General features: G+C 44.5%; 5 protein-coding genes across 10 annotated transcripts; 3 read left to right on the top strand and 2 right to left on the bottom strand.

The window, feature by feature from the left end:
- Nucleotides 1-2,767: 2,767 nt before the first annotated feature.
- Nucleotides 2,768-27,907, top strand: SLC15A5 (solute carrier family 15 member 5). Its single transcript, XM_061564690.1, has 9 exons — nt 2,768-3,467; nt 6,275-6,494; nt 13,680-13,849; nt 14,565-14,788; nt 16,843-17,020; nt 17,352-17,540; nt 21,808-21,939; nt 22,127-22,235; nt 27,398-27,907. Exons 1-9 carry the CDS (start codon nt 3,098-3,100, stop codon nt 27,567-27,569), a joined length of 1,764 nt encoding a protein of 587 aa, XP_061420674.1. The 5' UTR covers nt 2,768-3,097; the 3' UTR covers nt 27,570-27,907.
- Nucleotides 27,908-37,978: 10,071 nt separating this feature from the next.
- LOC133350372 (epidermal growth factor receptor kinase substrate 8-like) lies at nt 37,979-76,835 on the top strand. Of its 5 annotated transcripts, none has more exons than XM_061564684.1 (16): nt 37,979-38,111; nt 39,613-39,774; nt 44,084-44,148; nt 46,570-46,731; nt 50,153-50,302; nt 52,486-52,568; nt 52,816-53,012; nt 56,299-56,378; nt 56,596-56,659; nt 57,827-57,915; nt 60,656-60,730; nt 62,081-62,229; nt 63,808-63,985; nt 65,253-65,290; nt 68,964-69,060; nt 70,790-76,835. In XM_061564684.1, the coding sequence occupies exons 2-16, from the start codon at nt 39,732-39,734 to the stop codon at nt 70,913-70,915; spliced, it is 1,596 nt and encodes a 531-aa protein (XP_061420668.1). In that variant the 5' UTR covers nt 37,979-38,111; nt 39,613-39,731; the 3' UTR covers nt 70,916-76,835. The 5 variants fall into 5 exon arrangements, with proteins under 5 accessions (XP_061420668.1, XP_061420670.1, XP_061420669.1 ...); XM_061564686.1 differs by having other exon boundaries at nt 46,545-46,731; XM_061564685.1 differs by lacking the exon at nt 37,979-38,111 and adding an exon at nt 38,245-38,278.
- Nucleotides 76,836-78,459: 1,624 nt separating this feature from the next.
- On the bottom strand, nt 78,460-152,385 carry LOC133350371 (receptor-type tyrosine-protein phosphatase O-like). The gene is given in 29 exon segments (XM_061564683.1): nt 78,460-84,881; nt 87,728-87,863; nt 88,261-88,424; nt 94,449-94,571; nt 95,209-95,343; nt 98,437-98,513; nt 98,958-99,048; nt 100,760-100,841; nt 104,274-104,309; nt 105,701-105,784; nt 105,936-106,004; nt 107,890-108,004; nt 109,482-109,614; nt 117,792-117,925; nt 119,199-119,319; nt 121,934-122,085; nt 123,457-123,571; nt 124,827-125,020; nt 130,312-130,432; nt 131,143-131,363; nt 133,098-133,250; nt 133,707-133,836; nt 133,838-133,921; nt 133,923-134,107; nt 134,826-134,835; nt 134,837-134,967; nt 136,688-136,852; nt 138,188-138,467; nt 151,888-152,385. Coding segments are annotated over 29 exon segments (3,654 nt in total). The 5' UTR covers nt 151,945-152,385; the 3' UTR covers nt 78,460-84,725.
- A 3,784-nt stretch (nt 152,386-156,169) lies between these two features.
- RERG (RAS like estrogen regulated growth inhibitor) lies at nt 156,170-186,908 on the top strand. 2 transcript variants are annotated; one of them, XM_061564681.1, is made up of 5 exons: nt 156,170-157,008; nt 159,901-159,957; nt 167,162-167,235; nt 179,122-179,310; nt 185,881-186,908. In XM_061564681.1, exons 1-5 carry the CDS (start codon nt 156,948-156,950, stop codon nt 186,097-186,099), a joined length of 600 nt encoding a protein of 199 aa, XP_061420665.1. In that variant the 5' UTR covers nt 156,170-156,947; the 3' UTR covers nt 186,100-186,908. The 2 variants fall into 2 exon arrangements, with proteins under 2 accessions (XP_061420665.1, XP_061420664.1); XM_061564680.1 differs by having other exon boundaries at nt 156,224-157,008; nt 179,116-179,310.
- A 1,494-nt stretch (nt 186,909-188,402) lies between these two features.
- LOC133350369 (troponin T, fast skeletal muscle isoforms-like) lies at nt 188,403-221,624 on the bottom strand. Its single transcript, XM_061564682.1, has 11 exons — nt 221,433-221,624; nt 209,008-209,176; nt 206,350-206,360; nt 200,955-201,025; nt 198,428-198,544; nt 197,426-197,503; nt 196,953-197,066; nt 193,544-193,656; nt 192,428-192,518; nt 191,300-191,331; nt 188,403-188,846 (listed from the first exon to the last, which is right to left on the bottom strand). Exons 2-11 carry the CDS (start codon nt 209,154-209,156, stop codon nt 188,789-188,791), a joined length of 834 nt encoding a protein of 277 aa, XP_061420666.1. The 5' UTR covers nt 209,157-209,176; nt 221,433-221,624; the 3' UTR covers nt 188,403-188,788.
- Nucleotides 221,625-235,817: the final 14,193 nt, after the last annotated feature.

Here is a 235,817-nt window from a genome sequence, read left to right as displayed (position 1 = left end):
TTAACTTCAAATTTAGCAATCTTTGGAAGAACGTAATCAACCAGGCAAAGCGGTAACTGTTGTGTTAACCGACTCTCTGTGTTGCATTGCATTACATTTCCAAATTTGACTAAGTTTGTTTTCTCAAACTTCCTATTTCTCTCTCTAAATTTGACCAGGTTTGTCAAGTTCCAATTTTCTTTGTCTACAGGTCCATTTTCTCTCATCGGGCCGCTCTCACTGACATGGTAATTTCTCTGCCCCCCCTCTCTCTCTGCCCCCCTCTCTGTCTCTCTTCATAAGGCCGCGACACAGAGTCGTTGTTTCTCTGTGTCCCTCTCTCTCTGCTTGTGTGTCTCTCTATGTGCCTCCATGTCTGTCTTTTGTCCCTCTCTCAAATTTAGCAATCTTTGGAAGAACGTAATCAACCAGATAGGGTGATAGACTCTCTGTGATGTATTGCATTATATTTATAAGATTACTAGGTTTTATTTTCGCATTCATTCGTACCTGATGACGGTTGCTTGTGTTGCAATCGAAATGTCGTATTCTATTGTTTAATTTATTTTCTTTCTACGTGATTTTACCGAAAGACCCAAAGAGTAATTCCTGCAGTCACGACAGCTTAAAATCAAGAATGAGTATTATAATTGTATTTATCCAGGAAGTCAAAGGACTCTTTTTGCAGGAGGGTCCAGCATTGGGTTTTTATTTTAAGATGTTTTTTTCCGGCAATGAGCGACGGGTCGTGTTTATACGCGTGGGAGGAAACCGGAGCGCCCGGAGAAAACCCACGGACGCACGAGGCGGCAACGCTCTATCCCCGTGCAGATGGAAACAGATGGCGTATTAGTCCCCTCCCTGTTCTGCCTTCTCCTGGCGAGCCAGAGTATGGCACCTTCTCGACGCTCATGGGAAGGATGTTTGACAACATGTGTGTGTGTGCGTCTGATCCACCAACCCTCGCCTCCATGGTGTTGCCAAGTGGGGATCATGTGATGTGGTTTTCAACACTTTTTACACCGTTTTCCAATTGTATCACTTGATTAGTGCTACGGGTAGAAGAAGCGCCAAGCAGAAAACAGTTATTGTCGGACCAACGCCTGGGGAAAGATAGTGAGAGCGCTGCCCTTTTGCGAGGCAAACCGTTTATAGGTAAGATGAAATGTGGAACACTGTTATCCAATTTTAACTGTCATGTCGTTCAGTGCAACACCATTGCAGCAGTTTTTGCATCGGCCAAATACATCGACTTCACGCACGCCGGTGTGCTCACACCCAGTCGGAAGGCACGGCTCTCATCATATCTTGCAAGCATGTCATGTGACCACAACATTCGCATGTGCAATGCTCTCAGCCTTGCCTAAACCACCAGCTCGAAGAACTAACTGTGGTCGCATTCTTAACTTCCTCTTGTATGCGTATAGGCGTTATTGTTTTTCATTATTATTATTAAACGCTTTTATTTAACTCACTCTGTCTGTTGTTGTCGTTGTTGTATTCTCAAATCTTGTAACTCAATTTTAACCCACTTCCCAATGTGGTATCGACTGCAAACTTGGTATACCTACACTGTATGTCACACTGATGACAATACTATATTATATCATAAACAATATACACGCCCCACGCTCTTATTTTTAGTCAGTTACAACAACAGTATATTAAACATATATAATGCAAAGTACTTGAACATATTTTTTTTTACTTTTTAGTACATTTCATAAAAGCGTGTTTATGTATTTATTTTAAAATATATTATTATTCACTGTATAACAGCAGTTACAGTTATTCCGGCCTTTCTTAAGTATGCGAAACCTTTCATGTTCGTAAATTAAAATCTCTCATTCACAGTAGCATATCCAGGTTCCGTTGCTAATACTCCTGTACATTTTAACAATAATGCCAGAACTATCCAAGTTTTTTGCTTAGATCACGTAAATATAAATGCGTCGTTAAACCCGCCACCACCCGACAGCAAATTAGTAAGGTTTGTCACGTAAACAAAACATGCCAATTCGTTACTAGTACAGCACACAGGTATGTTGGAGAGTAAACTCACAACATTTAACATTGGAGTACGAGGTTTCGCCAGTAATTATTCTGAAATTATAACCAGCCTCATCAGGCGACAACCAACTCTGCTTGACAGCCAACGCAGGCTAATCGCCTGATGATGCGAGTTGTAAAACGTCGTACTCGAATGGTAAATGTTGTGGGTTTACTCTCCAACACACCGGTGTGTTGTACTGGTAATGAATTGGCACGTTTTGTTTACGCGACAAACCTTACTAATTGGCTGTGTCGGGTGGTGGCGGGTTTAACAACACGTTTATATTTAGGCGATCTAACCCAAAAACCTGTATTATGGGTACTTATATTCTCCACAAAGACGCTCATGATTATACTTTGTGCAATGTATTTGCATAGATCAGTGTCAAACTAGAATCCATTTCATGGGTGCAGGCGCAGACAAAAATGTGACCTGTTTGTCACTAAACCACATTCTTTGATGACTTGCGTTTGGAGTTGTTTTCCACCAGCACCAGGGTTTGTCGTGTTCAAAAGCATACTCTGTAAAAATAGAAAATACTATTTGGATGCCAAACAATGAGTCACAGGGCGTCGATCGTTGTGCCGAGATTTACTTAAAATATTCCGAAATAGCAGCCAACAGGTTTATCCAAGGTATCAAGAATGGTTTGAACTGTAACTATAAACTACTGGAATGCTGTAATCCATGAGTGGGCTGGTTACTGATTCGAGATAAGCTCAGCCCACAACCGGTCAGTGCTCTGCGATACGGATAGTGCAATCACCACTACCATTAATACTTTCTTTTATAATGGATTTCGTTTTAATTGTAGGAGACAGTGGCCATACCAATCCAGAGTGTTTACTTGTTATTTATAAGAGCAGGGTGCCTGAAATGTCATGTGTTTGTTAAACTCGCGGCGGAGGACTTATCTAAGCGAGCGACACAAGAGTGAGAGATTCCATGCCTCGACAAAATCCAACAGTAGTGGTCTCTCAAGGCACATCAACACATTGAAAAACAACCACACGCATAGCGTGAGGAGTTCTCCAACAACATTTGGTTTTTGGAAAGGATTAAACCATGAAAATCACAAAATCCTTGTGGATGACTTTTCATAAGCCACCAATTGTGGACATGGACTCGAGCCGACGACCTCTCTTGGGGGACAAGAGGGCAAAGGCAGACAATGGTTTGTCGCAGGCCTGCAGTTTCCACTTGTTGGGCTGCCTCCTTCTTGTAGAGCTCTTCGAGAGGGTGACCTTCTACGGGATAGTTTGCAACATGATACTCTTCTGCACGGTAAAGCTGGGCTATCCAAACCACGCCGCCGCCACCATCAACCTGTGCTTCGTCGGCCTCAGTGTCACTGCCGCCACCGTGGGGAGCATGGCAAAGAACGTGATCAGCCGGAACCGTATCATTTACATCAGTGCTGTGCTGCATCTTGGAGGTAAACATCACGCTTCGCACCACCTCTTTGCACGGTTGGCTACGTACAGCGCGAAATAAGTTCAACATACATACGTACAATACTTGCTTCAGCGATAACATTTTAATTGATGTGTTTACTTATTGTGTTACTGTCCCCTTCCAATGCTGTTCATAACAAACAAAAAAGTTGCAGCCAAATGCGAACATTTGTTTAATTCGTGCATCTGCCAATAATGTATACCGGAGATACTCGAGAAAGTGATTTTACAATAAAAAAGGAGGAACGTTATTGGAACGCTCACTCATTAGTCCCCATAGTGGTATCCCCATTTAACAATGCGCAGAAAACATACCGTGCTCATATGCAGCATGTAGAGGACCCTGCCACGGTGCAGTGGTCAGCACACCGGACTTGCAATCCAGACGTGGCCAATGCGGTTCGATCTCCCGGCAGTTGAAACAACGGTGCAAGCTTCTTCAATCCTCACCGCCTCTCCTCGCCGCCTCGGTGCCCACAGCAGTATCGGGCGCACGGTCAATCAGTCAGTCGGCGAGTCGCGTGTTATGGCGTAAAGCGTGGATACTCTCACGTCTTCCAAGATGTCTTGCCAGTGTGGAGGAGTAGGCTAAACAAACCCTCTAGAAGGGCCTTCTAGAGCTCCCCCTATAAAGGAGGCCTTCTATAAAGGGATTCCTTTATAAGGAGGAGGCCCTTCTGCCTGCAAGCAGCGTGAGCAAAGTTATAGCAGGGGTGGACCTTCTATACAGTCGAATGGTTCTTGCACAATGGCTTTTTATCCGCAATGCCTCGTGATTCAGAGTTGAATCACGCATTAAAAGCCACCTTGACTGTGGTATTGCGGTTGTGGTGGTGAGCGGCGACTCAAGTTCGGTTTCCGCTCACGGCCACCAACACCAGTAACGATTATCTGAACAGGTCCTTGCCCTCCCCTAGGTCGACTCAGCCGCACATGAGTACTTGATGTGGCGTGTAAACATCGCCACTGGGAAGACAAAGGCGGTTGGGCGTGGTTCTGGTCACCCACCCCTTCGTGTGCCGTGGCGGCTTTCATAGGTGCTCGCTAACAGCACTTGCCCCAACAGTCTATTGAGGCTTTCCGTTGGATCTTTGTCACTGTGGTGTGAAGTTTATTTGATGCTGCGTGTTGCCTCCCACTTTAAATGCAACATCTCTGTGTTAAAATCAAGTAATACTATAGGTGACAATTACAGTTGTGATGGCAGAACCGATCAACAGACAACTCACCAATATATCACATTTTACGTAATCTTTTGGTTGTGAATGCTTACATTTTAAGCGTTCGAAGAGTACATCAATAAAGATTACGGGGTAAAATTTGTACATGAATATAAATGTTTAAATTAACAGTGGTGAGAAATGTACATTTAAAACAAAAAATATGTCTGGCGCAGAATTGACTTTTAAATATATTTTTATTGAAGCATTTTAAATATAAGCGACTAAACAAACACCCGATAATTGGTTCTTTACCCTTCTATCTGGCAACAAAACTGACACCTTTTTGCAAGGAGTCATGTTTGCATAGACCACAATACCTGCAGTCATAAATACAAACAAAAGACATAACTCTGATAATGTGCACTGTCCTTGAAGTTGATTGGTCCACACCCGAGACAGCTTTCCTTCGAGCCTAGTCTCATATGGGTTGGACCAGATGACGCCAAAAGGCGCACAACTCAAGGACAATGCACCATCAGAGTATGAGAGCTCGGGGCAAGCATAGTGTAGATGCTTGCCCCGAGCTCTCATACTCTGATGGTGCATTGTCCTTGAGTTGTGCGCCTTTTGGCGTCATCTGGTCCAACCCATATGAGACTAGGCTCGAAGGAAAGCTGTCTCGGGTGTGGACCAATCAACTTCAAGGACAGTGCACATTATCAGAGTTATGTCTTTTGTTTGTATTTATGACTGCAGGTATTGCGGTCTATCCAAACATGACTCCTTGCAAAAAGGTGTCAGTTTTGTTGCCAGATAGAAGGGTAAAGAACCAATTATCATATTTTTACTGGCAAATGAGGTCCCCATAGTAGTAAACAAACACCCGTTCACAAATGTATTTATTTCACAAACGATGATGAAGCCAATAGTGTATCTCAAAAGGGACCTCAGTGAGACTTTGCCAACCTGCCCAAAACCGTTTAACACGTGAATATGGAGTGTGCTAGTTACACCCAGATATTCACAAATGGCGCTATGTGTTTTGACCACAGCATGATACTGTATTTACATTTTACGTAAAATGTAATGCATTGATAGCCAGTTACCGAGGACGTGTGTACCTGGAGGGCCCATCTTCCGTGGGCCCTCCAGGGTCAATAAAGTAAAGTGATCAAGTGGCTGTTTTTTTTTAAAGACTGGACCTGCCATGGGAATGTAGATTTTCTATCACGAGCTCAGGGTCAATTAAGAACCAGTTTGTGTGAGGTCAGACCAATGGGGAAATTGTCCTCTGGCCTTGGATGTGAATTTCACCAAATCTCTGAGCATTGCTCAATGCCCATCTAAGCATACGAGATGCTTTGACATTGACGTTGTAGAAAGATACATTCGCTCTTGTGACCATAACTTTTGTGCAATCCCTGCCTGGTCCTTTTTTTTTTATAAACTTGGGTTGTTACTTTTGTCACAGGCACGACTCAAGATACGGTACCACCGGGTAATACTGGACAGCAATTTAACGTCGTAGAAATCGATTGTATTGCATCTCTGTATATACAGAATTAGGATCAAATGAGGGAAATACCTACAAATCTCGTACGTTATATGTGTTTGTGTCCGTTTAGGTACAACGCTTCTGCCAGTGATGGCGTTTCCCTTCGATGATTTCTTCATGGGCCATGACCACGTGATCCACAAGCTTTGCCGCTGGCAGCAGGAGCTGCTCCTCTTCGTTGCCCTGCTGCTCATCGGCCTGGCAGTCGGGGGATTCAAGGCCACCATGGGCCCCATGGTGGCTTCTCAACTCGGCCAGTGCCCAGGAATAAAGCTCTTCTCCATTGAATGGTTTGCAGCGCTATCGTCACCCTAGGTGCAGTCGACAGTAAAGATCAGATATGCCTCAGCCTATTAGGAGTCGTTTGAAAAAAACAACTATCACTCAGCGAAATAATAGAAATGAGACTCGGCAGTAGGCAAAGTTAAGAGAATGCAAAAAAGCTGGTTTGAAAATGAATAACAATTTTCTTGTCGCAAAGAGGAATCCAATGAATTTAAACCGTCTAAGGCAGCAGGAAGGTGTAGTATTACTACCCCTCTATATAAGGAACGAAACAGTAAGACTTATCCACAAATCTGGCTGTCGCCTGATGAAGCTAGTTGTAATTACTGGCGAAACGTCGTATTCAGTTTGTAAATGCTGTGGCTTGGCTCTCCAACACACTGGTGTGCTGTACTAGTGACGAATTGGCACGTTCTGTTTATGTGACAGCCCTGACTAGTTGGCTGTGTCGGGTGGTGGCGGGTTTTAGCGACACATTTATATATTTATGCAATCTAACCCAAAAACCTCTTTAATATACTGCTAAGGATATTTTAAAAAATGTAGCCAATAGACGCAGAATGAACCGGTAAATTGAAGCTGTATGGAGTAGGGAATGGCTGCCACAGGAATGGATAAAGGTAACATTGCATCTCTTATGAAAGCTCGGCGTTCCATTTGTCCAACAACCAAATAATCAGAGCCTTTCAGAAGGCCTGAATCAAAAAGTTATCGAAAGTGGACTCCACCCCAACCCCAGATGTGGGGGTTAAAAGTTTAACCAACAGGGTCACGACAATTGTCACCCCCCCCCCCCCCCTCAAAAAAAAAGAATCACTTCCCCTCCTCGATAATTTTTTTTTATGTGTTTTGTAGGCAAATATACCTACACACTTTACATACCATAGAGTCAGTAGTATCTACTGACTCTATATATACCTACACATACCTACACACTCTACATATATATGTCTACAATTATTTTTATCTACTGACTCTACAGTAGTATCTACTGACTCTATAGTAGTATCTATTGACTCTACAGTAGTATCTACTGACTCTACAGTAGTATCTATTGACTCTACAGTAGTATCTACTGACACTACAGTAGTATCTACTGGCTCTACAGTAGTATCTACTGGCTCTACAGTAGTATCTAGTGACTCTATAGTAGTATCTACTGACTCTACAGTAGTATCTGCTGACTCTATAGTAGTATTTACTGACTCTACAGTAGTATCTACTGACTTTATAGTAGTATCTACTGACTCTATAGTAGTATCTACTGACTCTATAGTAGTATCTACTGACTCTATAGTAGTGTAGGACTCGTACTGACGCGACAACTTCTTTGTCTTTCTCGGTTCTTTATTAACACGTATAGTTCACATCTCCTCCATCAGCATCACACCATGTCCCTCCATTCTCTCTAACGCACAACTCCCCATCCACACCACTCAATGTCCCTCCGTTCGCTCGCTCCGCTGGCTTCGCTCGCTCCCCCTCTGCTTCTCTCTTCCAGCAACCTCCCTCTCTGCTCTCTCTCTCTCCAGCTCGGTCGCTCTTTGTTCTCCCCGCCGTCTCACTCCGTCGTAGCTTCTCCTCCAAGGTCCGTTACTCCGCTGCTATTCTATACTGTATTATCTTTATGCGTTGCTACCATACACTATCTCCCTCTGTCCACTGCTACCTTATACTATACTCTCTTGTCTACTGCTACCGTATACTATACTTTCTTGTCTACTGCTACCGTATGCTATACTTTCTTGTCTGCTGCTCTGTCTCTTCCTCTATCTGTCTCTTGTCCCAGGCACCAACCAACTCCCGTTTCTCCCCACGCTCTTTGCCTTTATCCCCGAACCAATTTGCCCCAATCAATTAGATCATCCCCCGCTTCGATATTCGCCCCCGGCCCCCAGCCTCACGTGATGTTGTTGTTGTAGACACCGTGGCGCCAATCTCAGACACTCACACCTCTCGACCAATCACCGGCCTGCGTCCTCGATTACCCCGAACACCTGCAGGCCTCCCTTAATTACCTTACCACCTTAATTGGCACAATAACAACAGTATGGCGCCCCGCTCCCTGTGTCCCCATTTGCCCTCACTGTCCCCCCGTGTCCATATCACAACCCAACGCGTGACGTGTGTCCTACAGTAGTATCTACAGACTCTACAGTAGTATCTACTGACTCTATAATCGTATCTACTGACTCTTGTGTCTGACCAGCTAGTTGTGCCTCAGGCTTGTTCCATCTGGGCCAGCCCTCTAGCTGCTACCGTAGGTGCACACCAGGCTCAACATCCCTGGTGAGTCGGTACAGTCAGCAGCTGACAACACACCAGGCTCAACATCCCTGGTGAGTCGGTGCAGTCAGCAGCTGACAACACACCAGGCTCAACATCCCTGGTGAGTCGGTACAGTCAGCAGCTGCCAACGCCGAACCCCGGGCGGCGGTTATCTAACCCGGAAAACTCAGCTTGTCTGAGCCTGGGCATGTGGAACCCCTGGTGGAAGAAATTCCACCAAAGGGTCTTTGGACCTTCCACTGCAACCAGGAGCATCTCCAGTCGTCTTGACTATGTTTTACCACTGGGTACAGATGGGGCTGGTCGAGAGAGTGAGGTTGACGCTGCGCAAATCACCCTCACTTAAATCCAAGTTCTCTGCGCAAGTCATGGCACTGTTTTACCATCGTCATTATCCAAGTCCTGTGATGATGGGTGAGCGACGAAGCAGCAGGCACGGATATGCTGGAAGCTGTAGCCGCAAACCTGCATGGACCGAAGCAGCAGTGAAGTCCAGCAGCACCCTGAGTGACTGAGCAGCCCTATTCAGGATCACACTGCTCACCTCCATAGTGAGGAAAGGGTTAGAAAAGGTACCCTAAACATTTCCTGCTTCAAAACATCCTGGCCAGCCTACCGCAGCTGGCGGGATCCCATACTTGCGGTCAAAAAACAAATAAAATAAAAAAGACCAAAGTGATACCACTCACTGTTGGCGCCTGGAATGTGCGCACTTTGATGGACACATCTGGATCAAAAATACCTGAGAGACGCACCGCCCTCGTGTGCAGAGAGCTAGCCAGGTATAATGTGGATGTTGCTGCCCTTAGTGAGACTCGACTGGCCAATACTGGACAAGTGACTCAAGTGGGTGTAGGTTACACATTCTTCTGGAGCGGACGAGACCAGGAGGAGATACGCGATGCTGGTGTTGGTTTTGCAGTAAAAAACCACCTGGTCAACCAACTGGCAAGCCAACCCAAGGGTATAAACGACCGTTTAATGACCTTAAAGCTCCACCTATTGGGTAAAAAGGAGGCCACCATCATCAGTGCCTATGCCCCTACCATGACCGGCTCTGACGAGATCAAAACCAAGTTTTATAATGACCTGGAAGTCATTATTGCTGCCACAGCCAGCTCTGACAAACTCTTGATACTTGGTGACTTCAATGCCAGAGTTCGAAGTGACCATCAATCATGGAATGGAGTCATAGGTGCACATGGCATTGAAAAATATAACAGCAACGACCTTCTTCTGCTGAAAACATGCTCTGAATTTGACCTGCTCATCATCAACACGATATTCCAACTACCAAAGCGCAAGAAAACGTCATGGATGCATCCTCGTTCACACCACTGGCACTTGATTGACTACGTCATCATGAGGAGGAGCGACCGGCATGATGTCAGGGTGACCAAGGCAATGTGTAGTGCTGAATTTTGGACTGACCATAGTCTCATCATCTCCAAACTTAACATCCAGATTAAGCCTCCCAGACGCCCACAAGGAAAAAGACGTGTCAAGAATCTTAACATCACTCGCCTACAACAGGAACACACCAGACTGACCTTTGTTGAGGCTCTAGACCATCACCTGGAGTCTCTAAGCTTCGAGCATACAGACGCTGAAGCAGACTGGACTGCTCTCAAGACTGTGTTGCATTCTACAGCTCTTCAATCACTTGGTGTTCTCATATGTACACATCAAGATTGGTTTGATGAGAACGATGCAGACATCCAAGCACTCCTTGACGAAAAACATCGCCTGCATGAAGCATATCTGAATGACAGCAGCTCAAGCTTAAAGAAAACTGCCTTCCTCAACATTCGCAGGGTTGTCCAGCGGAGACTCAGAGTCATGCAAGACACCTGGCTGTGCGCAAAAGCTGAGGAGATTCAGTCCTACGCTGACAGTAACAACACCCAGTGCCTCTATGATGCACTCAAGCAGGTCTATGGTCCCCAACACTCAGGAACTTCACCTCTCCTGAATGCAGATGGAACAATAACTCCTCACAGAGAAGGACAAAATACTTGCAAGGTGGGCTGAACAGTTCAGCGCAGTCCTCAACCAGCCATCATGCATAAATGAGGAGGAAATTGCGAGACTGCCTCAAGTTGAAATAAACCAGTCCCTTGCTGTTCTACCATCCATTGAGGAAACCAGCAGAGCCATGAGCCTCCTCTCATCAGGCAAAGGTCCAGGGTCCGATGCCATTCCAGCGGAAATCTACAAGGCTGGAGGGCCTCACTTAGACGAGAAACTGACCGAACTCTTCCAGTCTCTGTGTAAATTAGAAGCCGTTCCCCAGGAGTTCAAGGATGCTTCTATAATCCATCTCTATAAGAGGAAAGGCAATCGGTAGGCCTGCGACAACCATAGAGGCATCTCCATACTATAAATTTGCTGGCAAAATCTTGGAAATAATCCTTCTGAACCACCTAATTGTCCACCTAGACCAGGGTCTGCTACCTGAGAGTCAGTGTGGTTTCAGAAAAGACCGCGGAACCACTGACATGGTATTTACTGCCTGGCAGTTACAGGAGAAATGCCAGGAACAAAATGTTGATCTCTATATGGCTTTCGTTGATCTAACAAAAGCATTCGACACAGTCAGCCGGGAGGGCCTATGGAAAATCATGGCCAAGTATGGGTGTCCAGACAAGTTCATTGGCATTGTGCGCAAACTCCATGGTGGCATGATGGCCAGCGTCAGAGACCAGCAAGAACTCTCTGATCCGTTCCCAATCACAAACGGGGTGAAGCAAGGCTGCGTTTTAGCGCCATCGCTCTTCAGCATGGTGTTTTCTGCCATGCTGCAAGACTCATTCCAGAACCACAACACTGGTATTAGCTTCATCTACCGTTTTGACGGTGGGTTATTCAATCTGCAGAGGATGCAAGCCAAATCTAAAGTGGAGGAAGTCACTGTTCGAGAACTGTTGTTTGCTGATGACTGTGTTCTGGCTGCTGGCTCAAATAATGATCTACAGGACAGTATGGACCACTTCTCCTCAGCTTGTAACAAATTCGGCCTAACAATCAGCACAAAGAAGACTGAAGTCCTATACCAACCTGCTCCTGGGAAACCCTACACTGAGCCCACCATCTTTGTGAATGGGCAAAAGTTTTCAGCCTTTGACAAGTTTACTTACCTTGGTAGTACTCTGTCTCGCGCTGTGCACATATATGATGAAGTGAACATCAGGATTGTCAAGGCCAGTGCAGCCTTTGGACGTCTACGTGACTCGGTATGGGAAAGGACTGGCATCAAGCAGGAGACAAAACTGAAGGTCCAGGCTGTTGTCATACCAACTCTTCTGTATGGATGCGAAGCCTGGATTGTCTACCAGCGTCATGCCAGTCATGCCAAGAAATTGAATCATCTCTACTTGAGCTGTCTGAGGAAACTGCTGAGGATCAAATGGCAAGACAGAATCCCTAACACAGAAGTCCTCAGCAAGGCCAATATCCCCAGCATCCACACCTTGCTTGCGAAGAAATAGCTTAGATGCACTGGTCACGTAACCAGAATGCCCTGCGCGAGACTGCTAAAACAAGTCTTCTTTGGCGAACTGAAGAATGGCAAGTGAGCGCAAGATGGCTCCAAAAAGCGCTACAAGGACACCCTTAAAGCTTCGTTGACGAGCTTTGGATTCGACCTGAAAAGCTGGGAACATCTAGCTCAGGACCGACCTGCCTGGAGAAGAAAAGTACAGGACGGTGCAGTCCTCTGTGAGAGCAGGAGAAGCTCCTGTGCTATCTTGAAGAGGCAGCAGCGCAAATCTACCAAGAAAGGACTTGTGTCTGTACCTCAGAGCTCTACATCCTCCCTGACCTGTCCAGTGTGCCACAGAGAATTCCGGGCTCAGATTGGCCTGTTCAGCCATCTGCGCACTCATCAAAACCCAACAAAATGACAAACGTGCCATGGTCATCATAAACTTGATGGACGAACAAGAGAGAGAGCAAGAGAGATCTACTCACTTTATAGTAGTATTTACTGACTCTACAGTAGTATGTACTGACTCTACAATCGCAACTTCTGACTCTATAATAGTATCTACTGACTCTACAGTAGTAACTCCACACATGGCGGAACTGCACACATGGGGGAAGAAGAGGACATCAGTGGGGGCAATGGGTGAGGTCGCATTCCTCTAGTTATTTTAAATGGGGGGGGCAGCGGTGTGGCTGTCGGCACACTGCGCTATGGACCAGCGTGGTGAAGTATGTTCAGACTACCTCCATGACCAACGTGGCGTGGGAAGGCTTTTATGCAGCAGGGGGAAGGGGGTATAAAAAAGGAGTGTGGTGAGTCTGTAGAGATGCGTTTTGTCATCGAGTATGCCCGGGGAAGTGCTCCTCAGACTTTTCCCGAGTAGAATGAGGCTTAACAGAAACCCGGCGTGGTAGAGCTGTAATCTCTCACAGCGATAAGATATTGAACTCGAATGTAGAGGGGAGGAGAGGTGCTTGGAGTATGGGAGGATTATGGGATTTGGTCGGCATTCACGTCATCCTCGCAGCATTCGATCTACGACGACTTTTAAGAGACACTTTTAAAGCCCCCCCCTCTCTCGCCCGGCGATCACGCGACTGACACTCTGAGCTTGGCTCCACGCCTGAGAATCACGGTCATTGATGTCTGAAATATAGTTCCGAGTTATAAATTGCATTATTATTATTACTACTACTGTATTACCTGTTTGGAGAACACTTGGGGAATTTCTACATTACTATAGTATTTTGAGCAACATAAGCCAACGGCTTAAGAATTGATGTTGGGACACAAACTTGTCCGTCGTTCAAAGGCGGGCCATCGCTATGTTTCAAATAATTGTGGGCTCGCATTAGCAGAAAATGTTCCTACAAGTTGATAAAAAGCTAAACGTACAACTGTTCTGTTTGTGATTCAGCTTTCATTGGCTGGTGGGACTGGGGCAGATGATGGCTTTCCTGATCATTGCATACATACAGACATCGGCAGCAAAATACGTGGGCTTCATCATTCCCTGCATTTCTCTGCTGCTCGTCTTCGTCACCACGTATCTTGCATGGAACTGCCAGGTCAACAGTCCAGGAATGGGTCAGTGCATCCACTATGCACAGATTCAGTAAGAACTTCTAATCATCATGTTGAGTTTAGTCAATTTAAATCAGATGACCTTAACCGACGCGTATCATCCATACTGTGAGTTTTTCTAATTCGAGCATTTAACACCTTTTCTCGCATACTCATTTAAGAGGCACTGTGCTTCAGTAAACAACACATACTGTTGGCTAGCCTCCAATAAAAAACAGCAGTGATGCGGCCAAAGATAACAGCCATATTAAGAATATGATCTGCTTCGCACACCTCTTAAAAATAGCCAAATAATACACTGCGTGTTCTTCACCGACCTTCCTCTTTGGTTATTTCGGTAAAGTCACGTAGGTATAAAACAAAATGAATTAAATTAAATCACGACGTTTCTGGCGCAACCACAGCAAGAAACAACTGCTGAAGTGGGTAGAAGGACTCCCGTATTGCAGGGTGCTCATAACGTCTTCGGACGATTAATAATGACGAGAATGAGAAATTCTTTATAAAAAACGTATCGAATGTGCTCCTGCTTTATGTGTTATTACCTGACATATGCAGCGGCTGTTTATGAATATGCACACACACGTATATATATAAATAAATAAAAACTCGCCAGATAATTAAATGTTCGGGGTATACTCTGGCACCATAGATGCTGAGGCTATGGTGGAGTGTGTCAGATCGTTGTTATGAATGTCGTGTGGACCTCTGTGTGCAGGCGTTGGCTTTAGAGAGTGCTGCGGCATCGTGCAGAACGCGCTGAAGCAGTCCTGGAAATCGAGTTGCAGGCAAATCGGAGGAGCTGTGGGCTCCTCGCTGGACCGAGCCAAGGAGAGCTGTGGTGGCTGCTACGCGGAGGCTCAGGTGGAATGCGTCAAGCGGCTGGTCGCCTTACTGCCCTTGCTCCTCTTACAGATCTTCCACCGCGTCTGCATCTATCAGGCAAGGCCAGTGGTGCCAACGAGGGAACCGACTGAATCGTATGCATCCTTCGTCATGCGTACTTGATTTTGTTTAATTCCTCTTTGCTGCTCAACCATCAGCGCTGTAACGTCACCCATTGAGCAGCGACGCGGTTGAAATCCAGCGGCCGTCCTGGTATTTAGTGTAAATGGTCCTAAACGGAGCTATACAGCTCTTTTTCAGAAGCGACCTGGCTATCACAAATGATAGCTCAACGAAGTGGCTCGTCATGTGGAAATTTATAGCGGCCAAATATTGTAAACGCGAGATGTTGATTCGGAGAGAGACACCGCAAACCGCAAATAGATAGGCGTCAGGGTCAATATCGGGATCGAACCCACGGCCTCCTGTATACCCGGTGAGGTAGTTAATATCTCGCCACCGTGGCGAGATGTTGCTGTGTGTGTAATAGCCGTAATACTACGCAGTAGTCATTCGCAAGACTAGCACATTTTTGACCGTCGTTACGGTCCAAATTGACAATAAATCAACCGGAATCTACTTTGCAATCATAGCTCCCAACTGCAAAAACCGAACAGGACTCTCCTACAAAATAGTTTTGAGACTCGGAGAGGCGTTCCTGGGTAAAAAGTCAAACGTAATGCCATTGATTCATCCACCCACTTCCATGACTCGGTCTATCAAACCGCCTGCTTTGTCTCATCCACGCTAAGTTACACCACACAAATTCAGGTCACAACAACACACTCACTACCCACTCACCATCCACCACACTGCAGGTCACCATGCTTCTCCCTCTGCTACTCCCGTGCACTGCTCACTCCACTTTGAAATTCCCCCCTCCAATCATTGTCTTTCCCCAATATCTGATCATAATAATAACCGGGCTCAATTCAAGAAATGCATTACATCGTATCCATTTCAACTCGATATTGCTGTTTGTTGCTTGACGTTTTGGGTCTTTGGACCTGTGCTCAGGAAAGGTTAAAACATATCTATGCGTAGAGAGAGAGAGACCTCATTATGGAGGGGCCAACCTTCGTTTTGACCAAGTTTGGTGGAAATCCACCAAGTGTGGAAATCGACCAAGTGTCGTGGAAATCCAGAATGGTTGAGCCGGTTGACGAATTCAATCGGACAGATTCGCTCACTATCCACCGCATCTGAGCTTTTGTAGATTTTTTCGTAAACAGGAAAACGGTTCTCATCATCATTGAATTGATCAACCCTGTTTGTAGGAGAAGCATTGCTGTGATATACACGGTACGATATTAAGTGTCACGATATGACGAGATTACTTGCATAAATTTTGCGATACACAATTGTAATGGATAATGGGGGGGGGGGGGGGGCAGTGGTGACTCGTTTGCAGGACCGTGAAAAGTTGGCGATGCCTTTTGGCCTGGCATTCATCCAGCAGTGGATTAATCACAGCCGAGGATGTTGATTGCGACCTGCAGTAGTCGTTGTGTTTTTATTAATAAATTGTATTTTTATTCCATTTTCATTTTTTAAAATTCACAATTATTCATTACTCACACAGATTTCTCTACTGTATTGTCTCTGACGATTCCTTCGCGATTTCCACTGGTGTGTGTATACGTGGCAACTGTTTTACATCATCACACTTAATTCATTATTTGCAAATACATAGTTAACAAAATAGACCAGACTTTAATAAGAGGACCTTGTGTACGGTATTGTGATAGCACATTGTACAATAGTAACAGCGTATATCGAGTTATCTTGATTAACATAAAAGAAAAAGACACCTCCCCTCGTATAGCCTTAACAGACTGTTGGGTCAAGTTCTGTTGGCGAGCACCTATGAAGGCCGGCACGGCACACGTGTGGGTGGGTGGCCAGCACCACGCAGCTGCCTTTGTCTCTCCAGTGGCGATGATTACAGATCACACCAGGTACTCATTTGAGGCTGAGTCAACCTAGGGGAGGCCCAGGACCGAGAGACAGAAATGAGAGACAGAGTTTAATATTGTACGGTGCCTGCTGGTGTGTTAATTGGAAGTGGGTTTTGGAGAGTCTGTTTGAAAAAATGTTTGTTCTCTCTCTAGGTCCCATCTACCTACTATATCCAGGCCATGAATTCCAACCTGAATGTGAGCGGATTCCTGGTTCCCATCGCAGCCATAAATTCTGTGAGCATCGTCCCAACAGTCTTGCTCTCTCCACTGCTCGTATTTGCAATGAGCACCCTACTCAACATCAGCCTGATCTCCACCACCAGCATAGGTTTGTACAGTTATAAATATTCGAAATTATTACTAAGTATCAGAATATTTTAGTAAATGGGGTATATTCATAACGAAGCTATTATGTTTAAAACTGCAGTACAATGGGCAAAATGTATACCTTTAGATTATTCAATATTCCATTATTTGCTGTAATTCATCAGCATTTGTGACTAATGTACATTGCTGTTACCCACGCAACAGTTGAGAAATCATTTCTTGGAAATCGTTGGAACGTGACACTGAAAAGCCCTGAACACTGCGCATGACATGTAAACATACCACAGACGTAGATTGCTATGTATTTGCATGCACCTTCTGTTCTCCCTCAGCGGTAGGTCAGGCGTGCGCGGCACTCTCCATGCTGTTGGCTGGAGTGATGGAGCTGTACAGACGCAGCTGCAGCCCCACGGAACAGACTCTGTCTGGGAAGGTGTTCCCCATCTCCTCCATGCCGTGCTACCTGCTCCTGCCCCAGTATCTGCTTCTGGGCATGGCTGACGCTCTTGCCGCACCTGCCAGTGAGTGCAACCGCGACTCCTCTCGCAGCCACGGCGTAATACCTGGCCTAGTTGAGTGGCGCTGATTGAACTACAGTACCGGCAGACCTCGCTTTGCGCTCGAGATGCGTTACTACAGAAGTGAGCGCTAATCGAATCGGTTATTATACCATTGTATATATGGGGATAGGTTCCCAATAGCGTAATTTATTTTCGTATTAGCAACATATGAGGGCTTCATTTGGGTAGTGGTAATAGCGCTAATAATTAACATTATTTCAGAAATAAAAATAACAATTTATTATATCAATAGCTATTATGTACTAAAACTCACGAGTGCATTCTACTGTACTCCTACAAGGCAGTGGAGCGAGACGAGGTTGTAGGAGCTGCTGCTGTGCTTCCCAGTCTGCGACATTCTCAGAGAAGAGCTCCAGGACCTCCGTGGTGGTCTTAGTGATGCCCTCCGTGCATATTACTATGTGGTGAGGTTTCTTTTAGGTGGAGCCTGATACTCTATCTTGGTCTCTTGAGTCCTCACCTGGCTAATATTGAAAAAAATATATATATATAAAGACGTAATCGTGACCACGAATGGTGACAATCGAATCGCGAGGGGTGGGGTCTGGTTGGCTCAGCGTACATCGCTCTCATCTTGGCTAAACGAATAATGGGGACAGGAACGTTTTTATATGTTTAGATTTTGTTCACGTTTGTTTTAAAAAATGTTCTTCAGGACGAAGAGCGCTATGACGAATCAGCATTCTACGGGGTCGCACTAAGCGAGGTCTGCCTGTATTCACTAAACTTCACAACTGAATGTCATCTTTGGAAATATTAGTTTTTTAAAGCAGAAAGCCATACCAAAGTAGTTGTCTCGTTGTTAGAACTATCATTCGGTAGTGGAAGTTACATTATATCTACTTATTAAGATATCTATCGTGCATTTCTCTGCCCTTATTTTCCCTTATCTGAGGGCAATTATTGAAAGCAGACCAGGATAACGTTATAAGGCTGATGGGAACAGGTTGGGAGAAGGTTTTGGAAAACTGTACTTAACAATTAAAAGCAACACATAATTGCGCCTAAACAAGGACGCCTTTCCAATGAGTGTTAAAATGACCTGCTATGACGTAAGGATCCGAATTGTTGGACGTTGACAAGGAAATTGGAACAAAGACCTGAACAGTGCGCAAAGCATGGAGAGGTATGTGCATTTCGATTTAAAGCTTTCGTGACTGCAGGGATTCATCTTCTTGGTTCTTTCGGTAAAGTCACGTAGAAGGGAAGTAATAAAATAATAAAAATAAAACACAATAAAATTATTCTCACGACGTTTCGGCCACAACGCAAGCAGCCGTCCTCAGGTGAAAACCAGGTCCGTCGAGGCGACAGAGTCTGAAGGACGGCTGCTTGCGTTGTGGCCGAAACGTCGTGAGAATTATTTTATTGTGTTTTATTTTTATTATTTTATTACTTCCCTTCTACGTGGCGATTGAGAACCAAAGCGGTGTGGGCTGCAGTAAAGGTTAAGAGCCAGTGCTATAGACATTTCCTCGACGCCCACGAGAAGGGCGTTTCACAAAATGTTATGCGATGCATCAACCCACGCCTTCACACGGATGAATTACAGACGTGAGTCACTACCACTAGGGATGAATTATACTTTTTCACTGACAATGTTGTTTATATTACCGATGAAGAGCTGCAGCCTGCCCTTTACCTACGTCTCATGCTATACATTGTTTGCATAGGCTTTCAGGACCAATATTATGATTCATAATTCGTTTATTTTGGATCCGAGCATATATGTATAATGGCATTTTTGTAACTATGTCCCTGAACCTATGAACAGGGCTAATGAAGTCAAGTTGTCACACGGGCAAATATGTCAACCAAAAGCTCAGTTGAGCTTTTTTCTTAAAAGCTGAGTTGGGCTTTTTGCATGCTCTAAGTGTTTTGACCCCAACTATAAAGTGCTCTGATATTTGCATTGTCTTTGTACTGTTCGCCTTTTGGCGTTCTCTGGTCTAACATTGGTGAGACAAGGCGACAAAGACGGCTGTCTCTGGTGTATGCCAATCAGTTTCAAAGACAGTGCATATATTATCAGAGCATGATTTATTTGCATGTTTTGCCGCACATATGTGTGGTTAATGCAGACTTACAAAAGGTATCTGGTGTTAGAACATCTTAACACCAGTCTTTTTGTCAGAAAGGATACAAATCTATTCTTAATTTTTATTATTTTGGTATTTCTAATTAACCAAATCAATTGCCATATTTGTCCACAACTTGATTTGATTAGCTCTGTTGGTTGGTGAAAGGCTAAAGTTTCAAAATCGACATCACAAGAAACTTAATTAGCACATGCCCTTCAAAAATATATTGAGAACACTCGAGGGTGACAGAGCATCATTCTTGCAGTCTGCAAGAACTGGATTTCAACTTTTTAAATCAGTTAAGATTGCTGGCTGCCTGCCAGGTGTTGACCCTTTCCATGTCAAAGCTGCTTTGCAAAACCCAATCGCACAGCTTGTGTTAACATCAATCCGCTGTACACGTAAGTGCTGTCTACACGGTCTGAAGCAGATTTGTGTTATTGGTGGATGGAATCTTAATACATTATGTGAATGTGTACATCTACAGCTATTGTGTCATCCCACTTCTGGATGAGGGCTTCTCCACTCTTGTGCAGGTCGTGGGGTCGGGGTTATTTGACCATACTTCACCATACTGGTCAGTGTACATTGGTGAATGTGGGGAACATGAAAGTGAAACAATGGATGTTTCTGCCCTGCCCTTCACTGTCTACCACATAACCTCACAGCTCTATGAAACTCTGGTGGCCAAAGCTACGAGTTGGGGCCCCCTTGACCACCACCATGAAATATGTTTTCAACAACAGTGTAAAATAACAAAAAACGTATGTAATGATGTGATTAGGCAAGAGGAGCCACGATATATAATAGCCTAGGTGGGACCGTGGGAGACAAATACAATGTTGGGGCCTCACCTGACCGATTGCCGTCCACCCCACTGAGCTTAAAATGTCGCCGCGACACCACTGCTGTGCTGCCATGCTGATCAGGCTAATTAGCTCTGACAACTATTCATTTCATGTCCCTTGAACGTGTGCAGTGCTACTCTCTGAGGCGCCATCAGTTGGCACCCGGGAACGTCCTCCCTTGCCTGCCTCCTCTCTTGTGGATAACCCTCGAGCCCCTGGTCATCTCGTTGACCTGCTGAATATATTAATGTGGGTCATTGCAAGTGGCCCAGGTTCACCTCCTGAGTGAAAAAAGAGACAATTTCTTGGGTGGATTTGATCGATTGCAATTCAGTTCACTGCTGTGGAGTTCCTTCTGCCAGCAGTGATGTGATCAAGCAATTTCAGGGCTTCACCTTTTACCTTCGTCGTGTTTTTACGATATTGGACCGTAACAGCAGTACAAGCACAATACAGATCTACAAACCTGTGCGTATCTCCAGTTGTCTGTTCAGACTGAGAGTCGGAAGTTCAACTGCCACGCAACAGATGACGGTGGTGGCATCTACATCTGCAGAACATGAGAACCAGTCAGTGGCATCTACATCTACAGGAGATGATACAACTTTTAAAGCCATTCCCCGTGTTTAGTGTACAAGCCATAATACTATTTGGTTCTTTCGGTAAAGTCACGTAGGTATAAAAAAAAAGTCACGACGTTTTGATCACAACACAAGCGGTAATCCTCAGGCGGAAAAAAATAATCCAGTAGTAAAACTGCTGAACTAGTGAGAGAGCATACATGTTTGGAATCGACAGGCGTAAAGTTGGACTTACGAACAGACCTCTGGAACCCAACTCGTTCGTAAGTAGAGGAGTCCCTGTATATATCACATCAACCTGCAGTGTAAGAACCAAATGCCCAGGCATTTGCAAACATACCGGGCCCAAATTGCCATGCGATCTCAGTGGCCCATTTGGGGCTGGGTCTAAAAAATAAATGGGCCGGTGAGGAAGAATCTTTGGGGCTGTCAAATAAGGTGGGGATTCAATGCCAACTGAGAGCGTAAATAAGCAATTAAGCGTACAAAGAGGTAATAAAATATTTGAAAAAAAAAAAAAGTAATATATTTTAATCACTCTGATCACAGTTGCAATTTCCCCACACAGACCGACCCACCGGCCCTTGGAATGGACTGGCCCACCGGGGCATTTGCCCAGACACCTGCCCTATGGCCAGTCTGGGCCTGGATATAGGGCTCATGTTATCCCATTGACAGCTGTGTATTTGTGCTGCAGCTTACCGAGTGCTGTGTCGACTGGCCCCGCACGGCGGCCAGGCCTTGGCCAAGAACGTTTTGGGTTTGTGCAACGGGGCAGCTGGCATCCTGGGTACAATCCTCGTGCAAGCTGTGCACCACCTGTCGTCCGGTACGCATCACATCCATTGTCAGAACACGTCCCGTAAATGCAAAGCTGGTAATTGCACAATTTTTGAACTTTTGCTGCTCGCTACATATAGGTTAAGGTGGTGATGGTGGTATATATGTTATTTTTCTAACATAAATGCTTTAACAAGTGTCATTTTCTCTTTACAATTGTACGATGTTTCCAAAAGGAACACTCTACCCTGACGATCTCCAACACGGGTACCTGGAAGGGTATTTCTTTCTCCTGGCCTTCTTCATGTGCATCAACATATATGCCCTGTGCATATACACACAGAGGTATGGTGTATGTTTAATACCTCCATATATATGTATAGAAATATTTAAATGTATATTCAAATATGTAATAAATATGCCATGGCGTAGTTCAGAAACATGGTCACTCACGAAGATGTTGAACAAAAACTGAAAGGTAAGTAAAAAAGCAACGCTTGGAATTACATTGAGAGATAAAGACGTGGACGAGAAAATGTACACAGGCGAAAAGTCATCGCCTCTTCATCCTCTATACAGGAGGGGGCGCTCTTCACAACAAGCTCTGCCCTGATATTTTCACATGACGGTGACACCGACATGGTTTTTTTTTAATCCTTTATATTAAGTTCGCGTGCTTGCTTGCTTGCTTACGACCGTGCAAATCTTTCGGTCGTTTTTTAACCCACTTCCCGTGATCCAATCGAGCTGACATTTTCCACACAGACTCGTTGTGCGTGACAATACATTTTCATAAAAAAAAAATTCCAAAATTTTACACTGTTTAGGGAAACAAATTTAAATATTTAATTACCAATTGCTTAATGCTGGCAGACAATCATCTGACCCATAGGTGGCAGCCATCTCAAGCCAGAGGACGAGAGGACTCTAGCCGCCACGCATATAAACGATTTAGAGTGAAAAACTTTGTTTTTACGGGTTAATTTTTTTAATTCTCAGAACTGGAGATTTCCCAGGTCAAGTGGAAAACCAACCATAATATCTTTGCGCAGTCATTGGTCCCCATGCCAAGACTCTCAACTCGCTATAATTGGGAATCTGGTTTAATCACGGTCAGCTATTTGGATTTTAACCCAGGAACTCAGTGGTGCAGGCTCAGCACTCTGACCTCTGAACATTCTCAACAGAAACGTTTTATTTTCAATATAACTAAACACAACATTCCAACAACAACAAAATACAGAATGAAAAAAACAGCCCAAAATAACTTAAAGAGCAAAAACTACGAAAATGTAAACATATAAAAATAATTCCATCAATGGACAATAATTATGAAAAGAAAACAATTCAAAAATCAAGACATGGCAGTTGACATTTATTGAATAACTAATGCTATTGGAAAATAAACAAGAGTTGAAAAAAACCATACAGAGATGTTCTATCCTTGCATATGGCGATGTGTTCAGGAGCTAAACGCCAATGTTGATTGAGGAGGTCTGCTCGCCCCGAGAGGGCTTCAGGAGAGCATGCGTGCAGTTTTTCTATTCGTCCGTTTTGCCGGCCAGTGTTACCTCAACAAAACATTGACCAGTTTGGTAAAGTAAAGACAAATACTCCCTATAACCATAAGCAGTGGATTGACACGTCAACAAAAGTAAACTCAAATTAAATGCAGTCTAGTGTACTCAACAAATGTGAAAGTTGCAATGGTCATGCCACCAAATGAACGTATTGGCAATATATCGATGCATGGTATAATTTGTTTAATATTTCACGATAATAATTTTGTTTAATCTTGCGGGGTGGTTCGAAATCAGTTCTCGTGCTGTCCAATCAGTCGGAAGACGAATGTCATGACCAGTTCAACACGAATCTTCACAGTCTGTTGCCGTATAGCAGCACCCAGACTGCCAACAATTGGCTGGTTCCGTGTTCCAAAGGCAGAAAAAAACTACTCGTGCCCTCGACTTGGTTGGCCGATTCCTCAATTCATTTCCGGAATCATTTCTTGGTGGATGGTGACATCGAAATATTATGACTCGTGGTGTCTTACGTTTGAATGGGAAGGCAGCTGTTGAACCTAAGGCAACTTCTGATGGAGAGTCTGCAGGTCACTCAAGGAGTAACAGCGACATCGTCAGACTGCTTTATGAGGACCAGTGTGTTGTTATGCTGCACTGGAGTACCACCAATACATCCAATTGCCAACTGCTGTACCGTGCCATAGTGAATACCTAGATGAGCACAGAGTAAAGCATTAGAAGGCAGCCAACTGACTTGGATGCCTTCCCAGCAAATGCAATAAAGATGTTATTATAGACTTTACCGAAAGACCCAAAGAGTATGTTGTTATATATTTCACTTGTAGACGGGATTTCAGCTGACTTTCTTAAAATAGCCTGGGGGACTTTACCAAATTTTATTTCACGTGTTGAAAGTGCTCTGTATGATCCTGTTACATTTTAAATGTCTGTGGTATATTTTAGACATTTTTTGGGCGCGGGAAATTGTGTAAGACAGAGCTAATCTATTCAGGCAGTCATGATTTTTAAATCCTTTATATTAAGTTCGCTTGCTTGCTTGCTTGCGTGCGTGCGTACGTGCTTGCTTGCTTGCGTGCGTGCTTGCTTGCTTACGACCGTGCAAATCTTTCGGTCGTTTTTTAACCCACTTTCCGTTATCCAATCGAGCTGACATTTTCCACACAGACTCGTTGTGCCAGACAATTAATGTTCGTGAAAAAAATTCCTAAAATTTTACACTTTTTAGGCAAAAAAATTATTTGACATATATTCAAATAGAACTCATTCATGGCTTTGGCTGAACGTCACAGTGTAAGAGCCCAGAGCGTAACCCCTCCACAGGCCGTGGCGGAGTAGCGCAGTTGGTAGCGCCCTCGCTTCCTATGCCAAAGGTCGCGGGATCTATCCCCACGTCCTCCACAGGCGAATATATATTTTAAATCCTTTATATTAAGGTCGCTTGCTTGCTTAGGACCGTGCAAATCTTTCGCTCGTTTTTTTAACCCACTTCCCGTGATCCAATCAAGCTGACATTTTCCACACAGACTCGTTGTGTGTGACAATTAATTTTCGTGAAATTTTTTTTCCAAAATTTTACACTGTTTAGGGAAAACAAATTAAATATTTATTTACCAATTGCTTAATGGTGGCAGACAATCACCTGACCCATAGGTGGCAGCCATCTCAAGCCAGAGGACGAGAGGACTCTAGCCGCCACGCATATAAAGGATTTATAGTGAAAAACTTTGTTTTTATGGGTTTACTTGTTATTAAATCCTTTATATTAAGTTCACTTGCTTGCGCGCTTACGACCGTGCAAATCTTTCGGTCGTTTTTTAACCCACTTCCCGTGATCCAATCGAGCTGACATTTTGCACACAGACTCGTGCGTGACAATTTATTTTCGTGAATTTTTTTTCTCCAAAATGTTACACTTTTTAGGAAAACAAAAAATTTCATATTTAATTTAAAATACCAATGTGATAAAAATGAAACTCTTACTCAAGAAAAGGAGAAATGAATAATAAAATAAAACCGATGCCACGCTTATAAAGGATTTATAGTGAAAAACTTTGTTTTTACGGGTTAATTTTTTTGGACATGTTTTGAAAGACAAACCAGTCTCTATCCAAACATGAAGCTGAAATGTTTTTTTTTTAAATACAAAAACATGAATGAAAACAGCAATGTTTGCAGTGCACATTCTGGACGTTATTTTATTATTTCGAAGTCACATACAGGGGCGTTTACGCTGCTGGTACTGTGGTAGATATACAGTAACGTAACAGGATACACTCTTATCAGCTGCTACATGGAGCTGTTCTTTTGTTGCAAAACGTGTGCGTTATGTTTTTGACATGTCTTTGTCCTGGAAGCTCTCTCTAGACCGACACGTTCAGTTGGTAATTCACAAACAACTCAAGGCAGTCAGAATCATAATATATATTTTTTATACTAGAGGAATCCAATCAGCTATAAAGCTCTTTTTCACAGATGTCCAGCAGGAGTGGGTCAGAACGTTACAAAAACAAACAATACAAAACACGATAGGAGTGTAAAGTATAGAAGTAGAGTTGGCGCCCCCCAACATCCTAGTAATAATATAAATCATCTGAGCTGAGAGTGGAATCTGATTCTGAGATTAGAATCAGAATCAATTGGGGAGAACAAAACACTCCACTTTGCCTTACTCTTACACGAGTTTGTCTCGTGACGCAGTATCAGTCTCGCAGTATTGCAGCGGTTTTGCCCTTATTGTATATATTTTTACGTAAATATTTAATAGTTTGAACGACAGCAAGGGTGGTGTAAAAAATCTCATAGTGAGTGTGGGTGCCACTCGCTGGGGTGCTGAGCTGAGATGCATGGCACAGGATGAGGTGGGTGGGGGGGCTGATGGTTTGTAGATGGGAGAGAGCCACATGATGAGCCACTTCGTGAATCTATCATTTGTGACTCGGTCACTTCTGAAAAAGCTCATGGCTCGTGTACGCCTTACCTGGTTCGATAAAAAGGTGTAGTTTTATTTGTATATATATTTTAAAGTGATTTGCTTACCTTTCCTATACTTTGTACTCCTATAGTGTTTTTGTATTGTTTATTGTTGTAACTTTATGACCCGCCCCTACTGAACATATGTGCAAGAAATCTTTATAGCTCATTGGATTCCTTCAGTGTAAATACATATTTTGATTCTGAAGTAGAACTTTTGGTTCAGCTGTAGGGATTCGTGACAGTGGTGACTTTTTGATCAATGTGACCGAAGCCTTTTTTTCTAAATAACTATTTGCCGAGGCTTCAAGAGGGCCAGTAGATAAAAAAAAAATTGGTTTTACCCTTCCTGCCAATAAAACAGGGGTAAGTATGTTCAAACACCAAGTAGAAATCTTTTGCAAGGAATCAAGTTCGCATTAACCACACGTACTTGTGGTGAACATGCAAACAAGCATGCTCTGATAATATATGCATTGTCTTTGAAACTGATTGGGGGCTATCCATTTAGTACGTACGCAAAAATCTGTCAAAACTTGACCCCTCCCCCTCTCCCTGTACGCACGCGTAATTTTTACACCGCCCCCCCCCCACACCTGCGTACATATGCTTGACGCACACCCCACCCCCCGAATCTTATAGAACGGCCGATATTTAATCCACGCAGAAATCATCAAGGATTATTAACGTGTTAAAGCAAAAAGATAGTCCACCGGCTGCATTATTATCGAGGCTTCACCCCCCCCCCCGTTTCCTATGCGTACGTACATTGTCAGTAGACCCCACATACACAAAAAGCGTACGCATTTGGGTTAACCCCCCCTCCACCCTCCATGCGTACGTACTAAATGGATGGCCCTTGGCCTACACCAGATACACCCTTCTTTAGGGCCTGGTCTCACCAGTTTCAGACCAGAGAACAACGCCAAAGTCGAACATGTCCCATTCTGTAGGGCCAGTAGATGTTGTAGTCGGTTTGTCGTCTGTGTGCAGGTATTCACTGCTACCAGTGAGTGAGGAAGGACCGCCGGTGGCAGGGCAGAGTTCCCTGGCACAGAAGCTTCTGGAGCACGAGAAATCATTCGCCTTTTACGACAGCACCTTGGAGGGATCGGCATTCACATTCTCACCTGACGACGATTTGCATGGGTTTATCTATGCCTGAGTCAAGGATGGCACGTTTTACTCTGATGATGTACACCTGTGAATGTTTACAGTCTATGAATGTATTTAAATGATGCATGCACGGTCGATATTAAAATGCAACGTTGTACCTTTGAACTGTGGTTCCTATTGCACAGTGATTTAAAGGCTGTTTTCATATCGCAGATGGATAATTTAAGTGCTAATAGCTCATTGTGTGCAATTGGTCCAGAAGGCTGATAGGCTGATGAACTAATATGGTATTGTATTGTAATATGTAGAGACAGTCTTTTTTTTGTTTATGTATTTCATCATCATGTATAAGCATCTGCGATGGCACAACAGTGTGTGTTTTTTCTCCTAAACAGGATGGGTCTTGTCTAATAAAACAATACATTTTAAGGCAATGTTTCAGTTTCTGTATACAGTTCTGGGATTCTGGGTCACTGTTCCTTTAAGTGCAGATGGGAGCGATGTGGTCCAACCTCAAACGGAGCGGTCGATGATTGACATTCGGTTGATATTCTGATATTCATTGTGTTTAACCAGATCCACACAAACCATGAAAGATGTTGACACCTAATGGACAGGTCGAAGTCAAAGGCTCCTCCTGTGTGCGAATGCTATGAACTCTGAACCATGACCACGTGACTCTTGCACCTTAACAAATATACTGCCCCAAAAATGGTGCATGCATCTGCCATTTGGACAAAGCAAGAGATTGGCTAAATGATTTACACCAACATCTCTAACAGTTGCTATTCATAGACTATAAGAATGAAGAAGACTAACATTAAACCACACCTCTGAAAGAAACTGGATTGAAAGCGGTTGAATGAGGCTGTGAAAACAGTGGTACATTCCTGGTTTAAGGACCAGCAAAAAGACTTTTCCTGGTATGCAATCTGCCATTTTCATGAAAAATATTCTATCAAGTCAATGCTAATGAATATTCGCTGAAAACTGTATATCTTGACGTAACAAAACACCATTGCATTATCAACATTGGTTGCGTAACATTGTAGCCAATGCTTAGCTGCCGTACATCAGTTGCCAATTATCCAATGATAATAATATTACTTCTTGCAAAAGGATAACAAAGCTGAGATAAGTAAGATCTGTTTTTATTTTATCCGTAATTCATGTGTACATAAATGATCGCACCTCCGATTAGCACGGTTGGCTACGTACAATGCGAAATAATTTCAACATCGATACATACAGCGTTGGAATGACTAGTTTATATATCACCTGCGCTATTATCTCGTGATATTGTTTTGTTAACAATCGGGACATATTCAAATACAAAAGGATTTGTTTTACCATGTAGGATTTTAAAAAGCCCACACTCCATTATCCTTGTGTAGTGGATTCAACGGAGTCGCAGACATACTTCTTGGAGGCAACACATTTATTAATACCAACAGATAACACAAAGGGGTTACTGCCCCTTTACTAGATAACCTATGGTGGTGGACCACCAGGCTAACTACGCTAGTGCCCGCCCTCACAGTCGGGCATATTTGTGGAATACACCACGCCGCCGTTGACCCTGGCCATTGACCGAGCAACCCAACGTTCCTATCAGCTCCCTCCGCAGGAATGTGTTTAATGGAGACATGACCCTGCTGAATTCGAGTTGAGGCTCCGCGATTATTTTATGAGAGACACGGAGGGAGACACGGGGACACGACGGGAGACATGGCGAGACTAGTGGAGACACGGGACATTGAGAGATACAGGGAGACGCAGACAAGAGGCACGGCTGACAGTGAGACTCGGTGTACAGAGGCAATGAGAGAGACACGGGGACAGTAAGAGAGGGGGGCGGGGAGAGACCTACGTCGAGGCCTACTTCGAGGCCTACGTCGAGGCCTACTTCGAGGTCTACTTTGAGGCCTACGTCAAGGCCTACGTCGGGGCTTACGTCGGAGTCTATGTCGAGGCCTACTTCAAGGCCTACGTCGGGGCCTACGTGGGGGCCTACGTCGGGGTCTACATTCGAGGCCTACGTCGGGCCTTACGTCGGGGCCTACGTCGGGGCCTACGTGGGGGCCTACGTGGAGGCCTACGTCGAGGCCTACGTGGGGGTCTACGTCAAGGCCTACGTCGGGGCTTACGTCGGAGTCTACGTCGAGGCCTACTTCAAGGCCTACGTCGGGGCCTACGTGGGGGCCTACGTCGGGGTCTACATTCGAGGCCTACGTCGGGCCTTACGTCGGGGCCTACGTCGGGGCCTACGTGGGGGCCTACGTGGAGGCCTACGTCGAGGCCTACGTGGGGGTCTACGTTGAGGCCTACGTCGAGGCTTACGTCGAGGTCTACGTCGAGGCCTACGTGGAGGGCGCTCGTCAATGGAAGCAGAACAATGAAGCTGATGGGCCAAACATCTCGCCTCTCAACGTCCACATCACGCAACCATCCGGCCTCGGCGCCTCCAGGCCGCACGGCCGCTGCTGCTCTGCTGTAGTACACACAGCTGCGGCTGCTTCGTGTATGACTCCTGCAACTGCAGTTGGGTCGGCTGCAGCTGCTACAGCAGCAGCAACAACAACAGCAGCAGCGGCTACAACAACAGCAGCAAGATGGTGGCGGCGTGTGCGGCCGCATGTGCGTTGTGCTGCATGGGTGTGGGCTGTGCGTGAGAGTGGGTGAGCTGCGTGTGAGTGAGCTGTGTGTGTGTTTAAATTTAGTTTTTATTTTGATTTAAAGCTTTCGTGACTGCAGGGATCTCCAAATCCTGATTAAACACAAGATCCAGGTCCGATTCAACACAGTACATACAATCCGTGATCTGGTCCCGTCTGTAAAAGATGTGGTTCCAGACATACAGTACCCTGGCGTCTACAAACTAAGTTGCCTCTGTGGTAGCAGTTACATTGGAGAAACCAAACGACATGTCTCGGACCGCATCCGTGAACATAAAGCAGACTTGAAACACGGTAAGACAAACACCTCAGCCGTGGCAGATCACTGTTACAATTCAGTGGGCTCACATGACATTGACTTCTCCAAGACAGAGGTTCTCTGCAAGCCATCTGGCTACCATGAGAGATTCGTTCATGAGGCGATCCACATATACAAACACAGAGATAATTTCAACCGAGAAGATGGATTCTGGCTTAGCAATCATTGGAAGGACGTAATAAACCATTTCGGATCTTAACTGATTGTGTTCACGTTTACGGTGACTTTCAGACCGCGTTCCGCTCACTGGCATTGTATTCTCCGCAGGGAATGGATTCTTTGCTCCGCTGAAAGTTTCCTCTCACTACTCACCCATTGACACGATGGTCAATGGTACAGTGTATAGTAACAAATAGTATAACATTTATATGCTTAATACAATGTTCAAAGTAATATATAGTATCGTAATTGTATAGTGAATATATAGCAGTGTGATATACATTAGGGTGGGTAGAATAATACATAGTGTTATATTAAAATGTATAAGGTGGTTCATAGCAATACAGTATATAATTTAATGTTGGGTTTGTCTATGGCAGTATATAGTACGGTGTAGACTCGTGTGATGTAAGAGAATAAAGTTTAGATGGAAGCATATTATATAATTTTTACGACGTAGAATTGTAATGTATTAATGATAGTAACTCAGCTTATTGTAGAGTATAGTTAGTATACTGATGATACTATGTAGTTTATACTTTAGTTGTTTACGTGTTGGTTTTAGTTACTGCAGCTACATACTATTAACACTCCTTCCCTTTATTAATGCTACCCCTCCCTTTGATGCTCCTAATCCTGCATAATTGCACGGGCATAATTAGTACTATTCACATACCTGCATTTCCCATATCCCCTCCCTTTGATGCTGCTAATCCTGCATTATGCACGGGCATATGTGGTACTAATCACATTCCTGCATTTCCCATAAATATGCTAAATTCCTCTTGATATGCAAATTATTTTGTCGAAGCACCTTTCCCCCCCTTCCCAACCCAGCTTATATATGCTCCAAGCTCGTGTGCTGTTTCATTCAGATGCTGTCTCCCCAACAGACCTGGTTTTCACCTGAGGACGGCTGCTTGCGTTGTGGCCGAAACGTCGTGAGAATTATTTTATTATGTTTTATTTTTATTATTTTATTACTTCCCTTCTACGTGACTTTACCGAAAGAACCAAGAAGGTTTAAATTTAGTGTTTTAAAGATGTCAATTCTCCTGCTGTGTATCTTACTACTGTCCCTCCCGGCCATATCTAGTGCCACACTCAACTCTACAAACGGCACCCGCGTTACTTCGCGTCAATACTTATTGCTAAATTTGCCACTACACCTGCTAATGAAACAACTTATAGACACTTCTACACTCCATCATTGTATCCTTTTAAACCCCATCTTTGTCCCATTACTTCACCAGCACTCCTTGCAAACTTCATTCTGCTCTTAAAAATAACACCATCTGCGAGCTGCTGCTATTCGTCCAAGGTTCGTCGCTCTTCATCCTTTCACAGAAAATACCTGTGTAAACTATGAATTCTACTTTTCTTATTTCTGGGTGGTATTGAGCTTCATCCTGGCCCAAATGTAAAGAACTCATATAATTATGTAGATTTTTCTGGCAGAAAAGGTGTTGGTGTTCTACATGTCAACATCAGAGGGCTTATGATTAAATTAAGTCAACTAAAACTAGAAGTAGCAAATCTTGACCCAGACATGTTTTGCCTAACAGAAACATTTCTCACTCCTGCCGTCAATGACTTGCAGATTACGATTGACAACTACAACCTTTTTCGGCTTGACCGAGGATCTAAAGGAGGTGGAATTGCCATCTATGTTCGTAATACTATTGCATGTTCACCAGCTCACTCCTTGTTTAAAAAATGTTGCTTTGAAAGTCTGGCTCTCAGAATAACTCTCCCTAATAATCAACACATTGGTAGTGTGCTGCTATAGACCGCCTAGTGGGAAGGATGTTGAAGCTGCATCTGCACTGAGAGAGCTTCTTGGGGGCCTCCCTAAAGGTGAAATAGTTTTAATGGGTGATCTAAATTGGATTTGGCTAAACTCGCCGGCCGTGGCCACAAATTTTGCAGATGAATTTAACCTGTTTCAATTAATAAATGTCCCCACAAGACCCAACCTAAAAAATCCGGGATAGTCATCTCTGCTTGACGTCCTATTGACAAATGCCCCTCACAATTTCGCACTGACTGGTCTGGGTAATAACCTTAGTGATCACTCCTTCATTTTTGGGGTGAGATCATCAGCCAGACCCAAAACCTCCCCTAAATTGGTTGAGAAGCACTCCATGAGACATTTCAGCACTCAGGCATTTACTAATGATGTGCTTCACTCGGATATTGACAAGGTTTGTGATATTCCAAACCTGACTACGGCTTGGGAGACTTTCAGGTACACGTTTCTCCAAATTCTTAACAAACATGCTCCGTTGGTTAAATTTAAAACTAAAGGCAACCGTCCACCATGGTTTGATCCTATGATTACAAAGCTCATGAAAACTAGGGACAAGGCTTGGGCATGTGCTCAGAAAAGTAATTTGGTCAAGGACTGGCTAGAAGACAGGATTTTAAGAAATAGATGCATCAAAAAAATACGGCATGCAAAAAATTACTACTTCTCTTCCACTCTCCTTGAATCTCATGGAAATGCCAGGATTTTCTGGAAAACAATCAAATGTATCGAAAAGGCATCCAAAGCAGATAATATGCCCGTTCAGCTTAACCGAAATGGGGAATATTTTTCAGATCCCCAAAAAATTGTTGACAATTTTAACCTTCATTTTTCTGAAGCTGGTACCCTATTTGATAATGTATTGGGAGTCACCCCTGCTCATGCAAATTCCTACACCCCTATCCAAACATTAAGCGATTTTAGTTTTCAGCCAATCCACGAAAGTAATGTTCTGAAACAACTGTCCTACCTCAAAGGGTCCTCCTCTACCGGAGCAGATAGTATTCCCGTCTTTGCTCTACTAACTGTTGATCACCTAATATACAAACCTATAGCCCATATTTTCAACCTGTCCATCAAAGAAGCATCAGTTCCTCTAGAATGGAAACATTCCTATGTTCGTCCGCTTCACAAAGGGGGCCCTAAAGATGATCCAAATAACTACCGACCTATCTCAATTTTGTCCCCGTTGATAAAAATTTTTGAAAAATTATTGAACTACCAAATTAGCAGTTTCCTGTCCGCCAACAATCTATTAGATCTAAAACAATCTGGGTTCCGAAAAAAATACAGCACCACATCTGCTGCATTAGACTCTCTGAATCACATTTACAGTAGCCTTGCTAATAAGCAGTACTGCGCCTGTCTTTTTCTTGACTTGTCCAAAGCTTTTGATACAGTAGACCACAACATCCTGCTTAGTAAAATAAGTTGCCTCGGTTTTTCCGAAAACGCAGTAAAATAGTAAAAAATTACCTCTTTTCTCGCACCCAAACTGTATTCACAGATGGTTGGAGGTCAAACAGTGTTAAGATAACAAAAGGGGTTCCACAGGGTTCCATTCTTGGCCCCCTCTTGTTCTCTCTTTATGTAAATGACTTGGGCACTGAACTGGATTATTCCAAGGTAAATCTTTTTGCAGATGACACGGTACTGATTACTGCTGGCCACTCTCCGGATGACGTGATTGCTAAGCTCCAGAGTGATTTCAACAAACTACAACATCAGCTAGTTGCTCTTAAACTAGTCCTAAATCCTGCCAAAACCAAGGTGCTATGCTTCTCACCAGGACTAAAGCGGGAAGTTATTTTCCCCCAATTACATTCCTTAAATAATGATCAAATAGAGCAAGTCAAGATCTATAAGTATCTTGGGGTCATCCTGGATTCAAAACTGAATTTTGAAGAGCACATTGATTATATTGGGAAAAAGACAAAAATTAAAATTGGTTTTCTATATCGACACAAGCACTGCTTCCCCCCTATGTTCCGTTTGGAATTGATAAAAGCTACCATACTGCCTCTACTTGATTACTGTGACATTGTGTATAAATCAGCCCCAAGTACTGTACTGAAAAAGCTTGACTCAATGTATCACTCGGCCTTAAGATTTGCATTGAACTGCCCATATAGGACTCACCACTGTGATCTCTACGTTGGGTCAAACTTAACATCTCTGAATGTTCGACGGCTTGTGCACCAGATCTTATTTATTCATGATTTACTTGCAAAAAAATCCGCAGATTACCTGCTGGATCTCCTCTCCCTTTCAAAGAACAAATTTGACCTAAGGTCTACACTCATTTACCAGCTTCATATTCCCTATTGCCGTACATATACTGGAGGAAGGGCCTTTGCTATTGATGCCCCCAGGGTCTGGAATGCTGTTGCCAATAAATTGAAACTTGAGTCACTACCTATGAGATCGTAACTCAAAACTGCTCTAGAGGAGTTGTACATCCCTAGCTGCCAGTGCTATTCAGTGGCCTAAAATAAAATGTTTCGCTCCGGATGATCGCTACAAAGTATGACCTGTGTTTTGATTTAGTGTGCTGATCTTAAAGGTGCATTGGAAAATTATAATTCTCCGATTGATGCTCCTGCTGTTGTGGAGTGACCAGAGGCGTAGCTAGGGGGGGCAGGGGGGTACATATGTCCCCGGGCGCCAAGGTAAAGGGGCGCCAAAATGAGGCTTACAACGTCACATTATAACTTATTGCGGCGGGCGCGGTAGCCTGAAACTACTGCACAAATCTACACCTGAACCTAAAAGTTTATATATCCCGCCACACACAGCCTACATGTCATGTTATTACATTTTGGTACGCGCGCCTATTAAGAACTTACATGGAAGAACGTCCCAAACAACAGACAGGCGCAGTGTATCAGCCTTAGTCACTGGCCTGTTTTTTGGTGGCGGAAACTATGGCGGCCTGAAACACGCTGGAGTGCACGATCAGAAACTGTTAAAGCTATCTATGAAGGACTGGATGAACTAGTAGGGCTGCTAGACAAATTATCGGAGGACGTAACTATGACGCCTGAAACCAGAAGTGATGCAGAACAGTTACAGGCATGCGTATTAAATTTTAACTTCATAGTTTTATTACATTTCTGGAATGTCATTCTTGAAAAAAATGATCGTGTTCAGAAGCGCATACAGGATCCTACTATTAATTTCAAGGAAGCAGCAACTGATCTTGAATCTTTGGAGCATGAATTTGTCAAGCTTCGTGATGATTTGAGCCAAGTTGCTGTAGAAAACGTCAAAACAAGATGCACAGCCTGGGGATCGATGTGGACAGAATAATTAGGCGACGTCGGAAGATGCCAGGAGAAATGGCAAGAGATGCAGGACTTTCAGCAGAAGAAGAAATTGTGCACGTTATGAAGAGCGTATTTTATCGACTTCAACAGATGTCAACACGGTTTTTACGACTACTTGAACACAAAATTTGGATTTCTGCTGGACGTCAAAACTCTTCTATCCGACACAGATGTCGATGCAATTCGTTGACATTGCAAAGATTTTGGAAATTTCTATGACACCGACATCAATGGCCACGAACTTTTCACAGAAATTGGAGATTGCAAAATGCTTCTCAGTAACCGGAATGAAGTTCTACCAGAAACTCCTTTGGATCTTCTTGGTTTTATTGTGTTTTATAGAGACGACATATTTCCGAATTTGCGAATTTCACTGCACATTTTATTAACAATAGCAGTTTCAATTGCAAGCTGTGAGCAGTCGTCCAGCAAATTTAAACTTATTTTGTCGTATTTGCGTACTTCAATGGGACAAGATCGTCTCAGCGATCTTGCTCTTCTTAGCGTTGAAAGAGAAACATTGGAAAAAACAGATTTTGATTACGTGATTGACCAGTTTGTGACAGTGAAATCAAGAAAAAATAATCTTTTGTAGACTATGTCAACCAGTCTACGACAGTGACTGAGTGACAGTTCGTCCCCGGGCGCAAAATATCCTAGCTATGCCTCTGGGAGTGACTCATGCAGCCAGCTATGGCTGCAGGGTTTTGGTAGTACATGTTGTTTATGCCATTTATTGTGAAAATTGGGTCACAGTTCCTATGATTGCTTTTTCATTTCTTTCATGGCTTTATTTTGGTGATTTCGAAAAGTGTATTAGTTTAGCCATGTTTGTTTGTTGTAGTACAGAGTTAGACTGATGGCCTTAATCTAAGTTGTCTTGTGATTGTTGTTGTTGTTTTGTTGTTTGACTTTCATCCCACTGGGATTTTTGCACACAGCGTTGGTGTGCGGTGTTTTTTTCTGCAATATTTTGCTGTCTTTTCTTGGATTTTCTGTTTGCACTTAGTCACATTTTCACTTTAAGATGTTTTTTGTTCATGTTTTTGTTTTTTGTTTGTTGCGGTTGCACCCGATTCAAGAGCCGAATAGCTCACAGGGCTATACCTAATAAATTAACTTGAACTTGAACGTGACTTCTAGGGTCAACCAGAGTGCCATGGCCCAGGGTAACCTTATCACATGGCTGACACTCTCACACTCCCTCCTGTAGGAGTCAGCACTACACGCCACGCATGGTGCCACTGAGCGCTATCCCAGCGCTCACCGAGCCCCCCTTGGGCTGGTACTACACCCACCTATGGGGTGTCCGCCATGACAGTGCATCGCACGCCGTGCGCCTCTAGGGCCGGCATTATACAGTTACATCCGCGATGTCACTACACTTGCATTAAAGTCGTTTCACGTCAAAGGTACATCAAGATCGAGACGTCACTGTGGCAAAAAGGCACCGCACCCCGCCAACGCATTCTACCCTCCGCCAGTCCCCCTGCAATTGCTGCGCATCAGACACGCGACCTCCGAGACCTGCCATTGACATTATCTCTCACCATCGGCTCTCAAGGCCTCCCCCCTGGTCCCTAGAATCGCAGACACCACCACTCCAATGTCTGCGTCGGCATTCAGTCCCCACCAATCCTCATGGGCACGTCCCACCCAACAACCGTTTTTTTGCAAGTATAATTGGAGTACAAATTTACTAAAATGTTTAAATTTTTACTTTTTTTCACATTTTTTGTTCACCAGGTAAGGCTCACTGAGCTATATAGCTCTGTTTCAGAAGTGACCTGGCCACAAATGACAGCTCACTGAAGTGGCTCATCGCGTGGCAATTTACAGCAGCAAAATACTTGCATGTTTCTAAATGGGGAGGGGAAAAAACCGCAGGAGAAAATTCCACGAGATCACGGGGGAGAACACACAAACTCCAAATATACAGGGGTCAGCGTCATGATCGAACCCACGAACTGTATACCAGGCGAGGTATCTGCTAATTATTGTATTGATCCTTACCTAGTACTTTCCACTTTTTAAGATTATTTCAAATGAGTATTTAGCCTAATATTTTTTTACATGTTATCTCCAATGAATACATTTCAACAGAACAATGTAGCACCATATGCCAGTGTTTGCACAATCCTCATGACGTTCTCTGATGCCCAGCACACAAGGGTTGCTTTAGATCGCATTTCAACTCCGTTCAAACAATGAGCAGCCTCTGTGTGTACAATCGTTTGTGTTGAATTGTTTTTCGCGCACCCAGAGTTGAGTCACAAGGAGGCCCATTCGTCACGTGTGACAAAAGGTAATCGCACCTGCTGTAATGCGAGTCCTGTCCCCCTGCGTCACATCCAAGGATATGGGAAGAGCAGCATCGACTACAAGCTGGTCTAGCAAGAACGGGGGGATAGGGGGGGATAGGGAAGTTTCTAGATCTGCATCTGGCGTGAACAAGTTTCTCGGAATTGTGCTGTAAGTTGCCCATGAACTACTTTTGTATTATGAGCGTACTCTTGGGTTCTTTCGGTAAAGTCACGTGGCTAGAATAAATAATAGATCACGACGTTTCGATCACGAAAGCTTAAAATCAAGACTGTATAAGCGTATTCGCTATCCGTTGAGACAGTCTACCTATCAACTAAACTTGATCATTTACCAGCTAAAGCCCACTGAGCTATTAGCTATGTTTAGAGGCGACTTGGTCACACATGCTAGCTAATCGAAGTGGATTATATCATTATATTTGGGAATTTATAGGAGTGGCCGAATGATCTGAAGACACACTTCTAAAATTGGAGGGCAAAACCCAGAGGAACCTGGAGAAAATTTCACGTGACCACCAGTAACTCTGTGGCAATATAAGAATAATACTGGAAATATAATAAGCGATGTTTTGTGCCAAGGTCCATCACGTGAACTCCAACATCATCGCAGCAGCTTGTGGCTCGTCAACGAACAAAGATGGTCACTGCGTCACGCGCTTTCAGATGCGCTTCTGCGGCCGTCTGGAACGCTCTTCCGATGTTAGGAAACCACTGGAGCTCTGGACTTTTACATTTAGATTGAAAACTCACTTCTTTTGAGCTGCTTTTGGTGTTTAAGTTGTTTTCCTCCCGGACCTCCGATTAGCACGGTTGAAAGAAGTTCAACATACAGTACAATCATAGCACATAAACAGAGGCCAGAGAAACAGAGTGCTTAATAAGATTTGGAGACTGCGCTTTACACCATGGGGCCTAATGGAAATTAAAATTTTTATGATGAGCAGTTTTTAAATATGCATCCGAATACTTATTAAACAGGAGCAATTGAGTGCCGGCCAAATCCTTCAATGATCAAAAAGTATTACTAAATCAACGCAAGTATATATTAAATGTTTTCATATAGGTAACGAAAGGGTTAGAAAATGCAATACGTTAAGTTGCTAAATGGTATTTAAGAGACTTATGTTACCAGAGTTGGCTTTGGACAGATTACATGAGATTGTATTATAGTTAATGACAATACCGAACAATTTATAAATATGTACAGATACATTGATATTTGATAACTTAAAATGTAATTGTTTTTTTATGCATTTTAATTTCAGTCGCTATTATCTTCATGAACTACTGCCAGTACCTATTATGTTAAGGAACTATTCTCAGAACTATTATCCGTGCGTAGCCATTAATATATTTAGAGTCTATAGGAGCTATGATTGTTGCGAGACACTGACACCACGGACTGTGTTTGCCAGCTTGTACACAGTATTATATCGACGTTCTTCCCCTCTCTGGCATGGGTGTGGCCACCTATTTGCACAGACCACAAACGGCTGACGTGGGAGCCGTCTTGTGTCGAGAGCATCGGGAGACTTTCAGCCGGTACAGCAGCAACAAATAAAAAACGTAGGTGTACTCTACCGGCCGGAGAAGGGAAACCAATGGATGGTGGAATAAAAACACCAAGCGCCAAGACTGTTTACGGTAAGATCCATACTTATTTTTTGTTAGCAACACTCTTGAAATGTCTACATTGTTTACATCCAACGCTCTTTGGAAAGCAAAACGTTGATATTGTTGTGTGACATTGACAAAAGAATATGACACGTTTTGTGCGTAAAAATACAATTTCTGGATGTAAACCAATGATTTTATAAAGCTATTTGAATGTACAGTATAATAAAAACATTGCAATTCATTATCTTGAAATGCATTCGAGAAACCGGTGAAGAAAAACTTTCCAATGTTTATCCTCGTATTTGACCGTGGAAATACACGGCAGTACAAACCGTATAGTGGATGTTTAGCAGTGGGGCAGTGACACGACACTATGAATCTGGCAACCTGAGTTTGATTCGTGGCCACAGCTAACGTCAGTGGCGAGTGGTATCGGACTGTGTCCCGTGCTCTCTCGCACTCACCGCGACCTGCACTGACGACGAGCCCGGTAAAGTCAAGCAATTCCATGACTGACATGCCTTGGGGAGGTCTTCTTCCAGCAGTGGATTGACAAAGATCCGTGCATTTCATTAAATATACATTTTTTTACATGACAGGCCGGAGACATATCACTGGGCTGGAAATTACTCAAAAATAACAAACCAGTAAACTTATTTGTAGACAAGAATGCTAATTACAACACAAGAGCTCCACGAGTGCGAACGGGGAAACAGTGGAGACACATACAGGGTGAGAGTAACCGGTGGTCATGCATGGACAGTGAAACACGTCTTTGAGGGCAATTATGCACTCGTGAATGCTGCATTGACTTGTTTGTTGTGTCTTGGACTCACAATTTCACTCATGCAGTGACAGAGGCGTAGCTAGGGGGGAGGGGGCAGGGGGGTACATATGTCCCCGGGCGCCAAGGTAAAGGGGCGCCAAAATCGAGGCTTACAACGTTACATGATAACTTATTGCGGCGGGCGCGGTAGCCTGAAACTACTGCACAAATCTACACCTCAACCTAAAAGTTTATATATCCCGCCACACACAGCTTACATGTCATGTTATTACATTTTGGTACGCGCGCCTATTAAGAACTTGGTGGCGGAAACTACGACGGCCTGAAACACGCTGGAGTGCACGATCAGAAACTGTTAAAGCTATCTATGAAGGACTGGATGAACTAGTAGGGCTGCTAGACAAATTATCGGAGGACGTTACTATGATGCCTGAAACCAGAAGTGATGCAGAACAGTTACAGGCATGCGTATAAAATTTTAACTTCATAGTTTTATTACATTTCTGGAATGTCATTCTTGAAAAAATTGATCGTGTTCAGAAGCGCTTACAGGATCCTACTATGAATTTCAAGGAAGCAGCAACTGATCTTGAATCTTTGGAGCATGAATTTGTCAAGCTTCGTGATGATTTGAGCCAAGTTGCTGTAGAAAACGCCAAAACAAGATGCACAGCCTGGGGGATCGATGTGGACAGAAGAATTAGGCGACGTCGGAAGATGCCAGGAGAACTGGCAAGAGATGCAGGACTTTCAGCAGAAGAAGAAATTGTGCACGTTATGAAGAGCGTATTTTATCGACATCAACAGATGTCAACACGGTTTTTACGACTAAAAGACCTGAACACAAAATTTTGATTTCTGCTGGACGTTAAAACTCTTATATCCGACACAGATGTCGATGAAATTCGTCGAAATTGCAAAGATTTTGGAAATTTCTATAACACCGACATCAATGGCCACGAACTTTTCACAGAAATTGGAGATTGCAAAATGCTTCTCAGTAACCGGAATGAAGTTCTACCAGAAACTCCTTTGGATCTTCTTGGTTTTATTGTGTTTTATGGAGACGACATATTTCCGAATTTGCGAATTTCACTGCAAATTTTATTAATAGCAGTTTCAATTGCAAGCTGTGAGCGGTCGTTCAGCAAATTGAAACTTATTTTATCGGATTTTCGTGATTCAATGGGACAAGATCGTCTCAGCGATCTTGATCTTCTTAGCGTTGAAAGAGAAACATTGGAAAAAACAGATTTTGATTACGTGATTGACTAGTTTGCGACAGTGAAATCAAGAAAAAATAATCTTTTGTAGACTATGTCAACCAGTCTACGACAGTGACTGAGTGAGCCATGTAATATAATTTCTATACATTTGCTTCTTTAAATACAATGTTAAATACAATGTTCATTAAAATAAAAATTGGTATTCCTTATTCGATGTAATAGGAAAATGTGATTAAACGGGGGGGGGGGGGGCGCCAATTTTATAGTTCGTCCCCGGGCGCAAAATATCCTAGCTACGCCTCTGTGCAGTGAATGAGTGAGGATGTGAGTCTACCACACAACAAGACGTCAATGCAATAACAAATATAGGAAACTAAACTCTTTAGTTGAACAGGTGAGGCCCACGAGCTTTTTTTCAGAAGCGACCTGCCCACGTAATGATAGTTTAATGACGTGGCTTATCATGTGGAAGTTTTTAGCAGCCAAACACTCTAAACGCGTGTTTCTAGACGTGGAGGGAGAAACTGGGGGAACCGGAGAAAAATCCACGCGATCATGGGGAGAATGAACATGCAAACCCCAAATACAGTATACATGTGTCAGGGTGGGATCGATCGAACCCACGTCCCCCTGTAGACCAGGCGAGGTAGTTAACAACTCGCCACCAGTGCGGTGCATGGGTGGAAAAAACCCGATTTTTCCAGCGGCAGGCATCGGGTTTTTTCTTTAATACAATTAAACCCGATTTCGGGGAATTAAAACCTGGTTTAATGAATACGAAACTCTGATAGGCTTAGGCTGCTTCCTCGTCGGTGCTGCTATCGTACTCGGGGGGGGGGGGGGGGGTGGGGGGCCGTCGGGCACGGGGTAGTCGTAGAATGCGGCGGGCAGGTTGGTCGTGATGAACACGAGGAGCTTCTCCTGCACAATCGTGGGCACCGCCAGTGAGTTCCTTCGCTTGGAATGGATGAAGCCCATCGTTGAGAAGTTGGCGAAGTGCGGTTCTGCAATTAGAACCAATAAAACCGGATTTCTCCAAATCTCAGATGATCGGGTTTAATATAAAAAGACAATTAAACCCGATTGTAAAAAACCCGACTGGGCCACCCTTGGTGCGGTGGCGAGTTGTGATATCTCTTTCTATATACAAGGGAAATTTGTGATTGTTTGTTCAAAATGTTTAGCGTACTTCCCGACATGCAACAAACTTGAAATTTTCCATGTGGGTACTTTCCAGACTGTACACTATGCAAAAATTATAAAAATTGCCTTTTGTAAAAACATTTTACGTCACGCTCCCCCCCCCAACCCTCCGCGTAGGCCGACTGGGGGGGGGGGGGGGTCGGTTACAAACTTTTAATTTGCCATGTGGCTAGCTCCCATACTGTATATAATGTAAAACGTATAAAAATACACTTTTGTATTTTGGGGGGGGGGGGGGGGGTGACCATGAAGTGTGTGGCGTCAACCCGCATACATGACTGGAGAATCGATACCTGTGGAACGTTTGTGGTATCGATTAAACGGGAATAGGCCGATTCTAAAGAAATCTACAACCCTCGATTCCTTTGCGCGATTTAAAGATTCGAATGTTGGCGAGCGTTGGGTTTTATTGAAATGAAGAATGAGGTGATGATCAAAGTTTTATTTTCATTTGTAAAGGTTATGTTCTTAAGTTTTGAAAAGTTTTAAAATGTATTTTTCCCTCGGGCAACGCTGGGTGCTTCCCGCTAGTCATTTATACAACACGAGGTTGTACAACTTATCTTTGCTGAATTATGACAATTTATCCTGCTGTTATTCAACACCAGTCGCCCATTATGTGGTTGTGTCGTGGTCCAAATTTTGCCAAATTCGAAAACTGCCCACAAATTTCTCAATTGAGATGACACCAAGCAAATATAATCATCGCCCCCTACTGGGTCACCCTGTGTCACGCAGGGACAACTCGAATAATTGAGATGTAAGCCGTGCGTTGCGTCTGAGGTATTCTCAGATAGCCTGGCTTAAAGTGTGCTCGATCAAAAACAAATTATGATGATTATTATTAATGTCATCATTCTGCCCAAGATGCTGTCGAAGCTCTAGAAAATTATCTGATATATTGCCACGACATCTGATACCCTCCAGACACTGGAATGGGATGGTATCCAAATTGTGGGTGATGGCGTGATGTAGGAATAGGAAACAGATATTATGGATCGGAATTCGCTGTAGCACCAGTTAAATACTGTATATATTACTTTCTTGTAGTATAGCCCAATGTATGGAATATTCATTCTACTTGTCTGTGAACACTTGTTCATTTTCTTCAAAAATCCAGAACAAAGAAAGACATATTCAACTTCGAGTAACATCCAAGAAGAAACTTCACAATACCAAGTAGAGGTAAGATGCATTCATTATGAAGATATGATTTTTTACATTACAATTAATAGTTTTGACATTTAAAACTGAATAATTATATTATATTACAGGGCCTTCTTATTCACCACCACCATTATCCCTCTATTCCCAAATCCCATGGCAGTGGAACGCCCAGGGTTGCCACCGATCCGGTTTGACCCGGATAGTGTGGAAATGGGCATCCTGTGCTCTCAGGTGGTAGAAATGTTTTTGTATCTGTAAGAAATGCGGAGTGATCCTGATCCTGCGGTGAATAAGCAACATTGAGTAAAAAAATAATTGTATTCCTAATACTCATGGAAATATGATGAATGTATTATGCAGAACAGAACCACAACTGTTATGATAGCTCACGAATAATGGGATAAATATTGCAATATTTCATGCAGTGGAATCCATTAAGAGATTCCTCACTAAAATTATAACGATAAATAATATAGCAAACACTATTTTATTTTAGAGTCTCTGCATGTCTCCCACCAATATTGATGCACTTATTTAGGTAGGGATGCAATCAACTTTACACGTAGGTTTTCGCGACCAATATTATCCATAATAGAGCCATAATACAGCCACAAATATAGCTTTCGCCTGATGATGCTAGTTGTAATTTCTGGCGAAACAAGCTGTGCTAGTAACGAAGTGGCACGTTTTGTTTACGTGACAAACCTTACTAATTGGCTGTGTCGGATGGTGGGTTTAACGACACATTTATATTTGTGCGATCTAACCCAAAAACCTCTTTTATGGATGGAATCAACTGTTGGGAAGAAAGCCAGATAGTCGTTTGAGATCAGTGGGATATCCATGAGTGGCATATCATGCAGTGCCCACTCCAATAAATATATGAAAAGTGCAGGAAGCGACCCAGACCAATCAGTGCATTACGGTAGAGTTAAGGACATTGCAGCTGCATTGGATATTTGCCACCGTACATTGCACTGAATGTTGTCTGAATTGTAATATCATTATGGAAATCCACGACAAATGTCCACAATCTGATGTCATTGTTGATTTCCAAACTTGGAGTTATATGTACCATGATTATATTATTAATTTATACACCACCTGCAGATGCCACTGCACATAATGCAATTATGGCAGAGTAGAAACTTGGCGGGAGGAGGTGGTCCACAAAAATCCCGATATTAGGAAAACCATGACATTTAACTTCTGAGGCGAAAGCCCAGGAGGTGAAGACAAATCTAGACGAATGAGACCTCTCCAACTCTGGAGGATGCTTACACTTCAACTCATAACTGTACACGCTCTCTAAGTAAAGTGGTGATACGGGGATGTAAGTAGTCTGGTCCAGACATTTTCAACTGTAGAGCATAAATAGGCGATCAGTCTTACAGTGCTGTCTGGACCTGTTGAGATAACCCTCTGTTGGCCTCGGAACATCGAAGCAACTTCACAATATTTACTTTTCAGAGGTCAGTTTTGGACAGTTAGGGCAGATAACAATGCTCATGTTGAGTATTGTGGCCCAATTCACTTTTGGCAGAAAGGCACCATGTGCACACAAAAGCACCTTCTCCTCCAACACAAAGCTTGCAGTTCCCTGAGCCGTCGGGCTAAGGGTAACTGCTACCAAAAGGGCCACATTCCAGGTGACGAACATCATGACAGTCAATGTTAGTGGCTCAAGAGGCTGACATAAAGCAAACAGGACCAGAGGAAGGTCCTAGGGGAAGTATGGCCCCTTTACAGGAGGTCTCTTAAGTAGGACACCCTTCAAAATAATTATGCACGAGTGGATTGCTCGACACAAGGGAGCTATCAAAACCGCTGTAGACAGCCGAGATGGCTGCTAGTTGGACCCCGATGATGGATGCTGCGAGGCCTTTGTGGCATTCTTCCTCAAGGAAGTCCAGAATAGTGGGAACTGGGAAACTCTTTGGTTGAACATGTCTCTCTATACAGAACCCCAGGAAAAAGTCCAATAAAGATTGTAGATCATACGGGTGGAAGGTATTCTCATAGGGAATCGTGCAACTTGGGGGAGATCGATCCACTGACGGAATGAGCGTCTGCGCTCACTCTCCATACCGCTTGTCTTTAAAGGTGAACCTCTGCGCTGAGCAAGCTGCCCTTAAACAAGAGCTCCTCCTGAAGCAGAAGCCTTCAGGGGCTGGCTACGGACAATCACAAAATGTTCAGGGTGGTGCTGATTTGCAACGTACAATTTTAACATTGGGACGCCAGAGGCATCCAAGAGTTAATGGCAATAAAGTTTGCTCGTTCATTATTGAGTCGTGACCCTCTACCTAGCTTGTGTAAAGCAGCATTTTGTCCAGTGGCATCTGCTTTTGCATAACAATGTTGAGGGCAGGATATGCTTAACAAATGTTTTATAAAATGACATTTTCCCCAAGCCTTTTCCTTCTTTAATATCGCTAGCATCTGACGACGATGGTGATGGATAAGAAGGTGGGTGTAGCATCTATAGAAGACGGCATGACTAAACTGAAACATCTTGAAAACAATGGAAAGATCTGGATCCAAGACATGCTTCTACAGGTGGACAAAAATGCAGTCTACCTGATCGACTTGGAATGCAAGGTACCCCCAACGTTTGCAAAACTCCTTCGGTAACTGGAGGCTTAATCGGACACGTGCAATTTGATATCTCAAGCAAGCTCATTTGAGTATACTAGATAAAACTTATTTGCATGTTAAGATTGTCTGCATGAACAGTAATATTCAGCTTCACTGACCTAAGATCTATGATCGGAGGAATAATGACAAATGATGTCTATAAAATGGAATGCACAGCAAATCTGTGGCAAACCAGACCCTGGAAAGCCAGAGTTTGTGTTTCCAGGGCATTGCTGCAGCTCCCTTACATCCATGTCTTCGTGCTCGTATGGGAATTCTGCTCACTAGCAGTGCCTTTTCCTCTGAAGTTTTTATTTGTACTCACTGTTAGTGTTTTACTTTTCTTTGAGGACACGATTTCGTTTACGACTTGGGGGGGAACACGCTGTAATGTTGAGTGCAGTACTTACCACCCCAACAGTACACAACACAGTACTGTGGTGTTCATGACCTCAGCACATTTGATAATATTTACAGAAGCATGATTTATAAAGTTAACTCTAGATGTGTGCGTGGGTAATGTTGGGAATAATGTAGAGTGTTGTTTGTGATATCTTACGTGGATATTTCTGTGGCAGTTTAGCCAGACTTGTCAGCTAAGCTGGACCAATGCTCACCCTTATGAGTCCAGCTCAGCGTGGTGTTACTGCAAATCTAATGATTTAACCTTTTGTAGCATTTATGTTTGAGTTATTTTCAAATAATTTCTATAAAACTCTCGCTAAAGATTGTTTTTGCACACGTAAAAAAAACCGATAGGTCCTGTACTTTGTATACCGAACTACAGAACTGGAGTCGAATAATTAAAATGTTGTCAATATTACCAGTGATCTTTCCCCTTCAGAAGAAGGATTCAGTTTAAATTAAACTGACGTAACTTGTAAACGTAGAATATTTCCAGAGGGAACAAAAAAATGTCAAGTGACAAAAAAACAATAATTGCAAATGTAACTCAGAAACTAGAATTAGCCCAAACTGAAACGGTCTGAAATGTCCACCGAACCACACTTTTTTTAATTCATCGTACGTGAAAAAAATAATCTATACCAGCGAAGGAGGAGTCCATCAGGCGCTGCGGCGATCCACGGCGGTGAACCTCCACGGGCTCCAGGGCCCACCAGACAGCTGTGGACGACAACTCTCGAGATGATTTTAGCTCTGTCATGCCCAAGCATGTTTTGTCTAAATGAGGGAAGCTCATAGGGCGGAGTTTGACTTTTATATGTGGGGGGGGGGGGGGCAGGGATTTGCTTTGTCCCTCACATTAGGACTTGTGGGTGCATATAAATAATGTATCTTTTAATCTTAATTGTAAAGGACTGAGAATAAATTAATAAAGGTGTCATGGTTTGGCAGGTACTTTGCCCCCCCCCACCCCGTGTCCCACCCCCTACCGCGGGGAAGCTACGTTAGATGTTGACGCTACGTTATTTATGGAACTAGATTCCACTCCTTCGACGTACCAAGTGTTTGTTCTCCTGTCCTGCCACAATGTACTGAACTTTGCATTGGGAGGCTGATTTATGAAAATAATACATAAAGAGGTGGCTAAACATCGTATCATATTTGCTGCAGATTAACATAATTCTAATGGCGATATCTATTTTGTTATCCTTCCCCCGCACCTCCGAATAGCACGGTGCGAAAGGAGTCCAACATAATACAGAAAAGTTATTTTTTTAAATCCATGAATTCTTAGTGGGGAAGTTTTATTTGCCATCAGCCGTAACCAATGGCGGAGCCAGTGGGGGGGGGGGGGCAGTAGTCCCCCCCAATGTTCCGATCGAAATCCCTAATTTCGATCGGATCATTGGGGTATATTAGTAATAAATCAACATTTGCCGACCCCCACTGCCACTGTGTAGCATATTATTACGTGCCAAGGACTCTGAGATGATAGGACAATAGTCTGAGTCCACAATTGGCAATAAGTAGTTGTAAGTGACTCACAGAATTGTGCGCAGTTGCGTATACAGTACACGACTTCCCTGAAGGCATTCACCTTCAGCGAGCGCGATGCCGATCACACACGGTTCGAATTCGACCCTCGATCGATGGCTGCGCCATCACCGTACACGCGTCGAATAAAAAGCAAGGGACAAGTCCTTACTTACTAACAACTCCTATAATTTTCCATTGTTGGAGGGGTTGCCCCCTACCTGAAAATACTGGCTCCACCATTGGCCATAACGACAATCGTCGTTTGCCTTTGGTAGCATTCTGATTTGCTCTGCGATGCACAACAATATTTAGTGATCAACCCATGGATCACTGCTGTTCAATACCAAAACGCATTCCGGTCGACATCCAACTCTGTGCAGGAGGCCTGCGGTCGCACAGCTTGAGTGGACTGATAGTGTTTCATATTGTTTTTCCTAAATGTGAAAAGAAATATACTGATACGTTATGCAATGTAAGATGACCCTCGTTTTAAAAGACCAAAACTGAAATTAACATGATTAGAATTTTTTTTTTTGTAATAATGATACATATTTACTCAAATTGTGATATTAGAATATTTTTTTAAATAATTATGTCGGGTATTAAAGTAAAAATAAATCTTCCAAAGAAACAAAGCGATTTCCCAATATTAGTAGATTTATATACAGTTTTAATATCTCTATCTACAGTTTCTATTTCATTGTTTTATATGTTTGGAACTTTATCTATAACTAAATGATAGAATGAAAAATCGGTTGACAGTTCTTGTTGTACATCGAGTTGGCATGGCCCAGGGATAGCGTCATCTCCACTTGGCGCAAAGGTTCACGGTTTGATGCGAGCAGCCGCTATATTTAGTTCCTGCAGATGTCTTAACGACAACAACATGGACCGTCTACTTCACAGTGGATGTTACAGATCCCACGATGTAAATAGTTTGTGCCAGGGTCATGGTTCAAATTTTGCCAAATTAGTAAATTGGGTTTACTCATAAGCAATCATCGCACTCTGCTGGCAGACTGATGCCTGTTTGCAAGCCAAGTGCTGAGTCACCTTGTGACCGCACAGGGACAGCTGCCAGTGGGGGAGTGCCCTTTAACATGTTTACAATAAGATGTGGTGTATAAGTAAAGCACTCTGAGATTCCCCAGCGAAAAGGGCGCAATATCAATAACCAAAAAAAAAATCTCAACACATTCGTGAATACCACTTTGGACTGAAAAGGATGTGTATACAATTGTCAACGTTTTTACAAATGGACCATCTTCATAGAAGAGAGACAGAGGGGATAATACGAGTTCGAGACTTCACTTTACACCATGGGGCCTGATAAAATATACTTTTAAAACCGTCATCAAACAAATAATTGTCATTCATCGTTGGAATTTTGCTGCCATTCACTTTTGCAATGTGTCTCTTTCACGCGAACAATAATTGCGCGCAGGAAGAGCTCAACAAATACCCAATGGGGTTGATTCAGGTGTGCACGTCGTTCATGGAAGAGCCGCCGTACGTGTCGGTGCTGGCCCTGGTGTGTTGGAACGAACAGCAGCGCAAGAACAACCTGCACCTGTTCCACTGCGAAGTCATCAAGGCGAGACTTTCCCACAGCAGCGCCACGATTGGACAGTAAAGCTGCCACACACCACACTCCTCTGGCTGAGATGTCCCCTTTCGCATTGTGCCACTCAAGTGTCTGCCTCTCCGTCACGTGTCCTCTCTCTTGCGCGCACGCACACACACGCGCGCCTTACCCATTACATCTACAACTCTCTCTTGTTATCCTCTCTTCCAGGGGGGGTGGGGGTGTGGGCAAACAATAACAAGACGATCCATTTTTGTTCGAATTCGGTAAAAAAAAAGGTCAAGATTTCAAGAGCCTCAACACACTATGGGAAGTGCCGGATTATCCTAGTAGCAAAAGTAGCTACATATGCTACGGGACCCGCACTTTAAATGCTTTCAAGCCATCAATTCCGGTTCAGTGATTCTGCACTTGCTCTATTACTATAGTACTATACCGCCTTCAACTTTTATGAACGACTGGGTGTTTAAGGTTAGCGATTTATCGTATTATCTGGCCGTATAGAAAATGAAAACATACAATTACTTTACTATGCAAGTAAAAAATGTGTGTTTTAATATTTACGTGCTTTTTATATTTAGGGCCCCTTTATAACATATGCTATACAGGCACTATCTTAATCCGGCACTGACTGTGGGTGAATATGAGACGGTGGTGGTCCTTAATAAATAACTATCTCGAAGCAGTTCATTAAAGAGCCACACACGGCTCCGGAGCCGCAGCTTGCCGACCCCTGCTCTAATTCCAAACTCTCCAGCCGCTCACGCTATTGTGCCATGACGTTCGTAGCATCCTCCAGCACCAACGGCCAATGTGTTGTATATACACTGCCGGATGAACGCCTCGTGATGGCCATTATCCATCTCGACTCGAGCCGATTTCGTTCCTCCGTCTCCGTGGTGGCCGTAGCCCTCGCACGCGTTTGCTCTCTTGCCTGCCGCTGCATCACCGTCAGTCACCTTATATTCGAGCGACGTGTCCTGCCCAAGCATGCACTCACTTTTATAACAGTCAATACGATGTTATCTAGTTTGCGTTTGTTCTCCGATCCACGTGTCCTTCTTGTTGTTTCTCGTTGAAACTCTCTCAGCATTATTCGTGCACCGTTTATTCTGTGTTCATTTTTGTGTGCCAGTATTCATGTGTCTGATCCTCTGTATTTCAATGGCATTATTCTCTAATTTAAAACGCAAATTTTTGGGCTGCTTTTCATAATCAAACGCAGTTTTCCAATGGCACTCCCCGCTTGTTCCCTCCTTTCTCATAATCATCTTGATCCCGGTTCTTCCCTGCTCGACAATTGCCCCAAGATATCCGCAACTCCATCGAGCGAATAACACCGTGCTGGCTGAGGCCGTGCGGATGGTTCGCCATCGAAGCGAGGTCACAATTCGCACCCTCGCGCCAATTGTAATGACGGCCACCATGGATTTTAAAATACAGTCGCCTCGCGTTTTACGCGCGTTAGCGTGACGCGATTTTGTAAATCGCGCGTTAAATGAACGCGCCCTTATTTTTGCTCTGCGCGCACTATCATTGAGATAGCGCGCTCCTCCAGCACGTTGGCCACGGTGCACGGAACTTGCTTGCGAGCTGATCGTTAGTCAGAGGGGGTTAGGGGGGGCAGGAAAGTAGAGTAGCGATGCTGGCTGAGGTGCAGCAGGGAGTACTGTCAACAACCACCACAACAGGGGCAGCAGCATCACGAGGCGCATCCCTCCTCGCGCGCCACTCTCCACTCCTCCCCTCCACCAGCCCCACAGTATAGCCGCCACACTTAATCATCTGACTACGTGTGAAAACATATTTTTGTTTAACTCGATTATTTATTTATTTAAATAGGCTGTTACTCTCTTTAATACATGTTATGGTAGAATTGTAAATGTATGTTATTGTAACCCGTGAAATATATAGACGTAAGAGTGAGGTTCGATAGCATGCTCTCACTAACCACCACCATTTCCTTTATTTCTTATGGGAAAATGATGTTTTAATTTGCGCGGTTTTGAGTTACGTGCCGTTTTTCGAGAATGCAAAACCCGTGTAAAATGAGAGGCAGCTGTAATCGATTGTGTGAAGACTTGGCGAGCGCCACCGATTGGATCCTCTACGTCCACGCGTTAACGCGTAGGCAAGCGATTTTCCAATGCACGAACTAACCCACGAACACCTTTTATCGCTTGTTGCTGCAGGCGGATTTGATCCGGAGTGACATCGAGAGTGCGATCACTGACAGGTTGTGTGGAAACGTGAAGAAGCGACCAGAAACTCTACGGTAAAGCCAAGATTTTACTCGCATTGTTGCATGAGCAAAACACAAGTCCTTCATGAATGAAAATCATGATCCTTACCATGAATGCCTTAGAGCAATGAGAATATACAGCTCGCAAATATAAATATATGTGTTAGTAACGGTAAAATTAAATCCACGAACGCCAGACATATTTTGTTTTTAAACACTTCTTTGATGGAAGTCACACTGTGTGTTTCTCTTAAATGTTTGTCTCCTCGTCCTCCTTCAGGAAGAATGCAGAGAAGCTGAACCACGTGGAGCCCTCAGGAAACTCGGAGAACAACGAAAAAATGGTGCCAGAGATAGCAGCAGCCTGTAAACAGCCTGGGATTGAAGACATGAACATACCTCAGTTGCCAGGAACACCATCCCAGAGTGAAAAGAAAAGTCGTATTGCTGCATGGACGGCCAGCGTAGCCAACCGAGGTATTGTTTTTCACACACGAAGCTAACAGTCCCCCATGCCCCCTCCATAAGGCTTTTAACAGAATATTGGGGCAAGTGCTGTTCGTGAGTAGCAGCACCTATGAAGGCCGGCAGGCACACGAAGGGGTGGGTGGCCAGCACCACGCCTCACCGTCTTTGTTTCCCCAGTGGCAATGTTTACTACACCGCACCAGGCAATCATTTGAGGCCGAGTGACCGAGGGGAGGTCCAGGACCAGTTCAAATATTCGTCACTGGTGTTGGCCGTGAGCAGGAATCGAACGCGGGTCATCGGGTTCATAGCGCAGCGTGCTAACAACTGCGCCACCGCGCACACACACATGCACAGAGTCACAGACCAATTTTGTAATTGAAATACTTTCACGAATAATTATTGAATAGAATACAAATACGCGTCTCTTATCGCTGAAGCCAAGGTTGTTCTGCTGTTAGAGTCATCCATGAATGTGCATATGATGAAAATGTGCACGGCTGAACAGGGACACTGCATTTTATAAGTGGAAGAAATAATTTTGGTTATTCATGATCACACTCTCAATGCAAAACATGCGCGTGGCCCCGAGTGTGCATCGGCGTAGTCACCTGCTGACGAGTGGATGATGTTGGAGCGGTGACTTGGTCTAGCTGTAGCACGTTCGCCGCTCGTTGCAGAGCTTCACGGGCCAAATTTATGCGAATGCTGCGGAGTTGAGAATACAATTCGTATTTTAACAACATAAAAATTACCTTTATGTTCGCTTGAAATGCGATTAGCTGGAAACATTCTCTATGTTGCATCCAAAGGGGTTCAAAGAGGCAATTGTTTCACCCGAGGAGCAGATTACAGGTTCTGAAGCTACCTGGAACATTTGAGAAGAATGTACACACAGATAATGAAACGGACGGTGTTGAATAGCAACATGAATGGTGCTTTAGGTGAATCCCACCCGATTAAAATGTCCAGCGACTGGTTGCAAAGCACATTGATGATGGGTATTACATTTTTTAAAGTGATTGAAACCAGTTCTAAATATTGACCCAGCAATAACTGGGAGAGAGATATTTATTTACATGCAGGATCTTTGTTTGGCCACTGAAGAAAATATGTGGATTTTGTTATCCGGTGGCAAAGCGAGAACATTGGTGTTTGAACAGAGAGGCAGTGTGTATTGGTTTTGAATTACAAGGATAATAATTTGATTAAAAGGCTGCTGTAAGGAGTGCTCAAGACTGAGAACGGAGAGCAAATGCAATACTGGCTGGACTGTGAGCTTCTCGACTGGAAATACGACGTAAGAGATGCATTGCATGCTGTACATATCATAGATTTAGAATAGAGCCGTGTTCATTTAGCCATTGACTTGATAGCGATGGTGGTAAATAGTTTACAACATTACAAGCAGTGTGCAAACATCACGAATATTTTTTTCATGAAATTGTCACAAAGCTCGTTGAACTGCTCAGTCAATCTGTTTCTTATCCGTTTGCCTGGATGAATCACAACTTCTGTGTCTATGTCCAGATTAGTCAGCCAGGAAATGTCTTCAGTAACTGTGTGGTGGATCGCTTCAATGCATCTGTTGAATGTTTTGAGTTCTCAGTTTTTGTACTCTGCATTCTATGATGTGGCTGGCGTTCATGTGATGGCATGCTGGGCTTTATTTAATTTTCGACGTGTAAAAGTACCACTGATAAGCCTCCATTGTGGCGTTTAAGACTCCATTGTGGCGTTTAAGATGCTATCCAGTTGTTTAGTGTTCAAATCGTCTGGATAGTAAGATACGTTTTTAATTGTATTTCGCCAGCTCAGGCCCACTGAGCTGTAAAGCTCTTTTTTCAGAAACGACCTTGCTACAAATGATAGCTCAATGAAGTGGCTTATCATGTGGAAATGTATAGCAGCCAAATACTGGAAACGCATGCTTCTAAATATGGAGGGAAAAATTCCATGCGTCCACAGGGATAATACGCAAACTCACAATATGCATACGCTTAGGTTCTTTCGGTAAGGTCACGTATGGAGAAAAATAAAGTAAAATAAAAAATAATATATCACGACGTTTCGATCGCGACACAAGCGGTCGTTTTCAGGCGGAAAAATAAAATCCAGCAGTGGAACTACTGAACCAGCGAGAGAGCTGTTACAACAAGGTTATATATGTGGTGAAGGGCAAGCAAGCAGGGTCTGAGCTGGAAAGGAATTCCATCCCCGAACGCAAGCATGTCAGTTGTTAATGGGGGAGATTAGGGAGAGAGAGATTAGGGACAGAGATTAGCATGAAATGAGCTTCCGTCGCCGCACAAGAGCACCGTCCCCGCATATGCGCACAACAGCAGTGTTAATGGGAGATTAGCACTATGTTGATGGGAGAGATTAGGCAGAGAGATTAGGGGGATTAGCAAGTTAATGTCATGTCTATGTATAACACAAGCTGCGGCGCTGCCAACTGCGCTGTGAGAGGCAAGCGCGCCCACGCAAGAGAACCACCGCAACGGTGGTCGCGCCAGTGAGACACACAGCCCATCACACAGCCAGAACCATCGGTACATCGAGGCTAAGGGAGCAGAAGTGGCCATGTTAGTGAGACCCCAGCCCGTTAATGCAGAGGCACCTAACCGGGCAATACAACTCAGAGAGTCGGAGATAACAGCCAAACGGCAGGGAAGAATGGAAGCACAACAGCAAGTTACGACTTTGCTTGGTTAATAACGTCCTTCCAATGATTGCTCAGCTTATACCCATCTTATCGGTTGAAATTGTCTCCGTGTTTATATATCTGGATGGCTTCATGGACAAATCAAATATACAGGCGTCAGAGTCGGGATAGAACTCAAGATCTCCTGCGTACCAGGCGAGGGAGATAAAATCTCGCCACCACGGCGCCCCTTAGCCAAGCAATAGCAACACCTTGGCTAAGGCAGTCAAATAATATCTCTCTATATTAGGAATTCAATCATTATCCTAATTAAATTTCAGATTCCACTTGTGTGAAAACTGTGGACATTGTGGTATTTTAAATCAGTTTCATTACAAATAATTGTCATTTAAGTAATGTATTTTTATGTCAGTTCCATTACAGATTATTTTCATGTAAGTCATGAATCAATAATTCAGCTCATATAACAGTGACTGAAATGCATCAATGTGTAGAAGAGGTTTGCGACATGACAATGGCTCAAAACTATTCGGAATGCCTCACTGCCTTCGAAATGTCATTTGCATGAATGTAGCATAAACATGCGGAGAATGGCATTCACTAAATGTACAAAATCTGTATGTCCCACAGAGTTCGACCTGACAAGTGGCTCATCCATGGAAGCAGAGGACAACCAGGACATAGACGCCAGGAAAAGGGAGCGCGATATGGTACACGTGACGTGCTGAGCCACCGCAGTGAAGATCTGATATAATTTTGTTGTCAGCTTGGCATCTTTATATTTTATGTAAAGTTACATTAACTTGCTTGAATTTTGATTACGCACTTAGCTAAGTATATTTTTTTTCGCAAAAACAATATTTTAGAGATATTTTAAGAGATGCTGGCGTCAGTGATTTCAGATTAATTTTGTTTTGTATTTTTCAGGATATATTAACACAACTAATGGAAGAAATGCAAATTTTCGTGTCGAAACTGGACAAAGATGCAGGTGCTGTGTTTTTGTTGTGTTAATCACTGTGACTACTCTAAGATAAACTATTTTTATTTGATACTCTTTGGTTCTTTCGGTAAAGTCACGTAGATTTTTTTTAGACGTGATTTGGCCACAAATGATAGTTCAGCGAAGTGGGCTTATCATGTGGAAATGTGTTTATAAAAGTGGAGGGAAAAAAACCCAGGTCCCGGAGGAAAATCCACATGATCACGGGGAGAACATGCAAACTCCAAATATACAGGAGGCATCGGGGTCAGGATCAAACCCACGACCCCCTGTATACCAGGCGAGGTAGTTAACATCTCGCCACTGTGGCGCCAGTGGTAGTACTCAACAAGTGTTTTATACTTCAATTATAATCATACACAGGTTGAAGCTTGAAATGGGAATTACAAGATGGAACCAGGCTCTTATAACAGAAAATAGACGACACTGTATGCACTCGCAAATGGTGGAACGTCTTCCAACAACTAAACTATGTCGTGTTATTGTTGCTATAGTTTATAAATGTTAGCGATGGAGTGATTAATATATACATGTGCATAAACAACATTTCTTTGACTCATGATATTACCATGATTATGTTGTTCCATAGACTATATGCCAGTGCTAGGCTATGCATACTTTGCGTTTTTACTGTATACAGGGACTCCTCTACTTACGAACGAGTTAAGTTCCAGAGGTCTAAACTAGATTCGAAGCTTTTGTGACTGCAAGAATTCCAGAGGTTTGTTCGTAAGTCGATTTGTTAGTAAGTCCAACTTTACTCCTGTTGATTCCAAACATGTTGTACGGCATGTTCACTAAACACAGGGAATGGCTTTAAAAGTTGTATAATCTCCTGCATATGTAGATGCCACCGCCACCATCTATTGATCGGTGGTTGAACTTACAATTCTCGGTCCGAACAGGCAACTGGACATACGGACAGGTTTGTTCATATCTCTGAAATGTCGTAAGTCAAGTGTTCATAAGTAGCGGAGTCCCTGTACATGTCAGTACAGCACAGTGTTGTACAACTGCAAAACATATGGCAATGGCCCTTTGTATGCATGCTGACCTTCTTTCGCATCGTACATAGCCAACCCTGCAAATAGTATAATGCTACTGTAATCATTGTTGTTCTTATTAAAGTGAGTACCTGATGATATTTCTCTGCAGACACTGGTCCTACTGCGAACAGCGATCTGCCTTCCCAGGAGGAGTTTTTTGACATCTTTCAAAAGTCTAAGCTCGCCCTCACACTCGTGGTAGGAAACACTGGTTCGATGTCATGCATATCACATGGCCCACGGCAGCGGGTCAATCTTGACTTTTGCAAATAAAATGAGAAATGTCGTAAAAATTATCGAGTAGACTTTTCTTTCATATTCTACAGTTCTCCTTGTTATTCGCGAGGGATACGTTCCGAAGATGCTCGGGAATTGCAAATTTCGCGGATGATACTGGCCTATGAAACCCTATCTTTTATCTCATCATTATATCTCATCACTTTATTTAATAACTTCTCGCATCACATTCTCTCTCATCACTTTGTCTCATCAGTTCCTTTATTATTAAATCCTTTATATTAAGTTCACTTGCTTGCTTGTTTGCTTGCGCGCTTGCTTGCGTGCTTGCGCGCTTACGACCGTGCAAATCTTACGGTCGGTTTTTTAACCCACTTCCCGTGATCCAATCGAGCTGACATTTTCTACACAGACTCGTTGTGCGTGACAATTAATTTTCGTGAATTTTTTTTCTCCAAAATTTTACACTTTTTAGGAATTTGTTTTTATATTTAATTACCAGTTTCTTAATGGTGCCAGGCAATCATCTGACCCATAGGTGGCAGCCATCTCAAGCCAGAGGACGAGAGGAGTCTAGCCGCCACGCATATAAAGGATTTATAGTGAAAAACTTAGTTTTTACGGGTTAATTTTTTCTCTCTCGATGCAGTCGTGTAGAGTTCCAGATGCGATTCGCAGATAGCCAAAATCGTGAACAGGACGTTCCTGAATAACGAGGGAATACTGCATAAAGCAGCTGTGGTGCATTCAATGAAGTAGAGCGTTCCGATGCGGTTTGCAATTGGACGATCTGGTGAGCCCAGAGCGTGTCGTAACAGGAGCTAACGGTCTGAGGAGTGGCCCTGCTGAACATTTGGTGTGCATTTAAAAATCCGGCCAAACGCAAAGTAAAAAAACTAAGGGGCAGGGAGGAAGCTTCTCAATAAACATGGAACCCATTCACTACCTCTGCTCCAGTGCGCATTGACTCTTAAGAGCATTCATGAGAGCATTTAGGCACTCTCCCTTTCCCACCCCATTTTTTTCTACAGAGGTATGAGAGCTTAGGAAGACACCAGGAGGTTGTAGAGTTTATTGAAACATGCAGTTTAGACAGGTTTGCATTGCATTCTAATCATTAATGTGTGGGTTGCGCTGGTATCAACCCACTTTCATATGCTCTGTTTTGTGTGTACCTGATATCATCTTGTTAATAAAATACTTTTGGGCAGAAAAATTCCCGTCAATTGGAGGCGCCGTAACTTCCTACGAATTCTCCGCTCGCGTACACAAGGCTCATTGGCTGAGTGGGAGCGTGACGTCACCCGCCCCTACTGGACATCGGCGAAAAAAAGATTTATAGCTCATCTGATTCCTCAAGTTTAAATAAATATTCTGATAATGCACCGCTTAATAATAGCTGAAGTCCACCTTGTTACGACAAAACAGAGCGCTTCTCCGCCCATTGAATGCACCCCCGAATTACTGCGTTTAATATTTTTTTGCGTTATGCTTGGCAAGAATGTGACCCACTGGGGTTAGCCATAGTCGCGTTGTGTATTTTTTGTGGTTGCATAGCTTGAGCAGCACAATATATAGTTCATGTCTTCAGGGATCAGACGGAAGAGTTTCCACGGCAAATTCATCCTGTTGCAACACTGATACTCTCTGTGTTCAACGCAGAGCCAGATGTGTTGACACAACAGCAAGTGAACTCATGAATATGTGTGTCTCGGTCTGTAGCTGATTGAAGAAGTTTTTCTTCCTAGGCAGTGTGCTTATGACTAACTACAATTGGGCAGCGGAGGTCTCACTCAGAATCAGTCGAGCAGCAGTATATTTTCATCAACTGCGTAATGATATATGGAAGCTACCTAGCCTTCCGCTCTATATGAAGCTCCGGGTCTTCTCGGCCATAGTTATGCCCTCCCTTCTCTATGCCTGAGAAATGTGGAACCATTTTAAGGAATATCCGCTCCAGTTTGAAACAGTCAGGCTGACCTGCCTACGATCCATCCTGGGGTTAATCAGACTGGATTGTGTGATGAGCTCACATATCCTTGAAAGATCTGGACACAGTCCGATTGGTGAACCCCTCCAGCAGGCAAGGCTGTGTGGCTGGGTCGTGTAGCCTGCATGCCTAGCCACTGCATGCCTAGCCACTGCATGCCTAGCCACTGCATGCTTAGCCACTGCATGCCTAGCCACTGCATGCCCAAACAGCCTCTGTTTGACTGGAGAGAGGAGGCAAACCGGGCATGGCATAGGCTAGAGAAGAGATGGACTGATGCCGTACGGAAATATGTAGAGCTGATTGGAATGGTGGTTATTGTTATCCGCGTGTCTGTGCCTCTGTGGGTGAGGTTGAGAGGAAGAGACGAGTCAGTGTGGCTGGGTAAACGTGGGCGATGCTGGGGATTCCAGCTCGCCATGTCCTGGTTGATCCTCCCAGAAATTTGGTATCCTTCGAGTACAATGGATCGATGCACTGCCCTGTGCTCCACACCACGTAGCCCCTCAGCCTATAACGTATTGGAGATGGTGGTTGCCCGCATCAGTACTCTCCAGGCCGAACCCTCTGCTTAGCTTCCGACAACTGTTGAGATCAGGCACATTCCAGGTGATTTATTAATTTAAAGTAAGTAATGTCACTGTATTCATTCGCATTGCATTGTCTAATGCGTGCATGACAGTAAGCGACGTTTCTCCGTGGTTGCTGCAGGCCAATCAAAAGAATCAACTCCAAAATCCGTCGGCCAAGGAGCTGGTTCACTCAATATTCACCAGCCTAGATAAGGTACGGTGATATTGTCCTTTGTCGCGGTGAGTCCCATCCATCCTCTGTCACTACGCATCATTCAAAGTAGGAGGATTGTCCGATTGATTGGCAACTCAAACAATTTTCCAGCCCACACTAAGGGATATGCGTTACGGGTGTTGTATTTAAAATGAATGTGCCAAAGGCAAGTTTGCGACACACCAACGTGTAACGCGAGCAATAAAGTGTAGTTGCCGTATGTTTCTATTTTACCGATGGAAGTGAGGACTGAATGTGTTTATGTCCAAACAAATTGCGTTTATGAAAACATTTCTGGGGAGGTTAATTTTATATTCCTGACGCCTTTCCACACCCTACCGTCATCACGCACATTTTTCCCCCGATGGCATAGATGTTTCCCTTGATATTATAGTTAAACCTCGTTCTGACAAGTATCGCAAACCCTCATCCACTTTACACCCTTCCCGGCAGTTGGAGACGCCTGCTTCGAACACGCACGGACGTTTAAAGTTTTCTACTTTTACGCACTGCTGGATAATGACCTCATGCCATTGCCATATTTCATGGTTTTTGCGATGGAATACTTCTGCTGCCTTCTGCGAGCTGATCTCATTGCTTCATGTCCCCGATGACCTTAACGCCTGCTCTTAACAAGTGCTCGTCGTTTGTATTTCAGTTCATGACAATGTTTCAACAAACACTCAATTTGGCATCCATCAATCAATACATACATAAGTTACATGGAATTTGCCGTCATGCATCCTGGACTACGCTTTTGGCTGAAAAATGTACAGCTTTGCATTACTCATAATGAAAACTAAACTAAACTTTTTATTTTACCAGGTAAGGCCCACTGAGCTATATAACAGCTCTTTTTAAGAAGCGACCTGTCCACAAATGATAGCTCAACGAAGTGGCTTATCATGTGGAAATTTATAGCAAACAATAATTTAAACGCAAGTTTCTAAATGTGGAGGGGAAAAATCAGAGGACCCAGAGAAAAATCCACACGACCACGGGGAAAGAGACACGCATACTCCAAATATACAGGCATGAGGGTCGGGATCGAACCCACGCCCTCCTGTATACCAGGCGAGGTAGTTAACATTGAAATGAGATTGGTTAGAATAGCAATATGGAGTGTACGTGGGTGCCAGGGCTTAATTACATTTATAACTGCATCGGGAACATGTGGTGCTGATTTCTGTTTGTCCCTTGCCAAAAGCTACCTCCCACCCCACTTCAACACTGCATCTCGTGGCCAACTAAACATGTACATGATATCATCTTTGAAAACCATGTTACATACATCCCGCAACGTGTCATCTTCCTTGAGCTGCATATTCGGTGCACATTGTCACCCCGCAGCTCGTGAAGCAAACGGGAGGTCCAGAGTTAGCGAGCAGCGTCATCAGCCCACTGCTCACTCAGGAGACGAGAGATCTGCTGGAGGATCACGTGACCGAGGCAGAACGATTGCTCTGGGTGTCCCTTGGCAATGCCTGGAAAGCGTCAAGGTAATTTTATCCAAGACAGAGCACAAACCATAACATTACACGAGCTTAAACACTCATTAAAGTTGCAACACAACGCGTTTTGCCATTTCAGATGAATTTAATGCGGCATGGGCTTTCGCGACCGATGTTACGATTTGCAATAGGTTTTCGGGTCAGATCGCGAGAGTGCAATGCGTGCCGTCAACCCAGTTGTACAGGGAGGAACAATGTTCCACACTGCCCACCAGGGATTATTTAGCTGTCTGTCTGTCTGACTGTCTGTCTGTCGTGCATAAATAAATATATAATACACACAGCTCTTTGATTGGTGGAGACCTTACAAACAGCTCTTTGATTGGTGGAGACCTACTGCCGGGTACGGAGAGGGGAGGTGCCTAAGGGAGGAGGGTCAGGGGAGGGGCCTAAGGAAGGGGGAAGTCAGGAGAGGGGCCTGAGGGGGGGGGGTGCAGGGGAGGGGCCTGAGGGGGGGTCAGCGGAGGGGCCTGAGGGAGGGGGGGGTCAGGGGAGGGGCCTAAGGATATGGGGGGGGGGTGCTCAGGGGAGGGGCCTAACAGAAGGGGGGGTCAGGGGAGGGGCCTAAGGGAAGGGGGGTCAGGGGAGGGGCCTGAGGATATGGGGGGGGGGTCAGGGGAGGGGCCTAAGGGAAAGGGGGTCAGGGGAGGGGCCTAAGGGGGGAGGGGCCTAAGGGAGGGGGGGGGCGATAGTTAAGGGGGCTGTCTGCCTGGCTACCTAAAGTCAAGTTATCTTTTATACATACAGGTAGGAACAACAGGTTCCACACTGCCCACCAGGGATTATTTGTCTGTCTGTCGTGCACGAATGCGCTGTCCAACCAAGTTCCTACCTGCCCACTCCGAAGGAACGTGTTTAAACGTTCTGGTTCGCTGTGCGACTTTGACTAGCGGTGCTGCTGAAGCGGTGCTAAGTTGACACGTTGGTTCATCGCGCGACGGCTTTGTTGGTCGGCTCTGTCGGGTGGAGGAGAGTTCATGACACACGTTTTGCTTGCGCGATCTGAACCAAAATATAAATTACGAATCGCCGCGTCAAATAATTCGCGTTGGTGAGTTAAAAAATATATAATACACTCCAGGTGACGACCTCGACCTTATTTTGGCCCCTCCCACCCCTCTGATGCGGCCTCCTGAGCCCGACCCGGCACAGCGAGGCCTGCGTCTGTTGTTGGGTTGACAATGTCGAGAATGCTTTGCATTGGTAAATGACTGAACATCCTCGATGAAACTACAAATGTGTTTAAAGTTGATAGTAACTCTACGGTATTTTGTGCATGTAAATTCAAATACGTTAAGCTCGGTGTTGCTCTATGCACGTTGAACTTCTTTTGCGCCAACCGTACTAACCGGAGGTGTGGGGGAAGGACCACAAAATAAAGTCTAAGAGCAGTTCTTCGAGAAATGAGTGATCAATCTAGATAATTTAAAAGTGCATAGCTCCAGTGGCTTCCGAACATAGGAAGGGAGAGCGTTCCAGACGGCCCCAAACGTTCCAGACGGTGGGATTTGCGTGCCTGGGTGTTTGCTGCCTGAAGTCGAGGTCACGCTGGTGTATTTATGGCAGGGAGGAGTGGCCACAGGATCAGGCGGTGCAAGAGTACACTCCGAAGTTCAAAAACGGCTGGGAACCTCCAGCTTTGCTCGCCTATGAGGATGATTACAACGAGCTGTGCAGCCCTTCAGATTCGGTCAGTGTGGTTGAGCAGAAGAGGCAACAGCAGAAGCAGCGGACATCCACAAAGGTTTGACGGCGATATCATTAAACGTTCCCTCGGTTTACCCTCTGACTCCAGTTGCACAAATGGATATTTTTTTTGCAAATAAACAGATCGTAAGCAGACGTGAGCCGTCGCTTCGCGATACCCCTCCATGACCACCTCCAACATCGCCCCCCCCCACGGGTGTCCCCACCCCTACTCGCGCACCCCCCTCCATCCCGTACCTCTCCTCCCTCCCGCACGACCCCCCCTCCCACCCCTCTCATTCCCGCACCCTTTCCTGAATTGAATCCACGCCGTTTATTTGTTAAAAGTTTAGTGTACATCTCTGCCATTAATATGCAGGAGAGATGACATAGCGATGGGTATAATATATTTTTGCGCAGGGTATATCAACTGTACAATGGAAAATAAGTAATAGGTAAAATGTTTAAATATTAGAGGAAGCGCAATTCTGAAATAAATGTATCATGTTTTTTTTTAACTCAACACCCTCATCAACAACACTGCTTTAGAAGAAATATACATCTATAACTTCCGACGTTTCGGATACTGGGGCCCCTTGTGCACCACTGACCAATGCTGCATTGCCACATCATTGATCAAATACGGAAAACAATGTACACGCATCGAATTTTCCAAATATTTTTTTACCAAATAATAATTTGTTTCAAAAGTCACCAGTGGGTATGGTAAAACGTCGCCATGACGACCACGGCAGCCCGGTGTGGCCGGGTTGTAGTCGGTGAGTCCAGCCAGCGGAATCATTTGGGGAGTTCTGCATTGGCTCTTGCTTGTTACGGCAAGTGCAGTTGGTTCACTGACGCATTAGATCAGACTCAAAATCAGATTCTTTATTTTTACTGGAGGAATCCAATGAGCTATGATGCTCTTTTCACAGATGTCCAGTATGGAAACGGGGTGAGCATTTTACAACAACAAACACGATAGGAGTGCAAACTATAGGAAATGTAAACAAATCATTTTATTAAATATATACAAATAAAACTATTTTTTTTATGATCTTACCAGGTAAGGCCCACTGAGCCATTAGTTTATTTTTCAGAAGCGACCTGGCCACATATGAGAGCTCAGCGAAGTGGCTTATCGTCATGTGGAAATCCACAGCAGCGGAAATAATCTAACAAACAAGCCGTGCTGCCGTTCCAGTGAATGAGTCATCCCATAGCTGTACTTTATACACCGTGTGCCATTACGTTTTGCACAGAGTGCTTTGTATTCAGCCGGTCAAAGTGCATTATTTCTAACCTCAGCTGTTGTTGGATTTTAGGAATCGCCGGAAGACGAAATATCGCTGGACAGCAACACGTGAGAGCAACATATACACGGATAACTGCGTTGTGATTTTTGTATCATTCATACATAATAAAGTTTTTTTTGGGTTAGATCGCATAAATAGAAAAATGTGTCATTGAACCCACCACCACCCGACACAGTCAATTAGTAAGGTTTGTCACATAAACAAAACGTGCCAATTGGTTACAAGTTCAGCACACCAGTGCGATGGAGAGTAAGCCCACTACAACATTTACAAATGAGTAAGATGTACTCGGTGTGTTGGAGAGGAAAATATGTTACAGTTTACATTTATTGCCTGTACAATTGTGGAAATGAAATGTATGGTAACTCTTGACTTAAAGCTTTCGCAACTGCAGGAATTCATATTCTTTGGGTCTTTCGGTAAAGCCATGTAGATAGAAAAATTATAAAACATATCACGACGTTTCGATCGCAACACAAGCAATCGTCATCATGCAAGAGAGCTAAAAGGTTGAATTTCGCAGTCACCCCTAAATACATCCCAGTTGATGATACCATTTCCCAGGTCGATGGAGCCCTTAAGGGTTTGGGACACATTCCTGCAGACGTGGCAAGATCAGAAATTGCTGCAATCCTCAAAAACGCTAAGACACCTATTAGCAACATCAGTAAAGATGAGCGCTTTGAGCTTTCTCAACTAAAAAAGAGACATGACATAGTCATCCTCTCAGCCGACAAGGGCAATGCTACTGTCATCATGGACAAAACCACATACAACAAAATACTTCAGGACCTACTTAATGATGGGAGCTATACCAAAATCAATAGAGATCCCACCAACGGCCAGGTTACGAAAACCAACAATATCATCACTGATTCGACATCTTTAATCGAACCAACCAAGCGGCTTTACTTAAAACTCTCTGCTATGAGACCACCCAGATTTTATGGCTTACCAAAAATCCAAACAAGGTACACCACTTCGGCCGAACGTCTCCACCAACGACTCACCCAACTACAAACTGGCCCGATTTCAGTCTGAGACCTTACAACCATTTACTGGTAAGACCACCTCAGCTGGACTTAACTCAGCTCACTTGGTCTCATTAATTAAGGACATCTCACTATCTCCAGGCGATTTGCTTGTCAGTTTCGATGGAGTATCTTTGTTTACCAAAATTTCTGTTCCTGACACCATTTGGTCCGGCCCTGGTTAGACACTGCCTCACCAACACTTACTTCACCTGGAATGGAACATTATACAAACGAGTTGGAGGTACCCCAATGGATTCTCCCTTATCTCCAGTTGCAGCCAATGTTGTCACGGAAAATTTTGAGACAGATCCCATCCAGGCATCCACCCTACGTCCTACCTTTTGGAAGAGGTACATAGATGACACGTTCGTCATCTGGCCACATGGACTACCAGATCTGGACCAATTCTTCAACCACATAAATTCCATACACCCAGCCATCAAATTCACCATGGAGGTGGAAAATGATGGCAAGTTACCATTCTTGGATGTTTTAATCAAAAAGAGACCAGATGGCTCAATGGGACACTTTGTCTACAGGAAAGCCACCCATATGGATGCCTACATAAAACCTGACTCCTACCACCATCTGTCCCAGAAGAATTCCCTCATCAAAACTCTAGACCATAGAGCTCTATGTATTTTTGACCATCACCACCTAGCCAGTGAACTGGAACACATACAGCAAGCCCTCAAGATTAATGGATATTCAGACTACACAATCCGTAAAGCTATCACCCCAACCGTTGGGAAAGAACCATCTGAGTAACCAATCAAAACCATCACCTTGCCATACACAGCGGGGGTCACCAAAAAGATTTCCAAAATCATGAGCAAACACAAGATCCAGGTTCGATTTAACACAATACATGAAATTCATGATCTGATCCCATCTGTGAAGGATGTGATCTCTGGCATGCAATACCCCGGCGTCTACAAACTAAGCTGTGTCTGCAGCAGTAGTTGCATTGGGGAAACTAAGCGACATGTCTCGGACCGTGTTCGTGAACATAAGGCAGATTTGAAACAGGGTAGGATGAATACATCAGCCATGGCTGATCGTTGTTTTAACGCTGTGGGCTCACACGAAATAGATTTTTACAAGACGAAGGTACTCTGCAAACCCACTGGCTATCAGCAAAGATTCGTTCATGAAGCCATCCAGATATATACACAATTTCAACCGAGAAGATGGGTACAAACTGTGCAATCATTGGAAGGACGTTATTAACCAGGTTAAGTCATAACTGGCTGTGATGTTTAGTAGTTATTTTCGACTCTCTGGTGTTACATTAACAGGTTAAATGTCTTTACATTAACAGATTAAATGTCTCACTAACACAGCCACCGTTGCTCGTTTTCCTTGATGTGGCGGTGGCTCTACGATCTTACATTGACATGCTAATCTCTCACAATACAATAGCCGCCTCCGCAGCTTCATTGTCGTGAAGGTAGCTCAGCTCTCCGATCTTACATTTACATGCAAATTTATTCACTAGCCCCGCCCACTTCGCTTATAACTCTTGGGCTCCACCCAACTCAAACCTTTATAACATCCTGCCTCAGCAGCTCTCTCGCTATTTTTTCACCTGATGACGATTGCTTGTGTTGCGATCGAAACGTAATATTTTTTAAAATAATTTTTCTATCTACGTTGCTTTACCAAAAGACCCAAAGAACATGTATGGTAACTGTTTCGCCATGCATTCATGATATGGTCAATGGCTCTGAAAGCTGGAACTCAGTGAGGGGGAGAGAGCCTGTCTGGTCATGCGGATGTCCATGGTACAGCAACTGTGAAACTAATTTGCTTTAATTACGCTTACACATCACGCATTTAATATCTCACTGGGTGAAATTTACTAACACTTAATAGCGTAATTACAGTTAACAAAATAATTACAATTTTACATTTACAATTAATAACATGCCCACCATCTGCTGTGCATGGTTTTATCTGAGCCCAAATCACCATGGATGGCTGAGGTGTCACTAAGGAGAATAAGTTAATGAAATGTTATTCGTAATATATTTTTAGCAATGAAAGTCTTTGTACTAAGTCATTAACAACTCTATCTACAGCAGTTTATTTGCTATAATTAAATATAATGGATAATTGGATGTAAAAAAAAACATGAGAGCATTAGTCCACCATGTGGTCTGGTGATAATAACCTTGCACGCTCCTTTTTAATGAATATATTTTTTTATCAAATACAATTAAAACATAGACATTTTGTTTATTTCGTTTGTAATGGTATCTCTCTTCATGTGGATTAGCTGCAGAACATTGTCTTTCAACGAGAGCTTTATTAGCAGGTGAAAAGCATTCGTCGTTGGAGTTTTTTTAATGTAATATTTAACATTTTATTTGTAGCCTCTCTGGCAAAAACAACCCCGCGTCCAGCTTTGGAGAGGTTTTACTGTATCTTAAATAAATTCATACTCAATCACTGTTAAGTGCAGTGCAATTACCCACACCTCATGGTTGGCGACTTACGGTGCGAAAGAAGTTCAACATACATTCCTTAAAATAGAGTTGTACGGGGGAGAGCTGTTTTCCTTGGGTTAACACACAGATGATGTATTGGGTGAATGCAAGCCTTGAGATTTGGCCACCTACTGGAAGCGAACTGGAGTGACTAATGACTCTGGAGCTAGTGTAAAAAATAGTGTCCTCTTTTGCAGATGCGACGATGAAGTCAAGGTACTCGCCATTGCATTAAACCGATTTGCTGCAAGAAACAAAACTGAGCTGTCCATCCAGAAAGACGACATTGTTTTGGTGAGCCTCTCACTCGACGGACACCTCGTGTTGTATCGCCCTGAGATCGCACTGCGAGATGCGATTATCTCTTTTACGAGGGACATTTGCGAGCATTGGAACACCACTGATAACAGAGTACATTTTTAAACAGCATATATGTTGTGTAGAATACATATGCTGAAAATATACGTTTGTAAAATGAGACCAGTATGTAAAGTAGTTTGCAAATTGAGATCACCTCCTTCTAATAGTTCCAATACAACTGAGCAAATCTGTTGTTTAGGTTGGACCGTACCAAATAGATAAAAATCCAGGTAATTAAAATAATTAATATAGGTTAAGCAATTTCAATTACACTGCATGCAACGTTGTTCATCAACAACCCACGCTGAAGAGTACACCACGTATTGTGGCTGTGCCGGGGGCTTATTGCGTCCTCCACAGGGAACTTCTGTGTACCATTTGCCTCCAGCTCGACGCCTCACTGCCCAGGACTTGACGCATTACACCCAGATCTTCATGGAAACATGTAGAGTAACGCCATCGCCGGCATAGCTGAGAGATATTTCTCAACGAGCGAGGCATTCTGATGTGCCTTGTGGTGGCTAGAACATGCCGTACGCGAATTGCATATTAAAACACGTTCCTTCGGAGTGGGCAGGTAGGAACTTGGTTGGACAGCGCATTCGTGCACGACAGCCAGACAAATAATCCCTGGTGGGCAGTGTGGAAGCTGTTACTACCTATATAAGTGTAGTGTATAGTGTAGTGTGTAGGTTAAACGTTGAGTTTTATAAGGGCACCACGGAGTGATCCATCCAGCCCCACCCTCCCCACCCAGCCCCACCGTCCCCACCCAACCCCACCCTCTCCACCCAGCCCCACCATCACCACCCTCACCCTCCCCACCCAGCCCCACCCTCACCCTCCCCACCCAGCCCCACCCTCACCCTCCCCACCCAGCCCCAGCCTCATCCTCCCCACCCAACTCCACCCTCACCCTCCCAGCCCCACCCAGCCCCATCCTCCCCACCCTCCCCACCAACCCCACCCTCCCCACCCAGCCCCACCCTCACCACCCAGCCCCACCCTCACCCTCCCCACCCAGCTCCACCTCACCCTCCCCACCCAGCCCCACCTTCACTCTCCCCACCCAGCCCCACCCTCACCTTCCCCACCCAGCCCCACCCTCACCCACCCCACCCAGCTCCACCCTCACCCTCCCTACCCAGCCCAACCCTCCCCACCCAGCCCCACCCTCCCCACCCAGTCCCTCTCCACCTAGCCCCTCTCCACCCAGCCCCACCCCTCCCACCTCCAACTGAAACACCTTAAGGCTGGGAATGTTGAAAGAAACACGAGGCAAAAAGATCCGCTTTTTTCTTTTCAAGGCTTCCATTTTATGAATGGAGCCACCCTCCCCCAGTTCCATTTTGTGAATGAAACATCGCCCGCCTCCTCATTGGCCTGAGTCGCGGCGGTGCCACCCCCCCCCCACCACTAACCCCCCCCCACCACTAACCCCCCCCCCCACCAATGGGAGGGCTCTGGTAGGGCGGGGCCATGCACGACAGACAGACAGACAAATAATCCCTGGTGGGCAGTGTGGAACTGTTGTTCCTACCTGTATAATAATGTATTTTATTTGTTATACTATATATTAAAACACCTGGCAATTTTATAGAATAATGCAAGGCTTGATATTATATTAAATATGTATCCGTTCTTATGTATATTTAACTTACAGGTACACGATCACAGCAAGAAATGGTGGAAAGTAACCAAACAAGATGGAAAAAAAGGCTTTGTGCCTCACAACATCATGGAAATCATAGAGAGCCCAGACGAAATGCAAGAAGCATTATTTGCTTAAACGGAATCACACAGTGATAAAACTGGAGTTTCCCACTTTAGTCATATCTCCTCTGAAATCCATGCAGCGAACGATTGTCTTTCAACATAGCAAATCACAAAATAATAACTACTTACCCTGAACGTTAACAACGAAGAACCATCGATCATCATGATCTCCAAACCTATAAGGGAAAAAACCCCGACGAATCTTCATTTTCGAGGCAAAACATGTTATAGCTTAGAAGGATGCACAAAACAAAGAATGAACATGTTCTATTTCAAAGTCAGCCCACAGCACAGACAACATCTGCTTAATGACTGTGCACCACGCCAGAAATCTGTGGCATTCTGAGGACTTTTGGTGATGGGGTTCAAACAAAAAAAATATCCCCTCACCGTTCAGGCAGTGTGTCATTGTAGGGTCATGGAAGCCGTTCAGGCTTTACTCATGCACCAGTGCAGGACTGGTTGGATTTTTACTTGTAAAAAGTTATTGTCTGACCCACAGGTTTTGTTGTTGAGGGACTATCCACACTCTTGCATTGGACTTTATTTCTGTCGGTCCTAATTTTCAACTCCGCGGTAGCCTATGCCATACATTTCCTCGACTATAATTTGTTTTAAATGGATACATATTTTACATGTTATATCTATGTGACCTTTTTGCCAGTATCCAAAATGATGAAATATAAGAATAGGTTTTTCCCATATATGTCTTTGGTGTAGGCCAACCAGTTTCAAAGACAATGCATACATTATCGGAGCATGTTTAATTGCATGTTTTGCCACAAGTATGTGTGGTTAATGTACACTTGATACCTTGCAAAAGTCATCTGTTTGGTGTTTGAACATCTTAGCAACTGTTTTATTGCCAGAAAGGGTAAAGCCTATTGTTATTTTACATGTTGTTCAAACACAATACACATCACTGTGTCAACTCCAAATCTGCAGATATGGTGCAATCACATAGTGCATCACTGCAGTTAAATGGAGCAGTTATTCATTTGGTGTGATACGATTTCTCATCCTTGTCACCATTTGGTGGAAAGAGCAACGGCAGGCAGTGTAGTCCCTCATCATAGTATCCCATGTTTACATCCACATTACGGTACTTGGCATATGGAGCAGGATTTATTTCCTTTAATTCTGCTATTCTAAATAATTTTACTCCTAACTGGAATAATACCATGGTAATGGTTAGCAACACTGGACTTGCAATCCAGGGGTCGTGGGGTTCAATTCCATCTGCCGGTATGGAAGTTGAAACAATGGAAATGTTTCTTAAACCCCCCTGCTTATGTCCAACCAGCGGTGACCTGACCATCCCGTCGATGGTCAGGTCACGTGCGGTGGAATAAAGTCTGCTTACTCCCACCTCTTCCGAGACGTCTGTTCACCGTGGAAGAGGAGGCCCAAATATTCACGAGGTAGGGCCCTTTCGTACTCCCTCGAGTCAAGGTCCTTCTGCCAGCAGTGGCATGAGCAAGTAATTGCAGGGCTGCATCTTGACCTTTATTTAAATTCTAACTACAGTAATGGAAGTGTCAAGTACAGAGAATGTGCCGTCTTTGGTCAGCTGAATGCAGCAGCTGGAGGATATTTACGTGACGTGCTGTGAAGCTGCTGCACAAACAGAGGGTACATTTCTCGTGGTTTGTATTGTGAAAATAAGAGTCAACTTTTTAAAATATATATTTCATGCACACGTGCACCAAAATGAAATTGCACTGAATGCAATTATAATATTAATACTATTCTGTGGGTATTTCGGTAAAGCAACGTAGATAGAAAAATAATAAACAATATCACAACTTTTCGATCACAACACAAGCATTCAGGCGATTGCTTGTGTTGTGATCGAAACGTCGTGATTTTTTCTTATCTACGTGGCTTAACCGAAAGACCCATCTAATATGTATTCCTGCAGTCACGAATCCTTTAAGTCAATATTAATAATGATGAAAAAATATTAAAAGTGATTTCCTGCTCAAGAGAGCATTGAGGCGGTGATCATCGCCTGTTTACAGCCATGAGCCAGTGGTTAAAATTCCACATTCCTATGATGGGGGCAAGTCTATTCATATGACAGCCGCTGCTGGCTTCTCCCCATAGCGGTACTCATTATATTGACCCTAAAGGGATGATGGGGCTGAGTCAACCCCCGATCAGGATTTCAACTCACAACCTTCTGATTGTGGGTTACTCACTCTACCAGATCAATATAAATTAAATATCCAAAATACCAACCAAACACGAACACCCCGACACCAAAACATGATCAGTCTGCATCAGCAGGCTAACCTGTGTGTCCAATGGAAAAATCTTACACCGGTAGTACTCAATTGTGCTCAGTCAGGTAAACACACACACAATGCTTAATGCACCCTGCGTTAATGTATACATTTATGAAAATAAGATATCAGTTCTCCCGCCGGTTCCCGACATTAGCTCCCACTCGCTGTGTGCAGGGCCGGATTCAGATTTTGTAGGCCCCTGGGCGACAGGTACTGTGAGGCCCCCAGTAATATTTTCAAAAGGAAAACAAAGTTAAAGAAAAAATACATTTATTTTTACAAGGTCAACAACAAATAAAATTCTGCATTCACAAATGAAAATATATTTTCACTTCATCTCTGGAGGTCCTCCAGCTGGCAGAGGCCGCTGGGTTGCAGCCCCTAAAGCCCCCACGCCTTGATCCGGCTCTGGCTGTGTGGGTCTCCGGCCGGTCCCCAACTTCAGCTCCCACTCGCTGTGTGGGTCTCCGGCCGGTCCCCGACCTGAGCTCCCACTCGCTGTGTGGGTCTCCGGCCGGTCCCCGACCTGAGCTCCCACTCGCTGTGTGGGTCTCCGGCCGGTCCCCGACCTGAGCTCCCACTCGCTGTGTGGGTCTCCGGCCGGTCCCCGACCTGAGCTCCCACTCGCTGTGTGGGTCTCCGGCCGGTCCCCGACCTGAGCTCCCACTCGCTGTGTGGGTCTCCGGCCGGTCCCCGACCTGAGCTCCCACTCGCTGTGAGGGTCTCCGGCCAGTCCCCGACCTGAGCTCCCACTCGCTGTGAGGGTCTCCGGCCGGTTCCTGACCCAACCCAGGGCTCTACCACGGGTAAAGCGTGCGCGCCGATGTTTCGTGACTGCCCTCGTTTAAAGCAGTCATCGTGGTGGCGAGAAGTTTTCTCCCTCGCCTGGTACGCAGGAGGGCCTTGGGTTCGATCCCTGAGCCTGATGATGATGCCTGTTGTATATTTGGAGTCTGCATGTTTTCCACGGAGTGGTCGTGTGGATTGTCCCTCTGATGCTGCCCTCCACGTTTGCAAAACCTGCACGAAGATTATTTGGCCGCTGCTGTAAATTCTGACGTGTGGCACAAGCCACTGTGATGAGCGATCATGCGTGGACACGTCGCCTCGGACAAAGAGCTCGTAACTCAGTGGGCTTCACCTGGTGAAATAAAATAGGTGAGCCGTATTATGGATTATTATAATGCCTATCATAAACCTTGGCAATGCAAAAGCAGTTATTTCTCCATCATAATTTGTGCAAATTGTGTTAATAAACGATATGCTATATAGTACAATATTGCATTTAAAAAAATATTCGCTGGTGTCAGGGCAGGGAGTGGCGGAACAACACAATGGAACGAGCTGACTGACGGTCGATGTCAGGACACTTCATTTGCACACGAGGAATTCCTCAGGTGGCGAGGCGGGGCCTGCTATCCCACTCGTCACAGTCCAGGCGATGTCCGAGCCACCGTGGTCAATGTTGGAGCTCATGTCCCACTGAGCGGTAGCCATTCTCGAGACTCTCTGTGTAAAGGGCACCACGGTGGCGAAATGTTAACTACCTCGACTGGTATACCGGAGGTTGTGGGTTCGATCACGACTGTGACGCCTGCTGTATATTTAGAGTTTACATGTAGTCGTGTGGATTTTTCTCTGGGTTCTTCGGGTTTTCTCTCCACATTTATAAGCATGCGTTTAGAGTATTTGGCTGCTATTAGTTTCTACGTGAACAGCCACTTCGTTCAGCTATCATTTGTGATCGGTCGCTTCTGAAAACGAGCTATAGAGAGCTCAGTGTGCCTTACCTGGTAAAAAAAAATATATTATCCCATTTTTTGTGATAATGCGTTGGCATTGGTACACAAACGATACAAACGCAACACATTTGTGAATAACACTGCCCTAAAAGGGAAAACAAAATATAATAGGTGACATTTGGGGATATGGCCGAAAGGCTAATAGCCAAAACATCACCCATGTTAGAGCGGTATTATTGAAGAATATGTAGAATTATCCAAAGCTCTATTGAAGGTACCATTCAGCTAATGGGAGGCTCAGCTGCCTTCAGCGACTGCACTACACTAGCGGTGTCATAGCGTGCGCAAGTCGGGAGCCTCCTCCTCACAACTATCAATGACTCCAAACTCATGCTGTCCATTTCTTTCAATGAGTACGGGTGGGGGGGGGAGTTTACATTAGCCATGAAGACCAACACATTTTAGGTCTAACAAACACACACGCGCCAATGTGGATGGAGTGTACATAATCTCTCGGCTTCGTCCAGACCACCAGCTTAAGAAGAAGTGAACGTGTTGACTTTATTTCATTTAGACCACGAGCCGACATGAAGCTGAGGAAATGTGGCCGTCCTAACAGGCAGCGGTGGAGACAGGCACAGCTGTTAGATCGGTTGAGTCCTCAGGATTAATCATTCGAACATAGTCATCAGTTTTCCGCTGCTACATGCCTCTGGGAGCCCAACATATGGAGATGACTGTATGACCGCTCCGTGGAACCATTACCACTTGCCTAAATACGACAATAACTAAACCTGTAATGGACAACAAATCACATCACAGGAAAACAAACAGAGTTAACAGCACACAATGATGTATGTACGTTGAGCTTCTTTCGCGATGTGCTTGGAATATACAAATAAGACCCTTCAGTACATGATTAATCAATATTCTCTGCTGTCACATTTTCTCAACTCTTTGATTCGGTGGTGTAAGTCACAATGGACAGTCTGGATGAGGCTGAGAGGTTTGTGCATGCAGTGTACATCTTTCTGTGTTGTTACATCTGTAGTGACATTGCGGATTTCACTGTGGTGCCGGCCCTAGCGAGGCAGGGCGTGCGATGTATTGCCATCGCGGACACCCCTTACATGAGGGTGTAGTGCCAGCCCTAGAGGGGCTCGGTGAGCACTGACGGAGAGCGCTGAGTGGCACCACGCTCGGTGTGCAGTGCTGTCCCCTATAGGAGGGGGTGTGAGGGTGCCGGCCATGACTGGGGTTACTAAGGGCCATGGCACTCTAGTTGACCCTGGAAGGCACGTGACGAGTAAGATCTACACAGGGGCCCCAAGTGGGGGCTAGGGGTGGTCACGTGTCGGGGCGAGATCCTGCTAGAGGGTTCGAGAAGGTGGTCGTGGCCAAGAGCGGAGCCAGCCACGACCAGTGATGATATAAACCGGGTCCCCAGAGGGACCGGGGTTCAGCGTTGCTATTGTTATCCTGAAGATGTAAGTTCTACGTCCCAGAAGAGTCACCAACACGTGGACCTGGACCCAAGCCGGGTCCTGTCTGATTAATTAGCCTGGTGGTCCACCACCATAGGGTAAAGGGGCAGTTACCCATTTGTGGTGGTATCAATAAATGTGTTGCCTCCAAAGAGTATGTCTGCGACTCCACTACACATCTGTTATTATTTTTGTCCAGCCTGTAGCCAATTTTTTTGTTGTAATGCATGAGGTTTTCTTATGACTCTGCAGTGAATATTCCATTTCACCCTCCAGAACCCTGTTGTTTTCTCTATTCATTTCGCTTCATATTTGTTGTGGAATTAAAATTTCACATCAGTGAAAGGGTAGTAAACCAAACAAACTCCAAGACAACGCAATAGGCATTCATGTGTTTTTATTATACCCATTACGACATGAATGTGAGACACACACACACACAGGTGGCAGATATAATCTCCCTTGTAAAGTCCAGGCTGTGTGACATTGTCATCAGCAGGAACAGCATGCGTGGCGTTAAGAGAATGAGCAACCCATGCACTCACAAGTCACAACCTCGACAATGATGACACAAAAAGCTACGTCACGCTGCGCTTCACAATGTCCTACAGGTTCACATGATGCTGCACGTGATGCGTCGTGTGTTTTTTTTCCATCAGTCCGATAACTCGTTGCAGTATTTTACAATTCCGTATTCTTTCCGTAGCTTATTCCCTCCGTATCTTCGTGAAGTTGGCTGTTGAGATTATGTGGCAGGAATGCGATTTAGGGTATACATTGGCTGAGTGTTTTAAATCACTGCGGAGTTCAATTTGGATACTGTATTAAAAGCTAAATAACACTTCGTGTAGAACGTCAACCCAGACATATTTTAAGATGATTCCAAATCACTTAAAAAAGTAAAATTCAAAAACACACTTTAAATTATTATCGCCATTTTATATTCGTATTAGAAAAAAAACATGCCCCACCAATGAAACTTAGTAAAAATATTGAGTTTGACGTCCTGCATTTAGGCAATTCTTTCGCTCACTGTGTGGCGGCTGATTTGACTGGGGCACAACCGAATCAAACATGAGAGTGCTTTGGGATATGTCCGTGTATGGGAGTTCATAGGTCAGGTTGCACAACTGTTCACCCGTGAACGTGTTTTGTCTGCGAATGCCTTACATTCTCTGCCGCATGTCCACCGAGTGCAACACACCACGTGATTTACTCTGTAAGTCTGCCAACCCCGGACCTTGCAGTATACCCAGCCACATTTCGCAATGCCATTGTGCACAACGGAGTACGTCAATATCCATCAATAGCTCTGTATCGGGCACATGTTAAATAAATCATACTCGTAAAAACACATTCCAAAATGAAAACTGTAAATCAAATAACGGGACGACTTTACTTGACACCGCTGAGAAAGTGTCTTCGTTCAAAGTTAGAGAACGCATGCCGGTTTGTGTCGTCGCGATTTTATAAAAAAAAACTAAACTGATTTTATTTTTTAAATTACCGGGAATTTGATCAGCGTGGCGCCACACCACGGAGGTGAGGTTTGAATGGACATCTCATGGGCGAGCTGTGTTCAGCGAAAGCACCGACGATTGCTCATGTTCAATGCTTTTGAAAAAAATGCATGACATAATCCTGAAGTTATTCAACGAAAAAATTATTGTTACATTTTTTGTAGCTTCCTTGAAGGCAGCTGTATTTAAAACTCGTTCCTTTACAGATGTTTTTTTTAAATTAGATATGCATAATATTTGGGAAACAGAGTGATTATATCAAATTATTGCAGGACAGAAATACTGTACCATGCGAAGTGAAATAAATTCGGTATATTAATTTGAGAATAATTATCTGCACCAGGGTTCAGGATTCGGGAGCATTACCTATCAACCTTGAATGCATCGACATTATTGATATTGTGTGTGTAATTCTTAAAATGATCACCCAAATATCCATTATGTTATTTTAATAGCAAGACATTTACTTTTTAAATATTAAATATTTAATATATTACATTTAATACTGACTTGCTGTAATTAGGTATATATGTACAATGTGTAGACCATACTATTGTTAATAGCATTACATTGTGATATATGTGTTATATAAATTTACTATTATTCATTATTTAGTTTTTCAACAATGTCTGTAATGTTGAATATGCTTAAGTAAAACATTTACTGTGTAAGGCATTTTAAACGTTTGAGTCTTAAAATGTATCGCTTGCCACAGCGGTGGGCAAAGTGAAACAGGGATTGGTGACAGTGGATTCCTTTAAAATCCAGCCAGCATGGACATCGATCCCTCAAGAAAACTTCTCAAGTAGAAACCATATCTAAAAGAGTTGCACACGTCAACACGAGCTGATGAGCAGTAGAGCTCACAAAACACGTGGGGACGATGTGACGGTAGACTCAAAAGATTCGTTTTGGAGTTGCACGGTACTTGAGTTCACACTTATAAATCTTGACTTAAAGCTTTCGTGACTGCAGGAATTCATATTATTATTAATTATATCTTTCGGTAAAGTCACGTAGATAGGTTATTTGTTTGAACCTATCTACGTGACTTTACCGAAAGACCCAATAATATTCACACTTATAGTTTACATTTATTTCGCAAGTCACCAACTGTTGCTACCGTGCTGATATATTGTCAAGATGTGAGATTGATTGTACATTAGGTGACCGAGCTAAAGCAATTACAGTGGTCCAACGAGAAAGTAACGTCGTGTTGTTACACTTAGCAGCTCATGGAGTTGTTAAACACATTTGTATCTGCAACGTTGTCCTTATACTGTCGTGAAAATCATGACGCAGTCCATCGACTGGGGCCACAATAACAATGGCGGTACGTTGTCACTTCGCTTCGACGAACAGCCAGACTGAGCTTTCCTCAACTCCGCAATATATGCCCCTTCATAGTCTCATATGCTTGAGTAACACTTTCGAGCGGTGTCCATGTAATTGAATAGCAGTGCAAATAGACTTTGGTTACATCTCATGAATTCATAAACATTCATATACACGTGTGTGTGTAGGGCCAGGTTCACGTAATGGTGCGTCTTCTTATCAATCGAATTTCTGGGCAAATTTTTTTTTCTCCATAAACAGGCATCAGGACAAGTCACCAACAACAATGCGGTTTAGGCCATATCGTCAATATTTGTATCTGGTCCACACACATAGAGCAGCTCTGGAAGTGCTTACAAATAAGTCTTTCGTAAAATGTTATGCTGGATAAATGGCCTAGAGTGTGTTTGGAGTAAGATAGTTGAAGCAAAATCTGAAAATGTATTTTCTTCCAAGATTGCATTCTTGTTTCATTGTTGGTTCAATTGACGCTTGATGACTCAAGTAAACAAAATAGGGAACAATTTTTATCCGTAGGCTTTCACAAACCAATTTGGTTCTGTTGGGTTAGATCGTCGTGTAGGCATTGTACATTACTAACTGTAACCTTCCACTACCCCACACAGCCAATCAAATGAGGCTGTCACGTGGGCAAATATAGCAATCGTTTTGATTTATTAGCGAAACTGAATGTTGAAATGTGAGAAAAATGTTGACAAATTTTACATAAAAAAAAAATCTACTCTGCTGATAGCACCACATGAGCATTTAATTTGATTGGCTCTGTTGGGTACGCAGTGTATTATAGTGCAAATTTTACCTACTTACACGATCTGATAAAATAATAATTAAGATTTAAAAGAATGAACACACAATGATAACTATTCAACTCGAGGTGGCTTCACCTTTGACAGGCAAAGCTAGATGCAGCATTATAAGGCAGAGTGAAAAGAAGATGCGGGACAGAACTGGTGCCGCCACTCTCTCCTCCAATCCGAATTACTGTGCTGAGGCTGCCTGGGGCTCTGTTCGTCGCACATTTGGAAGCCGTTTGGATGAACTACGTGAAATTGGGAAACATTTTCGCCAGGATTCACCAATTAGGCCCAAGGTCCTGAAGATAGTCACCAAGGCATAATTACTCACCGTGACGACAGCATTTGGTAATTACTTAAGTGACTTCTCCCGTGACTGCCGTTGTGTATTTGAAAGAAAAACAGTGACTGGGGGAGGAATAATTTAACGGAGTAACGAGGAAGTAAAGTTATCCTTGAGTTGATATGCAGGCAATGGAAAGCCAGCACGAAAGGCCTATGGTATCAAACGCATGTGAATTCATTTAAAATTTAAGTGAACATCCTAATGGCGGTATGAAAAACGAAAATGTTGGTTCTGAATTCCACAAAGGACACAGGGGCACGTGATTAATGTGGAATATACAATAAGAAAAAATGGGTTCCACTACTGGAACGAATGGTAGAAACAGGGAGATATATTTCAGATGAACAAAACATATTTGGAAAGTGGATTCGCGGCAAGGGAAACACCGATTCTGACAAAAATTACCTCAGCCTCGCCTACTCTGCTCGGGCAATCACAGAGGCCTTTGTAAATATATGCAAACTGTTTGTGTAGTCCCACCAGGACGGTATACAGGCAGGCCTGCTCGTATGAATGCTGACATGTTTTGTGAGTTGGTTGTCGATGTTCTAGCACAAGGAGTTCAATTTCACGTAGAAAAGTTTGGTAGCCACAATTTGGACACATCTGTGTAGATTGTAGAAGCTATAGCCATGACAAATTATATTCACAGGCAGATGAACTCTTCTACCTCCACAATGCATCCTCAATCACAATATGCAGACGTTATGGGAAATATGGAGCCACTCACCCAGCTCTTTTGTAACCACCTCTTCGTGCCCATGTTCTGTGCAAGGAACAGAGCCTATACATCCTCGTAAGGAAGGGGTTTAAGCTTCTAGCGCAGACACAATAGCTCAAATCCATCCAATGAGTTGTGTCCGCATATTCATCAGTTTATTATTTATATTTTACCAGCGTTAAATGTATGCATGTGTGGATCAGGGAGCCCGCTCAAAATCTACGACTCAAAAGGAATAAGAAGTAGATCGAGTAGACAATGCTAGTCACCCCCATTGTTGGAGAGTGAATGGATATAACTCCTCAGCACGAAGTTACACGTGTGCTTTCCCACCATGATAATGAGCACAATACACGCGATCGCAGCACTGAATTGGATCGCATGACACCGCCACGGTCTTATTGGCATCGTGGGTATAATCAACTCGATTTGGTGGGTGTCACTAAACACAAAAGATTGGTATCACTCCGTATCACCTGGGTGAACTGGGCAATGATGGACGCAAACTCCACATCGGCATCACTGTTCACTTTCAATGGGAAATTAATAAAAGCATCGTGATCCGCCTTCTGAAAATTATTTTCCAATACGAGGCATTGAGTCATACTACGTGATAAGCAATTTATAATAGCAATGTTGTTATGTCATAGTAGCAAACCAATGTATTGTTAGCGGTATTGCAGATACATTGAAAAGGCTTGCGATAAGCGATTTGTAACGTCAATATTGACACAAGTGACCTTGGTGAGACACGGACCATGGAACCTCTCTTGAGTTTGTCGGCTCTTGGGGGAGCCGTGCACCATGCGTGCCTCACCAGGGCAACAGATTGGACCACATCACCACCACCATCATCATCACCACCACCACCATCATCATCATTACACCACCATCATCAACAACAACAACCGCCATTCACGACTAAGTGGTGGTGAGGTCACCACGGCGCTTGTGCCAGGCTATGTGCACGTTGAGGTTACGTGAAGTGTCGAACGCCCACTGGCATGAGGTCACGGGGCAGACTGAATAACATGACTGGCCAATGCAGCACCTGTGCCCCCTACTGTGCCAACTTTCTGTGCTTTATCCACCCGGCGCTCCGCTCGTTGTTGTGAGCATCGCTCCTCTGCCCTCCATTGTTGTTGCAGGGCGACTGCCTCTAGCTGTCCAGTAGTGTCCTTCATGAGCTTCCTCCACAGAGGCCGATCTTGATACCGCTGGCACCAGTTATCGGCAAGTCCACTCAGCTCCACATCCTCTTGTGCCACATCACTTAATTTCTTCTCTAGCTCGTGCCGCGCCCGTTAAGCCCCCTCTATCCAGCTGAACAAAAGCTGTTTAGGGTGGCTGGGTATGCGGGCTACATGACCCAGCCAACGCAGCCTTGCCTGCCAGAGGAGCTCACCGATGGGACTTTGTCCAGATCTTTCAAGGATTTGTGAGCTCCTCACACAATACAGCCTGGTTATATCCAGGATAGATTGTAGGCGGGTCATATCACATTCGGCAAAGGCTGTCATCATTACCACCACCATCATCATTACCACCACCATTACCACCATCAGCACCATCATCACCATCATCACCACCATCATCATCATTACCACCACCACCATCATAACCACCATGCACCCAGAACTGGTCAAACATATGACTGTGGTGGTCGGACACGAGAAAAATATATTTTTGAGTAATAATAACTAAACTATAAAGTATTTTTTTTCACCAGGCAAGGCCCACTGAGCTATGAAGCTCTTTTTCAGAAGCGATCTGGCCACAAGCGATCTGGCCACAAATGATAGCTCAACGAAGTGGCTTATCATGTGGACATTTATAGCAGCAGCTGAATACTCTAATTGTATGTATCTAAATGTGGAGGGAAAAACTGGAGGATCCGGAGAAAAATCCACGCGACCATGGGGAGAGAGACATGCGAACTCCAAATATACAGCGGGTGTCAGGGTCAGAATCGAACCCACAGCCTCCTGTATACCAGGCGAGGTAGTTAACATCTCGCCACCGTGGCGCCCAAAATAATGTACTGGTAGTGGTAGTATATATATTACAGGGTGGGAGGTTGTTGTTTTGCATGCCATGATTGTGGCAGGTAACAATGGTTTATGCCATGTGTACGCGATTGCTATTATAAATATATTAAGAGCACTTCGGGGATCACTATGCTGGTATTGCAATATCTGCAGTCGTCGGCAGGCCTTGTGCACATGACACCTGGCAGAGACACCTGCAGGTATTGCTGAGGCCCACTGCATAGGTCACCAAAGGCACAATGGAACGTCTGCAACATGGGTCAATTGATGATGTCACAGGCCTTGACCAAGTACACGTCACAGATATACGTCTCGTATTGAAAACACCTGCACCTGTCGCAGTAAACGGATGGAAAACATGGAATTTGTGTAAAGTTAACCCTCGACTGAACCCACGTTGGGGTTGTATGCACCCTTCCTCAGCATGCATCGCCAGGTGATGCTGTACAACTGTTGACAATAGAATGCTGAGGAGTGATGCCTCTGTGACCCTCTTGTTAAGAAAATAAATCAGTTTTCACGTCTAATGGAACTCTTCCTTTGGTGGAGGCTGTTGCGATGATGCTATGCCAGGTGACCTTCACAGAACACCCCCCAACCCACTCCCTCAGTCATACACTTGAGAATCATTGCCTCTTGACAATGGCGGAGCCAGGATTTTCAGGTAGGGGGGGCAACCCCTCCAGCAATGGAAAATGATAGAGATTAGTTGTTAGTAAGTAAGGACTTGTCCCTTGATTTTTATTCGACGCATGTGTGGCGATGGCGCAGCCATCAACTGAGGATCGAATTCGAACCGTGTGTGATCGGCATCACGCTCACTGAAGGTGTTTGCCTTCAGGGAAGTCGTGTACTGTAAATGTAACTGCGCACAATTATGTGAGTCACTTATAACTGCTTTGCCGTTACTTATTGCCAATTATGGACTCAGACTATTGTCCTATCATCTCATAGAGTCCCTGGCACGTAATAATATGCTACATAGTGGCAGTGGGGGTCGCAAAATGCCGATTTATTACTAATAAACCCCAATGATGGGGGAACACGTGCAACCCCACCCCCACCACTGGCTCTGCCAGTGCCTCCTGACACTCTTCTTGATCATATGCTCTGTAGACACACACGCACAGTCCTAACTGATTTCCTGTTGATTCAGTGGAATATTACTACAACCATCTACAACGATATACAACTCTTGTCTAAACTTTACTGGGCTAGTACGGGAGTAACGAGCTACGAGGACACAACAATCACGCCTCTCATCCTCGCGTGGTCGTTCCACCCGCGGCGAATCCATATTTTACATTCTATTAACGGCCGCATGCTTACCGACACAATAACAAATGCGATTACCAAGTCGCAGCAATAATGGTGGCTGTGAGTGCTTCGTAAGGTAACGAGGCTGTTTCCTCTAAGTCCTGGCACGTTGGGGGACCATCTGTGTGGATAGTTTTAGTTTTATGTCTGAGCCAGCTGCTTCTGTGGATTTGGAACTCTAGCTGTGGTCACGATGTACTTTTGGCATCACGGCGAGGAATCCATGCAGCCCGGCCTACTGGCGCGGCCGCTGCCCGGCGGCTCAGAGCTCATGTTCTCGAACACGATGGCGTAGGAGGGCTCCTGCCACTTGCGCTCCCTCCACATGGCCAGCACGCACTTGTGCAAAAACAGATACTGGTCCTAAAAACGACAAAAAAAAGAACGCAACACAAACACGCACGCGTACCGGTCACTCTGGTGTCGGTGATAATCGAGAAGTCAACGACAACTTTGGTTCATGTGTCCCAGGAGACGGCACTGATGGGGCACGCACTGTGCTCCCAATGCAGCGACTACGGTTTGCATTCTCCCTCTGCGCGGGGTTGATTTGGGCTCCGTCTCGGGTGTGCATATAAATAAAGGCGATAGGATGGGGTGTGAACATTTTCTTGTACACTTTGCCAACGTTAACAATTGTGGATTGTTGGAGCTTTCGGCACTGAAGGCCAGTGAAAACTGAAAGACACACCTTTGAGATAGGTCAATAAAATTTCCAGCCATACTGACCACATCTGCCATATCACCTTCGGCAAAGGGTGTCTAAAGGGCCGGGCGTGGTCCGTGACCTCTCGTTTATAATGCTCAACTTGTACCTTCTGTCACTTTTACCTTTTCCTCGACAATACTCCTACTCTCAGTTCCCTGTTATCTAAACAAGTGGTATATTCAACCTTTGTTTGGCTCCTACTCTACCTCCCTTCTTGGATTTTGTTTCAACCGAGCAACCTCCCTTGCCTGACCCAACACGGTTCTGAGAAAACAAGTATAAATAATGAACACATCAATATTTTAACCAATTGTCCATATTCTGAGGTAATCCTAACTAGCTGGTAACTGCAAGCAAATACAAAAAAATCAACGAACGCTCTGCATGCATGACATGATTTGTTCGCGCTCGCTGGTTACTCTTGTAAACCGCATTGTTTATATACGAATTGCCTTTACCCTTTCTAGCAATAAAACAGCTGTGTTAAGATGTTAAAACGCCAAACAGAAACCTTTTGCAAGGAATCGTGTCTGCTATTAACCACATACTTGTGGTGAACATACAAACAAAAACATGTTTGAATGTTCACCACAAGTTCACGGCAAGTATGTGTGGTTAATGCAGACGTGAATCCTTGCAAAAAGTTTGTCTTTGGTGTTTTAACATCTTAACACAGCTGTTTTATTGGCAAAAAGGGTAAAACCAATTCTCATATTTTGATACTGGCAAGAAAGGTCTGATGATGCATTGTTTATAATCAATGAGTTTAGAAAGGTATTTTACATGGTTCTAGGTTACAGATTTTAATGTTATCGTAGTAAATTTATATTGGCAAATGCATACATGACTATTCTCCAACGGCTCTCACGTACAATATAATTTCACACATTTATAAATCACCTCACGTAACCCCTGGGACAATGCCACGTGCCCCCAGGGATCCGCATTCCTGTCAACCCATATGGTTTACCCCGTATTCTTGTACAGGAAAATTGAGTTTTCAGGTTCATTCGGCATACAGCCATTTCAATACGGGCATTTTTTTTTCAATTTGTTTGTGTTTCTCCTTTGTGATGGAACTTTGAGGGATGAACGTTGAGATTTAAGGGCACGAGGTGACCAATAAGGTCACAAAGAGACAGAGTTGACAGGTGAGGATCCGCGTACCTCCAGTTGAGAACCACTGATCTAAACTAGGCCTCATGTTCTTGGTTCTTTCGGTAAAGTCGCGTAGAATGGAAATGCGTCTCCCTCGAGAAGTATTGAAATCATTGTGCTCTGTAGTTACATTAAGCCCCACGAGGATACTCCTCACTCTAACCCACTCAGCAGCCACCCTCTTTATGCTCAAGACGCAGAAGTCTTGTTGGCCCTGTCACTCCCGGCGTCAAAGCCTTCTCTTCTCCCATAGTTATTTCATACCTCGCCAAGGGAATACGAAAAGATAGAGACGAGCTCCAGTCCGACCGTGTCAACATACCCCAGTACACTGACTCTGGGGAACACTCCATGCCAGCGCCACCCAGTACTTCACCTATCCTCTCTAGTATATTCAAGACAGTCTCTCTAACTCTAAACTACAACTCTCCTGAAAAACACAATTTTCCCGAAACAGATATGTTTCCTGTCAGCTGTATATTTATCAGTATGCTGTCTCAAGAACAACAATTCAATGGCTGTAAAACTCCAACGTATATAACCTCATATAATCATTACCCTACTTATTCTGTGCATCAGACAGTGGCACGTAAACCTTCATATAGGCTAAACTTTATATCAAATATAGAAAATCACCAACCCCCACCTGCTCTAGGCTGTTATATCTGGAACAGGAGTACATCACTCCAGCTGTGATGGTGTCTCTAACCCTTAATATTAATTGCAGGAACTAATACATTTATATATTCCATCAAGGTCCTTAAGATCTTCTGATCTTCAACTGGTCAGCACTCCCAGGTCTAGGTTGCGCTCTTTTGGCGATCAGTGCTTTTTTTAGCGTGACACTAAAGCTATGGAACGCTTTGCCACTTGAAATCTGGAAATCCGAGTCTATTTAAAGTGGCCTTCCATCTCTAGTTTGGTTGGTTGCCCTGGTTGTGTTCTTGTTTCCTGCTTTCCATGCATTGTGCATTGGGATCCTAGGATGGAATGCGCATCATTATACATTTGAATTATTATTAACACTTCCTCCTATAACCGGGTTGCCACGACTTCCTCAAACTGTACCCTGACATATTTTTCAAGTCAGCCATGGGTCTATCGAAACTGCAATAAAGTTCACCGGAACAGCAGTACCAGATTTCGTGAGAAATCAATTCCCGTCCACTCAAACCTGGAACCCAGTTCCCGGATTGCCCAGGTCAAATGCAGACGGGTGGCATCCTGTACTCGAGATTTGCTGCAAATGACCTTCTACGGAGATTCATGCACTACTCTGGATGCCTTTCGGCCACAACGGTGGGAAATGGAGGGGTTGATGAGCGGCGGCGACGACGTTCACCTCCGTTTGCACCATGGCTGGACGGTGTCGCCGCATGTCCGCCACCAGGCCCAGGATGTCCACAAACTCGTGCTTCCGGACGTGCTGGATCAAGCGGTGCAGGGCGATGAAGGTGCCCGTCCTGCCCACGCCGGCGCTGCGAAACAAAGTTGCGGCCTAAAAACGTGCCTGGGACTGGCATGACTCAGGTGACTTCAGAGAAATGTAGATATCGCCATTTAGAATAAGAAGAAAAATAAAACACCCTGGTATTTTTTGTCAACTGCGGACAATATATGTGGGTCACAAACCCTAGATGAGGGAATTGTGAAGGGACAAAACCCATAGCATTTTCTAAAATAAAAATTTTAAAGGGGTGATTGATGCTGCATTCCTCTTGTTGTGTGTCACGCCCATGCCTTGTGGTGTGACATGAGTGTGACTCGTGGTGTCAGAGACACTCGTGTGTCCCTTGGTGTGAGTGACACACCGCGTGAGTCCCTTGGTGTGAGTGACATCACACGCGTCTCATGCAGTGGGTGAGCAGACGGAACCTGCAGTGCACCACGAGAGGACGGACGACGGGCTCCGATTGGCTGCCGCGGACCAGACGCACAAACTGCAGCAACCCCGCGATGCTCTTGTCAGTGGGCACGCCGTGGTCAGGCCACGCCGTGTAGTTGTAGTGGGTGATCTCACGAGTTTCCTCCTCCTCCTGCTGCGGGATCGCAAAACGTGAACACAGAATGGTGAAAAATGAGAATAGGTTTTACCCCTTTGTGGCAATGAAACAGGAGTCTTGTTAAGATGTTCAAACACCAAATAGGTATCTTTTTCAAGGCATCGAGTCTGCATTAGCTATACATAATTGTGGCAAAAACATGCAAACAAACATTTTCTGATAATGTATGCATTGTCTTTGAAACTGATTGGCCTACACCAGAGACAGCCTTCTTTATGGCCTTGTCTCACCAGTATCAGACTAGAGAACGCCAAAAGGCAACAGTACAAAGGCAATGCAAGTATCAGGACACGTATAGCTCGGGAAAGCAGTTAGATCTACAGGACCTTTTTTGCCAGTATCCAAAATGATGAAAAATAAGAATAGGTTTGACCCTTTCTACCTAAACAAAGACAAAACCTATGAGGGATTAGGGCACAACGATTGTTGTTGGATTAGCCTAGATATATGTTTAACAAAAAAAGCTCAACACGGTTATCAATAACACAGCGACCTTACAAGAAAACACATTAAATAATAGGTGACGATTCGGGAAATGGCCCTTCTTCACAGCGCATACAAACATCGCTGTCAACCCATACAATTTACCTGTATTCTTCTACAGGGAATTTTAGTTTTCAGGTCCATACGGCATACAGCTGTTTCAATGCGGGTAAAAAAAATCGTCTATTTGTTTTCGTTTCTCCCTTGTGATGAGACTTTGAAGGATGAACGTTGACATTTATAAGGGAACGGGGTGACCAATAACGTCTGAAGTTGTCTGTAATAAGGTAGGCACTGATAAGGGGTTGACAGGTATGTACAAACGAGAGGCCAGAGAGATCGAGTGCACAGTAAGAGTTGGAGACCACTTGTTTACACCATGGGGCCTCATGAGAATCACATTTTCAAGAAACGTTTTCTCATGATCAGTGTTTAAATTGGTATCAAATAGTTACACGAATAAATAAAAAACTATTACGAAATAAACTGGTTTACATTAAAAGTACACTGAAAATGTTGCTGGCACAGTGCATTGTATTCTTGTGAGCACAATGCACACTCTGCTTAAATGGCCCAATGAGCATTTCAATACAGGAAATGTAAGTATATATTGACATATGTTGATAGATTATTTATCAAAGATATTGATCATCAATTGGTGGATGAGGGCCTCTCCCCACACAGAATCAAAATGTTTGCTCATACTGGAGGAATCCGATGAGCTATGAAGCTCTTTTTCACAGATGCCATGTGAGATGACCATCCGTGCTGGTCAGAGGAGGGTGGTGAAGATGGGAAGCAGAGACATTGGGCTGTGCTGCACTGCCTTCTGCCACCAAGAACGTAACCCCACAACAACAACCGCCATTCGCCAATGAGTGGCGGTGACGTCACCACGACACTTGTACCAGGCTATGTACACTTTGAGGCCATGTGAAGTGTCGAACGCCCGCTGGCAGGTCATGGGGCAGACCCAGATGCCACAGGTCGACTGACTGAGACGACTGGCTGATGCACCACCTGTGCCCCCTACTGTCCCAACTTGCTGTGCTTTAGCCACCCGGCGCTCCGCTCGTTTTTGTGAGCGTCGCTCCTCCGCCCTCCGTTGTTGTTGGAGAGCAACTGCCTCCAACTGCCCAGTAGCGTCCTTCACGAGCTTCCTCCACAGAGGCTGATCTTGACACCGCTGGTATCAGTCATCGGCAAGTCCACTCAGCTCTACATCCTCCTGTACCACATCACTCCATCTCTTCTCTAGCTCGTGCTGTGCCCGTTTAGCCCCCTCGATACGGCTGAACAAAAGCTGTTTAGGCATGCGGTGGCTGGGCATGCGGGCTACAGGACCCGGCCAACGCAGCCTTGCCAGCCGGAGGAGCTCACCGATGTAACTTTGTCCAGATCTTTCAAGGATTTGTGAGCTCCTCACACAATCCAGCCTGGTTAAACCCAGGATGGATCATAGGCAGACCAGCCTAAATGTTTCTAACCGGCGAAGATGATCCATTAGGGGGGTCCACGTTTTGCAAGCATAAAGAAGGAAGGGAATGACTGTGGCCGAGAAGACCTGAAGCTTCGTGTGGAGCAACAGACCAGGTATCTTCCACACAACGTTATGCAACCGATGAAAAGATAATGCTGCTTGACTGATTCGGAGTGAGACCTCTGCTGTTAAATCAGAGCCGGTCATGAGCACACTACCCAGGTATGGGAAACTCTCCACTCTCTCCACAACTGCCCCATCCCTGTTGCACCCCAAGGTATACAGGGAATGGCTCCGACTCCCAGCCACATAGTTTTACCCGGGCCGCTCACCATCATGAAGGTCCTTAATGATCGTGAGCAGAGGGTCAGGTACTCAAAAAGCACAAAGAACAACCCAAGAGGCCAGGCCTACTGATTATATCATAGGCCTTAACCAGGTCAATAAAGCAAAGATGGAGGTCTTGTTGGAATTCCCTACACCTCAGCTGTAGCAGACGGACAGAAAATATGGCATCTACGCAAGACCACCCTTTCCTTAAACCGCATTGGGGCTCCGAAAGTCTCTCCTCAGCGTGCCTAGCGAGGCGATGTGGAATACACTGAGGAGTGAGATGCCCCTACAGTTGTTCCAGTCTGTGCGGGCCCCCTTCTTAAAGAGGGGTGCCACCAGGGCACCCTTCCAATGCTGCAGAACCCGTACAGTGGTCCAGACTGTTATTATGAAGTCATGTAGGGTAGTCTGTGCACAAATGCCATCCTCCCTCAGCATTTAGTTTGGGAGATCATCTCTGCCCGGTGCCTTTCCTGGTCTCAGACTCACCTTCAGTACTTCCTCAACAGATGGCACCTCAGCCAGCCACTCACAGGGGGTGGCTTCTTCTTCCAATATTTGAGGCACCGCAGCCTCAGCAGGGTCATCCCCACTTTGTCCCATGTTGTTTTCCAGGCTGAGGGATTTCCCCTCCCCCAGGACCTCACAGAAATGCTCAGCAAATCTGCAAACCTGTTCCTGCGGGTCGGAGATTGGATCACCGTTCTTTCCCCTAATGATGGTAATAGGTGTGGTGCTGCAGGTTTCGTTTTTATGGAATTAAAGAGCGATTTATTATCGCAGGCCATTAAGGCAGATTCCATCTTCTCAGCAACTTGCGACCACCACCCATCTTTGCAGCGTCTCACGGCTCTCCGAACCTACGAGCGAAGGCTGTGGTAAGCCTCCTCATTCTCCGACATGGGATGCTGTAGCCGATGAGAGTGGACCTGTCGCTTTTTCTCAGCCAGCTTGAACACCTCCTCTGTCAGCCAGGGTCTTTGGGGAGGTCTGGACCGGTTATCAAAAGCAGCCATTGCAGCTGCATGAGCCACAGTCCTAAACCTCCCCTCGACATCAGGAGGAGTGGGGGACGATGCCAACCCCAGCCGCAAGTGATGATAAAATTCTCGCTTGCAACTTTCATCACCTAGTTGAGACCATGCCACTAAAGGTTTTAATGGGGTCCTGGGTATACACCCACCACCAGAGTGGAAGAATGGCAGGTGCATCTTACAAATGACAAGTCGATGGTCAGTGGGCAGATCAGCTCCACAGTAGGTCCTGGTGTCAAGGACATGGGCCCGCATCTACTGTTCCATCGCTATGTAGTCCCACAGATGTTCTTGCTTGGACCCGGCATGCATCCATGATGTTGTGTGGATGCGCCGATGCCGGAACAGCGTGTTGGTAATTACAAGGCCATGGGCTGCACGAAAATCGAGCAGCCTCCTGCCGTTGTTATTGAGCTGATCTGGCCCATGCCTTCCAATCACTCCAGACCAGGTGCCAGCATCATGACCAACTCGGGCATTGAAGTCACCCAACAAGATGACTCTATCCCGAGGGGCCACTCTAGCTAGCACCTGTGACAGGAGGTCATAAAAGGCATCTGACTCATCGGCCTTGCCTGCATCCCTCCACGGATGTTCGTCTTCGGTGGGGGCACAAGTAATCACGACCACCACTCCTCGCCTCTGGTTGATGAAAAGGCGAGCCCAAAGTAGCTTGGAGCTTACAACTTCCCACACCTCACCGCCACGCTCCCATGCCCCTTTCATTCTTGTGTTCAAAAGAAGAGCCATTCCCTGTTGTTTGGCAGTCTCCTGCCTCGAGAAGAGGACTGTCCACCCCTCATGGTGGCAGGAGCCAGAGCCGGTCCACCAGACCTCCTGAATACCACAGAGATCCAGGCGGTACTGGTCTAGCTCCCTACAGAGGAGTGGCAGCCTCTCCTCTGCAGTGAGCATTCGAACATTCCACGTGGCCACACGTAGTGTTTTTTTGTTGTTTCTGGAGGAGCCCCGAGATAAGGATTCAGTCTCTTGGCTCCGCCAAATGCGGTTTGGCCAGGAGACGTCATCGACGCCTGTCCCCCTGGGGCCTCCGGCACAAGCTTATTAATAAAAAAAATCAGACGTGGTTTAGAGGTAATTAATTGAAGGCGGAGGGGTTACCAGCCCCTCGTACCCATCCAGAGCCCCCATTTAGCTGCTGTGGTGATTACAAACGCCATGAGGGGAAAGGCCAATTTAAATTGGCCCACCCTCCACGGCACTGCCCACTACAGCGTTTCCATCCGGCACCACGAAGAGGTAGGGGGTTGTTTTGCCAGACCTCACAGTAGCCTGTAACACCTGCCTTCTATGCATGGTGGTTGCCCATCATAGTACTGTCCAGGATTAACTCTGCTTAGTTTTCAGGATCTCACGAAATCAGATACATTCCGGCATATTTGATCATCGGTACAATGATCACGTACTCGAGGTTCAATTTGCGTAGTGCAGTCAGTGCAGGATTAGCTGTATACCATGTCCCTTCTTGTGTCTATGTAACAAAGAAACAAGAGAATATGTTTTTTTTCTAAACGTAATATGGTTCACTTTGAGCATTAAACAGATTAGTTGGTGTCGTGAAGTGGTGTCGTGAAGTTTTATTCAGAACCAGTTCAGATGCCACTCGCCACTGATGTTAGCCGTGGCTGGGAATCGAACTATAAGTATGCCAGGTACATAATGCAGCATGCTCCAAAAAAAACTATTAAAACATGTTTTTTATGTAATTGTGCTTCATCTGGTGTTATATGATTATTTGTAGTATTATAATTAACACGTGCATTTGTGTTCCTGTTTGAAATTAAGGAATTAAAATTGCTTTGTAATATTTACCATTCTGAAATATTAATTTCCTATGTTATTGATATATTTAATAAAGTACTGGAATTATGAGGTTGATATATTCCCCCCCCCCCCCAACCATTACGTTTGTGTCTGTAATATTTACTGTAGAGGCTATAATTGCAATCAATGAGCTGCAACAAATACAGGGCCATCCAATGATAGACATCCCACTGCTTTCTTATGGCCCTCTTAACTCACTCGTTCACAGCTGATTCTATATTGTGAAAGTGATGGCTCCATATCTTATCGAGGAGAGAATTAACATATTTCATCTTTGTATTTGCATGCTGTCATAGAGAAAATTACTCAGGCACGAAGAACCACAGACAAGTAGGAAGGCAGCTAAGCAATGAACCGGTGCCAACTATTGCCCAAGCTTCGTGGTCCTCTATATATTTAGCTATTATTGGCCAATTAATGAGTATTTACACGTGGGAGGAAACCAGAGCACATGGAGAGGGGGAAACACTCTACCCCATACATATGGAACAGGTGAAATCCACATTTTTGCCTTCTCCTGGCGTGCCAGGGTATGACATCTCAACGTCCACGGGAAGGGAGTTTTGCAACATTTGTGCTCTGATCCACCAACCCTCGCTTCCTCCACAGTGCTGGGTTACAGGTCACGTGGATAGCCACCGTTATCCAGCTCAAATCGGTGGGAGATGTGGAGAGGCTGTGAATTAAAACGTTGCCGTTCCCGATCATTTCACCCCATCATTTTAGTGTGGGTATCTATAAAACGAATAATCCATTTGTACATCAGCACTAGAGCCCTGTAAATGCTGACTTGCGTTCACAAGAGTGACGAGCACAGCCTCTTACCAGCATGAGTTTAAATGTGCGCGTAGTCCACTCCTCTTGCACGTACTCAGAAATCAGCTGGACCAAGGCCCCTCCGTGGCACTCCGGGTTCGTGTCCAGGGGCCAGTATCGGTCACATTTTGTCTGAACAATTTAATCAAACGTTTGCATGTTATTGTTGTGATGATTATGGATTGAGGATATGTGTAGAGATTCTGGCAGTATTCTTTTGGTGAGATGATTCTCAGCTCATTTCTCAGCTCATATATGATGGATAATGATGATGATTATGAAGATATTAAGATGACGATAATCAACGGTCTTTAGCAGCAAAGAACTACATTTGTGTCAATATATAAAATCGTATTCCTATTTATCCCGGGCTATCACAACAAAACATCATTGCAATGAACTAAAGCTACAGCACAAAACACCAAGCGCTGTCATTCATATCCTTGACATGAGATGTAAAAACACAGACTTTAATGATTACATTAAAACTTCAAGTAAAATGTATATATAAAAATCATAACCGTACTATATTGCAGTTTTGTTTCAATACAGGATGTTTTAAATCACAAAACCAAGTTAAGGATGAATGGTTGTCAAAACATCAGCTGCCAAACTTGGGACTCAACCTGTGAAATTAAATGTTAGTTAGGCGGTCCAGTTGTACAGCCAGGCTAGATGGAATATCACTCGTCGTAACTTTGGCATCGTAACTTGAACACGTTTTGAAGCTCAATATCAATTCGTGTCCTGCATGTCCGTGTCACCGTACCCGTCCCTTCTCCACACACTGGGTGAGCATGACGATGACGCGAACATTCTGCTCCCAAACCAGGCGCCAGAAGTCAGCTTGGGTGTTGGGTAAGGGTCCCTGTGTGGCTATGAACTCCCGTATCCAGTTTTGGCCCTGCGAAATGACAAGGCAGGTCTTTAAAAATAACTATTTACAGATTCATCATTTATTTGTATTCCCTCCACATTTAGAGACATGAGCCTAGATTATTTTTCTGCTGTAGATTTTCACGTGATAAGCCACTTCGTTGAGCTATTATTTGTGGCCAGGTTGCTTCTAAAAAAGAGCTGCGATATAGCTCAGTTGGCCTTACCTGGTAAGATAAAAAAAATTGTTTGGTTTTATTTGTATATAGTTTTCAGTGATGTATTTACCTTTCCTATACTTGGCACTCCTATCTTGTTTTTGTATAGTTTGCTGTAATGTTCTTACCCGCCCCTACTGGATATCTGTGAATCAGAGCATTATAGCTCATCGGATTCCTCCAGTATTAATAAATATTCTGATTCTGACACAATGATCTGGCCAAATTTTGTTGCGTAACCCTCCACCACTTAACAGGACAACATTTTGGACGAAGTATTTGGTGCTGCAAAATTGGCAATGAAGCACAAGCAGAGTTAACAATAAACTCAAAAGGTTCGTCCATAAACACTCCCTTATATTAAACATACATGTAACAGGCCACGGGCAAAAAGCTTTCTTCATAATGATTTATGTGCTGTAAAGAAGGGCCATTTCCCAAAACGTTTTTTCATCTTAAGGCCGTGTTATTATCAAGTGTGGAAAAAATTTTGGCCAGATGACTACGATGCCGAACTCAATCTATTTTGAATCATATCAGCTGTGAAAACCTAATTATGAAGTTCAAATATAGTCGTAACCGAGTAATTAAAAAAAAAACAACTATTTAGTATAAAACACATATCTAACCAAATAAATGCATTTCATGAGAACACAACATATATATTTATATATATACATTGTTTAGCACGATTGGCTACGTACGATGCGAAAGAAGTTCAACGTACATACATATGCAGACATTTATATGTATATAGATAGATTTTACCTTCAGGGGCATATAATCCAGTAGCAGTTTGTGCACATTACTCTGTATCATTCTAACCCCTTTGTGGGCCACATGGTCAAAACTACTGTGCATAAAGTCTAGGAATGCGCCTCTTTACAGGCTGCTTCCCAATGTAATGTATGCGATGTACGCATTCACGTCGCATTGCTGCTCTTGAAAGATTGAGCTTTGTTACCGAATTCGAAGAAATAAATGTATCTTCTTGTTATCTTGGTCGCCGACCCCTACGCTTAACCAATCGAGGCAGCTTCCCACACTCCGTTCCCGGTGCCTTCTCTGCTATCTCTGATAAATGAAATGCAGAGCACCGGGTGAGAACCACGTGGCAGGAAATCAGCAGTGCCCACTGCACAGGGGGACTGGAACTTGCACCACCAGCTCCAACAGTGCCCCGTTGCGCTCGGTACTTGCTAATGCACAAGACGTTCGGCTATTGAAACATTCGGGCAGTTTCTCCCTTATATTTTATGCTATTATGTGCTGATCAACAGAGGGGTATATTTACCTCCAAGTCTTTACAAAAGATTGTTGTCAACGTGTTATTGCGTTGGCGTTACAGCGTTCGATAATAACGGGACATTTTCGAGTACCTATCGTTGGGTAGCAATCAGCTTGGCAACGGTGACATCAGCCGCTCAAAATAGCAATTGCGGTTCCTCTTTCAATGCACTTGGTAATTATTCAGCGACATCTGTTATCAACAGCGTTCATGTAAGCCACATTCCCATTTTCTGTGACTGCATAAAATATGGCTCAAATTATTAAGATCAAATATATCTACTATTAAAACACAAATATAGCATAAAATGTTGACTTAAAACTTTCGTGACTGCAGGGAATTCATATTCTTAGTTTTTTTGGTAAAGTCACGTAGATATAAAAATAATAAGGGCCTCCAAGCAATCATTGCATCTAGCTCCACACACCCACACTGCTGACAGTGGAGGCTGACAAGAAAACACAACTCAAGTCATGACCCAAAGTGGTTGATGACATCTTTCCAATGATTTCTGAGTCAATAACCATCTTCTCGGTTGAAATTGTGTCTGTGTCTATATATATGGATGGCTTCATGAACGAATCTTTGTTGATAGCCAGTAGGCTTGCAAAGTACCATCGTCTTAGACAAATCAATTTCGTGTGAGCCAGCCGCATTAAAATAATGATCAGCCACGGCAGAAGTATTGGTCCTACCGTGTTTCAAATCTGCCTTATGCTCACGAACACGGTCCGAGACATGTCGCTTAGTTTCCCCAATGTTTTCTTGTCAACCTCCACCGTCAGCAGGGTGGGTGTGTGGAGCGAGGTGCAATGATTGCCTGGAGGCCCTTTTGGTGGAGACCCACTGCTGGCCTACATTAACATTAGCTGCCCCGCCCATGCTGCTGACACACTTGGGCTACGTCCATCTCTAAACCTTAATAAACAGTTTGCCTTTAGATGCTACCCCCCCCCCCCTTTTCCTGATGACGACTGCTTGTGTTGTGATCAAAACGTCATTTCAAATAATTTTAATTTATTGATTTTAATTTATGTATGCATTTTAGTAATAAGTAGTTTCTAAATTATTTTATACAACCCCATTAATGTATAATATGCCATATAAAATATAATTTCTTATACTCTGGAACGGATTATTTCCTTTCCCTTTATTTCTTATGGGAAAAATTCGTTTGGTATACGTCATTTTCGGTATAAGTCCTACCTTCTGGAACGAATGAACGACGTATACCAAGGTACCACTGTATCTTTATAACTAAGAATAATTTATTTTCAACATAAAGATATTTCAACAACAGGAAACACATGAATGTATTGAGTTTTGGTAAATTGTGCTTCTGTACCACTTCCAACACTGGACTGTATTTCATACCATTGTGTTACTCAATTGTAGTCAGTATGCTAAACAACGGTACGAGTTCTGGTAATGAAGAAAACTTTGACAGATCGAGATTCATATGCAATTAATACAAAACAAACAACGGCAAATAGAGGAATTATATAAAAAAAAAACATTTTCAATAGCCATCGATATTTCTACCGCTGGCAAAAAAAACCAGAACGCCAATAAAGACCAGATCACAACATCGTTAGCAGAGAGCTCGGGCACTCACCGGAATGAAGTTGGCGTTGATGTAATCTGAGCCCTCGTGGCTTTCCAGTGCCATCAACTTCACGCGGCTCGTGTCGTCTGCAGCCGACAAAAGTCGCGCAAGCAAACCGCGATCATTCCAACACAGGATTTGGCGATGCTGCTGCTACGGCCGCCACTGTGGTAGCAGTGGTGCAAAGTCGACGCCCCTCGATGGTCCGTCTTGACGCGCTATTAAGAAGGGGCCATTCGTTTCCCGAAAAACATCGCTGATGATCTTTCTCTTTGAAGGCAGTATTGCTGATGAGTGCAATTGCGTCAAGGGTACGCACATCGTGAAGATAATGGCGGCCATTTATCACATGAGCTTTTAATGGTTGATCTAATTGTGACGTAAATATAATGCAACATCTCTTTCCTGATGCACTTAGGTAATGCTATTGCCGAGGGTATATTATATATCAGGTCGTCAGGGTCGTGCCGGATAATGCAATGTGGGGTGTGTGTGCTCTGGGAGCGTGTGGTCGCTTCACTGTGTCGTACACGGCAAGATGTTGGAGTATCGATTTTTCTGGCGATTCACCGGTAGGCTGGCAGCATTGTGAGACATCTCCTGCCCAACCAACTTGAGATCCTAGGGGACAAGGGACAGAAAAAGGAGATGTGTCTTGTCATATTTATTGCTATAAAACATTTTTTTATTGGCACAGACCTTAAAGAGTGGCACATGAGTGGGGGATGATTTACAAACAACATTAGAACATGACATTCAAATACGGAGAGGTACATAGAAATGACCATACATTTCTGTACATACTCAGAAATATATAAATACATAAACATACTGCAATGCATTTACACATGTAGATAAATCCAGAGACGAAGTATACATACTTTTATTGACCCCAAGGAATGATAGAATGATTGGCAACCCATTCAGGATTCAAAACGTTTGAGTTGTGAGTTGAGCATATTGTCGATTCAGAGGTTTTTGTGGATTGAGCCTCCATCCGCTCCTCCGGGGGAATAAAAAAATAAATTGCTTCATGTATTGGGCGGATTCCCTCCTGGCAAATTCCTAATAATGCCAGAAGTTTCAATGAACATGAAAACAACCTCTCCATGAATTGTGCCCTGTGAGTGTGTGTGTTGGGAGCGGTTGCATAGCTGCGCTATGAACCCGGCGACCCGAGTTTCATTCCCTGTCCTGGGGCCCCTCTACATTGATTGAGCCTCAAATTAGTACTTTGTGCAATGCGTAAACATTTATATTCCAGAGATAAAGGCGGCCGGGCATGGTGCTGGTCACCCACCCCGTAGCATGCCGTGTCGGCCTTCATCGGTACTCGCTTACAGCACTTGCCCCAAAAGCCTGCGAAGGCTATATGGGGGGATATTTGTCTTTGTTTATTGTGAGCGGGCAAGTGAATGGGCCGCGTAGCAGGTCGGCGGTGAGTGGTGAGGCCCTCGGACAGTAGAGCCCGGTGGATGTGGAACAGGCGGAGAGGCCGTGAGTGAGCAGATGACAGAATCATCATCTCACTTGACACTCACGGGTATAAGGGCAACTGTGGAGTGCAAACCGGCTGCTGCTGCTGCCGCTGCTGCAACACCTACGACACGACCATGGAGACGCTTGTGCCCATGCAATGCAACGGCGGTCATGAGTAGCTGCAGCAACATCAAGTGGTCTGCAATAGCCACGGTGTTGATGATGCTCTTGTATGAATTACACAAATTGTATATATATTTTTAATGAAAATCGTGACTTCCAATATAACAGCGTCGTTTTTTTTTACCTCTGAGTACAATAGAGTTACATTAATTGCATTTATATTATAATTGGTTCTTTACCCTTCTATCTGGCAACAAAACTGACACCTTTTTGCAAGGAGTCATGTTTGCATAGACCGCAATACCTGCAGTCATAATACAAACAAAAGAACATAACTCTGATAATGTGCACTGTCCTTGAAGTTGATTGGTCCACACCCGAGACAGCTTTCCTTTGAGCCTAGTCTCATATGGGTTGGACCAGATGACGCCTTTTGACCAATCAACTTCAAGGACAGTGCACATTATCAGAGTTATGTTCTTTTGTTTGTATTATGACTGCAGGTATTGCGGTCTATGCAAACATGACTCCTTGCAAAAAGGTGTCAGTTTTGTTGCCAGATAGAAGAGTAAAGAACCAATTATCATATTTTTACTGGCAAATGAGGTCCCCATAGTGCATTTATATTGTAAAATTCATTAATATTTCTATTAATTATATATATAAACGCGTGTATATATAAAGAAAGTATATATTTACAGGAATGGAGCAACCAGTAAACATTACAAACCTCATATTCAAGGGAAAACTTGTAATCTGAGTCCTTGGACATTTCCTTGATGTACATTTCAAAGTCATCCAGTTGTACTGGCCTAAAAGTACAGCAGAAAACGATCAGTAGAATTAATCGTACCTCACTGCTGACCATGAACACGTATTGTGATTAATGTTTTTCTTAAATGGAGTTATTTCACTTTCATGGAAGAGAGCCGGAGATGAACAGGCACAATTATGCGAGACATTTTTTCTTTGAAAGCATCGCAAATTTCCAGGAACTGATTATATAACCTCGCATATTGGAATTATGAGAAAGAGTAAATACACATTTTTAATGTTTTTCAAATGCAATTAACAAACTATATGAATTGCAATTGAAATGTGCACACTTAAAAAATATTTTGATGTAGCGAGTTTGACTATTATTTTTATTCCTTCATATATATTTATTTCGTTGTGACAATTTGCAAACATCAATCCGCCAATAGAAAGTAAAACTCATCACTGTCAGCTTTGGTGTCACGTGGTTTCAAAAAGCACTCGACAAAAATATCGGGTTATGTTTTGATTCATCACTTCAAAAACCCCAGATGGCAATGTTCACCAGGCTAGGCTGGACCACAACAATGCATGTACCTCCCAATCAACAGTTACAGTATTTGCATTTTAAAACTAGATTTACATTCGGACTTAACAAAATGTATATCCTCCAATAAAACATTTTTCGGAAGACCTTAGTTCAAGTATAATGACGTTCAAACATTTTTCACGCCGGCTGTGGGTCACACAAAAGTGGAAACCCTTGTGTTTTGTCTATTCGAGTTATAAGCAAAGGCTCGAACACGTTCGTGCCATAAGTAAGCTGCACAGCCCTCCTACAACATCACTGGAATTTACATCCGGCACTCACACTTTTATGCCCAACTGGCTGTGTTCATTAGATGGCATCAAAAGCAAGACACATCAATAATCAATATGCAATGATCAAAGTTAAGATGCATTTTTAATATCATCCTTTGTATTTTTAGGACAATTGAGCTTGTAGAATGAAATCATGACAATGATATAAAGTATATTGTCTATGTGGCATACCAGCAAACTTCACAGGAAGATGTAACCCATAAATAGGCCGTGTATCGCAGTTTAAAGCTTCACTAATGAGAGCAAATAATTAAAAGTCATAGCTACATGACTTACAGTTACCCTGCCATAGAAACCTCGAGTAAAGTCATAGCTCTAGTAAAGTCAAGGCTGACATCGCACTGTGCGGGCTGATCCGTTCGTCTGTGGAAGTCGGTGAATGCTAGGAGGAATTTAAAATCCACAATAGTGGCTCTCCTACGCTTAGGTTTTTTCAGTAAAGTCACGTAGGTAAAAATAAATAATAAATAAGACAAATAATAGAAATAATAATAGAAATAAATTAATAAATCTCGACGTTTCGGAGGCAACACAAGTCTCCGTCATCAGGTGGGACCGTCACAGCTGAATTTACTGTATTAAGTGAGGAAAAAAATCCAAGAGACAAGCCCTTAAATACAAGTTAAGGGGGGGAGGGGGGGGGCTTGTCTGAATGTGGTAGCCAGGGGGATGGCCTGATGGTCCTCGGGAGCGGGGCTAAAAGAGAACAATGGTGCACATCGGCTCATAGTTATGGCCGGTGTTAGCTCATAATGAGCATAAAAGTAAGCAATACTGGTAAACGCTGGGGATGTCAACACTCGGTAAAGTAGAATAGTACCTGTCAGATAAGATGGTACACATATGTGTAGTTAAATCTGTTTTACATGGTTAATGACATCTTTCCAATGATTACTCAGTTTGTACCCATCATCACGGTTGAAGTTATTTCTGTGTTTGTATATCTGGATGGCTTCATGCACAAACCTCTGATGGTATCCAGAAGGTTTGCAGAGCACCTTGGTCTCAGAAAAGACAATCTCATGAGAACCCACAGCATTGTAGCAATGATCGGCAACGGCGGAAGACTCAATTTTGCCGTGTTTCAGATCTGACTTGTGTCCGATTCAGTACAGTACATAAAATCCGTGATCTAATTCCATCTGTGAAGGATGTCATTCCTGATTTGCAATACCCTGGAGTCTATAAACTGAGTTGCAGCTGTGGTGATTGTTACATTGGGGAAACGAAACGTCATATCTCTGATCGTGTCCGCGAGCACAAGTCAGATCTGAAACACGGCAAAATTGAGTCTTCCGCCGTTGCCGATTATTGCTACAACGCTGTGGGTTCTCATGAGATTGTCTTTTCCGAGACCAAGGTGCTCTGCAAACCTTCTGGATACCATCAGAGGTTTGTGCACGAAGCCATCCAGATATACAAACACAGACATAACTTCAACCGTGATGATGGGTACAAACAGAGTAATCATTGGAAAGATGTCATTAACCATTTAAAAAATATTTAACTACACATATATTTACCATCTTATCTGACAGGTACTATTCTGCTTTACCGAGTGTTGACATCCCCAGCGTTTACCAGTGTTGCTTACTTTTATGCTTATTATCAGCTAACACCGGCCACAATCATGAGCCGATGTGCACCATTGTTCTCTTTTAGCCCCGCTCCCGAGGACCATCAGGCCATCCCCCTGGCTACCACATTCAGAGAAGCCCCCCCCCCTCCCCCCCTTAACTTGTATTTAAGGGCTTGTCTCTTGGATTTTTTTCTTCACTTAATACAGTAAATTCAGCTGTGACGGTCCCACCTGATGACGGAGACTTGTGTTGCCTCCGAAACGTCGTGATTTATTATTTTACTTCTATTATCATTTCTATTATTATTATTTATTTATACCGACGTGACTTTACCGAAAAAACCTAAGAGTATGAATCCTTTAAGTAACGAAAGCTTCAAATCTAGTGGCTCTCCGTCCTGTAGCTTGGAGCTGGGGTTTGAGCGGTAAAGTTATTGAACATTTATACACCCAGATTTCATATGCCAAATGCCATGCATATTCTTTTATTATTTCGGTAAAGTCACGTAGATAGAAAATATAAATAAAAAGCTAGATCTATGGCTTTACTAGAGCTAAGGCTTTCAAATGATGAAGACCGCTTGTGTTGCGATCGAAACGTCGTGGGTTTTTTGCTTTTGTTTATAATTTTATTTGTCATTTTATTTTTATTTTTTATTTTCTATCTACGTGACTTTACCGAAAGAACCAATGAATGTGAATTCCTACAGTCACGAAAGTTTTAAGTCAAAATTCAAATGCCATGCATATCATTATGCTTTTTAATGTAATAACGTAGAACCTGATTGCTCGCACATTTCACACACCACATCGTAAACTAAGGCCACTTTAAACAGTGAACCATGCAAACTCAACATACATTATACCAGAGGTGTTATTACAATGAACACATAAATTACATTTCATGAGCAGTGTTCGTGTTATTTTGTTATTTAATGCCGCAATGTATTCAAAATTTACCATTTTATCTCCTCAGCCAAACACATATCGCTATAAATACACACACACGTATGAATGTTCTACCTACTTGGATAGTTTTTTCAATTGTCCTTGTTTTCTTGCCCTGCAATATAAAGATTGAAAATTAATTATGTACATTCCAAAATGTGACTCACTAAACACCTTTCAGAGATGACTGATTTAGAAATTACTCTGAAAATCCACAGTGGCTTTTTCCTGCAAAGGGGCCATGAAACTATTATCTGGCAGATGCCAGAATAATGAATAGACCCTTGTCCTTTCAAAAATGTTCACGGCTGGGTTTTGTAATAAAATATAATTTTAATGTTTCAATTTGTTTTTGAAAATGTTAAATTTTGCATGAATAAGCCATGGAAAAAAACAAATTGCTCTTCGGCACTTAAAACTATGTCATGAGTCGATTAGCTTTCCGCAGCGTATACTGCAAAGTAATTATATTTACGTAGCCAATAAAAAGTAAATAAATGTATGGATATTACATGTAGATCCCATGAGATATGTTACATTACGTGATAAAAACAGCCTTGGCGTGTCTGTCCATTTGTGCCCCACTGAAGCGTGCAGCGCGGCTGCTAAAGAGAAGTAGTAATCGCAACCAAGTAGTGACACAGCAGCCAATTGCATTTGTTTTATTTACAGGACATTTCTATAACGGAAAGATCATAGTTGTCACCAGCCTGACGAACGTAGTTAACACTCTCGCAAAATCTGTGCAAAAGTTCCTGTGCATGGCGGGGAGTCAGGGCAAGTCAGCGGCTCACAACAACACCAATCTTACTAAGGTGGCCCAAAAGATCTGCGCCGGTGTCTGCGTTTTAGAGTTGGTGCCAATATATTTATCATGGGAAGGTTAATAACTCCTTACAGTTCATATTGGCACTCCTACGATGTGCATTCGTGCTCAATTGTTCATTTTGTTAAAAAGGTTAGTAGTCGGCCGAAAGAATGTGTTTACACGTGATACCCTGCTGTGGAAGAAAGATTACCCATTGAAAAAAGAGCAAGATCTGTCACCGAGTAAAAAATACTTTTGTTTTGGAAAAAAATAGATACATTTTTCTGTTGTGATGTTTACAGCTTGTATTATGATTCGTATGAATAGGCAACATGGTGAATGCAATATAACCCCAGCGTGATGTAAAATGAGATAGGAAACCAGTGGCCATGGCTCGGATATTTGACATTACACGCCATGAAATCTGGCCATGAAATCTGCAGCAGACTACCGCACGATTTAGAGGCAAAAGAGTGATCTCATTCCAGGCATATGGCCCGCTGATATGATCGCTATTAATTTGTCTGTATTGGTCATATTTGGCATAACGATGGGTATTAAAATACACAGAATTCCACTGCTCCCCCCACCGCCACCACCATCCACTTGTGAAGCAGACACTCAAATGGCCAGAAATGTTTGAACTGAAAAAGGAAAACACAATATCTGACGAAAGAGAGCAGAGGAGGCTTACTCACCAAGAAACAAATGGCGGCACGAGAAAATATCCCGTCCGCAGACAGGAAGGCAGAGAGGCAAGGAAAGCGGGCAGAGTTCGACACCTGAGCAGGAGCACAGAGAAGAGTGCGCTCACGACCGCTCGCACACCCCCATCCACCCCCCCCCCCCCCCCCGCCCGTGCGCCGTTGCAAGGTGCATTCACAAACGACGGTGCCAACAAATATCGGCGCCAAGGGAAGTCACGAAACTGACCTTCGGAACGCGCTACCAAAATCTCCATCAATGGCAGCAAAATTCAGAAATGTTCCGCCCATGGCCTTGCTGGAGAAGATGATAAATTATACAAGATATTAAACGGCACTTAACTGTAAATCTTTCAAACTATTCAATAGCATGCTGCTATAACCGCTTGAAATATTTTTTTGAAATGTGTTTGTTCGTTGTACAACAATCATGGTTTATCTTCTTGGTTCTTTCGGTAAAGTCACGTAGAAGGGAAGTAATAAAATAATACTTCCCTTCTACGTGACTTTACCGAAAGAACCAAGAAGATGAATTCCTGCAGTCATGGTTTAACACGGTAATTTTGTCGCGCCCTTTGTGCATTGCTAAACATTGTGTTAAATACAAAATAGGCTAGGTTATAGCATTTTGAAATAATTGTGGAAATATTGTAACAAGTACATCTCAGGAATTTCTCACGTGGTTTATAATAAAGGATGAGTGTGCATATGTCAATCAGTCATCCGGTCAGTCAGTTTATTTCTTGTAAGGCCCATTGAGTAAAAAATTGATTTTATAATGACGACCCGGCCAAGACGGCTGGCACAGCAGAATGCACATCACATGGGAAGGGAGGCTTTACAAGAACAAAAGCAGGAACATACGTGCACACCATGACCAGTATGGTGTAATGCATCTTACACATGCAAAAATGTCGTGCCATATGCGTTATGAAACCCAGAGAAGTCTGGTGGGAAAACTCAGGGAGCAACTGAAAAGTGGCACCATTCCAATCTCACTAAAAAAAGCCTCCTAACACATCATGTCCATCACAGGACACGGTGGGAACACGTGGCTCCGTGATCCAACTTCAAACAGCCGGGGCTGGAAGAAGCAACATTCGTCTTGAGGCTCAGGATCAGCATGCAAAACCTCTGCTAACTACACGTATAAGTGTTGCATTTATCGGGATTACCTATGCAGGTGTAACACAGATCACTTACTCTATGCTTGTGTGTGTGTCAGGGGCATGTTACGGGTCACACATGCTGGGCATGTATTGTTTCATGAACAAGTGTCTGTCTACACATTAGGTAAACAAAAACACTTTAAAAACGTCAGTGAACATTCTAAGTAACACCCATTCACAATTTGAATGTTTTAATTGCAAAAGAATTTACGTACAACACAGGGTGATCCATTAAAACAGTGGTTCTAGTTCAGTGGTTCTTATTAACCCACTGGGGGTGTGAGATGCCCTTTCTCGGGGTGCAAGACATGGCCAGACTTTTGAAGAAGGTAAATCGCCGAAACGCAAATTAAGCACCGGCACGTAACCACAACTATTTATTTATTTTTTACGATTGAGAACAAAAGAGATGCATGGCTACAATAAATGTTTAGGAAACACTGCATTAAAACATACCCTGGCTGATTTCTAAATGTCCCCAGAAACTACTGTGCCTTGAGTTGGTCTAGATGGACCGATTTTGTGGCCCCACGTTCACTTGACACAACTCCACTGGATCTGGAGATAACAATGACCTCAGCTCAAGTACCATTGAATGTTGTAAGCAAATCACACCAGCTATGGTTGCGCGTAGTCTAAATCAGGAGAGCGTAAAACAGATTTAACAGCGTATTGAGATCGGTACGAGATGTGGAGGCTTTGAAACCAAATGTAGTTCTCGCTATAATTTTTCTCTATTATTATAGTCGAGGTCCCTATAAACAGGCCACCCTATATGCGAGCATCTCAACGTAATTGCCATTGAACTGCATCGAGTAAAAATAAAAGTCTGATATTCTATCAACAAACGTAGCTTCATCACCGACACAATTAATATCGTCTCCTTTAACTCGTTTCCGCGGGCCGATTTTGCATCAGGCGTCGCGCGAGAAGGTTCACGGCAACATTCGGTCGAGACCAGCAAACAAGCGGAGTCCCACGCCCGCAATCGCCGGGAGAGATCGCACGCCTCACCTCTCGACTCGCTGCTTGCGCCGGCGCAGCACCAGGTATACGAGCGCCAGGGTCAGCACCAGCGCCATGGACAGCACCAGCGGGATGGCCAGCACCAGGGTGTTCATCAGCAACGCTGCTCTCGCACGCAGGGAGCATCCCCTTCACGCTGCGGCGCGACGTCTGGGTGTCGTCTGGATCCCCCATTTAGCCACGACACATGCGCGGGTGACAGGATGCTGCCGTAGATGAGCTATTTAATTGAAAGCTATTGTTTTGTATTTTGCCAGGTCAGAGCTCAACGAAGTGGCTTATCATGTAGATATTTATAGCAGCCAAATACTCTTGTATATACAATCCACTGCTGGATAAGGGCCTCCCCGTTCCTTGAGGGACAATTGGCCACACTTCACCATGACGGTCAGTGCAAGCTAGTCAAGGTTGGAGGAGTGCAGAACAAGAATGGAGATTGCTGCAGTGCCCTCTACTGCCCACAACACCTATAACATGTCCTTTGTGCGTGGCAGTCACCCATCCAAGCACTATCCAGGCTTAACGGAATTTAAATGCAAATGTTGTACAACGTTTTGCACGCGTGCTGTTTAATTATGTTAAAGCAAATATTAAGCCCATTAGTGTTGTGTTAATTGTCAAAATCATTTTTCCAAAGCGCTCCATCCTGTTATTATTTGCCTCTATTTCATCGTTTTGATCAAATAATTATTCAATGTTTGCACTAAGGGTACGTAATTTCGCTGTAGCAAATCGGTGAGTTAGAATTCCAGATAGCGGCTGACTCAGCCTCTCGCCCTTTCATGACCAATATTACTTTTTAAAATGCAGCCAACGTTGTCATCATTTGAAAATGTTGGCCCCTGCCGTGAGAATGAGGAATGTCCACCAATGGTTCAGGATCACCATTTGAGAGGAGGGTCACCCCACAGCTCGTTTGAATCCAAATCTTTATTTAGACTTGATTAATTCCATGAGCTATGCAGCTCCTTTTCACAGATTTCCAGATTGGGAAAAGAAACCACTTTTACATAAATTTACAAATGCTTTAGATGACTTTGCTATACAACAGAAGTTCATTATTCGATTTTTGATGTATGTATGTTGAACTTCTTTCGCGCCGTACATAATCAACCACGCTAATCGGATGTACGGAGGAAGTGCAACTAACTAAAGACAAAAAAGCAGTTCTAGCGAAATGAGTTTCCAATCTAAATTTAAATGAGCAAAGCTCCAATGAATTCCTAATATCGGAAGCGCGTTCCAGACGGCCGCAGAAGCGTGCCTGATAGCGCGCGATGCAGTGACTTTTCGGTGGCTAGTCAAAAGCCACTGCGGGGATCACCGGTATTCGCATAATGATGGATGCTCCTGGACGACATCACTGCCAAGGTAATAAGTACTACCAAGGTGGTTGGTGAACCGAAACAACATCAATAAGTACGCTTGGCCACTCGACCTCCAGGGCTATGCGGTGACCGTAGATGAACGTACCGCAGCGTGCGGCTACCGGTCTCTCCCTGGATGTGTTGTCAGCGCGAACCCCACACACATGTGAGGGTGCGTGGGGTTGGCTCATTATCTGAGGGTTGGTCACTAACCCGGAGTTGTGATGAGCAGGCTGCTTGGAGGGCTGGACAGTTGATGGCTGATGCTGACCAGGCTGATGTTGTAGCGCGTGTCTGCCGAGAGCCCGCTGATCGTCATGTGCTCCTCCTTGCTCAGCTGCTCCAGCTGCCAAGAGACAGGTTTGTCTCTGTCGCAATGCAGGCTTTCAATTGTACCTTTGTTTAAGTGCCAGTTTACAAGTGTAATAAACGCCTTCCAAGACGATTCGTGTAGAGGGTGCTTTTGTTCTTTATTTCCCAACTGCAGTACAGCACAGACCCCGCTCCTTCCCCTTCCGAATATTCTCCCGGGTGACAACGCCCTTAGACGATGCATATCTCCGATCCGCTGGCATAGTCCGCCCTACTCTCTCGGCCTTGCCGCTGGCTGGCGGCGTGCCGGAGGGAAGACGCGAGCTCCGCTGGGGATCCGCCAAGTGGTCGGGCGGCGAAGAGAGGAGACGACGAGCAGCGATGTAGTTGGACCCAAGGCTCCCCACACTGACCACGAGTCCTCCTCCACCCCTGCTTATATTCCGCCGGGCGCAGCTAGGCTCCGCCTCTGGCCACGCCCTCTCATGGAATCTTCTCGATGGTTCCCGAAGCATCTCTCCCGACTCCGCCCATCACCTTGGGCCCAGATACTGTTCCCTCTTAGGATTGGATGGTTTTACATAATGGTGCCTGTACCGAGTTACCCTTTTACAACCAATGGATGGCGTTCTCTCATTACATCACCCCCCCCCCCCCCCAATAATAAAAGACTAGCCATCCCGGCTAAAAATAACAACACACGTACGCAATATGAGACGCGAACAAGGGAGAACTCGTGGTGTGCGTTCGGAGAATGAGCTCCAGGAGGAATAAGAATCCGACAAAATACACAACCAATAACAAGGGGACATGGGGTAAAGAGACCAAACCAACAACGTGAAAAAAATAACAAGAAGACCAACACGGTTCACTTCAATGAAATCGCAACATCTTGGAACGAGTCCGTGATGCCAGGCCGTCGACGGCAGCGGTGTCCTGCTCCAACCCAGTCGGCACGCCGGGCAGCAGAATAGGTGGCGGAGGAGCGCAAGGCTCCACCGCAGCAGGGTCGGTCTAGGCGAGGTCACAGGCTGCATCGGTGGTCACAGGTTTGGATACTGTGGACGGCAAAACAGAATATTTCGGGCGCCCACCCTGCAACTGCACTGTCCCCGGTCCGTCGGACACGTCAGACCCCGGCAGTCCAATCATTGGGGATGAAGAAGTAACCTGCGGAGGGATAAATGGCTTCAACCGAGAGGGGTGGATGAACCAACGTCGGGGGCCGGCCTGGAAATGCACACATTGCGGACGTTTAATCTCGACCACCTCCATAGGTCCTTGCCAAGGCTTATGTAACTTAAAGGAGGTGCCAACAGGCACCTGAGGGCAATGTAGCCAAGCCCTGTTGCCGACGGACCACGGCATGTCATCGCCCGACCTGCGCGTATAACATTCATTGCACGCCTGCGTTTTGGCGGTATTCATCCTGGCATTCTCCCGAGCCTCGGAAATACATTGCAAGGAAACGCGGACGTGTTCCGTCAGTTTAGATTTAACATTATCCAGCGGCGATCCCAATTGAGTATCTATAGGGGGCACATTTTCTGTCCCATACATAAGGAAAAATGGCGAAAATCCCGTGGAAGTGTGTGGGGCCATCCTGTACGCGGCCAGCGTGCTTGGCACATGCAAATCCCAATCAGCTTGTTTGGCATCCACCGTCTGACAGAGCATGACAGACAAAGTCCTATTCAGACGTTCAACCAACTCATCTGTCTGTGGATGGTATGGTGACGTTCTGATTTTCTTAGTGCCCAAAGCGTCACAGACCTCACGTAACAACTTAGAGGAGAAATTCCGATCTTGGACTGTAAGCAGCTGTTTGGGAGCACCTTTGTCCATGACATAACCGTTCAAAAACGTGTCACCAATAGGCCATCAAGAAAAATATTCCACTCCCACCAAAAATAATTTGTTACCCCTAGGAGTGACCAGAAAAGGGCCAAGAACATCGAGCTCCACCAGTTCGTTAATACGCGAAAGCGAAATAGATTGCAGCGGTGGATGATATTTGCACTGCGGCGGTTTCCTTCGTGCGCATTCCATATATCCTTGGACTCATTTGGAGACATTGGCTGTCATCCCCAGCCAATAATAATCACGCTGCAACGTCAACAAGGATTTTTGGACGCTGAGGTACAACAACTTCTCCTCGTGCAGCGTACGAACCAAGTTATTACGGAGAGCAACGGGAACAACAATCCGCCAGCGATTTAGCATCTCCTCTCTCCACATAAAAAGGCCATCGTGGAGAATCAATCAGCCCCTTTCATTCGAGGCGGAAGCTGCCTGCGCATGCTCTGCATGACGCCGCAAACTTCAGCTGCTCGCGCACCCACACAAAGCGAGGAAGCTGCAAAACACTGTCAACTGACGCGGCCGTGCCAGCAGGTCCCAAACCGGCTATCGCAGACATGGCACGCGTCTGCGGCACAGAGGGCCCACAACGGATCATCCCAGACAAACATGGACAATGAGGCGACTGTGGTAATCGCAACAAAACATCTGCGTTGAAATGTCGAGTACCCTTATGATACACCACGCAGAATGAGAAATCCTGCAAGAATTCAAGCCAACGAGAAAGTTGGCCAGCCGGCTGTTCGACTTTCAAGGAATATTGGAGGGCCGCATGATCCGTACTGACAACAAATTCTCTGCCATAGAGGTAAGGCCTGTATTGCCGAACGAAATAAACAATGGCCAAAAGTTCCCTCCGGGTGACACAATAACGACGTTCCGCAGGAGAAAGGACACAGCTGCCGTACGCGACCACCGTCTCGACCCCGTTTTAGACCTGAGATAAAATTGCACCTGTAATAACAGCTATAGAGGGTTCACGTGGGGATTGGCTTGCCGGTCCTGCTTTGTAGCCAATAAGGGATGAGCCAGGGAGCATGGCCTCGGCGTGATCGCGGCATGTTAGCAAGGGTGATTGGCCTGGCCAATCGGGGCCTCAGCTAATGGGGAGCCGGATCAGAGGCGTGGTCCCGGGATTGACAGGGAACCATCGGGAACGGTCAACGCTGTCTATGGAGGATTGGCTGGGGGGTACCACGTGACGAAGGGATTAAGAGAGAGAGAGCAGTCGAGAGCAGACTTGGGAACGAGAAGAGCAGGAGTCACGCGCGTACGGGGGCTCTGGGTGCCACGTGTGCGGTGGGGACTTGGCGGGAAGTCTGCCCTCTCTCCGTTGTCTGCCAGCAACGGAGAGTGTGTGTGTAAAGTGTAACTGTGGAAGTTGAAAATTAAAAGGACTGATTCCGGAAGCCGTCTCAAGAAGGTTTATTACACACCGATGCCCGTGTCACTAGCGTCGGTGTCAAGGATGAATGGCAGGGAGACATCGGGAAACTTGAATGTGGGCGCGTCAGACAGCCGTTTGCGGAGGGCTAAAAAGCAGCCTCTTCCTCCGGACCCCATTTGAATCTCTGGTTTTTAGCAGTCAGCGCATGCAAGGGTTTAGCGACCATAGCGAAATGCGGCACGAACCTACGGTGATATGACACAAATCCGACTAAACTGTGCACATCACCCACACATGCGGGGGTTGGCCAATCGTTAACACAGGCTGTTTTCTCCGGGTCCGTGGCGATGCCCTCGGCGCTGACAATGTGACCCAAATAACGTACTGAATTATGTAGACATTCAGCCGGTTTAAACTTCAAATTATCAGAGTGCATTCTATCAAAGACGGAACGCAGACGCCGGAGATGTTCGTCAAAAGTGTGGCTAAATACAATGACATCGTCTAAATAAATGAGACAAGTGTCCCACTGCAGGCCGGTCAAGACGAGCCCCATCAAACGCTGAAAGGTGGCCGGAGCCGAATTCAAGCCCATCGGAAGGCAATTGAACTGAAAGATACCCTTGGGCATGCAGAACATGGTTTTTGGTTTGGACGAGTCATCCAGGGGTCTTTGCCAAAACCCTGAAGACAGATTGAGAGTGGAAAAATATCGCGCCATGGACAGAGGATCCAGGGAGTCGTCCATGCGCAGGAGCGGATATGCGTTGGCCACTTAAACTTTGTTTAACTTACGCAAGTCAACACAAAATCTGAGACCACTGTCTTTCTTTTTGACAAGCATGACAAGTGCTCCCCAAGGGCTATTCGATGGAGAAATAATATTGGCGGTCATTGACCGCCTGTTGCACGCGTTCCTTTTCAACAGGGCTCAACCGGTACGAGTTTTGGCAAATAGGGCCGGCCTCACCTGTGTCAATATGGTGAGACAACAGGGATGTACGACCAAGATCAAATTCACTCTTACTGAAGACATCTGAAAACTCGCACAGAAGTGAATGCAATTTGTTCCGTTGCTCGGAAGACAAGAACAAATTCTCCCCACACAAAGCGACGGCCCACCGGTCATCCACAATATCACAAGGATGAGTCGCCCCCACAACATGTCGTGGTTCAACCTTGTCGCGGTCCTAAAATGCGGTGGTGGCATGAGCCAACACTGTACCAGACGGGAACTACAACGGCATTCGGGCCCCTGTTAAGCACTTGCAAAAACGGGGCCTGCTCGGAGTGAAGAATCGTCTGTGCGCCGACGAGCGCTAGACCCCAGGTCGCTGTGTTCGACGGGGTCAGAAGGACTCCAGCCATCGAATCGACACTTTCAATCCCCCTACGATAATGCAACGGCACAAGCATTTGGGATCCTGGTGGGATCTTGACTATGACATCAACGAGGGTTTGTACCGCAACGCTCAACGATGAACGGAATAGTAGTGGCGGCAAAAATAATAACTTGCGACCCGAGGGTATTTCCAGGCAACCCTGATCCACCAGGATTTTAACAGGCATCCTTCTGAGAAAATTATTACCCAATAAACAGAGTGCAGCCAAAGACCTCGAAATTAGAACAGGTCCCAATATGGCTACCTCGCCAATTTTAATGCGGGCATCCACCTGCCCAATGATACCCATGCTACCCCCATTCCCCGCGACACAAGCGTCAATGACTGGACAAATTTGAGTAACAGGGATCGATAGCAATTGAAAAATAACATCTGAAATAATGGTGGCGGAAGCCCCCGTGTCCACCAGGACGTGCACCTCCACCTCTTGTACTGAACCCAACACTGCCGAGGACCCCGCAGCCGCGGCAACCACGCGATATGCCAATTTCTTCCATTATGCTATCGAACTAGGCCATGCCTGCGCAACCGGACCCGGTCGCACGATGTCAACATGCGATCTGTGCCGTGAAGGAATGGCCCCCGAATCATGAGATGCCTGAGGTTGTGAAATGGGCCAGGTGTCCGACGTGTACCGACTCGCCTGAGGGGGTGGTGGTTGAGCCGTCGGAGGGGCAGAAGGCACCGGAGCAGCAACCGAAGTCGGAGATGGAGGGCGACTTCGGCATTCCTTAGCGAAGTGTCCCAGTAGTCCACCCCGGTCCTCGCGCTGACGTGGTCCCTCGTTCCCTAGGCGACGTGCAGCATCGCCCCATCATCGATTCCATTGAGGAACCACAGCAGCAAAATTACCATCAGAAGACGCATCACCAGGCAGAATCTCGACGACTTTACTCGGCAACCATCGCTGCAGGCTTTCGTGAGCGTGAAGACATCGGGCGGCTCATCGGGATGTTTGCATGTCGTGGCCACACGCAGGTAAGACCACCCCCATGTCCCTAGCCAAAGTCAGGATGCGTTCCATGGCAAGCGAGTCGAGGGCATCCGGATTCACGTCAGGGTAAGCGGCCACAGCCAAAGCCATCAGCGCACTACGGAATGTAAGAGGTATCTCGGAACTACCTCGCCGACATTGCAGAAACTTTCATCGTGTGTCGGAAGGTGGCTCGTAGACCTAGGCCATCTCGGCATATGCACCCTGCAGCGTGGACTTCTTCACCAGTGCCTCATCCTCCATCCCGAACCGAACGGAATGCCGCCTCAAATCTCCAAGTGAAGGCACTCCAGTCGCCTTAACTTGCGGGAATCGCACTTTGTGCACCACGCGGCTCGTCAAAAATGGCGGGCTCCGACCGCGCCCTTGCTGTGCCATCTGAAATGGCGGCGTCCAGCCGCGCGACCTCCTCAGCACGTGGAATGGCGATCGTCGCAGCTGCGGAAGAACTCGCTGCAACTCCGGCCTTAAAACCTCAGTCGCTACCACCCGGCGATGCATCAGGTGAACGCTCCGCCACCCTAGACATCGTCACGAGCGAAACCAACTGAAGGAGCACCGCCCGCAATGATTATAGCAGCTCCTCCACCCTCTTCCAGCTGTCTTCGGCCAACTGGGGTGTAGATGTTCCGTCCGCGCCGACCGCCTCCGGCGCAGCGACCTCACCCACCCTATAACCTGTAACTGGGACCACAAATCCCGGGGTCGGCAGGTCCTGGGTCTCCGCATCGTCGTCGGAAGACGCTACAGGTGGGTTCCGCTTTTTGTTTGGACATCGTCTGTAATGTTTTCTTCGTTTGAAGAACCACTTCTGACATGAATGTAATAAACACCTTCCGAGACGATTCGTGTACAGGGTGCTTTCGTTCTTTATTTCACAACTGCAGTACAGCACAGACCCCGCTCCTTCTCTCTTGGAATATTCTCCCGGATGACGCCCTTAGACGACGCGTATCTCCAATCCGCTGGCATAGTCCGCCCTACTCTCTCGGCCTCGCCGCTGGCTGGCGGTGTGCCGGAGGGAAGAGGCGAGCTCCGCTGGGGATCTGCCACGTGGTCGGGCGGCGAAGAGAGGAGACGACGAGCAGCGATGTAGTTGGACCCAAGGCTCCCCACACCGACCACGAGTCCTCCTCCGCCCCTGCTTATATTCCGCCGGGCGCAGCTAGGCTCCGTCTCTGGCCACGCCCTCTCATGGAATCTTCTCGATGGTTCCCGAAGCATCTCTCCCGACTCCGCCCATCACCTTTCGTCCAGATACTGTTCCCTTTATGGATCGGATGGTGTTACATAATGGTGCCTGTACCGAGTTACCCTTTTACAACCAATAAATGGCGCTCTCTCATTACACAAGCAAAGTCATTATCCATCTGCGAGTCCACATCACAGTCATGACCGTTATCAACTTACGTGACTTGCCATTTAATTTGTTATTCTCAAGAACGAAATAATAATTGTCATCTAGCATAAGTAACCCTCGTTAAATACCACATTGTTAATTTAGCACGCATAGGCAATCATTATACCAATCCTCACTCTTGTCATCTTACTTGATGCAATCACGAATGATCATAAATTGCCAGTGGTCTTAAATTTGTTTGTAATTAAATGCATCACTGTTATCACATTTTTTTTGGGTGCAATTGTGAACAACAACCATATCTGACATGAGTACATCTAATTGGTATAATCATTGGTTCACTGCAGCTCAAATACTCAGTCCTACAATGCATGTGGTGAAGTTATGAAATGTCCATGTGCTCAGCATTTGAAGGCCTCAAGACCAGCAACAATGTGTTCAGGGAGGCAGTTCCCATATCCAGAGAGCAGAGTGAAGGGAACTTCTTTCCAGGGAGCATGTTCTAGCAAGCTCAACCACTTCCAATTAGATCTACTCCTTGGGTGAAAATAAGCAACAATTTGTAGCTATCCATAAGAATCTCTCACCACTAAAGTGTCACTCCACAGAACAGCGAGTTACAGGCAGTTATCTATATAATTAACACCACATACAAGTTCAACACACGAGTCTCTCAACGCACGAGTCTCTCAATACGATCACCGTGTTGTAAACATTTTTTGAAATATTTAAATCACGTGACTCTAAGTACCTCCCTGCTCATTTGCAGGTATCCTCTTTTCATCTCTCTCTCAATTCCCATGGCCTCTTCAAATTTTTCGATAAATGAATTACTCTGCTGACATCATAATAGTGGGAGCCACTGTGGCGAGATGTTATGTGAGATCTCAGCCATTGTCAGGAGCAGTAATTGTTCTTGTTATCATTATAATTCCCCCTATCAGCAGTGGTTTAAATGCGATGGTGTACGACGGTACACGCCATGCTGGAACATCTCACAATCCCACACAAGCATGCCGGCACTATTGACGCTCGGGTCCTATTCCTGCGCTGCGATGTTTCCGCGGAGGGGAAACGGCAGTGGACGTGAGCTACTGCAGGACAAATAGGTTTCGTTGTGGTGCTTCTGCATTCCCATTCCTACCACTGCCTATCGGCATCAATCTACAATGTTCACTGTGTCATGCAGGTGGGGCTGAGCACTCACCTTGATGTGTTGATCGGAATCCAGACTGGAGTAGGTCACAAGGTAGTAGTCTACCAGCCCCTCGCAGCTCCACGCGAGGCTCACGGAAGTCTGCGTCACGTTCAGGATGTTGACCGCCCTGGGGGAATCTGGGCCTGCGGAGAGAGGAGACGGAACGCCGCTACAGCCCAGCCAGCCCAGGCAAGCCCAGCCAACATGGCCACCTCGGCCAGCCCGGCCAGTCCGGTTAGCACGGCCAACATAGCCAGCTCAGCCAACCCAGCAGCAACTCCCACACTCTATACTCTCCTCACAGTGCATACGCTGCCTTCATAAGCGGCTTCATGAATTAGACAGCAGCGTATCATTAGGTAAGTTGTGACATTTCGTTATTGGTGTTTCTATGCTTAAACCATAACGTGTTGAAACAGCTGCTTTGTAAAATATACCTTTGAGAGAAGCACAATAAAAAGTATTTAATCATCGGAATAATCATTCGCGTAATTGTGGAGAAAATAAATAACCAAATAAATAAGTGGGCAATGTATCATATTATCTGCTTATTTATTCAGATATTAACTAGGGTTGCTCTGATACAATTATAATGATGTGGCAATGCATTATTACAATATCTGTTTCCCATTACTTTGTTAATGTATTCCTAAATATTATTGTATTGCTTTGTGCTTTGCTGTGCTTCTAGTATAATGATTGTAAGTAAAACTTCTTTCAGCTTCAGGTCACTCATCATAAGCCTGCCATGAATCTTATAACCAGGACAATTTTACGATCTGCAATGCTTATAACATACATGCTGTTGGTTTACACAAGAAAACACAACACATGCTGTTGGTTTACACAAGAAAACACAACAATTACATGATCTATCGCTATTTATTTACAACTTTAACTACTGTGTTAGCAAGGTCACAAATATTTTGGCATGAAAATAAGCATTTTTTATTTAAATAAAATAAAGAATTGCCAGTATTTTGAAAAAACACAGTGTGATTATCGTGGGTCTTATATCGTATGATATATCAGAGTTAACATTGCATTAATCATAGCAACAACAACATGGTTTTAAAGCATATCCACAATTCTATTCCCTCATCTCGCTATTGTGTGCTGATTTCAGCCATTGGTGCGCTGCAAAGCGTAGAATATACAATTTTCAGAAGTAGCCAAAACGTTAATTATTTAGGACATAAAATTTGTAACATGAAATATTTATGTGAAAACGTCAATACAAATGCCATTGATTCATAACTGATTGATTTGTTTTTTTTACCTGTGCGACGACAAGCAAAGTTGTACAAGAGACATGTTGATTGATAGCCGTCCATTATGATGAACCTTTGTCAGTGTTCACTCCTCCCCCACCCACACGGGGGCCCATCCACGCATTGGAGGCCCAGCGCTACTCACTGGTGCTGATGACGTGATGCGCAGAGACGTTGTGCCTGTGCTGGGTAAAGGCCACTACCGAGATGTTGTACAAGTCCCCCGGCGTGACGAGCACGCTGGCCTCCATGACCTTCCTCTCCACCTGCGCACGGGCCACGACACGGCGCTCCCCGGCTGTAAAACATTTCTACCACTTCCAACGATTCACGGACCTCAAGCATTCAAATCTTTTTTTAGAGCGTGAAACATTCACCGATGCCCCGAACCCGATTGTTCCCCTCTGCCCATGATAGGGCAGTGAGCCTGAGTGCTCTCATAATAAAACGTTATTCTAGGTTAGATCGCACAAGTATAAATGTGTCGTTAACCCACCACCACCCGACACAATCAATTTGTCACTCAAACAAAACATGACAATTAGCGACTACTTCAGCACACCAGTGTGTTGGAGAGTAAACCCACAACATTTAAAAATTTGAATGCGACGTTTCCCTGGTAACTACAACCAGCTTCATCGGGCGAATTGTGCCAGAATTGTTCGGGATCAATTCGAATAACATTTTAACACGTAGACTTCCACGACCAATATCATCCATAATATAGGTTTTTGGGTCAGATCACGTAAAAACGTCATATTCAGATTGTAAATGTTGTGGCTTGGCTCTTCAACACACCAGTGTGCTGTACTAGTGACGAATTGGCACGTTCTGTTTACGTGACAACCCTTACTAGTTGGCTGTGTCGGGTGGTGGCGTGTTTTAATGACACATTTATATATTTACGCGATCTAACCCAAAAACCAATATTATCGACTAACATTGGTCGCGAAAGTCGACGTGTTATACGGAGTGCTCTCTTCCCTTCTCTGATCGTGAGGGCATACTAACGCGTAATGTCAACCGTTTGTTTGTTCTATGATGTCTCGCCCTTCCTCTGTTATTCCTTCTGTACCCTTGGATCTTGACCAACAATTAACAATTGTTCACTAAAAAAGATAAACATTCATTAATAAGACTCCCTAAAAATGAACAAATATATCCTAAAAACTATACTTAACAATTTTTTTTATTTAACCAGGTAAGGCTCACTGAGCAATATACCTCATTTTCAGAAGCAACCTGGACACAAATGTACGTGTGTTGAATTTATTTCACACCGTACATAGCCAACCGTGATATCTCAATGAAGTGGCTCATCATGTGTAAATTAACATCAGCCAAATACTCTAAACGCATGTTTATAAATGTGGAGGAAAAAACCCGAGGACCCGGAGAAAAATCCACGCGACCACGGGGAGAACATGCAAACTCCAAATATACAACAGGCATCAGGGTCGGGATCATACCCACGGCCTACTGTATATCAGGCGAGGTAGTTAACATTTAGCCACCGTGGTGTCCACGGCAACGTTAATAAATGCATACACTATTTTGTAAAACCATAGCTTTTACAAAAGTACTGTATTTGGATAAAACACTAAAAGTAAGCCAAATATGGTTGATAGATTTCAACATCATTGGTGAAACTTATTACAATGGAGGTTGGATATAAGCACATGTGCAGTGGCATCTGTGGATGCCACTGCAGGATATGTTAAGCCGGCCTGTGTGAGGCGAGACACGCGCCGCTCACGCCGCCAACAGCGGTGCAGGAGGAGCGCAGTGCCGGGCCTAGCAAGGGCCGGCAGAGATCGTCTGAGGAGGATGGAGAGCACTGCGCTCTGCGTGCAGTGCCAGCCTCTGTAAAGGGTAGGGGGCCCTGGGGCTGAAGATGAGACCCCTCTAGATAGCCCGAGAAGGGAGGCGTGGAAAAGGGCAGACTGGAATATAAACCGGACCCCCGAACAGGTTAGGGGGGCTGCCGATGAGGAGAAGCCGGAAGCCATCATGCCGGGAGAAGACCTGCCGTTAGATGAGACCCGGACCCAAGCCAGGGTCCGGTCGTGGCTAGCTACCCCGTGCAGCTTGGGAGGATTAGCCCGGAGGAGATACCTCCCTAGGGCAGCTATACACTTTCGTGTGTATGAGGGGAAGTTGTAATAATCGTGTTGCCTCCACGCCGTGTCTCTGACCTGGACACTACACGGTTCTGATTTAAGCCAAGGGAAACTTGGCTTATATCAGCACACCTGGCTTGCTCCCAAGGGGTTTGCCTCTATAGATCTTCTACTGTATTTCCTTAAAAATATATCTATAAATGATTCAGCACCATAACATATATTTCCAAGAATACAGTGTCCAATCGTATATAAATAAGGATATGTGTGCGTATTACGACGGATTGTATTGTTTATACAGCCAACAGAACATGTAATTTTAGACAATTATGGGAGGAGGAATTCCAAAGAGAAGCGTGGTGACCTGCAGTGGGGTGAGTGGGCGGTGAATGGGTGGATAGCTGAGTGCATTGTTGTAACCTGCATTGTGATGAGTGAGTGGGTGGGTAGCTGAGTGCGTTGTTGTGACTTGCATTGTGATGAGTGGGTGGGTGGCTGAGTGCGTTGTTGTGATCTGTAGTGTAATGGTTGAACACATTACGGATGAAATGAAACAGTCGGTTAGGTAAACCGAGTCCTCAACGTGGGTGAAATCATCAATGAGAACAGCAACCACGGTAGTAGCGACAGACGAGTGACAAGGAGGCCCACGGACCACCAGCAAACGATCTGGAAGAAAAACAACATTGGCGAAGCAGCGACGCAAGCACCAAAAAACAAACGCACAAAAGGGCGGCACGAATATACGAGATGTGCTCACGTCCTTCTTGTAGACGCGGAGTCCCGACACGACGAGCTCCCAGCGCAGCAGGCGGGAGTGCGCGGAGGAGACGCTGGGGTGGCGGTAACGCCAGCGCACCCGCAGCACTCGCCGCTCGTACGCCACCTCCACGATCTCAGGAGACAGCGGAGCTGGGGGGGGGGAGGCACTCAACTATTAGGAAAACACCGGGAGCTGTGAACTTGTAAGCCATGTAGATTGAAAACTCATTTTGTTAGAACTGCTTTTTGTGCTTAGTTTTTGTCCCCCCCTCCCCCCACACCTCCGATTAAGTATGGTTGGTGCGAATTAAACATCATACATATAACTATCGCAAAGGGTAACAGTTCGTAGAGTAATGTGCAGCATACATGTCATTCCAATTTTGAAACACCATCATTTTCTGCGATAGGTTGTCTGAAAGAATTAATTAATGCATTATGTAAGGTTGAAGCATCTAACTGATTTCATGAAATCACATTTCTAATGAATTTAACACATTATCTCTAAGTTATCAACACTCATAACGACAGTCATATTATCAAGAACATATAAATGATATTGTATATTTTTTTATGAAATCATATGTACTTTCTTATCTTTTTGAGATATTTTTATACATGTGTTTGAGTTGTATTTGTTTTCCCATTATGGTTTTCCCACGTGTAATTTCACCAGGGTCGTGACAGTACTGTTTACAGCTCAGATGCACATCCATTATTTGGGCACAACTAGAGATCAAAGCTTAAGAGCCTCCATGCCAAGATGAGCATTTAGCATTGCTCATTTCCATTGGCAATCTTGAGCTTCGGAGGTGAACATTACTTATTCATATGGCTGGAACCATTCTTCTCTGGAGGAAAACCATGGATTACCCACCAAGTGCCTTTCATCCAGAAAGTTATATTTGTGACACCCTCTGCACCGCTGTGATGAGGCTCTCATCGAAGTGCGTGAACAAAGCCATAATTCTGTTCTTACTGCCAAGATCTGACCCGTATGAATCGTAGATTTGTAAATGTATGTCCGTATAACATTTGCGTGTACGTATCACTCTGACGGCCTGGGAAACCATTGCAATCGTGGGATATTCCTCATCGAGGGATATTATCCAGGGCAAAACTTTTAATTGAAAACATATATATATATATACACGGTGCATTCATCGTGATTCGATCATGAGAAATAAAACGAGGGCCGCACTGTGGGGAATCTGCCGTGAGGTGTTCACACCGCTTGTTGTATATTTGGAGTTTACATGTTCTACCCTTGGTCGCATGGATTATTCTCAGGGTCCTCTGGGTTTTCCTTCCACATTTAGAATCAACATGCGTTTTGAGTATTTGGCTACTATACATTTCTACGTGATAAGTCACTTCGTTGAGCTATCATTTGGGGCCAGGTCGCTTAAAAAAAGAGCTATATAGCTCAGTGGGCCTTACCTGGTAAACTAGCAATAGTTTGTAGTCGTTTTTAGTTCAGTGTATTTTATGGACTGCATTTGGCTGCTGTGGTTTACTCACACGTGACATGAATAAGCGATGAATCTGGACAGCAAACCCGTGCCGTGGAATTTTCTCCACTCTGCATCATGACCCTAATGACATATTCCCAAGCAGGGATCAGATCTTCGAGCTCCTGGAAACACAAGCAGAGATGGGAACAAGCAGGTTAATAGAGACGTGGACATTACCTGCGTATGCAAAGTATCGTAGATCATGCACCACTTTCCACAATGCACGTAAGCCACAAATTCTCATCGCAGCCACAGAAGGCACGGCGTGGACCACAGCAATACATTTATTTTTCAATATAATTTAATGATCCTGAGGCTGTTACAGAATCCATTTCGCCTTGAATGGAGATGCAGCAATTACCATTTATATGTTTGCAGAATCTACATGTAATTCATAAGCTGTTAGATAATTCTCATCTCATTGGCGATTCCTAAAGGTCAAAAGTCACCCCCCTTCATCCCTCGTATAGCCCTAAACAGGCTGTCGGGGCAAAGTGCCCACACGGCACACGAGAGCTCATGCTTACACACCGCACCAGGTACTCGCTGAAGGCTGAGTCGACCTAGGGGAGGCACAAAACCGGTTTAGATATTCATAAACTCGGATCAACTGGGTGTATGGTGCATCGCGCTAAACGCTTCACTACCGCTCCCCACCGATTACCATTTATATCCGCCAGTGATTCCCAATGATATCTAGTAACACATGCTGCTGGATAACATGGGTCTGCAAAGCCAACATGTCGATGGACTAAAGTGTTATTTTATTTATCTGTGGAGATGCAGAACGGAGCTATGTTTATGCTCGCTGTGACCCATATTGTACACGCCTCACCAGTGCTCCCACCATCATTTTTTTTTCCTGCCTCAGCAGCTCTCCCGCTATTTTTTCACCTGATGGCGATTGCTTGTGTTGCGATCGAAACGTCGTGATTTGTTTTATTTCATATTTTATACCTACGTGACTTTACCAAAAGAACCAAAGAGTATGGATCTCTGCAGTCACGAAAACTTCAAATCTATATCTCTCTCTTTTGTGTCACTAGCCATCATTTTCCTATTATTTCTGTCTCAAAAGTTAAAACATTAACAATTTCTATTAACACGTTAACATTAAATTATTTAAATATGATTAAAACAATACTTAGGAATGCACTTTTTATACATTTAATGTTATACATTTGGGCGTGAACAAAAATTGTCATTCTTAAAATAAATAAATTTACTTTCATGAAAGGTTAAAGGGATTATTTAAAATACGAATATAGTCATACAATAAAACTTACATAGTGTATTTTACAACAAGCCATCGCAAGGTGAATTTTAATCTAAGCAAATACAAAAAAAAATTCCTTAAGACGGCCACCGATATCTCACCAGTGCGGTTTGTCTCTTGGTGTTGTTTTCCGCGATGTCGATTTGCCTCATGATGGACTCTTGTTGGTGCAGGTCAAAGTAGAACAGCTGGACAATGTATCTGGTGAAGAACACCACCTGAGGGATCTTCCACGACAGCTTCACAGTGAAGGGGTCCAAGCCTTCCGCCTTCAGTTCCTTTACTCCTGTTGGCACTTAGAAAAGAAAAAAAATGTAAACTGCTTGAAATGTACAATTCAAGCATTCTAACAGCAGACTCAACGTTGAGCATTAAAAGCGGGCATGGCTCTGAAAGAGAAGCATCGAAGTGTCTGGCCGGTTAGTTTGTCGTAGCTCACACGAAATACATACTTTCTCACAAAAAATTCTGAAAGCATGGCCACAATCAACTTGAAAGTGAAGCCCAACATTGTATTCATAACAAACACAAATCCTGACAGCAATTGCAATGCGCATGTGATATCTCTGCTGAATACTTCTACTTGCTCAGGTGAACCGTGTGTGTATGTTTGATGAACTTATTTTTCTAGCCAACCGTGATAATGTGGGGTGCGGGGGAAGGACAACAAACTGAACACAAAAAAGCAGCTCGAGAAAAATGCGTTTTTAATATTTTAATATGCAGGGTGGCCCATAAGGCTGGAATCATATGGAAAAATAACAAATTCATATTTTTTTGTTTCTGCATGCACAAGATGTCTCTGAGTAAGGAAGAACGAGTCCAGATAAATCTCCTCGTAGGAAATCGGAGTCAGAGGGAGGTCGCTGTTGAATTTAACAGACTGCATCCAGATCGCGAGCCAATAACACAGAGATGTGTTTTTCCGACTTGTGGGACACCCTGTAGGTGATTTAAAAGTGCATAGCTCCAGCGACTTCCTAAGATCGGAAGGAAGAGCGTTCCAGACGGCCGCAGAAGTGCATCTGAAAGCGCGCGATGCCAGTGGCCGTCTTTGTTTGATAGCTAGCCAAAAAGCCACTGCCAGTGATAGCCTAGCTGCAGGCTTCCTGGTGACTACCAACATTATTCAAGTTAAAAGTTTATTTTGTGTAACTGGGTGAGAACTCTGGTGACCAGGAGTCTCATTTACGAGAGTGGCCTGGGTCACCAACATGATAAAAGCAAAACCAATAAGAAATCAGCAAAAAAAAACCCCATCGCATCTTTCACATGGGAACTGAAAATATTGAAACGTAATTTCTTGCAGTGCAAATAGGCTTGGACAGATCATCTCCAGATTGATCACAGCGCGGTACAATACTCAGCTGGAGAAACGTTAACGTTAAGCAGATACAAATTTTCGGTGACTACAACACCAATATGTAAAACAAACAAGGACAGATTTCGAATGCAAATGGCAAGTGAGATATGCCAAATGCAATTGCGTTTTCAGCATTGCTCTTAGAAATGCATGCTCTTTCAATATTATATTACAGGAATATAGATTAAACGATACTCTGGGGTAGTGGTACAGGAACCCTTGTAAGAGGGGTCTCATCTGAAGCCAAAGGCTATGCTCATCACTGTGTGCTGTGTCTGCACAAACACTTTTATCCAGGGACACGCAAGAGCCAGTAGGATCAGTAATGTTTTTTTGTAATTGCTTGCATAACTCTATTACCTATACCAAGAAAGGAAGTAATCAAGGCCATTACTAATAGTTTAAAATGTAATTTTTTTAAAATAAAAAAAATAATTAATTAAATAAAATATCCACATATTAGGGGGGAAAAAAACTATCCAGATAAAGCAGATCCCTGAAAATTCAAGCCCCTTCTGTGCACCAAGCCAAAAGCCAGATCATACGTGCTTCAGGATATCGTTTATAATTGTAAGATAAGTCATATATTATATTTGAACGTGGATGGACATTATTTAAAGTGCAAGTTTGAGTAGGATGACTATGTATATTGAACTTCGTTTGCACAGTACGTAGACAACCATGCTAATTGGAGGTGCGGGCTAAAACTGAAATGTATATATAATAATACAAAAACTTACAGCCCTTTGTCAATTCACTGCTGGATGAAGGCCTCCTCATCCCACGTCAATTTTTTTAACCAAAATTCACCACGCTGATCAGCGTGTATTAGTGAGATGGCTAAAATATCACCGATTTTAGCTGTGAATTGAACTACTGTACACATGCTTGAATACAATCACATCTATGATTTCTCATCCATACTGTAAAGTGCTCCGTTATATGACAATCTTCAAGTTATTTCACTGATTCATCCCTGAATCAGATCAAATTAATATCTTGAAAATGATTTTCCACATTGTGCATACCTATCTCACCTTGAGTTATCTGTGGTGCCGCATACAAGTGTGGGCGCCACGGTCGCGAGATGTTAACCACCTCGCCTGGTAAACAGGAAGTCGTGGTTTCGATTCTGACCCTGACGCCTGCTGTATATTTGAAGTTTGCATGTTCTCCCCATGGACAAGTGAATTTTTCTCCGGGTGCTCCGGTTTTTCCCTCCACATTTAGAATCAACATGCGTTTAGAGTAATTGGCTGCTTTAAGTGTCCACGTAATTAGCCACTTCATTGAGCTATCAATTGGTCAGGTGAACCGTATCTGTTTCAGTTTAATTTAAGTGATCTGACCCTTTAGAGACCACGGTTGGGGGCTCGTAGTTTCATAAATTCCCCACTGGGTTGCGAGATGATGGTGCAATACATGGGTCCAGTGAACCTGCACTGTGCGGACCTTGCCCTCATACGCAAGGATTTTCCCTTGGCACATCGGTTTCTACCCACAAGTAAACTACCCAACGAAAAGGGATAAGGAAAACAACCCAGTGCGTAACCCTCCTCAAAAGTGTCCTGAGACTCAATTCAGGCTGTGTTGGATAAATTAATAAATTACCTTTCTAAACTTCATTGCCTTGCCCCTCGCCCCCTACACCATGAACTCAATTTCAATAACAAAAGCCAACATTACAAAATAACCTCATGTACACTTCTTTGCTCACAAACCGTCTGCAATTCTTTCCTATCTGTATTTCCCTCTCCTTCCATTCTGTGAAACTGATATTTATATACACCCGATTTAATTAACGTTCTTTCTACACCAAGTAACGATGCCCTTTTAATAAATACCTAATTGTATCCATACCTGACAATTGTATTGTTGAACTTGACATGTTGATTATTGCATAACATCCAACGTGTCTTACGCCTGAACGAAAATAATAATGCATTACTAATAATATCTTGACATAAAGCTTTCGTGACTGCAGGAATTCATACTCTTTGGGTCTTTTGGTAAAGTCACGTAGATAGAAAAATGATACAATTAAAAAATCACGACGTTTAAATCGCCACACAAGCAATCGTCTTCAGGTGAAACAAGAGGGGCAATCTGTTGAGGCAGGCTGTTTATAAAGGTTTAGAGATGGGTGGGGCAGCGAATGTAAATGTAGGAGCGAGTATGAGAGAGCGAGTAGGAGAGATAAAATGTACTTGTAAATGTAAGCTCGGTTCAAATCGGAGCAATCTTATTCTCTCTGAGATCAGGGTTAGGCCGGCCCTGAACAGGATCCGTTTAGTATTAGAAGTGACAGCAGTAGATGTGAGTGTAAAGGCAATCGGTATTACATTGGTGTCGCGGCATCTCAGAGAGAATAAGATTGCTCCTATTTGAACCGAGCTTACATTTACAAGCAACTTTTCTCTCTCCTACTCGCTCTCTCCTACTCGCTCCTACATTAACATTCGCTGCCCCACCCATCTCTAAACCTTTATAAACAGCCTGCCTCAACAGATTCCCCCCTCTTTTTCACCTGAAGATGATTGCTTGTGTGGCGATTGAAACGTCGTGATTTTTTTAAATTTTCATTATTTTTCTATCTACGTGACTTTACCAAAATACCCAAAGAGTACTACTAATATGTTACAGCCCTTTGTCAATAACGCCATGGAGGGGGGGGTTGACCATACTTCACCACACTAGTCATTGCAGTTTGAAGAGGGGCCCAGGTCAGATTGAGATGTCACTTGGCCACTGATGGTAACTGTGGGCCTACTAAGGGTTCAGAGTTCAGGACTCTGACCACTGCACAACCCATGTATGTATTGTCAACATGTAATTTTAAAGACCATAATCGCCAAACATTTTACCCAATTTCATTTTCCTCCCCCGACTTTATTTGAGGGTTATGCCTTACATTAACGATTGCAAAATGAAACTAAATATTTTTTTAATTTTATCAGGTAAGGCCCACTGAGGTATGTGGCTTTTTGTCAGCAGCGACCTGGCCACAAATGATAGCTCAACGATGCGGCTCATCGTGTGTAAATGTGTAGCAGCCAAATACTCTAAACGCTTGCTTCTAAATGTAGAGGGAAAAACTGGAGGACTCGGAGAAAAAGACATGCGGCCACGGGGAGAACACGCACATTCCAAATATACAGGGATCAGGGCTGGGATCGAACCGACGACCTCCTGTATACCAAGCAAGGCAGTTAACATCTTGCCACTGTGGCGCCCTTCAGACCTTGATACTTCAGGTCAAAAAAACGAGAGTAAATTTAACTGAAGGTGTTGCTGTAGAGACTGCCAGAGTATCATGAATGCCATTTTGACTAAGGGTGCTGCTGCAGTGGTGTAACGGCTAGCGCACTGGACTTTAAATCCAGAGGTCACCGGTTCAATTCCAACTCCCGGCGAGGTGGTTAAAATGATAATGCAAGTTTTTGAAATCCTCTGCCTCTGTCCACCCAGCTGTATAAATTGGTACACCACAGTTAGATGATCGGCAGGTGGCTTGTGGTGGGGTACAATGTGGGTACTGCCACCACTTCCAAGATGACCGGTGTGCAAGAGTAGGCTCACTGGAGCTTGCTCTGGTGGAGGCCCTTCTCTCTACACCGCCTCACAATGAAATTACGTGCAACGCGTTAACGAAATGCAAATCGGCCAAGAAGGCACACTATCACCAGGTCCGTTGACATTCGAAGTCGTTTTTGTAAAAAAATTTGATTGAAGTCTAATTAGGATTAAACATAGAGTATTACCCATCTCGGTCAGGCTGATGACAAACAATGGGAATGAACCTCAGAATATGATTTATCAACAACACATTCGTTTAGAAAATCATACGGAAGTTAAAAATATATATTAAAAGTCACGTACAGCAAGTTGACTGTTCGGGAAGGTCAATGGTGGTGAATGGGAGGGCTTAAAAATCAAAAATGCCACCAATGGGCTTTTCGTTGCAAACGTTGGGACGGGAATCACAGTACCGATTAAAATAACTCTGCTCGATCACAAGAGACACAAAACTTTATTTGGGCAAAGCCACGCCCAATGACTCCATATATGGGGCCTGAACATTAACATGCATCATTATTTCGGCGTGAAACAAATCCACTTATTTTATCCTGCAACCGTAACACTATCCATCATTAATTCGGCTTGAAAACAACAACAACATGATTTATCATTCATTCTGTCGCGGGATGTCCTGCGAGCCCCACCCGTGCGGAAGCTGTAGGTCTCCGACTCGCGACCCCGCACGCCGCCCCAGCGCAGCGACACGCGCACCCCGTAGAGCCGCCCCGGCGTGAGCCCTCGCAGCACGCGCTCCGTGCTGCTCCTCTGTGGGGTGGGTGCGAAAGGAGGGGAGGGGGTGCGAAAGGGGGAACGCGAGAGGGGAGGTTCGAAAGGAGGGGAGGGGGGTGTGAAAGGAGGGGAGGGGGTTCGAAAGGGGGGGAGAGGGTGCGAGAGGGGGGGTGCAAAAGGGGGGGGACCCCATGTGGTGGATTCAGCCGTGGGTTTTTGTACATTGCGAAAATACAACGTTGGGTTCAAACTATTCAAATATGACGACCTGGCCCATGCGTGGAATGATTAAGATCGTCCTACAACTCACCTGCAGGTGACAGCGGGCAGCCTCAGTCGCTATGCCCCCAGCCAATATCTTATTCAGAGCAAATCTGCAGAGATGTTGATTCAGCGATATCTCTGCGCACCAAAGCGATGCCTGTCTTAATGGTCTATCTGCCTCCACCTTGCACTTGTGTCCCGCCCACCATTATCTCTTCTTGCTGATTTTATCTGCGGTGCTTTGGATACAATGGTCTACTCCAGGGGTCGGCAAACCTTTGGCTCCGGAGCTGCATGTGGCTCTTCAAGGACTGCTTCGTGATGTTATTTATTATTCACACCCATTGCTGCTCTTGAAATAGAGCTTTTTTACGGAATAAAAAAAAAAAGGTCTCTTCCTGTTATGTTGGTTGCCCACACTCCACCCCCCACCAGTATACTACAGCACGGTGCATCGCAACGATAAGACACGCACAGCCTACCAGCGAACAGTCGTCGTGCTGCCCGCGGGCACTGCCGCAGTCAAGGGCCTGCAGCAGGACGAGGTAGGAGTCATACCGCGCCTCGCCGGGCGACTCCCAGAACACAGCAGCGGAGCCGGAGTCCAGCACCCGCACGCTCACGTTGCCGGGCTGCGCTGGCGCTTCCTGCAGCGAGCCGTTCGGGTGGCCCTCCGTGTCGATCGGCTCCAGCTGGCTGTGTGCTAAGGCACAAAAGACAGAGATTCAGATGATCGTCACTTGTGTTGGCCATGTAGAGTGGGAATCGAACTCGGGTCGCTGGGTTCGTAGCGCGAAGCCACCGCTCACACGCATGTACGCACGCACACACAGGAAGCAAATACAAATCTGGCGATTCAATGCGCTCCAACGTGAAAAGAAAATTCATCAGCTGGACTCGCTAAAACTACTCCATCTCAAGGAAGGCCAATAATTGAATATGAAAATGTATGAACTAATAATCGTGCAGCATGAATAGATGTCACTGTTTTACTTTTGAATAATGACTTGAAAGCTACATTATACATTGTAAATATGTATAATATGTTGTTGACGTTTTTGTTGATGTTTCAGAATCTGTGGGACAACGTTTATTGTATTTTGGATTTTTCCACCTCTTAAATCTGTAGTCTTCTTCTTTTGTACGGCTGCTGACGTAGATGCAGAACAACAACTACAATTTCACATTGAGGTGGTCAAGCCAGACTACCGCGTCAAATCTGTAGTGGATACACGTCATCACAAAAGCTATTTTGTCTCGTGAAAACAATCTTACTTTCAGATGTTTTTAATTCGATCAAGAATTCTCCCCTGAAAAAGGGTTTTATATTTAGATTAGCTCAGTGCCACTGCAACAGAGTGATGCTCTTATTGAAAGGTCAAAACTTCACAAATGGTGCTGGGAGTTGACTCACCCTTAAAATTCCTGTGATCAATAAAATGAGAACCATTTTCACGGATGAAAATCAACAGTTTATCTATGTACGAACTCATCGCTGTCATAGGAATGTGGAATTTACCACCGGTGTCGTTGAGCACCCGCACAATTTGCATTCTGGGGGACAGCGGGCTGCCAGCTTGCTCCTCCTCGGAGGTGAGGGAGGCTCCTCTGGCCTCTTTCAGAATCTCGTGGCATTTACGTTGGTAAACACAAATGTCCTTTTATCCCATGTCTTACATAATGCCATCACAGTAGGCCCTTGTCCAATGCCGCGGCAACTTTTCCCTTTCGCATACATCTTTCGCTCTAATTATACACCTGACAAGTTGCGCCATCCATGCACATCGTGGCCGTATCGCTGCAATCCATACAGCATCTACTGCCGCCTTGGACTGGTAAAAGGACCTTAACATTCAACTATGACGTATATATACAAACTGTTGCTTACATGCCATACGAAAGAAGAATACTGTTCATGCAGCATCAGTCACATTTATTTTTCAACAGCTCAGCAGAAGCATGACACACACCAAACTCCTGCCTCTCATCACATTTCAGACGTTTTACAACACTTTCACCCTGCTCTAAGATTATCACTTTACGCCGATCTTCAGTATTCTGTACTTTTTTGTAACTTACTTTTTGCCTGCTACCAGACATCTCACAGTGGTTCCACAGGCTCTTGTGATCCTTCCTAATCAACATCTCGCTAAATCAGCCACTCCTGAGATCCAGAGCTGACTGGTGCTCCTGCCAGCCATAGCGGGAACTCTTGGTAAATCATTTGCACTCTACTCAAAACTAAATTGCGTCGTACTATAGATGCCGTTTATATGGAGCATTCTGCTGCATCATTATTTTTCCTTTAATATTCAATTGTTTTATTGAATCGCACTTTCGATTAGCACGGTTGGCTTCGTACGGTCCGAAAGAAGTTCAACATACGTACATACATTATGGATGTAAAATACAATCATAAACCTTTAAAACTCCTTACAGATGTTGATGGGAGCAGAAGCGGCTTGGCTCTCGGTGCTCGCACATGGCCCGGCACGGATGAGTGCCCGGACGTGCACAAGGTAGCTGCCCGGGCCCTGCAGCAGCAGCAGAGCCCTGGAGGTCGCCGTGGAGCCCAGCAGGGTCACCTGGCCTGAGAGCAGAGAGTAAGAGAGCAGCAGCAACAGCAGAGCCACTCGCCGTCAGCGGCTTAGACACCGGGAGCCTGTATCCACAAAGTGTGTCACATTATCAGCTTGTTATTTTATTTCATTCAAAACACTGCGATGTGCTTTTGTTAATAGTGTTTTAAGAAGCAATTGTGCAGATGTTTCATTTGTAAAATCAGCTTGATTGGCAAAACAAGAACTGATTTTAGCTTTTCTGTGGTCTATAATACTGCGAGTTATTTGATTTTGGCTTATGGGGACTGTCTGCTCTCTGATGCCTTCTTAAAAATAAAAACAAGCCCTACCATTGCGATGAACAATTTTAAACAGATTAGTACTTAGATATACAGTATGTATAATATACAGCTATAAAAAAAAACAGCTGGTGTAATGAATGCGACAAATATTTTGGAACACAGTTAAAATTAAAACGCATTTACCTTGTTTCTCCAGGTAAATCTTGTAGCTGTCGATGAGATCAGCGTGAGCGACCGCGGGTGGGTCCCACTGCACCATCGCACGGGCCGCCAAATCTCCGGGCTTCACAACCGCCCCATCTAAGTCACGACCAGTGGAGCCAGCCACCTGCCGGGTCATCTCCACCTTCAATGAAGTTTCCACTCTCGCTGGACTCGCCATTTGACGGCGAATTCGGCAGTCGCCATGTCTGGCAGAGTACCGGTTCCTGACATCTGCTGCTCGAGTGTGTCTGTCGGGTCAGCTGTAGCAGCCATCGTGGGGTTTGGCAGCACGACGTTCGCAATGAGAACATCTGTCCTTTGGGCTGGGTTCTCGTCGCCGGTCAATATCACCACCAACACATTCTGAGGGGCAGGTAGTGCTGCCGTAAAACAACAGCACACACAACACACACACAACAGTGTTAGTAAACACAATCAATCGCAGGCTATCCCGTCAAAAGTCAAAACTAATTGGGGAATGTATGACCTTTCTGTTAGCTGTGATATTGCAGATGGTTGTAATCTGCATCTCAAGCAACTCACGGCCAAACATGGCAGATAAATAATCATTGAAGTTGTCACCAAATGTAGTGACCAGTTATCACTACCTTGACATAACCACCACTGACCACTGCCTCTAAGGTCACTCTCTCAGCACTTAAAACATGCCTCAAATATATTTCTTATTTATTTTCAAACAAGTTCACCGAGCACAGCTCATGGCAGAGGGCCATTACCCAGGCTAATGATGTGTAAGAACCCTAAGAACATAAACGGGTTATCATTTAGCTCACATTGAGCAAGGGTTTGCTATCTCAGGTACAAATAAAACATGACATTTTGAACACGTCAGCAGACAAATAGATACTGATGAGAAGACAGCGCTCCGAGCTGAGTTCCCAGATATCCAGGGAAGAGGACAGCTGAGAAGCTGCCGTCAGATGATATCAGAGACCGGCTTAGGCCGTCCCTGAAGAAGGGCTATTGTGAAAAGTGCAGACGGGGTGGCTTGGAAAACGTGTGCTCGCTGTAATGTCGACTGTCACAGCCGAGGCGCGGCAACAGTAGGGGAGAGAGGGCCATGAAGAGAGACTCTACCGGGACGGAAGAAGCAACTTTCCGTGGTGCAAGTTGCTCCGGACGTAATTGTGGCCATCCCGCACCACGCTTCGCACGGCCAAGTCCTCGTAGCATTTTCCAGACCATAGCCCATTGATAATGTTCTTGTTTACTGCTGGGTCTGAGAATACAAGAACACAAAATGATTTAACCTCATCGTTACAGCTTTCCATTAGTATTATTACGTACAAATATCACCACACAAACTGTCTTACTGTAGCCTACGGAGAAAACTACTCCAGCACCTGGTTACAGACGATAATCAAGTTTACCACAAGACATCTTGTTTCAATATGAAAATAAAGCCAGTTGCATTGGAGGCAGAGTTAAGATTGTATTAAATGAGTCTCTTGTCATGTCATATTTTTTTTAGTGATATTTATTTCAGCAGGAAGGGCCCAGAGAGCTGCAAGGCACTACTTCATGGGCATCTGTGACAGTACAAATGTTATTCACGAGATATCTTAGTTACGGTATTTTCATTGATGTCGAGTGACAACAATCGTATTGCTTGTTGGGATTTGTCCGAGCGCTGTGCGATGGTGCCATGCTGACGCGCTGCGCTGTGAGACTGCTGTGTTTGTGAGCGATGTGAGATGTGTGCCACTGAGAGGGGGGCCTGTCATGGGATGAACAAAAATGTGAAAAAAGAAGCCAGTGTCATGCAGGCTCAGTATACAAGAGTTGCTTCTCTCGACTGTTGTAACAATCATCTTGCCCAGTTTAACACGTAGGCTTTTGCGACTAATATCACCTATACTCGAGTTTTTCTAGGTTAGATTGCGTAAATATAAAACTGTCGTTAAACCCGCCACCACCCGACACAGCCAATTAGTAAGGTTTGTCACGTAAACAAACGTGCCAATTCATTACTAGTTCAGCACACCGTTGTGTTGGAGAGTAAACCCACAACATTTACCAGTCTGACGTTTTGCCGGTAATTATCAGTTATTGTGCTGCTCAATCAGTGCTACTTAATCAGAAAAGAATGCTTAGCTGGTTGCAATTCCAAGTTTTTACGTAAAAAATTCGAGTATGGATTGTGGGATCGAACATTCGCGATTCAAGGCCATGTGAGGAGATTATTCAACAGAAAACTTGACAATAAAGCATAGGGCAGCTCAACAATCTGTAAAAAAATATTTCCATACATCAACTCGCACTGACCAGCAGTAGTGAGGTATGGTCAAACAACCCCAATTTCCAACACGTGTGGATATGGAGGCCTTTGTCCAACAGTATATTGATAAAGGACCGTAAATTATTGAGCTACATGGATATTCATCATTGACTTTTTGGGGTTAGTTCATGTAAGTATAAATGTGTCATTAACCCGCCACCACCCGACACAGCCAATTAATAAGGTTTGTCACATGAACAAAACGTGGCAATTAGTTCATACTTTAGCCTACCAGGTGTGTTGGAGAGTAAATCTACACATTTACAATTTTAGTATGACATTTCATTGGTAATTACATCCAGAATCATCGGGCGATTTTTCCAGAATTACTTGCGAAATATCACTCTACTCAAATTGTAAATGTTGTGAATTTACTCTCCAACATAGCAGTGGGCTGAAGTAGCAACTAATATGCACGTTTTGTTGACGTGACAAACCTGACTAAGTGGCTGTGCCGGATGGTGGCGTGTTAACGGCACATTTATACTTTCACAATCTAACCCTAAAAACCTTTATTATGAATATTGGTCACGAAAGCCTGCGTGTATTTAATTGTGATTATTAATTGCATTGACTTGAGATGGAGCTAAACATTCAATGTGATGGTTAAAAGGTGAATAATTTTTTACCCCCCCCCCAACAAACTTCCAGCGCATCTCACCCATAACGTAAATGTGGACGATGTGGATGCCCTGTGTGTAGGAGATCTCGAAGCCATCGTAATGCGCCTCAGACGAGCGGTTGGGAGGGTTCCACGTGACGAGCGCCGCCGATTCACGCAGCTCCGGGATCTCCTTCACCTCCGCGTGCACGACACCCGGGGGCTCTAAGCCGGTCACACACGCGCACACACGCACGCGCACACACGCACACACGCACTCGCACACACACGCACGCGCACACATGCACACACGCACGCGCACACACACGCGCACACACGCGCACACACACGCGCACACACGCACACACGCGCACACACGCACACACACGCACACACGCACGCGCACACACACGCGCACACACGCACACACGCAAACACGCACGGTGAGGAATGAACCTTCAGCTGGTGACATTTAAGATAATGGTTTACATTCTTCACACCTTACCTGAGAATGGGTCAAGTGCAGTCTATAACGCTTAAAACAGCCCAAAAAGCATTTTCGCAAATTATTTGGTGATGCTGCTGCCAATGCCAATGCAGCAGCATCAACCAAACATAGACAACTGATTAGCATGGTTGGCTACGTACGGCATGAAAGATGTTCACATACGCAAATAGGGTGCACAAGCACAATCAACAAAAACAATTCTGCCTTTTTAAATATATTTAATTGCCAACGTTTCCAGCAATGGCCTTGTACATAGAACATACAGCTGTGAAGAAGCGCCATTGCATGAAAAGTCGCCGATTTTATACATGTTCTTTCAAGGCAGCTTTGTTGACGAATGTGTTGAGTTATTTTTATTTGCTGTTTTAAGTATTATTGTTTTGTTGCCTCTTCAGCCAATTAATCAAAGCCCATCATTGTCTAAGACAACCGGTGCGGATTGATGAAATAGCACAACATGCTCGGACATTACTCGATAACGCCCTAACATATCGCATTTGTGATGGTTCACAAAGTAATTGAAATGAGTCATGAGATAGCTTCTATCAATCTCGACAAAAAAGAAACATGTTACAGTAAAGGTGAAGCTGCATTTTATTGACCACCTGGAGCAGTCAAATACATTGCACCCGTTTGTCAATACGCCGACGGATGAAGGCTTCCCCGTGCAGTGCCACAGACATAGACCATACTTCACCATGCTGGTTAATGCGAGTTGGTGAAGGATGGACCCACGACTGGTTCGGTTATTGCTCGCCACTGTGGCTGAGGAGCGAATGCAAATCACCGAGTTAACTGCGAAGTGCGCTGACCACTGCGTTTCCACTCCCCCTGCTCCATTTTTCGGATTATTTGTTATAATAAATCATTTGTACACGCACATATGCAGCTTAACATTTCAGGGGGAATCAAACGAGGTTTCAAGCAGATTGGCAATAATGCACGTTTATGAGAAATGACTCGTTAAACTTGTCACCAAGCGCTCAGTGAACCATTCAACGAAGGCTGCGGCACCGTGCGACGAATGCAAACGGTGCAGCACGAGTGCATACTCGTGATGACGGTGGCGTTGGTCGACCACGCGGCGACAGAGGTGTTCCCAGAGGCGGCCCACAGGGAGACGGTGTAGCGGAAGCCTGGGAAAACGGGCCGCACGTCCAGAGCGGGGCCTGTCGGGATGTAGGGCAGCGGCGGCGTGCGGAGCACCTCCCTGAAGTTCTGCTGCACGGTCAGCCACGTGCTGCTCGCGTTGGCAGGCACCTCGCCTGCACGTGCCCAGACGCGCAGGCTCCGCCCGTCCTCATCCTCCTGCACTTCGAGCAACTCAACAACCTGCACGACGCAAGCACGGACCCCCCACAGGTCACATTCATCGTATATATCTGAGCATCCCATTGGCAGACTCCGATTAGCACGGTTAGCTATGTACGGTGCGAAAGAATGTCAAAGTACATCGCATGTTAAGCATTTGCCTAACTGTACAAATACAACCTCACAGTGTTCTTGAATACTGCCACAATAATGAATGGCAGGCTATTATTTTTGCAGAGTTCTGCTTACTGAGAGTAAATAGAGGACTGGTCGAATAATAAGACTTAGTTCAACCTAATCTTACAATTGTGCTATGTTGAAACAAAATGTGGAATTGTAAACTTGGTACGTGAATAGTTTCCATGATTGGATATTGGGTATTAAGCAAACCGTATAATTAGCAACCAGAATTCGAAGAACTACTAGAATTTGCATTATTTTGTAAAAAAAAGCCAAATGCCAGAAATAATGGATAATTATTATTAAAAAAAAACTTGCACAGGTATTCCTATAGTAAAAATACATTAGAGAAATACTCTACATTACACATTTACAGTGTAAAGTATATTTACAAAAGCATATGCATAGGAATGAAGGCTTGTGGAGGATGAAGAGGATGGCAGAATGGGACAAGGAGCACATGGCGAGGATTGCAGTAGAGGTGAGAGAGGAGGGAGTGGCGATGATGATGACGAGATGCATAGGGGTCAAGCAAGGTCAGCAGGTCAGTAGAGGCCAGGCGAATTGTATGTATGTTGAACTTCTTTAACATCGTACTTAGCCGACCGTGCTGATCGGAGGTGCAGGGGAAGTACAACAAACTAAACACAAAAAGCATTTTTAAAGAAATGGGTTTCAATCCAGATTTGAAATTGCATAGCTCCAGTGGCTTCCTAATATCGGAAGGAAGAGCATTCTAGACAGCTGCAGAAGTGCATCTGAATTGTCTTTGTTCGATAGCTAGCCGAAAGCTGCTGTGAGGATGACCGGAGTTCGTGAATTGGTTTATGTTCCTTGACGAGATCAGTAAATTGTCGTGGCCGTTAGTAACGTTTAGGATACACGCTATGTTACGTTTTATATTTTACAAAAAAATCCACTTCGTAAGCCGTGGTATATTACACTCAACAGTTGTAAGGTTTGGGTTTGAGAATCGGTGATGTGTGAATAAAAAGTGGTTAGTATACAATTATATACAGTATAAAACACTTGTCCACATACACAAGGACACACAGTTGAACAAATGAGAATGACTTCAACAATAATGAGGAATTGGCAGCTATTATTCGCTAAAGTGGTGAGGAAAAAAATTACCTCTGCCAAGAGTTGGTCTGGGCCACCAGCCAAATGGGCACTTGAATGGTCCTGTAATCAGGCCATCACATGGCCACCAACTCCCTTATATCACAATTATCGCAACATTCACTTATTTACTGTGGCTTTAGAACTCTCTCCCCCCCTTATACCAGCACAAAACATCTTGGCACCCATTACACCTGCATGGCATTGCCCACATTGTATCATCTTATACCAGCCAGCCACTGCCAATCACGTAAAAGCCTTCCATGAGTTCATGTTTTCTGCATCACATGCCCCATCTCAACCTATGTAACATGTCATGGGACAGCCTGCATCAGCCTCTTGCACATGCCGAGCACAAGCCATCCCCATCTATCCCACATTTGTAGAGATTTGTCCATCTTCATATATTCTGGCCACCTGACCAAATTAATTTAATCAAGCAGTCAAACGCTTGCAGGCAGTATACCGATGAATGTATGCAAATGCATTAAATTTACAAAGCTTAGCACATCTATGGTGGGCAGCAATAGTCAGTGCCGGTCGCCACAATATAGAAGTGCCAACTTGTTTTTTTGTACAGATAACATTTTGAAAGTGAAATGGCACACCAGTAATCCACCGTGGTGGACGTCTCAACGTGGGATATAGGCCAACGAAGCATGAACAGAGGCACTTCCAGTCGTATGTCTTTAAATGCAAACGCCTTTCCACTGACTTCCCGTTACAGTGGGAACTTGTTTGGATACACAATATTATATGTATGTTGAACTTCTGTCACACCGTACGTAGCCAGCTTAAAGGGGTCCTACTGACAAGATGGTATATCGACGCACAAGCAGAATTCATGGCTGAGAGACCCCCTGGAACGTGGCAGGCCAGGTTTCTGCCGAGCAGTTTCAGATAAATTTTACCGTGGGGTGACCATGAGAAACAGGTGGCTCATCTCGCCACGCGCTCCCAGGGCCTCGACGCAGGCACTGAGCGCTCTGTTTAAATTGGCCCTCGGCCAACCAGCCCTGCCCGCTGTGAACCCAGACTTGATGGGGACAGGCCCCCTGCAACATCACTCCCTTCCACCTGATCGGCTTGTATACCTCGTTAGCACACACCTGATGTTGTCTCAAGTCACTTGTGCGAGCTCATCCCTATTTTCTTGGTTCTTTCGATAAAGTCATTAAAAAAATATCTTAATTTGGAGCTTTCGTGACTGCAGGGATTACTCTTTAGTTCTTTCGGTAAAGTCACGTATAAAGATACAATAATAAATTAAATAATAGTATGCTATTATGCTATTATTTAATTTATTATTTTATCTTTATACGTGACTTTACCGAAAGAACCAAAGAGAAAAAAAGAATTTCATAATAAAAAAAAATTTAAACTAATAAAAGCAAAAAAAACATAATAAAAATAGTAAAATGAAATTCCAATTAAAATTATAAATAAAAAAATAGAAACTAATAAAAGCAAAAAACTCACGACGTTTCGATCGCAACACAATTAATTTTAATTCACTATTTTTACTGGGGTTTTTTGCTTTTATTATTTTCAATTTATTATTTTTAGTTTAATTTTTATTAAAAAATGTTGTATTAAGGAAAAATTGTTTTTCCATTTACGTGACTTTACCGAAAGAAACGAGAATATAAATTCCTGCAGTCACGAAAGTTTTAAGTCAAAGCTCATCCCTAATTGGTCAAATCTTTTCAGAAAACTCCTCTACCTCTGAGACCTCCTTTACCAGTGGCAAAATATATTAATAGGTTTTTATCCTTTCAACTGGCATCATGGTTATTACAAGGCATCATGTTTGCAATAACCACAACACAAGCAGTCAAAATGCAAACAAAAAGAACAACTCTGATGATGTTAATGATATGCACTGTCCTTGAAGTTGATTGGTCCACTGCTCAAACCAGTCTTCATTGTTGTTGTTGGACCAGATGACGCCAAAAGTCGTACCTGGTCCAACAACAATGGAGACTAGGCTCTAAGAAAAGCTTTCTCGGGTGTGGACCAATCAACTTCAAGGACAGTGCATATCATTATCATAATCAGAGTTGTTTATTTTTGTTTGCATTTTGACTGCTTGTGTTGTGGTTATTGCAAACATGATGCCTTGTATAAAGGTGTCAGTTTTTGTACCAGTTGAAAGGGTAAAAACCTATTACTACTTCTGTACCTCTCTCGAGGCTCCTTGAGTTAGATACCCAACCCCGGTTGACCCCTCAACCTCTCACTTTGCGGGCCCCAGCTTGTGTCATACATGGCACTCGTGGTCCATCACACGAGTATGCAAAAACTATTGAAGTTGGTAAACACGGTTTGATCATGGAAATTTCTACTTCTAAAACAATTTTAAAAAATCTTCTCGTGTTATAGTGCCATGCCAAACTTATGGATTTAATGTAGGTTAATCTTCGTTTGGTGATGTTGTAGAGCAGCAACTGTAATTTGACATTGAGGTGGTTGAACCAGAACATTGCATGTATCACTGTCATGTCTCCTTTGTATATACGAATCGGGCATTGAGTCGCGTTATGTTCCATGGTCTGTTCAGGGTGACCACAGTCACACCGGAGAGTTTTTAATTTTACATTCATCAAATATCCTCATCTGCCATGGTTTGAGCAGTGGATGCTTCGTATAAGATCAAAGCAAAAGATTTGCACCGGGTCTTTCATGATGTGTGTGACTTCTTGTGATTTAATTCCACTTTCCAAGGATAATTTTAAGTGCCTTATAATTAATAACAATTTTGATATATTTGAGCAAAGCAATATGAAAGAGTTATTATTGATATATACATGTACAGCAGCGCTTCTGTCAATTCAGATTGATGTTGTATTTATATTTAACTTAATTACCTTTAAAAAAATAGATTTAATATTGCGATTATGATTTGCTAGCTATTTTTTCTTTCGCGTATGTGTTGTTTATTATTTATTTATTTCACTGTTATTTGTTGGGTATGTCGGAGATGCGGTCGTGTTTTTGTTCATGAAACCCCATTTAAGAGTTTCTTGGCTCACAGGGTAATTGAAAATAAATTGAACTGAAATGTAATAAAAGCTAGCTCAAGGGGAGTGACTACAATCAGTCCCTCCAGAAAAACGCGGAGTTTTTTGGTGATTGTTGCGGGCAAAAATCGTTGATTATGCGGCACGTTTTCTTAAAAAATGCGATGGAATATGCGGGATATTTATGCAATTTTATGCGATAAAATTGCGGGAACTTGCAAAAACTGCGGTTTGATGAAAAAGAGAAAAAAAAGTGATTCCCCCAACACCCTATTCACTAGGCTACTACTTTAATGTAAAGAGTAATTTCTTATTACTTCCTATGATAAGCAAGCATACTACATCACAGAAAGTGCTGGGAATATTTAAGTTCTCATCTTGTTTTATTTCAGACCTTAACAAACAGATGGCTCAAACTTACAAAACATTGAGTCGAACAAGTTCTGTAGCTTTACAAAATGAATATGCTACAACTTCTGTAAAAATGAATAAATAAAATATTAAAAAATAAAATGTGTGCTTCCTGTTTTACAGAGGTAGCTATACAAAACAGACATCTTCTGTTAAAATAAGTGTTTTCAGTGCACAGTAACGTAAGCAATACAGTAACAGTACAGTCTTACAGTAATGTAAATTTACATACTACTAACAAAAAAGTGCAATCTTTCAACTGTAAAGTTGCATAAACTACTGAATAAAACTAACTACGTAGCCTCTAACACTTCATAACGTTCCCATGGCAACAGGGGGAATGGCTTCGCTTGTGTGAAGTAAACGCAATATTTTTCAACTTTCTGCTAAAATATATGTGACTTATTGCAACGAAAATGCGGGGATTATGAAATCATGCAAGCCCGCATATTTTGCGCGCGGAAATCTGCAATTTATGCGGCGAAAGTGCGGCGTATTTGAAAAAACGCGCCCCCCGCATAAATATGCGGACTTTGGCTGATTTTGCGTGGAATCTTGCGATCGCATAATCGCGTTTTTCTGGAGGGACTGTACAATGTTGCTTGGTATGTATCAGGATAACACGCAATGGTGGAGGCATACAAAAGCCAGGAGACGGCCAGGACGTGAACAGCTTGTCAGGCCCAAATGTAGGGACAAAGATATCGAGAGTAAATTGACAGGAAAGGGAAGGGAAAAGAAGGCAAAAGACATTGCACGAAATAGCCGTGCCATACTGAGTACCCTGACCACCTATAACCCAACAAGGGGCAAATGACAGAAGAGAGTTAAAGAAGGCACATCCACAAGCAGTGGCCATATTGTATATACAGTGATTATAGCCACAGATCATGTCAGCTCACTCCAGCCATGAATTGGACAAATATAAAGAAGAAACGGAGCAGAACAACCCTGATCCAAAATAACATGAGTGTAAAGCATGGTAGTAGAAACATTAAGAATTGTTATATGCTTAAGATAATATTTTAAGCTAAAAATATCATTTAATTTTGCTGCAAATAATTAAAATCTGGAGGAACAAAATGTCCAAATCATGCACTTTAAATACAATTTTATTTAAAGTGGTACAATCAGTTCTTGCGTACATATAATGAACATTGCTTAATTAAGCTTTGAAGAGCTAATAAGCACATACCAGAGAGGAAGGAAACAGAGACGGCTCTACCATCATTTTACTCAGAGACATAATTAGACTCCCAAAATGATTAAACCCCTAAGCACATAAACAGTAACGGACATTGAAGAGTTTACCTCATAAAGTATCTCTTCACTCCCCTAAGTTTACAGCAGTAATAACAGTGTTGCAATAGCACACTCCTACCGAGACACAACAAGTACAATCTATGGAGACAAAGCAACATTTACACTTAATAAGATGTAGATCCATAGCTTCAAAACGGCATATCGTTCACGATGACATCGTAGAGAAGCCCGTGCCACTTAAAAAACAAGTGCCGACTGCGCTAGACAAGAAGAGACCAGTTTAAAAATAAATGTAACTGCAGGATTAATAATGACTGCAGGCACGGGCCCTCGCAAACCTCTTCCCTCCCCGCATGCCTCCGGGAAAGATCAGCGATGCCACCGTCTCTCCGAAAGGCTGTAATGTCGCAAAGCCCCACGACATCTCTCATTAAGCGTGCCCTGAGGATCTGGGTACGCTTTACTGCTTCTCGACCAAACTATGGGTTTCGCCTTTCTTGGCTGGTAAACCCACACGTACATCTGTGTTTTACACAAACATACATAGTTTTGTTCTCGTGCGTCTTGAGTTTTTGGCCTGGTGGATTTTTTGGGGGATTCTTTTCTTAGCCACTGCTCACAAGCCATAACATAGGGGGATTCATTCTAAAATATCCATTGTTTGTTTTTGTTTTCTCATTAACAAAAGCCTCCAATTCAAATCGGACAGCTGTAGATGCACAGCCCACGTGCATATGTATCGACAAGATGAAAGTTTAGTTTTTTTGGATTGTGTCTTCTCATAGGGGATGATGGTGATCCCCTGCACTCCACACGTATCCAGAAGACGAGCGAGAAGAGAACCGCTTACCTGGGTGACATCACATGGACACTGGCAGTGTTGCCCCTATCATGAACAATGTTGCGTGTTTGTCCCTCACACATAATTGCTCCGGTATGTCGAGATCTGTGGAAGGGCACTGACAAAGACGTGAGTGTGTTGTCAAGCTCAGAATCCCCTTTGCTGCAACACAGACATTTCATCCATAGCCACAATGTCATTATGACAGAGAAGATTATTTGTATTTCCTCCTGCTGAAGATATGCCACTGCTGTATTCCTTAACTCCTGTGTGTGTGTATATAGGGTGGCCCAAAAGTCAGGACACAGGATAATTAAATTTATTTTGACACTGGTATTGAACAGAGGAGGACCCAAAGAACATTCAAACTCCGAATATACAAGCGTTAGGGTCGAGATTGAACCCACGACCTCCTGTATACCAGGCGAGGCAGTTAACATCTCGCCACCGAGAGATGCTAATAACTCTGTGTGTCCTGAATTTTGGGTCACCCTGTATACGTTTCCTCAACAGTGTATATCTCTTGCACCTCAATATGCTTTGTGAACATAACGCTGCCTGTGATAGGCTTTTGGTCTCAAGAAAAAGTTGGGTGCTTCTTCTTATAGAACCAGCCACATTCAAACGGTCTACTTTTTAATCTAGTTTGTCTTTTTAAAAGTTAGTAGAAATAGACATTTCTATTATTTATGCACCCACGGTGCTGAAATACAAAATTACGTCACGAGGTCAATAAGCGCACGATACCATTCAGTTTTAGACGTGGGTGGTGGGGGGGATGTGCTGGGGGGGTGGAAGGAGGTCAATTGGGGTCACGTGAGGTGGAGCCATTAATGGTCAAGCACAGAACTGCAAGCTCATTAACATTCATAACGAAAAAAACTCACCACATTCAACAATAACACTGCTGTGGCCTTGAAAGGAAAACATATAATAAGCAACGTTTTCGGCCAATGGACCCTCTTCGTGGCACGTAAATAGAGAGGCCAGTGAGAACGAGTGGAGGATAATTAAATCAGAGTTGAAAGCTGCATTTTACACCATGGGGCCTGATAATAAATAAGTTAATATATTTCGTTGTTGCCTATTATATATGTTTTGTTCCTTTTAAGGCCACGGTGATGAATGTGTTGAGATCGTGTCGTTATTTGTGCTGTGCACCACCGCCAACGCAACAGTATCACCAAATAATTTGTCAATATTCACAAATACTATGCATGTGCTCATGCCTGAGAGATGAACCATGTTCATGACATCACAAAGAGCTCATGCCATCACACATCCATGTTTGATTGTACTTTATTACATTCCTTACGACCATGTGGAGCACATCTCCCTGCACGGTTGGCTAAGTACGGTGCAGAAAAAAGTTCAACATACATGAAACATACAATGCATCCAATGCCTAACGTTTAAGTAGCAACATTGAAGACTCTAGGAGCCAAAATAAGTAAAAATTGGCAGAAGATTATTTTGAGTGGCCGCTTAATAAAATGCCTCGATTTTATTTTATTTTTGCTCAATCAAAAAAAAGCGAGGTCAACCGCATTGTAAAATCATGATTAATAAACCATAATTGATGGAGGAGTCTTGTCACAGTTGCTGAGAACAGAAGGTTGTAATAGAAAAGTAATGTACACCTTCTTGTTTTAAGAGCTGAGATTTTTGCCTGACAACCAAGTTACCCAACCACATGATACCCGTCAATCGGCTACCTGTGAGGTCCCCATTGTAGCTGATTGGATTACCCATTGTAATTGATTGGACGACCCATTGTAACTGCCCGGAGAGTACAGCAGAGGCAAGGAAATTCAAGAAACGTCCTCTATTGTTGCAACTGCCGCGCCGGGCAACTGAATTGCAAGCCAAGTGTGCGAAACGATACACCACGTATAAGATAACAGACACAAAAACGCACAGGAATGTACATTTATGTTCATTGTTATACACAGGGGGCGTCTATTGGGGAGTGCGGGCTGCAGGGCCCAAGGTAAATCACGGTGTGGGCCCCCCGAAGCCATCAAACTAAACCGGAAGTGTTACAACTGACGCCGTGACGTCGAAGCGCGGGGCCCCCCAAAACACGGGGCCCGGGGCGGTCACCCCAATTCACCACCATACCACAGGAAAAACTCTGGTTATACGTCATTGTCCGTGCATAAAACTGATAACTGGCATTTTATATTTGTTTTACAATGTGGTTACTGATCTTGTCCTTTGTGTCTAGAATTGCAGTCCCAGATTGGTGAAAGTGTTGCAGAAAATGTGTGAAACTGCTTTAGAAAGTGGTCAAAATGGATGAGAACCAAGAGGACAGGATTCTGCCAGGTTTTTTTGTATTTGCAATTCACAAAATCAAACTTGTCCTGCTTGATGACACGCTGGCAATTTTTCATTGTAGGATTGTAGAGATGAGTAAGACCAACAGTGACTACATCTCTTTCTTATATGCCCTCCCTTCAGAAGAGACTACTGCTTAATTTCCAAAAAAGAGCATGAATCAAGGATACATGTTTACACACACAGCAGTATAATAGTATTAACAGCCAAGGCACATACTAATGTATAATTTATTTAAAAACAGAGTTTATGCCATTGGAAGCAAGATTGATTTTATCACCAGATAATGCTTTTTTTAGTCTTGCTAATTTGATGTTTAAGGATGTTAGAGGTGCTTTATGGCGATTACACAGTGGTCAGATGTGTCATTTAGTGTAGTCACATCAACTGTGTGTCAAGTTAGGTCAGAAGTCACGTACACAGCTGAAGTAGCTATAGAAATCTGCGACAGTCTGATCTGCGAGAAGCACAGTCAACCAATCGGTCAAGGTTGTTCTCAATTGACATACATTCAGCTTCACCGTCAGTTTCATTTGTAGCGTGGCTCTCTTGCAGTTATACATTGCTGTGTACAAGTCACCAATGACAATGACCTAAGCACCTTATATACAAGTTTAATGTCAGTTGTAGTCAGATTAGAGAAGAGTTTTGAATTATTATCTGCATGTGGTGAGCGCTTAAGCACAACCACTTAATTTAGTGGAGGGAGAGAATCGCAGACCCAGAGAAGATCAAAACAGTGCCAGAGGTCTCAGGATAAGGGTGGTGTGAAACGTATATATGTATGCATGTTGAACTTTTTTCGTACGTAGCCAACCGTGCTAATCAGATGTGAAATAGACAATATATATGATACTCTCTGGCTCTTTCGGTAAAGTCACGTAGATAGAAAAAATAACTAAAGAAAACATGACGTTTCGGTCAGCCACATGAGAGCAATTAACATACGTCTGAGACATAGCTTAACATGAGAAGAGAAGCGTTATTAACCAGAGTCAACTGCTGCAGTATAGCCAGGGCACTTACACCTCCGATTAGAATGGCTGGCTACGTAAGATGCGAAAGAAGTTTATGCATAAACATCATAGCCAAATGCCACTGTTCCCAAATTTGGCCTCACCGTTGCCCCCAGCAGTCATCTGCCCGGAGCTCCTTCCAGGAATGAACCAGCACAACAGATGACTCCAGATTATACACCTGCTGCTAAGGTCACCTCCCACTAGATATGGTCCTTGGCACTGTCAGGTGGCCGGACTGTGGGAAATCGCTTCACTGGGGTGCCCTCACAACGGGTATGGCCACCATGGGAAGAGACTCCGACTGCAGCAAGGGCAAAACAGAACTGGATCAAGCGCTGGCTGGCAACCTCAACCAGGTATAAAAACCAGGGGGAGCCCCTTTACCACACCTCGAGTATGAGGTATTGGTACTTTTCTTGGCAGTGTGTTAAGACACCGGTGTTAAGGGCACCTATTACACCAATGCTGTAAGCCACCTACCATATTGTCTATTCTGTATGGGTTAGAGATCTGAACGACCCAACGCAGAAGATCCCTGGGTTTCATCTTCCACGAAGCTCATGCTCCACCATAAATAGTATCCACGGCACAAATCATGGCAGTAGATGCGGACACCTGATGCACAAATGGACAATTAAAAACTCTCCAGTGTGCCACTGTGGTCATCCAGAGCAGACCGTATAACGCATAACAACGCAATGGCCTATACACAAATAGGAAGGAGACATCACAGCGATACACTCCGCTGCTCCTGACGCGGTTATTTGGCTTGATCACCTGAATGTGAAATTGTATTTGTTGCTCTGCATCTACATAAGCCATACGGAAGAAGAAGAAGAAGATATCTAGGCCATAGAAAAACAACTCGAGAGTAAACGTCTATCCTTTGAATAAATGCATCCGTTGACGGTGCTCACAATTTACATCCAATATGGAAGCATTGAGCAAACCTAAGCGGAGAAGTGTCGCAAGCTAAATCAGGAAGGGACTTGTGCAGGATGCCGAGGGAGGCTACCAGGACAAGGGCAGTGGAAAGGGCAGCCAGGAGATCACAGCCAAGGGGGGCACCTGAGACCAGATGGTGAGCAGTCTGGCGGTCAGATGTTAACTGTGCAAAGGTTCAGGGATTTGGCAGGAGGAAGTGACGTTAGACGTGGTGGCATGCACAGAATGTGCCACGGTGACCTCGAATGATATTGGATGTAATACCCAGCATGGCCATTACATAAACTCGGATTTTCGAAGTGGTGTTAATAAGTACTGTATATCGATTATAAAAGGCTTAGCATTAATTTTAAAATAACCAGACCGAGCAGCACTGCTCAACTGTCCTTGTGGGGATGACTAAAGCGGGAGTATTGGATGTAACATCTCCATGAATAGAATTCTATTTTTTCATTTGATAAGCACATTGCAATATTCATAATCCTATCTGGATTGAAGGCTATAATCATAGAATGTAAACATAACCCTTCAATGTATGGGACTGCTATAGTGCAGTATTCAATACAAGTGATCCGGAAATTGTCTAGTGTTTAAATACACTTTAATGTTCTTCAATGAATTGTATTACTATGCTTGAGACTCACCAAACCTCAATACTCTTTATCAGGGAGGGTCATGCCAAGTTTTTGCAGGATGTTTAATCCCAATTGAGTAATTTTGAGCATTGAGATATATTTAACTTTACATGGTGTTTTTAGCTATGGAAATCCATGTAGAACAGGTGGAGAACATGCAAACTCCACACACAAACGCGCCAGAGTCGGGAATCGAACCCAGGCTGCTTTTGATGTGACGCACAAGGAAGGCGCCACCCTGCCGCGGAAAAAAATAAGTTTTATCAATGACATGGAGGTCCCGTGAGTGCAAGGGATTGTGAGTCTGCAAGTTTACACGAGCAAGCTAATGCAACAGAGGTTGAATGGGGGCCTCAGTGTATTTCCTGCCCCGGAACATCTGATACACGAGGCTGGGTCTGATTTCATTCGTGAACCCGGGTGGGAGGACGAGCGAGTTGGCGGTCAGTGGTGGAAACTAAAAACACTCCCCTCCCACACATACAAAATATATTACAGGGATTGTAATGCATCCCACATGCTCTTATTATTACTACTACAGGTGCGAGCCACGGCTAGTCAGGGAGAATGTGACTCGCACGAGTGGAATAATGCACTTGGTTTATATGAACGGCATTTCACACAGAAACTGGCGAATTTATTCGAGGGTGCATTTATCTCAAAAGCCCCGCAGTATGACAACGCTCTTTAACTGCATGAGCATTTACTTAAAGCTGACAACTGTATGGAAATAACACGGCATTTTGTTGCTGTTAACGTGCCATTCAGTACTTAAATGTCGATTTAAAAAGTAATTTCTTCGCAACTGCTTTTTGTGTTTAGTTTGTTATCATTCCCCCACACCTCCGATTAGCACGGTTGGCTACGTACGGTGCGAAAGAAGTTCAACATAATACATAACCCCACTGCAGTATATGCAAATTAAATTCGGAGCATGGCATAATTCGCATCCCGTATCTAATCGCCACGTGCAGAGATAAGTAGCGGCAGGCCTGCTCATTCGCGAGTTGTCAAATCCTTTGGCTGGACACCGCTGGATGCGTCTGTGAAGACGAGATGCTCATGATCCCTGCAGAGACATCGCGATTGGATGAAATGTCTCGTACGACACATTTCCGATGTCCGCCACCACAGCCATTGTAGTGAGGTGTCTCGATGGGCCACCACCTGGGAGTGCTGCACGATGCTGGAATGCCCCCACCACCACCACCGCACTCCCGCACCCTGGGCTACCACCACAGCCAGGGAGGGAGGTTTCTGGCTGGGCCATCAATCCACCTGGGAGTGCTTCACGGTGCGTGAATGTCACCACCACCACCGCAGCAGCAGCAGCAGGCCGTCGCTTACAACCTCCACCCCCTTGCACGCGATTGTGAGATGGACCGACTGATTCGTAGATTTGCATTCCGAGGACAATGTAAGCGCTTCCCAGAAGACCGTGTGGCTGATGGGATGTGTAGAACAATGCGTTATTTCCAGATTATTTATTTTGTTAATTGTATTCTCAACAGCGATGCTAAATTATTATTTCGTGTTATATTATGAGTGATCCTGTGCCGCATATCAATTGCTCTTCGGAATGCAAATTGTATAAAAAAAAATGCAAGTCATCGAGCAATTCCCAAACGAATCTCCGGTTAATTCGCACGGAAGTAAGTCGCATACCGTGATGCTGAGAAGCGCGCAGAGGACGACGCAAGGCGCCGAGGTGAGGAGCGGCATCTCCCTCTCTGTCTTCTGAGCCCAGCTCGCTGCTGCTGCTCCTCGTGGCTTGGGCGGTGGGTGGGGGGGCGCAGGAAGCCGGCCGGGGCTGGGCGTGGGAGCCAGGCAGCAGCAGCAGCTGCAGGATTCCTCCCTCTCTCGGAACCACCTATTATCACCCGACCCGCCGCGCCCGTCCCTACCGTTTCGTTTGGCCCGTGGCGCGCACCGACCGCGGTCCTCCGCCTGCTGCTCAATCAAGCGCGCGGCACGATGAGATGATGTGTCATCTATCGGAAGGCTTGAATGTTCCTGCCGGCCTTTCCCTAATGACGCCGCCCCCCACCACTCACCCCCCCCACCTCCAACCACGCAGCGGCGATGCTGCCGCTGCTGTTACTCGGCACGGTGATGCAGCAGGCGCGCTCTGCGCTCTCCCCCGAGACGCCAGCTGACTGACGTCAGCCTAAAGGATGAGCGGCTCAAGCTGCGCGCGTTCAATTGGAACGACGTTGCGCACATCAGATGAGATGCTCTATTACACACACACACACACACTATTACATCGCTTTACGTGCCCACTGCTCCCCGCATCACTCTCTCTCTCTATGCACGTTGTGTGGAGCACGGGGGGGGGGGGGGCTAGCCAAAACACTTCGCGTTTGCAATGCTTTGTGTGTGTGTGGTGAATCAATTATCCCTATATCGCAATGCAGACATTTTACGATACAAAGTCTCGATGGCCGTCTGCGCTGCAGGTAAATCATGCACACTGTCAAATTCACGATTGATTGATTAATAAGTGCAGTTTCAATCCTGCCCGCGGTTGTTCTGGTCGAGGCCGATGACATCACGCCTGCTGCACCGCGGCGGGCGTGCAGGTCGGGGCGTAGGCTGCGTTGTGGGCAGCAGCAACAGAAGCAGGGGGGGAAAGGGCGGTGGAGGGGAACGTCAGGACATTGTTTACTAACCGGCTCGGCCCTAAGACGCATCCTCCTGTGCAACAGAAGAAGGGGAACGTGAGAGTGCGGCTGCAAGCTGCAAGAGGCGGGAGGGGAGGAGAGGGGAGGGAAGGATCACTGGCGGACAACGGAGCCCGAGGATGCGATCGCAAAGGTGTCCATGAGAGACCACACAAGGGAATGGCTTTCTTCTTGGCACAAGAGCCAGTTCCGCTCGCGCTCTCTCTCCGTGACAGACGAACTCGCGTGGCATAACACACATGCATCACGCGACACGCCGCAACAGGCGATTATACGGAGCATTGTTTTTCAATAAGGGGTGTGCTAAATGGCCCATATGAAGCAATGGCACAACAACCTTGATTTGAAGCTTTCGTGACTGCAGGGATCCATTCTTTTTGGTTCTTTCGGTAAAGTCGCGTAGGTATAAAATAAAACAAATCACATGATTTATTTTATTTTAAAACCCCCATAAATTACATGAATTATTTTATTTAAAATGAAAATCACATTATTTATTTTATTTTCATTTTATACCTACGTGACTTTACCGAAAGAACCCAAGAGAATGGCACATCACTTAAAAACATGCAGTGTTATATCGCAAGTTACATCAGCCCTGTGCGCGCACCTGCCCAGAAGGCGATCAACCACGGCATTGGGTGATGTCAATGCTTGCTTGCGTGAAACGGAACGACCCGGGCGATCAATTGTTAGACCAGAGTGGATGGTGCAGCTAAGTTATTTAATGAAACATTATCTAATGCCTTCAGCACCATCGCCATGATCTGCTCGGATTAACCCACAGGCTAAAAAAGGCCCTCAATATTGTGTGGGCCAGTGGTGCTTCGTCACAATGCCCGCGGGCCACTGGCGGCCACTGGTGGCTTCGTAGTGCGGCCCCTGAAAATACACAAAGTGACCCCCCCCCTCTCCCTCACCATCATCATCGTGCTGTCAACCCCCCAATGGTTTCAAATGTGTGGCAGCCCTCGCACTGATGCTGTCATATCGGCTAAAGTGCCCCCCACCCCTCTGAAATTGACTGAACAACACTGCTGTACTGCTGTAGGCCCTCCTTTGGGCCCTCCATTGCATGTTGACGTAACAGTTGAGCGGCTGTAGCGCGCCCATCGGACGTTGTTTTGTCCTGGAATTACAATGACAGGATTCATGACTTTGCCCCACAGCTGAAGGTGAGAGGAAACAAAAATAATTGTTTGAAGACATGAGTATCGCGAGTGATCTGTGTTTGATGATTTTGAGTCGAATAAATGTGGTAATTTTACATTAGGAAAATCAATGTTTGATGACAATTATTTTCCCCGATATGTATTACTGCCCATACTAAGTCCCTTGCCTTCTATTAGCCCGAGGCCCCTCATAACCTTAATCCAGCCCTACTCATGATCACGCGATGCCACCATCCATCTCCTGCTCTTAAACTGTTTGTCCTCGCTGTATCTCCACTGGTCATCCTCTCGAGAGCCAGCCCTCATTAATTAGGCTGCTGTAATTACCAGTCTTGCCCATCACCATCATTCTGTACCAGACCCACTTTTCGTAGCAGTCAATGTGACGTTTGATTGGTGTTTGTTCCCTGATTCCTGGGAACTGAGTCTCGCTGCAATTACAAACACACATTTCTTCAAGAAATGCTCACAAGTGATGCCATCACATCTACCCCTCTATTTAAGGAACGAAACAGGATTTCTCCACAAATCTGGCTGTTGCCTGATGAAGCTAGTTGTAATTACTGGCGTAACGTCGTACTCAGATTTTAAATGTTGTGGCTTTGATCTCCAACACACCGGTGTGCTGTACTAGTGACGAATTTGCATGTTCTGTTTACGTGACAACTCTTAGTAGTTGTATGTTGGGTGGTGGCGGGTTTTTACGACACATTCATATATTTACGCGATCTAACCAAAAAACCCCCTATTATGGATGCTACGGTATTATAATCTCATATGTGCTATGTTCGACAAACGTTTTGCTGGCTGACTGGACGGAGGACATGCGTGCTGCTAGTGAGTCATTAATTAACATTTTTTTTCGCCGTAACATTATCACGATCAATCAGAGTCCGATAATAATATTTCGTATGGCTGATTTAGATGCAAAGCAACAAGTACAATTTCACGTGCAGGTGGTCAAGCCCAGATAACCGCGTCAGGAGCACCAGCGGAGTGTACCGTCGCTGTGATGTCTCCTTCGTATTTGTGGATGAGGCATTGCGTCCTTATATGCCGTATGCTTTCTGTTCTGGATGACCACAGTCGCACACTGCTGGAAAGTTTTCCATTTGTGCATCATCAGGTACCCGCATCTGCTAATAATATGTCCATAGTATTACCCAACCCAAATTCAGATAACATTTTACATTAGGCCTACCATAATCTGAGTGCATACCTCTGTGAAAGTTGCTGATTTGTTTTTGTGTAATATTAACGTGACGGTATATTCTCTATACGGTCGAGGATTTTTGTAATGTCTAATTTTGTTTTAAATCAAGACTTTAGGTGGCAGGAACGTGTACGACCGCATGCGTTTCCAATGAATACAAAAATACGCTCATGAAAAATTTCAACTTTTAATGCGCCGAACAGCATTCGCCCACGCTTGCAGAGAGAGAACGACTCAGGGGAGCGAGGAGGAACCATGGAAGGTAGCAGGAGTGAGCCAGAGACAACACATTGTCCAAGCTCTGCGGTTCTCTATACGTTCAGATGTTATTGGCCAATTACTGAGTGTCAATACATGTGGGAGTAAACCGAAGCATCCAGAGGAAACCCACACGTGTAAGGGGTAAACACTGTATCCCAATCAGAAGGGATAGATGGAGATTCGTGCACATTTGCTCTATCAAATTTTCCTGTGGAGCACCTCGACGCTCACGGGAAGGGAGTTATGCAACATTTGTGCGGTCCAACATCTGCACTGGGGATAGAGTGTCTCCCCGTCGCGCGCGTGCATTTTGTTGCAAAATAACCACTCGTTAACTGGCTGAATACATCTTAAAATAAAAAAAAACACAATGCAGGATCCTGCAAAAAAAATTGCCCAAAGACTCAGTTTGGCATTCCTGGATAAATAAGTCAATTGTTATAACAATTGCAAATGCGCAGTTCCGTAAACCCCCAATTCTAAACATTCACAATGTCTAAGCCAACTTAGGACGTGAGACATTGGTGCAAAGGCCCCCCCCCCCCCCCATTATTGTTTAATCACAAAGTCATTATCTCTGCAAGGAAAATGACACCGATAGACGTTTCAATGTACTTTGTTCGCAAGGCCGGTTCCTCCGATTTGGAGCGCAGTTCGTTCCGCAGGCAGCGATTTGTGGGGGGGGAAGCTTGGACCGACCGCCACCAACCAAAGACAAAGATCCCCCGTGTAGCCTTAACAGACTGTCGGGGCAAGTACTGTTAGCGAGTACCTATGAAGGCACACGACGGGGTGGTTGGCCAGCACCACGCCCGGCCGCCTTTGTCTCCCCAGCGGTGATGTTTACACACCGCACACAAGATACTCATTCGAGGCTGAGTCGACCTAAGGTGAGGCCCAGGACCGCTTTGGATAATCACCACCGGTGTTGACCGTGAACGGGAATCGAACCCCGGGTGGCCGGGGTATTCAATTTGGCGCAGCGTAGCGCCAACCACTGCGCCACCGCTCCCCGGCACCACCAGCACCGCGGCGGCGGATTCCAGCAGCCGCGGGGGGCGCACGCCGAGAGCACCACCGCTGCTGCTGCTGCTGCGTGGGCGGCCCGTGGCGGCCCACGCGGCCGCGTGCAGGGGCCACGCCGCCTGATGCGAGAGCTCCCGAAGAGACGGAGAGCGACGGAGCGAGAGAGACAGAGGGGGTGGGGGGGGGGCTGAACTCCTCGTCTCGTCCGGCACCAGTAGCAGCAGCGGCAGTAACAGCATGCGTCCGCCTGCTGCTCGACGGAGTCAAGAGTTTACTGCTACCTAGTAGACAGTGGAGGCAGCGAGAGAGGGGGGAGGGAGAGCCTTCGAAAACATCGCGGGTGTCTGCCGCCTCTGTCTGACGGCGAGCATGGCTAAGAATTGTGACGTGAAGCTGGCTGTGATGGGGAGAGCTGGCGTCGGAAAGTCCGGTACGTGAATTGTCATTGCTGATGATGATGATGGTGCTGGTGATGATGATGTCGCGTGTACATCCTCTCGCTGCTGCTGCTGCTGCTAACTATTCCCTGCGGTGCGGGGCTTTGTGCATAAGACAGAGAGGGGCGAGAGGAGAGGGAGCGCCCGCTTCGTGTTGTTCAGCTCTCCGCACAGCGATGCGGGATTCACACGGCGCGCGAAAGCGAGACACAAACCGCACAGAGATCGTCGTCATCATCAACATCGTAGTGCCGCGACCACGAGTCGGACCTTCGCGTTACACAGAGGAGGAGCAGGAGGAGGGGGGATTGTCGCTTCACGGTTGAGTCTTTGAGCCGACGACGCTAGAAGCAACGCCGCGGCTGAGCGTGTCCGTGCATCGGCGTCACGGAGTGAAGGAGCAGCAGCGTGCTAGAGGAATGAGTAGCGAACACAGCAACTCAATTGCTACCCCTGTGTAGGCTTGAATAGAGCGGCAATGCTTTAGGGGGTAGGGGGGGCGAATCAAAGTGGATGGGGAATTTGATTTCACTTGCCTAACAGTTTCCAGGCGAATCCGCCGGTCACGCTGTGGTCCGTGCGATTGCGACTCGCAGCCAGGAGAAGAACACAAACCAACGGAGGAGACATCCTCCTTTCTATAATTGACATCGCCACGTAAAATAATACGTGCAATTTCTTGTGTACACATCCCGTCAGCCACGCCGCCTTCTGGGAGTATCTGGTTAGCAGCTGGTTTAACGCAAAGCAAACGCTGGTAACCGGTTTCGACATTCAGTGCCTCGTCAGCAGAGACAGGCTTGTTTGAACCATTGGTTCAACATGAGCAAAACTCTGAATTGGTTTTGACATTCAATGCCTCATCGGCAGTCAGGCTTGTTTCAACCATTGGTTCAAAGCAAAACTCTGGACCAGTTTCTACATCTCATCAGCCGGAGTCAGGCGTGCTTGAATCAATGCCTGTGAACTGATATGGGTCCTCCTAGTTTGATGCAAAATTGCAGAATAACGTCGGGAAATAACCACGTAGGCGTCGTTGTGGGGACGACAAGTACCCGCGATAAGTAAGATTAGCCGGACAATCCGCGCCAGGATGTCAGTGCACGCAACCTTCAAAGTGGCCGCTCAGTGCCTCTCTCGCCTCGGGGCAGAGATTAGCAACGACTGCCCCATGATCAGCCGTTGTTCACCCCCTGAGGCCGATCCGCGCCGAATCAATACGCACGCCGCTAATAGCCCTACACCACTCCGCGCTCCACACTCGTGTTGGGACATTATATACTGTAATATCGAATTATGTACGGACGAAACCTGCGTTCATCCCAATTGTCTGGCATTTATTATTATTATTATTATCCTTAAACATATGCGACACGAATGTTAATGTTTCTGAACAATTTGCGGAATGGGATGTTGTAAGATCGTTAGCTCAGACAGAGACAGTATTTAATTGTGTCGATTTAAGCCTCTTGTTAGCTAACAGCTTGGCATACAATTATCATCACCGGCAGCCATTCTCTATTTACTGCGAGATCACAGCCACTGAATGCTAATATCAATGTCATGTTCCCTCATCCTGTGTGTACCCTGCTAATGTTCCATTGCTCCACGTGTATGCGGTGTCTTCTGTCATGGCGCAAAACATTACTGAGTTCTTATCACCCATAACATGAGACCGATTTTTTTACATCAGTTGGACGTCGTCACGAGTGTGAATTGTAAAGGGTGAACGCTGATATTGCTCGCCTCTATTCAACAACCACGGATGTCAGCCTAGCCCAACAACAATCCATCAATCAATCACAGAGAATGGATCAATATTCCTGTCATCTGGTGTTTTCCCATCATACCAAATAATGCTTTATTACATTGCTCAAGTGACCAATGTCGCGTCATTTAACATACATATTCTAATTTTCTTAATTTATTAAAAAAATTGTTTATTCTTCGTTTTCAAGATTATTCTCTGACAATGCTATTTAATAATTTTTGATAAGCAGTAACATTTTAATATTAAACAAACAAGAAAACGTAGCAGGAGAGGTGCAAACGTAATCGGAATTTGCGTTGACATTCAAAATATCATGTCAAGATAAAAAAAAAATACATGAATCTTGAACGCCAAATAAATCCCATATCCTCGAAAGCCGAATTTTGTTGAAAAACTCGGGCCATGACCACTTTTTGATGCATTACCATAACAATTGCTAGTTAACAATGCATGTGTAAAGGAGTCCTGCATGATGTGTGCTTCAATTATACTTCGTGCTAGACTCCATTGCACATGCCATGTAAGTTAAGATGGTGTGAGACGTCGACACGGGGTAAAAGGCTATTTTTGTCCAGGTGCTAAGATAAATTACATCAGCCCTAATCAAGTTGAGATGCAGATTGGCGCTGTGACGCAATAGAATGAGTCCATGAAATATGGAGGGATGCATTCGTATAATATAAAGTAGGTGCGTCATGTAATATAATGTTACCCTGGGCATGTGGTGGCTCATATTTGGAGAGTTATGGACCAGGAATTGACAGAAAATAATAGCCAGTTCGATTCCACGCTCAACCCCATGATCGATCCCATGCTCCAACCCCGACAAGCTTGATCCAAAGCTCGATCCCCACGCTGTAACCCACGCTCAAACTGGCTGCATTATGGCTCACCCATGAATAATCCCACCAAATTCAATGGGCCCATTCTGTGGCAACGCATATGTGGCAGCTGAACAGACGACACACGAGCACCGGGACAGACATGCCTTTTACCCCACCGAGTCCTCGTATCCCCACCTCGTCCGTGGTATTCATTGCGCAGCGTTGCCGTGCGAGTATCCTATGCTCACCTCTCCTCAGTAGGTTTCATGACATTTGTATTTTCTTTACAGCGTTGGTGGTGCGGTTTCTAACGAAGAGATTTATCTGGGAATATGATCCTACACTGGGTAAGTAATTTGTGTGTTATTTTTTAATTAATGTATCATTTTATTGCATGGCTTTTTTATATTAGTTCAGAGTAACGTGTCTATTAAGATGACAGGGGTGGAGGAATGTGAGGGGGAGAGACAGTGTGTGTGTGTGGGATGCATGATAGCTATAATTAAGTGAATGCATGCATTGGATAAGCTCTGGCATAAAGCCTGTTCAGCTGGTCAAGAAAATGGCGACTTGGAGGCAGGTTCAACGGATATTAAATGCTGCAAAAAAGACTAGGTTATCATGATGGGCTCCTCACCCGTTGACGGCAACGAATTAAACACGAATGCCTCGTTTCCATGCCCACTCGGAAGCCGGCTCTGCTGGAGGGGCAAGAGTTGTACTCCACAACCAAGCAATGGTTCCTCGTGCTCCTGTGTTAATCAAGACTAATAATTGAAGAGTTAATAATGACATCACTTTCCAACAACTGCTTTGTTTTTCGTGCATGTGACTAGAATGGATATTGAAGCTACATTTTATGCTCTCAACATTAAAACACTTAACGGCTATCTTAGTGACTTCAGAATCACGTATATGCCAATCGTGCATCATAATTTATATTGTTGTGGGCATTTATAATATGTGTATCCTTATATACCATCTAAAAAAAGAGTGCCTGATAATATAATCTTTACAATGACCAATTCATATTGTGCCACAGGGCTAGTAACCGTAAAAACCACACCTCGTCAAAGCACGATCATTACCACTGCTCCTCATAATATGTAATTTATATTTTGGAGTGGCGGTCTAATGGAATGAATGTGCAACGAATCAATAATTATAGATCTTCATGGGGAAATGGAACCAGAAATCTAACTCCATCCTCTTTTGGAAACTTGGAAAAGAGAAGATCACGTGTAAAAAATACAGCAGAGATTTGATATAATATGGAAAGAGCAATGAATGGCTTTGCATAATGCAAACATTTTATAGCCCTAAAGCTCATCGTGCGGCTACGTCTCTTTGTTCGCTGGAGGGGGTATTGCAGGTTGCTTCCACAGCAGCTGAAACACACTGAGCGCATCATCATCATTATACAATTGGTTTGCCCAGTGACATGTCATGTTTCAACTCTTGTTTACTTATAATACCACTTTGCATTCGTTAGAAGTCAGAACTGGGGGTCATCAAGTCAGGCTATAATCCCATATCCAAATGATGCCAGCATCCATTCCCAATTCTGGCATAACACAGGAATCAAGACACTCCAAAGTAGACGTGTAGGTTTCTTTGGGAAGTTTTATATTTATCATAAAACCCCAAGTGATCTCAAATAATGGCAGCAAATTGACCACTTATGTCCATAATAGAGGTTTTTGGTTAGATCGCATGAATATAAATGTGTCATTAACCCCGCCACCACCCGACACAGCCAATAGTAAGGGTTGTCATGTAAACAAAACACGAACACCGGTGTGTTGGAGAGTAAACCCACAGCATTTACCATTTTAACGACATTTATATTTACGCGATCTGATCCAAAAATCGTCTCGTGGATAATATTGTGAAACTGAACACTACCGGTCTTGCAAGATTCCACCGCCCCATGTCAATCGTGCGTAACGAGACGCCAACAGCTACCAAGCTGCCTGGTGTGTGGCCACGCGAAGTCTCAGTTGGACAGGATTTTAAACAATCTGCCTCCTCTCCATCATGGGCAAAAAGCAAGAAGGTAATGCTGTGGGTGTGGGAAGACCGTCAACGGTCTTGCATCGTAGTTAATGTGCGGCGGGCTCATGGTGGCATCATGAATGCTCGGTGAAGGGGCGGAGGATAAATCATTGCTCTTCTTTACCTGCCGCCTTGGAGAGACGAGAGAAATAACCAAACAAAAGTTGCGTCGTGTCACCCGCTTTTTATATTGGTTTTACACATAGTAGGCTTTCGCGACCACTATCCATAATATAGGTTTTTGGATTAGATCGCATAAATAGAACATAGTATATTTTTATATTATACTCATATTTTTTTTCTTTATTTACTAGAATCCAAAAATCTCAAATTAAGTGGATTTTATGGTACAACGTGTGGTTTAATTATAAGTGGTGCAATGTGGGTGGTGCGAAAGGAGGGAGTTTGGAAGGGCTGTCGCTTACACTCCCCGTGGTAGACTTGGGACAGTGAATGGTGTAATTGTAGGGTTGCCACTTAAAACCCCTTGCGGACAGAAAATTAGAAGAACATTGACATATTCTAAAGTAAAAAAATACGTGTTATCATTATCTCATCATGCTTCGTGTTGAGAAAAGTAAACATCTGTAAACCAGAAACTGGTCGAACAGTATTCCCTCATAAGCAAGGGATACATTCCAGGGATGTTCATGAATAGCAAATTTATAAATAGCAAATTTCTGAGCATAATAAATATATGAAAATTATAATAATAACACCTACGATTAGCATGGTTCGCTACATTTCAGTTTCAGTTTCATTTATTTGGTATAGCCCTGTGAGCCATTGAGCGCTTGAATCGGGTGCAACCACAACAAATAAATAACAAAAAACATGAACAAGAAAACATCTTAAAGTGACTATGCGCAAACAGAAAAATCCAGGAAAAACAGCTAAATCTTCCAGAAAAAGCACCGTACACCAACGCTGCGTGCAAAAATTCCGGTGGAATGCAAGTCAAACAACAACAACCACAAGACAACTTAGATTAAGGCCATCAGTCTAACTCCGTAATACAACAAACAAACATGGCCAAATGTTTGCAATAACCACTACTTGTGTTGTGGTTATTGCAAACATGATGCCTTGAATAAAGGTGTCAGTTTGGTACCAGTTTAAAAGGGTAAAAACCTACTACTATATTTTGCCACTGGTAAAAGCGATCTCATAATGACACAGTAATCAAGTAGAGGCAGTATGGTAGCTTTTATCAATTCCAAACGGAACATAGGGGGGGGGGGGGCAGTGGTTGTGTCGATACAGAAAACCAATTTTAACTTTTTTCTTTTTACCAATATAATCAATGTGATCTTAAAAATTCAGTTTTGAATCCAGGATGACCCCAAGATACTTATAGATCTCGACTTGTTCTATTTGATAATTATTTAATGAATATAATTAGGGAAAAATTACTTCCTGCTTTAGTCCTGGTGAGAAGCATAGCACCTTGCTTTTGGAGGTGTTCGGGACTATTATTTGGTTCTTTCGGTTAAGTCACGTCTAAAGATAAAATAGTAAATTAAATTAAATAATAGCATACGACGTTTCGATTGCAACACAAGCAATCATCATCAGGTATAATGAAATAGCGACATAAAATCTAACCAGAAAACTATAGACAGACATATTAGCAGACAGATATCAAAATAGGTTAAAATGCAGTCACGAAAGTTCTAAAATTAAGATTGAACCACTTCTACGGGGAAGTTTTAAGCTTATCCTTTTTTTCTCTCTCTCTTCTCTCTGCCTGTTTCCTCTCTTTGGAATGTTCACACTTAAATTCTAACTTAGCAATCTTTGAAATACGTAATCAACCAGGCTATGCGTTAATTGTGTGTTGACCGACCCTCTGTGTTGTATTACATTACATTTCGATATTTTACTAGGTTATTGAATTTTAGTTTGTCCTCCTGATTTTCAGGCCTGCTTGCCGTGTCATCGTACTTGCAGCACCTTGTTTTGTTGTCCACTCATTGATATGCAAATGTTTTCTCTAACCCCCTCCCTCTCTCTGCCTCCTCCCCCCTCTGTCTATTTAAGGCCACCCCACAGAGATGATCACCCCTCTCTGTTACCTGTGTTGCTCTCTCTATGTATGTTGGTGATATCTGTCTGCTAATATGTCTGTCTATAGTTTTCTGGTTAGATTTTATGTCGCTATTTCATTATACCTGATGATGATTGCTTGTGTTGCAATCGAAACGTCGTATGCTATTATTTAATTTAATTTATTATTTTATCTTTAGACGTGACTTAACCGAAAGAACCAAATAATAATTCCTGCAGTCACGAAAGTTCTAAAATTAAGATTGTTCAGGACTAGTTTAAGAGCAACTAGCTGATGTTGTAGTTTGTTGAAATCACCCTGGAGCTTAGCAATCACGTCATCTGGAGAGCGGCCAGCAGTAATCAGTATCGTTTCATCTGCAAATTTTTGTTTTACCCTGGAATGATCCAGGTCAGTGCCCAAGTCATTGACATAAAGAGAGAACAAGAGGGGCCGAGGATGGAACCATGTGGAACCCCTATTGTTATCTTGACACTGTTTGACCTCCAACCATCTGTGAATACAGTTTGGGTGCGAGAAAAGAGATAATTTTTTAACCATTCTACTGCGTGTTTGGAGAAACCGATGCAACTTAGTTTACTTAGCAGGGTGTTGTGGTCGACTGTATCAAAGGCTTTGGACAAGTCAAGAAAAAGACTGGCACAGTACTGATTATTATCAAGGCTACTGTAAATGTGATTCAGAGAGTCTAATGCAGCAGATGTGGTGCTGTATCTTTTTCAGAACCCAGATTGTTTTAGATTTTATAGATTTTTGTCGGACAGGAAACTGCTAATTTGGTAGTTCAATAATTTTTCAAAAAATTTCATCAACGGGGACAAAATTGAGATAGGTCAGTAGTTATGTGGATCATCTTTCGGGCCCTCTTTGTGAAGTGGACGAACATAGGAATGTTTCGATTCTAGAGGTACTGATGCTTCTTTGATGGACAGGTTGAAAATATGGGCTATAGGTTTGTATATTAGGTGACCAACAGTTAGCAGAGCAAAGATGGGAATACTATCTGCTCCAGTAGAGGAGGACCCTTTGAGGTAGGACAGTTGTTTCAGAACATTACTTTTGTGGATTGGCTGGAAACTAAATTCGTTTAATGTTTGGACAGGAGTGTAGGAATTTGCATGAGCAGGGTGACTCCCAATACATTATCAAAAAGGTTATCAACTTCAGAAATATGAAGGTTAAAATTGTCAACTTTTTTTGGGCTCTGAAAAATATTCCCCATTTTGGTTAAGCTCAACGGGCAGATTATCTGTTTTGGATGCCTTTTCGATACATTTGATTGTTTCCCCAAAGATCCTGGCATTTCCATGTGATTCCAGGAGAGTGGAGGAAAAGTAGGCATTTTTTGCATGCCATACTTTTTTGACGCATCTATTCCTTAAAATCCTGTATCTTAGCCAGTCATTGACCAAATTACTTTTCTGAACAAATGCCCAAGCCTTGTCCCTAGTTTTCATGAGCTTAGTAATCAAAGAATCAAACCATTGTGGGCCTTTAGTTTAAAAACTAACCAACGGAGCATGTTTGTTAAGAATTTGGAGAAACGTGTACCTGAAGGTCTCCCAAGCTGTAGTCAGGTTGGGGATATCACAGATCTTGTCAATATCCGAGTGAAGCACATCATTAGTAAATGCCTGAGTGCTGAAGTGTCTCATGGACTGCTTCACAACCAATTTAGGGGGAGCTTTGGGTCTGGCTGATGATCTCACCCCAAATATGAAGGAGTGATCACTCAGGTTATTACCCAGAACACCAGTCAGTGCGAAATTGTACATGGTGTGAAAGAAGTGCAACATATATCCATAAAATATTTTAAAGTATTACATTTATTAATTAACTTACCTTAAATTATGATGATGCACCACATTCTCTAACCACTGTATCTCATCATTTTATCTCATCATGGCTGATAAGGATGATGCTAGCTATGATGATGACGATGCTAATTAACACATATGTAGTGACATCGCGGGATGTCACTGTGCGGTGCCGGCCCGAGAGAGGCACGGCGTGCGGAGTAACGACATCGCGGATACCCCAAGGGTGTGGGTATAGTACCGGCCCTCAAGGGGCTCGGTGAGCGCTAGATGGCACCACGCTTGGCGTCCAGTGCCAACCACACAGGACAGGGTATGGGAGTGCCAGCTGTAGGATGAGGTTTCTAAAGGCCATGGCACTTTGGTTCACCCGAGAGGACACGTGACCAGTTAAGTCTACAAAGAGGCCCAAGTGGGGGCTCGGGGTGGTCACGTGGTTAGCATCCAGATCCTTCCCGAGGATTCTGGAAGGTGGTCGTGGCTAAGGGCGGAGCCAGTCACGCCGCAGAGAATATAAGCCGGGTCCCGAGAGGGACTAGGGTTGTTGTTGTTCATCTTGAAGAAACCTTCGTCTACGTTCCCCGATCAACGAGTCTCCAACACGTGGACCTGGACCCGAGCTGTGGTCCCGGTCCGTAGTAACTAGTTACGTTGTAATTAGTGGAGTTAGCCTGGTGGTCACTACCACAGGTTGTTATTCTGTTAAGGGAAAGTTATCCCTTTTGTGTTGGAGTTAAATAAAGGTGTTGCCTCCAAGTATACGTCTGCGACTCAGTTGAACTCACTACACATACATGTTGCTGTTGATATGTGTGTATATACAGTGGGGAGCAGGAGTGTAATGGTTAGCGAGTTGCACTATGAACCTGGTGACCCGAATTTGATTCCCGTTCACAACCAACACCAGTGACGATTTTGTGAACTGGTCCTGGGCCTCCCCTAGGTCGAATCAGCCTCAAATGAGTACCTGGTGTGGTGTGTGGACATCGCCACTGGGGGAGACAAAGGCGGCCAGACGTGGTATTGGCCACCCACCCCCTCGTGTGCTGTGCCGGCCTTCATATGTGCTCACTAACAGCACTTGTCTCAACAGCCTGATAAGGCTATACGGGGGATCTTTGTCTTCCTATATATATAAATGCAACATAGTTTCGTTGAATTACGATGTTCACTACGCTCATAGTAAACATCATGGTAGTCACCTCAGCCATGCCCCCTAACCCCACTCTCTCATCCTCTCTTGTCTCCCAGCCCCCTATGGATCCTGTGAGTCCCCCCCCCCCCCCACCACCACCGCTTGTAAAATGGTGGTACCACACATGCACACAGTTGCAGCAGGTGCAGATATTGAAGAGCCAAATACAAAAGGTGTAATAATGCTCACAAGGCATTGTGGGATTACATATTATTACATTTCTTCTAAAGGCCTTGCATCACCATTCACCATCGCTTTTTGTGTTTAGTTTGTTGTCCCCCCGCACCTCCAATTAGAACGGTTGGCTATGTACGGTGCGAAAAAGAAGTTCAACATGCATACATACATTGGTAATGTAATTGCACAGTGAAGAGGTGGTTTGTAAATCAGTGATATTTTATTGCTACCTTTTTCAGAGTCCACCTACCGACACCAAGCAATAATTGATGAGGAACCAGTGACCATGGAGATCCTGGACACGGCTGGGCAGGTGGGTGAAGTGGATTTGAGGATAACAGCCCATGCATCCTAATTCAAGCAGGAGGCCCGTGCTGTTGGCCAGTGTGGTTTGGCTGCACGAGGCACATCCGTGCTCATGACAGGCAACAGACACGCGTCTCCATCATTACATTCAGTGTCAAACCAAGCAACTTCATACAAAATACAAAGCGCGGATGCTGAAAATGCCCCAATGGATCTCTCACGTGACATTGAAACTCCCACAAACCTGGGTTGATTAGTGTCTCAAAGAGAGGTGCCTTTTTGACATCCATAATTACTAATTTAATAAAAGGCCAGAGTATTGCCATTGTAATCACGCAGTTCACTGTATTTAGAAAAGTAAAAATCATGTTTCTTACAGCCACCCTAGCCACAGTGTGGAGTGCACAAGGAGGCTTTTGTTGTTTCCCAAGAGAACGTCATGTGCTTTAAATTGCATTACAGAACATTTTTCTCCAGAGAATAATATGCAGTCATCTGCAATGAATATGAGAGAGAAAAAATAATATCTGCTACTGCAAAACCTGATATGACTTGCAATTACAAGTATTATGCCATTTCACTATATGGTACATACTTTAAGTGAATCACGTTGCCTATAAATTAATCATGTTTGAATTATACATACTATAGTGAAATGCCCCGTTGCGATCGCTGCATTAAAAAACGCAATATGAGAGTGTTTAACATCTCATTTGTCAGTGACACCACTGTCACTGATAAATGGAACATGTTAAAGACTGCAAAGCGGCAGCACGAACTGGTAAAAACGTATTTCACTGAGTCTCTGAGAATGAGCAGACGCACAGATACCCATTGTGTCTTTTCATCAGCATCGCAATCTTCATTTTGAAGGCACATGTCACGAATTGTTTAGCGATAAAAGTCATTCGTGAAAATATAGTCATCACGACTTGTCCAAAAAGTCGCGTAGTAAATGCCAATTGAATGCAAGTGATGCCCGCATACCATGGGAAATATTTAGCACAACTTTTACTTGCTATGTATATATATTTTTTGGAATTTATATACTTTTATAAATATCTAATGATTAAAAATAACCTCGAGAAATACATGATGTAGGTATTAAATAGGTGAAACACTCGTTTGAGTTAAAAGCAGTTTAACTGCAAAACATTGAAAATTCAGACTTCAATTGCATAACGTATTGCTTAGGATGATGGAGAGCTGGCATTGTGTGCATAAAATGACCAGTTTTTTTTACTTAAACCTGATTTATAATTGTAACTATTCAATTGCCTTCACGTTGATGTGACTTGTGTTCCCTTTTACACCTGAAAGACAATGTTGGTTGTAAATATCGCTGCTGAGCTGGATATGCTATTGTCTCTGTGGCCCAAAATACACAACACAAGAGCGAATGGACCAATATGATGTGCACGACATCTACATTTTTCCATGAATATTTTTTTCTTTTTCAATGTGAATGGAAAGGAAATGTAAACTTTCTGTACTTGTCTGAGGGGACAATATCCGTGTGAACCTTAATATCACAGATCTGAAATCAGCTACGGTTGAACCCATACATGTGTAGGGGTGTTACGGAGGGGCTGTATACATAGGATCACACGGGAAACAAACACAGTGGGCGGGGCTCCGTGAGCACACGGGGAGGTGCTCGCAGCGACGTCCGCACCAGGCAGCCTGGGGGGCTGGCCCGGAGTGTTATCCCCCGGGGGGCCCCACCCCTCAGCGGAGGGTTGGGGTATAAAAGGGGATGAGCCGGAGGGCTCGGGGCACAATGTTACAGCTAAAGGAGTGAAGACCCAAGATCGTCTAGCTAGAGCCCTGGACTCCACTGGGACGCCGCCCTTGTCAGGGCCGCGCAGGACCGAGCCAGCGGCGTGGTCCCGAGAACCAGAGTTAGTGCTCTGGGACTCCGGGTACCGTAGCCCGACTTGCCAGTGTCGGGCCAGATAGCCTCCCCTAGCTCTTTAGTGGAGGACTAGGAGGTAGGTTAGAGATAGCTAGCAGTGTATTCCCAGCTAGCCGGGTGAGGGGGCCAATACCCCCTCTAGTATTGTATGCCCGCGGTTGTAACCACTGTTGCGGAATAAATACGTGTGCCTCAACCCCGAGTGTCCAAGCGTCCTCAACGGTACTACATCTGGTGACAGAAGTGAACGACCACGAACATGGACACGCGCTGGACAGCTCGAGCCGGGGTACCGGAGGCTGAGGACACCGCTGAAATTGTGGAGCCCGAGACGGCTGCAGGAGGCATCGAGCAGCCGGGGCCGGACGCATCCTTACCTGGACGTCGGGATGAAGGGGAGCCGGCATCAGAAGGACTGAGGCTGGCTCACGCGAGGCTGGCGGAGCTGCTGTACGCTGCTGCCGCCACGCTCGAACACATCACACGGCTGGGCGCTGCTGGACCGCCACGGGGCGAGGATAGCCGACGACCGGCGCGCCTTCCCGCCATTTCAACGGACGCCAACTTTGAATCTCCCGCCATCGCCGCTGCAGCTGCTGAGGGCGTGGCCGGCCTGAACCTCGGGTCCGACATTGGCCTCACAGGGGCTGCCGCGTCATCACCAGCGGACGGAGCGTCACCACTGGTGCGACCGGCGATGCCATCCGTCGTTCGCGCCGAGGCGCAGACGACTCACGGGGACAGCAAAGTGCGAGCTTCCACGGCGACCGCTGCGCTGCACCAACGGCTGCCCCCGCTCAAAGAGTTTGTGGGCGAGGAGGGCGACTGGGGCGGCTTCCAGCGGCGCTTCCTCGCGCACCAGGAAATGGCGCAGTGGTCGGATGCCGAGGCGCTCTGCGCGCTGCCGGCGCTCCTCGACGGCGACGCCCTCGCCGCTCTTACATCGGCGCCCAAGGAAAAACGCTCCACGCTTCAGATGGCGCTGCAGTTGCTGGCTGCGGTCTACGGACCTTCAGCGGAATGCAGGCAGCGCTTTTATGATCGCCAGCGGGGTGCAAAGGAGTCGCCCCTCGCGTATCGTACGAGTCTCCTGGCGCTGGCGAAGACGGCCTTCCCTCGAATGGCACGACGAAGGTGTGGACGCGATGGTTACGGAAAAAATCCTCCTGCTGGCGGACGACCTGGACATCGCCGTCGTTGCACAGGAGGACACAGAAATGGGTTCCCTCCAGGCAGCGTGGCTCCTCCACGCCAACCTGCTGTCGCAGCGATGGAAGGCCAGCAGAACGGCGGCCGGGCGTGCGGTGGCTGCAGCCGCCCTCCCGACGGAGGACGTTTACGCCGTCGACCATCGACAGCAGCAGAGGGCAGGTGTATGGGCGGGCCGCGACGGGTCGAGCCGCTCCGACCGTCCCTCATCGCCGCCAGCGCTCCCGCGCTGTTACAACTGCGGCATCCGGGGCCATGTCGCCTCGGGGTGCCGCTCTCCTCGGCAGCGCGGGGCGATGCCTCGACAGGACACCGGACCTCCTCCTCCCAAGCTCCATCAACATAACCCGGCGAGTTGCGGCACCCCTCATGTTTGGCCCATGCACATGCCCGTCACACACTCGCACACCGCAACGAACGGGGGGCCGACATTGCGCACCGTCGGGCCAACATGCACCACTATGGGGACTCAAATCGAACCCAGCCAGTGGTCCATGTTGGCCCATCGCGTTGTGGCTGCGTCGTCGGGCTCGTCGGCCGTGGTAGGACACATTGACGGGGTTGAGGTGCGCATTCTGGTCGATACAGGAGCATCGGCGACCATCATTTCGGAACTCATTTACAATATTCTCCTTGTCCAGAGCCGTCCTTTACTGCCGGTTAACGTCCCATTCTATGCTGCTAACGGGGGCTCACTTGGCATCATTGGACAGATTCGAGCCCAAATTTGTATCGGTGATATCAAATTGTCCGGCCCGATTTTTGTTTCCTCCTCGCTGGCGGTTCCGTGCCTGCTGGGGACGGACTTCTTGGGCAAAATGCCGGTTCGTATTTTAATAGACCAGGGCTGCATTGAGCTCCCGTCGGGGCGACGCATGGCGTTTCTGCCTTCCCCTACTGCGGCTCGGACGGCGTTCGCGACAGTACCGGCGTTCGTCGTCAAAACGGTTCGCGTACCGCCAGGGGCACAAATGTTGGTGCCTCTCAAACTTCGTCGGCCCTTTGCTAAGGGCATTGGGGACCAGGGAATTCTGCTGGGGCCATCTAGGGCCGGAGTTAGCGGACCTCATTTAATTCCGGCCCAGACCATCGTAAAAGGGGACGGGGACCCTTTCATCGCGGTCCTCAATGTGGGGTCGCAGACAGTGGTAGTTCCTCAAGGGACCGTGCTTGCTCACACAACGCCGGTGCCCTGTGAGGAACCTGTCGCGAATCACGTCGGCACTGTCCCTCTGCCGCATCCACATTTGGACACCGATGAAGGGTGGCTCGAGGCGCTTTGTGCGGGATCGACGGACCTGTCGGATTTAGAGCGTCAAAAACTTAAAACACTGCTGCGCGAATTTTCCGACGTTTTCAGTCAGAACAAATTCGATTTAGGCTGTACCCATCTGCTGCGTCACCATATTGATACGGGTGACAGTGCGTCAATACGCCAAAAATCCCTTTCGGTTAAGTCCCGCCGAAAAGGACCATGTCAAATCGGCTGTTGATGACATGTTAGCCGCTGACATCATTTCTCCCTCTACCAGCCCGTGGGGAGCGCCGATCGTCCTGGTTAAGAAACAGGATGGCTCGTTGCGGTTTTGCGTAGATTTTCGCCGCCTCAACAAAATTTCCGTTGCCGACGCATATCCGCTCCCACGGATTGACGAATCGCTGGACGCCTTGGTGGGAGCACGATTCTTCTCCACATTGGATTTGCTTTCGTGATTCTGGCAGCTTCCTCTGGACGATGATTCTAAGCCTAAAACTGCATTCCGTACACCGCACGGTCTCTTCCAATTCAACTGGTTGCCGATGGGACTCCACTCGGCGCCGGCGACTTTCCAGCGATTGATGGAATTGGTTTTGGCTGGATTGCAATGGGATTCGTGTTTAATTTATTTGGATGACGTTATCGTCTTTAGCAGAACATTTGACGAGCATCTCCAGAGGTTGCGGGCGGTTTTCCTCAAAATGCGGGCTGCTAATTTGAAATTTAAACCCCAAAAGTGTCATCTGTTACGCGAATCGGTGCGTTATTTGGGGCACATCGTCGGACGCTCAGGTATTGCTACCGATCCCGCCAAAACGCGTCATATTACCGACGCTTTGTCGCGGATTTTGCCACAATTGCTAAGCCCCTACACGCTTTGACGTCAAAGGGGGTCCGCTTCCATTGGGGACAGGAGGAGGAGGCTGCTTTCAGCTCCCTTCGGGACGCTCTGGTTAAAGCCCCTCCCTTGGTTTACCCCGATTTTTCTAAACCCTTTGTGCTCGACACCGATGCGAGCAACACAGGTATTGGGGGCGTGCTTTCCCAGGTGGTTGATGGCGTGGAAAGGGTAGTCGCGTATGGCAGTCGGGTGTTGTCTCCAGCGGAGCAACGATATTGTGTCACCCGTCGGGAACTGTTGGCAATTGTCTATTTCATCCAACAGTACCGGCCATATCTGTACGGTCAGCGTTTCACCGTCCGTACAGATCATGCGGCACTACAGTACGCCCTGCGAGTTCAACAATCATCGGGACAATTGTCTCGATGGTTGGAGGTTCTCCAGGACTTTGATTTTGAAACCACGTACCGTAAGGGCGTTTGCCACACCAATGCGGACGCTCTGTCGCGCATGCCAACCACCCCCGAATGCGCATGCCTCCTGGGGTCGGGTCGTTGCAGGCATCCGGCTGAAATATCTGTTCCGGTCTTGGCGGCCGCAGACGACGCAGCGTCGATGACGAATTCGATCGCACAACAGGGATCAGATTCCCTGTTGGGGTTGCCTGTCACTGAATGGGGGCGCTTGCAGATGGAGGATACCTCCCTCCTCGCGTTGCGTCGTCGCGTCGGGGAGGCTGGACGGGGGAGGGGTGATGCCGACGCATGGGAAATGATCATGGGTCTGCTGATGCATTGGGACAGGAAATCCCATCGACACCGGCTGGTGGTCCCTTCGGGGTTACGGGGTAAGGTGGTGTGGGCCGCTCATGAGCGCCTCCTCCACCTGGGGACCCATAAGACCCTCGCCTTGCTCCAGCTTGATTTTTTTTGGCCGGGCATGACGAGGGACGTGGCAGATCTGTTGGGGTCATGCCCTCAGTGTGCGCAGCGAAAACCACCAGCACGGGAGTCAAACCCGCCTTTGCAGTCTATCAGAGTCTCCAGAGTGAACGAACTTGTCGCGCTGGATATTCTGGGCCCATTCCCCGCCACCCCCAGGGGAAATAGATATTTGTTGACCGGGGTGGAGTACTTCACGCGCTGGCCTATGGCCTGGCCCCTGGCCAACCAGTCGGCAGCAGCCATCGTGGAGGCCTTTGTCCAGGGATACGTCCTGGACAAAGGTGCTCCGGAGCGGCTGCTGACCGACCAGGGCAAAATTTTTTCCAGCAAACTGCTCCAACAGGTCTGTGAGCTCCTGGGCACGAAAAAAATTCGTACCTCTCCCTATCACCCGCAAACTGACGGGATGGTCGAGCGTCTGCACCGAACCATCACGTCTATGTTGTCACAGCAGGTTTCGGACTCACAGACCGATTGGGACTTGCAAATTCAAGGGGTCCTCGCAGCATACAGATTGCCCCCCCATGCTGCGACGGGATTTTCCCCCTTCTTCCTCATGTATGGCCGCGAACCTGACCCACCTGTTCGGGCCCAGCTGCAGATCCCCGCGCCGCAGGGAAAAACTAAATTGTCCGACCATGTTAAATTTAACCTTGCAAAATTGACAGAGGCGCGGGATGCGGCCATGCAAAATTCCGACATGCGTCAGAAAGCTAATGAGCGGCTCAGACTGGGTCGCGCGCACGTGCTACAGTGGAAGCCGGGAGACAGGGCATGGCTGCACTGTCCCCAGGTACCACTCGCGACCTCCTCAAAACTGGTGCGGCCGTGGTGGGGCCCCGTCGAGGTGGTTGAGGTTGTGCGCCCTCAGTGCGTGCGCATCAAATGGGGGAAGCGCCGGTGGTTTGTACACCCCTCCAGACTGAAACCCTTCATTGCGGCGCGAGGTCCCACTCCACACACGCGTGGCCAAACATGTGGGGGGTCGACTGACTCAAAGGGTCCGTCTCCGCTGCTCTCGCCTGACGTGTTGCCGGCTGTCCCGCCCCCAGGTGCACCAGGAATGACGGGCTCACGCCCGACAACCCCGACGGGGGATGCCGAGGGTCTCGCGACATCAAGAACAGACCCACTCGGAAATGGACAGTTGCCACCCGACGGGCCGCCATCCGGGGTTGCCCCGTGTGACGGGCCAGCGGCAAGGACGCGCGCAAGAATGCGCAGACTCTTGTGATGCGTCAGTGGCGTGTTCCTGGCACATTGGATCGTACGTATGTTGTGTTCCTGGTGTGTTGTGTGTGTGCTGGGGTTCCCTGAAAATTGTATATACGTTGGTTTTACGGTATTCGTATTTATTCGGGGGTGGGGTGCGTTGGGTTATTTTCCCTTCTGGCTTTTCTGGTTTTTGTTGTTGTTCTCGTTGCGTTATGGTTCAATAATTGTGAGGCACACGCGGGGTCAAAGGGTAAATAAACTTTTATTGTTGATTGTTGCAGCCGGGACGGCTGCGGGCTATGTAGGGGGGGGTGATGTAGGGGTGTTACGGAGGGGCTGTATACATAGGATCACACGGGAAACAAACACAGTGGGCGGGGCTCCGTGAGCACACGGGGAGGTGCTCGCAGCGACGTCCGCACCAGGCAGCCTGGGGGGCTGGCCCGGAGTGTGATCCCCCGGGGGGCCCCACCCCTCAGCGGAGGGTTGGGGTATAAAAGGGGATGAGCCGGAGGACTCGGGGCACAATGTTACAGCTAAAGGAGTGAAGACCCAAGATCGTCTAGCTAGAGCCCTGGACTCCCCTGGGACGCCGCCCTTGTCAGGGCCGCGCAGGACCGAGCCAGCGGCGTGGTCCCGAGAACCAGAGTTAGTGCTCTGGGACTCCGGGTACCGTAGCCCGACTTGCCAGTGTCGGGCCAGATAGCCTCCCCTAGCTCTTTAGTGGAGGACTAGGAGGTAGGTTAGAGTTGGCTAGCAGTGTATTCCCAGCTAGCCGGGTGAGGGGGCCGATACCCCCTCTAGTATTGTATGCCCGCGGTTGTAACCACTGTTGCGGAATAAATACGTGTGCCTCAACCCCGAGTGTCCAAGCGTCCTCAACGGTACTACACATGTCTTCTTCAGTCTGACAGGCTGAAGATACATCTCTCAGGGACAAACAAAGACATGGATCCCCTGTGCAGCATTAACATATTTTTGGGGCAAGTGCTGTTAGGGAGCACCAATGAAGGATGGCAGAGTTCACGAGGGGGATGGGTGGCCAGCACCACGCCCGCCCGCCTTTGTCTACCGAGTGGTGAAATGTACCTATCTTTAAATTAAACGAGACCCAACCAGCACATTGGAACGTAAATCAACAATTCCCAAAGAAGAGCAATACCTGATCAAACCAAGGGCATCAAAACCACCAAGACTTTACTGGCTACCAAAAATTCACAAACCTGATGTCCCATTAAGACCAATAGTTAGTGCAATAGGCTCTGCCACGTACAAATTAGCACAATATGTAACGAAACAAATACAGCTCTACATCGGTAGAACCTCTTCATTCATCTTAAACTCTGAACATCTCGTAAATATAATGAAATATATTAAGCTTAACCCTAACGATATCCTCGTAAGTTTTGATGTGACTTCGCTGTTCACGAGGGTTCTGGTCAATGAGTCAATTAAATTACTCGACACTATGGTAACGAACAAAGGTTTAGCCAAAGATATCCCAAGACTAGCTGAACACTGTCTAAAGAACACTTACTTCTTGTGGTAAGGTGACTTCTATAAACAAAAGGAAGGAGCAGCAATGGGCTCTCCTTTGTCTCCTGTGATAGATAATTTGTACATGGAAGATTTTGAAACAAAAGCAATAGCTTCAAGCACACTAAAACCATCTGCTTGGTTTAGATATGTGGATGACACATTGGTGGTCTGGCCACACGGCAAAGATACCCTGAACGAATTTCTAAATAATCTCAACTCGCAAAACCCATCCATCCAGTTCACCATGGAAGTGGAAGCTGACAGAACTCTACCATTTCTGGATATTCTGCTCGGACGGGGTCAAAATGGTAAAATAACACACAGTGTTTACCGAAAGAAAACGCATACTGACGCCTATCTGAATGCAGTCACACCATCACCCCGCAAAGAAATCTGCTCTTATCAAGACGCTCATTCATCGAGCTAAGAAAGTGTCAGATGGTGACATTCTGAGAAGTGAAATTCAACATGTTAAAGAAGCGCTGCAAATGAATGGTTACAATGATGCACAAATCAACAGGGAATTGAATGCCAAAACCAAATCAAATAACACGAGCATTGAAACTGCCCAAGTAATTAAAACAATCAAAATACCATACATTGCGGGAGTAACTGATAAACTAGCCAGATGTTTGGAAAAATAAAACATACGAATCAGATTTGGCACAGTACACAAAATACAGAAACTAATATCTGGTACAAAAGATGTATTACCGAAGCTATCAACAGAATGCGTGTACAGGATTAACTGCACGTGTGGTAAATGTTATGTTGGGCAAACAGGACGAATGATCAGCACGAGACTAAAAGAACATCAGATAAATATTAAATTCTCCCAAATACAACTGTCAGCAGTAGCAGAACATGCGTGCCAACAAGGACACTCAATTGAATTTTGTAATTTTGAAGTTCTCTGAAAAACTAGCTACTACTGGCCAAGACTAATTAGATAATCTATCGATATTGAAAGAAACAAAAATAATTTAACCATAGCTACCGCCTTAGTGCTGCATGGAAGCGAATCATCAAATAATACATTGTTTAAATGCATGCCTACAAAGGGCAGCATACTTCAATAGTGATTACCGTTGGTACGGCTATTTTAATCCACATAATAGACAGGAAGGACAAGATAAAAGGGATCGCATAATGCACATGCATAATGCACGTTGAATCAGTAATTCACCCCCGCCCCCCCCCACCACTTTTCGCAAGAGCGCAGAAGCATGGTCACCACATCTACGCCTCTATATAAGGAACGGAACAGTTAGACTTCTCCACAAATCTGGCTATCGCCTGATGAAGCTAGTTGTAATTACAGTAAAACCTTGGATTGCGAGCATAATTCGTTCCGGAAACGTGTTTGTAATCCAAAGCACTCGTATATAAAAGCACTCGTATATCAGTTGTGATCACGTGACGCTCGGCAGAAAAAGCATATACGTACTACTCGTATTGCAAGACCTCGCTCGTTTATCAAATTAATATTTATTTAAAATTTAGCTCGTCTTGCAAAACACTCGCAGACCAAGTTACTCGCAATCCAAGGTTTTACTGTATTGGCGAAACGTCATATTCAGATTGTAAATGTTGTGGCTTGGCTCTCCAACACACCGGTGTGCTGTACTAGTGACGAATTTGCATGTTCTGTTTACGTGACAACCCTTACTAGTTGGCTGTGTCGGGTTGGTGGCGGGTTTAAATGACACATTCATATATTTACGCGATCTAACCCCAAAAAAAACCTCTTATGAAATGCACATATTGCACCATGTACTCATTTTAGGCTGAGTCAACCTAGGGGGAAGCTCAGGTGTTGGTGACCGTGAGCGGGAATCGAACTCGGGTTGCCGGGTTTGTAGCTTAGCGCACAAAACCCTGCACCGCTGCTCCCCATAAGGGACATGCCACTGTGACGCACTTTATGTTGATTTAAATGTGATTCATTTATGTTTACCTCCGCAGTCATCTCTGTCGGCATGGTTCAGCTCTATCGCGTAACAAGCATCGCTGCATGATTCAGCATGCAACAAGCAGCATATCGTTTTGAGGTAGCATACAAGAATATATGAGTGACACGGTGATATATAAATAGGTTTAACGCTTGGAACAAACCCCACTGCATCCACTTTTTTTTAGTCTTCCCTTCAGTAAAAGCAAGCACAGCACACATGAACACAAGAGAACGTACACTTGGTTTTCAGGAATAAAAATCTAAAGGCTTTCCGTAAAATAAAAAATGTGAAATGTCAAATTGTGACGCGTACTGAGCCTGCTGTGCAGTGTGAAAAGCAAGCCAAATGTGTAAAAACGTGGCTTCCTTCTTTGTTTATTCTGAAAATAACCAAGTGGCCCACATATTGGCAAGATTGCCGTACTTGATGATTTATGACCACATTAGCCGTGGTATCCTGGTCAAACTAATGTTGTGGATCACAAATCACGAGTGAATGAATAAAATATTTTTTTACGAGGGAAAATGTATATCGATGGAAATTATACTGCATAAACTCTTGTATATATTTTTGTACCGGGTCATTTTTCATTTCAATAAAATACAGAGCAAATGCTTCCAAATGAGATTCAACACGCATTTTTGCAATGGGAGCTTTGTTGCTGTAACGAATGACATGACTTGATGGAAAATGTATGGAACATTAAAACGCCGCTGGTGTGTGACTGTGGTCAAAAATACAAAGGAGGTGTCATCACAGCGATACACTTCGCTACTCCTGGCGCAATGCACTGGCTCATCAACCACCTCAATGTAAATTCCAGGTGTTGCTCGACATCAATATCAACCATAAATAGAAGAAATAGACTTGTGACTTTACCGTGACCAGTAGGTTCACTTTTAAATAATGACTGCTCCATCCTGGATCGGTCGCTCATTTGTGGCCTTGTCACCGGTTGCATCATCACCTTTCACTGACTGCGTGTGACGCTGTTTGTCGATTCTGTTGAAGACACAGGATGATTCTGGCCAGAGGGAAGGCTACGTGCGCTGGGGGGACACCTTCCTGCTGGTCTACGATACCACGGACAGATGCAGCTTCGACGAGATTGCCCAGATTAAGGCTCAGATTGATGAAATCAAGAAGCCACAGGTTGTGCACACAGTGCTCCTGGGAAACAAGATCGACTTGGATCATGCACGACAGGTGAGTTCCCCACGCACTGTGAATAAATGCATGTTTAATAATGTAAACAGATGTATCATGTTTCTGTTATATACAATATTACATCATGAAACCTCCCTTCTCAATATCACAATATAAGAATAGGTTTTATCCATTCAGGCTTTTAAGAAATCTGTCTCAAACAGGCTCTAAACATCTGTTTTATTGCCAGAAAGGGTAAAAACTATTCTTATATTGTGAAACTGGTGTAATGAGGGTACTTATTTTATTCATTTACGGGCACAACACAGGCCAACCTTATCTTCTCACTCTGAGTACAACATTTGGATGTTAGCGTCTCTACTGGCTACACACACACGGGGCCAATCACTCGGCGTGGTTCCACTTTCCACACTCGGCGACGCCGCTGGCTGGCAGCGTGCCGAGGAGGGTGGCGGAAACCCCCAGGTGATCTTCCACGTGGCCGGATGATGGAGAGCGATGACGGCGAGCAGCGACGCAGACCGGGCCCAACACTCCCCACACGAACCCTGAGCCCTGCTCCGGCCCTGCTTATATTCTACCAGGCACGGCTGGGCTCCACCTCTGACCATGCCCTGTCCTGGAACCTTCTTGCAGGTTCTTGGAGCGTCTCGGCCGACCCCGCCCATTACCTTTGTCCCAGATACCTCTCCCTTTCAGACTGACTGTTGTCTTTAACAGTGCCTATACCCGTGCTTCCTATTCCAGCCAGCAGGTGTCATCGTGTCATTACACTGGTAAGGGAGGTCCCATGATGTAGCTGCTCACCCCGAGCTTTCAATGTCCTGACGGTGGCATTGTCTTTGTGCTGTTCGCCTTTTGGCGTCCTCCGGTCTAACACTGTTTGAGACTGTAAACAAAGCTGTCTGTGATGTGGACCAATCAGTTTCAAAGACAATGCATATACTACCAGAACATGTTTTTTGTTTGCATGTTCACCACAAGTATATGTGGTTAATGCAGATATGATTACTTACAAACGGTTTCTGTTTGGTGTTTTAACATTTTTAGCACCTGTTTTATTGCCAGAAACAGTCAAACCTATTCTTATATACAATATAAATGTTTTAATAATACATACCCATGTGCCTGCTATTTTTGACAAATGTTTTATCACTTTTTTTCAGAAAATAATTTGAATGGTGCCCCATAAACAGACTATGAGACTCAGTTGTAGTTCATGTAGTTTTGGTGATCTCTGCCTCACACCTGACACTGAATGGTGTGTGTAGCGGTGGGTTCGGCTATGTGGATCTGGATGACAAATTATCCAGTAGAATTTCTGCAGCACGCTGCTAACACCATCTGGAATGCCACCTGGTAACGTCTGATGTGAATTTACTATTTATTTTGAACGGAAGACAGTTTCTAATCATTCCTGCGTTTGATATAACTGTAAATAGGTCACAAGGGAAAACGTTTGAGTATGTTGGACTTTATCTGAACGAACATGTTTTTTCCCCATGGACAACTTTATTATGTTGCTTTGTCAAGATGCAAAAATTCAACCAACATCAAAGTGCTGAGTCAATAAAATGCATCTGAAAGATAACTTTTGGGAGATGATCGTCAATTTACACCAAATGTCATATATATAGAGACATTTTTGATTAAATAAATAAAATATAATCTTAATTTTTTTTCATTAAACTTTATTTTTACGAACCCGTCAAATGACAGGCAATTACACTAGTAAATATATAGTATTCTAATCATGAACACCAACATCACAGTCATCTGGAAATTTAAAAAAAAACTGCAGACATTCTGTTGGTTTCGTGTTGTTTTTTTTAAGTGTTGTTCATGCAAATTGCATCTCACAATCACTCAGGAACCACAGACAAGCTGGAAGGCAGCCAGGCAGTGAGCCAGTGCCAATAATTGCCCAAGGTCTGCACACCTCTATATAAGGAACGAAACAGGTGGACTTCTCCACAAATCTGGCTGTCGCCTGATGAAGCTACTAGTAATTTCAGGCGAAACGTCGTACTCGAATTGTAAATGTTGTGGCTTGGCTCTCCAACACACCAGTGTGCTGTACCAGTGACAAATTGGCATGTTCTGTTTACGTGACAACCCGAACTGATTGGCTGTGTCGGGTGGTGGCGGGTTTTAATGATACATTTATATATTTACGTGATCTAACCCAAAAAAATGTGTTGAGACTGTGGTGCGAACAGCATTCCTCATAGGCAAAGTGGCACTGCAATGCAATATATTTCCAAGCTTTTAGTCTGAAAGCTACCGCTTTAAGGATAGACTCGTGAAATATTGTAAACCGATAAGCCATAGATCACTCATTCATATTTTATAATACGCATTTAGTATACAGCATTCCTAATGTATTTCTGAATGCTTGCTAAACCATGGAGTACGAAGCATGTTATTTGTATGGGGATATGTGCAGCTTGATGTTTACGGACAAAAACACCCATCCGCTATTTCCAGATGGCAAAGCATAATCCTTTATCTACGTTTAATCCCAGTATACTGAGGGTACACTGATGGGAATAGTTTTAATCTTATACATCTAATACATTGAAGTGCTGAAATCCAAATGTTGGTCTATAAGCATTATCCTCAGTAATAACTGAGCGCAACAATGAGTGATCACAGTTGTGTGACAATTTGCTAAGGTTCCAGAGCAGCAGACCAATGTGAAGGTTGTGAATATGACGGTGGTTAGTGTGCAAGTCCTTGATACGTGGCTTGAATACAGCGAACAATTTGTGAGTGTGTGGGTGGGCCGGTCTGAGTCAAGGGTGATTGTGTAAGTATTGGTAGGTCTGTGGAATTTTACAATTCGACACCATTTTGCGCCCCTTTGTGTTCAAATGTGATTTTATTTATGCCGACATACAGTCGCTTCTCCAAAGCCACGTGTGTATGTATGCTATCGTGTGTAATAATATAGAATACTAGCTGTACTACCCGGCTTCGCCCGGGACTTGTATCCACCACGGCCAGCCGCCTTTGTCTCCCCAGTGGCGATGTTAATACGCCACACCAGTTACTCGTTTTGCGGCTGAGTCCCTCCCTCACCACTCTCCCTCCCTCACCACTGTCCCTCCCTCACCACTCTCCCTCCCTCACCACTCTCCCTCCCTCACCACTCTCCCTCCCTCACCACTCTCCCTCCCTCACCACTCTCCCTCCCTCACCACTGACGCACGGCCGCCTTTGTCTCCCCAGTGGCGATGTTAATACGCCACACCAGTTACTCGTTTGAGGCTGAGTCGACCTAGGAGAGGTTCAAATAATCGTCACCGGTGGTGGCCGTGAGCGGGAATGGAACTCGGTTCGCCGGGTTGGTAGCGCAGCGTAGCGTTAACCACTACACCCACCGCTCCTCACACACCACACACGCACAGACACACACACAGACACACGCAGACACACACAGACAGACACACACACACAGACACACAGAGAGCACGCTAACCACTACACTACCGCTCCCCACACACCACACACGCACACACACAGACACACACACAGACACACACACACACATACACACACATACACACACATACATACACACACATACACACAAACACATACACACACATACATACACAGAGACATACACATACACACAAGCACACACATACATACACACAAACACATACACAATACACACACATACATGCAGACACACAGACAGACACATAACACACATACATACACACACATACATACACAGAAACACATACACACACATACATACAAACACACATACATACACACAAACACATACACACACGTACATACACACATACATACAGACACGCAGACATACACATAAACACATAAAAAAAACCGACATACATACACACACACATACAAACACACAAACACATACACACACATACATACACACATACATAGAGACACACAGACATACACATAAACACATACACACATACACATGACCCGGCTTCGCCCGGGACTTGGATCCACCACGCCCGGCCGCCTTTGTCTCCCCAGTGCCGATGTGAAAACGCCACACCAGTTACTCGTTTTGAGGCTGAGTCCCTCCCTCGCCACTCTCCCTCCCTCGCCAGTCTCCCTCCCTCACGACTCTGTAGAGGACGTGAAACTTTTATGAATTTACCTTAGATTCGCGTGGTGGGTGTCGAGGCCTAGCACCGTGCAGAGCCTCCCGCCTCGCCTGATTTTCCCACCCGGCTGACGCTGGGTACGGGTGCCGGTCCCCCCCCCCCCCCCCCCCCCCTAGCGCTCGAACAATACTGAGTAATGGCTATTATTTAATTAATTACGGAGCCTATGAAAGTGGCGAAGGCGTGGCTAGCCATTGGCAGGGGCAACCGCCGTCCAATGAAACTGCAGCCCTTGGCGAAGGCGTCGCTAGCCGTTGCCAGGTCCAATGAAAGCGGCGAAGGCGTCGCTAGCCGTTGGCAGGGGCAACCGGCGTCCAATGAAAGTGCGTATGGTCCGGAGACACACAGACACACAGACAGACAGATAGACAGACAGATTCACGATTTTATATATATAGATGTAGAATTATTATATAAAATCATGGATATTCATATTGTATCATAAACATAGTAAATCAGGAATAATGGCAAACAAATCTAAATGATTAAGGACACCCAGAGTTATGCTCAACACCGTAAAACATAACAAATTGATTATCATAGATAAAACATGCAACGTCGTAGCCTATACAGTACATTGAAAGTGCTGAACGATGGACTACATTAGCTATGTATGTGCGTTGAACTTCTTTTGCACTGTACGTAGCCAACCGTGCTAGTGGGAGGTGCTGTGGAAGTGGAGGGATGACCTTTAATGTTTAGTGGAGGGTATGTGCCAGGCCAGGCATTCTCTCAACCTGTGTGGGTATTCAAATCTGGGCTCTCACAGAGCAGCTAGAAAAGAAATGGCTGATCTTCAGCAAAGATGACTCAGGAGGATGTGCGGAATTTAATTGTATCATCTTTATATATATATAAAATGCACACTTCTTAACACAGGTCTAAATTTGCAACCTCCAAAGCCATGTTTGAAGATGTATATGTTTTGAAGCAGTGATGCGCTTTACATGAGAAAGTTATTCACTCAATATAAAATTTCGAATTTAACGTAAAATTGTGCTGGAAATACCATGTAATGTATATTTATAAATCGAATACGTGCAAAGTAACAGGTCAATAAATACCCATGACAGCAATTTTATTAGATTTCAGACAGGGTCAAACAAATCATGGCAAAGGGGATTGGCTATAAACCTTAATAAATGAATGTCTTCATATTCATTTTAAAGGCAGCCTAAGGCAGCTGATTTTCACTTTTTAGGTGGCAGACAAAATAGCTTTTTGATTTGGGCCCATTATTTTTAACGTTCTTGAGAAATCATTCATTATTACCACGGTTATTTTTTTTAAACAGTGAAAAGTACATTTTTACACAAATGCATACTTTAAATCGATATTTTTTTTTACTATCGGCTAATTGATTAAATAGGCATCGCTTGATCGGTCAATGAGCAGATGTATGGTCTCATGAGATGATCTTGATGTGATCACATTCCAAATCCGCGCATCGTTGGTACCATCATCTGATCCAATCCAATCGTGTATCCTGGCACTTGTTATCTCCTACCACACCGCATATGCTACGGTGAATTTTCTCCCATAACCAAGGAGTCTGCGGAAGTGAATTGATTGCAATTTGATTTCAAGGGAAAGGCCTGACAAATGGATTTTTTTTACCAGCCAAGATTATAGTTGGGCATGCTGGATTATAAATTATAACCTATTAAAAGTAAATTTCAAGGTTTAAATTAGGCTATTTAAGGTAACAAAATAACAGTCCCATTTATGGGTGTTGCAGCCCAAAGCCAGCAGTGGAATCTCTACTTCCACCCTATAGCATGGAGCCGTTTACCCACAGCACATCCACGAATCACATCCCACACAGTGCTGCTTGTGAGATTCGACTCAGATTCCTTACCCTGGGGGCCTGCATGCTACAATTGGTTGGGTTTTGGCACACATTGTTACGATTATAATTACAGTACACTACTTGATAATCAAACTATGCCCGCATTCCCCCTAACTTGATAAAAACGTGAACTCTAACGTCCTAAACTTGTTGCAAACATGCCCCAACAGCACATTGACAACAAAGCCACTTATAACACTCCTTATTGGATGATTGAGGCCTCAGTGGCATATGCAAGGCTGTGCTTTCACACACGCACGCATCTGGAAAATACGAATGAAACGCAATGTCCACTCGGGGACACGTACGTACGTTGAACTTCGTTTGCATCGTACGTAGCCAACCGTGCTAATCGGAGGTGCAGCAAGGCCAGATGATGAACAGGCGAGAGGCCTTCATCCAGCCGTTGGATGGACCACGGCTCACGATGATGATGTTGAAGCTATGATTGTGATGATGAATGGTGATGAATGGTGATGATGGTGACGATGATGACGATAATGACACTTATGACGATGACTTGAACATTTATTCGAGGTCGTTGGCTGCAGCAGCAGCACCGTTAACGTGGCCGTGCGTCTGCTGCCGGGAGCCCAGGTGAGCGTGGAGGATGGCGAGCGCCTGGCAGTGGAGCTCGGCTGCGCCTTCTTCGAGTGCTCGGCGTGCAACGGCGACGGCTGCATCAGCGACGCCTTCTACGACGTCTGCCGCGAGAAGCTCCGGCAGCGCGCGGCGCAGGGCAAGGCGCGTCGTCGCAGCTCCACCACCCACGTTAAGCAAGCCTTCAACAAGATGCTCACCAAGATCAGCAGCTAAGCCGGGGGCTCCCGCCGCCGCGGGCCTTGTCGGCAATCGGCATCCGTGTCCGTGGGGTGTGCCGGAGTCGATGGTTGACCGAGATCTGGAACCGTGGTGTTGAACTGGAATGTGCGTGTGTGGAGCTTCTTTTGCACCGTACGTTGCCAACCGTGCTTATCGGAGGTGCGGGAGATAATCGGCAGGTGCGGGGGATAATCGGTAGGTGCGGGAGATAATCGGTAGGTGCGGGAGCTGAATTAGAGGATACCACACGGTGTTGATATTCCTGGTTGGGCCACCACCGAGGAAGCGGTGGTGGCCCAACCAGCGTCATCCCATATGCACTGGAGCATCGCTTTGGCATGCATTCCGCAGCAGCTAATGCTGCAAATTCCTTCAATGAGAAATGGCATTAAAAAAAAAACTGTAATAATTGTATTTATTTAAGGAGAGCTTTTATGAATGAACATTATAGTAAGTATAATTGTATTGTTACTGTTATATGTCAGTTTAACTGGTAATTTGATCATTACAAATATATATTCCTTATGGCACAGCGTTTAAACTCTTAAAAATAATTCAAATTATTTTTTGAATAAGCTGAAATAGTCGAAGTGTTTTACTTGGGGAGCTTCTAGGGGGTTGGGCCTATTTCTGGACGACAGTTGCTTAGATTATTTACCAAGAACGGTACAATTCCAGAAACGTGTAATGTACTCAGAAATTAACACCTAGCATTGTTTAAAAGGGGTATTTGGTGGAAACAAAGAATTGTGAATGCTTATATTCAAAACGTGCATTATTCAATAAAGCAACATTCATTTTTAAACGAGCCTATTGAGTATGTTAATGTCTCTCCTGACACCGCACTGCCGGCTTTGGATGCCATCCCTCAAGACATGTTTGGGACATATTTATCATTCATATATGCATGCCGTAAGGTCAAGTGCTATTAACTGCATGGCAAATAAATGCGTCAGCAACTCAAAGGGCCTAACATCTCATCTCAACTGTTCCATTGACCGGCTGTAGCCTAGCCACAGGACCCCCCGGTGGCAGCTGCCCCCATGCAGTACCAGGTGAACACAGCAGGTATTCATCATGTGGATATCATTTGCGATCATTTGTGGCCAGGTCGCTTCTGAAAAAGAGCTACATTGCTCAGTGGGCCTTACCTGGCAACATAAAAATAGCTTCGAGTTTACGAGTTGACACATCGTGGGCAATGTCGCAGTGTGGCATTTCCCAATCAAAGTAAATAGCTAGTAATTGACCAAAATTGGTGGATGGAATTTGAGGTGGTGTTGCAACTTCACCACCCAGCCACCTTCTAATCCCCCAGCGCCGATGTTCACACGTGACAAGTGAGACTTAGTGAGGCAGAGTGGATCTATGGAAGGGCCAGATACAAACTGCCACTGTTATGTAATGGCATTCAATCAAACAAATTAATATTAATTGCAAAAACATTATTGCTTGTTACTGAAAAAAAACATACTACGCTTTACATTGCTCTAGAATGCAAGAGTGGTTCAAGGTACATAATTCTTATTTGAGTTATGTAGACTTGACGGGGCATAAAACAAACTCAAATGAAAAATAAGAATAGGCGTTTACACTTTCTGGCAAAACAACAAGAGGTGTTAAGATGTTGCAAGGAATCAAGTCTGCGTTAACCACACATTTGTGGCAAAATATGCAAACAAAACATGCTTTGATAATGTATGCATTGTCTTTGAATCTGGTTGGCCTACACCAGAGACAGCCTTCTCCATGGCCTTGCCTCACTACCAGTGTTAGACCAGAGGACGCCAAAAGGCGAACAGTACATCTTCACAGCTGTTTTATTGCCAGAGAGGGTAAAATATATTCTTATTTTTCATCATTTCCGACACTGGCAAAAAAGGTCCCATAGATAAACTCGAATGAGTTATAAGAGGAGAAAGGTGAATCTTGCCTCCAAAGCGCTGGAGTGCTGATGTGCACCACCCATGTGTACACACCACAATACAGAGCACCTATTCAAGGCTGAGCACGCCTAGGGGAAGGCTTTATTACTGGCCATCGCGCACGTCAGTTGTGAGCGGTGTGCGAAGATCTGTTTTGGGTGCGTTTTTTGTGTAGTGTAATAATTTTTATTAAAGTTAAACATCAAAAAACTTGAAAACAACCGCAAGGAAAGCATCGTAAAATGACAGGAGAACAAATTCTTGGGTCTTTCGGTAAAGTCTATCTACGTGACTTTACCGAAAGACCCAAGAATATGAATTCCTGCAGTCATGAAAGCTTTAAGTCAATATATGACAGGAAAACTTTCAAGCTACTATGCCAACTGCACTTTATTAAATCCAGGGGTAGAATTCGAAAACAGAGCAGAGTAAAATAAAGCATAACTATGGTTTAACAGAAGGTGCATTTTTGTCTTCTGCATTCTTTTCAAATGTGCAATCATGGTTATATTGCCATCGATTCTTTTGGGTAAACATCTTATTGGGAACAAGTTTGTGTTCCAGAACAAAGCGCCTACCATAGGCGAGACCATCTCGTCTAAGCCAACACTGGTGGCACGTTCGTTGGTTGTGGGGCTGGGAGCAACTCTCGTTGTGCGCTCGAAGGTCGTGCAGTTGGGGTGACATGCGGGAGAGGAGAGGACACCGCATCCGTCCGTCCGTTCTGTGGGTGCCTGCCGGAGTGGATCGGGGGGGCCTCACTTCTTGCGTGCGGCGGCGGCGCCCTTGCCCTTGCCACGACGGCCCTTCGCGTTCCTGCGAGAGGAAAATGTTTACGGATGAAAATGTTTACGGATGAAAATTTGCGCGCACAATACCCCAAAACCAACGCGGCTCACGGCGGCTCTTCAAATGCACGGTATATATTACATTTTTTTACGTACAGTATAATCTATAAAGGATAGAAGATGATGGGCACTAATAACCAGCAGCTCAAAGTAATTTCTGTACACATTGGGGAGAGCGTGATCTAAGAACTGTAATTTGTTGACACACCAATTGCTCAGTATCGTCGATTGCTGGGGTGAAATGCATTACAATATCATACCACTGCAACATATTACAACCAAAGGTATGTATAGATACTCTCTGGTTCTTTCGGTAACACAAGCGTCCGTCATCAGGCGTCCGTCATCAGGAATCACCTGGTGATGGGCGCTTGTGTTGCGACGGAAACGTCGTGTTCTTTTATTTTTTTTTTCTACATACGTGACTTTAGCGAAAGAACCAGAGAGTATGGCTTCTTGCAGTCACGAAAGCTTAAAATCAAGTATGTATGCTCTGTTTTCAGATTACCGTTATTCAGATTACCCTAATTAGCGTGTAGTGCCACGTTTGATCACTTTTATTTTAGAAAAATCTACGTAAATATCTGCAGTAAAATTTCTCCGTATCGGAATGAAACTAACGAAACTACTTAATCGATGTATTCAATTTCGCCGTGCCACAGCACCCGTCGGAGCAGCAACACGGAGATTACCTCCGGTGTTTGCTTTGGATCAGGGGTCGGCAACCGGATTGCTCCGGAACCGCGTGTGCCTCTTTAAGGAACTGCTTCGTGACGTCATTTATTAAGGACCACCACCGTCTCGTATTCGCCACATGCATTGCGGCTGTTGAAATTACTGAGGGTTTTTTTTCTTCCTAATTCGAAGAAAATGGCTCTCCTTGTTGTTTTGGTTGCTGACCCCTGCCTTAGATGTTATCTCATCCCCGAACCATTGCTCTCACTTCTTTGTGGGATAAGATAAATGCTGCCATTCTGCAGGTTTTACCAACTTCAGTCCTCGTGACCCACCAACCACGCTACCTCTTTCCACTTTCGCAAATGTATTCCTCCCCGTTCAAATGCAAATTAACTCGTTCCACGCTGCACGCGCCCATTGCTTGTTAAACACGTCCCACGTGATGCGCTAAGCAATTCACGATGTCCACGTTAATAGAGCCGATTGAAATTAAGATTGAGATAGATGTCACTGCGCGCGTGTGTGTGTGTGTGCATGCACGTGTCTGTTCCGTGACCTCCTGCCAGCGAGCGTACGGCACTTCGCGTGGCTTTAAAGTGCAAATATGTAAGTAAAAAAACACATACAGGATCATTTTGTGTTTTGACCCACCTGTACTGGACATGTAAAAACGAGCTTCATAACTCATCGGATTCCTCGAGTAAAAATTAAGATTATGATTCTGTTTTCTAAGGTGCACTGTGGGCCCTTTCAGCAATGTGGATGTGACCCTCCAGATAGTTCAGACTATGGCACCAAAACATTTACCAATCCTTTTCCAATTCGCCTTGGTCTCCACTAAACACAACAGATAAGTTGGTGAACCAGAAAGAGACCATAGAGCGGGCGGTGGTTCTTAACCTGGGCATCTCACACCCCCGGGGGGTGTGAGATGCCCTTTCTGGGGCAGCGAGACACGACCAGATTTTTCTTTTAGAAGGTAAATCGAAACACAAATTAGGCACGGCCACATAAGTACAACTACTTTGTTTCGTCAAACCTGTGTATTTATTAACATAATTTATTTTACGATTGAGAACCAAAGGGGTGCAAGGCTGCAGTAAAGGTTAAGGATCGCTGCCTAGAGGTATTGCCAAGCCAGCCATGGTTGAAGGGGCTGACCAGAGCTGTGCACAGGCCTATCAAAGTCTTAGATGCCATCAGCGGGAAAAGTAATTGTAGTAAAAACATTTTGGAAATGCAATATCGGCCTCAAATATTCAATAACTGTAACCATGACATTTTATAATTGGTTTTCCACTGGACTTGCGGTATATGACAGAACAAATCCCCACTGAAAATGCAGCACTTGCATTCGTACCACAGTAAGCGCTGCAGATTGTGAAGGCGATGTTCTTCGATTACATTGATAATGTTGACCAACCGAGTTGCTGTGTTAGTACGTCTTGATGTTTGATGGTGACATACATCGTGTTTGGTATTTAGTGGTCAAGAATGCCAGTTTACAAGCATGCTGCTTTAAATGCTGGGGTTTTCAAATTATGTATGGCCATTATTCACGAAATTGTACTTTACAAACTAAAATAATGTCCATATATGCTATAAATACTGGCACTTTACGGAAATATATTTTTAAATGTTAACTTAGAAGAAGAAGATCTCTATACACATTGTAACAATTTCCTTAGGGATTATTTGGAATGCCAGCTGTCCTAATTTGATGAATATCCATGCAGTACTTACAGCTCATCAACTCTCCTGTTCAGGCTTTGAATCTACATTCGGAATGACAGCAAGTTGGCAAAGGACATCAGCGGAAGGTGATGCACACACACACACCGGAAATGTACATACACGTATTCTGGAAGGTATTCTTTAAAACGTATCTCACTGAAGTGTTAAACTGCCACGATTGAAATACAGAAACAAAATAAACATATGGTCATTAACAAATTTTATGTTGATGATGCCATAGTAGGCACTAGGTGTCTCTCTTGTGAAGAAAGACATTAAATAAAACCAATTAACTATAGTTTGAGATTTGTACCTATAGCGTGTGTTCTAGGCTGTCAAATATGGGTGTGACGCGTCACTAATCGCTGTCCATCAAGCTGTGGTGCTTTAGTGATGCCGCTGGGGCCAGTGATTTCTGTGGTTCCTGTACCCTTCCGGCAATTAAGTGCTCACATCCTACTATGCACTATATCAACATATACACCCATCTATATGTCCCTCCACCCATGTTGAGGACTCTGTCTACCACACACTGTTTCATCTCACCCATTCTGTGTTCAACTACCACACTGCAGGTCAACACAACACTCACCCACCCACTCACCACACTAAAGGTCACAACAACACACTCGACCACCCACCCACTCATGACACTGTAGGTCAAAACAAAGATCCCCCTTATAGCCTTAACAGACTGTTGGGGCAATTCTTGTTAGTAGAACCTATGAAGACTGGCACGGCATACGAGGAGGTGGATAGCCAACACCATCCCCGGTCGCCTTTGTCTCCCAAGTGGCGATGTTTACACACCGTGCCAGGTACTCATTTGAGGATGAGTCGACCGAGGGGAGGCCCAGCACCGGTTCAGATAATCGTCGCTGGTGTTGGCCGTGAGCAGGAATCGAACTCAGGTCACCGGGTTTGTAGTGCAGTAAGCTAACTGCTACACTACCACTCAAAACAACACACTCACTCACCTCCTTACCCACCCACTTACTCACCACACTGCAGGTCACAGCACTCACACACCCATTGAGGCATGCATTTGCCATAATTTACTCACACACACTCGTATACACACTCATTCACGCACTCATACACACTGATTCATTGACACAACCCGAGAATTCATCTTACATCGTATTTCTGGCGCTTGATCCTTTCCAGGAGATCAAACTTCTCCGACTCCAGTCCGTGCAGCCACTCCCACAGCTCCGTGGCCTTCTCCCTGCCAGGGCACACGCGTGGGATTGGCTTACGGAGATAATTCACCGGTGCTTTTTGTTTTGGTTTGAACCGTTATAATTTAATTTAGGGTGCCCATACAAATTTAAGTGTTTGTTATTGTCAAGGTCACACCTCCCCGTTGTTATTAATTTGTCTGTGACACCGAAAGCACCGTTAGTTCAGAGGCAATCGCCCAATATTTGCTTGGCGCTTGACGAATTTGAAAAATGCATTGCAGGCGACACACACAGGACAGTCAGAGTATAGGAGGCACAGACGCAGAGAACAAGAGGAGGGGAACCTGTGCAACGTGTGCCTATGAACAGAGTCGAATGTGATTGTCAACTGTTGACGTTTACACCAAAGGGAACAAATTGAGAGAAGGGTGTGACCCAAGAAAGCCGAAAATTCACTGTTTCCATATGCAGAGGGAGTGGCACTCTAATATATAAAAAATATTATAACATATGAAACATATTCCATAATGTTTGCTTTGTAGAAACCATCCACAATTTGCATGATATGAAAGCAGTGTATACTTTTTGGTGACATTTTAAAGAGTTAACATGATTTAAAGATTGGGAATCACTCCCACCGATCTCTGTGCCAATCGGCTAGAGCAAACGTAATAATAGTAATAATAATTAAGCAGATGCCCATCTGTCCTCAACATGAAGTTGTTTTTGTACACATCCCATGAGCCAAACGGCCTTCAGGGAGTGCATAATGTCAGCAGCATTGGTTCAACATAAGCAACACTCTGGACCTGTGTTGAAATTCATTATCTCATCAGCCGAAGTCACGCTGGCTTGAACCAATGCTGTTGAGATGTTCACGAAATGTTCACAGGTAAGGATATGAGTCCTAGTTCAATGTTGAACTTCTTTTGCACTGTACGTAGCCAACCGCTCTAACCGGAGGTACGTATACATCCTCGGCAACAACACCGATGATCATCATGAAAGAACGACGACGATAATGATGAAGATGCTGAAAATGATCATGACAGCGGCCAAGCGCGCTCACTTGAGCTTGTCCTCGCTCAGATGGTCAATGTTGAGCGCCTTGCGGCGTTCTCCCAGAATCTTCCTCTTCTTCTCGCGCTCCGTCACCTTCTTCCCCTTCCTGCCCCTCTCGGCCTGCAAAGGAGCACGAGTTGAGTGAATAATTCTCAAACTGTGAGTTTCTTGAAGGGGGGGAGGGGGGGGGAGTAAAATAACGCAGGCGGTGAATTTTTTCAACGTCCTTGTAGGCAATGCCGGATTAAGCTAGTGCGGGGCCTGTAGCATATGTTATAAAGGGGCCCTAAATAAAGAAAAAAACACATACATATTAAAACACAAATGTTTCACTTGCATAGTAAAGTAATTGTATTTTTCATTTGCTATACAGCTAGATAATACGACAAATCGCTAACCTTAAACATCCAGTCATTCATAAAAGTTGAAGGCGGTATAGTACTATAGTAATAGAGCAAGTGCAGAATCACTGAACCGGAATTGATAGCTTGAAAGCATTTATTGCGGGCCCTTGAAAGTGCGGGGCCCGTAGCATATGTCGCTACTTTTGCTACTAGGAGAATCTGGCACTGCTTGTACGTAAATGCAATGTTGCCTCACACACTCTCTTTGTGCATGCTGCGCTATCTTTATTAATGAGGTCAATTCGTAACACACCACGATTGTAGAATCCCCTTCTTCGGTCCATTAGGGATTCTGAGTCTGTGTCACTTAAGATTAAAAAAAAACTATTCGGTTGTCTGATTGGATTACTCTATAATTATTTGTATTCGCTTTCATCATAGTTCTTCATTTTATTGGAATTTCGAGAGTCGTCACTGATATTGTTATTGCCAGCTTTCTATTTCGCTTAAATTTTTACAGATATTTGTGAGTGTAGTTTTATTTTTGTACGTGCTGTGCAGCGTTATGAGATACTTCAATATGAAAGGCGTTTTATAAAATAGAGATTATTATTATTTGCGAATGAGAGATAATTACTCTGGAACCACAAGCGGGAAAGAAAGCAGTCACGTGATTAGCCGGTGCTCACAATTTCCCAAGATCTGTGGTTTCCTACATATATATGTATAGGTGTTATCAGCTAATTAATGAGTGGAGAAAGCCGTGTGTGAGGGAGAAACGCTCTATCCCATACAGATGGAAGAGGGTTATGGCTCCTCCTCGCTGCCAACGGGAGTTTCACGACATTTTTGTGATCCTACCAATGCTCGCTGCCTCCACAGCGCTGGATTTACAGGCCACAGCAAGACTTTGCGGTCCTCTATATATATCACGGTGTTATCAGCCAATTATAGAGTGTTTACGTTAACAAAGTTACATGTCTTAGTCATATGTGCTCAATGTGATAACTATATTTAGGTCTAATTTAAAGAAATGTGGCTTTAAATGAAAAAAATAAACCCCAATGCATTGTTAGGAGCACATGGGTTACACACTACAAATGAAAAACGATCACTTCCCTTTTACATCGGAAAATATTTCAATTGTTTTCACATTGTGTTTCATGATTTTTTTTTACACAGGAACAGATTGTGTTGTTTTTTATTATTGTGCAGTTTACTATTGTCCGTGTGTGTCAATCGAGTTTGGAGGATGTAATATACGCCCAATTAAAATGCCACCTGGAATTCATGTACAAGGTCATAACATATGCGTAACATTTATATTACGATCGATTTTAAAAAGACCAAACACTTGCATCAATTACATTGTGGCCTTAAAAATGTATATAATAGGTGACCTTCCGTACAATATCCCTTCTTCACGGCACATAGAGGCCCAGAGAGGTATGGCTGGATCATACAAATGATACCTGTACTTGAAAATAAGGCGAACATAATCTTAGCTAAGTATTCTTTAATACTCCCATACATATCCACTAGAGATTAGGGTATTTACATTTTTTTTGTCCTGACAAATTGTATACATTGGGCAATTCTATTTACAAAGGTTATCATCTCTTTTCTTGTGAATGCCATTAAATAACACGTGTATAGCAAATTCCATGAACAATTTTTTTGTATTATTTTACCAGGTAAAGCCTACTGAGCTAAGTAGCATTTTTTTAGAAGCGACCTGGCCGTAAATGATAGCTCAACGAAGTGGCTTATCAATGCACGTTTTTAAATGTGGAGGGAAAAACCGGATGACCCGGAGAAAAATCCACGTGGCCACGGGCCACGGAGAGAGACGTGCAAACTCCAAATATACAGCAGCAGGCGTCAGGGTTGGGATCGAACCCACGTCCTCCTGCATACCAAGTTCTGTAAACAAGGTATGAGTTCGTTTGCTCATTTTTGTGTTGCTGATGCAGTGAACACTGCACGCGATGTGACACTGCCCCCTGCTGCACGAGATGCCGGAAATCAAAACGACGACCAATATATATTCCATGCAAAGTAAACACAAATGACCCACTGGGATGATGACGCTGATGCTGATAGTGTCATTATCTTGCCTCTCTCATCTCCTTCCATGTCCCCTCTTGTCCTCTTCCTTCCCAATCTTATCTGTCTCTCGTTTTCCCTCTGTCTCCCCCTGTGCCCAATCCAGTTTTTGGTTCTTCTCTCTCCTTGCACCCCTACACTGGAATAATCTTCCCCTGCACATGAAGCAATCCCCCTTCCTTAAGTTCCTTCCGTTCCTCTCTCAAAGCATCACCTCTTCTCTCTCTTGCCCGTTCTCTTCCCGCCCCCTCCACCCCTTCCCGTCCCTCCCCTACCCTTTCGTGATCCCTAAGTATCCCTCTATCGTTTTCACTCATTCCTTAATCATTGTACACGCCAGGCATCTACATCATTCTATTCTGTCACCGTTTTGTAAGTTGCATGTCAAACGCCTCGAGTGAAGGCGCCTCGATAAATTAGACTAGATCACTGTACTTAAAGCTTTCGTGACTGCAGGAATTTATATTCTTTGGGTCTTTCGGTAAAGTCACGTAGATAGGTTCAAAGAAAATAACAAAAAATAACCAAAAACTACGACGTTTCGATCACAACACAAGCGTTCGTCATCAGGAAGAAAAAAGACGAACGCTTGTCGTAGTTTTTTGTTATTTTTTGTTATTTTCTTTGAACCTATCTACGTGACTTTACCGAAAGACCCAAAAAATATAGATCACTATAGATTGATATTGACCGGTAATGCGTCATACATGTTGCTTCAAATTGCTTTAAACTATTGTAATTGTAGTGCATATTTAATGTGGCGCTGCACTCTGATGTTGTAGGAGAAAACATTTCTTAAAAAGTCTATTTAATTAAGTAGAATGTGTTGTCTATATTTATTTAAAGTTGCGCATTTTTACGTGACGTCACATTTCTCAACCCCCTCCTCCCCTTCGTCACACATCGTCACAAATGTCTGACCCCCCCCAGGTGCGTGACGTCAGTCATTTATGGATGGCCCCTTACCTTGGATAGCGTGCTGCCATAGGTGGCAGATGCGTCAGTGAGCAGCCTTCTCTTCTTGTGGTCCTCCTCTGCACGTTTGCGTTGATCCTCCTCCTCGCGCCTGGCCTTCTCTTCCTGTATCAAGAGTACACGGCAAGGGTCAGGTGCGGCTCCTGCACATCACCCGCCATTGTCTGCACACGGCAGCAGGCCCCTTTGGGGCCCTTGTGTCATGGATGGGGAGAGCATTCAGAAACTCGGGGGAAGCACTGTCATCTGTCAATGCTAAACTAACATTGAACACATCTTAAAAGCCAGATATGGTGAGTGACAATAGGATCTGGCTTTGTGTTCTCATGCATTCCATCTGCAGCTCTCAATTGATTTCATCGGACGCAGGTTCTTTTGGTTTTGCGTTCTAAACGTCCACTTTCAACGGTGACTTTGTGTAATCTCGAGGGGCCGGTGATGATGCTGGCTTGGCGGCAACTCACAGCAATCCTCTGCTGGCGCTCCTTCTCCTTCTCAGCACGCTGGCGGATATTCTCGTCACGCTCCTGACGTCTCTTCTCCTGATGACGCACGACAGAAGTGGTTAGTTTCGTGTGAGGTGATATAAAATGTCTAAACCTGAAGCATTGTGATTTCGTGTATGTTACATACTGAACCGAATTGTAGTTATTGGTGTTTTTTTAATATTGTATTTATACAGACAAACACAATAGTTTTTCCAAGTTTGGCGAAACCAGTTTTTCGTCCGAAATAGCAACAATATAACTTTCTACCCCACAATTAAATTTGATTAGATTCTACAAGTAATGTTTATATAATGCTAAATTTGTACGTGCCGCGCAGTATTCGCTCGCTCTTGCAGAGAGAGAGAATGACTTGGAGACACGACGGGGAATTACAGACAATGAGCCGGTGCCAGCAATTTCCCAAGGTCTGCGGTGCTCTATATATTAAGGTATTACAGGCCAATTAGAGTCTTTGAAGTGGTAAAACGAAAAAAACTAGGCAATTTATATCTTACCAGGAAAGGCCCACTGAACTATATAGCTCTTTTTCAGCAACGATCTGGCCACACGTGATAGCTCTTCAAAGTGGCTTATCGTGTGGAAAATTAATAGCAGCCAAACACCATTGAGAGCGCAGGCTAAATGTGGAAGTAAAAATGCGCACGACCACGGCGAGAACATGCAAACTCAAAATATACCTACCTACGTGACTTTACCGAAAGAACCAAAGAGTATGGATTCCTGCAGTCACGAAAGCTTCAAATCAAGATCCATATATACCGGCGTATCGGGTTGGAATCGAACCCACAACCTCATGTCCACCAGGCGAGGTAGTTAACATTTCTCCACTGGAACAAGATGTTTGACAAGGCACCGGGAGAACACGCACACGTGCGCGATGCGGGGAACACTATCCCATACATCTCAGAGAACAACGCTATAGAGTGTAAACACTGTAAGGCATGCACGATGACGTACAATTCTCTCTTTCAGTAGCAGAAGGTCCTCCTCCTCCTTCTTTCTTGTCTCAAAGTGAGCATCGATCAGAGTCTGCAGCTCCGACAGGTCCTTCTCCATGCGCTTGCGATGCATGTCCTGCAAACAAAAAAAGCCAAAAATAAACAAACAAACCATAAAATATTACTTTACTTGACACTTTATATTGTGCTCGTCTAGCAATTACGAGTTCAAGTTTCGATTTTATTTTGTTTATCCAGGTGAATGAGGCGGGGAGGAGGGATGCATAAACAAATTAACCAATTAAAGAACCAAATAAAGAACAAGGAAAATAATAACAATGTAAGCATGACGTGTCTACAGCCTGGTCCTCCCCTCCAGCCCACGCTCACCGATCATTTGATTTCCTCCCGTTCAGGTATTGGGGCTCTATGTTATCAAGATATTAACTACCTCGCCTAGTATACCCTGACCGCCTGCTGCTGTTTATTTGGAGTTTGCATGTTCTCCCGCCGGTCGTGGCGATCTTTTTCACAGGGTACACCAGTGTTTCCCTCCACGTTTAGAAACATGTGTTTAGAGAATTTGGCTGCTCTACATGTCCATGTCATCAGCCACTTCCTTGAACTTGTCATCGGTGGCCATGTCTTTTCTGAAAAATAGCTCGGAATTACCTCAGTGGGCATGACCTGGTAAAATGAAAAAAATAGTTGAAATCGTTTTTAATAGTATTTTAGGTCATATGGGGATCTCAAGGAACGGTGTCCAATCGCCTCGTATTTTCCCTCTTTTTTCCCTTTAGCTTGTAGCTAAGGTGCTCCATCGCTGCACAGGTCTCCAGATTGGGGGTGGTTCATGGTCATTCCAGTTTGTCTGGATTGTTTTCCTTGCCATGGTGTAGAAGGCTTGGAGTTAAGACATGCTAGTGCTTGGAGACCATCCTCCCCCCACCACCTCGGTTTTACACCCCACAGGGATGAGTCCACATATTTTATGTGTTGCATAAAATATCTAATTTATGGGACCAGCTTCAGCCACAGCCCAATGGCAATGCTGTAACCCAACCTCTCACACACTTCCAGCGAGTGAAATCCTACCAAGTATGAATTGTTGATACTCGTGAAATATTCCTGGAATGAGTGTATCCAGTATGTATGTATAATGTAGCTCTCAGAGACACCATCTTGTTCAATTATATAAAAAATATATTTATGAATAAAGTCTGCCGACTCACTGATATTTGAACGGATAACCACGAGTTGACTATAAACAGCTGAGTAACTTCTGTGATTCTCGGCGACGCTCCGCATGTAGTTTCCTGACTACATAGGAGCGGACGCAGTAGCAGTCACGGAGACAATATAACTCTAGCCTTCCAAGACTACAAGGTTCTCCGATCCAAGATGATGAAGACGACCCGCTCCAAGATGACGATGGCGATGACGGTTTCTTGATTGCCCCACAGCAGCCCAGAGCCCTGCTCCACGCTGGCTTTTATCCCCCTCTCGAACCTGGCCACGCCCTTTTTCCCCGAACTCTCTCTCACCTAATCTGGCCCTTTCTGTCCCTGTCTCAATTATAATGTACAACCACTTAGGTCCCGTACTATCCTGACGTGACCCTGTCCGTTCCCGTCGCGTCAATTATTAACCAAGGCCACCAGGCCCCGTACTGTCCTTACATATGTATGGTGAACTTATTTCGCACCGTACATAGCCAAACGTGCTAACCGCAGCTGTTGGCGATGTCTGTGTAGAACTCGGCGACATCTGTAAATAGCCATTAGGCGTGCAGATATGTGCGGTGCCTTGTAGACATCTGGGGCATTCCGAGGATGAGTTCGAGAAGTTTGCCCTCCTTTCATTGCTCAGATAGGTTCCATGAATACATTTGAAATAGATTATTTTCAAGGGGAGATGGTGTAGACGTCATCTTGTTCTTTCAAACCCTTCCTTTGCCGCCACCTGCGTCAGTAGGCTGGACTACCGGCCAACATCTCCTCTCGTGTATCTACAGTATGTTGAACTTCCTTCGCACTATACGTATTTAACTGTGCTAATTGGAGGCGGGGGAAGGACTTACCTTCTTTGAACAGTCAAATATCATCTTTAACTTGTTATTTATTATCCCCGTCTTCCTCTCCCTCTCAATATTATTTCCCAGAATTCATCTCTCCGTGATTTTTTTTCACACTTTTTCAGTTCTTGTTCCATTTTATCGTTCACGTTAGAGTTTCTGATCCATATATCGTAGCAGGTGATTCGCACTCTTCATAGGACACATGATTTAATTGTCACTAGAAACCATTTTCCTCTGCAAGTGACTCTGTTTACCTGTGGAGAGCAATAAGTGTCACGTTTGTTCGATTGAGAATTTCTGGATTTTGTGATATAAAAAATACATTCTGCAACGTGCCCAGATGTCTTACCAGCACGGCCTATCACTACTACATCAATACCACACACACATGCATGTGCTAAATTCGAATAGACATTGTGTACATTTTTAAAAAGATAGTAATAAAGGATATTCACGGAGAGCGACTTACATCAAAGACAAGCTCAGGAGGTCCTTCCGGTGCAGCTGGTTGCGGGACATGTATCTTGTGTTTTGGCTTTTCTGTTTTGAAAAAAAAAAGTGAACTGTGTGGTTAGAATCTCACAAATTATATATATAAATATAAAAAAACATTTTTTAAAGATGGTTGGGAAATACCCATTTAATATACCGTCAGTTCACTTAAAGTTCAAGACGTCATCTGAAAGTGGCACCAAACACTCGCAGAGAATTCTGTGTTGCCCTCTGCGTGACCATTTGGTTGGTCGTTTTTTTTGTCCGAACAAATGCAATGCAATTTCCCGTGAAACAATGGGAATCGGCGTCCTTCTCTCTCTCAACTCTGGTATAACTCCTCCTTTTAACACGTAGGCTTTCGTGACCAATATCATCCATAATAGAGGTTTTTTGGGTTAGATCGCGAAAATGTCCTCCTTGTCTGTCAGGCGAGGACAGAGTCGCAGATAAGAGAAATCGAATAAGAAGGGTTCCCTTCAAACCATTTGATATGACCCGAGGGGCATATGTACCTGTAGCAAAGTGCCTCTGCTCTTTCCTGCCAATTATAAACCAATCGAAGACCATAAATACCCTATCTCCACATCTGAAAGGCGACGGGTGTACCTGCCGCATATTGTAGCTTTGTGTGTGCTGCAGTCGTGACATTGGGGGGGGGGACAATGTGGGGGTAGCCACGTGAGTTCGCGTGGCAGGAGCCAGACAATGCACGCGTGGCTTTGGGTTCACAGTCGAGTGCAATAATAAAACATCCCACGAGGGCAAATGTCGTTTGGTGATCTCTGCCGTCAGCTATTCCACGTTACAAAGGAGTGAAACGCGCTCTGTCTTCCAGAGTAACGGCTGAACGGCGGCCCTATCCAATCTGGTCGGTTCACACGCATCGCATAGGGAAGACACAATAGGGGAGGAAGTGTCGTTTCTTCCCTCAACAGAGCACCCCAAGGAGAGCCTCACAAGTTTATCGGAGATTGCAGTGACATCAAATACAAGCAGGGAAAGGGTTGTATCAGATCCATGAGTGCAACATGAAATGTTCAGATCTGGCAGGCTCACAAGGAGACTGTCCAGCTGTGAACAGTTCGAAAAATTCGAAAATCCTCTTCTTATCCTGTCAGATTGTTTACCTTTTGAAATGGCCACATGTAGTTCTCACGAAAACTATAATACATTGTTTAAAAAGATTATTTCCAAAATATTGGATTCTCTATATGAAACAGGAATTATATGCCAGATATGTCTCAATTCACAGACCTCAACATTCTCTCTCCCTGCTCTCTCTACTATGAAAAGAGACCATTGCCTTCAATTAAACATTGTGAACGTCTAAGCCACAAGTTATAGGCTTTTACTGGTATAATGGTATTTCTTGTGTACAGCATTTGAAAAGCTGACGAAACATTATAATTGTATGTTGACCCTCCGGATGCCATTGAAGAGATTACTAACATGACAATGGTGGCAAAATCATGTTCTATGTTGGCAGGGAAACGTACTTATGTATGTGTCTGTGTTGAACTTCTTTCACACCACACGTATCCAACCTCGCTAACAGTAAAAGCAACCCTCCGGGACATTCACATGGTCCGTGAACTATAGCGTCCATGTATCCGGCTGACAAAAGTAAATCATTTTGTCTCATGCTTTTCTTTTAACATTTTTACACCCTATAGAAAATTTTACTTGTCACGCATTATTGAATGGTTTTGTGCGCAATACCGACTAACCCACTGAATCTGTCACCGAAAGTCAACCTCTCTGCCACCACAAACACGCTCACATTGTGACTGCAGCAACGCTACCCATGTGATAAATGTCGCCGTGATCCACGGTCGTCACCGTGATTTCAGTTCCATTACAGAATGAAATTAACTTTGCAATTACTATACACTATGAATTTAAATAGCTTCTAAATGCTAATGCATCTCAAGATGCCGCAGCACACAAAGAGGAGGCGTATTTATCCGTACGATGAGAAGAAATCAGCGGAAGGCAGGGGGGGGGGAAACGTGGGGCTTGAGATTGCACTCGAAGAGGGGCAGCGGAGGAGAATGAGCGATGGTTCATTGGGGGCTTCAACAGAAAGCCTTGGTTGCTGGAGCATCGAGTGTGCGTGCCAGGAGAGGAAAGCGAGAAGTGATATGAGTTCAGAGTAGCATCTCGAAGGTGCTGAGTATGATCTTGCAATGTATCCAGGATTGGATTCGAAGCCATCTGAAGGATCGGAGCATTGGGGTGAGGTGGTCTCAGGTGTTGTGGCATTTGGGATCGTTCGCAGTTTGGAGAAGAGGGGTTTTGAGAGAGTTTGCAGCAGTCGGGTCGGGAATATGATGAGGGCACAGATGAGGACTCAGTGGCGGATGGGGTAAGGGAATGATGAATGAGATAGCTCACGGTGACTGAGAACTCTGGGGTTTCACTCTTCATCCAGTGTCATGCTAGGGTACAGGATGTGTTCGCTTAAATAAGAGGTTTTTTTCTTACCCGAGGGTGGACTTTTTGTTGATAAGGTTTAGCAACATTTATCCGGAGGAAGTAGCGAATCAATCTGAAATAAGTCTTTTGTCGAACACCCTTATTGGGCCAATTGTCAACGAGGCCCATGCAGCATTTAAATGCTGATGCACCCTCAATTGACCCAGGGCCGATGAAACCCAGCACCGGAGAGACAGCAGACACAAAGCACCAATCGGTAGTGGAAAGACGGGCAGGTGTTGAAGAGAGCGAAGCCAAGGGCCAGGAACCAGTATGGGGGACCAGGACAGAAACAATACGGGGGGAGAGGGGGGGGGGAATGGGGGGAGAGGAGGGGGAGATATAATAAATACTTAAAAAAAAATTGCAATCATCGGAAAATTATTGAGGGTAACATTGGGGGTTGAGAGCGGCTGGAGTGCACAGGTCCCTGTATGCAGTGGCAGTGCCCGGCCACGTTGGGGCGCTAAGCATATGCATGAGAATCAGAATCTTTATTTAGACTGGAGGGATGTCTTTGGGCTCTCACCCCCCGCCCTCCTCTCCTTTCAATTTACAAATTCATAGCGAGATGAGGAGTCATGCAGACGAGAGGCAGAGATGTAGCGAGATCTGCGATGTGTGGATCAAATATACACACAGCGAGGTGAGAGCGATAGAGAATGCGAGGAGGCAAATTGCCGATGCAGAGATATGGCCTGGAGATGAGGAGCGTGGACAGAAGCCGAGATAGAGGGTGTAGAGATGTGAGCGAGATATACGATTGGTGATTTAGTGGCGGAAGGTCGTGACACGGCCGCAGATGTATTCAGCAGACACATTATGGATGTTGATTGGAGAGAGAAAAAAGGATGACTGAGATGTATTCTCAACGAAGAGATGTGAGAGAGATGCATTCGGATAAGTTTGAAGAGAGATAGATACATTATCATATGTAGGAGACACGAGAGAGTTGCACTGTATGCAGAAGAGATACGTATGTATGTTGAACTTCTTTCACGCCATACGTAGCTAACCGTGCTAATACAAGTTGGGGGCTGGGGGGCACACGAGAGACGCGGAATCAGACGAAGGGAGAGCATACGACGTATCCAGACGACTTGGGGCAGATTTTGTGTGCCCCCTATTTTCTCTCTCAATCTTTTGCTTCCACCCCACCCCGCCTCCCCCTTAGGTCTTGCCCAGCGCCTTGCCTCTGCCCCTGTGCGGTGTGGACCATGTGGGTGGCTCACAGAACTCATCTTCCTCGACGATCTCAGTCGGGAGAGAGTGTGCTTTTGTGTGGGGAGCGGTAGCGTAGCGGTTAATGCGCTGCGCTATCAACTCGGTCACCCGAGTTCAGTTCCCGCTCACGGCAAACGTCGGTGACGATTATTTGAACCGGTCCCGGGCCTCTCCTAGGTCGACTCAGCCGCAATTGAGTACCCGGTGCGGTGTGTAAACGTCGCCACGAGGGAGACAAAGGCGGTCGGGAGTGGTGCTGGCCACCCACCCCCTCGTGTGCCATGCCGGCCTTCATAGGTGCTACTCGCTAACAGCACTTGCCCCTACAGTGTGTGACGGGCTTTCTGCACGCATGGATATAAGTCGGGAGTTACAATGTTGCAGATGGATGTATGCACCGTTGTGAAATCCTTTGCGGAGCCCAGGTCTATTTCTCAGGGTGTGAAAATCATTCAAGCAATTTCTATTTTTTTTTCCTTTTTAAGAAGTGACTCTTTTTGTCTTTGAAGCACTTACAAATAGAACCGCATGAGATAACGGCCGCCGGCACCATGCAATGTCATCCGTTACCGACGTTGGTATCAGATGCGTTTCACGAGCAGCGCATTAAACACACACTGGAAGGAATCATCCCCGTTTTGTTTTTAAACTGACGCCTGTCCCTCGGTTGCTGTCACGAGCACGGCACGCTGATGCCTGTGGCACGGTCACCAGAACTTGAGGTGGCCCACTCTGGCGCTGCTCATTGGCCAATCCCCCCACCACTTGTCCCTGCACCCAATTCGATGGCAAATGCCGAACGTTCGGCAAAACGCGGCGTTTTCAACATCCAACGCAACCCGTCAACAACGCTGCGTCCTTACAGAGAAGCGCGTATTGGATGACGTTTTGGGCAATGGCCCTTTTTTCAAGGCACATGAATAGAAAGGCCGCAGAGAGAGAGAGAGAGTGGATAAGAGTTGGATAAGGCACTAGTTTGCTTTACCGTCCCCCGCACATCCACGTTTGGCTACGTACGGTTGAACATACGTACGATATCCCTGGCCCCTCTATGTGCTGAGATGCAGGGGTCGTTGCCCACAACGTAATCTATGTTCCTTGTAAAGCGGCGCTGTTGACGAGCGTGTTGAGCTTATGTTTTTTAGTTACTGGGCTTGCACACCAACGCAGCAGCAGCATCACCACCACCACCAAATAATCTGCTTTTTTAACACAATGGTTTCAGTGTAGGAAAGCGATAATGAAATTAGATAAACTACTGTGCACAAAAGTGCAACATCGCCATGCTTTTTAGGACAACAAATTTCAGTTTTCCCATGTGCAAAGAAAAAAATTAGCACGTTGGACCGCCACCTCTATAAATATTCCCCATGCTGTTAGGGCCCAGAACAAGGCTTGAATTATACACGCGCTCACGATCGCAGGCAGCTGCAGCACGTCCACGCTCATGGCCCGAAGTGGATGTTTAGCAATTGGCGTCATGGTGCGGTGACACTTATAGACGAGCGTGTTCAGCACATGCCAGTGCTGCTCAGCACGCACTGCAGCCAACGGAGCACACGCACGCGCCAGTCAATTCCTTCAGGGTGTTTGTTACAGCGCTCGGAGGTCCTACATGGCAATGCATGCGGTCGCATGCTTTCAACACGAGCGACGTGAAACGTTCTTACCTTCCAGATGTCTGCGGTGGAGAGAAACACAATTTGGGCGTTAGAACATTGTCGAAAATAAACCTGTCACTATTTCGTGGAATGTACCAGGCGTGCCAATCATTCAATAGTATTTCAAGGCTTATGTGAAATGTACAATACTTATAAAAAAAATTTGCTTTACATTTTTAACTTTATATAATGCACTTGCCATGGGCAAATGCAGGGCATTATGTATAACGAAGTATACAAATGTACTAGGTGTGTGCATATGCATGCTTCTGAGTGGGTAAATATATCAAAAAGCCTTCACAAAACACGCAAAATTTGGCTATAATCAATTAATTTAAAAAAACGTCTTGGAAGCGGAAGTTAATCTGCCACGTTTTAGCAGAATGGCACCTGCAGCCGCAGATAACATGACAGCAGGAACATTCACGGCTAATCACCCGGACTCCCTTCTGCCACGCATGGGGCACACTCTGCCGTGCCTGCCATTGCATTCTCAGAATGCAGAAACCTGGCAGCGTGCAGGTGGATGGGGGAACAGTGGTTGCAGGCACATGGAAGTCTAACAAGGATTTCACGCTATTCACTGTGGCATCTGTCACGCTGACTATGCCAACAGTAATAATAATTAACACGTTTACAACGTTTTGTCAATCCACTGATGCATGATGGCCTCTCCACACCAACGGGTTGATGGACCCGCCAATGTTAGCCATGGGGGTTGCTTGAACAATTTTTGCCAGTCAGTACAGGTCAGTGAAGGGTTGCCTAAGACCGGTTGAGATATCACTCAGCACTGGTGTTATCCATGGCCGGAAATCCAACTCAGATCGCTGGGTTCAATGGCTCCCCGCTGTGCTGTAAAAAATAATTTTAAACTTCCATGAGGAATGTTCCCCTTCACCGGTCCACCTGCCCCATTCCACATGTTCAGCTGATCACAAACACACACACACCGATCAGTGTGTTGTGCACGCTGATTGCATGTGTATCATGTTATACTGGACATCTGTGAAAAATAACTTCAGAGATCATCGGATTCCTCCAATTCAAATAAATATTCTGATTTTCATACTACATGCAACTCGCACATTACATGCGTGTGCATGTCGTGTGTGTATATACCATATGCATACACATATGTAGGCATGAGGGGAAAATATATACAGTACTTATACGAAGCATGAAAATACAGACACGTGCATCTGTGTGCACACGACAGGAATGCAACTGGCTCTGAAGCCCCTCCACAACTTGCCGAGGGGAATGCGGCAACGTTCCGGCCCGTTTCACATCGTGTAGACCCCATTGTCCACACTCGATGGGAGCCATTCCCACCCCTGTGTAGCCAGTCCATACTCTGGCTTTCCAAGTGCAGCATGTGTGCATCGGACATGAACACAATAAATGTGCGTGATGCGTGCCGCTCGCATTGTCACCCAATTTGTTTGTGTCGAGAAGATGACATTACATTCCTTAAAACATTTTAAATAATCAGAAACAAGATGGTTTTGTTTGTAAAAAGTATCACTACTGATGTTGTTCAGATAACAGTGGTGCAAGTGCTCTCTTGCACCACTGTTGGTGGAAGGAGCCTCCACTGGGAATCTCTGGAGAGCCCATTTAGAGGGTATTTGGCCTACTCTTCTGCACTGTCCCAGAGGGTTAACAAAGTTTGGCTATTTGCCCATTGGCTGACTTAGAGAGAGAGTGTAGTGATTTGTATATTGGAGTCTGGTAGTGTCACCCCAGTGTATTATTTAACACGCCACTGGTGCAGAAGTCATGTACACTCCTGACTATTACCTGGTTATAAAGGTTTCTTACCTGGTTATAGAGGTTTATTTATACGTATGACTTGGAATTTTATATTGCTTATTTTAACAAGCTTCCTTTGAAGAAAACTATTATAAAACTGAAGAAAGTGTTATTGCTCTATTAAACAGTATTAACACAATAAAAATAGATGTGAATTACAGCATAGGTAACTTATTTCTCAACGTGATTACAGATACTGACATGGGCAGTATGTGTTTTGTAACAGGAGATATATGAGTTGAACAATTCTTGGTTACAAGTTGTTGTTTGTTTTTTACTCGCTTTTGCTTTAATCAATGTACACTACACAGCATAGTTGTATCGTTGATATTTGAAAGCCACTGTTTAAAAAAAGAGCGTCAATAACACTGGTCAACACAAAGAAAAACATTTTTTTCTGGCCTGGACTTTTGCAGCTGTTTTAGACTAATTTCAGGGTGCTGATTCCAAATCTGATCTCAGATTTGCCCTATCACATAATTTTTATGCTATCGGCATACCACATTTTCATTGATTTTACCCGAAATTAACTCTGCCACTTATGATTGCAAGTTGTTGCGAGTCAGTGATTGCTTCAGTGTTAAAATATGTTGCTGTATTTTTAGGATAGTGTGTTTATAATATCATTTTATGTAGATATCTACAATTATTTAATATTTTTCTTCTGCAGTTTTTATTGACCATGCAATATTTGATATCTCTAAAACCTGATGTGATAGACAAAAACTGATGCCAGATTTGGAATCTGCACTCCAAAATTACCTTAAAACCGTTGGAATACCCTATGCCAGAAAAAGCGTGTTGACCAGTGCAATCTGACGTGAACTAATAGCATTGGGTGCGGTTGCTCACTCGTGTTCCTCCGCTACGATCTCAGCCTTAACTTCAGGCTCAGGCTCAGGCTCGGGCTCGGGCTCGGGCTCGGTCTCGGGCTCGGGCTCGGGCTCGGCTTCCTCCTCGTGCACCTCCTCCTCAACCGCGACCTCTTCGGTGTCAGACATCGTCGCGGGATATTAGAGCCCTGTGGGGAGGAGACAAAGTGCAAGTTCACTCGCATGTTATACATTTTTTCCCAGCCCTTGCATTTTACTGCTGGGTGAAGAACATCACCAATTTCATGACGGTAATGGGGATTGTTTGGCTATACTTCACCTCCGATTAGCTACGTACGGTGTGAAAGAAGTTCAACGTACACACACACATATGTGATGGTCAGTGCGAATTGCTGAAGGATGGTGGGGGCCCAGGACCGTTCAAGCTATCGCTCGCCGTTCCAAGTTAAATTAACTGAACGCAGGTCACCGGGTTCATAGCGCAGTGCACTAACCACTGCGCTAACCGCTCCCCGCCCCAATTCAATCCAATGTGCTGGCATAGATCACCGTGGAAAATATAAATGTTCGGCTGATAAAGACCTACAATGCTGTCCTTTGATTGCTATTTTAACAGTAAATGGTAAAAAGTTTAGTTGAAGGTGAAGCAATTATTATCAATTAAAAAATACTTACAAATTAATAATTATGGATTCAAGTACAATGTCAGTAATTTATAATATCAAGTTGATTTCCAAAAAATATAACTAGTTCAATGTCCGCTACTACCATTTATTTTCTACTTTTTTTTTTAAATACGCGTGTTCAGGGCCGGATTCAGATTTTGTAGGCCCCTGGGCTGTAGGTACTGTGAGGCCCCCAGTAATATTTTCAAAAGGAAAACAAAGTTAAAGAATATTTTTTTTTTACAAGGCTAACAACAAATAAAATTCAGCATTCACAAGTGAAAAAACTTTCACTTAATCTCTGGAGGTCCTCCTGCTGGCAGAGTCCCCTGGGCTGCAGCCCATAAAGCCCCGAGCCTTAATCCGGCCCTGCGTGTGTCGCTTATAGCAAATTGCAATCATTGTTCAGACTTTTTTAGAAAATATAAAATCATGTATAACTTCCTTGTATATTTGCTGCTGGCTTTTATTATATCTAAGCATCTCACCAAATATGTAATGGACATTTAATACAATATACCGTTTTATCATCGTAAACAAGATGTTGCTGCTCAAATGTGGTGAATTTAGAAAATATGTAACATAACGATTTAATACAATCACATAATTCATTGAGAAATATATAGTTGCAGTCTACATATTAACTCCTCCAGTCTACATGTTGACTCATCCATCGTGCTGCAACAAATTGCAAACTTTAAAAGTATTGGAACATGCCGAGGAACTTTAAAATGTATCTTGGCTGCGTTTAAATTAAAAAGCAAACGTCCGTTCAGAAAGTATCTTACGCTTGTCCTCTGATGTCTCAACTCTCCAAAGGCTCAGAACGGCAAATGCAGTATTGACTGTGACCGTCGCAATATATGCTGGGCACGAATAGCCCTGGCACGAGGAACAGCTGGGAAAAACAATTTAAAGAGAGGGGTTGGTTTTTTTTGGAAACAGATCCCAGATTTGTAACCCCAACGATGACCATCGTGTTGACCCTTACACTATTTTGGCAAGGGTTGATTTGGGGGTTAACCATATTCAGCAGTACTGTATTGAATTACTCATTTGTATTGTAGGAACGCTGAAAGATAATCTGAAAACGTGTGTTACAAAGAGCCTCGGCGTTACACGTTTTCTACATCACAAAAAAGACTTTGCAATACATTTTAAAAAAAATGTCCAGCATCTAAATGTGGAGTATTTCACGTATCCAATTCATGTGTTTTTTTTACAAATAGTTCCATCGTTATGGGATCAACAATCGTTTGATCAAATAACAACACGAAGGAATATTTGGGCATTTATATAGTGGTCTTGTTAAAGAAGATGGTGCTGGCATTTCTTCTGGAGTGCAGCAATGAACATGGGACATGCATGCACCCATAGGCATGCAGCAAAAGGCATGTCTCAGGCCGAATCGCTATTCATTTTATTTCGCCGTTTCGATTTCCTTACCATTTACGATTGTATTTTAGATGATTTAAATGATATTTAATTGCAATTAAATGATAATTCGATTGATAATTTAATGGCAATTATTGTTCATAGTTTATTCAAATAGAAAAGCCATGTATAATTACCTTGTATAATTGTTGCTGGCTTATATTATATCGAAGCATCTTACCACATGTTATTCACGTTAAATTATTAAGCACAGTTTTCTTCTCTCAAACACCACGTTGCTGCTCAAATGTGGTTAATTGAGAAAACATACAGCATAATTATTTATTGGGAAGAATACAATCGACAAGCACGCAGCAGAATTCAAGTGGGAAATGCCACGCGGACATGGGAGCGCTGCACGTGGCACGTCCTTGGTACACATTTGCTGTCGAGGGAGAATGCATTCGTCAAACTTCACTCACTGTGGCCACAACCTGTGTAGCGAAGGTTCTTGCCCGTTTTCATGCTCGTAGATAATAGGATTTTTTTTAAGTGCCACTATGCTCAACACTGCAATGGAAACACAATCAGGCTATTGTATGAAGGTGATATATCTTTCCTGCCATTACACCGCTGACTGGCAGCACGCCTCCATACATGGAGGGCAATCCAGAGATTGTTTACTTTCTTGGTAAAAAAAAAACATCCACGTCCTTTGTGTTAGCCCTGTGCAATACCAATACCCTGAATCAAAGAGATTCAGATAACGGAGTGCTATTTATACACTGGCAAAAAAGTGTGCTGCCATTTGGTGTATTCTGTTGGTTTCAAATTACAAAGAGATATATCTCGGCCTACTCATATCCCCATTTATAGCGAACTCCAGCTACAGCCAAGTTTGAAAGAACTTACCTAAATTGGACACCCACTAAGGAGGTAGCACAGACGCTGTTACGCATCGTGTATAAAAAGGAATATGCTTTACCCTTTCACGTCAATAAGACATGAGTTAAGATATCCAAACACCAAATAGACGTGATGCTTTGCATCATCATCATGATAATGTTGATACATACGTAATGTGTATTGATTCATCAGATTTTTGTACTAAAGTCTGACTTTCCCCCAAGTGTTCAGCATGTTTATTAAAAGGTGAACAACCCTATTTGGCTCAATTACACCTTTGCAGAATTAGTAGAAACATTATGAAGAGATCACCGAGGCCTTCCAACAGCCTGTGCACGTGATGTAACCACACCTTGAAATGGCTTCCTTCAGCTACATCTTGCCATCATCGACACCCACACTTCTAAGGTCTGCTCTTAAGGTGTCCCGCCATTTGTCTTTACGTCTTCCCTGAGTAACTGACCTCCGGACGCCACTCCAATGTCCCGTCTGGGTAACCTGCCCTCCTCCATCCTGCACGCATACCCCAACTAATCCCAACATCCTCTCCCATGTTAAGTTGGCGATGCTTGTTTGGCACGATCTATTCTGAACTTACCAATTTGCTTACTCTATCCAAATGTGACATTCCTAGCATCGTCCACATACATCTTTATTTAAAGGCTAGAAGCGAAGTCCCCAGTCAGCCTGTTTAATTCCGGCATTCAGTTTCACATACTCTTCTCAAACATTCAAAGTGGCTGATGAGCTCCTCCTAACAACCACCCACGTTCACGCGCACGGCTCCAGCGTCGTTCTACGACGACAGAGGCGCAAGTTGCCACTGCCCTCCACTTAAGTTCTGAACACTCATCTTTAGATCGCGGCGCACGCTGCCATACTTCCCAACATTTCATTTCACCGTCTCTTTTTTAAGTAATAATGTATAAATTATGCATCCAAAAAATGTATTTGTAGCATCTCCCCTAAATTATTTTGAAAATGTAGTTGCTGTCGATAATTAATAATAAAAAAATAGGACAACATGAGGCATGCCTTCTCAAACTACTAAACAGTTGTCCATGAAACAATTATTAACCCTAAGCAGTGAATATTAACTTTTTACAGTATATATGTACAGTGTTAAACATACCATCTAACCATGCTTTACATGAAGTGGACGTGTGTATTTTAAAGCAAAGAAAAAAAATAATAACCGTGAATAAACCTTGAATATGGTCACATATTACTGCTTAGTATGAGTCCTTTGACATGATGAATGTTTTAAATTATGTACATATATTTTTTAATTCCACTTCAACCACTGACTCAAGTCTAATAGGTCAGTGGCAGAAACAATAACCACTTTTGGCCAGTTGCTTTCAATGCATTTATGAGTGAGAATATGGATAGTGTGCAAATCCTATACAATAATGTGTGGCTGTTTGCCAATCCAAGGTGGATAGTGTGCACGTTCGATACAATAAGTTGTGGCCCTTTGCCAATCCAAGGTGGATAAAGGCCTCCCCATGGTGCATCAGACACGGGAATTGTTTGATATAGGATGATAAAATATTGGCATTCAGAAAAAATATTCCCATATATGCAATTGGTCAGTAGTAACTATAAACTATATCACCCACAGAATGTTCGTGCGTACAGGTTACATGCTGATTTGATGTTTTGTACGTGTGGGCAGTTAAATCTGTGGAGATGTTTTTGTGCAAAAGCAACGTTTTTTTTTCACCGTCTCATACATTTGCAGCATCAGGAGAAAAATCATTTGAATCGTTCAAAATGTGTTTACAATGCGAGATGGGGGGGGGGGGATGCACAGACAAAATGAAAAGCTAATTGTAAACCGTTTCAGGAAACATTTGTGGTGAGCATGAAGCCTTTGCGTAAATACCTGCGCGCGTGTAAAGGTGTGACCGAGCCGGTGAACGTCCGATCAGGCGCTACAGACGTCACTCGTCACGTTGACTCGCGTGCGATGGGGCAGATATCGCGTTCGAAATAGGCTGACACACGGCTGCCAGATCATTAATGATACGTGGGTTGGTGTGAAATAGTCTCTTTATAATCTGTTGTTCTTAACGGGATTAGGGACTGTTGTATTATACGAATCCTAAATCGTAATCTGTGATTGAATAGAGCGCCCTGTATCCATTAACGAGACTCGCTACATTGCTGTGAATAATGCAAATACAGTTAGTTTTTTGATTGTACCAAGATTTTTTAATTTGCAGTAAAGCCATAACCTGTGTTATTATTTACATGAGTTTAAGCTGAACCCAGCTGTATATCGTTAAATCCTTTACAACTGTGGATCTAATTTGGCATTCTTGATCTCACACCATATTTACATGAAATGGCCACTCGATGGATACGTATTAAACAAGCAGTGGAACATGCTAAGGTTTGTGTTAAAAATGTAAGTTTGGGAGGCCACCATATATACAGTTATAGATTCAGAGACTACGATTGTCGTTAAAACTGCACAGTACGTGTACGATACGTTGAAACGCCTCCGAACAATGTTTGTCCCGTTCTCACAGTGGCTAACTGCTACGGTACAGCAAGCATACTTTCTCTCAGCAATCTCTCACTACTGTGGCGCAGTTAATAAGAAATGCACCCGTGGACAGGATAACACAGGCATTGAAAGTGAATATATTCTAATGGCGCGTGAACAGAATTTCCCCAGGCGCGTTGAGTGTGACGACGTGCGAAGTAAAGTGAGTGTGAAACCTCGTCTGCAACACTGTGGAGAAGCGAACGTGTCTTGACTGGGGTGCCACGGTGGCAAGATGTTAACTACCTCGCCTGGTATGTAGGAGATCGTGGGTTGGATCCCATCCCTGACGTCTGTATATTTGGAGTTTGAGTCTTCTCCCCGTGGTCGCGTGGATTTTTCTACCGGGTCCTCCGGGTTTTCCCTCCACATCAATAAACATTCGTTTAGAGTATTTGGCTGCTATCAATGTTCACATGATAAGCCACTTCATTGCGATATCAATCGTAGCTCAGTGGGCCTTATAAAAATAGTTTAATTCTAGACTGGGCCTTGTCTGTGATTTCACGAACAAAAGCTCTTCTTAAACAGGTTTTCTGAGATAAAATTATGCAACCCACGTATCAAAATTCAATTAATGCGTCAGCCGAGCATGTAAAATATTGGTACCTGTTGGAGGAAAAGTATTCTCTGCAAGATGCTGTTTTCAGGATGATGCTGTGGGTGCTACTATATTGTTTCCAGATATATTCCCTCTTCCATTCCTTAGTGGCCAGAATTCTTTGTTCCATTGTGGACCGCAGGAGTTTTTAAAGTTTTGGGGAAAAAATAGAAGAAATCTAAAGGTAAAAAAAATAAAGTGCCACAAGACTGTATCAGTCAATTTCACTAAATGATATTGTACAGTGTAGTATTCAAAAACACAATTTTATGGCAACTCAAATTGAGGACTGTAATAAAAAAAAAATCAATAAAAAGTAAAATACTGGAGAAAGTTTTCAGGTCTGCTGCCTCCCAACCACTTTCCCCAATGCAGAATCAAAGTTGGGTGACAGTAAGATTACTGATTTAAAGAAATTAGTTTTCAATCTAGATTTAAAAGTGCATAGCTCCAGTAGCTTCCTAATATCTGAAGGGAGAGCATTCCAGATGTCCACAGAAGCGCATCTGAAAGTGTGCGATGCAGTGACTGTCTTTTTTCGATGATTGGCTTAAAGCCACTGCGGGGATAACCGGAGTTCGCGTGATGGTTTATGCTCCTTGACGGAGTACAGCAACGTATTGTGTGGGTCATTTGTAGGAAGCACTCTGTGTGTATTGAGCACGACCTTGTAATAATGTATTCGTTCAGCAACCAGAAGCCAATGCAGCTCAGTGAGCACCGGATGGACACGGTCAGATCCAGCGGTACCCGTCACGACACGTGCCAAAGAATGTTGTACATGCTGCAGTTTGCTAATGTTTTTGCCAGATGTCCCATGGAGTAGTGAATGGTGAGTTGCAATAATCGCGCCTTGTCGATACTATGCTACACGCCACCGTATTGGATATATCACGACTTAATAGTGGAGTAGAGCCATGATATGAAAATGTAAGTATATAGGCACGAAATATGATTATGATGATGATAATAATCATCACCTCTATTTTGTAAAGCGCCTTCATATCGAAATATTTCAATAAAAAAATCTACACTCACAAGCATATATACAAAATAAGCTAAATAGAACACTGATAGGTATAACAATATCGATAACAACTACACTTGAAATTCCAATAAAATGAAGAACAAGCTATGATAAAAGCGAATAATAATAACAACAGAGTAATACAATCAGACAACAGGAAAAGCCAATGCATAAAAAATGGTTTTCAAATCTTAAGTTACAGGGAAAGCTTGCACAAAAAGATGCGTTTCAAGATGAGAATTTTTTTTAAGTGCAACAGGCTCAGAATCCCGCATGGACCGAGGAAGGGGCTAAGTGTGGTCAACGCGATGGGTAACAGTTGGGCAGCTGTCTTGTGATGACTCCCCAAGATGCCTCGTGTCACAGCTGTTGTCTGTCCTTCCGTTGAGGCCACTTGTGTCCTGAGAAGCCAGCGTTGGCTAACATTAACCACTCTCGAACCCAATGCTGTCTCCCTACAGTTATATATTCCTTGTCTCTTTCATTTCTCCCTATACCCCCCTTTTGATTTTCCCCCCTTACCCCTGACCTAATCTCCCTGCTAATCACCTAACCCTGTCCTGGCCTCCCCCCTCCTCAGCGATCCTCCTGTTGTCCCACACCTTATGCCTCGGAGGCCTCATTGGCATCGGGCCCCAGTTTAATCACCGACCCAGGACTTCGGCAGTATCATTGGCCCTGGAACTGGATACGGCCTCATCCCCAGTACCAGGCCTCTCTGGCTCAGGGCCCTGCCAGCCTGGTGCCCACCACATCTACTGGGCCCCATTGGCCCTCCTGCTGCTGCTGCTGGGGCCGCATTCATTAAAACTTCAACCCTGCCGCCTTGTTGGGCCATGGTTGCAGTGTGACTGGGGGTTTCCATCGGGAGAACTGGTATCTGTGTTTGGGTGGAAGGAATTTATTTGTACCGATATCCTGAGGTGGTATAGGGGTGCAATGGTGGTGAGATGTTAACGACCTTGCCTGGTATACAAGAGGTTTTGGGTTCGGTCCCAACCTTGACGCCTGTATATTTGGATTTTAAATATTCCCCCCGTGGTCGCGCGGATTTTAATCCGGGTCCTCCAATTTGTCCTCCCACATTTAGAAACAGCGTGCGTTTAGAGTATTTGGCAGTTACAAATTTCCACGTGATTATCCATTTGGTTTTTCTATCATTTGTGGCCAGGTTCCTCCTCTGGTCTAACATCCTTTGAGACGAGGCTCAAAAGAAAGCTGTCCCTCGTGTAGGCCAATTAGTTTCAAGAACAATGCATATATTATCAGAGTATTTTTTTTTTGCATTCTGACGCACAAGTGTTGTGGTTAATGCAGACATGATCCCTTGTAAAAGGTTTCAGTTTGGTGTTTTAACATCTTAACACCTGTTTTGTTGCCAGAAAAAAAGGGAAAACCCGATTATCGTGTGTGTTTTAGTTTGTGATAGAATTAAAATGTATTGATGCCACACAATTTTGATAGGCCTAGGGTGACTGAGAAATATGTTTGGGTTTTTTCTCTGGAAAAAAGTGTCAAACCCTCAATGTGACCCTCTCCACCTCTGTTCCATACATTTCCACACTTGCTAACTCATTACTTTTCTCAGCGGCATCCCATACTCATGTGCAGTATTGTCAGATGTGGTTTGCCTTCGCAATTTTTGGCGCTTTTGGACCCCGTGCTCAGCGATTGTGAAGGAAAAGAAGGATTGCTACTCAGGAAGAGAAGGGAGAGGTTTTCAATGAAGAGGAAAAAAATTGGGGTGGGGAATTGGAGAGAGAACCCGATATGGTCCAGGACTGATTACCCACAGAGGTGGGTGGAGGAAATAAAAATAAAAGCATTCACTGTAATTAACAGATGCTGCTCCCCTAACAAGCACCAAGAGACGGGGAATAATATCCAAGAGGACCCATTCGAGATATCAGGAGCGCACAATGAGCAGCAGAGGTGGTGTTTGATTTTCCCTCTACAAAACTGGCGATGTATGTTGTTGTTGTTGCTGTTGTGCTGCTGCGACATTAGTCACCGCAAATTCTGCACGCCCACCAGACCGTGCACAAGCTCTCTTGCTCCACTGCTCACCCTCCATAAATCCAGTGCATTAGGATGAACGCTCACCGCTTGTCACGAACAGTGGCGTTGCCAAGCAGCCGTTGCGACGGTGGCACTTTTTTTAAAGGGTGCCACGGTGGCGAGATGTTAACTACCTTGCCTGGTATACAGGAAGTCGTGGGTTTGATCCAGACCCTGACGTCATAAAATTAGGATTTTGCGATCTCTCTCTCTCTCTCGGTGGTTGTGTGGATTTTTCTCCAGGACCTCCGGCTTTTACCTCCACATTTAGAATTAAAATGTGTTTAGAGTATTTGGCTGCTCTAAATGTCCACGTGATAAGCCACTTCGTTGAACTATCATTTGTGGCCAGGTCGCTTCTGAAAAAGAGCTATACAGCTCAGTGGGCCTTACCTGGTAAAATAAAAATAGTCTGTTTGTTTAAATGTTCATGCCAGTTACTGTGCAGACAGTGTCACGTTTCTGGCAAGCAACACAGGGAAATATGAAGTAAAACGCTGTAATATTAACAAAGGACATAATTCCCACTTTGTCCTAGTTTGCGAATATAGCCCCACAGAAAATAGGATCCGCTATATTGGTTTTCCTGGGAATGTATTGGCTACGTACGGTGCGAAAGAAGCTCTACATACATGCATATATAAGTAATGGTACATTCTCATAAAAAAAACACACGTAACTCCAGCTGTTTAGTTTACAGCGATAGTTATGGCTGTTCACATGCAAAGCCGATGTACACTTTACTTTCCTAACATCATATTACATCACCGCTATTTATAGATATGGACCAATGTTGCATACATCTGAGGTTTGGTAATCTCCATTAGTCTGATGTACTTCACGCTCTGTTCATCAGATTGATAAGAACATTTTGGACTTGTTCCATATCGAACAAGGAAAGAGTTTCAATTAGGTAATCCCTGATGAAAACCGCTACATTTTAAATTACACTCTTACAATTTAGTGAGGCAGTTTTTTTCAGCAGTCTGGAGTATCAGACGCAATTATACTCTATATGTAAAACATTGCTTGGTGATCCTGTGTTGGCGGTGGTGCACAAATACAAATAACAAACAAATTCAACTCGTTCGTCAATGACACTCGCCTTAAAAGGAAACAATAGGCGACGTTTCCCGGCGATGCCCTGAATGTATTTATGTCCCGTGAAGACGCGCCATTGCCTGAAACATCGCCTCTTCTATGCTTTTCCTTTTAAGGCCGCAGTATTATTGACAAATGTGCTGAGTTTTTTTGCTCTATAAATAATTCATTTACGTCGTGAATGAAAATGATTTTTCTTTTTTGCCTTTGCCCTCCAAATGTGACATTTAGCGAAACTAATATTAAGGCAGCCAACTGTCATTTATTGCAATATGACCCATTCATGTTTTGTTTAGCCATTTCTTTTTACCGGGTAACATTTCAATTTTTGTTTCCAATAATATTACAACTTTTACGACTTAAATTTTAAGATTTATTTTTTTTACGTTTGCGTTGTTTTTTTTTGCAACTATTGTAGCAACTTGGACATTGTTTAATATTTGATTTTCTGTTATTTATACTCCACACCTTTACTTTTAACTATACTTAGACCTGGTTTCCGAAAGACATGGATAGCAGTGTTCTCTCTAATCTCGGATTAGTAATAATTAAATGGCTAAAAACATATTTACCGGTCTGTAGCTTACGATCGGTGTCCTTTAATTACGATAGCTACTGTAGTTGAGTGCCAAATTAGATGTTATTTCTTTGATAAAGAAACTCAGCTTTCCAGATTCATAAAGCAACAGTCCCACATGCGCTTACAATGTAAAGGTACTGTTAGAATATTCGCCACAGGCAGATGGACAAGGCAGGGGTGTATCGATTAAGCTCTGAATTTTTTAAACAGGAAATTAACATTGGACCGCAAACGAAACTCAAACTATAATATTGTTTTTTGGGTGAGATCGCGTAAATGTCTCTTTAAACCTGTCACCACCCGACACAGCAAATTAGGAAGGGTTGTCACGTAAACAGAATATGCGAATTCTTTACTAGAATATGCCAATTCATTACTATCCATTGCCACGTTCTGTTTACGTGAGAAACCTGACTTATTGGCTGTGTCGGCTGGTGGTGGGTTTAACGACACATTTATATTTATGCAATCTAACCCAAAAAACCTCTATTATGAATATTGGTCACAAAAGCCTATGTGGGAAACTCGAACTGCCCAGATTAAAACAGGTTCTGCAGAAAAAACGAGAACCCGACTGTAGAAAACCTACTCAATAAAGTAGCAATAGGTTTATCGGCATACTCTAAACATGGTCTCCATGTACGATTTCACTCCTCCTTGCCGAGATCAAGTACAAAGATTGAGTTTGGGTTCAGGGCATTCGCTAAAATTTCATCTAATTTAAAATTAGAATCTTAAAAAGGTTTGAAAAAGAGATGACATTTTTACTCATCTTGATGGGTTCAATACGTTTTAATAGGCGTTAACCAAATTTGAGGAGTCAATTAAACATTCCTTTGTAATGTATTCTAGGCACCAGATCTGAATTTGTTTAGGTTCAAGTAACATTTTCACACCTTGGAACTATTAACAGGAGCAGATTATCAAATGGGTTCATGGAAATCAACAAGAATAGCATGGGAGCCATGGTCAACCACTGTTTGCTAATAATTGACAATTTTTGGCATAATTAATCACTACGTTAACCCACCACGTGCTCTTGAACATTAATGATAAAAGCCCAACAAGTTTGTATAATCATAACGTGCAGTTGCACAGTTGATAAGTTTAATTAACAAAAACATGCAAAACTGTCAATTAATTCTTGTTAATACAATACTCATTAAAATACACTCCTAAAATACCACGAGTTGATAAATATGGTAAACTACTTAATATTTTGGAGATACCTTTTGAAAGGAAAGAATAATTGCGTTGAAAATAAAGAATATTTACACTTGATCTGTACAGAGCAGATGCGAGTGTACAGTTAGTTACATGTCTGTTTTTTTTATGACTGCAGTACTTCATGATCTGAATGATCAAAGGGAATAACTGCCATACACTTTACTTTTAATGTGCAAAGTAGAATAGTAATGATTATATTGTTCACGTCGTACTAAGTTACACTTTCACGTACAAATTTATGAAGGTGAAACAGGCTTAACTTTGGATGCATTTAACACCCACAGAATGTTGTGCGGCGACGCATTGCAACTTTAGTGAATTTGCGCGTGAGACGAACTCCCGACTACTGACCTGCTCTTCAAGACCGAAGGGGAATGGAGAAGCCGGGAGGAGGCTTGTGAAGAGAAAGACGGCACTCGTTCTCGAGCTGACGTTAAATGACGTTAAAAGAATAATTTATGCCAGCTCGCTAAAAGCCCATTGGTTCAAAACTTGCAAAGGGGCCTCTTTTTTTTAAAGTTCAACCGGCAAAATATGGCCTGTTCTAATTAATCACCAATGACGTGCTGAAAGAAATATGTCAGGCTTCTTATATTACAAGCCCGTAAAGCTATATTTGTCAGTGCCTTCAGGGCTGTGCTCAGTGCACTGCTGAAATCGTCCACGTGAAGTGGCTGCCAAGGGCCAAATGGCTGGGATGGACACAACTCAGTCGTAGCCCAGGAGGTTTTTTGGCAGTTCCATGGAAATGTAGGTTCGCATTCATCACAGGGAGTAATTATTGAAACTTTCAGTACAAGATACTGGAATGTAAAGGTCGACAGATTACTCTCACAATATAGAATGTTTGTTTCCACTTTGAGGAGATTTAATAAAAACAGATATGATAAATCAACATTATTAGCGTATAACCAATTTTTTTTTAGCATTGAAAAATGCAGTTTACACAGCACTTCCTTCTATAGTCCTGTAGTTTAACCTTTGTGTGTGCTGGTATTTTAATAAAACACGAGGCATGGTATATGAAGACAATTGTGGTTCAAGATTTATTGATATAAAGAATATTCTTTAACCTAGAAATCCCACTTGTCGCCAAATTGTCAACAAATACCCGGTGGTCAAACAACGTAATCGTGGCCATCATCACTCTCCCTGGAGGATTAGACTCCCATGAGGTCCCGGTCACCTGTCACTGCCAGCATCCTGTCCACATTTGTTTTTCCTGTTTACTTTGCTCTGCATTCATGTGCGCGCACACACGCACGAGACAATGTGCGCCACTTTGTTCGTCGCAACAATGCCGGTCCTACGGTTCTCGAACAGTTGCATTGTAATTCGGCAAAAACGCATTTGTACAGATTTGCTGTCAATTCTACGAAACCTATTTCCATTAAAAGAAAAAAAAATGTCCACACTTTTTCATTTGTAGATCAATCATTGAACATTATCAATGTCGACAAGCTCTTTAATGGCCAACTCAAATAAATAACTGCTTATACAAAGAGAGCTGGTAAGGTGCATTGAGTTTTCACAGTGTGCAGCCAGATCATTCATAATGCTGCTTTTTTTGGGTTAGATCGCGTAAATATAAATGTGTTAAATCCACCGCCACCCGCCACAGCCAATTAGTAAGGGTTGTCACGTAAACAGAACATGCCAATGATAATCGTGGAAGTAAATTCATGTCCTCCCGATATTTACAGTTAGCTACATACGATGCGAAAGAAGTTCAGCATACATACATACACAGACGATGTTTTGGTGATGAGGCATTCACCTGATCATTTCCCAGACAGGCCCATGAATTGAAAATGTTGCTAAAATTCGTGCACGTTCACTTTTAGCGAAACGTTACCCAGCGATAAAACATTCTCGCAGAAATTGAAACACAAACTTTAATCATCTAGAGGCCACATATACTTCACGCAAATTAACAGTAAATTGGTGAAAATTGTTGATTTTATGCTTCAGTGTCTACAAACATTAACTCATATGCTTTACGCTCAGTGACTCAATCGGATAAGTTAGAGTTTCAAGTTGACTTTATTTAACCGTATGAGGATTCAAAGAGATCAGGACATATAACAATGACCTGTATACACTGCAATGGCTAAGAACACAGTTGGAAACAGTGCAACGTCACTTGACATAACTCAACAACAGTAACAAGACCTTTGAAAACGTTTACCTTTTGGGAAAGTGCAACTAAGAGATGAATTACGTCTTCTATTGCAAGCATTGACTAGCGAACTGAACACGCGTATTACTTGGCAAGAAACACAAAGGGACACAAAGGATTTGAAGCTTTCGTGACTGCAGGAACCCATACTCTTTGGTTCTTTCGGTAAAGTCACCATCAAGCAAGACCTCAACAACATAAGTTCATCCAGAAGCCGAAGAGCAATTATCACAACCAAGGTTGCCTCTTTTGCAAAGGCCTGGATTGGACTAATTGTCCCAAAAGCAGTAGGCCGCAGACATATAATAGCGATACACAATGTAATGCATCCACTCAAAATACATACGAAGAGATGTGAGAAAGGCAGGAGACAGGTGTTAGTAGGCATGGCAAAGAATGGTCCAACTATGCACTGGTAAGGACCCACTGAGCTTGCAGAGCTCTTTTTCAGCAGCGACCTGGCCACGAACGCTGACTCATCACGTGGAAATATATATCAGCCAAATACCCCCCCCCCCCCCCCGCAAACTACGCCCATGCTTTTACTGTAGACAAATCCACGTCTTATTTGCATCATCACTGCGTATTGTGATGCACGGTGCTGTGATACAGCCAGCAGGCACTGCGGTGGCAGCGAGGGTTGGTGGCTCAGAGGACATCGAGGCGGATTGCCGCACACGCCCCGGCTCGCCGGGGGAATGCAGTCCAGCGAAAATTATGTTTTTTGTTTGCATGTTCACCACATGTATATGTGGTTAATGCAGATATGGGGCCGTCCATAAATGACGTCACGCGATTATTGACGATTTTGGACCCCCCCCCCCCTTTGTCACACGGCATCACAAAAAGTCAGACCCCCCTCCTCAAATATGACGTCACAAAGCTCTGCCCCCCCCCCCGAAAAATAAAACATGCTTCAAATCGCTTTAAACTATTGTCATTGTAGTGCGTATTTAATGTCGCGCTGCACTCTGATGTCGTAGGAGAAAACATTTATTACAAAGTCTATTTAATTAAGTAGAACGTGTTGTCTATATTTATTGAAAGTTGCGATTTTGATGTGACGTCACATTTCTCACCCCGCCCCCCAGGTGCGTGACGTCATTTATGGACGGCCCCTATGATTCCTTGCAAAAAGTTTATGTTTGGTATTTTAACATCTTAACACCTGTTTTATAGCCAGAGAGGATTCAACCTATTCTTGTATTTTATACTGGCAAGGGATGTCCCATGACTCATTAACAGCTTAATATATAGAGGACTTTTCGATTTAAAGCTTTCGTGACTGCAGGGATTCATCTTCTTGGTTCTTTCGGTAAAGTCACGTAGAAGGGAAGTAATAAAATAATAAAAATAAAACATAATAAAACAATTCTCACGACGTTTCGGCCACAACGCAAGCAGCCGTCCTCAGGTGAAAACCAGGTCCGTCGAGGCGACAGAGTCTGAATGATGGCACAGATATCAGCATCGCAATACTACGTATCAGTAAATTGCGGGACGTGAGCAATTGAAACAATAGAAATGCATCGAAGAAATAATCTGAAATAAGTGTCCATTAAATAGCAGCAGTACGCACAGGTAAGTTGAGAAGCAGGCTACAGTCTAGATTATAGACTGCCAGTACGCCGACTCAATGACATAAGCAGTGCTATAGTGGACATTAAAAGCTTGCAATACAGGCAGCAGCTGAAAAAGCAGGAAAGAGTCGAGATGAAAAGCTGGCAGTACAGTGAGCTCGACCGAACGCGCATCACTTGGCAGGGTCCGCCCTCCCACCCAATTGGCGTGAGTTGGTACGCCGATGTCGCGCAGCAAATAAATAAATGAATCCCACTAAATCGCTAATTTTACTAATTTAAAGGTGACGGAAGTGAAAAAGGAATAGCCTATTTCCACCGCGGGGCTTAGGGCGTGCTGGCTGTCAATTCTATTTTCGATATAAACCCCACCGTTCGAGAGCCAAATCCCTCGCAAGCATGCGCGCGCGGAGACTTTTATATATAAAGGAAAAATAAGATAGAAAAACACAAACATTGCACATTTCGAGGTTGATTTGGTAACAATACAATTTTGCTCGCAGTGTCAATTAATTAAGTATACCTTCTGAACTCATTCAGAACAGGACATCATCCAGTGTGTTGGAGAATGGCCTGCAACAATGACAGCAGTGATTCTGAAACTCCTTCATGTGACTAGGGGATGGACACACGTCTGTATACTTCCCTGCTGCAGAGAATTGCTCATCCCATGGCAGTCAAAGCAGTCTTCTGTTAATTATCAAAGTTAGAATTTTACCAATGTAAGTCAAACACCAAATATGTGGTGATTTTTTTTTCTCATAGTCATTGGTGACCCGTTTGAAGCCATTAACTCATGACACTTGGGATACTGGTTTAATCATGGGTGGCTACCCTGGCTTAAAAGAAAAATACATCTTGGTTTTGGCAGCTCAATGCCCCGATCACTAAGCCACCGGTGTAATATTACTCTTAAAAGTCCAGAAAATGGCAAAATAATTAAAATGTTCTAGGTAATAATTATATTATCATGTAATTTGTACAATTAAAATTACTTCATATCATGCTTTGCTTGGTTACTATTAAACTCATACGAAGTCTATAATTATCTCAAAAGACTGCATATGTTGTGTAAAATTATTGTCCGTAAAACCTTGGGTAACAACAATCACACTAGAAGCTGTTTCGTGAAGCTGCATTGGTGGGAGCGCGCAAGCTCAAATAACAAGAGACTGTAACACATTTGTCAACAACACTGCCTTGAAGTGAAACATATAATCATAGGCAACGTTCCAGCCAGTGGCTCTTACTGTGAAGAAGGACCATTGCCTGGAACATCACGAATAAAAATGTGTTTAATTTTGAGGCAGTGTTATTGACGAATGTGTCGCTTTTTTTCGATAGTTTTAAGTAGGCGTCCTATTAGCTACCTGCTGAGTGTAACTGTGAGTTGACTCAGCCTGTCGTGCTTCCTTGGTCATGAAATGTGTACTACTGTGTGGGAAGTCTGACAATGATTGTCCGATGGGAAAAAAGCACAACCATAGGAATGTGGAATTCTCTCCACTGGTCAGCAATGGAAACTAACACCAACCGAAACCTCCTGAACTTCATGATACTTTGACTTGACCTTTGATTTTGTTTATAACTAGATGATAAAAAACAGCGATTCGTGTTTGCCATCATAATCAACACGTTGCTTTACAAATTCACATACTTTCCATGAAGGTTTAAAAAATATGTATGCACATTTAGTTTTGTAATTGTAGCAGTGCATTTCCTGTATTTCTAGACAAATGCCACAAACAATAAATTAAGTGGTAAAATATATATCCTGTAATAATGAATGAATGCCTGTTTTATAACATTCTATACTAAGGGCTCTCAACCTTTTTAAATGCTGTGGCCATATTTTAGGTTTGTGACTACTGATCAGCCTTGCCTCCACTCAGACTCGATGGCTGTTAGCAGCCTATAGTCAAGTCCATTTGGTCTATCAGGAATGCGCTAATGCAGCTCACCACTGTTCACAACCTCCCATGTGGTCAGCATGACCTCCTATGAGTCTAGGGGTCCACAGACCATCCCAACCCCATCCCTGGACCCCTACCCCATGGGAATCTCTGTCCCATTATGAAGGACAAGATAGACATAGGGCGATTACGGTTGTTGCTTCTTGTTTTATCGTCTGCTGTAATGTCGATGAGCTGTCCAACACGTGTGTTACATGCCGTGTGTACATTTAGGACATAAGTCCGGGAAAACGGGCCAAACCAGTTGTGCACTGAGGCCTGCTTGGGTATTAAAATAGCCTAATTTATTAAGGTTATAAAATGTGAACATTCAAGCACTGGATATATTTTAAGATCCCTTGTGGGTTACCAAGATGCTTACATAATTTTGTGGATATATTTAGAGGTCAGCCTACTATGGCCAACTCTGGCAGGGTTTTTAAAAGGGCTTCAGCGACTGACTACATCCACACGAGCAATCAGATTCTTGAAAGACGAGCTAATATTAAATACCGTCATGCCAAGCTTCTGTAGACAATGGAAAGACATTTGATCTGGTGGTAACTAACGAAAGCTTTTCTCAACTTAAGCACCTAATTAAAAATATATAAGTGATTCAAACTGTTCATGGTATAGAGATTGAATAGCTACACTGAGATTACATGAAGTATCAAAATAAAAACAAGTAGAGTCGGGCAACGAATTGCACTGTCGCCACGACTTCGCACAGAAACGTTCTAAGACGTTTTCTGAAAATGATATCGGAGATATGAAGGCAAAAACAAATATGGAAAAAGCATTAACCATATCAGCAGTACCGATGAGATGGTTATTAACAATGAAGGCTGCAAAGTGTGGATAAAAATAAATGTGATCAAAGCAGAAGCCATATAAAACTTATTTTCCAAACAAAAGGAAATCATTTCTGGAGGAACACAGATGCGAAACAGCGACATGTCTATGGCGAGGGCAGTTGAATGAGGCAGGATGGGATCGAAAGAAGAATTAGAGACGAGCAAGATCAGGATGGAGTGCGTTTAGAAAATAACATTTGATCATGAAAAGCAATAAAACAATGCGCCTAAAGACGAGAGTTTTAAACCAATGCACGTGACCTGCCATGACATACGGATGAGAAACATCAACTGAAAACGACTATGGAACAAAATATTTTAAGTCAATTAAGCAAGGAAGGGTTGCGTGCTAGGAATTAATGCAACTAATACAGGTAAATACATGGATCAGAGAACACATGCTAATAAACAAATTAGATAAGTAGACAATATGTCTTCTTATATCTGTCTCTCCACAAAATAAAAGAAAATAAATATTTATTACGCAACCCATTGGCTCAACTGCCTTCTGGGAGTGCATAATTTTAGCAGCACTGATTCAGTTTCAAGGAAACTCTGAACCGGTTCCGAAAGACATTGCCTCATCAGCAGTCTGGCTTGCTTGAATTGATGCTCGTGAACTGCCAGAGGTTAAAGGCAAGAACCCTCTGTTTAAGTGTCCTAGATCGACGCAATCGTATGTAGCACATAACACAAAATGACCACTCAGCGTCATGGAGAATATAAATCACAAAAAAGGATGAGCAGACGACAAGTCGCCTTCACATATCTGTCTCGTCACATAAAACGTGCAAATTAGAAGCAAAAATTAAGACTTTCCCTACCAGTATTAAAATATAACAATAGGGGTTTTACCCTTTCTGGCAATAAAATAGGTTTCAAGATGCTAAAACACCAAACAGAATCCATTTAATTTGAAAATCTCTTCGGAAAAAAAATATGCAACAGCTGCGATGTACCTTCAAAAGTCACGCGACAGCATTGGATATCTGACAGGCTGGGGTAATAGGATCATCTAGTTCACAGCAGGGTGTAACTGGTGGCAAACACATGGGAGGGGGAGCTGGCATTGACTGAACCCTGAAAACACTCAGCTCCATTTACACTTCACTGCACCAAAGCGCAAGGAGTTATTGTCTTTGGATTGACCGTTCCCCGTGATGTTCTCACTCAGGGTCAGTGACGAAGATCAGAACCGCTTCGTGGTGTCCTTGTGAAGGGAAAAAAACCCTGACTTTGAGCTTCTGTTGTAAAATAACGACACGGTGGTTAGAAACGACTCGCTCGACCATGGAAACACCAACAATGCCTGCCGGCATAGAGGGTCGACGTCGCTGATCGCGTCTACTCGGCAACACACAACAAGAGCGACACTGCCATCATGGTCGTGATCATGATCGTGGTGTGGCGAAGACCTCTCTCGCGCTCCAATTTCCAAAAATGGAACTAAAGCCACAATGCGCAGAGGGGACCGCTGATGGGAAAATGAAAAAGGTACAACAGCTGCGCCCTGGATATGTATAACGCGCGAAATTCAACACTTAAACCCAAGAGGGCAGTCTCACGCTCTCTGCCAATTAGTGCGCTGCTAAGAGACTTGCCGCGCACGTGTGTGTGTGTACAGCAGGTATATATATGGACTAAACCCGTTCTTAAACGTTGGAAAAAGGTGTCGGCAAACATATAAGAACTTTATATCTTGGGAGTGGTGAAGCAGGGCAAGAGGGGGGAGTGCTTCGGCCTCCGGATGCTCTCATCCACCCAAGTGTGCCAAGGCGAAAACCACAGCTCAGCTGCAGCAACGCCGCAATCTACCCAACTAAGCAGAGTTTATTTATTGATCACAAATCATATTAAAATTACGCTGTGGTAGTAGTGTCAATGAAATACACATTCGTATCGAGTTCTCGGTCGGCTAAGCATAACTATCTGGAACCGCTTTGGAAGATGACACCGAATAGCGACTGATATGACGGCAATCGGAATCTCTTACCGAGCACTGCGCTGTAATGGTGCTGTCTCGTGCGGTGTAAGTCGAAGTGAACGTCCAACAAAAGTTCTCGTTGATATGCTGGGACCATGTAACGTCGCGGATGCTGTAATCTGCGACACGCAGCGCAGGTTAGACCTGCCCCTCCAACGGTCACGCCGGACGTGGTGTGCTATGCAGCGGATTATGGGAGGGAAGAGTCGCGACTTTCCATGAACCCGTGAAGATTTTGTGGATTACGGGAGAAGCGGGACGCGTGAATAGCGGCGAAATTAATACACAATAAATTCATGGGTCACGGGGGGACAATACTCTTTTTTAAAAGACTTAAATGGTGCAAATATACCATGTGGATCTGATGATGGATTGTTGTTGTTGTAAGACTTGATTTCCAATTGTGAACATAAAAAAAAACCTTTCTACTAACGGCTCGTCTGTACTGACTTAAAAACAAAAACATTGAGAAAAATCTTCCGTATTTTCCCTGCAGCTCCTGCAGCTCCACGCTCACCCCCCACCGCCACTTCGACGGATCTCGGTTTGTAGTTCGAGAAAAGTTTCCAATCCGCTGTGGATTACGGGAGCAGTCACGAACCACCAATGATCTCCAAACTACAGGGATTCGCAGATCATTTAATTGTAGTTTTTTAAATTGCTGTATCCGTTTTACTGCATGCGAATCCAATTATTTGTATACATGTCCCATAAATATAAGCTAGGCTAATTTAAGTAATTCTACAGTACGTGGCGGTGTGTCTTTTGTGACCACCGTGTTGCTGCTATATTCATAATCAACGTTTTTGGGTTTAGATCGCGTTATTTATAAATGTGTCGTAACCCTCCACCACCCGACACGGCCAATCAGTAAAAAAGTGTCACGTTGACAAAAGACAAATATCTTCTTGGTTCTTTCGGTAAAGTCACGTAGAAGGGAAGTAATAAAATAATAAAAATAAAACATAATAAAACAATTCTCACGACGTTTCGGCCACAACGCAAGCAGCCGTCCTCAGGTGAAAACCAGGTCCGTCGAGGCGACAGAGTCTGAATGAAACAGCACACGGGCTTGGAGCATATATATAAGCTGGGCGCATTGACAAAGGAATTTGCATATCAACAGGAATTTAGCATATTTATGGGAAATGCAGGAATGTAATTAGTACTGCATATGCATGTGCATTATGCAGGATTAACAGCATCAAAGGGAGCTGCAGTTACTGCTGCTGCAGTAGTTGCTGCTGCTGCTGCAGTTTCTGCTGCTGCTGCAGTTGCTGCTGCTGCTGCAGTTGCTGCTGCTGCTGCACTTGCTGCTGCTGCTGCACTTGCTGCTGCTGCTGCACTTGCTGCTGCTGCTGCAGTTGCTGCCTTATCCATTTTAATATAACACTATGTATTATTCTACCCACCCTAATGTGTATCATACTGCTATATGTTTACTGTACAATTACGACACCATACATTACTCTGCACACTGCACCATGCCAGTGAGTGGAACGCGGTCTGAAAGTCACCGTTAACGTGAACACAATCAGTTAAGATCCGAAATGGTTTATTACGTCCTTCCAATGATTGCTAAGCCAGAATCCATCTTCTCGGTTGAAATTGTCTCTGTGTTTGTATATGTGGATCGCCTCATGAACGAATCTCTCATGATAGCCAGATGGCTTGCAGAGAACCTCTGTCTTGGAGAAGTCAATGTCATGTGAGCCCACTGAATTGTAACAGTGATCTGCCACGGCTGAGGTGTTTGTCCTACCGTGTTTCAGGTCTGCCTTATGTTCACGGATGCGGTCCGAGACATGTCGTTTGGTTTCTCCAATGTAACTGCTACCACAGAGGAAACTTAGTTTGTAGACGCCAGGGTACTGTATGTCTGGAACCACATCTTTTACAGACGGGACCAGATCACGGATTTTATGTACTGTGTTGAATCGGACCTGGATCTTGTGTTTAATCAGGATTTTGGAGATCTTTTTTGGGACCCCAGCAATGTAGGGTAAGGTGATGGTCTTGAAAGGCTCCTCAACAGGATCCTTCTTGATGGTTGGAGTGATGGCTTTGCGGATTGTGTAGTCGGAGTAACCATTAGCCTTAAGAGCTTGGCGTACGTGTTTGAGTTCACTGGAAATGTGTTCATGGTCGGAGATGCATTGGGCTCTATGATATAGAGTCTTGATGAGGGAATTCTTCTGGGATGGATGGTGGTGGGAATCCGGTTTTAGATAAGCATCCGTGTGGGTGGCTTTCCTGTAGACAGAGTGGCTCATTGAACCATCAGGTCTCCTTTTGATTAGGACATCCAAAAAGGGTAGCTTGCCATCATTTTCGACTTCCATGGTGAATCTGATGGCTGGGTGTATGGAATTGATGTGGTCGAGACAATTTCAACCGAGAAGATGGATTCTGGCTTAGCAATCATTGGAAGGACGTAATAAACCATTTCGGATCTTAACTGATTGTGTTCACGTTAACGGTGACTTTCAGACCGCGTTCCACTCACTGGCATGGTGCAGTGTGCAGAGTAATGTATGGTGTCGTAATTGTACAGTAAACATATAGCAGTATGATACACATTAGGGTGGGTAGAATAATACATAGTGTTATATTAAAATGGATAAGGCAGCAACTGCAGCAGCAGCAGCAAGTGCAGCAGCAGCAGCAAGTGCAGCAGCAGCAGCAAGTGCAGCAGCAGCAGCAAGTGCAGCAGCAGCAGCAACTGCAGCAGCAGCAGCAACTGCAGCAGCAGCAGAAACTGCAGCAGCAGCAGCAACTGCAGCAGCAGCAGAAACTGCAGCAGCAGCAGCAACTACTGCAGCAGCAGTAACTGCAGCTCCCTTTGATGCTGTTAATCCTGCATAATGCACATGCATATGCAGTACTAATTACATTCCTGCATTTCCCATAAATATGCTAAATTCCTGTTGATATGCAAATTCCTTTGTCAATGCGCCCAGCTTATATATATGCTCCAAGCCCGTGTGCTGTTTCATTCAGACTCTGTCGCCTCGACGGACCTGGTTTTCACCTGAGGACGGCTGCTTGCGTTGTGGCCGAAACGTCGTGAGAATTGTTTTATTATGTTTTATTTTTATTATTTTATTACTTCCCTTCTACGTGACTTTACCGAAAGAACCAAGAAGATGAATCCCTGCAGTCACGAAAGCTTTAAATCGAAAAATAAAAAGACAAATAGTTCACTGCTTTAGCCCACCATTCTGGCGAATTGCCCGATGATGCTGGATGCAATTACCAGCGAAACGTCGTACTACTCAAATTGTAAATGTTGTGGTTTCACGCTTCAACACACCGGTGGGCTAAAGCAGTGAACTAATTGTCTTTTGTCAACGTGACACTTTTTTACTGATTGGCTGTGTCGGGTGGTGGAGGGTTACGACACATTTATACATAACGCGATCTAAACCCAAACACGTTGATTATGAATAATATTGGTCGCGAAAGCCTACTACGTGTTAAACTGGCTGCTATATCTTGCCGACTTTTCTTTCGTCAGCTGTGGCTACCCCAGCTTTTGAAGAACGCACGCTCGTGAAGTCGGCAGACGAGACGCCCATCACCGTTGGTGACCTTCGGTGCCAGCAGCCAGAGCCACAGCGTCACTCGTGTTGACCGCAGCTCGGGATGGGACATCCAAAGTAAAAAAAAACAACACATCGATGTATCGAACTCGCGATATTTTCAATCGGAAACAACAATGTACACGGTGGTCCAGATGTATCGTCACCCCCATTCAATGCTCTAAAACTTAATATTCTTTTGGATACCGATGCATGTGAAAACAAAAACGAATACGCAAAAGGGGGGGGGGAAGTTCGGGGTCAAATAATTGGGGGGGGGTCACAAGACAACTGGACCAACCTGTGCACTAAAACATCGCTACAAAAATACTGAAGTACTATATATGTTGACGTTCTATGGGGTTTTGTTTTCAAAACACTACAATAATTGTATGCAGGAGAGCCACACTCAAGTCGCAGGACTCTATATTTTCCAGGAAGGTCCTGCATCGTGTTTTTTTTCGTCCAGGATCTTATCTGGCTCCAGCTCTCTGGCGTGCGATGTGAAGGCAGGCGTCAATTGGCAGTGGCGGTTTTTAGGGCGACCGCGATTGTAGATTCGGGGGCGGGGGCGAGGCGAGACCTCGCAGACCTTGGGCCGCTGTTGGGGGGAAACCACGGAGCCCCCACGCATTGCAGGGGACCCGCCCGAGTGGGCCCAGGCCAGGGAGTCGCCGCATTCGCCACGGGAGGCACTGAACTCGAGCAGAGCAGGGTTGGTGTTTGGTTGAAGGACGAGGAATGTGGTGGTGGTCGTGGTGTTAGAGGTCAGGCTAAGGCTGGGGTTAGTGTTACGACTACGGTTAGTGGCTGTAGGAGTATTGCCAGAGCTGGGGTTGCCAACTTTAACGTAAAAAAAGACGCACACCAAAAAAGTAATTCATTGAACATGCTTACCCAATGAGGTTACACTTATTAGAAGCACGATACATTGGAATGGGTGTTCATGGTTAAATAAAAGGCATTAAGAAATAATTACTCGTTGGGCTTTCACAACGCTAAAGTACCACATTATGCATAATTGTCAATGAATTCTCACACAGCAAAAGTAATTAATTACTCAAATGATGCTCAATTGCCTTTGACGTGGTTAAATAAGTGCGTAAAGGTACGCTGCAGTGAATATCAATGTGCGTGACGATGACTCAAAATGGGAGTTCGCGTGGTTAAAGGATGTGAAATGTTAACTCTGAGCTCCCACGCAGCTAAAGCACATTCAGAACGCCTGGAATGCCTACCATTGAGTGCTCGCGTGTTGAAACATACATGTAGATAATAAGAAATTACAATTAATTTTTTACAATAGAGCCATTGTTGTCAAGCCACTGGAACAAACGGTTTGGTGATGCTGCGTTAATAATAATACTCACTTTAGTTAAATATTTAAAACATAATTTTGTAATATACTCTACATCATGTGATATGTTGCTATTTTCTTTTATTATTTGTATTTCTATTTTTCTTGCTTACCTGTTGTGAATGGTATGTTTGCCAGGGAACTCATGCTTTGTTGATGAAACCTAATACAAAAGCCTCTTACCTCACGAGGTGCTTACAAATAAACTGAACAGAACTGCGTTCGCAGTGGTGTACAAGTAAATGCAACAAGAAAAACACAAGCACACTCTTCAACAATAATTCCTTAAAATAAAAGCAAATATATAATTGACGTTTTGGGAAATGGCCCTTCTTCATGAGGTTATCGGGGGTTGCTTAACCATACTTTACCACACTGGTCACTGTGCATCCTGAAATGGTGGAGTGGCGACACAGTGGTTAGTACACTTTGCCATGAACCTGAACACCCAAGCTCGATTCCAATTGGACTTGCCCCAAAAGTATGTTAAGGCTATATGGGGGATCTTTGTTTGTTGCGTGTAGTGTGTAGTGTATCGGTCTACGATGTAGTGACATAGAATTAGCTATGTAGCAGCATAGCGCTGGCTGCTGGCGGGGAAGGGGATCTGCAGCTTACAGCAGCCCTGACAGCAACAGGCCACGTGATACACCAGAGGGGGATCTACGGGAAAGGTCACGGAAGGGACACACCAGGAACTCTCGGGCAGGTTCTAGAAAGGGGGCGTGGCCGGGGATGGAGCCAGGCCACGTGACAGTATAAGAGGGGCCCCGGGAGGGGACCTCGCGGCTGTCGTTTGGAGTGTGATCCCCGTCGTGCTGCCGGAGTCTTCACCGTTCTTCTCGTCGTCTCCGTCTTCATCATCTCGGCGTCGCCAGTCAGGCAGTCAACCCGCTGTCCTGACTGGGAACCGTAGTCAACTATAGACGGATTATTTGGAAGTGTTAACCCGTTGGTGCGTGTTAACAAACAGAGTGCCTCCAACTCTTAGTGTTTCCGATTAAGTCACTACATATGTGGAGAGCAGTGGTTATCACTGTAAATGGGCCTGCACATTGTACATCATTGATTATTCATCCTGTCGTGGGATTAATTACATCATATGACAGCACTACTCAGCAGGCAGCCGTCTCGTCCGGTTTCGCTTTGTGTCCTTTTTTTGGAATGCATCTACTGCATAAAGCGAGGGGAACCTTGCATAAAGTTGCCCTTTCTTTTGTTATCCTTCTTCCCGCACCTCTGATTACCA

Source organism: Lethenteron reissneri, chromosome 33 (assembly GCF_015708825.2).
Source record: "Lethenteron reissneri isolate LAM-NWPU_2019-01 chromosome 33, ASM1570882v1, whole genome shotgun sequence".
Lineage (NCBI taxonomy): Eukaryota > Metazoa > Chordata > Hyperoartia > Petromyzontiformes > Petromyzontidae > Lethenteron > Lethenteron reissneri.
The sequence above is the reverse complement of the archived record's forward strand: the minus strand, read 5'-3'. Positions and strand labels throughout refer to the sequence as shown.

Bases quoted from the DNA above. Each gene is read 5' to 3' on its own strand.
- SLC15A5 (XM_061564690.1), top strand. From the start codon at position 3,098: ATGAAAATCACAAAATCCTTGTGGATGACTTTTCATAAGCCACCAATT. The intron at 17,021-17,351 runs GTTTGTACAGTT...GTTCTCCCTCAG, and splicing joins GATCTCCACCACCAGCATAG to CGGTAGGTCAGGCGTGCGCG. The intron at 22,236-27,397 runs GTATGGTGTATG...GTCTGTGTGCAG, and splicing joins CTGTGCATATACACACAGAG to GTATTCACTGCTACCAGTGA.
- LOC133350372 (XM_061564684.1), top strand. From the start codon at position 39,732: ATGGATGGTGGAATAAAAACACCAAGCGCCAAGACTGTTTACG. The intron at 56,379-56,595 runs GTACACGTGACG...TGTATTTTTCAG, and splicing joins GGAAAAGGGAGCGCGATATG to GATATATTAACACAACTAAT. The intron at 57,916-60,655 runs GTAGGAAACACT...TGGTTGCTGCAG, and splicing joins AGCTCGCCCTCACACTCGTG to GCCAATCAAAAGAATCAACT.
- RERG (XM_061564680.1), top strand. From the start codon at position 156,948: ATGGCTAAGAATTGTGACGTGAAGCTGGCTGTGATGGGGAGAGCTGGC. The intron at 167,236-179,115 runs GTGGGTGAAGTG...ATTCTGTTGAAG, and splicing joins TCCTGGACACGGCTGGGCAG to ACACAGGATGATTCTGGCCA. The intron at 179,311-185,880 runs GTGAGTTCCCCA...CCGGGAGCCCAG, and splicing joins ACTTGGATCATGCACGACAG to GTGAGCGTGGAGGATGGCGA.
- LOC133350369 (XM_061564682.1), bottom strand. From the start codon at position 209,156: ATGTCTGACACCGAAGAGGTCGCGGTTGAGGAGGAGGTGCACGAGGAG. The intron at 191,332-192,427 runs GTAAGATGAATT...TTCCGAATGTAG, and splicing joins TCAAGCGCCAGAAATACGAT to ATTCAAAGCCTGAACAGGAG. The intron at 188,847-191,299 runs GTAAGTACTGCA...TTCCTCTCGCAG, and splicing joins AACAGGAGAGTTGATGAGCT to GAACGCGAAGGGCCGTCGTG.